This window comes from Bos javanicus, chromosome 16 (assembly GCF_032452875.1).
Source record: "Bos javanicus breed banteng chromosome 16, ARS-OSU_banteng_1.0, whole genome shotgun sequence".
NCBI classification, from domain to species: Eukaryota; Metazoa; Chordata; class Mammalia; order Artiodactyla; family Bovidae; genus Bos; species Bos javanicus.
Genome location: NC_083883.1, coordinates 57254445 through 57542802, shown reverse-complemented (window position 1 = coordinate 57542802; position 288358 = coordinate 57254445). Strand labels below are relative to the sequence as shown.

The 288358-nt window shown below is 45.2% G+C and overlaps 1 protein-coding gene across 2 annotated transcripts; it reads left to right on the top strand.

Moving 5' to 3' along the window:
• The first annotated feature begins 54627 nt into the window (after positions 1 to 54627).
• On the top strand, positions 54628 to 282769 carry TNR (tenascin R). Of its 2 annotated transcripts, XM_061383275.1 has the most exons (22): positions 54628 to 54750; positions 182128 to 182658; positions 185130 to 185606; positions 191985 to 192248; positions 196030 to 196145; positions 198452 to 198602; positions 204181 to 204450; positions 210639 to 210824; positions 227124 to 227213; positions 228254 to 228517; positions 229356 to 229625; positions 230812 to 230931; positions 232071 to 232217; positions 235263 to 235382; positions 239323 to 239466; positions 240124 to 240254; positions 241127 to 241259; positions 261672 to 261823; positions 263244 to 263340; positions 268624 to 268785; positions 273062 to 273225; positions 274193 to 282769. In XM_061383275.1, exons 2-22 carry the CDS (start codon positions 182160 to 182162, stop codon positions 274310 to 274312), a joined length of 4077 nt encoding a protein of 1358 aa, XP_061239259.1. In that variant the 5' UTR covers positions 54628 to 54750; positions 182128 to 182159; the 3' UTR covers positions 274313 to 282769. The 2 variants fall into 2 exon arrangements, with proteins under 2 accessions (XP_061239259.1, XP_061239260.1); XM_061383276.1 differs by lacking the exons at positions 54628 to 54750; positions 182128 to 182658 and having other exon boundaries at positions 185526 to 185606; positions 192089 to 192248.
• Positions 282770 to 288358: the final 5589 nt, after the last annotated feature.

Here is a 288358-nt window from a genome sequence, read left to right as displayed (position 1 = left end):
TTTAGCCTAGGCTCTTACATCGTAATTCTGGTTTTATGGCAGTCCCCTGGGCATTTCTGCCTTCTGGCTGGTCATTACTAGATTGAGATCAAGAGAAGACAGATTTTGAAATGAAGTTAGTGATGAGGGAAAGGGCAAAGTTGCAGGTGTAGAGCTGAAGAGGCAAAATGCCACACGGGGAATCAAGAGAGAAAGAAGAGAAGGATGGGGGCCGTGGGGAAGAAGGGGAGAGATGGGTGCTCTCACAAAGCCATCTGGACTTACAGGTGTGATGCAGAGCAGCATGGATGCAGGAGGGCTCAGACCACAGGGATATTTGGGAGTGACCTCAATCTCATCCTGTTTCCCCTCTCAAAGTGTTAGTTGCTCAGTCGCGTCTGACTCTTTGCAACCCCGTGGACTATAGCCCATAAGGCTCTTCTGTCCATAGGATTCTCCAGGTAAGAATCCTGGAGTGGGTTGCCATTCCCTTCTCCAGGGGATCTTCCCAACCCAGGGATCAACCTAGGTCTCCCTTACTGCAGGCAGGTTCTTTACCGTCTGAGCCACAAACCACCCCAAATAAACATTCAGTCTCAGTTTTGTTCCCTAAACCTCTCCTTCAAGCCTAACTGCAACGTTAAGCCCCTCCTACACAGAAATTCTAGAGCTGTTACCAGTGGTATCTAAAATCACCAGCAAAATATCCAACCAAGAAAAAATTCCTTTTAAATATTCTGGGCCTCTAGGTACCATTTAATATATTAATTATGCAATTTACTGATTAAGCGAATTAATAAAGAACCACTACTCTAGAGATTTTTGAGATTTTCTAAAGCTCTTGAAAATGACGTTTCTCTTTACTCCTGTCAAGCACAGAACAGCTCAAGAAAGTCTAACAGCTGAATGCTGATGGGAAAGCCCCTGGTCTCCCGGGTTTGAATCCAGGGATGCCCTTCTCAGCCAGCCAGCCAGCCACCCACCCCCTCCTGCAGTGGGAAGATGAGCCATGAGCCGGGAGGCAGGGCAGGAGGGAGACAAAGGGTCTCTGATGGGGAAGTCATAGGTACCTTTCAAATGCCTTGAGGAAGTCAGGACCTCATTGAGCAGTCAGATTCCTGCTCCATCCCTTATTATTTACAGGTCTTCTTGCGGTTCCTTTAAAGATAATAACCGTACTTTTGCTACATGTGTGCTCATTGTTGTGTCTGACTCTTGGTGACCCTGCGGATCATAGCCTGCTAGGCTACTCTGTCTGTGGGATTTTCCTGGCAAGAATACTGGAGTGGGTTGCTGTGCCCTCCTCCAGTGGCTCTTCTAGACCTAGGGATCCAACCCATCTCTCCTGCATCTCCTGCACTGGCAGGCAGGTTCTTTACCAGCTGAGCCACTGGGGAAGCTGTGCTTTTGCTAATCTTTGTCTAAATCAACAACTGGTTCTTTAGTTGGAAAGGTTTATGTGACTCTGGTCTAAAGAATGAGTATTTGGTGCACACCTGCCTCTAAAGTGACAGAAGAAAGCAGATGAGCCCAGTTCTTTCAGAAGGTTTTGTGGACCTTGGATGACATGAGACTTAAAGAAAACCCTTTGCTGCAATACACAGATGTAAGAGAAACACTCTACAGCCTGGTCAACACATCAGAAAGGGTCCCCTTGCTCTTGATTATTAGAAAACAAGCGATCCTTTCCTGCGAGTGGGCAGGGCAGAGTTCTTGTGGACGGTGCCGGAGCCTTGGCTCCTCTTTCTCACGCATTCAGGCAGCAAAGCATCCTCCTAGCAGAAGCCTGCATGTTGTTTCCTGCCAAAACCAAGCAATGAATCTGGAAATTGGGCCAAAAGGGCTTAGTATATATGTCAACCCTGTGCAGAGCTTTGTAAAGCTGCCCTCCTTTCACTGATGGATTCTCTCTTCATTGGGAACTGGAAGCTCTCAAAATGGGGTCAGAGGAGGCTGACAAAGGGAGAAATGGACATGTAGCCCCTTTTACCATCAAGGTTAATAACTGGTATGTCTACAATATCCTTTGGTGAGCTACTTGAGGAGCCTTAAACAGATATTAGATAAGGCCTGAAGTACTTACTGAAGGGTCCGCTAATATGTTAAGAGTTGGGGGACCTTGGTTAGAAAGCAGTGCAAATGATTTTGGGGTCCCAAGAGGTTTGGGGGCCAACTCAAAAAATTTTTTAATCCCAGCTTATGTTCATCCATGCCTTTTAACTGGTTTTCCCCATTCCATCTTTCTTTTCCTGGTGTGGCCAGTCGAAAAAGAGCAAGTCCCTGTCCTTCAGTGAATTCTATGAAAACATACTTTAAAGGAGGGGAAAGGGGAAGCCATGTTGGATGTATATGAGGCTCATGGACAATGAAACAGGCTCTCACAAGGAAAATTCACAGACACCCAGGACAACCCTTCGTGCTCTAATACAGTGCCTTGTTGGGCTGATGCTCTGTGGGGCAGTGGGATCTATCATGCTCCCTGATTTGGCCTGTCCATTTGGTCAAACAATGAATTCTATCGACCTCTTTGTGGAACTTGGCCAGACATTTGATTGAATTAACCAACCTGAGTGGCTGTCTTTTTAAGTAGACACAACCAACGCCTCAGGCTACCATTAGACATTTTACTTCTGGTGTTTAGGGCCTGGCAGAGAAAAAAGCAATATTGACTCTTCACAGTAACAACTAAAAACTGGCAGATTCACATCACCGGCCAAATTCGTCCAGCCCCCGGCAGCCAGTGTACACCAAGAAGGATACTCCCCAGCCACAGCACCCATTGAGTCCAGGTGGCTCTCCTTTGGCTGTACTATTCTGTAGCATCTTCTCTCTTCTTCTCTGCAGGATCCACCAGGGACTTGTATTTCTGCAAGAATCCTTGGGTGTGTTGTGTGTTCTCTTCTGCTTAGTCATTCAGCCATAACCTTTCCATTTAGAATCCTGCCCTGCTGATGGTTCAACTCCCTAGTTCAATATTTTACATTTATCTCTATTGAATTCTAGTTGCCTTCTGTTACAAGAGGCACTTAAATTATCTGAGCCTCACTCCACAGGCTCAGGCTCCAAGTCCAGGACAAATCTGTTTAGCACTTAGGGTTCACTGGCTATATGAGGGGCCTGGGCATATAAATGTGTCTAAATGGGGCATGCTTTAATGATGGTGAAAGCAGTCATCTTGGGTGGGAGCCTGGGAGCCACTGAATTTATAAAATCTCCATCAGGCTTCCTCAGTACTAAGGGGAAATGGACTAGAGATATTATTTAGAGAAATAGAAATAACAATATAGCCTTTGAGTAAAAGAACAGCTAGCACATTGCAAGTACCTTCTGGATATGAGCACTGCTAGACATACAAAATATAATGCCGCCTTTTCTTTATCCAAGAGATTTACAGTGTACTATGTCATTAGCTCTCTGGTTGCCCTCCCACTGTTGATGGCAGGAAGTCGTAAGAGTTTTCTCACATTTCAGCGTTTGAAGAGTGGCTCAGGAGAGCAAAAGAACTTCCAGTATGCTAGGCATAGCATGCAACTCAGCTGGTCTATTCTCATTTTCCTGCCAATGGATCACTTGCACAATGGTTCACAGTCATTGAAAAACAGAAAAAACAGACACTTAGGATGAGGGTCTTCAGAGTGAGGTTACTCTAAACTGTGCCATTCTGCATGCCAAGCCATCATAAAAAAATCCTAGGTTTAACATGGGAGGAAATGAAAAACAGACAGTTTCAACCAGTTCCCCCCTACCCACCCACAACACACACACATTTTGGAATTCAGGTTTTGTCATCTCTCTAAGGTCTGAATGCAGCGATTTGATGGCTTCTATGGTTTCCCCGTCTAGGATCCAGTAAGTATCTTTAGTCTCATGCTGCTAAGTCGTGTCAGTCATGTCTGACTCTGTGCAACCCCATAAATGGTAGCCCACCAGGCTCCCCCGTCCCTGGGATTCTCCAGGCAAGAACATTGGAGTGGATTGCCATTTCCTTCTCCCCTTTAGTCCCATAAAACCCTGCAAATCATAGGACCGAAATGCTGAAGGAAGCTGGAAAGTCCTTTGCATCTGTGAGTTCAGTTTCCTTCTATTCTCTGGAACATCCTGCCTCCCCAAAGATGAAGGGAATAGAAGAGAAGAAGCAGAAACAAACCACAGGAAGTGGAGCTGGCATGGAAGGAGATTTTTGCTAAGGTGATGATTTCACTGCTTTGTGCTTGTCTGTGGACCTCATTCTTCCTCTCTAGAAGTGGACAAGCGACAGCATTGTTTCTGAGGAAAGAAGAGGAAAATGAAGTGGTACCCTGAAGTAGCAGTGAGGCTGCCCAGAAAGCTCTTCGATTAACTCATTTATTAAAAGATCATGTATAAAAGATGAAAGGAGAAAAACAAGCCAAGGACAAATACAGAAGAGTATCACAAACCTGTAGGAAAAGTGCCAGGAAGACTAAAGCTCAGAATGAGCAGAGGCTTCAGAAAAATGCCAGAGACAACACAAAAGCTTTTAGTAGCTATGCTCAGAATTAAAAAGACAGGCTCACTGCTTGAGGAACTTTGTGCAAGGTTAAAGACGAGAAAAGAAAAGAGAACCACTGAAGTATTTTGTTTCTTTACCAAAAAGACAAGATCTTTCAGTAGAAGAGAATAGAATCAATATTGTTAAAATGATCCTGAGACTCACACTGAACAAACAAAAAGTAAGCAGTCACTTGGAGGCTTTAAAAGTTTCCAAACCTGACATACTTCACACCCAGGATTTTGAAGAAACTTTTAGAAATGTTCATAAAAACTACAATTTAAAAATGATTAAGGGGAGAAACCAGAAAATTAGACATGAGAAAAATCTGGATTTTCATAGAAGAATGTGGGTTCCAGTTTGTATAGTCTGGGGAATTTGATACTGATTACCATAGAAATTCTAAGATCATTTGCCATTCAAATCTTCGATGAGGTCTCAGATGAGAGGTAGAAATTACTGGAAGCTAGCATAGGTTCTCTGAGAACAAAGCATGTTAAGTAGAGCCCTGTTTCCAGATGGTGGTTGTTGTTTAATTGTGAAGTCATATCTGACTCTTTTGTGACCCCATGGACCATAGCCCACCAGGCTCCTCTGTCCATGGGATTTTTCTGGCAAGAATACTGGAGTGGGTTGCCATTTCCTTCTTCAATTTCCAAATGATAAGGTAACATTAGTCAGATCAATACTGTAGATAGAGCAAGGTCCTAGACAACATTTGCCTTGATACTCTTGTGGATTGAATGGAAAATTGAGGACAGCATAATATTTTTAGCTATCATCCTGGTGAGTTGGCCAACCATACCTAAGATCGGATTATATCAATACTGTGAAAACATCTTGTAGTATGTTGAAGGTTTTCATCTTTGGCTCTATTGTATCTATTTTATCAAGACTTAGATAAAGATGCAGAAAGCTTGCTTATCAAGTTTATGGACAAAATAGCAGAACCAGGACTCAAACTATCTCTATACAGTGTGCTGCTGCTGCTGCTAAGTTGCTTCAGTTGTGTCCAACTCTGTGTGACCCCATCGATGGCAGCCCACCAGGCTCCCCTGTCCCTGGGATTCTCCAGGCAAGAATACTGGAGTGGGTTGCCATTTCCTTCTCCAATGCATGAAAGTGAAAGGTGAAAGTGAAGCTGCTCAGTTGTGTCTGACTCTTAGCGACCCCATGGACTGTAGCCCACCAGCCTCCTCCATCCATGGGATTTTCCAGGTAAAAGTACTGGAGTGGGGTGCCATTGCCTTCTCTGCTATACATTCTAGGAATGGCTAAAACTAACAAAGAGAAATTCAATAGGGATAGAATTAAAATCCTGTAATTAGGCTTAAAGAAGAGAAAGCCTTCGTCAGTGATCAATGCAAAGAAATAGAGGAAAACAACAAAATGGGAAAGACTAGAGATCTCTTCAAGAAAAGCAGAGATACGAAGGGAACATTTCATGCAAAGATGGGCTCAATAAAGAAAAGAAATGGTATGGACCTAACAGAAGCAGAGCTATTAAGAAGAGGTGGCAGGAATACACAGAAGAACTATACAAAAAGATCTTCATGACCAAGATAATCACGATGGTGTGATCACTCACCTAGAGCCAGACATGCTGGAATATGAGGTCAAGTGGGCTTAGAAAGGATCACTACGAACAAAGCTAGTGGAGGTGATGGAATTCCAGTTGAGCTATTTCAAATCCTGAAAGATGATGCTGTGAAAGTGCTGCACTCAATATGTCAGCAAATTTGGAAAACTCAGCAGTGGCCACGGGACTGGAAAAGGTCAGTTTTCATTCCAATCCCAAAGAAAGGCAATGCCAAAGAATGCTCAAACTACCCCACAATTGCACTCATCTCACATGCTAGCAAAGTAATGCTCAAAATTCTCCAAGCCAGGCTTCAGCAATATGTGAACCATGAACTTCCAGATGTTCAAGCTGGTTTTAGAAAAGGCAGAGGAACCAGAGATCAAATAGCCAACATCTGCTGGATCATCGAAAAAGCAAGAGAGTTCCAGAAAAGCATTTATTTCTGCTTTATTGACTATGCCAAAGCCTTTGACTGTGTGGATCACAATAAACTGTGGAAAAACCTTCAAGAGATGGGAATACCAGACCACCTGACCTGCCTCTTGAGAAACCTGTATGCAGGTCAGGAAGCAACAGTTAGAACTGGACATGGAACAACAGACTGGTTCCAAATAGGAAAAGGAGTACGTCAAGGCTGTATATTGTCACCCTGCTTATTTAACTTATATGCAGAGTACATCATGAGAAACACTGGGCTGGAAGAAGCACAAGCTGAAATCAAGATTGCCGGGAGAAATATCAATAACCTCAGATAGGCAGTTGACACCACCCTTATGGCAGAAAGTGAAGAGGAACTCAAAAGCCTCTTGATGAAAGTGAAAGAGGTGAGTGAAAAAGTTGGCTTAAAGCTCAACATTCAGAAAATGAAGATCATGGCATCTGGTCCCATCACTTCATGGGAAATAGATGGGGAACCAGTGGAAACAGTGTCAGACTTTATTTTTCTGGGCTCCAAAATCACTGCAGATGGTGACTGCAGCCATGAAGTTAAAAGACGCTTACTCCTTGGAAGGAAAGTTATGACCAACCTAGATAGCATATTGAAAAGCAGAGACATTACTTTGCCAACAAAGGTCCGTCTAGTCAAGGCTATGGTTTTTCCTGTGGTCATGTATGGATGTGAGAGTTGGACTGTGAAGAAAGCTGAGTGCCGAAGAATTGATGCTTTTGAACTGTGGTGTTGGAGAAGACTCTTGAGAGTCCCTTGGACTGCAAGGAGATCCAACCAGTCCATTCTGAAGGAGATCAGCCCTGGGATTTCTTTGGAAGGAATGATGCTAAAGCTGAAACTCCAGTACTTTGGCCACCTCATGCGAAGAGTTGACTCATTGGAAAAGACTCTGATGCTGGGAGGGATTGGGGGCAGGAGGAGAAGGAGATGACAGACGATGAGATGGCTGAATGGCATCACTGACTTGATGGACGTGAGTCTGAGTGAACCCTGGGAGTTGGTGATGGACAGGCAGGCCTGGAGTGCTGCAATTCATGGGGTCGCAAAGAGTTGGACACAACTGAGTGACTGAACTGAACTGAATTAGGCTTAAAATAAACATTGGCTGTACAGTTACAAATGGGGATACTTGATTTGAAAGTAATTCTTATGGGAAAAAAATACTTAGGGATTACTGTCTAACTATAAAATATCAATAGCAAGTTACAGTATATAAAGCTTATGAAATGTTTCCTGCAATCTCAAATCCCTGGTAGAGGTATTCTGTCCAAGATGAAGGAGGCAAATGTCCCATTGTACTGGAGAAGTGTTCCTAACAAACCAGAGCATCTCCAGGAAGGGCACACATACAACGGTGAGGCATCTCAAAACCTTACTATGAGAGTCACTTGTGATAGCTGGTGGAACTAAAGATATTCCTAGATATACCTAGAAATGTTCTTGCATCTGTACACAAAAAGACATATTATGAGAACTTTCCTAACAGAATTGATCATGATGGCTAAAAATAGAAATAACCTACTGTCCATCAACAGGAGAATGGCTAAAGAAAAAATGCTGCATTCATAAATCTCACAAACATAATCAGAATGGGAAAAGGAAGTTAAATAAGAATTCCTATAGAATTAGAGCCTTTATTTACATTTTGAAATGTGCACAACAGTGCTATTTATCGTTCAATGATACAGACATATGAAATAAAACAATAAAGAAATACATGGCAGTGAGGACTACAAAATCCAGAATAGTGCTTACTTCTCAGTGAAAAGGGAGGGCAAGGAGGTAGTGGGAAAACAAGAGCCTTACTTCCATTCATACTATTTCATTTTTAAACTGGATATTGATTAAAGGCTCTACATTAATTTTTAAAGAATTTTTTTGATGTGGACTATTTTTAAAGTCTTTACTGAATTTTTTACAATATTGTTTTTATTTAGTGATTTTTGGGTTTTTTGGTCATGAGACATGTGAAATCTTAGCTCCCCAACCAACGATCAAACCTGCACCCCCTGCATTGGAGGGCAACCAATGCAACTTGGACCACCCCCCTGGACTGCCAGGAAAGTCCTGGGTCTATAATATTTTAATTTTTATCCCATTTCTATCACTAAAACATTCAAAAATATATTTTATTTATTTTTAAAAATTTACTTAGGTGAAATTCACATAACATAAAATTAACCAGTTTAAAGTCAACAAGTCAGGGGAATTTAGAACATTTACAATGTCATGCTATTGTTGCATTCCAGTGTGCTAAGTCGGGTAAGTAGTGTCTGACTCTTTGTGACCCTATGGACTGTAGCCCGCCAGTCTTCTCTGTCCATGGAATACTTCAGGCAAGAATACTGGAGTGGGCTGCCATGCCCTCCTCCATCTTTCTGACCCAGGGATTGAACCTGTGTCTCCTCATTGGCAGGCAGATTCCTTCCCACTGAGCCCCTGGGGAAGCCCCAGGGTTGCCTTTATTTATTTCCAAAATATTTCCATCCCTCCAAATAAAACTCCATATCCGTTAAGCAATGTCTGCCCATTTCCCACTGAAAGTTTTTTCTGTTTTTTTTTTTTTTTTGAATAGGGAGAACTTAAAAAAAAAAAAAATAGTCTCTGTTTTTCAGAGACATTTTAGGTTCATAACAAAATTAAAAGGAAGAAACAGAAGTTTCCCATATGCCCCTGCCCTCATGTATGCATTATCTCTCTCACCATTATCCCTCATCAGAGTAGTGGATTTGTTACAATGATTAAAAAACATTGAGACATCACTATCGCCATAGTTTACAGGAGGGTTTATTCATGGTTTCGTACATCCTGGGGGCTCAGACAGATGTATAATGACTTGTGTCCACCATGATAGTATCATATAGGGTAGTTTCACTGCCCTAAAATTTCTCTGAGCTCCACGTATTCATCCCTATTCATAATACATTTTAAAGAGTGTGCTTAAAAAAAAAAAAAGAAAGAAAACTCCATAGAAAGACAAGGGATACATGATGACAATCTTTAACTATCTTAAATTTTTTCCCAGAGAAGAGAAATCCAATTTCTGTCTTGTAAAGCTCCCAAGAGATCAATGAAGTGGCTATCAGAAGAAGGAAGTGTTTGGTTTAGCATAAGTAAGAGATTTCTAAGAAGATTGAAGTAGTACACCACAGTGGTTCAGAATATGGACTTTGAGTTAGATAGACTTAGGTTAAAGTCTGTTTGATGCTTATGAGTCTTGAGAAAACTGCTTGATTTCTCTGGGTTTTCATTTCCTAATATTTATAAAGTAGATAATAGTGTTGACAATCATTATAAGGAATAATTTAAGTAATGTATATAGATAAGAGCATACTAAAAAGCACAAAATTAGTGCTGCATATATAAAAAAATAATTATGAAAAATAAAGAACTGTCCATAGATAGAATGATTATCTTGTAAGACACTGAGATTCCCTGGTGTATCAGAGTTCAGGTTACGGGGCTGGATGATGAACTGTCCAAGTGCTGGAGAGGGGGACTTATCCAGGGAGGCTACAGGAAATGCTCCCTATTGTCCTTCTCACACACTGTTGCATCTAAAAAGTCTTTGTTTCAAAGGGGAGTCGTATTAGTAGGTGCTTCTAAGAGAAAAGTGTCTTATATATATATATTTTTATTCCTGTGAGTAGTATTCTAGCTTAGAACAACACACTTAACATCTAATAGTTTCTGTGGTTCATGATTAGCTGGATCCCCTACCAAGGGTCTGATTTGAGAGGTGCAATCAAGTTGCTGACCAAGGCTGTGGTCTCTTCTCAAGGCTTGATCTGTTCCCAATCTCACATACTTATTAGTAGAATTCAGCCCCTTCTAGACTTTGGATAGAGGCCTCAATTTCTCTACAGCATCTTGCTGAAAGTCATCCTCAGTTTCTGGTGATTGTTGGGAGCTCCTGGGATTGCTGGGGACCCATCCTCAACTCTTTGTCACACAAGCCTACCCAACACAGCAGCTTGCTCCAACAAAACTAGTAAGGGAAGGAGTCTGCCAACAAGAAGATTCTACAGTCTCATGTAACATCATCATGGAAGTGACAGCCCATTATTTCTGGCATGTTCTGTTAGTTAGAAATGCATCACATATCCTGCCCATGGCAAAAGTGAGGGGATTACACAAGGGTGTGACTTTGTGAGGCAAGGATAACTGAGGGTCGTTTTGGAGTCTTTCTACCATAGGCAGGGAACTAAGTGAGGAAACGAGAGTACCAGTGCCTCCCTCTGAAGGCAGACACCAACGTGTGAGCACAGGAAAGGCTGAACAAGATCAAGAAAGAACAAGAGGGAGATAGTCAGGAAAGCTGATGGGCTAAACAGCCAGCAAAGCAGAACTCAGGAGGGGAGTGTATGTGAGGATCCCCAGGCTGATGTAGCTAGCATTTTGACCAAGCAAAACAAATACTGTGGTGAGGACAGGTTGTGCCTGGAAGTCTTGCCAGAAAAGGCCTGGTTTCCACAGAACATAGACAGTTTTTGTGTTTAAGTACAAGGTAGATTTATAAAAAAAGAAAAGATGTGTGCTAAAATTCAGCTTGGTTCTCTACCAGGCAGGATATCAGTTCTTTGTTCGCTGGTGTCCACTTCATCCTCCTTGGGAATTAGTTATTCTGTGCTTTGCTATCTGTGACTAATAAGGCTGCCTGCCACCAATCTGGGTGTGTTCAGCTTTGTGCTATAGATCACTGGCCCTCTGAAGAGGAGGCAGAAAAGAAGCAAAGGGCAAGGAGCTGAGGATAAAGCCCCAGGATGGTGGCTACATTGGCCAGGGAACCTACCTGAAAGATGGCCCTGGATCTCATCACATGCCAGCAAGGGAAGTCTATTTGCAAAGGGACCCAGAAACTCCAGATGCAGTCTTGATTAATAAAGCCTATAGCGTGGTGACTGTGGTGGTCTTAGATACAATGCTAGGGTTGAAAGGAACCTAGAATCCTCCCATTCAAGGCTCAAAGCAGAGATGACTTGGCTCAGCTATTACAGACTTTTCATAGTTTTATGCCTCTGGTTTTCTGGGTAAGTGTAAAGCAAAGGGACTTTTAATCTCTGGCATGTGAGAGTCTGTTATGAGTTGGGTTCCAGGCCAAACGGCTTTGACAATATTTTTCCCAGGCAACCGGCCCATAGTGTCCTTCAGTGATCCTTCCCTGAGATGAGCTGATTTTTGCATCCTGTGAAGGTCTCCATCTCTGGTCAAAACCTGAGGAGATGGCTTTTCCTGCTCTGTAGGTGTCAGTGAGTCAGCACGACTGTATCTGTGAGTCAGACCAGCGTAGGTGAGCCATGTGTTCACCTAACACCCTGGAATAGAGGGGCAGCGGGAGGCACCAAAGCCTTTATAAAACACCTAAAGTTCTTCCAGGTGTGGACTTGGTCTAGGAGACTTCATCATAGAACAAGAAAATGTGCTTTTGAAGGGGTAATAGGAGTTGCTCATCAGCTTCTCAATCAAAACCTGCAAGAACTTGACAAATTCAAATACCTGAGATTTCTCCCTTTCTAGGTGCCTTGTTAGGGAAAAAAGGGGCAAAGGGAAAGGAAAGGGGGACCTTGAATATCTCCTCTGAGCCAGGCACTGTGTGAGCTTCCCTCTGTATGTTGTCACATTTGACATCTGTTGTATCCTCTGTTTTGTGGCTCCTTTAACTTGCAGCACCTAGTGTGAATTCCTACTAGGAATTCAATAATAGTTGATCAATTAAAGAAATTAAATCACTATAAGGAGGTGGATGGAGCACTAGCTTCAGAGTAAGAGGACCTGTGTGCCCAGCTGCTGTGTGACCTTGGGCTAACCTTTCACTCTAAGCCTATAAAATGAGAAGTTTGAAAAAGGTATCCATGAGGCCCAACTAATGCCAAGTCCCTGTGGCCTAATGATTTGACTGGCACAGAATGGAAGGATATTGGGTTTCACAGTGAAGGAAAAGAACCAACACAAAGAGAGGCATCCTGCTCATTAGTTCAGCTTCCCCAGATATGAGCTTGCTCAGGGTGGGGCTGGAGACATACAGAGCCAGGAGACTGTCTTCAGCAGGGCCTGCAGACCCCATGGGCCATGCCCACACCCTTAGCTATCCCAAAAGTGCACAGCACAAGCTCTCCGCAAGCACAGTTCAGCCTGAAGAAACAAAGTAACTAACTATGGGAGAAATAATTATGACCAAACTAGACAGCGTATTAAAAAGCAGAGATATTACTTTGTCAACAAAGGTCCGTCTAGTCAAGGCTATGGTTTTTCCAGTGGTCATGTATGGATATGAAAGTTGGACTATAAAGAAAGCCCAGCACAAAAGAATCGATGCTTTTGAACTGTGGTGTTGGAGAAGATTCTTGAGAGTCCCTTGGTCTGCAAGGAGATCCAACCAGTCCATCCTAAAGGAGATCAGTCCTGGGTGTTCACTGGAAGGACTGATATTGAAGCTGAAACTCCAATACTTTGGCCACCTGATGTGAAAAGCTGACTCATTGGAAAAGACCCTGATGCTGGGAAAGATTGAGGGCAGGAGGAGAAGGGGACAACAGAGGGTGAGATGGTTGGATGGCATCACCAACTCAATGGACATGGGTTTGGGTGCACTCTGGGAGTTGGTGATGGACACGGAGGCCTGGCGTGCTGCAGTTCATGGGGTCACAAAGAGTCGGACACCACTGAGCAACTGAACTGAACTGAACTGAATTATGAAACTGTATGAAAAAATTACAATTTCCAAACAAAGCCCCTTGGTATGTGTCATTGCCTTGAAATATGCACACACACATACACAAACACACACACATACATATAAACAACAAGAGCTCTTTACATGAACTCTGATGAGCACCAGCCTCAAAATATGCCTTGGTTTTCAGTTCAGTTCCGTCACTCAGTCGTGTCCGACTCTTTGTGACCCCATGAACCGCAGCACGCCAGGCCTCCCTGTCCATCACCAACTCCAGGAGTTCACCCAACTCATGTCCATTGAGTCAGTGATGCTATCCAACCATCTCATCCTCTGTTGTCCCCTTCTCCTCCTGCCCTCAATCTTTTCCAGCATCAGGGTCTTTTCAAATGAGTCAGCTCTTTGCATCAGGTGGCCAAAGTACTGGAGTTTCAGCTTCAATATCAGTCCTTCCAGTGAACACCCAGGACTGATCTCCTTTAGGATGGACTGGTTGGATCTCCTTGCAGACCAAGGGACTCTCAAGAGTCTTCTCCAACACCACAGTTCAAAAGCATCGATTCTTTTGTGCTCGGCTTTCTTTATAGTCCAACTCTCACATCTTTACATGACTACTGGAAAAACAATAGCCTTGACTAGACAGACCTTTGTTGACAAAGTAATGTCTCTGCTTTTTAATATACTGTCTAGGTTGGTCATAACTTTCCTTCCAAGGAGTAAGCGTCTTCTAATTTCATGGCTGGAGTCACCATCTGCAGTGATTTTGGAGTCCAAAACAGTAAAGTCAGCCACTGTTTCTACTGTTTCCCCATCTATTTGCCATGAAGTAATAGAACTGGATGCCATGATCTTAGTTTTCTGAATGTTGAGCTTTAAGCCAACTTTTTCACTCTCCTCTCACTTTCATCAAGAGGCTCTTTAGTTCTTCTTCACTTTCTGCATAAGGGTGGTGTCATCTGCATATCTGAGGTTATTGATATTACTCCCAGCAACCTTGATTCCAGCTTGTGCTTCTTCCAGCCCAGCATTCTCATGATGTACTCTGCATAAGTAAGCAAGGTGACAATATACAGCCTTGATGTACTCCTTTTCATATTTGGAACCAGTCTGTTATTCCATGCTCAGTTCTAACTATTGCTTCCTAACTTGTATACAGGTTTCTCAAGAGGCAGGTCAGATGGTCTGGTATTCCCATCTCTTGAAGATTTTTCCACAGTTTGTTGTGATCCACACAATAAAAGGCTTTGGCATAGTCAATAAAGCAGAAATAGATGTTTTTCTGGAACTGTCTTGCTTTTTCGGTGATCCAGAACATGTTGGCAATTTGATATCTGGTTCTTCTGCCTTTTCTAAAACCAGCTTGAACACCTGGAAGTTCACAGTTCATGTACTGTTGAAGCCTGGCTTGGAGAATTTTGAGCATTACTTTGCTAGCATGTGAGATGAGTACAATTGTGCAGTAGTTTGAGCATTCTTTGGCATTGCTTTTCTTTGGGATTGAAATGAAAACTGACCTTTATCAGTCCTGTGGCCACTGCTGAGTTTTCTAGATTTGCTGACATATTGAGTGCAGTACTTTCACAGCATCATCTTTTAGTATTTGAAATAGTTCAACTGGAATTCCATCACCTCCACTAGCTTTGTCCGTAGTGATGCTTCTTAAGGCCCACTTGACTTCACATTCCAGGATGTCTGGCTCCAGGTGAGTGATCACACCATCATGATCATCCAGGTCACAGAGACCCTTTTTGTACAGTTGCTCTGTGTATTCTTGCCACCTCCTCCTAATATCTTCTGTTTCTGTTAGGTCCATGCCATCTCTGCCCTTTATTGAGCCCATCCTTGCATGAAATATTCCCTTGGTATTTCTAATTTTCTTGAAGAAATCTCTAGTCTTTCCCATTCTATTGTTTTCCTCTATTTCTTTGCACTGATCACTGAGGAAGGCTTTCTTATCTCTCCTTGCTGTTCTTTGGAACTCTGCATTCAGATGCTTATGTCTTTCCTTTTCTCCTTTGCTTTTCACTTCTCTTCTTTTCACAGCTATTTGTAAGGCCTCCTCAGACAACCATTTTGCCTTTTTGATTTCTTTTTCTTGGGGATGGTCTTGATCCTTGTCTTCTGTACATCGTCATGAACTTCATTCCATAGTTCATCAGGCACTCTGTCATATCTAGTCCCTTAAATCTATTTCTCCCTTCCACTGTATAATCATAAGGGATTTGATTTAGGTCATACTTGAATGGTCTAGTGGTTTTCCCTACCTTCTTCAATTTCAGTCTGATTTTGGCAGTAAGAAGTTCATGATCTGAGCCACAGTCAGCTCCTGGTCTTGTTTTTGCTGACTGTATAGAGCTTCTCCATCTTTGGCTGCAAAGAATATAATCAATCTGATTTTGGTGTTGGCCATCTGGTGATGTCCATGTGTAGAGACTTCTCTTGTGTTGTTGGAAGAGGATGTTTGCTGTGACCAGTGTGTTCTGTTGGCAAAACTCTGTTAGCCTTTGCCCTGCTTCATTCTGTACTCCAAGCCAAATTTGCCTGTTACTCTAGGTATTTCTTGACTTCCTACTTTTGCATTCCAGTCCCCTATAATGAAAAGGACATCTTTGTTTAGTGTTAGTTCTAAAAGGTCTTGTAGGTCTTCATAGAACCGTTCAACTTCAGCTTCTTTAGCATTACTGGTTGGGGCATAGACTTGGATTACTGTGATATTGAATGGTTTTCCTTGGAAACGAACAGAGATCATTCTGTCATTTTTGAGATTGCATCCAAGTACTGCATTTCAGACTTTTTTGTTGACTGTGATGGTTACTCCATTTCTTCTAAGGGATTCCTGCCCACAGTCGTAGATATAATGGTCATCTGAGTTAAATTCACCCATTCCAGTCCATCTTAGTTCGCTGATTCCTAGAATGTCGATGTTCACTCTTGCCATCTCCTGTTTGACCACTTCCAGTTTGCCTTGATTCATGGACCTGACATTCCAGGTTCCTATGCAATATTGCTCTTTACAGTGTCAGACCTTGCTTCTATCACCAGTCACTTCCACAACTGGGTGTTGTTTTTGCTTTGGCGCCATCCCTTCATTCTTTCTGGAGTTATTTCCATATTCTTGCCTTGAGAACCCCATGTACAGCATAAAAAGGCAAAAAGATAGGACACTGAAAGATGAACTCCCCCATCGATAGGTGCCCATATCTACTGGAGATCAGTGGAGAAATAACTCCAGAAAGAATGAAGGAATGAACCAAAGCAAAAACAACATCCAGTTGTTGATGTGACTCGTGATAGAAGCAAGGTCCAATGCTGTAAAGAGCCTTGGTTTTAAAAAGTCATAAATGCAGAGAGAATATTTTCCTTTAGCTTTCGAGATGCAGAACACCTTTTTGTTAACCCCTTAGGAGTACATAGCAGTACGTGTTTGTGCCCACATCCACAAACCCAGAATTTGGACCCATTTTGAATACCATCTCTAAAATGGAAATTACAGCACTGTTAGTTTTCTGGGCTCAGCCGACAAAACTAGATTTTGTCCAGCAATGCAGTTTCAACCTACTGTCTCTACTAAGCAAGAGCAAAAGCTAACGCAGGGCAAACATATGCAACGGGCATTTGTAGAGTCTTGCAAATGCCAAGTTCCTGGGTGTTTGACCAGAGAGGAAATGTGCCCATCTTCAGCCATCCAGCATTCTGTCCATTGAGATCCCTCATTTTGTGGGATGCCCAGGGTTTAAGACGGGGCATTTTTTCTGCCCACAGAATGACAGCGTTTCCATTAGTGCATGTGGATCCTGTTTCTTTCTCTTCTTTTTTTTTTTTTTAAACTTATTTCCTTATTTTATTTTTGGCTGCGCTGGGTCTTTGTTGCTGCACAGTCTTTCTCCAGTTGCAGCGAGTTGGGGGCTACTCTTGAATTGTGCTGCATGGGCTTCTCACTGCAGTGGCTTCTCTTGTTGTAGATCACAGGCTCTAGGGTGCTTGGGATACAGTAGTTGCAGCACGCAGGCTCAGTAGTTATGGCTCAGGGGCTTAGCTGCTCCGGTCCATGTGGAATCTTCCCGGACCAGGGATTGACTCTGTGTCCTCTGACTTGGCGGGCAGATTTTCATCCACTGTGCCATGAAGTCCAGATTCTGTTTCTTTTTGAAATGGGTTAATGTTCCTGTTTGTGTGTAAGTGTGTGTGTGTATGTGTGTGTATGCGTGTGAGCAAGTATGTGTAGATGCATGCATACCACGGACTGTGCATGTGTGTTTATAGACATGTATGTTTGTGTGTGTCCACACACACATGCACCAAGGTGCTGAAATTATTTAAAATAGTCAAGTCAGCTAATGGAGTCAGTCTTAAACCCACTCTGCATTATTGTTGTATTTTTCTTTCTCTCTGAATCAAAAATGCTGCAGAAGTGAGGAACTGCTCTTGTCTTAATTACCACAGAAATCTTGCTAATTAGAAACAAGGGAAGAAGTGTTAGGGATTTGCCTCAGAATCAAAGACAGCATTATTTTCTGATGGATATTAAAAGACTTGCAAAAGAGGCTAAGATGATGTGGTAGACAGAGTTGTGAAGTATGTCTAGGGCCCCAGTGGTAAAAACGGCTGGAAGGGGAAATTAAATATCTGGGAGGAAAATGCTCTCAGATGTTGGAATTACGCCTGCAGCCATAACACTGGAAGCTGTGATCCTATCTACCTCAAACACAAAACAGGATCAAGAGATCTCCAAGGAATCTGAGGGCGGAAAAAGTATTGGTGGCTTAAACAGGCACCTCTTCAACTACCTTATCATAACTCAGCTGACATTGATAGTGGGCAGAGACATGCAAATCTTTCTTCTACCCCTGCCACTTTCTCTCTCTCATTTTTTTTCACCATTTCTTTAGCCTCGAACTGCGTGCGTGCTTGAGAAATAAATCAAAAGACTGAAAGACCATCTTTTGAGGTCTATTCCATATGTCAAGACCACTGTGTTTGTGGAAAGCTGAACCTTTAGATGAGCAGAGTGTGGAGGAGATAACATGTGATGAGCTGGGTGCCTTGTGGTTTTCATCAGATGAACTCCAGGTTTAATCCAGATTCCAAGGCTGGGACAGGCTCTCCTGGCTACCTTTAACCATGAAGGTAGTATGATGACGATCATGATGTATCTAGTCACTCTCAGTGTTTCAGATATTTCAATTCCCAAAGCCAAGAATTAAATCTGGAGGCAAAAAGAAAGGAGCAGGGCAATTGAAGATCCAAGCAATTGAATAAGAACAACTCAGGGGGCTTCCCTGGTGGTCTAGTGATTAAGAATCCACCTGCCAGTGCAGGGGACATGGGTTTAGTTGTTGGTCTGGGAAGATCCCACAAGCCCTGAAGCAACTAACCCCGTGCACAGCAACTACTGATCCTGTGCTCCAGAGCCTTAGAGCACAACTACTGAAGTCTGTACACCTAGAGCCCGTGCTCTGCAATGAGAGAAGCCACAGCAATGAGAAGCCTACACACCCCAATGAAGAGTAGCCCCCATTCACTGCAACTAGAGAAAGCCCACATGCAGCAATGGAGCCCCAGCACAGCCAAAAATAAATAAAAAAGAAATCTTTAAAAAAGAAAAACAAACAAAAAATGAGCAACTCAGGAATGGGAAGGAAAAAATTAGGAACTGGCATGGTGGAAAGACAGGGAAAGTAAAGAATAGAATGACTCAACGTCCCTAAATTAGGAGTCCGAAGACAGACAAAGGACCAGAGATAGATAATGACTTATTCCAAAATTATGCTATATTTCCCCTTGCTTTAGATCAATGGCTTCAGCAGGGCTGCAGAGAAAGCGGCTTTCGAATCTAGGCTGTGTGACCATGGAAAGTCACCCAAGCTCTCTGAATTTCAGTTCCCTTGCCTGTATACTGTTCCCTGCCCTGACTACCTCACGAGATTGCTACTAGGATCAAGCAAAGGCATAGGTGTGCCGTGGCTTTGTAGATTCAACAACACTGTATTGTTAATAGGCATGGTTATATTTCAGTCTCAACACTAGACAGATAGACTTTGTCATTCAAAACTCAGGTTTGTACAGGAATATATCCTCATATACAAAAACCTGGTTTTCAAGCCAGGTTAAAGTTATTCGAAATAATCCTTTTCCACCTCTCACCCCAATCATGGCATAAAAGAATATTTATATTGCCCAGGTACTATGTAAGCTAAAATAGGTTTTCTATGGGCTTTTGCTTGCTGACACAGAGCTTAAACTCAAACAATACTATGAGACTTATCACAAAAAAAGCAATTTCTTGGCTACTTCGTCCCAACACTGGAGCTCTTCTTCAGAGGGAACTACTTTTAGCCATTTATTTTTGTATTTACCTCAATAAATTTAGACCACACATTTAGAGCACTATTTCTTGGGACTATTTTTTATTTGAAATTTTAGAAATCATATATTGATTTACTCTCATGGAAGTTAAGGATTTAGCTCTTGTACAGCCCTGGCCCCATTCCACCTACTATACACGCACACAAACATGTCCTCAACCCATCCTTCCAATGTAGTTTATCACAATTGTTGTTTAGTATTTACATTATTTTGCATATGTAATCACATATCACAATCACTAAAATCACAATATTTAGTATTTACATTATTTTGCCTTTGTAAATATTATTCACAACACAGCTGGTGTAAGTATAGGATTATCACAGCCAATCTCTTGCACATCTTAGTTGTCCATTGAGTTCAACTTTTCATCTTTGTGACTAATTACAATTCTTAGCAAACTCTTTGACAGATCCATAAGACATAAAACAGACAGGCACATCAAATGTGGTGTCATTTCTATGTTTTCCTGGGAGGTACTCCTTCTAGAGGCTTCAGTCTTCTTGCCCTATTGACTGGTGGCCTCCAGCTCTTCAACAGACTGGTCCTCATGGATCTTCCTTCACTTGGATCTTAGGAATTCCTTTTTACTCACTTCTCTGTAAGATCCTCTGTTTCCTGCACCCAATGCAATATCTTCTGCTTTTTTGACTTACTCCTTTGTTTTGTGGCATATGTCTTTTACTACTTTCCTAAGAAACAGTGCATCAGAGATAAATTGAGACTGAAAATTTAGATGTATGAAAATGCATTTGTTCTTCCCTCATACTTGGTTGGCAATTTGACTTGGTATAAAATTTTGGGTTGAGAATGATTTTTACCCTGAAATTCTGAAGAAACAACTCCATTGTCTTTTAGAATCTGGTTTTGCTCTTAGAAAGCTGATGCCATTCTGATTTCTGATATCTTGCATGTCACTTGCCTTTTTATCTCTAAATTCTTTTAAAAGAGATATTAAGATCTCCTTCTCCCTGGTGTGAAATTTTACGACAGCATGCCTTGATGTGGTCCTTATTTTCCTTTGTTGTACTAAACACTTAATAAGTCCTTTCAATCTGTAAAGTTATGTCTTTCAAAAGAAGAAATGTTTCGTATATACTTCCATAGTAATTTTCATTCCTCTATTTTCCTTGTTCTCTCTTTGCCTGACTCCTGTCAGTTAGAAGTTGTACATCCAGGAATGAATCACCTAATTTTCTTATATTTTCTTTCCTAGTTTCTATCATTTCAGTTCAGTCACTCAGTTGTCTCTGACTCTTTGTGACCCCATGAACCTCAGCACACCAGGCCTCCCTGTCCATCACCAACTCCCGGAGTTCACCCAAACTCATGTCCATTGAGTTGGTGATACCATCCAACCATCTCATCCTCTGTCATCCCCTTCTCCTCCTGACCTCAATCTTTTGCAGCATCAGGGTCTCTTCAAATGAGTTAGCTGTTTGTATAACGTGGCCAAAGTATTGGAGTTTCAGCTTCAACATCAGTCCTTTCAGTGAACACAAAGGACTGATCTCCTTTAGGATGAAATGGCTGGATCTCCTTGCAGTCCAAGGGACTCTCAAAAGTCTTCTCCAACATCACAATTCAAAAGCATCAATTCTTCAGTGCTCAGCTTTCTTTATAGTCCAACTCTCACATCCATACATGACCACGGGAGAAACCATAGCCTTGACTAGATGGACCTTTGTTGACAAAGTAATGTCTCTGTTTTTTAATATGCTGTCTAGGTTGGTCATAATTTTCCTTCCAAGGAGTAAGCATCTTTTAATTTCATGGCTGCTGTCATCATCTGCAGTGATTTTGGAGCCCCACAAAATAAAGTTAGCCACTGTTTCCCCATCTATTTGCCATTAAGTGATGGGACTGGATGCCATGATCTTCATTTTCTGAATGTTGAGCTTTAATCCAACTTTTTGGGTACTATTGTCTGGGAGATTGCCTCACTTTTTAACCTTCTACATATTCTTTTGATTTTTAAATTATTTTCTGTTTTCTTAATCTTCAATATGCATGAGTATTTTTTCTTATTTTCTGAATGTCTCTTTGTAAATAGGATATTATCTTGTTGCTTCATGGTTGAAATATTGTTTCATCAGGTTTTTTTCTTTTTGTTCCTTGCATTTTCTATTCCATTTGAATCTCTATTTCTTGTTTTTATCTTTTCTATACTCGAGTCTTTTCTCAAATGTCTGCTAATTCTTTTTCGTCTATTCATATCTGAAATACAAATGAGCCACTAGAAACCTAATTAGATGTTATAAGCATCCACATATGTATGTGCACATATACTGTGGGAGGGGTGCCTATATGACTATGGACTAATTAGAGCAGTCAGTTAGTCTGAGTCACTTAATTAAGAGACATTTCATTCCTCCAGGAACATGTTTCCTGTCTCCTTTTCAGCGGCTGAGAGTAATACATGCTTAAGTGATACAGGGAAAGAACTAGGGAGTGGGGACAGTCTTACGGTTCAGTATATGAATCTTAATACCTTCACTTTCATCTGCTATCAGTTGTGACTAGTGTCAAGTTCACAGCCTACATGGTTCAGTGTCTGCAGAAATTAAACCTCTTGCCTTCGATAGAGTTGAATGTAGGAGAGCTGTCTGATTGGTGGGGGAGGAGAGAGAATCTGGGGATGTCTGTCAGCTCCTTACGTGGGCTCTCACCCAGTCTTCATGTTTGCTGTGCTTCTTGTACTTCAGTCTTCAAAGACACTTGTATATCTACTTTCAGAGTCCTTCCTGAGTTCCAAATCAGATTACGACTTTTGGGCTTCCTCTTCTGCAGGTATTAATACTTTCTCTGCTCTTCTAAATTGGTGACCTAAGTCCACCTGCTTCTGGCCTTTCACAGCTTGCTTGCCACTTCCTTGCTCTAAGTGCCCCCTGCTGCTGCTGCTGCTGCTGCTGCTAAGTGGCTTCAGTCGACCCCGTGGACTGCAGCCTACCAGGCTCCTCCGTCCATGGGATTTTCCAGGCAAGAGTACTGGAGTGGGTTGCCATTGCCTTCTCCAAGTGCCCCGTTGATGGGTTTATTCCTTTAAGAGAGTGTATTAGTTTTCCATTGCTACATAATGAACTACCACAAATGTAGCTGCTAAAAACAACACAAATTTATTATCTCACAGTTTTTGTGTCTCAGGTATTCAACATATTTTGGCTGAGTCTTTGGTCCAGGATCCCATAATGCTGAAATAGCAATGTTGGCCAGCTTCATCCTCATCTGGAACCTTGACCAGGAAAAGACCCACTTCCAAGTAGTATGAGGTTGTTGGCAGAATTTATCTCTTTGCCATTGCAGGTCTGAGGTCTGCATTGTTTCGCTGGCTGTTGACGAGTCTCAGGTCCTTGCCATGGGACCTCCTCCAATGCAGCAGTAGGGAATCTCACTTGCATTGAATTCCTCTTGTGTTTCAAATCTCTCTGCCTTCCCTTTTTGTAATCAGCTCCCCCACCAACCCACTTCCACCCTCAAAGCCTTTAAATGGCTCATGTTCTCAGGACAGGCTCGTCTAGACAATTTCCCTATCATAAGTTCAACTGTTCCATATAACATACCTAGAAACAAGAGTAAAATCTCATGTGCACAGTCCCAGAAATCAGGCAAGGCATATATACCAGGGATTGGAAATCTTGGGAGCCATATTAGAATTCTGCCTACTGTGGTGAGACTTTTTAGGAGGGAACAGAAATAATTATGTACGTTTTTTATTATGTAAGTTTAATTAGAAGTCTTGTATGTCTCCATTAACACATTGTTACTGTATAAAGGCTAATATCCATGTTCTAGAGCCAACAGCAGACTTGACCCCTAGCTTTTCACATGTGAATGGTGCCCTCTTGAGTTATGGCTCAGGAAGAGTGAGCCTTTCTCCTTTCATCCAAATGAATGAGCCTCATGTGCCTAGGAACCCAAAGCTGACTCTGAGTGGATTCCCACCCTCCATTTCAAACTGAAGCTAATCAGGACCCTGGAAGGCAGCCTAAGAGCTGTGGTTCTGATCTATCCTCAGTGGTCCAGATATGCACACTCGGATGAGGGTGCTGTTCTGACACATGCTTCGCTGTGCCCCAGGAGTACCCAACTGCATGAAGATATTACCAATGAGAGGTTGGCACCTTGGCACAGGGAAGAGGTGATTTTTCCTGGCCTGGTAGATCCCATGGTAGTTGTTGTATTCAGTGATGAATCACTGATTTCTAGAAACCTTGACTAGAAGTGGAAGGAGGAGATAAATGTGAGTGGGGGTGTTGCTGTGAACATTTCAGCAGATAAATGACCAGTCATGACTAAAAGATGGTTTTACATTTTCTGAGTGTAATCAAGTGAGATGTAACCAATATTCTGTAGTTCATTAGCCTCATGTCTCCTAACCTTCACTGTCAGGCACTCCCTCATGAAGAGGCTCACCTCTCATCTCACTTTTTCTTTTTTTTCCCCTTAATTTTAGCTTAGAGTGAAATTGGTGGGAGAGCCCCTGGCAGGTAACCAGCAGGGAGAAGGGGCCCAAAAAGGATGAAAAGGTCACACACAATTTGATCTTAGACTAAAGGGAAAGAAGAGAGAAAGTGAGGAAGCAGAAATAGATAGAGCGATTGACAAGACTATTGAAAAATAGTCTGATTTCAGTATCTTCCTGACGTGCTGCATTTCTCATTATAGCCAACTGGGCATCAGCAAGCCAGGAAGATGTGTGCAATGTTTGGAGGAAATTTACAGAGATGGCTTCCCTTGCTGCTACTGAACGTAGTGACAGCAAGACAGACCTTGCTCTCTACCCATTCAGCCAGGCTTCATTCCTAGCAAGGGTCTCTGGGCTTCCCTTTCAGAAAATCTACATTCTCTACCTTCATGTGGAAGGGAGGGGTAGAGAGACACGGCTCTGAGACTATAACCCACAGAGGATATGAGATGGCACCCTGCAAAAAGGCTGAGTCCCTGCCTTGGTTGTGCCTGGTCTACCATGGAGATCAATGCTGAGAACCTGGCCTGTGGTGCCTGGGGTGGTGCCCCTCGGGTGGTAGAGGTTTAGTGGCTACAGATGGGAAAGTCTCTCTGTCTCAAGTCTTTGCCCCTCAGATTGACCTTTCAAATAGCTACTCTCAGATTTCTAAAACCCCAGTCTAACCATGTTGGATTCCCTACTTAAAAATCCGTTGTTGTTGCTGTTTAAGTCTTTGTGACCCCATGGACTGTAGCCTTCCCAGGCTTTTCTGTCCTTGGGATTACCCAGGCAAGAATACTGGAGTGGGTTGTCATTTCCTTCTCCAAGGGATCTTCCCAACCCAGGAATCAAATACGTGTCTTCTGCTAAAAAACTCTTGGTGGACTTCAGTTATCTACAGAGCCAAGCCCAAAGCCAGACTTCTTAGCAGTATAGTCAATGCTCTTTACATGTTTCAGCAGTGTCATCTGTAGCTGCCGCACTCCACACATATGTATGCACGTTAACCCCACTGAACTGCCCCTTTCCCTGAACTCACTCTGTCCTGTCCCACTTTGGGGCTTCTGCATATCCTCTGTTCTTTCTACCTAGAGCACACTCCCCTTCTGTATCTATTTGTCCAAAGAGGCTGTTAATTGTCCTTAAAGTACCAGCCCCAATTTCACTTTCTCTGAAGTTCTTACCACTGATTTGTACTTCATCTTTTCCACTTCAAGGGACACAAGGATCAGGAGAGTTAATTAAGAAGCTAACCATTTAATTAAGGAGAAGTAAACCCTCATGACCTGTTGGTAGAAGTGTAAATTGATACAGCCACTTTAGAAAACAGTATGGAGGTTCTTTCAAAAACTGAAACTAGACCTAGCATCTGACCCAGTAATCCTATTACTGGGCATACACCCAGAGGAAACCATAATTCAAAAAGATGCATGCTCCCGTGTTCACTGCAGCACTGTTTACCTTCGCCAAGACATGAAAGCAACGTAAATTTCCATCCACAGGAATGGATAAAGTGGTACATATGTACAGTGGAATATTACTCAGCCATGAAAAGGAATGGAATGGGTCATTTTTAGAAACGTGGATGGACCTAGGAAGTCTCATGCAGAGTGAAGTTAAGTCAGAAAGGGAAAAACAAATATTGTATTTAATGCCTATATGTGGAATCTAGAAAAATGCATGCATGCTGCTAAGTCACTTCAGTCATGTTTGACTCTTTGTGACCCCCATGGACTATAACCCACCAGTCTCCTCTGTCCATGGGGATTCTCCAGACAAGAATACTGGGGTGAGTTGCCATTCTGTTCTTCAGGGGATCTTCTGAAACCAGGGATTGAACCTGGTTCTCTTGCATTGCAGGCAGCTCCTTTACTGTCTGAGTCACCAGGGAAGCCCCAAAATATGATATAGATTATCTTATTTGCAAAGCAGAAATAGAGACATAGTGAGCAAATATATGGATACCAAGGGGGAAACAGGTAGGTGGAAGGAATTGGGAGATCGGCTTGGCACATGTACACCACTGATACTATGTATAAACATAACTAATGAGAATACACTGTATAGCGCAAGGAACTCTTCTTAATGCACTGGGGTGACCTGAATGGAAAGGAAGTCCAAAAGGGAGAGGATGTGTGTATATGCAGGGCTGATTCATTTTGCTGTACAGCAGAAACTAACACAACATTATAAAGAAACTATACTCCAATAAAAATTCATTAAAATGTAATAAACAATTTTAAAGGAGAAGTAAAGATTATGTAGGCTCAAAGTTGCAGGTGAGGGGTTGGCAGAATTGTGGACTCCCTCAAAGATGATGAAACCCACATGAAAAAAATTCAGGGACAGGTGACTTTAACATGATTCCCGTGGGAAGTGTCAGTCTGTTGGAGAGGATGCCGGGTAGAAGACACTGGTATCGGAGATGCTCAAATGGGCTGTATGAGATGCTCCAGGGTCAGGACTCTGCAAAGCAGATTTGTAGAAGGCAGGTTGACTTACCTGGGAGACAGAAGTCTCCTGGCACACATAAGACAGCTAATATTTGTGGTGTGTCTATTTGGATATAGTTGCTCTTAAAAAGAGTCAGGGATGAGCTAGGAAGACAAAGTACAGTGCAATGGAAGGAAGGGAGAGAAGGGCAAACTTTGCAGAGCAGAGCCAGTTTCCCATGTCACTGCAGCTCAATTTCACTGATTTGGGAAACATGCCATGACTTGAAATGAACCCCTGCCCATTTGCCCACACTGCCATCTTGGGAAATTCACTTGCTTCCCTGTGCGCACTTACTGAGGAAAGACTCCAGACTTCCCAAGAGTCCAGAGGAATCCTCTCCAGTTCAGAGCATCCGCCACACACTGAGGTGACACAGTGTGACCTGACAACTCACAACACATCCTGCCAACTCCATAGTGATGAAAGGCCACTCACACTTTGAAATGCCTCCTAAAAGGCCCGCTGAGCTGGGGTACTTAGATGTGGGGTACCGTTTTAGATTTCTCCAACTTTGAACTCTGGAAGCAACGCTGCCCTTGTGGCCTTTATGCCTTTAGTCCAGGTTGGAGGGGAGTTCCACATTCCATTAGCCAGCCATGCCCTGATCTTCACAAAGAGCCCGCTAAAGGAGGGGTATCCTTAGGATGAGAGATGACTAGCAATTCTGCTTCCTGCTTAATGGAGTCTGTGCCCAGGGATTCTGTCCCTCATAGCCTGCTCTTCTTTAGCTTTTTGCACACATCACACTGAGCCTCACCCCAGAGTCAGAGAAACCTCTTATGTCTGTCCTTCCATTATCTGGGGGAGTTCCTTGGAGAAAGGACTATGTCTTCCTTTTGGAAACCCCAGCCCAAAACAGAGCTTGGCACATAGTACTGAGTGCACCACAAAAGAGAAATTGGCTTCCTCTCCTTCTCTTGACGCTTCTGCTCTTCTTTTACCTAATTTTCCCTCTTCTTTTTCATCTTTTCTCATAACCCAATCACAGTCAGGCTGGCAGAGCCTGTAAAAAGACCAGGCTGGTACCCCCAGTCAACTGGTGCCCATAACTTTCCAATTCTACTCTCTGAGAAACCAGAGTTTTCTCCTTTTCAGCCCCTCTCCTGTATATGTCTCTGCCGTATCCCTCATTCACGATATATATGGCCCTCTCTGGCACATCATCTTCCCAGCAGAGCTTACAGCTTAAAATCCTTCTGTTCCTCCATGAGAGACGATACAGCATGGGGGTTAAGGACCCTCCCTCCTGGAGATGGATGGCCTTAGTTTGAACCCTGGCTCTGCCACTTTATTAGCTATGCTAACTGCAGTGAGTTAATAAAAATCTTCATGCCTCAGTTTACTCAACTATATAATGGGAATGATAATAACACTACCTCCCTCATAGAGTTGCCTTGCAGATTAATACATACAAGACATTCAAAACTGTGCTGAGCACTTGGTGAGCACCATCTAAGTGTTTGTTATTATTGTTTTTAATACTATGGGGTAGTCACAGATACATATATTTTTAGGCATATAGCCTCAATACAGTTGCCCATCAGTATCCATGACTCGGGGGAAGGAGGGTTGTTTCAGAACCTCAATTCCATTATATAAAATGCCCTGGTGTTTGAATATATCCTAAGTACACCCTCCCATACACTTTATATAATCTCTAGACTACTTATTTGCTGCTGCTGCTGCTAAGTCGCTTCAGTTGTGTCCGACTCTGTGCGACCCACCAGGCTCCCCTGTTCCTGGGATTCTCCAGGCAAGAACACTGGAGTGGGTTGTCCTTTCCTTCTCCAATGCGTGAAAGTGAAAAGTGAAAGTGAAGTCACTCAGTCGTGTCCGACTCTTAGCAACCCCATGGACTGCAGCCTACCAGGTTCCTCCGTCCATGGGATTTTCCAGGCTAGAGTACTAGAGTGGGTTGCCATTGCCTTCTCCGACTACTTATTTAATACAATGTAAATGCTTTGTAAGTAGTTGCTGATGAGCAGCAAATTCAATTTTTCTTTGGGGAACATCTGGAATTTTTTTCCTAAATAATTTTGACCTGCAGTTGGTTGAATACTCAGACGCAGAACCTGTGGATCCAGACGGCTGGCTATACTTACATCCTCAATCTCTCCATTTCCAGCAAATCTTCCTCCTCAGTCTGCAAACAGTTTCAAATCCCCTCTATCCTAAATAAAACTCTCCTCCCACTCTGTCTCTACCTTAAGCTGTTTCTCTCTCTCTTTCCTTCCCTTCAGTCAACATCATTAACTGAGTAATCTACACTTAGAATCTTCACCTCCTCACCTCCCGTTCAGGGATCAATCCATAGCCATCTGGCTTCAGCTCCTGCCACACCACTAACAGTGTTCTCACCAAGATCACCCATAACCTCCCTCTTGCTATTTCTAATTACCTCTCTGTCACTTTTGACCATCTTGACCGCTCACTTTTTCTTGAAGTGTTTCTTTCATTTCTGAGACACTCTTCTTTTCTGGTTTTAACAGTCAGCTTTTGCTATGTTACACTAAGGTAATAATGCCCAAATCTCAGTAGTTTACACTCATAAATGTCTCCTTTCTGCTCACAGCCTGCAGCAGCTGAGGGTTGAATGTAACCCTGCTCTTGTTTATTCTTCCTTCGGGGGTCCAGGTGGAGGGAACAGACAAACCACATAGTGACTCCTGAATCCTCTGCTTGGATGTTGTGTGCCTCACCTTTCCTCATGTGCCATTGGCCAAAGCGAGTCATGTGGTCCAAGCCTGATATCAAGAAATCAAAGGAGTCCACTCTTCCCACTTGAAATGAGCAGGGCCAATGATCTTCTGGGCTCCCATGGTGGTTCAGTGGTCAAAGAGTCTGCCCGCAATGTGGAAGACCTGGGTTCGATCCCTGAGTTGGGAAGATCCCCTGGAGTAGGAAATGGCAATCCAGTCCAGTGTTATTGCCTGGAGAATCCCCCTGGACAGAGGAGCCTGGCGGGCTGCAGTCCATGGGAATGCAAGGAGTCAGACATGACTGAGTGACTAAGCACAGCACAATGATCTTCCAGGAAAGATAGCAAATAAAAGAGAACAATAATACAATCTACCACAGGGGTTCCCAACCCCCAGGTCACTGATCAGAACCAGTCTGCAGCCTGTTAGGAACTGGGCCACACAGGAGGAGATGAGCAGAGAGCAAGCAAGCAAAGCTTCATCTATATTTACAGCTGCTCCCCATCACTCACATTACTGCCTGAGCTCCACCTTCTGCTCAGTGAACTCAATAAATGTAATGTGCTTCAATCACCCTGAAATCATTCTGCCTCTCTGCCCAGTCCATGGGAAAACTCTTTTTCCATGAAGCTGGTCCCTGGTGCCATAAAGGTTGGGGACTGCTGATCTGCCACACTGGTTCCCCTTCTACCTTTCTGAGAGTTTGTTCTGGCTTAGCCTCTCTCACTGGATCATGTTGATCTACCCACTTCTTAAATGTTGATGCTCTTCAGAGCTTCTTGCTGTCCAAATCCTCTATAGTTAATTCTATCCATGCTTTTAACTCCAGTAAGCATCCATAGTCTTATGGCTTGTTTCCAAATTTGTAACACAGACCACCACTGGAAGCAGTTCCTGGAATTTAACCTGTCCAAAATTCAACTCATTTTCTTACCTTCCTAGTCCTTTATTCTCCAAAATTGTTAATGACAATGTTGTTAATCCAAATCAGAAAACTGGGAAGGATGAATTATACCCCCTTTTCATCCTATCTAGTGAATCAACTACAATCCATTCCACCTTTAAGATGAATCTCCAATCTCTTCCCCCACTATTTACATTATTACCTGAGCTTGGGCCCTGACTGTTTCTTGCTTAAATATCAGTGATTCTTTAACTGCCTGCCTGCTTCTGTCACTCTTCACTAGACCCATGCCTGGATTGTAGCAAACGCTAGCCGCTCCACTCTGTCTCCTCCACTCCAATCTCTGGAGTGGGATCCATTCCACTCTGATCTTCTCTGCTTGAGAAACTTCAGAGGCTGTCCCCTTCACCCGCAGTAAAATTTGGGGTCCAGACGACTCAAGCACTCAAGGCTCTTCACAACCAGGATCCCACTTTTCTTTTCATCACCTCTCCTGTTACTCACTATCTCGCACCCTCTGCTTTACTGTATTGGGCTTATTATTTTGTCAAAACGTCTCCAGGTGTTTCTCACCCCCAGGTGCTTCCTCATGCCATTCCCTCTGTCCAGATGCTCTTCTCAGCAGCTTTCTTTGCTGAACTCCTACTGAGCCTTCAAGATCTAGTCTTAAAGTCTTAACACCTTTCATAAGACCACCCCCCAAAACTTGGCCCATTCCCTTGGCCCCTACCTCACAACAAGTAACAGCATTCCATTTTATAACATGAATCATGTTACCTCACTCATGCCTTTCTCTTATATTGATATATAGATTAGTGGTCTCCACAGCAGGGACTGGATTATTGTCATCTTTGAAATCGCTCAGGAAAAAAAAACACAGTATGTGCATGTTGGATACTCAGTAAATGTTTGTTGAGGGAAAGAATAAATGAGGGAATGACATAGTCCAGCCCATGGCACATGAACACAATGGGCAGATTTTCCCAGTTATTGGTTTTACTCTCTGGCTGCTTGCTGGCTCCAGGAGACATAGTCTCCTTCGTTGCTGCCTCTGTGTTAAATATGGTCTCTCAGGCAGTTTCCCTAGCATGAATCTGATTGTTCCAACCTCAGAGAATTCCTTAGCAAACCTCCCCTTCTCAGAGCCTGTCTCTCCATCTAACAAGGCTCCTCTGCAGGTGGACTCCCTGGTCTCCAGCTTTCCACGGAGAAACGCCCGCTCTGGCCAGTTTAGGCACTCCTGAGACTTTCCGGGAGCCTCCACACCTGGATTACGTTGTCATTCTTCCTGTCTCCGGTGTTTCCTCACTGCTGCCTGTGCATCCCCACCAAGACTAGCTAAGGACTTTGCAGGACCCAATGCAAAATGAATATGTGGGATTCCTTGTCCCAACATGATTAAGGAATTCACAGTGGCGACAGCATAGCAGTAAGTCAAGCACTGGTGCCTTCTAAGCACTCACATGGTTCTCATGTTCAGGAAGCTGGACTTCAGCAATACATCCCAGTCCAAGCAGAAGTCACATGTCAGAGGTCAAGGTAGGAACATACCAATTCTTTAGGAAAATGAATTAGCAAGGGTGAAGAGAGAATGCATTTTTGCCTGCATGAGGACAAAAGCATTAGACATAATCTGGTAAGATAAATTAATTCTGAATAAGGCCTTTAATTAATGCAGTTGAAAAAGGGCATTTTAAAAATCGTGTATGTGTGTGTGTGATTAATATATATGATGATTTGGTTAAGTAAAGGGTTTGGCCCAATGCCATGTAGAAGTTATTTTAAAAGTAAGAATAAGCTATCTCATTAGAAGCACTTTGTAATTATGAAGAAATTGCTTGTCATTGTTTGCATCAATTCAGGAGATGTAGAGTGATGTTAATTCCTTGGCTTTGGGGTGTGAGCACTGAGTGCCTTTATCTTAGTCGACAAAAAATTAATCAGTCCATCTAAGGAAGAAATGGGAAATTTTATTTGAACCAAATTTAAGGATTACAACCCTGAAAGAAAGAGCATCTCAGAAAACTGTTCTTCTCATTAGAAGTCAAAGCACAGTTATATAAATCTTTTTTGAGACAGGACTGTACATCAAATGACGTATTACTGACAGTCTACATGATCCAGATTTAAGGGTCATCATGGTAGGTTACGTGACCCCATACAAGATCAAGAAGGAATGTTATCTTGAAGGAGTTGTCTTCTTGATGCTAGGAGAATGCTGCTGTTTATGATTGAGCAGGTTTTCCTGCTCATGGGGGTGGTTGGATCAATGCATCCTGCAGATACACAATGCACAGCGTGGGGAGAGAGCAGACCAAAGGGCAGAGAAAGTTTTCTTGTCTCATCATAAAATATGAATTTTATTTCACACCTTCTACTAGGGCTCTGCCAGAGATGACAGACGGACAGGCAATAGGCCTGGTGGGCTTTGAGAACTCATTCATTTGTTCAACTGTTTACTCAACTAAACATCTGTTAGGACCCTTTTCTTGTCCATGACTTAGGTACAGAGGTTTCCCCAATACAAGGACCTGCATACTAATTCGCTTCAGTCATGTCTAACTCTTTGCGACCCTATGGACTGTATCCTGCCAGACTTTTCTGTCCATGGGATTCCCCAGGGGAGAACACTGGAGTGGGTTGCCGTGCCTTCCTCCAGGGGATCTTCATGACCCAGGGACCAAATCCACATCTCCTATGTCTCCTACATTGGTAGGCGGGTTCTTTACCACTAGCGCCACCTGGGAAACAGGGGATTAGCTTTGGAGACTGACAGCTAGCCGCATCAAATATCACACAGCAGCCTTCTCTGCACTCACTGTAAACTTACAGTGAAATAAAGCTTACACTTCCAAATAAAATAATAGCAGGGATGGGGCATAGTGTCCTTGTGGGAGGAAGGGAAGGCCTGGGTTGGGAGTTGGAGGAGTTTTTTCATCTCTTTCAGTCTTTCTCTTCCCTCTTTCTCCAACCTAATGCTATTAATGCAAACAAGCAGGCTCCCTGTTTCTGGGATTTGCTCCAGGTGAACATCACGCTACTGCCAGCTCTCACAGTCCTGCACTAGAGCTGGGAGACCCTTCCAGCAAACCTTGCATGTGTAGACCATCTTCCCATTTATTTCATTTTGATCCTCACAAAAGTAATGGGTTGAACCTTATGAAATTGCCCTTTCCGTGGGTTAAATACAGCCAGCTATTGGCAATTTCATATGGTTCAGTTTCACAGCACACGATATGGTCTAATCATCTCCATTTCCTCAGTAGCCAAACCAGAAGCTCAGAGAGATTTTACCGACCTCACAGAGCCAGGTGTGGGGTTTGTGAACTCACACTCAGATTCCTGCTCTTTCTCCACGTTTGGTGCCACTTTGGTGTAAATAGCAAATCAGCCTTAGGCAACAACACACAGGTTGGAAGTCTTGAGTTAATGTGCTTTAACTGTGTGTTTTTTTGTTTTTTTATTTTTCAGATTCAGTAATGGTTCGTTGTACAAACTCATTCATTTTTAATCAGTTGACTGTAATGATTTGTTACAAATGATCTTTAATTCTCAGCTGCGGTTAATCAGTACTGAAAAGCACTTTTCCTGTTATTTTATTTGGATAGGACTCTTAGTGAAATACTTGCCTGCCATTACTTAATCACTTGTTTGTTTTCCCTCTGCATGCAGTTTCTAGCAGCATACAGCAGTGTTTAACATGGGCATTTCCCCTTTACTTAGTGAATCGAGTTCTCCAAGCTGTAGGTGCAGGGAGCTACAACTGTAGGTGTAGGGACCTCTGAGGGTTCACACTGTGGTTTGATGCTAACTGATCCTCCTCTGCACACCAAGCACAAAGCCAGGTGCTGAGAACATGCCAACTTATATGTAAAGATTATTATGCGCGTTCACGGTATAGGGGAGAGGAGATGGATGGAATGTTACCTAAACCATCCCTGGAGTGTCGGGAGGTCTTCCTGGAGGAGATGATCCAGGAAGATAACTATTAACCATGCAGGTGGACGAATAGATGCAAAGGCCCAGAGAGTGAGAGCTTGGAAATTGGGAGAGTGCAAGTAGTCGAGCTTGGTTGGAGGACAGGGAGCAGGCAGGGGAGGGTGGTAACAAGAGTAGAGGTCAGGGCGGGATCAGATCATGAAACACCTTGCTGCTGCTGCTGCTGCTGCTGCTGCTAAGTCACTTCAGTCGTGTCCAATTCTGTGCGACCCCATAGAAGGCAACCTACCAGGCTCCGCCATCCCTGGGATTCTCCAGGCAAGAACACTGGAGTGAGTTGTCATTTCCTTCTCCAATGAATGAAAGTGAAAAGTGACAGTGAAGTCGCTCAGTTGTGTCCGACTCTTCGTGACCACATGGACTGCAGCCTACCAGGCTCCTCCGTCCATGGGATTTTCCAGGCAAGAGTACTGGAGTGGGGTGCCATTGCCTTCTCCGTGAAACACCCTGGGCATACCTTAAACCTTGAAAAGTTTAACAAGGGAAAAAACCTGGGTAGTTTTACTTTAGAAACATCCTGGGGCTTCCCAGGTGGCTCTAGTGGTAAAGAACCCACCTGCCACTACAGGAAATCTAAGAGATGTGGGTTCAATCCCTGGGTTGAGAAGATCCCCTGGAGGAGGGCAGGGGATCTTCAGTATTCTTGCCTGGAGAATTCTATGGACAGAGGAGGCTGGTGGGCTACAGTCCACGGGGTCACAAAGAGTCAGACGTGACTGAAAGGACTTAGCATGCATGCAGAAACATCCTAAGAACAGAATGAAGAATGGATTGGAAGCAGGCTGAGAGCGGTGGCAGGAAACCAAATGATAATGAAGAAAGGGTGAAGAGGAGGGGAGAAAGTGTTGGAGGAAGAGGATGGAGAAGGAGGAGGAGAGGAGAAGAGGAAGGAGGGAAAAAATGCAAATGATGCTAGGACCCTGGGCAAAGTGAGTAGCTATGGGAACGGGGAGAAACAGTGGATCGAAGTGATTGCTGGACCAGAACGAAGATGTGGTAAAGAAAGGTACAGAAGATGAATTTCCAGTTTCGCATTTTCAGGGCTAGGCTGAGGCACTTGCTTGTCATTCAAAGAGACTAAACGCTGTGACTCCACGCTGGTGCCATTGGCAGGCAGGATCAGCTATCCCAGCAGACAGTGCTAAGAGCTAGGCTCTGTTCTGAGCCATCAGCTCTCTTGAGGCCAGTACGACCTGCTTTGGGTAATTTAACAGTGATCTGGACCAATGTAAGAAACTGAACATCTTTTACCCCTAGATTCTGGCATCACCATTCAAAGATTTCAGTCAACCCCTGGAGCTGAATGATTCTAAAAGATTACCATTCCCATTAATTTTGTCCAAGTGTTGGAGAACTGCTGCTGCTGCTGCTGCTGCTAAGTTGCTTCAGTCATGTCTGACTCTGTGCAATGCCATAGACAGCAGCCCACCAGGCTCTGCCATCCCTGGATTCTACAGGCAAGAACACTGAAGTGGGTTGCCCTTTCCTTCTCCAGTGCATGAAAGTGTAAAGTGAAAGTGAAGTCGCTCAGTGGTGTCGGACTCTTCGTGACCCCATGGACTGTAGCCCACCAGGCTCCTCTGTCCATGGGATTTTCCAGAGTACTGGAGTGGGGTGCCATTGCCTTCTCCAGTTAGAGAACTACTGGTGAAAAAAAACCACCCACCTTGGCCAGGCATGATGATAATCGCTTGTCTGAGTTGCCTCACAATAGGAGGGAAGTACCAATAAAGAATGTGGTACTTTCATCAAAAACAAACTGGGAGAATTTGGGAGGGCCCAGAAGGAGTGAGGACGTGCCAGTCCATTGTATGACTAAAACGAACCCAGCAGAATTTGGAAGGGGCCAAAAGGAGGAAGGAGGAGAGACAATATGTCCTGCCAACCTCCCAGAAACCCTTGCACTGGACTCCATCTTGGCTGAGAGATGCACATGCCAACAGGAAGGTCTCCGAGTCAGAATGATTGACCAGAGACAACCTGGAAACTAAGCCCATCACCGTAAAACGTGAGGCTGTGAGCAACATGGCAGAGCAGTCCTCTGGTTTCCAGTAACCTACTACTCTCCGCCCCTTCCTAATAAAAGCTCTGGCTTTGTCACCACGTGTGTCTCCTCAGACAATGCGTTTCCGAGGGTCAGACAAGAGCCCACTCTCAGACCCTGGAAGGGGTCCTCCTTCCTGCAATACAGGGATGTGATTCATGATGCCTCAGAAGGGCAACCCCTGTGCAGGGAGAGGTGAAGACCACCTGAGATTTCTTCCACAGACTGTCTGGAATGGCCCCCACCTTCTGCATGAGTAAGGCCACACGGAGCCTCTGTTATCAAGGTGGCACTGCTCAGTGTGATGAGGAGGAGGCCTAGATGATGAGGAAATTGCCATGGCAATAATGTGCTCTGACCACAAAAGCAAAAAACAAAAACCAAGCAGGTCCTGCTCCTTCCCCACTCTGTGTAAGAGATCCATTCACCAGATGGTGCCTCCTTTGCTGTCCTTTTTATCAAAGCACAGAAAGTGCAAAGTAGATGTCATTTCTCTCCTTTGTCTCTGCCTTTGATGGCCTTGCCATACTCCTGTTATCCTTTTGATGTCCTCTGTGGTAATCTTTGGGCTGCCCTGGTGGCTCAGGTGGTAAAGAATCTGCATGCAGTGCAGGAGACCTGGGTTCAATCCCTGGGTTGGGAAGATCCCCTGGAGGAGGGCATGGCAACCCATTCCAATATTCTTGCCTGGAGAATCCCCATTGTCAGAGAAGCCTGGCAGGCTACAGTTCATGGAGTCGCAAAGAGTCGGACGTGACTGACAACTAAGTACCTGGCACGCATGGCAATCTTTAGGTCTTTCTTCTGTTGGTGTCCTGGACCATACTATAATGTGAGTGACTTATGCTCTCATTTGAAGTGCTGATATCTCTGAGGAAGAGCAAATCGTAACACAATGGTATCAATCTAGTGGTGGAAATCTGAGTTTGGGAAATAGGGAGGGTTTTGTGAAGACTTCCCAATCATATTTAATAAACAACTGCCCAGCCTAAGGATGGGCCTTTTTGGCTCTGACACATTCTGAAAGAACTGTGAGGTTTCTATAAGACTTCAGTGGTGTGAGTTTGAGAGGACCTGTGTTTCTCTTCAGCCTCACTCTGAGGAAATGGATCTCACGCAAAGATTTAGGAGGCACCGGGTCTCCAAACGACTGGTTCTCCGTTTCCAGAAAGGGATGCTCTTTCCCATTTCTGAGGCTTGGTGCTCCCATCTTCATCTGATTCCTCTTGGCTGTGAGCCTCCTCTGACTTGGTGCTTGCGGTACCTGGGTGCTTTGCTCCGGTGCATGCCTCCTTTAGACTCCAGACACGGAAGCCCTGTGGGAATATCTCTTTATATGCACGAGTGTGTCTCCCCCATGGACTGTGAGCCCCTTTCTGGAAAGCAGGAACCATTTCTTATTCAGTGACTTTTAATTCTGGCAGATAATAAATGATCAGTAATTCTTTTTTTTTCTTTTCACAAGGCAGGGTGCAAGATGAGTACAATGTGGAAAGCTAAATGGGATTTTGTTTGGGAGCATCTCCCTCACTTTCTTAAAGCTAGACCATCATATTCCTAGGCCCTCCTTTGGGAGATGAGATGAAAAAGCCACTCTTTGTGCCTTCAAGGATCTCAGTGTCAGTTCGAACATAGATGTTAGTGGCTGACAATGATGAAAACATTCCTTTCTCTTAGCCCATGAAAATGGCCTTGCCTTGAAAAACACAACTTGGGATGGGCCAGCTCTGACGAAGCTGAAATCTGAGGGTTCAAGGAGGCTCCCAAGACTTTGCCTCAGGCTTTTGAGTATAAGTCCAACATCTCAGAGATCGGTAACCTCCCTGCTGGCCCAGAGAAACTGGGTTAACCAGAAGTGGTCCTGCCTATGCTTTCCTGCTTCCTATCCCTTCTATCTCAGGGATTTTTGGAACTGTGTGTCTGGTGGTCACAGTTCTGGGTGGAGGGCATGCCAACTTAGGGTGCATGGAGGCTGGGGGTGCAGAGAGGCTGGGGGTGCATGGAGGCTGGGGTTGCATGGAGGCTGCAGTACCATGGACAGTCTCACCCAAAGAAGAATCCACTAATCCAAAATGGTAGCAGTGTGCTCCAACTAGACAATGACCTTTGGTTGTACCAGGATAGAAGTTTATGTTTTGAAGACTCAGATGCCAATGAAAGGAAAGAAACCTTCATTTTCCAGGGCTTCCCTTGTAGCTCAGTTGGTAAAGAGTCTGCCTGCAGTACAAGAGATCTGGGTTCAATGCCTGGGTTAGGAAGATTCCCTGGAGAAGGAAATGGCAACCCACTCCAGTATTCTTGCCTGAAGAATCCCATGGACAGAGGAGCCTGGCAGGCTACAGTCCATGGGGTCGCAAAGGGTTGGACATGACTTAGAGACTAAACCACCACCACCTCATGTTAACCCACCATTAAGATTCCTCTATACTGGTTTAAACCACGTTACCTCTACAGGTCATGCTAAGGTGGAGATTCTATGCAAGCTACAAGGGACAGTGGCCTAGTCATCACACACACTGCTCCAATTCTATAGCCCTCTTTCCAGTTCCCACAGGACCAGCATCTGAGCATGGCAAGATTGGACACTCCTGCCCCATGTGGCCCCATGGGTCCCATTTGCATTGTTCTGGCCTTGTACCCACCTCCTGGGTTGTTTCTGCATATGCTAAGCTGTTGACCTCTGGCTTTGCCTCCCCTATTTTGCTCTGGCACAGATTTCTTAAATATTCTACTTCTCCAGATTGTGACCTTGGACAGTTTCACCCCTTGCCCCAGCCAAAATGATTATCCCACCCCAAATGACAATGATGTCTTTACCGGATTTACACTGACCCTTGTTTTAATCCACTTCCTGTCTGACTGGGTGATTCCCCAGCTGCTCCCCTGCCCAGTACACAGGCTGTAGCAGCTGGCCCTTGTCCACTGAGATGCCTGACTGAGTCCCTGCCCTGGGAGAGAGACTTGGGTACCAGCTGTGTCTTCTACTCAGAGTCTGAGTCTGTGCCCTCCTCACTCGTGTTGGCTGATGGGGAAGCCTCTGGGGTTTGGCTTGCAGCCCAACCAGACCTAGAGGAGAGCCCTTCATCAAATGCCTGTGAAATTGATCTTTTATAGCTCTAGCAACCAATCCCCCTTAACTGCAGATCCAAGGGAGATGATGGTATCGACCAAATTAAAACTGAACATGTACAGAGAAGACAGGGATTCCTGGGCTGGATGTGAAGATGTGTCCCTGGGGTCAGGTCCTTTGAGAGGAAACTGGTGATCTTTGAGGATGACCTGAGAGCTGCCCGCCATCAGAAAAAATACACTCAGCCTCTGGCCCTGAGTGTTCGGCCTTTGCCTGCCAAGCAGCAGCATAGCCAATTACCTGTCCCACAGGAGCCATTTAGAGGAGAGAAGAAATATTCACCTCTTTTCATACCCAGGCTAGGCAGTGCTATCTATCAGGTGAAGAAAGGGCCAGGGCTCCCCTTAGATCTAAAACTTTCTCTTTCCTTTATTGACCCCATTTTTGGTTTCTTTTGCGGAGGAGAGCACATGTCTTAAGACAGGAAATTACCCTGGTGATTGATGTCTAGAAAATGCAATTAGGTCCTAGTTAAGCATTCTCCAAGGGGCACCCTTCCACTGTGGCATTCCAAGTTTGGTGATCACTTAATGACCATGCATTTGGGTCCTCCGGGTAATGAAGCATTTGTCTCTGTCAGGCTTTGAGCAACGGAACTTCCAGTGCCCTTATGATGCAGAAGAGGTGGGGATGGAAGGTAGAGCAGGGAAGAGGCAGAGCATATGCTGGAGAGGGGACCTCAGAACAAGAACAGCCAGCTTGGCCAAGGACATGCCATGGTTATGGGCTTCCCTGGCGGCTCCATGGTAAAGAATCCACCTGCCAAGGTAGAAGATGTGAGTTTTATCCCTGGGTCAGGAAGATCCCCTGGAGAAGGAAATGGCAACCCACTCCAGTATTCTTGCCTGGGAAATCCCATGGACAGAGGAACCTGGTTGGTTACAGTACATGGGGTCACAGAAGAGTCAGACACAACTTAGCAACTAAACAACAACTACCGAGTGAGGTTGCAACATGAGTTGAGGGGCACCGGTTGCCTTCAATGGCTGTAATTCTATAATATTTGTATTTGCTAATCAATTCACTGCTTGGAATTTTTTTTTTTTTTTTCAATTTTTTGACCAGGAGGGCCCCCTACAGTGGAAGTGCAGAGTCTTGATCACTGGAACACCAGAGAAGTCCCTGGAATATTATTCTTTAATTCCATTACCCTGGGGACTTTGGAGGAATAAATAAAGTGACCCTGCCCCTGCCCTTGAGGTATTTGCACTGTAGTAGGGAAGATCAAACACACCTTATCAACCTTCCAGGCAACAAATTTCCATTTGGCTGGGGTGTGGGGGGAAGGGCACACAAACACAGGAGGTAGTGCCTTCAATATGGACCCACTGGGGCAACTGAGGCAAGGTAAAGACAGTCAGGTACATCCTGCTTTTCTGAACTCAAATCGGCTCTGCCACTTAAAAGCTGAGAGACCTTAAGCAAGTCAGTTACCTCTTAATTTTGCAATTTCCTGTCTGTAAAATGGGTATCATAGGCTTTTAGGGAAAATTCAGTAGGCAATGCACAGAAAGCCCTAGGCCTGGACCCCGGTGATCTCAATGCAAGCCAGTTTCCCAGTTCTGCTTCTAAGCCTGGGCTAATTAACATCTTTTTTATTTTCTATTTTTTGGTCATAGACCTCCTTGGCAGTCTGGTGATGCATATGAACTCCTTCTCAGAATTATGGTCTAACTGTAGAAAATAAAATACATAGGATTATGGAGGAAACTGCATTTTTATTGAAATGCAGTTATCAAAATACTGAAAAAACAAATTTGCTGTATGGTAATATATGTGCGTCTTTATTAACACGGTAAATAACAAGGTCTGCTGGCAAGTCAAATAACTATTGTAATTTTGAAGTAGTAAGAAGCCTAAACAATATTTCAACATATCTGCAACAACTGTAATGAGATACAAAAAAGTCAGTGATTTCTATTGGTGACAAAACTACAGCTACTGTTAGTGCTGCTGTGACTGGTCGCCTACATTCAAAATTAGAGGAATCGTTACATTTTTGTTAGCAGTTGGTGGAAATAAAGAGGTAATTTCTTTCCATCTAAGTTACATGGACTCTCTGTGGACCCCAGGCTAAGAACCATTCCTGTAACACTTGATCAAGTAAGTTATATGCATACTTTCTAAAATTTTGAAATAACATTGCTTTTCTCATTACCAAAGAAAAATGTAACCATAGTTGAAAAGTTAAGAAATATAGATAAAATGCAAAAAGACAGAGGACATTTAAAAATATGACCCAGAGACCAAATACTTGATGTAGTAGTTTGACTTTTTTTTTTTTCCAAATTAATTAATTATTTTATTTTGGCTGCAGTGGGTCTTGGTTGTGGCACACAGAAGCTTTGTTGAAGAGCCTGGGCTTCTCTATTTGTGGTGCGTGGGCTCAGTGCTTGAGATGCCCAGGCTTAGTTGCCCCAAGACATGTGGAATCTCAGCTCCCCAATCAGGGATCAAACCCACATCCCCTATATTGAAAGGTGGATTCTCAACCACTGGACCACCAGGAAAGTCCCAGTAATTTGACTTTCAAGACAGTGGAACTCATTGCTAATCCATGTTTCGAGAGCTGAATCTGCCCCACCTAGAGTTACTAGACTGCTATTTCACTCAGTCTAATAACTGAATGGTCAGTAAAGAAACAACCCAAAGCATCACAGTTGCAGTCCAGAAACTGTATGAAGCCCAGTGATGGCAAAGGAGCCCTTGATCTCTGCAGCACAATCACCCAAAGATAGAGCGATGTATCAAGAAACAGAGCTGGGGGCCCTGGGAGCTAAGAGGACATGCTAGAACCTTCCAGCCCCACTCAGAGGAGCTGTCCCACTGATCTCAGATCTCTTGTTAGACCTGATGAATTATCTCACGTCAGAACCGTGAATTGTAATGGAAATTACCCACTTGATGAAGGATACCAACCGACTCTACTCAAAAGCTGCCAGATGTTCAAATCAGATCCCTGACACATGCAGGCAGAGCTCAAGGGCTCAACCAAACAGCTTATTGAGAAATAATGATAATGAGATGGCACTGAATCTAGGAGATATTACACAATCCACAGAAACACACACATGTGGCCAGAGAAGGATGTTCTGTCGCCTCAGATGATGCCCTGTAGCAATGCCGCCCAGCTCTCTCTGGGGTGAAAGAATAGCCTGACACACGTCCAGCTGTCCCAGGTTAACCCTAGAAGACTGAAGCCTTGGAATGGCTTGCCTAGTCTTGGTGAAAACTATACCCATGGAGAATCAACCATGTGTGGGGTCAGAACACAGAGGAAGCCAGGCCTTAGCTTACTTTTTCCAAGGTCCCCCAGAGAACTCAGCCCCATGAGCCCTCCAAGCAGTGACCAGTTTCTGGTCGCCCGACTTGCCAGCCCTCCTATGTGACCATGAGGTTGTGACAGCATCACCAAATTAGGGTCTTGCAGTCCCTCTTAGGTGGAGCCTTTGGGACCCTGGGGTCAATATCTCTAGAGGTTCTCTTAGAAAAGCATCTCTCTTCTCTTCTCCAGCTCAGTCCTTAGACCAGCGTCCTTTTCTGACTTTCAAACAGAGACCTTCCCTACGGGAGGAGAGGAGGGTCTTAACGAAAGGCTACCTGCATAGTCTTGAGAATGCGATTGTGTGCTTCCCTGCAGGGACCCTGCAACCCTGAGGGGGCACACCCTCCTTCCTCTAAGCCTAGTTAAAGATCACAGCCCAAGATAACAGGCCAGCAAAGCTCCTGAGTGCAAGGCACTGCCAAATTTCAAAATGTTTTTAATAAAACAATGTGGAAAGGGCAGCTTGTTCATTTCGATTCTCCACTGGGTCATTCAATTAAACCTGAAATTCTGGGGAAACTTGAACCACCCTGACCATATTTTCCATTAGTAATAATGATAAAAGATAATTATGGAGCCTGTCAGATATTCCAGACACCCGCACCTCCACTTAATTAATTGCTAATTAAGATATGAAAGAACTGCAGTGTCTCTCATACATCCTGACTTTATGAAACCTCAGCAAATCTTCCTCCGGGAAGAAGAAACCTCCAGCCCCTTCTTTGGTTTGGAAACCATGGATGCAAGGGGGTTGGGGGCGAGACGGCTGACTCTGAGATGGAGTCATTTAATCACATCGTTCAGGTGGTACATGAGAGCCCTGGGAGAGAGGATAAGGGGGAAAGCAAGAATGAGAATAAGTTTTGAATTCCTCCAAGCTCAGCCCTTGACACATATTATCTATGTTAATCCTCACAGCGGGGAATATCATTATTCCCATTTTACAGATCAGAAAAAGTGTGCTTAGAGGGATTATACACATATGTTTTCCAAAAGTGTGGAGCAGGTGAGAGCTAGAATTTAAGCTGAATTTCATGCCCTTTCATTTGTTGTTCTGTGGAGATACAAGACATACAAAAAAATTGTAATGCTTTAAAAAAAAATGTATGTATTTATTTTTGGCTGTGCTGGGTCTTTGTTGCTGTGAGCGGACTTTCTCTAGTTGCAGAGAGCAGGGCTCTTTGCTGTAGTAAGCTGACTTCTCATTGGCATGGCTTCTCTTGCTGCAGAGAACGGGCTTAAGGGCTTCAGTAGAGTTGTGGCACGTGGACTCAGTCGTTGTAGCAAATGGATTTAGTTGCCCCGAGGCATGTGCAGTCTTCCCAGACCAGGGACCAAACCCATATCTTCTGCATTGGCAGGTGGATTCCTAACCACTGTACCACCAGGGAAGTCCCAAGAAACAGAATTGTTTGCTTCCAGGTCTTTACCATAATGAAGGCAAAAGGCATTTGTGGTTGCTAATCTTCAGGATGGCCCCCAATTAATCCTTGCTTTCTAGCATTCATAACCCATGTGTTGTCTCCTCCCACATTAAATAGGGCTGATCCATGTAAATAGTGGGATGTTGCAGAAATGCTAATAAGGCAGGTCATCAAAGACCCTGCTCCTCCCACTTGGCTTTCTCTCGGGTAGCTTGGTCTGGGGGAAGCTAGCCACCATGTTGTGAGGATACTCAAGCAGCCCAGCAGATGCTTCAGTGGGGAGGCCTTCTGCAACAACCAGATCACATACATGAACCATCTTAGAATCCAGTCCTCCAGCCCCAGCGAGTCTTCAGATGACTACAGCCCTGGTCAACATCCTAAAGGAAGCGTCATGAAGACTCTGGGCCAGAACAAGCCAGATAAATCACTTCTGAGTTCCTGATCCACAGAAACCAAAAGATAGTAAATTTTTATTGTTTTTCAGCCACTGAATTTGGGGTAATTTGTTATGCAGTAATAGACAATGAATTAAGCATGCATGAATTTTTCACATCTCACTGAATTTGCCATTAACAATGGGCCAGAAAAGTCCTTCTAAGAAATATTCACATTTGTATACCTGAATGTAAGAGCCCCAAATTATAGTCATTCAAGGTGCCTTCTGTTAGGGGACCTTGTGAGTTTAAGAGTTAAATATAGTTCAGATTGCCAATGGGCTTCTTGGTGGCTCAGCAGTAAAGAGTCTACCTTCAATACCGGAGATGTGGGTTCGATCCTTGGGTTGGGAGGATCCCCTCCTGGAAGGCATGGCAACCCACTCCATTATTCTTACCTGGAGAAGCCCATGGACAGAGGAGCCTGGCAATCCACGGTCCATGAAGCCGCAAAAAGTCTGACTCAACTGAAGTGACTTAGCACACACACAGATCACCATTAGTTGCCCAAATTTCCCATTTTCTCATTAAAATGACTAAGAACAGTTTGTTGGTCTGTCATAATCTGATCCATTTTCAGCAACTGACTGTTGTGAGAATTGAGAAAAGACATGAACTAACAATGCTTTAGCATATTGGACAGTCTGTCTAGAGCTGATCAGCATCCTTGTAATTTCGTGGCTATTCCTGGAACATCTCCAACAATCTGCAATAAACGAACCAAAACCATTCAAGTAAGAGGGTTTATGCTGAATATCAAAATGGACTTTTGGGGACTTCCCTGGTGGTCCAGTGGTTAAGACTCCAGTGCAGGGGGTCCTGGTTCAATCCCTGGTCAGGGAACTAGATCCCACACACTGCAACTAAGACCCGGCACAGTCAAACAAATAAATAAATAAAACAAAAGGGACTTTTGCTGTGAAGTCTGAAAACTCTGCAGGTTTTGAAACTCTGTCTCACCTGGCCTGGTAGTATCTTCCTTCTGCCCGTGATTCACCTCTGCCAAAAGGGGAAAAACATGGGGCTTTGGGAAAAGTCTGTGATTGGGGTCAACAGGGTCTCCTAGCTGCACTCTCTGGACTGTCTGTCCCACAGGTCTTGACTGTACCATCAGGGGCTGGAGCCCACAAGATAAAGTCAAAGCCTAGCTTCTTGGGTTCCTGGACTCACATCGAGTGTCAGAGGGGTCAGAATTTGAGGAGGAAAATTCTATATAATGCACAGTTTTGGACATATTTCATAGGAAAAACGGTTGTTGTTGTTTTTTCAAAGATGAGCTGTTACAAGTTGACCTCAGAGAATGGCTGTGGGAGAAATGCTGGGTGCTAAGAGGGTAAGTGCAGGTGAATGATGGGCAGAGAGAATGGGCAAGAAGAACACATCAGTTTGCTGAAGTGGCTGTCCCCATGGCCACCGTGCTCCCAGTGCAGTGCTCCCAGCACGGGCAGGTCATCATGCTCTTTTGTCTTCCATGCGTCTCCTGTGGTTCCACCACCTCTGTCCTCAGGCCTTCTTGGAAGTGTGTAGACAAAGGAACTGGGACCATGAACCCTGTGCTGGATAATTGTCTCTGTTCACAGCTTTGTCTCTGCAACTTGTGAGCACAGGAATGATGGTCCACATGGCGACACGCCAGCATGTATTTCTGTTATAAGAATCCTTTTTCTTATCACCAGTTATATGAAAATCTACTCCAAGGTAAGGTCTTTGTTCGATCTCTTCAGGGCTGTACCGCTCGTCAATCAAATTAAATGGATCTATTTGTGAGGTCATATATAATTCCATCAAAGGAGCCAATATGTTAGGCTCACTAGAGCTTCTCCAACAGAGCAGGTTTTGACACGACTTCAGGAAGATCAGCACACACTGGCTGGAATTCAATGTGGCCATTGCTCAGCCCACAGTTTAAAACATTTTTTTTTAAGTGCCATTTTTTAAAAGGAAAAGAACATGGGACTAGAACATAGGAGCCCCACCTTCTAGTTCTAATTCTCCAAATAACTCTGTGTGATTAGTGCCTGTCTCCATAAGTGAACTCTCCTTTGTTGTAACCGACAGTTCTGGGTCTCTGTCCCCGATGGGCAGGACCTCTTTGAGAGCAGAGGATCTGTCCCCTTATATCTCCAGGGCCTGGTGCAGGCCCAGGCATTCAGAAGGCTCCGTTTTTTTTTGTTTTTGTTTTTTTTAAATTTAGTTTTGGCTGCTCTGGGTCTTAGTTGCTGCTCTTCGTTGCAGTGCAAAGGCGTCTCATCGCGATGGCTTCTCTTGCTTTGAAGCATGGGCTGTAGGTGCGTGGGCTTCAGTACTCATGATTACTAAAGCACATGAGCTTAGTAACCCTGAGGCATGTGGGATCTTTCCGGACTAGGGATCAAACCCATGTACCCTGCGCTGGCAGGAAGATTCTTAACCACTGGACCACCGGGGAAGTTCCCAGAAGGCTCTTAATAAATAGTTGCTGCCAATGACCAAAACACCACATCAGCCTGTCTGTCCCTATTCACACATGTGTACATGTGGTTACACACATGAAGAAAAGCACAAAAGTCTACATTCCACGCTGTCAGCCTAGGGGGTGAGGTAGTATGGACAGTGGGGGAAGAAAAAGAGGTGGAGAGAGGTAAAGAACTGAGGGAAAAACTAAGGGGACTGCACTAAAAAGCTAGATGTAGACTAAGAACTTTTTGTAGAAGTACCTATAAAGTGAAGTGGAGTCGCTCAGTCGTGTCTGACTCTTTACGACTCCATGGACTGTAGCCTACCAGGCTCCTCCGTCCATGGGATTTTCAAGGCAAGAGTACTGGAGTGGGTTGCCATTTCCTTCTCCCAGGGATCCTCCTGACCCAGGGATCAAACCCAGGTCTCCTGAGTTGTAGGCAGACACTTTTACTGTCTGAGCCACCGGGGACCTATATGTGTGCATAAATTAGGGGGGAACTGATGATCTTCTTAAGTCAAAACAAGTTGCAGAGTATTTCAGTTAAAAACTATAAACAAAAGCATCCCATCTGTCTGTATGAATATGCATAATTGCGATTAAATAAGCACAGGGAAGATGTATATTGTGGGTGCTGCGAGGCATCACCCAGCTGAAACACTCAGCCCAGCAGCTGATGGGAGCCTTGGCTGCTGACGGCTCACAGCTGAGTTCCTCTCCAGCCGTGACCTCCGCCAAAGGGAGCTGCTCCGCCCAAGGTTGTGCCTGCCCTCGCCCTGGGAGCCGTCCCCCTCCAAAGACCCGTTGGGCCCAAAGGCCTGTTCCTTCTCAATACAGGACAGCTCCAGAGGTCCCTCTGGCCAATTCGACTTCCTGTGCTCCCCATAAGAGTTGCCCCGATAAAACTGCAGAGTGTTTATCCTGTCTCGGCGTGTTTTCTGGAAACTGGACTAATGAGAGTGCGGAAGGATATGTGCTAGTCTATTAAAAGGTTACATCAAGAAATGGTGCCATTTGTAGCCACACGGGTGGACCTAGAGAGGACCATACTAAGTGAAGTAAGTCAGACAAAGACAAATATCATATGATATCACTTATTCGTGGAATCTAAGGCTATGATACAAATGCACTTATTTACAAAACAGAAACTGGCTCACAGACATAGAAAACAAACATGGTTATCAAAGGGGAAAAATGAGGGAGAGATAGACTTGGAATTTGGGATTAATAGATACACACTACTATATATAAAGTAGATAAAAAACAATGACCTACTTTTAGCACAGGGAACTATATTTAATATCATGTAATAACCTATAATGAAAAATAATCTGAAAGATATATATCTATATATATGCACACATATATGTATAATTGAATTACTTTGCTATACACCTGAAACATGGTAAGTCAAATGAACTTCAATAGAAGATGGGAATTTGCTGTGTGGCTCAGGAAACTCAAACAGGGGCTCTGTATCAACCTAGAGGCGTGGGATGGGGAGGGAGATGGGAGGGAGGTTCAAAAGGGAGGGGATATATGTATACCTATGGCTGATTCATGTTGAGATTTGGCAGAAAACAACAAAATTCTGTAAAGCAATTATCCTTCAATTAAAAAATAAATTTTTTTAAAAAGAAAAAACTTTAAAAAAATAAAATAATATGTTACATCAGGGGGCTGAGGCTAGGGGTAAATTATTAACTTTCTCTGTATACATCTTCATATGGATTCACTTATTACAATAAGCAATCACCATCTTCATAATTTCAAGAATCACAAAGATATTTAAAATACAATAAACAAATATATGTGAGTTGTATGAATGAATGTGCCCGTATCTAGTCGAGAAATAATAATATTGATAAAATGGAAGCTGAATTGAAGATATCAAGGTGAAGGAACTAGACTGAAGAGGATTTCGCCAACACTTATCATGACTTTTGACACAGTTGGTTCAAAAGAGACTGTATTCCTTCTAAGAGTGACATCACCACCTCACAGATAGGATGAGAAATAAAGAGTCAAAGGGTAGAAGTAAAAAGGAGAGGGAGTTTAATTCCATGGAAGCAGAGATTTTTTTAACATCAAAGCTATCTGCCAATGAAATAGCCTGCACATATGGGACAGTTCAGTCACTCAGTCGTGTTTGACTCTGCGATTCTGTGAACCACAGCACGCCAGGCCTCCCTGTACATCACCAACTCCCAGAGTTTACCCAAACTCATGTCCATTGAATTGGTGATGCCATCCAACCATCTCATTCTCTGTCATCCCCTTCTTCTCCTGCCCTCAATCTTTCCCAACATCAGGGTCTTTTCAAATGAGTCAGCTCTTCGCATCAGGTGGCCAAAGTATTGGAGTTTCAGCTTCAACATCAGTCCTTCCAATGAACACCTAGGACTGATCTCCTTTAGGATTTAGAACAGCCACTGTCCAAATTACCCTGTCCTAAGGATCTGCAATGCTTCCATTTGGTGAGCAGCTAATTTGAATCAGAGGAAGAAAAGTACCTGGTATTCATGTCACCTCCAAGAGTTCCCCACCCTGGGCACTGGTGATCTCTTGATGACCACTATTTTTCCCAGTGATGCAGCTCAGAATCCATCCCAGCTCCACTTTCCAGGCAGCCACTTCCCTGCTGATATTCTGGAGGATTCTCCAGAGATGAAACCTTTCTGGCCTTCCAGAGCTAAATGATCTTTCCTCCAATTCTAAAGCTTCACGGGGTCATCCAGAGAAGGTTCATTCATTCAGGAGCAACTTGGATGAGCAAGCCTACACCCTAGTCAAAGGTCTGCTCCTTCCTCCCCCAGTGCTACTTGATTTTTAATTAGTCTCTGCTGCTGCTGCTGCTAAGTCACTTCAGTCGTGTTGGACTCTGTACGACCCCATAGACGGCAGCCCACCAGGCTCCCCGTCCCTGAGATTCTCCAGGCAAGAACACTTGAGTGGGTTGCCATTTCCTTCTCCAATGCATGAAAGTGAAAAGTGAAAGTGAAGTCACTCAGTCATGTCCGACTCCTAGTGACCCCATGGACTGCAGAAGTAGTCTCTTTAAGTGCCTGTAAATGAAATCCTGGAAGCTCAGTGTCCATTTTGGAGAAGGCTCAGAAGGGTTTTGTGGGAAGCATGTCCTTGAAGGCATAATCATCTGGCTATGGACTGTGGCTACAAGACCTTCTAGAACTAACACCCAAAAAAGATGTCCTTTTCATAATAGAGGACTGGAATGCAAAAGTAGGAAGTCAAGAATTACCTGGAGTAATAGGCAAATTTGGCCTTGGAGTGCGGAATGAAGCAGGACTAAGGCTAATAGAGTTTTGCCAAGAGAACGCACTGGTCATAGCAAACACCCTCTTCCAACCATGTGTAGAGAAGACTCTACACATGGACATCACCAGATGGTCAATACTGAAATCAGATTGATTATATTCTTTGCAGCGAAAGATGGAAAGGCTCTATACAGTCGGCAAAAACAAGACTAGGAGCTGAATGTGGCTCAGATCATGAACTTCTTATTACCAAAACCAGGCTGAAATTGAAGAAAGTAGGGAAAACCACTAGACCATTCAGGTATGACCTAAATCAAATCCCTTATGATTAAACAGTGGAAGTGAGAAATAGATTTAAGGGACTAGATCTGATAGACAGAGTGCCTGATAAACTATGGATGAAGGTTCCTGACGTTGTACAGGAGGCAGGGATCAAGACCATCCCCAAGAAAAAGAAATGCAAAAAAGCAAAATGGCTGTCTGAGGAGGCCTTACAAATAGCTGTGAAAGGAAGAGAAGCGAAAAGCAAAGGAGAAAAGGAAAGATATAAACATCTGAATGCAGAGTTTGAAAGAATAGCAAGGAGAGGTAAGAAAGCCTTCCTCAGCAATCAGTGCAAAGAAATAGAGAAAAACAATAGAATGGGAAAGACTAGAGATCTCTTCAAGAAAATTAGAGATACCAAGGGAACATTTCATGCAAAGATGAGCTTGATAAAGGACAGAAATGGTATGGACCTAACAGAAGCAGAAAATATTAAGAAGAGGTGGCAAGAATACACAGAAGAATTATACAAAAAATATTTCATGACTCAGATAACCATGATGGTGTGATCACTCACCTAGAGCTAGACATCCTGGAATGCAAAGTCAAGTGGGTCTTAGGAAGCATCACTATGAACAAAGCTAGTAGATGTGATGGAATTCCAGTTGAGCTATTTCAAATCCTGAAAGACGATGCTGTGAAAGTGCTGCACTCAATATGCCATCAAATTTGGAAAACTCAGTGGTGGCCACAGGAAAAGATTAGTTTTCATTTCAATTCCAAAGAAAGGCAATGCCAAAGAATGCTCAAACTACCACACAATTGCACTCATTTCACACACTAGCAAAGTAATGCTCAAAATTCTGCAAGCTAGGCTTCAACAGTACATGAACCATGAACTTCCAGATGTTCAAGCTGGATTTAGAAAAGGCAGAAGAACCAGAGATCAAATTGCCAACATCCCTCAGATCATCAAAAAAGCAAGAGAATTCCAGAAAAACATCTAATTCTGCTTCATTGACTATGCCAAAGCCTTTGACTGTGTGGATCACAACAAACTGTGACAAATTCTTGAAGAGATGGTAATACTAGACCACCTGACCTGCCTCCTGAGAAACCTATATGCAGGTCAGGAAGCAACAGTTAGAACTGGACATGGAACAACAGACTGGTTCCAAATTGGGAAAGGATTATGTCAAGGCTGTATATTGTCACCCTGCTTATTTAACTTATATGCGGGGCACATAAGTATATGCAGAGAAACACTGGGCTGGGTGAAGCACAAGCTGGAATCAAGATTGCTGTGAGAAACATCAGTAACCTCAGATATGCAGATGACACCACCCTAAAAATTGGCGTAAAACTCAACATTCAGAAAATGAAGATCATGGCATCCAGTCCCATAACTTCATGGCAAATAGGTGGGGAAACAATAGGAACAGTGACAGACTTTATTTTTGGGGCTCCAAAATCACTGCAGATAGTGACAGCAGCCATGAAATTAAAAGACGCTTGCTCCTTGGAAGGAAAGTTATGACCAACCTAGATAGCATATTAAAAAGCAGAGACATTACTTTGCCGACAAAGGTCCACCTAGTCGAAGCTACGGTTTTTCCAGTAGTCATGCACGGATGTGAGAGTTGGACTATAAAGAAAGCTGAGTGCTGAAGAATTGATGCTTTTGAACTGTGGTGTTGGAGGAGACTCTTGAGAGTCTCTTGGACTGCAAGGAGATCCAACCAGTCCACCCTAAAGGAAATCAGTCCTGAATATTCATTGGAAGGACTGATGCTGAAGCTGAAACTCCAATACTTTTGCTACCTCATGCGAAGAGTTGACTCACTGGAAAAGACCCTGATGCTGGGAAAGATTGAGGGTGGGCGGAGAAGGGGACGACAGAGGATGAGATTGCTGGATGGCATCACTGACTCAATGAACATGAGTTTGAGTAAACTCCAGGAGTTGGCAATGGACAGGGAAGCCTGGCGTGCTGCAGTCCATAGGATCACAAAGAGTCGGACGTGACTGAGCAAATGAACTGAACTGATAGACGGTGGGATAATGCATGGGACTGTGTAGGGGGCAGGGAGTGACTGGTCTAAGTTTTGCAGAGGGAATCTGTTTATTTTTGTAATTAAATTAAAAAAAAATTTTTGACTGTGCAATACAACTTGTGGGACTTCAATTCTCCAACCAAGAATTGAACCCAGGCCCCTGGCAGTGAGAGCACAGTCTTAACCACTGGACCCCTAGGGAATTCCCCCAACCCTGTTGAAAGAAACTGACAAATTGCTGACACAGAAGCTTCCCACTTGCAAGAGGTGTTGCTGCTCTATTGGTTGTGGTTCCAACCTGAGAAAATGGCTGTTATGCATTCATTTCCTTAAAGAGTACTTATTGAAAGTGTGTGCTAGCTTTGTGATAGGGACAGAGAATTTGCCCTTGAGGATTTGAGAGTTCAGAGTGAGAACAACACAAATTAATGATGGGTGACTTCTGTGACCTAGCAAGGCGCTGAGTGTCCTGGACTTGAAGAACATGAGAGGGGCTCAGGCTTAGGGGGGATGAGAGGTTTTCTAGAGGAAGTGTCAAACATTTGTCATAATCAGATCATCTAAGTATGTAACCACAGCCACCTTTAAAGATCTCAGAAGGGATTTGCTACATAAAACACATCAGATCAGACTCTTTGTGACCCCGTGAATCGCAGCATGCCAGGCCTCCCTATCCATCACCAACTCCCAGAGTTCACTGAGACTCACGTCCATCGAGTCAGTGATGCCATCCAGCCATCTCATCCTCTGTCGTCCCCTTCTCCTCCTGCCCCCAATCCCTCCCAGCTTCAGAGTCTTTTCCAATGAGTCAACTCTTCGAATGAGGTGGCCAAAGTACTGGAGTTTCAGCTTTAGCATCATTCCTTCCAAAGAAATCCCAGGGCTGATCTCCTTCAGAATGGACTGGTTGGATCTCCTTGCAGTCCAAGGGACTCTCAAGAGTCTTCTCCAATACCACAGTTCAAAAGCATCAATTCTTCAGTGCTCAGCCTTCTTCACAGTCCAACTCTCACATCCATACATGACCACAGGAAAAACCATAGCCTGGACTAGACAGACCTTTGTTGGCAAAGTAATGTCTCTGCTTTTGAATATGCTATCTAGGTTGGTCATAACTTTCCTTCCAAGGAGTAAGCGTCTTTTAATTTCATGGCTGCAGTCACCATCTGCAGTGATTTTGGAGCCCAGAAAAATAAAGTCTGACACTGTTTCCCCATCTATTTCCCATGAAGTGGTGGGACCGGATGCCATGATCTTTGTTTTCTGAATGTTGAGCTTTAAGCCAACATTTTCCCTCTCCACTTTCACTTTCATCAAGAGGCTTTTGAGTTCCTCTTCACTTTCTGCCATAAGGGTGGTGTCATCTGCATATCTGAGGTTATTGATATTTCTCCCAGCAGTCTTGATTCCAGCTTGTGCTTCTTCCAGTCAAGCGTTTCTCATGATGTACTCTGCATATAAGTTACATAAGCAGGGTGACAATATACAGCCTTGACGAACTCCTTTTCCTATTTGGAACCAGTCTGTTGTTCCATGTCCAGTTCTTACTGTTGCTTCCTGACCTGTATACAGATTTCTCAAGAGGCAGATCAGGTGGTCTGGTATTCCCATCTCTTTCAGAATTTTCCACAGTTTATGGTGATCCACACAGTCAAAGGCTTTGGCATAGTCAATAAAGCAGAAGTAGATGTTTTTCTGGAACTCTCTTGCTTTTTCCATGATCCAGCGGATGTTGGCAATTTGGTCTCTGGTTCCTCTGCCTTTTCTAAAACCAGCTTGAACATCAGGAAGTTCACGGTTCACATATTGCTGAAGCCTGGCTTGGAGAATTTTGAGCATTACTTTACTAGCGTGTGAGATGAGTACAATTGTGTGGTAGTTTGAGCTGGATATATAATCCTTCTGTAGAATTTTGACCTTAAATATTTGCTACTTCCTTGCAAAGCTCTGAGATTGAATGAAAGAAAACTAATGATGTAAAGCGAACTCTCTGAAGAGGAAAAAAATAACAATAAAGAACAGTTTTCTTTAGAAACCCACATTATACCTCCAAGTTTTTTGAAATGGAGATGTGGCAGTTGAGATGGAAAGGGAAACACAAATTCCTTATTTTAAAGCCATAAACATATTTCTTCCCTCCCCGTCTCTGTTTCAGGTGGCCGTATCATCATTACTGCACAGACCAGGTCTCTTTGGGCATTAGGATTAAAGAACGTGTGGAAAAGAGAAAACACCGAGGACGCCATCACTAAAGGTACCGTTTTCTGTGAACCTTTAACCATCCATCATTGCAATGGCCAGTCTGAGGCTTTCAGTTGTGACTGCGTATGCGTATTCCCGGGATTTGAGACTCCTTGTCACTGCAACAACAGCCTCAGGGACAGACTCCCTGCCATGAGGTGGTCAAGAGCACCAGCTCCCCTGGGCTTTATGCTACCTCAGAAAAAGCTGGAGAAACTGGGCACCAAGGTTTTGACACCTTATAAAATATTTCAGAAATGCATTTCAAACATAGTTGGTCATAAAAGTGTGCGACTGCACACAGCCCCTCCAAGAGGCTAGACTTGCTCCCCAACCCAGCCATGCATACTCTGAGCCTGCAGGAATCAGTGCTAAATTATTCACCAGCCTGACTCTAAAATTTTTGGAGTTCCAAAACCTCTAATAAAGTATTATGAAAGAATATCCATCTCTTTATCTCTATCCATAACTATTTATATAGCTTAGAGGAAAAATCTGTCGTTTTATTTCTTTTAATTTAAAAGCTTTCCTAATTCCTTTTTCATACCACATATATATGTCTAAAGAATTTTCAGGTTGAAATAATAACCTCTAAAAAATGGTCCATGGGAGAAGGCTCTCAGGATTCACAGAGTTGACAGGCACGATGAATATTTCGCTCCTTTAATAACTTTTCTTGGCACTCAGACTTGGTACTCCGAACTGGGAACTTTTCAAAGAGGGGTGGCTCTTTTTTTTTTTTATTATACAAAACAATGACAATATACCCACTTGCCTTCTCTTCTCTATTCGTTCACAAAACTGCTAAGGTTTGTTCAGGAAAAACTCATTTCATTCCTCAGATTCATGATGCTCTCATTATCTATCATGGTGCTCTACAGTGGCAAGACACATCTTTTATGAAGCCCTGCATTAGAATTAACCCAGCATATCCTCAGTGACATCTTGCCTTACTTAGGGCACACTTGACCACAAAGTACCTCAGGCCATTTAAAACACCTTTGAATGTACAAACTCACAAGAGACATCATTGCACTAAGCGGGCTATCAGCCATTCACACTTAAGAGTGAACTGGTTAATTTGATGCTCTTAGGCTAACGGCTGGTTGAGATCAAGTTCTCTGCAACTAAGCAGAGCTGGAATAGGTGGACCATCTGGACAGCAAAGAGGGGCAACTATTAAGATGAAGACTTTAAAATTACCAGCTCTCTATTTGGAGACAGTATTTGTATAGAACATTTGACGAACTATTTGCAATTAAAGATTAAACTCTCCCAACCCCCATCCTCTGTCAAAGAAAATTGCTTAAATAAAAATAGGTGGTCTCTGAACTGACTTCTGAATAACGTGGCTTCAGTAGAATCTGGGATGGTGTCCTCCTCTAAATCGATGTTGAATAAATATTGAAAGAATATTGGTTTAAAGGTGAGACAAATTATGAGCTTGGCAAGAACAGGCACATATTTTCATTCATTCCTGATATCTGATGATGATATCTGATGGAAGGGTTGGAGGGATGAAAGAGGGAGCCCAGGATCTTACCAGACTGAATGAGACTCTGTGGGGGATCTGAGAAGCCTGTGTGCAGGATTGTGGGAGAGGGAATGGAGACAAACATCCTGTCTGGAGGCAGCCTTACTGCAGCAAGGAGAACTCTACGAAATCAGAGAATACTCAGGAAAAGCAAGGATAAGACTGAAGTTTAAAGCAGGGCCTGGGGATGATTCCTGTAATAGTGTGATTTATAACAAGAAATATTAATATATATTTGGTTTTCATGCCATTTCTGGCACAAAATTCCTAAAACTTTCCCAGGCTCTAAACGTGAAATACGTGTTTCTTGGTTTCAGTCACACTCGAGTTTGTTAAAAGAGGTGATTTTTGGAAATCTTCTAAGGATGGGGGCTGGTTGCCAGGGCAACCAATCATGTGATTAGAGGGTTGGAACTTTCAGTCCCACCCTGCACAACCTCTGGGGAGGGGAGAGGAGAGGGACTGGAGACTGAGTTCAGTCACCAATGGCCAATGATTCAGTCAAGCCTGTGTAAAGAAGCCTCCATAAAAACCCACCAGGATCGGGTCTGGGATCTTCTGGGTTGGTGAACTAGGATGCTTCCATGTGCCACCATGCTGGGGAAGAAGCTCCTTTGAAACTCTTTGTTCAGAACCTCCCCTGTGTATCCCTTCAACTGGCTGTTGATGCATTTGTATCCTTCAATATTCTTCATAATAAACCAGTAATCTAGTGAGTCAAGTGGTTTCCCAAGTTCCGTGAGTCATTCTAATAGCAAGTTAATAGAACTGGAGGAGGATGTGTGGGAATCTCCAATTTGTAGCAGTAGGTCAGAAGCACAGATGACAACCTGGATTTGTGATTAGCATCTGAAGCGGAGGGTAGTCCTGTGGAACTGAGCCCTCATGCTGTGGACTCTGATGCTCTCTCTGAATAGATGGAGTGGGAATTGAGTTGAATAGAAGGACACCCAGCTGGTGTCACAGAGAACTCCTTGGTGTGTGGGGGTGGGGAGAGAAACCACACATCACAATTGGTGTCAGAATCAGAACTGTAATCCCAAACTACATCAGAGCCATAAACATGCAGGGTTAAACTCAGTGTCTCCCAGGTTCAGGGAGAGTCAAGCCACAGCTGGGTGTGAGGGCCAACTAAGTGTGATGGTTCCAGGCAGAGGAGTTGGATCCTACTGGACCCTGAGGGTGGGACTTCTCAGAAGTCTACGGGAAGCAGTATCCAGAGGTAGTTCTCAGAAGCACCGGCTGCTCTGTTGATTAAATTTGAAAGCGGTCTCCCGACACAGAGGCCAGTCTCTCTCTGCCAAGACTTGTTACATGTATTTGAGTTTTAAAATATTTATTTATGCATTTATTTGGCTGAATCGGGTCTTAGTCGCAGCACGCAGAATTTTTGTTGCGGCACCCAGGCTTCTCCCTAGTTGTGTGTGGGCTCAGTGGTACCCAAGGGCTTAGTTGCCCCCTTATGGTCTTGTGGGATCTTAGTTCCCTGAACAGGGATCGAACCTGAGTCCCCTGCATTGGATTTCTTAACCACTGGACCACCAGGGAAGTCCCCCATTTATACGACTGACCTCACAGGAGAGCATGGCTTGTCCAGATTAGCCCCCTCCCCCATGTACTTCCAAATAGCTGCTCACCAGCACGGTTTGGTGTTGCAATTGCTGAAGTTACCAAGCAGGAAGGTCAGCTGGAACAGAGGTGCCTTCACCAGGCTGATGAGAACTGTCTTACTCAGCCTACGGCTGCCCCACCTTCATTCCCCATGCATTTGAAAGAAGCTTATTTTAAAAGCTGATTAGATGAGCCCTTAATAACATTAGAATTTAAATGGCCCCAGATAGGCTTTCAGCTTCTCACCAAATTGAGATAAATGTGATATTTGGGGAACTGAGCTTCCAGCTTCATGACGGCTCCCGACCGCAGTCGGGATTTGAAGAACCACATTCTCCCCTGTTTTCTGGCAAACTGATCCTGGGTTGTGAGGCTAATCTGGACAATCCATGCCCTCCTGTGAGGTCAGCTGTATAAATGGGGGGCTTCCCTGGTGGTCCAGTGGTTAAGAAACCCGCCTTCCAATTCAGGGGACTCAGGTTCAATCCCTGTCCAGGGAACTAAGATCCCACATGCCCACATGCATCTGTGAGGTCTCTTTCGTCTCTAAAAGTCTAGGATTCTGTGTGCAGATGCATGTCCATGATTGTGCATTTTCAAGGAAAGGAGAGTTAGGGACTTGTGCTGTGATTAGTCTGACTCTGTGTGACCCTATGGACCGTAGCCCGCCAGGCTCCTCTGTCCGTGGGGATTCTCCAGGCCAGAATACTAGAGTGAGTTGCCATGCCCTCTTCCATGGGATCTTTGATAGCTTCCAATTCCAGGTAACAAAGCTTTATTGAGGAAATACTATTTGGCCATTTAATTCAATACTGATGTTAATACCTGACTTTCTGCTGAGACTAACATAAAATGGTCAGAGGTATAAATATTTCATCTTGGTTCTCATGTCCCCGTAACTCTCTTAGGTGGGTTTAGCTCTGGGAAGGATATGATTGCCTTCCAATTTAACACTCTTTTGTAAGTTTTAGAAAAAGTTAAAAACAGAATGGGAGCGGGTGAAGTGGGAAACCAACCCAAGGTGAACAGGAACAGATGGCTCTGTGTTGAAATAATTGTATTCTTCTTTTTTTTAAAAAAAAAAAAATTTATTTATTTAGGTGGTTGTGCAGGGTCTTAACTGCAGCACTTGGGATCTTTTTCTTTCTTTCTTTCTTTTTAGTTGTGGCATGCAGGATCTTTAGCTGCGACGTGTTAGCTCTTAGTTCCCTGAGCAGGGATCAAACCCTGGGCCCCCTGCACTGGGAGATTGGAGTCCCTGCCATTGGCCCACTAGGGAAGTCCTGAGATAAATGTATTTTACAAACAGATAAACAACAACTGAGTTGTCTTCTCCCACTCATCTTTCCCCAACCAAACCAGACCCATGGGTGGCCTTAGGATAAAAGCTGGAGGTTCTTAAAATCACAGCTTGCACTTTTAATAGAGGTAGTCAACCCAGAAGTGCCTGAATGTAAGCTTCCTTCTGTTCTTATGGCCTTTCTAAAGAAGCCAAACCTTGAGCTTAAACCTTGCATTTGCATTCCAGTGGGCAAAAACCTTCTTCCATGTTTCCCTGAGGGCTTCCCTGGTGGTGCCAGTGGTAAAGAATCCACCTGCCAATGCAGGATACATAAGAGATGTGGGTTTGATCCCTGAGCTGGGAAGATCCCCTGGAGGAGGGCATGGCAACCCACTCCAGTATTCTTGGCTGGAGAATTCCATGGACAGAGGAGCCTGATGGGCTATATAGTCCACGGGGTTGCAAAGAGTTGGACATGACTGAAGCAACTTAGCACAGACACATACGTTTCCCAAGTGAAGCTAAGAATTTCAAAGGGCCAGCTAAGAGTGGATGCAAGAACCTGTGCCCAGCCACAGCCGTGGGTTCACCCACTTCTCCAGCTCAGGTCCTAAGAATCCCAAACTCACCTAGCCTTTAGGGGCCATGAGGGAGTTTCAGGAGGAAAAGATCTGTAATCCATGTAAACTGTGGCTTGAATGGATTCAAACAGAAACTATAGTTTGAACACAAATGGCTGCTCCAACTGCCTCATCAAAATGCAGATGAAGAGGAGCAGCTAAGTAGAGCTCCAGGCATGTATTTCTCTCTAAACCTTGGATCAACCTCGTGCAGGACAGAGCTCACCTGTGTTTCCACGCTGCTCTACCTAGGAGAGGGCAGAGTGTCATGTCAGAGGAGTCGCCACTGAGCCTCCACCTTCAGTCCTGCTCCAGAGCAAACTTAGCACCCCATCCAATGGTGATAAACTTTCATAAAGAGCATAGTATCTAAAAGGCCACTGTTCATTAACGTACTTTGAATACTTGTGTTTTCTCTCAAAGTCTTGCAGTTTACTTGGGCAAAATGTACTGATGTTGGGTGTGTCCACTGGCTGTTTACCCTCCAGCTCACCTCTCCTTTTGCTAAGGGTCCTGTTGTTGTTCAGCTGCTGAGTCATGTCCAGTTCTTTGCAAGCTCATGGACTGTACCACGCCAGGTTTCCCTGTCCTTCACCATCTCCCGGAGTTTGCTAGAACTCATGTCCATCATATCAGTAATGCCATCCAAACATCTCATCTTCTGCTGCCCCCTTGTCTTCTTGCTTTGAATCTTTCCCAGCATCAGGGTCTTTTCCAATGAGTCGGCTCTTCTCATCACATGGCCAAAATATTGGAGCATCAGCTTCAGCATCAGTCCATCCAATGAATATTCAGGGTTGATATCCTTTAGGACTGACCGGTTTGATCTCCTTACTGTCCAGGGGGACTCTCAAGAGTCTTCTTCAGCAACACAGTTCAAAAGCATCAGTTCTTTGGTGCTTAGTCTTCTTTATGGTCCAACTCTCACATCCATACATGTGGACCCATGTTAATCCTGGGGCCACATAAAAACAGCATCACTTGCTTTTGCTCCTCTCCTTCCTAGAAGGCCTCTGCAGGTCATCCTCCCTGACTTGCTTTGTCCTGTGTCTCTGGACAGAGAGTGTCCTTGCTCCTTGCCAAGGCTAACTCTTCCATGGAACCCTTAGTCCCCTTCCACCACCTCCTCCAGAGCCTTCATCCAGTCATTGCCTCAATCATATCAATCATATTTCCTCTCACTTTCTGCCAGTTCTTCCCCTTCTGCTTATAAACCAGACTTGGTCTGCAGTCAAACCAGCAAACAAACAAACAAAGGCAGCTCTTCCTTGATTCCATGATTATCTTTTTCTTTTATCCCAGACTCTGTGAAAAAAATGTTCTACCTTCACATCTCACCATACTGTCACTCTTTAATCTCATGGAAACTGGTGCATCCTACCCACCCATGCAACAGATTCAAGTGAATTCAGTAAATGAGCATGGAGCACATACTATGTGCCACACCCAGTCTGGATCCTGACCACAAGAAGGACACACTCTTACAAGGCAGGCAAACAGGCTAACCCTCCCTGCCAAATTACAAAGTGTGTAAAAGTGCTGGGTACCACAGTCAGGCGGGATGGGAATCATCAGCCAGGTCTTGGGGGCAGGGAGTGGAAAAGAGCGTGCCATAGGAGCTCTGTAGACAAATGAGGAGTCCAGGCAGGGAGAGGAGAAAATGAGAAAAGTGGGGGACCGTCCGGATAGAAGGAGTACCATGGGCAAGGTCACTGAAGCTACTGAGGCAGCGCGACAGGTAGACAGCAGCCAGACACGCTCTGTGTTGAGGCTACAGAGCGTGACAGACACTGAGTCTTAGATGTGCGATCCTGAGAAACTGCAACCCTTTCTTGTGGACCATGCTGGGGTGGAAGCCAGGGAGTGATGTAGACTCAGACTGCCCTTTAGGAAGATCACTGGAAGCAGCAATTAGAAGGGGAAAATCAGACATGAAGCTGCTCTCATCACCCAGAGAAGCAGGAGAGAGACCTGAACTTAAAGAGCGGCTCTGGGGATGGAGGAGAGATGCTAGCACAAGGTCCTCCGTCCTCCACGAATCCCGTTTTGGATCCACCCAAACAGATGTTCGCTCTTCCTGCTTAAAACCCTCAGGGCACCTACTGTGCTTTTCTTATTGTCCTCACTCAACTTCTGCTACAGTCATCCGTGTATTTCTCTGCTTTTCCTTTTCAAATTGTGCCTTTGTCTCCCCTTCCTCAAATTACACTACCTTGCCCAGAATAACTGCTGAAGAAAAGGTTATTTAGTTTAATTGAATTTTCAAGAGCTTCAAACCATGAATAATTGAGGAATCAGCCATGTATAAGTGCCCATCATTTACATAATTGTATAAACAAGCTGATAATTTTTTTCCTCATTATTTTTATTATCCCAGAATGCCCGCTGTCTTCTTCGTTCTCTGGATTTTTAGGGATATGGTAAACAAGTGTTCTCTAACACACATGTGGCAGAGATACCACTCGGCCCTCACCTCCCCAGGCAAGGGAAGCAGTTGAAAGGAGGGAACAGATGATTGCACTGATTGAGTATCAAAGCCATGAACAAATATGGTGAAATATGCCATCTGAAGAGACAGAGAACTGCAGAGCACACTGCATGAAGGGACCTGCACAGAATCCCGAAGGTCAATGAGTAGATACGAATTGATTAAGCAAAGTACTTACTGAGATTGCTTTCCAACATACTGGTGAGAATTGATCCTAAGCAGGACCCATATTTATAGTGAAAACATTTATGTAAAGTTACCCTTTGGTATGTCATCAAAGCACATTTAAATGGTTCAGATTTCTCCCCAAATGAAAGCATCAACAGTACTGTTAACAGCTATGTTGTAGGAAGTTAACCAGCACTTAGGATTTTGTGATTGAATTTTTTATGTGTGGATCTGATTGGCCCCATAGCAGCTTTTGCTGGGGCAACTTTTTATAACCCAGAGATTAGCTCCTCTTTCTTGCCATCTCACATCAAACCAAAGGATTCAGACTGGCCCAGAGTTAGTGCTATCAGGTATGGTATCCAGATGGTCACCCAGTAAATTCCTGGCTCCTAGGAGGGCTTCCCTAGTGACTCAGCAGTAAAGAATATGCCTGCAATGCAGGAGACATGAGTTCGATTCCAAGGTCAGGAAGATCCCCTGGAGGAGGGCATGGCAACCTACTCCAGTATTCTTGCTTGGAGAATCCCATGGACAGAGGAGCCTGGTGGGTTATGGTCCACGAGGGTCACAAAGAGTTGGACACGACTGAAGCTACTGAGCACAGAGCACACACAGCTCCTAGGAAACTAGGAATCAGAAATCTCCCAAACCTGGATATATCCAACATACTTACACAGTGGTGCAAGCACCACCAGCCTGGGGCACTTAGGCAGTTGGGAAAAACAGAAGTGAAATGCAGTGGCTAAGAGGACAAGACAGGAAGATAAGGAAAAAAGAGAAAGGGTCAGAAGACCCAGTTAGTGATTTTTTACTGAGTAATCTGTGTGTGTGTGTGTGTCAAGTATAAAAATATGCATAAGGGCCACACAAAAGCACCTATACTGGTTCCCACCCTCAAGCTCTTTGGGATTGAGTCAGGAGGACAGTTCTAAACTCAGAAAACCAGTGAAACACCAAGCACAGCAATATAAGCAAGTGCTAAATAGAACACCCTGGCATCGACTGTATTAGTTACTGAGAACCAAGAGAGAATGAGTGTCACAGCACTCAGGCAAGTGGAGATGGCCAAAGAAGACCTCGTGGAAGAGGTAGTGGGCTTTGGGCTGTCTTTTTAAGCAAATTTTACTTTTATTTTTTTTTGGCTGTACTGGGTTTTCTTTGCTGTGTGTGGGCTCATACAGCTCACTATCAGAAAAAACAAACAGCCCAATCAAAAAATGAGCAGAAGACCTAAACAGACATTTCTCCAAAGAAGACATACAGATGGCCGATAAACACATGGAAAACTGCTCAACATCACTCATTGTTAGAGAAATCCAAATCAAAACTACAATGAGGTATCACCTCACAGAAGTCCCAATGGCCATCACCAAAATATCTACCAACAATAAATGCCCGAGAGGGTGTGGAGAAAAGAAAGCCCTCTTGCACTGTTGGTGGGAATGTAAACTGGGCTTTTCTCTAATTGCAGTGAATGTAAGCTACTCTCCAGCTGTGGTGCTTGGGCTTCTCATTATGGTGCTTCTCAAGCTGCACAGCGCAGGCCCTGGGGCACAAGCTCAGTAGTTGCGGCTCATAGGATTAGTTGTCCCAAGTCATGTGGAATCGGAGTGAACCCACATCCCCTGCATTGGCAAGTGGATTCTTATCCACTGTACCACCAGGAAGTCCTTAAGTTTAGTCTTAAGGAAAGGTGGTTCAAAGCCAGGAGTCAGAATAAATGTGACTCCTTGGACTAGGGAAAAAAGTCAGACCAAGAGAAGAGGGAAAAAGAGAACAGGAGAAGTGAAAGTTGCTGCTGATGGTGACGGCAGAGCTATCACAGCTGCTTCACATCTCTCTGGGCACCTGCGCCAACCTTTGGATTGCCTTGGCCAAAGACCAATGATTTACAGGCAGAACACGTTTCTGTAATCCCAGACGTCTCTATAGAATTGGACTAGAGCCAGCCAATTTTTGTTGTCTCTGTAATCACAAAGTGAAGCATCTTTTTCCCTGTGTTTGCTTGAGAGGAATGTTGTTTACACAGAAAGCCTCTCACACTTCAGACTGATCCTTGACAACTGAATTCTCACATTACTAACAATAGGGTGTAAAGAACCCACCGAACTTCATGAGAGACAAGATGGCTTCATTAGCTGAATGTTCCAGTAGGCTCTGAAAAATAAAGAGCTTGGTAAATTAAGTATAATTTATTGGATGCATTTCAAGTGGGTTTGAGAGAGAAGCAGAAATTGCCCACAAAATTTATTTTAACTGGCACTGTGAAATCTCCTTGCCGTGAAAATCACTCTCCAACCCTACCTTCACCCCATCTCAGATTTTAAGAATATAAAATGAAATATAAAATCCTCAGTTCTGCCATGTGTCTGAAATTCTACCATCTAAGATATAGTCTTAAGGCACAGTGTTTCTCAAATGTCCCTTCTGAAAGGCATGTGTCCCAAGGCATGTGTTCTATCTAAAAGTCACTAAAGGAGGGAAGTACAGAGCAGAGAAGGAGAAATGATGGTGGAAGAAGAGGAAAAAATAATTTTAGAACACAGGGCCCTGCTAGGAAAGGCAGGATTGAGGAGGGTATCCCATGCAAGCAGCAGATGGTCTGGCTAGCTGATGAGCAGAGGAGGGGTAGAGAATCGAGCCAGAAGGAGAGAGACAGAGAGAAAATCATGATGGAACAAAGCTAGAAGCAAACTTTGTCTCCTTCGTGGTGTGGCCTGGAGAAGCCCATGCTAATTAGAGAGTTCCCACGCAAAAGACGGGTGCATCCAGGTACCATCTGTGAACTCTCACCATTGCTTAGGAGATTAAAGAGGAGAGAGACAGCTAGCAGGCAGGGCGGCTTGGGAGGCCATGTAGCTGAACCTATGTGTGTGCAGCTAAGTCTAGTTCAGCCACAGCAAAACCGCAACAAGTCTTTCATTAAGCACAGAGAAGAAAATGCCTAGAGATCACTCCACTTGCAGAACAATTGTGGCCGTGGGCCAAGGGAGCGCCACGCTCCCCAGACGAGTCAGCAGATAACAGCAAAGCTGGGAAATGATTGAAGAACCATGATGCTGAAACTCTGCAAGGACTCTGATGATCTGGTACCAGAAACACAGACACATCAAATGTTCGATATAGGACTTTAGAGATTATTGTAGTCTAACCTTCTTCTTCTGGCGAGGAGAAAATGGAGCCCTGAGAAGAATTAAGATTTATGAAGTGCTTTCTATCTGCTAAGTGCTGTTTTGATTACTTTCTAGGCATTAACTCATTTACTCCTAATAAATAGGTATTGTTACTAACAGCCAGTAATAATAGGCATTGTTGTTGCTATTTATGCTGAGTTGCTCAGTTGTATCCAATTCTTGGTAACACCATGGGCTGCAGCATGCCAGGCTTCCCTGTCCTTCATAATCTCCTGGAGTTTGCTCAGACTCATGTCCATTGAGCTGATGATACCATCCAACCATCTCATCCTCTGTCGCCCCCTTCTCCTCCTGCCCTCAATCTTTCCCAGCATCGAGGACTTTTCCAGTGAGTCGGCTCTTGGCATCACGCGGCCAAAGTATTGGAGCTTCAGCTTCAGCATCAGTCCTTCCAATGAGTATTCAGGGTTGATTTCCTTTAAGATTGACTGGTTTGATCTCCTTGCTGTCCAAGGGACTCTCAAGAGTCTTCTCCAGCACCACAGTTCTTGTGGTATTGTTATTAACTCCATTCTACAAATAAGGAAATTGAGCTACAGGAAAGCTAAATTAAGTTACCCAGGGTCAAACAATAGGGCTTCCCTGGTGGCTAGGATGGTAAAGAATCTGCCTGCAGTGCGGGAGACATGTGTTTGATCCCTGGGTTGGGAAAATCCCCTGGAGAAGGAAATGGCAACCCACTCCAGTATTCTTGCCTGGAGAATTCCATGGACAGCCAGGCTATAGTCCATGGGGTCCCAGAGTCGGACACCACTGAGAGACTAACACACACACAAGGTCAAACAACTTAGTAAGTGGCAGACTAGGGGTTTGAAACCAGGGAGTCTGAATCCAGAGTTCCTCACATAAGCACTACCCTGAAAGATGTGTCTGAAATCACACAGCAAGACACCAGGAAGGAAAAGCCACCTTCTGTCATTCAAACCTTGGCACATTCAGGCAAGACTGTAAGCATAGCTTGTGCAGTGATGGACGACTACTGGGGAGACAGGCTGCACAGACTCGGTAATTTCTTGAGGGGCTGAGGGCTGTTCTAGAAGGGGCGCAGGGCACCGTGGTGGAGTGACCTATCTCTCCACGATCAAGAAGAGGTAATGGAGTTGTAATGGAGCTACTGCCATTGAAGCCATGATAATTACTGAGATAATGGCCAGATCCGGAAGAGCAAATGTAGCTGTTCTCAAAGAGGAGGAGCTTGAGGTAATGAAACCATAAGGAGTGTATTGATGAGGTTTTGATAGTGATCAATGTGACAGCAATAGACTCTGGGTGTAAAGATAAAAGAAGAGCCATTCGATCAACCACTGTCTCTTGGATGCTACCTCTGACCAGCTGCTGTGTGCTCCGGAAAGGAAATGAGGTCTAGTCCACTGTGAGCTTACCATTGAATGGATAAAACAAAAGTAAACAACTTGACTCCCCCCAAATACACACACTGGGATATCAGAAATGCAATATGCCTGGCTGGTTATGTTAATAGTGCCTTGAATTACTTTGAAGAAGAAATTGGTAGTTAGGATCCATGGAGTCAGAGAGGCAACTACAGTCTACAGCCCTACCACCCTGAACGTGCCGGATCTCATCTGATCTCAGAAGCTAAGCAGGGTCAGGCCTGGTTAGTACTTTGGTGGGAGAGAAGCAATGTAACAGAGGGCTGAACAGATGAGATGTTGGTGTCTCTTTCAGAGGAGGATTATTACCATTTGGCAGTTCCCAAAAGAGAAATGAGGATGGAGCTGTGAGCTGTAAATAAGAGGAACAAAGGCACTAGTGAGATCGCCATGGAAAAGGAGCAGATCTTTTGTGTTTAACATTATCACAGGCGATCTGATGGAGGAAAGGAAGGGGCTGCTAACATTTGTGGAGATATTGGAGTGTCTAGTATGTAATAGCTTTTTCAAAGGTGGCCAGGGTCTTGCATTGCAGAAGGGTGGCGAAAGACATGGAAATTGTTATGGGGACAATTATGATTGTAACCGAGGTAATAATAAAGATAATGGACCTGTAATTGAAAAGCTGGTGGCTGTAAAGGAGAAGGTGAGGGCAACCGAAATGTGGAGGGGGTGATAAGGCAGGTAATGGTGGTGATGGGAAAGGTAATGGAGTTATAATGTAGATGATGCTAAAAGGTAATGGAGTTGTAATGAGGTGATGACTACAGAGTGGGGAGGGGGAGAAGATGATCATCTTAATGGAAGCAAGAGGGACAGTGTGAAACAGGTGAGAATTGTATGCAGCGCATTCTTCACGACAGCTGGAGGGAGCTGTGGGTGACCAGGGACGTAATGAACAGCTACACCCAAAGTTCTCATTACAGTAGGAGTTCTAATGGGCCCTGGAATAGGATAATGATGTTAATGGAAAAGATGATGATGGCCAGGAAAATCAGGAGCCTTGTGATGGTATTTTAAATGATCTATTTAGTGAGAGAGACCAGAGGAGGAAGCGGGGTGGGACTCAGGGTGGCCCAGGGTACACGTACATACCTGTATGTCCCTAGACTGAGGTTACTGAGGGCTATTCACTAGAATGTCCCTGTGGGTTATTTGGCTTTAGTGCAGCTGCTCCTGCTTGTACAAGGCATTTGTCGTGTGTGTGAAGCAAGTTCAGGATGAACAGATATGGCTGCAGCAACAATTCCAGCTTACAATCCAAATTTTGTTCTTAAATTAGGCATGCCAGCACCCTAGCTCTGATATAGTAGTTCCATGAGCAGATGTGTAAACAAAATGTCTGGGAAACGCATGAGTTTGCAGCAGAAGTGAATTTATACAGAGGATTACTTATTTCTTTTTTACATTTGTAGCCATGGATGCTGCTTCCAAGTGGGGAAGTGGGAAATTAATCCTCTGAGCTCACTGTTTAACTTTAGGGACCTTTAGTTGGGAAGAGAGTCTAAAGTCACTTGTACTGATGTTCTGATCAGGAAGGTCCTGACATGGGCTCTGCGAAGGAACCTGGGAACTGGCCAAAGGCCTCCCAGTGCTGCTATTATTTCCGCATCAAGCAGCCTTGAGATGTACGCAGAGTGCAGACAGTGTACCTGAAAACAAACAGATGGTCCCAGACCCATTAAGGATTAGGGGACCTGGCCAAGATGTGGAGCCCCTGAGCAGAGCAGAGACAGCCACGTGGACTCATCGTCTACACAAGGAAACCCACAGACACGGGTCCCTCTGCTCTGCCTCTGGTACCCACTCAACTCAGCCCAGGATCTCACCAGAAGTAGAAGTCCCACAGGTCCCTGAATAGACCTCTGCTCTCTAGAATATTCTCTGTTCATGAAATGCGTCCTCTTATGACATCCCTGCCCCCACCAGTCAGCTTAGCAAAGTGACTCCAAGGGTCCCAAGGTAGAGGCCAACAGGGCAGGTCTCTGAAGGGCTTTGGGTGGAAGCTGAACCCCCTTCCCAGGCCTTGCCCAGTTCTCTGCTCTGACCCAGAGCCTGCACACGCAGAACTGCAGTGGGGTTCCCTCCAAGGAACCGTGGGTATGGAGGCACGCAGGGTGCAAGTCTGGGCTCTAGTGGCCAGGGCTGCGGGGCCAGGGTGAACTTCCTTCAGCCCAGAAGGTCAGAAGGGAGGCGGTGGGGGGGTGGGGGCGGAAGGAAAGGGGAGGGACCACCTCTCAGACAAACTACATCCAAACCACTGGGAATCTCCTACAGCCTCATGGGGAATGGACTTCTGTTGGCGAGGGGTGGAGCCAGTGAATCTGTACTGTAGAAACTCCCCAGAAAGTCTCCCATGTGTCTGGTGTAGGCACCCTTAGTGTCAGCCAACCGACCTTATATGGAGAAGGTTAGGTCAGAGGTGGGGAAAGCTTATTTCATGAGTGGAGACCAAACCATTCTTTTCAGTACACTTGTCCTAACAGTGGGATTTGAGTAGTACTTAGAAGCCTTTTCTTCTCAATAGAAAATTATCCTTCACCTGCCTGCCCCTCTACCTGCACATGTACCTGTCCCTCAATGAGCAGTCACATAAGTGACTTATGAGTGTCCCAGGAGAGGACTCCTAGAATGGCAGTCTGGTGACGGGCAGCATTGAGCCACCGAGACCCAATTTCCTCTAGAATAGAAGGCATAAAGCAGGGTTTCCCTGGTGTGTCAGACGGTAAACAATCTGCCTGCAATGCAGGAGATGTGGGTTCAATCCCTGGGCTGGGAAGATTCCCCTGGAGAAGGGAATGGCCACCCACTCCAGTATTCTTGCCTGGAGAATTCCACAGACAGAGAAGCCTGGTGGATTATCGTCCAAAGAGTTGCATATGACTGAGAGACTAACACTTTCACTTTCACTTCAGAAGGAATAAAGCAGCACAGGAACTGAAGTATTTGTGAGGAAAGCAGAAGGAAGGAGAAAGGAAAATGTCCAGAAAAGATGTTTCTATGGGAATAAGTGTGATCTAGGGATGAGGGTTGGCACCACCGTGCTGTCTTTTGAAGGTCTGCCCTCACCGGCCCTCGGTAGACCATCCCAGGATTCTCTGGGATTAAAAAGCATCAATACCATGAAAATATTCAACTTATATTTGGAGAAGGACAAACTATTTCTGTCCTTAAATGGCATGTAAATTGTGTGTGTATACTTGTCTTCACTAAACCTCCATTAGAAAGTGGGTATAACGAGTAAACAATGACTGATAAAGAACATGCGCTTTTTCCCCAATTGCTGAACAAAACGAAATGATATTTCACAGTAGTCCATCTCCTCCTTCTTCCTGTTTGGCTCTTAAAGAGACCAGTAACTCTTAAAGTTGCTGAAAGATCCTAGTACAAAGGCCACAGTTCACTTCAGAAGAAAACCTCAGGTCCTGTTAGCACCACCTTGCCTGACTGTCTCAGAAACCGAGAGCATCATCCCAACTCCCCTTAGGGGAGTTAGTGGAGTTTCCCCTCTACTAAGGCTTCCCTGATAGCTCAGCTGGTAAAGAATCCACATGCAATGCAGGAGACCCTGGTTTGATTCCTGGGTCGGAAGATCCACTGGAGAAGGGATAGGCTACCCACTCCGGTATTCTTGGGCTTCCCTTGTGGCTCAGCTGATAAAGAATCCACCTGCAATGCGGGAGACCTGGGTTTGATCCCTGGGTTAGGAAGATCCCCTGGAGAAGGGAAAGGCTACCCACTCCAGTATTCTGGCCTGGAGAATCCAATGAACTGTATAGTCCATGGGGTTGCAAACAGTTGGACACAACTGAGCGACTTTCACTTTCACCACTACTAGATCAACTTGGGAATAACCCAAGCAGTAGGATTGAGGCTGAGTTGGAATATGAGTTCCTGAGCCCCACGTGGGTCTTCTCCACACTTCTCTCTCTCTCTCCCTTATCCACTTTCCTAGGGCTGCTGATCTACCACCTGAGGATTGCCTCCATCCTCCTTAAGCCTCACCTCCATATCCCCTCATATTGCCATTTGTCAGCTGCTAATCATTCATTAACCTCCCAGAAGCCAGGACCTCGCCTTTGTTTGAAAAGGTGGTTCACTGGGTCCCCCTTTAATAAAATTACAACTTCAGGACACAAATCATTTATATCAAATACAACCCCATGGCTTCCTCTTATGTTAATCATTTCAGGCAGGTGCGATTAGGTAATTCAATCACTGGGCTACAGAAAATTGCCAGTGAATTAACGAGGAATGAACTCAAATTCTGAATAAGAGATTTTCTGAATAAATGGCTCTGAATGAAAAACCAGGAGCCAAGCCTATAATCACAGCAGATGACAACAATACAAAACTGCATATTAAATGCAGTCCTAGCCTCCATCTATTCTCAGTCCACAAACTCTTTTGGAGCCAGGAGAACATGTTGCGGCCACCACCAACAGCCTTCCACGTTTGCTGCTTTCCTAATATTTCCTTAACACTTTTTTCAGGTGAACTGAATAAATTCTGAATTTATGAAATGCTCTCACGCAACTTAAAATCAACCTTAGTTTTTCCCCAAAGCTAGTCTGTTCTTCAAAAGAGCATCTTTCATAGACAACAAACCAGTGGTGGTCAAGTCGGGAGAGAAGAGCGGGGAAAGGCAATATAGAGGTAGGGGATTAAGAGGTACAAACTTCTAGGTAGAAAGTAAGGTTCAAGGTTATATTGTGCAACACGGGGAATATAGCCCATATTTTATAATGATAAATGGAGTATAAACTTTAAAATTGTGTATCAATATATTGTCCCCCTGTAACACATAATATCGTACAGCAACTATTGTTGTTGTTTAGTCACTAAGTTGTGTGACTCTTTTGCAACCTCACCAGGCTCCGTTCTCCATGGGATTTTCCAAGCAAGAATACCAGAGTGGGTTGCTATTTCCTTCTCCTGAGGATCTTCCTGACTGAGGGATTGAATGTGTGTCTTCTGCACTGCAGGCAGATTCTTTACCCCTGAGCCACCAGGGAAGCCCGCAGCAACCACACTTAGATTTAAAAAATGAAAAGAAAAAGAGCATCTTTGTCCATAGCCCCATTCAGATGTTAAGCTCATCTTCTCTGGCTTCCTCCCGTCCCATCTGCATCTAGCCTCCCTCCCCTCCAGGACACTCTCCTCAGAGCTGCCAGGCGCTCTTCCTTAAACGCAAATCTGACTACGTCATATTCCTGTGTCTCATCCTCCACTCATTTTCACCATCCTCCTCTTCTTAGCATGTTACATGAGACTTCATAACCAGGCCCCTGGCTATCTTTCCAGATCTTCTCCTCTTGTTCCCTATAGGAACACATCCTGAATTCCAGCACCCAAGTTCTCACCGCTTCTGAAAGTTCTATGCCCTTTCATAGCACCATGCTGTTTCTCCCATCAGAGTATCTCCTCCAACCTAATCCTCACCTTTTACAATTTATCTTGAGTGGTGCCACCTCCTCAGTCCTTCTCTGGTCCAGTCCCAGACTAAGTTAAGTGCCCTTCCCCCATGTTTCCTTAGCACCCGGGAGCACAGCTTGATGAACATGGCATCACAATAATAGTTGAAAGCACAAGTCTGTCTCTCCAACTAGACCTACATCGTGACTCCATAGTATTTAACCTTGCATTTTCAAGGCGGGGCATATGGTAGATATAGAATAAATATTTGGTGAATGAATGGACCAGTGATAAAATAAATGACTTCATGGCTGAACAAATGAATAAACCCAATGACACGATTTATACGAGTTCTAGAAGGCACACTTCCATTTACCAACTCTGGGCAGAAGTGTTTGAAAAGTTTATTTTTGTAATCTGAAATTCAGTCAGTGAAGATTTGGCCCAGAACAAGTGAGTTTCCCTACAGCGAGTGATCCCATCACAACTTCTTCATCCTCCCACTCTTCAGTAAATACCTGAAAAAAAGAGACTCCACGGTGTGGGTAGGACGCCTCCCTGTGGCAGGACAGCACCGTCGGGACGAACCTCGTGGTGACCCACGCCGCCTTCTCTGGGCCCAGGCTTCCAGCCCCGACAGGAAATCTCCTGGCTCTGCACTCTGCGTTTGCTTTCACAGAGCTGTGGTCGCCTGGCATTTATCAAGCTGTGCTTCATCAGAGATTTAATCAGGTTTGAGTTTTTAACATCGTGCTCGTCATGCTCACTTAACTTAAAATCAAGCCTGTTCAGAGCATTAGTCAGTCCTATTCACTCAGTCTGGTAGTTTTGGCATTTAAAAGTTTAGAATTTGTCATCAAGGGACATGTATATATATTTTTTTAACAAGCATCTCTTATAAACCTCTCAGGCTGGTTCCCTGGTTGGAATACCTCAGCCTTAGGGATGAGACTGCCATGAAGGAACTATCTGTGCATTCGTTTCCTATGGATGCCATGATGAATGACAGCAGACTTGGAAGCTTAAAACAGTACGTTTATTATCTTACAGTTCTGTTGGTCAGAAGTCTGACATGCGTTTTATTGGGCTAAAATCAAAGAGGCAGCAGAGTTGTATTCCTTTTGGAAGTTTGAGCAGAGAATCTGTTTCCTTGTTTTTTCCACCTCCTAGAGGCTGCCCACACCCCTTGGTTCATGCTCCCTCCCTCCATCTTATAAGGCAGCCATAGCTGGTAGAGTCCTTCTCATATCATATCCCTCTGGCCTCCTCTTCAGGTTCCCTCTTCCAGTTTTACAGACCCTCATGATAATACTAGGCTCATCTCACAAGTCCAGGATAATCTCCCTATTTTAAGGACAGTTCATCAGCAACCTTCCCTTCATCTGTAACCTTAATTTCCCTTTGCTATATAAAGTAACATATACTCAGGTTCCAAGGATTCAGGCATGATATCTTTGGAGGTTGGGGGGCGGGGAGGGTTGTCATACTGCCTGCTACATTTGTATGGCTCTGAGCCTCCGGAAATTATCCTTTATATAATTGTGTGGATCCAGTGTGAACTTCCCACCAAGAGCATTGGTGTCACCTGAAAGCTTGTTAGAAATGCAGACTCACAAGCCCTATCCTAAGACCTTCAGAAAAATAATCTACATTTTTCACCAACTCCCAGGGGAATATATAGCTTATCTATACTGAGAGGCATCACTCCAGAAGTTCCCCATGAGGCCGAGAGAGGCACTTGGACTTGGGGTTGGACAGACAGTTGGTTTTATCTGGAACCATGTATGTAATTATAGAGGAATCTTGAGGATCCCATTAAAAACTCCCCTTCCCTGTTAGAGCTCTGAATGAACAGACACATAAGACATAAAAGTGGGGCCAGATGGGAGCCAAAACAGCACATTGGTAAGCCAGAATCTGGTCATAGAGTTTTATCTGCAGATAGAGCATTGAATCTCATAATGATGAGGAGAATTTCCCACCCCATCATGGCTGCATTAGACTGGGGAGGGTCTCCCTCACCACAGCCCCTGTTGCAGGGGCAGAGCTTATGTAGGAGGATCTTCAGCAAGGAGCAGGCATCTGAGAGCACATGCTCTCTGCAGGCAGGCCAGCACCCCAAAACAAGAAAAAGCAAGAAGCTGGGCTACACATGTCTGTTTTCTCCTTCTAAACACTCAGCATCCAGCTAGGTCACCAGTGAGTAAGGGGCTAGGGATTAGACAGAAGTGTTCCAGCCAGTAGAGCTGCCCCCACATGGAAGGAAACATTAGAAGAGGGACTCAATATTCCCCATAATAAATAATGCCTATGTCACAGGGTCATGGTGAGGAAAGTGCTATAGCATATGTGGTCCATCACAGTTCAGTTACAAGGAGCATCATGTTATCCCACAGTTTCACAACCTGGTAACCCATCAGAATGGCATAATAGTCTGTTATAAAGTATAGATTCCTGGATCTCACCCTAGAGGACAAGATTCAACGGGTATAATGTGGGGCTTGGGAGTCACAAACCTGGAATCCTCACAGCACATAAGTAAGAGAAGCTTTCAGTCACTTAGGCAGGACTCTACCTAAACCAGAGAGAATAAGTGTAGGCAAGACCCCTTTGGTTATGGGTTACAGAAACCAACTTGAGCTGGCTTACCCAGAAGAGGGAATGTGTCTCAGGACCATGGTGTCTTATTGAACTCAAGAGAAAAAGGCCCCAGGAACTAGACACCTTCAGGCACCTGTTAGTGCTTTCTTTTCCTTCCTCATTTCTGCTTCTCTCTGTGACAAATGGCATCTTCTCTCTGTGTTTGCAAGTATGTATCAGGCGAGCAGAAGACAGACTCCCCACAACTCCTGAAAGTCCTTTGTCCCTGGACACTGCAGACCGATTGGCTCTCTTTTAGTCCCAGTGATAAATCCCTAGGAGAGAGAATCTGACTGACTCAAGTCAGGTCAGCTACCCACACTGGGTACAGCAGCTTGAAGTCATAGGGCTCATCTCTCCATTTTTGTAGGGATACTGCGGAGGGAGGACAATTCTCAGACAGAAGAAGTCATTGCAAGCTTCGTAGATACACAGTAGAATCTACAGAAAGCTGCTATCCCATATCTTTTTTTTTTTTTTGTAGTCCCTCAATAATCCCTCCCTCAAATACTGGGTTAGCCAAAAGGTTTGTTCACTTTTTCCATAAGATCTTTCAGGAAAAACCTGAACAAACCTTTTGGTCAGTCCAATAAAAAAATAGAAAACCTTTTTGCTTTGGGTGTCTGATAATTTTTTTAATAATATTTTGAATTTATATTTAGAGTCAACCTCACTGAAATATCAGATCAGATCAGATCAGATCAGTCGCTCAGTCATGTCCGACTCTTTGCGACCCCATGAATCGCAGCACGCCAGGCCTCCCTGTCCATCACCAACTCCCGGAGTTCACTCAAACTCACGTCCATCGAGTCAGTGATGCCATCCAGCCATCTCATCCTCTGTCATCCACTTCTCTTCCTGCCCCCAATCCCTCCCAGCATCAGAGTCTTTTCCAATGAGTCAACTCTTCGCATGAGGTGGCCAAAGTACTGGAGTTTCAGCTTTAGCATCATTCCTTCCAAAGAAATCCCAGGGCTAATCTCCTTCAGAATGGACTGGTTGGATCTCCTTGCAGTCCAAGGGACTCTCAAGAGTCTTCTCAAACACCACAGTTCAAAAGCATCAATTCTTCGGCACTCAGCCTTCTTCACAGTCCAACTCTCACATCCATACATGACCACAGGAAAAACCATAGCCTTGACTAGACGAACCTTTGCTGACAAAGTAATGTCTCTGCTTTTGAATACGCTATCTAGGTTGGTCATAATTTTCCTTCCAAGGAGTAAGCGTCTTTTAATTTCATGGCTGCAGTCACCATCTGTAGTGATTTTGGAGCCCAGAAAAATAAAGTCTGACACTGTTTCCACTGTTTCCCCATCTATTTCCAATGAAGTGATGGGACCAGATGCCGTGATCTTTGTTTTCTGAATGTTGAGCTTTAAGCCAACTTTTTCACTCTCCACTTTCACTTTCATCAGGAGGCTTTCATCAAGTTCCTCTTCACTTTCTGCCATAAGGGTGGTGTCATCTGCATATCTGAGGTTATTGATATTTCTCCCAGCAATCTTGATTCCAGCTTGTGTTTCTTTCAGTCCAGCGTTTCTCATGATGTACTCTGCGTATAAGTTAAATAAACAGGGTGACAATATACAGCCAGTACTAGTGAAATCCACCAGGGCTTCCTTGGTGGCTCAGATGATAAAGAATCTCTGCCCGCAATGCAAGAGACCCAGGTTTGATCCCTGGGTTGGGAAGATCCCCTGGAGAAGGGAATGGCTACCCACCCCAGTATTCTTGCCTGGAGAATTCATGGACAGAGGAGCCTGGTGGGCTACAGTCCATGGGGTTACAAAGAGTCAGACATGACTGAGTGACTAACATGTTCACTTCCAATGAAATCCTCAGGATGATGACTCCCCTCTTACTGGAAATGGTCAGAGATCTTAACTCCTTTAGAGAGGATGCTTCTCATTCTAAGTGAGTGCACTTCCCCAGATAGTTCAGAGCCCTTCCTCAAGCTCCCTTCTTGTGAAGAGGGTTCTTCTCCCAGAAGACCTTTTCTAGGAGGGACTTCCAGATCCACTTATGTTGTCATTATTGCCTATGAACATGTCTACCTACCAGACCACAAAATCTTCAGTGTTATGATTTCATCTTCTTTGTCCTCTATCTGTAGAGTCTATTACAGTGCCTGGCTCAGAGTGACTACTCAATATGTCTTTAATGACTTTAGGAATGAATGAGAGTCATCATTCTTCAAAGAGTAATATAAAAATATCATGCTTAAAGAGATAGCAACATATGCCAGGAAATGATGCCAGGAGACACCTCCAAAAGTCAGGTTTGCTGTGCTCTTCTGGGAGGAGAGTTCATGATCACATCAATGGGAGTTGTGAGGAAGGAAAGGGAAACTGTCAGAGAACTGTGTGAGAAGCAGGCCCAGGAGTCAGGGCTGGTGGCCCCATGGCTCACAAGATAAGTTTTCCCCCAGGCCTCCTTTCCCTTAGGAGAAAGGCACCTTCTTTTCCTTCTAAGGGCATGGCTTTCCTTCTCTGTGTCAGTCTATTCAAATCCATACCCTTCACTCCAAGATGTGCTTGAGTCATGAGAACAAGAAGTGTTACTTCTCAGAAGTGCCACCTGGCAGTTGTAGGGTCATCACAGGGGGGAGGGCATAGGTACCCCTCATGAATGTTTACTTTAATTGCAGTTTAAAAAATTCTTAGACTTCAGATTCATCATTCTGCCATGAAATCCATATTACAAGCTTCAAATATCTATATCATGACAGTGTAGTTTATTTAAAAAATGTGTTTTCCTACATGTTCTAACTTCTAAAGTAATTAAAAAAAATAGCTTTGGCACGACATACATGAAAACACGATGTAATGAAATGGCATTTTATGAATTTAAATTGAAGCAAATATTTGTCATACTTTATTTAAATTAATTTTCTCTGCGTGCTCTGTTTTGATAGCAGGCGAGCTTTGCCACATTATATGTCAACTGTACTGGGCTCTGAGGCTTGCTGGTGATCCCCCTTGTGGGATCCAAGGGGACCCAATTCTAAGGGTCCCACAGGCCCACACTCTGGTTCCACTGGCACTAAAAATTGGCTGGGTTTGGGTAGGAAGTTGTTTTAACAAAAGTCTCATATTCACTCTTTCATTTTTTTAAAGACTCACTTATTTCTTTTATGTTTTGGCTGTGCTGGGCCTTTGTTGCTGTGTGTGGGCTTCTCTAGCTGTGGCGAGCGGGGGCTACTCCTTGTCGCAGTGCACTGGCTTCTCACTGCGGTGGTTTCTCTTGTTGTAGAGCATAGACTCTAGGCACACAGGCTTCAGTAGTTGTGGCACTTGGGCTTATTTGCTCAGCAGCATGCGAGATCTTCCCAGACCAGGGATCAAACCAGCATCCCCCACATTGCAAGGCAGATTCTTAACCACTGGACCACCGGGGAAGCCTACATATTTGCTCTTGCAAAGCAAGGGTGAGATATTCACCTCTACCCTGGTGACATTTTTGCCATAGAAAGTTACTTTTAGTAATCCTAAATCAGTCTCAATGTTCATTCTATATAAATTCTAAGCTGAACAATTTTTTGAGTGCATTGTAAACACCATCCCTTCCTAAACTTGCTAGAAAATCGGTCTTCTAGTTCTCGGATGCTAATACTAACAGTTCAGGGGGGAAACTAAGTCATAGATAATGTTTATTGAGTTACTATCTGGCCCTTGATGAAAAGCGTGCCAACCCCTAGATTTATAGAATAAATGACTTGGAATGACCAAATAATATGGGTTTTAATTTGGAGTCCTAGATATTAAACCAATTTCCTCTTTTTACAGCTTCCTGGATCAGTAATTTGTAGATCCAATTAAGAGTTTCCCATCAGTTTATAGTTATAGAAACTGTATGTGACTACAGTTATTGCTTGCTTTCTATGACCACTAACCTAGCACAATGACCTCTATGCCAGAATGGGGATTTGGTGATGTGGATGACCACCATGGGCAGGTAAAAGTTATCACAGGACAGATGTTGTAAACAGGTTATGGATCATGACCAAAAATAATAATATCTGACTTGTGTGTATGGATGGTAACTTGTATCTTTTTAGTTTTGTGACAAAGGTCTTCAGAGTTGTTAGGATAAAGTGCATTTTGGAGATGAGGATACAATTTATAGATAAAATAAAGAAAGTGGACTTAGGGGAGAAAAGCTAAACACATTTTCAAAAGAAATTTCACACATACATGCATACACATCATAGAGCCTGTGTCCCCTATTTGGAAAGCTTTAATTCCATTCATAGGGAAAATTAGAAAATTAAAAAATGCAGTATAAGATGGGCCCTGATCCAGGGATCTCTACATTGATCCAGAGTTTTTTCAAGCCAACATTAGACATTGAATTATTTGCTCTTTGAGGTTACTGTTGGGCCAAGTCATTGAATCAACTGGAAAAGATCCCTTTCTAAAAGCTTGCCCTCTGTGCCCACCATTTTCTTACTCCCAAAGTCAGTCAGCAGAGGTGAGGCAGTGTGGAGGTACCATGAACAGGCTTTTGAAAATGGGAGTGATGGGGGCAGAAGTTCTTTAAGTGCCCAGGAAACTGTGAAATAACAAAAAGGAGATAAGAGCCAACAAAATCAAGAGGTAGGAGAAAAACTGAAAGCAAAAGAATACAGTGGATTACATTTTTCTCAAAGATAACCTGGGAACAGGCTTTATCGTCCAAAGACCATTTCCTCTTCCATCCAGGAATTAAAAAAGTGAAAAGGATCAGTTCTACAGCAAAGTTCAGCTTAAGTAAACTTACTGGGTAATTGAAAAAAGCTTTCAGGTGTTTGGTTAACTTTTTTAGTTTTTTTTTTTTTACTGTTGTCAAATAAAAACTGTACTAGTAGAAGGAAAAATCATAGTTCCTATGCAGGGTCAAAGAAAACTAGATGTCAGGGAACAGAAACAACTGCTCCAACAAGTAATGGCTCCTGCCTTTCCAACAGAAAACAAGAAAAACTCTATGAAGTTAGTTCAATAAATACTCTGTGAAAAATGTCTAGTTACTTTAAAGGATACAGTCCCTACCTTTAAAGAATCTGTAATCTACTTCTGGACTGACTCATGTCATTAGGAAACAATATAAGATGATTTCTCCTCAAGGACTCACCAAAATGATGCTGTAGGACTTAGAAGGGAGAGATACGAGGGAGCAGTTTGGAACACATTAAGTGAGTGAAGTCGCTCAGTCATGTCCGACTCTTTGCAATCTCATGGACTGTACTCTACCAGGCTTCTCTGTCCATGGGATTTTCCAGGAACACATAAACAGTGCTAATTATCTATTGCTGATAACAGGTTACCCCAAATGTAGGGACTGAACACAGAATCATTTATTGTCTCATAGTTGCTGAGGGTCTGGAATCTGGAATCAGCTTAGTTTCTTGGTTTACATTCAGGGTCTCTTGTGAGGTTGCAATCGAGCTTTCAGCTTTGGCACAGTCAGCTCAAGGTCTCACTGGAGGACATGCTTCTGTTTACCACGTGGTCATCGGAAGTCATGTGGGCCTCTCCACGGGGTGCTTTCCAACGTGGCAGCTGGCTCTGCCGGAGCTAGCAATATGAGAGACAGAGCAAGAGAGAAAGAGAGAGAAAGCCCCAAGACAAAAGCCACAGACTTTTTATGACCTAACCTTGGAGCCGACACACCATCACTACTGCCATATTCTGTTTGCTACAAGTGGGTCAAGAAATCCAGTGCGTATTCCAGGGGAGGGAATTACCCAAGGGTGTGAACACCAGGAGGTGGCGTCACAGGTGGCTACCCAAAGGCTTTCCACTACAGTAAGCCAAGGTTTTGAACTCTAGAAGGGTTTCAATAAACTACAACTAGAGGGCCTGTCACAAAGTTTTGTAAATAAAGTTTTAGGCAATGGCACCCCACTCCAGTACTCTTGCCTGGAAAATCCCATGGATGGAGGAGCCTGGTAGGCTGCAGTCATGGGATCGCTAAGAGTCGGATATGACTGAGCGACTTCACTTTCATTTTTCCCTTTCATGCATTGGAGAAGGAAATGGCAACCCACTCCAGTGTTCTTGCCTGGAGAATCCCAGGGATGGGGGAGCCCGGTGGGCTGCCGTCTATGGGGTCGCACAGAGTCGGACATGACTGAAGTGACTTAGCAGTAGCATTGGCCCACAACATACCCATTTGTTTACCTATGGTCTCTGGCTGCATTTGTGCCACCAATTGCAGAGTTGAGTCGTTGGGACAAAGACCCTATAGTCTGCAGGCTTAGAGTATTCACTGTCTGAACCTTTACAGAAAAGTTCTGCTGAGTCCTACTCTAAATGAATACTTCTCAAAATGCATGTGCGTATGAATCATCACAGGGCTTCCCTAGTGGTTCAGGTGGTAAAGAATCTGCCTGCAATGCAGGATACCTGGGTTCAATCCGTAGGTTGGGAAGATCCCCTGAAGAAGGACATGGCAACCCATTCTAGTATTCTTGCCTGGAGAATTCCGTGGACAGAGGAGTCTGGCGGGCTATAGTCTATGGGGTCACAAAGAGCTGGACACGACTGAGTGACTGATATACACATGAATCATCGGAAGATCTTGTTAAAATGTGGTTTCTGATTCAAAATGTGGTTTCTGAGTGGGGCTTGGGGCTCTGCATTTCTAACAAGCTCCCAAGTGATGCTGATGCTAACCACAGAGCACACTTTGAATAGCAAAGCTTATGAACCTTGAGAGATGAGAAGGTTTTGGGTAGGTGTGGAGGACCTTCCAACTAGGGGGAAATGGCATGAGAAAAGATGAGAAAGGAAAAAGCCATGGCTTTGGGGATAAGAATAAGATCAGGCTAGGACTGGAAAAGGTCAGTTTTCATTCCAATCCCAAAGAAAGGCAATTCCAAAGAATGCTCAAACTACTGCACAATTGCACTCATCTCACATGCTAGTAAAGTAATGCTCAAAATTCTCCAAGCCAGATTTCAGCAATATGTGAACTGTGAACTTCATGATGTTCAAGCTGGTTTTAGAAAAGGCAGAGGAACCAGAGATCAAATTGCCAACATCCACTGGATCATAGAAAAAGCAAGAGAATTCCAGAAAAACATCTATTTCTGCTTTATTGACTATGCCAAAGCCTTTGACTGTGTGGATCACAATAAACTGTGGAAAATTCTGAAAGAGATGGGAATCCCAGACCACTTGATCTGCCTCTTGAGAAATCTGTATGCAGGTCAGGAAGCAACAGTTAGAACTGGACATGGAACAACAGACTGGTTCCAAATAGGAAAAGGAGTTAGTCAAGGCTGTATATTGTCACCCTGTTTATTTAACTTATATGCAGAATACATCATGAGAAACACTGGACTGGAAGAAACACAAACTGGAATCAAGACTGCTAGGAGAAATATCAATAACCTCAGATATGCAGATGACACCACCCTTATGGCAGAAAGTGAAGAGGAACTCAAAAGCCTCTTGACGAAAGTGAAACTGGAGAGTGAAAAAGTTGGCTTAAAGCTCAACATTCAGAAAACGAAGACCATGGCATCTGGTCCCACCACTTCATGGCAAATAGATGGGGAAACAGTGGAAACAGTGTCAGACTTTATTTTTCTGGCTCCAAAATCACTACAGATGGTGACTGCAGCCATGAAATTAAAAGACGCTTACTCCTTGGAAGGAAAATTATGACCAACCTAGATAGCGTATTCAAAAGCAGAGACATTACTTTGTCAGCAAAGGTTCATCTAGTCAAGGCTATGGTTTTTCCTGTGGTCATGTATGGATGTGAGAGTTGGACTGTGAAGAAGACTGAGTGCGGAAGAATTGAGGCTTTTGAACTGTGGTGTTGGAGAAGACTCTTGAGAGTCCCTTGGACTGCAAGGAGATCCAACCAGTCCATTCTGAAGGAGATCAGCCCTGGGATTTCTTTGGAAGGAATGATGCTAAAGCTGAAACTCCAGTTCTTTGGCCACCTCATGTGAAGAGTTGACTCATTGGAAAAGACTGTGATGCTGGGAGGGATTGGGGGCAGGAAGAGAAGGGGACGACAGAGGATGAGATGGCTGGATGGCATCGCTGACTTGATGGACATGAGTCTCAGTGAACTCCGGGAGTTGGTGATGGACAGGGAGGCCTGGCGTGCTGTGATTCATGGGGTCACAAAGAGTTGGACACGACTGAGCGACTAATCTGATCTGATCTGATCTGGAACACAGCCATATATTTCCTGTGAAGAGAATGTATAGAGAGCAACACTTAGCCTTGAGGCAGTGGAGAAAATATAGTTTTAGCTCATCTTATTTCAAGATACAGAATCTTTTATTTAAAATAAAGGATCAGACTATAATCATTTATCCAACAAATATACCAGAATTGAAAAAGAAATCTACATGGACATTTGTTCAGCACCCACTTTGCATCACTGATATGCTAAGTGCTGGGGATACAAAATGAATACATGGTCCCTCCTTATCACTCAGGCTGATGATGGAGAGACAGGCAGACACATTAGAGGTGACACACTGTGATATGTATTTTAATAGAGGTACGGACCTAGTACTACAGGAGAACAAAGGCCAGGAATTGGGTCTTGAAGGATGTGTAGGAGTTCATTATGCTGGAGAGATGGAGAAAACATTTGAGACTAAGGAACAGTATAGAGGCAAGAAAGGGCGTGGGCCAGGTAGAAGTCGTACAGGCCTGAGGCATGGGATGTGTATAAGTGAGGGGGAAAAGGGGTCCAAAAGGGAAAAGGTAGGGGCCAGACATGAGGCTGGACAGACAGGCAGGGAAAGACTGCCAGTGACCTCAGATTCTGTAAGAAGTTACTCTCAGAAGATACTCTCAGATTCCATTAGGTGCTGATATACGATAACTCACCTAGCCTTCCTGGCACATAGCAGTGCTCAGATACCACCAGTTGTGGTTCCATTTTAGCAAGTCTGGTGGCAATGTGGAGGACTTCATATCTGAGAAAACAGAAAGGGTGAGGATCACCTTTCATCTGGCCTGCAGGTGAGTTAATTTTCAGAATCCTTGAAAGCAGGATTCCCAGGCAACCCACTGAAGCTCCTGTGACACTTGGACACATGGACATCAGCCTTAGCATGTCCATCCTCACTGGCTTGCGTTCCCACACACCGGCCCTACCCTCTCTCACTAGGGCACCGCTGCCACTGCAGAGGAGGCCACTGCTCAGCTCACGTGGCTGTCCTTGTCCACGAAGCCCTGGTGAGGTCTTTGCAGCCACAGAGTAGTGGATCTACATGGAGACTTTACATTTATCCCATTCAGACTTGGCTCCAACCCCATTAGTACCATGAGGGTCCTATGGGCTACACATACCCCATCTTGCGACACATATACCCCGATGTGCTGTGATGGTTTGCTGACTTGTCTGTCTCTTTCTCAGACAGGCCCACCTGTCCTTAAGCTTTCCAAGGTCAGAGACTGTGTCTCATTCTCTCCTGCACCTTTGGCACCTAACCTGTCCTGGGCAGAGTGGGCAATTGGAAGATCTGCATCAAATAAGCAAGTGAATGACAGTGAGGCTGATGATATTTCCTAGCTCATTGATTGTTGTGAGGATTGCATTGGTTCGCCAGGGCTGCCGTAACAAGTGACCACACCTTGGGTGACTTGAACAAAAGAACTCTATTTTCTCACACTTTGGAAAGCTGGAGGTCCAAGATCAAGGTGTTGGCAGGCTGGTGTCCTCAGAGGCCTCTCTCCTTGGCTTGCAGACGGCCACATTCTCACTGTCTCCTGCGGTCTTCTCTATGTCCACATGCACTCCTGGTGTCTCTGTGTGCATCCTTATCTCCTTTCTTTATAAGGACACCAGTCAGATTGGATTAGAATCTGCCCCAGTGGCTTCATTTTAACTTAGCTTTTTCATGGCCAATTCTCCAAATACAGTCACATTCTGAGGCACTGGGGCTTAGGGCTCCAACCTACAAATTTGAAGGTAAGGACACAATTCAGTCCATTCAGGATTAAATGAGCTAATACGAGTATTTAGAATGTTTCCTAGAATAGAACGCCACTGAAGTGCTCAGGGTCACCATCCATGGTTTGGAAGGAACATGGAGAAAACTAAGTGTTGGTTTCTGAACCAATCTTACAGATGGACACTCTAGACTCAGCTCCTTTTTAAAAAGTTTTTGGAGTTTTGAGGCTTATTCAGAAAGTCAGAAAAAGTTTCATCACTCAGTATCCCTGCGTAGGACCATCCTTCCAGGGAAGCCTGGCTTCAGTAAGCACAGCCTCCATCCCATCTTACCAGGAGCTGGTTATCTCACCCGTTTACAGAACACATTTCGCCTGTTGTTTCTTAACATGCTCTCCACAACAATCCTATTAGGCAGAAATTGGAATTTTTACAGATGGGAAAAACTGGGTCCAGAGAAGTTAAGTAACTCACCTAAACTCACACAGCCTATTAATGGCAGAGCCCGATTCAAACCCAGGCATTTTCACCACAGCACACTGCCCACCCTGGTGTGGGTGTCACCTTTACTGTATCTAAATTTCTGTGGCAGCCCAAGAATGCCCTGACACCTCTTTGCATTTGGGACCACTCAGCTGCCTGTCAGTCAGTCCCTCCTCTTGCCTGGAGACACTGGATGTAACACAGCAGGCAAGACTTCTGGAGGGGGAGACTCCTCTGTGACAGGGAGCAAGGATCCAGCCCATCAGCCAGAGGTGCAGAGGCAGAGAGGGAATGTGAGTTGCGGTGGGGATGGCAGAACAGTGGGGGCGGGCTGGCGGTGACGCTGGTATTAGTCAGCTGGGGCCTCTGAAACAGAACACCACACTCTGCATGGCTTCAACGCAGAGATTCATCTTCTCACTGTCCTGCAGGCTGGAGCTCCAAGACCAAGATGTCAGCGGGGTCGATTCTTTCTGAGGCGTCTGAGGAAAGGGTCTGCTCCAGGCCTCTCTCCTCAGCTTACGGATGGCCGTTTTCTCCCTGGGTCTCTGTACTGTCTTCCTTTGTACACGTCTGTGTTCGAACATCTTCTTCTTCTAAGGACACCAGCCATATTGGATTAGGGTCCAGCTCCTGACCTCATTTTAATTTCCTCATTTGACTTCTCCAGCGGCTCAGCAGTAAAGAATCTGCCTGCAATGCAGGAGATGCGGGTTTGATCCCTGAGTTGGGAAGATCCCCTGGAGAAGGACATGGCCACCCACTCCAGTATTCTTGCCTGAAGAATTCCATGGACAGAGGAGCCTGGCTGGCAATAGTCCATGGGGTTGCAAAGAGTTGGACATGACTGAAGTGACTGAGCATGCACCCTGACCTCATTTGAATTTGGTCATTTCTTTGACGATCTTATCTCCAATGACAGTCACATTCTGAGGCGGTGGGCTGTGAACTTCAATGCACCCCCTCCATATGAATTCTTGGAAGGACACAGGTCAGCCCAACAACCCTGACAGCTTCAGAGAAGCTTGAAAACTCCCCTGACAGAACCTTCTCCTTTCTAAGGAGTGGGAGTCCCCAGGTCTGGCTCACTTGACCTGGCTGGGGGGAGTAGGGCCTGACCCCACAGGACCTGGGGGTGCACTGTCTGCATCCATGCTGTACTCTCCAGATCTTGAATAGACTTGCAGACCAGTAGCCAAGGCCAGAGCCGGTGCTCAAACTCAGAGTGAGGCATGAGTGAGCACTGGAGTCACAGCAGAGGGGCCAGCAGGTAGGATCAGGGGCTGCAAGACGGTGGCAGCTGTATGCGGTGTTGATTCTGATGAGCTGTGTTCACAGCAGACCTGAGCTGTATCCTCTTGGTTGGACAAGTTATCCACTCCCTTGAAGCCTCAGTGCCTGCATCTATAAAACAGGTATCAGCAGCACCTACTTTAGTGAGGAAGAGATAAAGAGGCGATGCTTGTACAGTATCTAGCACAGGGCCTGTTAAAGGGCCAGTTATGCAGCACTGGTCAAATGGAAAGTGACAGCCATAATCACAATAATAATAATATGAGATGTTAAAGGCACCTGTTGAATCACCAACCCAAGGGAGATTTTTTCACCCAGCAAGAGACCCCCTTCAAACCCCAAAGTCTTCCAGGACCAGCCTCATCCTGGGCAAAGCAAGCATGAATGTTTAAAGAGTTTCTGGGCATCAGCCCTCTCAGTACATCCTACCTCTGGCCCATCACAGCATTGGCCATTAGGGCTACACCTTAGGATAAGGCTCTTTTGAAACTAGAAGCCCCTTGTCAATTTGGCACTCTGACACACCATCCAGAAGGGCACTCTGCACGGGCCCAATTTTACCTGGTTCCGATTTCCAATAAGCCTTTCATCATGCATGAACTATAGCAAATGGCAGGCATCGCTAAAAATTTCTGCCTCCTCCTTCCTTCTCGTCTCCTCCCTCCTCTTAGGATCTGTTACAGGAATTTTATTCCCCTTAATTTACTCTCTGCAAATTGCTCAGCTTGAAGACTGTTATTCCAGGGCTCTGTGAACGGAGCGTCATGAGACCTCGGCCCACTCGCTCTGCACGCTTGCGGGCGTTCCACTGTGGGAGAGCTGCCCTTGCAGGAGGGAAGCCAGGGCACGCCTGCCCCAGGCCCACGCGTACCCCGTGAGACACATGGTGCGGCTCCTTGACTGTAGAGGGATTTACAGTTTCCAGAACACAGTCATCCCTGTCAGCTCATTTACATAAATACCACAGAAGAAGACAGAATACCTTTCATCTGTACAGCTCTTTTTCCATTTACCAAGTGCTCTCATATATATTACCTAATTTATAGATAATATATGATAATATAATGCTCTAGGAATATATTGACTCCTTCCATATGAACAGAGCTATTACAATCCATTACAGAGAAAGAGCATGGGTGGGCCAGTTCCTTACACATTGAGTGCTGTAGGCATAGGCCCTGTATTTGGTTGGGATCTGTCCTTGTGGCCCGTACTGTTGGAAAGCAGCCTGCTGATGCCCCTTGAGCTATCTCTTCTCCTCTTGGAGAGCCATCCATTTCTTCAGCCATGGACCCAGTGTCTCTGTCCAGGGCTCTGGTCTCCCAGTCATCCTGAGCAAAATGACTGAGCCTGCTCCTAAGGGCCCCGTGTTCACTCATGCACAGCTGTGGAAGGGTACCCTGCTCTCTCTAACCCTCTCAGGCGGTCACTCTACCCCATGGATGAGTGGGATGACTCATCCAGTAAGTAGGTCCAGTAGGTCCAATGCATCCTGTAGCCTCAGTAATCTTCATCAAGGGCATCTTTGATCATGTCTTCGATTCCCCTGTTTTACCCTTTGCCACCTTCAACTCTTCAAAGTCTTTGCCAGCACTTGTTATCTCCTGTCTTTTTGGTAATAGCCATCCTAAGAGATGTGAGGTGATACTTCATGGTTTTGATTTGTGTTTCGCTGATGATCGGTGATGCAGAACACCTGTTGTGCTGTCATCTGTGGCTTTGGGCTTCCCTGGTAGCTCAGCTGATAAAGAATCTGGCTGCAATGCAGGAGACCCTGGTTCGACTCCTGGGTCAGGAGGATTCCCTGAAGAAAGGATAGGCTACCCACTCCAGTATTCTTGGGCTTCCCTGGTGGCTCAAATGGTAAAGAATCCACCTTAAATGTGAGAGACCTGGGTTTGATCCCTGGGTCAGGAAGATCCCTTGGAGAAGGGCATGGCAACCCACTCCAGTATTCTTGCCTGGGGAATCCCCATGAACAGAGGAGCCTGGCAGGCTATATAGTCCATGGGGTTACAAAGAGTTGGACACAACTGAGAGACTAAGCACAGCACAGCACATCCATGGCTTTAGATTAGTCTTCCCAAAAAAGTCTCTGAACCAGAGAGTAAACTGACTGGGAGTAAGGGCAGGGGAGTTGCATGGGGAAGGTTCACCAGGGAGAGCTCTTGGGAAGTAGATCTATCAGGGGGTGAGGAAGGTAGGCTTGAGCAGTGGGAGCAGGTGACTGACAGTGTGGTTCTAACTGAGACTTCCAATCAAGCCTCCTGGGAGCTCTAGAGCTGGGGTGATCCCTGAGAGTTGTCCCAAGTTGAGGCCAGGCCTTTCTCTCCCTGATAACAGGATCCCTCGGGTATGGAAGTTCCCTGGGGGCCAGGGCAATTCTCAGTGAGGGATACAGGTGTGAGCCTTCAGCAACCAATACTCCCAGTGTGGGAGTTCAATGTGTCTGCCCTGAAGAGGGATATCTGAACAGGGTATCCCAGAATTCCCTATACCAGCAGTTCCCAGTGTGCATTGCACCAGAGGATGGGGAGGCTGAAGGCTACTTTGGAACCCTGCCTAGTACACTGGAACACAAGCCATCTCCAGCCTGCCTGGCCCTGCTTTTCTTCCTTGCCCATCAGGACTGGACAACTATTTCTTCACCAAGACCTCATTTAACTAGCAGCACGACTGCTAAAAGGGGAAAGCCAGGTAAGGGGCTAGAGAGCCTTCTGCCCCATGCCTCTTCTGTCCAACCCCTTTGAACAAGGCGACTCCCTTTCTGCGCCACGGTCTTAATCAGGCTTTTCTAGGCCATGCTGTCTTCCTTGCCCTGCTGTCTCCCTGCATGGAACCCTCTTTTCCTAATTTATTTTCAGCCCTGAAGCTGATCTCAGAGGCAGCATCTGGTTCTGGTTTTAAAACAAACTCTGGCAGAGAAGCATAGAAGTCAAATGCATGCTTGTCCCCAAGGTCACCTGGCAACAGCACGGGCTTGGTTCTCTCCTGCCTCCTCCCAGAATCCTTTGTTGCCAATACACAACTTCAATTCACCTGGGCCTATTACAGGTTCCCGGGCTTATAGAATCTACAGCTAGGTCAGGGCCACTGGGCTTCGGAGGCCCTCTAAACCCCAGATCAACTCAGAAATTCTACATCCATCTCAAGAAAACAGAAACAGAAAAGGAGAATGTGACTTGTGAGGCTTGAGCTCTACTTTTCAGCTTTCTCCCTGGCAAGTGAAGAACCTGCCTGCAACTCCTCGGGCTCAATATTCCATGTCCAGAAACCCAAGTGACTGGTGTGTCTCAAAAACTAAACTGCACCCCCCTCCCCAATCCTCCAGGAAGTATTGACTCCTTCATGTGGCCCCAGTGTTGAGAACTCAGCCTTTGAGCTCCACCAGGGCTGTTGTTCTGATTCTGCTGTTGTTCCCATTTGGTTCAAGTCTCAGTAAGATTGAGGCTACCATGGAGCAAACATCATCACCATGTGGGGGGCAGGAGAGAAATGTGCTGAGTCATTTGTGCAGTCAAACCTCTCTGCAGATGGTAGAAAAGGTTCTGGTTGCCTCATGGTGACCATGACCATTGGTATTATGTATTTTCTGCGATGTTTTCACTTTCAACCATTCTTTTGTGTTGTACCATAATTGTATTTGTCAAACCAATTCAACCTTAGTTCTAAAAATATGGTCACAGGGACTTCTCTGGTGGTCTAGTGGCTAAGACTCCGTGCTCCCATGGCAGGAGGCCCAGGTTTGATCCCTGATCGGGGAACTAGATTCTACATGCCACAACTAAGAATTCACATGCCATAACTAAAAAAAAAAAAAAATGTTCCCACATGCTGCAACTAAGACCTGGTACAGCCAAAAATCAATACCTACTTTAAAAAAAAAAAAAATATGGTCACAATAGCTTTGTAGTGGAAGTGGGAGGTGGGAAGTAACATAGGCATGCTTACAAAAAGATGTGGGTTCCTCCTTCACCCTAACTCCACATCTTTATCCCCCCACTTCCAAGGACTCTGAGAGCACATTAACCAGGAAACTGAAGCCATGTGATGCATGCAGGAAGAGGAAACACTTGGATTAACCAACTGTGGGGGAGAGGGATTAGTTGACTAGCTCATTTCTCCCCAGAAGAGCTTAGCATGGAGGAAGCCCCTCAGGGCACAGGCCACGGGGATGTGAGGGAAGCTAACCATGCCAGCTGAGACTAGGGCACTGGGCTTGAGGGCTCCCAGAAGGGAGTGTGTGAAGGGAGGCAAACTGGGGCATCGAATACAAAACAGACCAGGTTTTAATATCAGCTAGGGGAACAGAGGAAACACAGGAGACAGGCCAGGGATCAGGGAGACGATGGGTCAGCATCACCCTTCAGCTTCCATGGTCCCAGCAGGAATAGCACGCCTCCACCAACCTGCATTTGACAAGTGTAGCTCTCAAAGCTATGCCAGGCCCCTATTAACCACTCCAAAATGTCAGTTATTGTTACCGTAATTATTGTTACTACTCATGAGACATGCTTTTCTTTGTTATTTTTAATTGGAGGGGAGGACAGTGTCATTCCCCATTTCTACTCCAGTGAAATCATTTTTCTGCCTCTATTGTATATATTTGGAAAGGAAAAATCAGCCCTCCAAAATGAAACAAAAATACAGAAATGAAACCTGTGCTTGGAGAGATTCGACACAGTTCAAACCTCCAAGGAGCCAGAGTCCTAGGCATGGGCCAGCGGAATGCTGGCTTTGTTTCTGGTTTGTGTTTCCTCTGCTGTTGTTTTTCTTCTCAGTTATGATCAAATGATCTTGTTGTATAAAGTGTGGCTCAAATAGAGCAGTGGAAGGTTGGGCAAACAGATTTTAATGCTGTAATCAAATGCAACCTATGGCCACGTTCTTATAGCCCATATTATTGATAGATGCTGCTGCTATGAATTATAGGTGCTACATGGTCACCACCAGATAGGCAGTGAACTTAGATTACTACTCAGAGGATGACTTGAATGTAGCTGGCATTTCAGTCCCTTCCTCCCGCACTCTGCTGGCCCACCAGCATCTATACACCCCCTCTGTGGTGATTTCTCTGAGACCATCTCCCCTCTCTGCCTAGATGCAAATGAGGGCATGCAACTTCTCTGCCTTAATGAGGGAGAAAAACTTAAGAAGGACTGAATAGGATACATAAGTCAGGGTGACATGAGCTGCTGAAACAGACACCCCACAATAGAAGTCTATTTCATACTCTCTTAGCAGCCAGTTCCTCATCAGAGGAAAGTTTTCCTCCTTGGGTGACTGAGGATCCTTCATCTCACCACTCCATCATCCTTTGGTCCTCAGGGTTCTCTGGACCCAGAGAGAGAAGACGAGGGGAAGACACACCTACACACCCTCTTAGGTCTAGAAGCAACAGACGTGACTCAGGCTCATATCCCGTCATTGAGAACTCATCACAGGTGAGGGAGAAGGAAAGGCAGCTGCTCCTCACAAGGGTTGTGTATGTTTTTGGTGGGTAGTTGGCATCTCTGTTGGGCTTCCCAGGTGGTGCTAGTGGTAAAGAACCTCCTCCCAATGCAAGAGGCATAAGAGATTCGGGTTCGATCCCTGGGCCAGGAAGATCCCCTGGAGGAGGGCATGGCAACCCACTCTAGTATTCTTGCCTGGAGAATCCCCATGGACAGAGAAGCCTGGGGATCCAGAGACCATAGGGTCACAAAGAGTTGGACACAGCTGAAGCGACTTATGATGCATGCATATGATGCATGCATCTCTGTTACAAAGCATTTGGCAGGACTCAAGTGGGATCTGTCTGATTTAAGCACTAGTGATTATTCCCTAACACAAGCACTGAAGATTCAGAGGGATGAGCTAATGGTACTGACCAGGAACTCGGGCAGAGAACACACGTGAGCTCCAGAAGCATGTATTCTCACTCTTACATAAAGAGGAAGTCTATTTCTCCATAAGACGCGCCCCCCCGCCACCCCCTTCAGCAGCAGCACCCTGAGGAAGCCGGATCCAGCTTCAGAATCTCAGTCCATGCCTATTTGATCGTTCTTTACATCAAAACCTTGCTAAGCAGATATTGGTTTATCCTGGAGAACGCACAATTGGAAGCAATTGTTCCCCAGCTAACTGGATACCCTGTCATGCTCCAGTGGAAACATCAGATTATCTGAACTAGTTAATTCAAAATCCATTCTTCCTGGTTCCTTGCCTTTCAAATTAATGACATTCACTGAAATTGATGGTGAGAGAGAGGGTGAACTGGCAAGTGGAGGAGTCCATGGTTCCAGGAGTTAGTGCCTTCAGTTCTCACAGGCCCAAAATGAGGCGAGGCAGAGGGAGAGGAGATGGAGGGCTGGCTGTCAAGTGTGTGGCCTGAAAATTTGATTTTAACCACTATATTTTCCCCTGAAGTTCTATTGAAAGGAACCAAGGAGGAAAAGGAGAAAGCCTAAGCAATGTGTAATTAGGGTCACAATTAAGAGGTCGAGGGAGGGAAGTCCTTCTGGTGGACTTGACTCTATTAGAGTTTCCCACCTAAAACCCTGAACTTGATCAAGCTTGACCTGAAGTCCAAGAGCTCTGTGAGGCAGCAGATGCTGTGGTTCCATTGCTTACCAGTGGGATAAATGCAGGCACTTTACTTAGCCCCTCTGTGCCTCAGTTTCCTTACATTTTAATGTCAGATAGTAGCTACCTGAAGGGATGTGGTGAGGATTAAATACATTACCCTTTATAAGATGTTTAGAGTGGCACCTAGAACACAGTAAGCCCTGCGCAGATGTGAATAAAATTTAAAAGCTCAGTGAAAAGCTCTGTTCCCCTCTTAAATAGGAGACCTTGAGCCCCTTCGTTTAAACCCTGAACCTCCATTTCTTGTTGGTAAAATGAGGCTCGTTTCATGGCCTCACAAAAGCATCTCACAGGTGGCGAGATTAGCTGAGATGGCACTGTGGATGTGCTTGACGGGCGCCTGGCACAGAACTGGCAGTTAATAAATGCTAAGTGCTACCTCGGGCTGAGTGTTTAAAGTATTCCCAGGTCCCAGCAAGACAGAAAATGAGAGACGTCGGTAAACAGTGCCAGGGAAGCTCCCGTTGCATACGGCAGCCCCAAGTCACCGAGAAAAGTGTGTGCCAGCCAGCACTTTAATTTTTCCTGATTTCACAGAATAAGGAGCCATGTGCATGCTGAGCTCCCACCCAGGTTATTAGAGAGACATACGCAGCACATCCACACAGATTGGCAGGGTGGGAAAACAAGGAGAAGTGAGGGAATACCTAGTGAAAGGTATTTAAACAAGTGAGATGGATCTGGCTCCAGCAGACTCAGTGGCAAATAGACCAGAGAATTAAAACAGCACAGAGACATAGGAATCTGTGAGTCAGGCACTTAGAAAATAAGAGTGATGAGCCTTTCTAGTTTAATAAGAGGAAAATACACAAGAACGTGAAGTTCTCCATGCAGAAAAACAATGAAAGGACTTCCTGAAATCAATTCCCAAATGCCTCGAGAGGGTAGGATGTTAGACACCAGCCAGCATCCTATCAATCAACCCTCCACTCTCCCCTAAGTATAATCCAGTGTCTCTCTGCGGTACATCGATGGGATCCGGGGAAGTGACATAGGTAATACTCAGGGACTGTAGCAAGATTTCTTAATTCTGTTCCTCTTCCTGAATGTGTTTTACAAAGGCAGTTTAGGTGTGTGAGGATTAACATCACTACTACATAAAATGCCTGAGGCTGGACCCGGGTCGCGGTCGGCATAATGGCGCACACGCTATTGTGCTCGTTCATGCTCGCGCTCAGTCGCGTTCAACTCATTGCAACCCCATGGACTGTAGCCCACCAGGCTCTTCTGTCCATGGAATTTTCCAGGCAAGAATAGTGGAATGGGTTGCCATTTCCTCCTCCAGGGAATCTTCCTGACCCAGGGATCATCTCCTGCATCTCCTGCATTGGCAGGTGGTTTCTTTACCACTGCACCACCTGGAGACCCACATTTTGATCATTACATGGTCTCTATATCTGAGTTCAGTTAGCCAGCATGTAGAGGTCATGGAGTGTGTCATGGGGGTGGCAGCAGACCGGTCCTGATTCAGTGTTGAGGAGCATCCTCAGTGACTCCATAGTTTTATGTTCTCTATATTTTACTTACAATGAGTCTAAGCTCCTGGATAGCAGGAATCATCTTTCACATATTTGTGGCCTAAGAATAACTTCACTCATTCACTCAATAAATATCTCAACAGCACTTAGCGATGAGCCAGGCACTGTGCAGGCTCTATATTTAAAAATATGAGTATGATGGGATCTTTGCCCTTGAGAAGCTCATAGTCCAGCCAGAAAGGCAGACAAAAGACACATATTCAGTAATGTTTTGTGTGTGCTGAGGGGTTAAACAGAAGGTAGGTTCAGAAGCACTAAATAATGAGATTACCTTGACCTGTATAAAGACTGATGAAAGGAAGTTTGCTTGTATGATCATTTTCTTGAAATCAAATGTCCTTATATGTGTGTGAGAGATGGGGGTGGTGGTCGAGAGAGAAGGAAGAGGAGGAGTAGGAGGGGGAGCAGAGGAAGAATGGGAGGAGTGATTGATAAACTGGGAAACTGCAGGCCATTCAGGAATTTGCTAGCCTTTGCTTCAGCAATGTAGAGCTTTTCTTCAACTGGCTGATACAGGTAATGGGTCTGTAATGGACTTAATGTGTCTTCTCAAAATTTATATATTGGAGCACCAGCCTCCAATGCAATGACATTAGATGGGGCCTTTGGGATATGACCAGGGTTAGACGAGGTCATGGGGATGGGGTCCTCATGATGGGATTAGTGCCCTTATGAGAAGAGATACTAGACAGGCATGTGTACCACACTCCCTTCCCTGTTTACACAGAGAAGTCACATGCACACATATCAAGCAGGCAGCCATCTACAACTCAAAGAGAGAGCTCTCACCAGAAACCAATCAGACTGGAACCTTGATCTTGAACCTCCAGCACTGGGAGAAAATCAGTTTCTGTTATTTAAGCCACTGAGTCTGTGATATTTGGTTCTGGCAGCACAGGCTGACTGCTACAAAGGATGAGTGCCATTCCTGGGTGCATGGAAAAGAGTAGACTCTGGGAACAGGGAGAATGTTGTCCTCTCTTCAGGCGGTCAGCATTGTCGAGAGTCCTTCTCTAGAGTCACACATCATAGGCACTTTCCCCAGCGAGGAGTGTGGAAAGCGTACAGAGGACTCAGCCAAGAGCCACTGAGAACTGACGATTAAGAACAGTGCTGAGTCTACAGGGCGTAGAGCTATTTGGAAGAAAATAGTCCCCATTGGCTCCCCATTTCCTATAGGATGAGATCTCAACATGTGATATAATGTTGAGATATTTATAATCTGGCCCCACTCCATCTCCGGCTTGACAACCACTCTTACACATAATCAATAGACCCCAGCTATACTGAGTCATTCGTGGGGCCCCCAGTTATACCATGGGAATCCAGAGGCACATGGTTAAAAGCCAGCCTGCCCGCACTCAAATCCAAGTTCAGACACTTACTAGTGCGATTCTTAGCCAAGTCATTTATCCTGTGCCTCAATTCTTCCCTTTATAAAATGGGGATAATAATAGTACAAACCAAATAGAGCAGCCACATGCAATAATTACATTAACGTCTGGAAAGTGTTTCAAAGAGTACTTTGTATTTGGTAAGTGCTGGATAAGTATTGCATCTTATGAAATGTTATTTCCACTCAAATATCACTTAGAACGTCATCTGTTCTCGGCGATGTTGTCACTCCCTTCTCTGCGTTCCGATAGCTCTCTGACCAGACTAATTAGCATAGTACATGCTGTAGTTGTCTCTCTCTGCACTGGTCTGTGAATTGTCAAGGGCAGGCAGGGAAGACGACTCATCTTCCCCCAGCCTGGCCCAGTGTGTGTCACCAAGCAGGCAATCCATAAACAGACACTGCAGAGATGAGCAAATGCACGCAAGGGTTCAGAAGAAAGGAAGGGTGCAAGGACGCATGTAGCCATGCCCGCAGAAATGATTGTGACCTAAGAGTGTCAAAGCCGTGAAGATACGCACCTGGAGCCTCATGTCCCACTGGTTTTTAGCCCTCCAAAGTAGGAGGATTTAGATACATTACAAGCAGGAACTTGCTGAAGTGTTTAGACACTGGGAACAGTGTGTCCAATCCTCTAATAATTTATCCTTTAGAAAGAGGCTAGGTTTCCCTCTGTCTGAAGCCACTGAGGCATTGTCCAGACCCATTAGGATACCGTGGCTTCAACAGCAAAGGTAGAGCAGATACATGGCGTGTAATCCTTAACAGCAGAGACCAAATGGATCACCAGCAGGTGTGTAAAGGGCCCCAGGACTTGTTAGCATTCAGTACAGAGCCAGACAGATAAATACAAAGGTGATAAACAGGCGCCAGGAGACCAGTGTCAGATACAGGCTTGTTCTGCAGGTCTGGGGATGGGTGGCAGCCAGCCGTTGCTCAGCAGCAATGATGGCCTATCCAAAGTGTTCTTCCCAGGCCCACAGGCCAGAAAGCTCCACCGTCTGTCCTCCCCCAGAGCCAATGCAAAATCCACACTTTTCCACTGGGGTCGACCTTTTCTGACCACCCTGCTCCAGCAGTTCCAGCACCCAGTTCCCTCCACCCAGTTCCAGCAACACTGTCCAGCCAGCTGAGGACGAGGAATTAGCTCCCACCCCAGATTAACATTCAAGCAGAGGCCCCGTGATGAATATTTTAACATAGTGTTTACTGTTTACCCGCATGAATGGAAAGAACTCGCATCTGCCAGTGCCACCTGGGCCAGAGAACTGCGGCCCAAACAAGCAAGCGCCTCCCCTGGGGGAGAGCCCAGCTGCGGATGGATGGAAAGAGGAGGGGCGGGCTGGAGGGAGGGGTGGAGGAGAAGGAATTAGGAGGGGGAGGCCCAGACCCAGAGGAAGGAGGGAGGAAGAGTCAGGAAGAGCGCCTGGGGACCAAGAGAAACTGAGGTTAGCGGGCAAACCTCCCAGAAGAGAGGCTGTAGGTTCCCTGGGCTGGACTGAACATCATCCTGTCAGGATGGAGAAACAGACAGCATGTGTCTGACTCTAGCATGCGGAGCCGGTTTCAGAGGAGTGGGTGTCTCCTGCAAGTTGGTGCAGCTATTTGTGGCCACGCAGCCATATGGACCCCTCGGAGGACAACATGATCTCAGCTCCTGCCAGGCACTGGCCCCCCGCCCCCCATGGCTTGGTCCCCAGGCCCGCCAGACACCAGGGCTTCAACCCCAAGCCTGTCTTCTTAAGTAGACAGGAGGGAGGGCAGCCCTGGAACCCGACTGGGAGCTGACAATGGGATAAGGGTCATCCACAAGGTTAGTTCAGAGTATTTGTGACTTTGGAAGGCTCAGGAAGGGGGCTGTCCTGGCTGAAAGGGTAGCCATCACTTCTTCTGTTAAGACTGTAAAAGTCAGCCATGGCCTTCACCTGGTGAGGACAGAGCCAGCTGATCAGAGGGGCCAGGCCTCCTCGGATGCCTGAATCACACAGGCTCACCCTTCCAGGTGCCTGCCTCTTGAATAAGCAGGCTGCTGGCTGGCTGGGGAAGCCTTCCCCAGAAAAGGAACACTCCTCCTAATACAGCCTTGGTTTTCTGTTTACTCTGTCACGTGTGTCTTTCACCTTTCTCCTCTTCTTAGGTTACACCTTAGAGATCAGGGTTGGATCTTTGACTGAATGTAGCTCCAATACACATTAATTTCTACCAGCCCTTTTACTGGTCATATTTGTAGGCCCTAAGGAGCCCCAAGCTCCCTTCCTTGGAGATACTGGCAAGTCTGGGGGGACGGAGGGAGGGCACAGCCACCGGGATGAGGATGAGGCTCCTGCTTTCTATGGGGGGTGGGTATTGCTGGTGGAGAATAACATGTCAAGTTCATTCTCCCTCTCTCCGTCCATTGTCACTTTCTGCTCCATCTCAGCCTCTTTCTTGTCCTCCTGTCCTCCTTGCTCTGGGAGTGACCATCAACCTACCCCTGCTGCTCCAACGGCCTATGTCCATTCCTGCACTCCAACAGTCGTCTGCTCCCTGAACTTCATAAAAAGCCTCATAATATGAATTGGACTTCTGAGGGCCCATATGTAGGAACAGATTTTGTTTTTTAACTTTTTATTACAGAAAATTTTTTAAATTCATAAAAATAAAAAGAGTTGTCAAAATAAAGAGCTCTATGTACCAATCACTCAGCTATAAAAATCACCAACTCTCCACCTCTCTTGTTCCATCCATAACCCTCACTCCCCACACCCCCACACCCACGTGGGATTTTTTTTTTAAGAAATTCTAATCGTTCATGTAATTTCATCCATAAATCTTCATGGGAGTAGTTGGACTCAACCGCTAACCCTCCAGACTGTGTCAAGCCTCAGAAAGCAGCTCAGGCCTTGGCACACGCCTGCCTTTGAGGATGGAGATCCTGTGACCCAGCTCAGTGTTTTAGCATGGGTATTTCATGCTCTAGGCCAGATGATCCATCTCAGAAAGCCGTTGTTAGAAACAAATCAGTGCCCCAACTCATGGACAGTTTTGTCTAAGGCCTTGGGCGATTTCTTGTCTTCGTTCCCAGAAGAAATCATTTTGTAAGCAAGTCACCTATCAGAAAACACACCTGCATGCCAGATGCGCACAGCTGTGTGTGAGCAAATGCCGATCCATCTGCAGAGCCATCTAAACGAGGGAGACAGGCAATCTGATCATCAAATGACTCTTGTTAAGTGATGGTACCACATGCAGTATTCAACAGCAACAGACAAAACAAACCTGGGCTTTCTCCAGAGACTAACCCCTCAAATAATACCCTCCCGACCCCCAATTTGATTAAATCTGTTCACTGAGCAAGGAAACCAACTTGGTTCTGAAAATGGTTACTGGGAGGCCTGAATTTGGACCCATCATATGATTGCCATCAATGGCCGTTGGCCCACAGTGAGTGACCTTTTTCTGTGCAACTTTTAAGTAATCTGTGGAACCAGCAATGAAAAAGTTTATGGCTAAAAACCTGGACCTGGGAATTTAGAAATAGAAATAATTACATCAATGTTTATGCCATAGTATGAAATCTATTATTTAAACTCAGGAGGTCTGGATGCTTCCTCTAACTTATATGATCCTGAAGCAATTACTTCACCACTCTGGGATTCTGATTTCTCATTTGTGGATGAGAGTACATTATCATAGTTCAGTCTCTCTCACTGGTAAGTAGGCAAAGAATTCAGGAGATGAAATGCTAGAATAGCGTTGTGAAAAGAATAAGAAATAAATTAATATTTGAATGTATTATGTTTATAAGGAACTCATATTCAGACTGAAAGTGTGTAGTTCTTTTGGTTAAAGTTAGAAAATATATATTCAACTTTTTGAATTTCAACTTTTTGTAAAACACAAGTGATGATAGATATAAAGCTCTTGGAGAAATAGAATGATCAGACTCTAAATGGTGAGCGTTGTTAAAAAGCAAATATTGCCAAGCACAGAGGCCACTCACCCATGATCAATGGTCTCATATGAATGTTCACAACATCAAATAATTAATGTTACTCTGAGCTTCTGTGCATTCAGGTCTCCCAGGGAGATGAGACTACAGGGACGATGAGGTTACCTGGTCTCCCCAAGAAGGTACTATCTCTCCTCCATCTTCTCTGTGTGTGTGTGTATGTATGTACTCAGTCACTCAGTCATGTCTGACTCTTTTGCAACCTGATGGACTGTAGCCTGCCGGCTCCTCTGTCCATGGAATTTTCCAGACAAGAATAACTGGAGCAGGTTGTCATTTCCTCCTCCAGGGGATCTTACCAACCCAAGGATCGAACCTGTGTCTCATACATTGACAGGCAAATTCTTTACCACTGCACCACTTGGGAAGCCCCTGTGCTGTGCTGTGCTTAGTCGGTCAATGGTGTCCGACTCTTTGCAACCCCATGGACCATAGCCCACCAGGCTTCTCTGTCCATGGGGATTCTCCAGGCAATAACATTGGAGTGGGTTGCCACCCCCTCCTCCAGGGGATCTTCCAAACCTAGTGACCGAACCCAGGTCTTCTGCATTGTAGGCAGATTCTTTACCATCTGAGCCACTAGGGAAGCCCTTACTTCCATCTTGCTGTTGCTAAGTTGCTTCAGTCGTGTCTGACTCCATGCTACCCCATAGACGGCAGCCCACCAGGCTCCCCCATCCCTGGGATTCTCCAGGCAAGAACACTGGAGTGGGTTGCCATTTCCTTCTCCAATGCATGAAAGTGAAAAGTGAAAGGGAAGTCGCTCAGTCGTGTCCGACTCTAGCGACCCCATGGACTGCAGCCCACCAGGCTCCTCAGTCCATGGGATTTTCTAAGCAAAAATACTGGAGTGGGGTGCCATTGCCTTCCATCTTAGCCCCTCCAAAATAAGTGCCAAGATACCGTTCAGCTCCACTCAGCAAACATGATTTACATGAAGCTGGGACAAGAATACTCTGCACAAACTCTGTAGGGGACTAGACATCCCCAACTTTTCCCCAGCAAGGAAGGCAGCTGTGACCCCCATGTGATCTCCGTCTGTGGGGTGCAATAGGCCTCTTTATGTGGGATGGCAGACTCCCTGGGGACCACATGCACCACTGAGAAGTAGACCTGGCCTTTGTGAGGAAGGCAGAAGGGAAGGACATTGAGCCGGAATTCAGGTGAATTTGGGCTGTTTCTGGCTCATCCTGCGTATCCTTGGATCACTCAGCTTTTCTGGGGTGGCTCCATTTGCCCATAGATTCAGGATAACCATATCACCTCCTTTCATCCTTATTGTGGTGACAGGGATCTAAAATGTGTGTGAATAACATTTTTAAAAGTGTTAATACTCAAAGGAATGATATAATTACATAGAAAATTCACATATGTAAAGCCTCATTCCTAACAAACTTGTGCTCACTAGAAGGGGAGGGAGATTGAATAAAATAGGTAAAGGGGATTAAAGGGCACACATTTCCCAGTTATAAAATAAGTACATTGCAGGGATGTAATGTACAGCACAAGAAATATAGTCAATGAAAAGATAAAGTAAATGTGTGTGAAAATGGCAACAAATAAATGCATAAGTTGCTCAGGGAATTGAAGTTCTAGGGCTGTGACATATTCACTACTGCATACCGTGACTTTTGTCTGACCATCCCTGGAAAACTTTCAAATCACTTGCAGGTTCAAATCCCTTCAACTCTCAACATTCTTTTGTGCTCAGATTCCTATTCCTTTACCCCCAAATTTCCATCCTTTCTGGGTGTTCCTTGGAGAGCAAGCACCCTTCCCTCCCCAACTACCCTACACAACCCTTACCCCATCCATCCTTCTGGGACCAGCAAATAATCTTTGCTTCTCGTCTCCCGTCCCTCACGCAATCTGTCAGGTTTTCGTGGTGGTAGGAGGATCCTGGGAGTTTCATCTTCTCACATTTCCATGAGTGGCATCTGCACTGGACCATGCTCAAACTTTGGTGGCAGCTGGGGATGGATAATGAGTGCTCTCACCCAAGTGACTTTCTTGGAGAGAGTTGCCCAGAAAGCCTGTAAAGCTGGACCCGGTAACAAATCTGCCCAACTTTACAGGGTCTCTGAGGATGCTCTGCCCAGCTCACCTTAAATCAATTTCCCAGTCCAGCAGAAAAACCAGGCAGGATTGTATTGAATCTATTCCCCTCCATTGCCCTTCACTGCATTCCCAAATCACATCTGGCTTCTAGCACTTTCTTCCAACCAGCATTTAATCCTCAGCAGTGATCATTTTAAGAAATTTAATTTCCTTCTCCACTCTTCTCTCCCCACCCAACTTTGCCCATAAAAAAAAAAAAAAAAAAAGCACTTCTAGGAACTTTCACATTCTGACATCATATAAAAACTTTTGTTCTGCAGATACTCCTCCTCAATGCCTAATCCATCTCCCAGACCACTCGCGGTGATGCGCTGTGTGTTCACAGAGTCTATAGATCTCTCATTTGCTGGCTGCTTCTTACAACAGCCTGGAAGTTCAGCCTTTTAAAAATCAATCTGACTCTCTGCTTTCCTGCACCCCCACCTCATGATTTGCACAGAAGGGCAGTCTCCTGAAGATATTATTAACTCTTATTTTCGGAACTGCCCCCAGTCCTGCAGGAAAGCCCTCAGCTAAGACCCTCACAGGAATATTCACAGCCATCCACACACCCAACTCCACCCTCTCTGCACAGAGCAATTTTGGAAATTTGGGTGGTCAGCTCAAAATCCCCAATACCACCAGAAAACCTTAACTAGAACACTGTGACTCTACAGATCATCAGGAGAAATAATGTTTATGATAATAACTCAAATTACAATTAAAATTTGTATTAAATAAAGGTCACTTTTTTTTTTTGGAACCTCATCGTATATCAGGTATGGCGCTAAGTACGTACCTGCATTATAATCCCCCCAAAACCTTCTGCAGTAGGTACTATTATTATTCCCATTTTTCAGAGGAAGTTGAGGCAAGAGGTAGTGAGCCATTTGCTCAAGATCACACAACCAGAAATTGATGAACTTGGGTTTATGCTTAGGTTGCCTGATGCCAAAGGCCATGCATGTCTCCACTGCATGACACTGCTTTCCTGAGACCAATTTGAAGTAGCTAAAGCAAAGGAGAGTCTTTCTTATAAGCACCCCAAGGGTGGCTGGTGGAACCCAAGAATGCAAATTGGGCCTCAGGAGCAACTGGGGCCAAGGACTTAAAGATCATCAGTGTGCCTGGGAGTGTGTGTGGTCATTCCTGACTCTCTGCTTCCTCTCCCAGGTCACATGCCAGGTAATGTGGCTACCATCACACATGAGAACTTCAGATTGATCACAGTCACTCTTCCCAGCTTCAAAAATGCTTTGGGGAAGGAATGACTGGCAGGGGAGGATCACAGGAAACCATAGCAGCTCCCTCAGTAGCCACGTGAGTAGATGGAGGGCAAGGGGAAGAGGAAGGAAGGAAGCTAGTCAGTTCCACAGGGAAAAGGATGCTGGGAAGATCTTCAACTGGATGAGTCTTACAGTGGCCTTGAGTAAGTTAAAGCACCTTTTGAACCCTGGGTACATCATCAAAAGGATGGGGATGACAGCATATTCCCCCGAGAGCTGTTGTGAGGACAAAAGAAGACGTTGTATGTAAAATGCTCGGCTTGGTGCCTGGGACATGGTCAATACCCAATAAATATTAGCTATTACTATTATTAACTCTGAGCCATTGCAAACTCACAGTGCGGGCTCAGTTTTACTCCTTATAAATAAACATTATTGTACTAAATCTCTTGGCACACAAGATGCTCATCACCAGTACTTTTTCCATTTTGGAAAAGTGGGAAAACAGCTGAAGGCAGAGATATGAGGTCCCCCCAAAGAATCTGTTCTAGGGTCACAAAGGATCTGGCAGTTGCGACAGGAAAGCTGGGAGTAAGAATCTTTAAATGTGTCTTCGCTGAGCCTCAAAAATGGTAAAAGAATCCGCCTGCAATGCAGGAAACCCAGGTTCCATCCCTGGGTTGGGAAGATCCCCTGGAGCAGGGCATGGCAACCCACTCTAATATTTTTGCCTGGAGAATTCCATGTGCAGAGGAGCCTGGCGGGCTACAGTCCATGGAGTCGCAAAGAGTCGGACACAACCGAGCCACTAACACTTTCACTTTCTCTGAGTCTACACCCTCATATATTTCATGGCAGACCAAAGATTTGAGTGCCCTGAAACTGGATGTGAGTTCTGCATTTCTGCCTGCCCTTCCTCATTTCCAAAGTTCCAGTCTCCTTGGTCTGCCATTCAGCCTCCCTGGAGCTGGCAAAGTGGATGAGGCCACAAAGGTCTGGGAGCCCTTGGCTATGGAGGAAGGAAAATGGGTTCCTTGCTACCTCTGTCTTAGAGGTAAGGCTCTTACAAAGCCGTTTGCAGTTTGGGACTCTTCCATGCAGTCAAGACCTCTCTCTCATGCCTGCTCCCCACCTCCTCCCCAGACTCCGTGAGTCCATCATTAGAGAATATTTTCTTGGTTGGCAGGTTAGGGCTGAAGAAGGGAATCAAATGAAGGAGGGAATCAGACAGTCAGAGCCCGAAATGCCACATGCATCAGTCTAATTTATTCAGACAAGTTTTCATCTGGGTATTTTCTATACTATCAAACTCTGTATCCTTCAGTGAAGACATTTGTCTTAGCTGAATAAAAACTCTTAATGGTTTAATAAAAAGCACTTAACTCAGTTTTCCTAGTTTTATGAGTGCCTCGAGGTCCTTCAGGAGAGCAAACATCTTTGCCGGGATCATTGAGGGAAACAATTATTTTTCTGCATTCTGATAGATTATTTTGTGGAAGGAACAGTTCCAGATGTTCATCATATGCTCCCAGATTCTCTGAAGCTCCATCCAAGAACAAGGTATTTTCAGTGATGGAGCCAGTGGTGGTCCTCCTTCCTTCCACAGCTGACCTGCCAGTCCCTTCAAAGACATCTTCCCCTTCTTTATTCCTTTCTTTGCTGAAATAGCATCTGTACCATTATCATCACCAATTTGTTCTGCTCAGAATAAATGGAGAAAAGAGTCTGGAGGTCAGTTAGAACCAAGTGCCAGGAGCAGAAGCCAAACAGGAAATTGGGTTAGTAGAAATTTCATGAGGATGAGAACTACTGGGGAAGCAAAGGAGGACTCAGTGGAAATAAACAGGCAAGGGTCAGAGAGGGAGAGAGAGAGGAAAGCAGAGTAGGCAAGGGGTATGTGGGCTGCAGAGGCAGAGAGTGGGGAGGACAAAGGAGGGGACAAATCGAATACAGAAGCCAAGGTCAAGTGAAGGACTGGAGCACCACACCTGAGCACAGGACACAGGAACACACACGGTGCCCCCAGGACTCCTAGAAGAGAAACTGGCAAGAGCCAATGCCAGGAAGAAGGGAGCAAGAAGGTGGAAGACCGTGGGAGACAGCAAAAGCAGTGAATGCAGAGATTAGAGGTGGTTAGAATGAAGGGATTCACGGGAGCACAGAGATGGTTTCCTGTTTTTTTGACTGCATGGTTTGTGGGATCTTAAGACCCCACCCCCCACCCAGAGATTAAATCCAGGCCCTCCCCAGAGTGAGCAGAGCCCTAATCAGGGAATTCCTCTGAGATAGCTTTAATTTTGCCATAAGTATATAAAGTGTGGATCACAATAAACTATGGAAAATTCTGAAAGAGATGGGAATATGAGACCACCTGACCTGCCTCTTGAGAAATCTATATGCAGGTCAGGAAGCAACAGTTAGAACTGGACGTGGAACAACAGACTGGTTCCAAATAGGAAAAGGCTGTATATTGTCATCCTGCTTACTTAACTTATATGCAGAATACATCATGAGAAATGCTGGGCTGGAAGAAGCACAAGCTGGAATCAAGATTGCCGGGAGAAATACCAATAACCTCAGATATGCAGATGACACCACCCTTATGGCAGAAAGTGAAGAGGAACTCAAAAGCCTCTTGATGAAAGTGCAAGTGGAGAGTGAAAAAGTTGGCTTAAAGCTCAACATTCAGAAAACGAAGATCATGGCATCTGGTCCCACCAGTTCATGGCAAATAGATGGGGAAACAGTGGAAACAGTGCCAGACTTTATTTTTCTGGGATCCAAAATCACTGCAGATGGTGACTGCAGCCATGAAATTAAAAGACGCTTACTCCTTGGAAGGAAAGTTATGACCAACCTAGATAGCATATTCAAAAGCAGAGACATTACTTTGCCAACAAAGGTCTGTCTAGTCAAGGCTATGGTTTTTCCTGTGGTCATGTATGGATGTGAGAGTTGGACTGTGAAGAAAGCTGAGTGCTGAAGAATTGATGCTTTTGAACTCTGGTTTTGGAGAAGACTCTTGAGAGTCCCTTGGACTGCAAGGAGATCCAACCAGTCCATTCTAAAGGAGATCAGTCCTCGGTGTTCTTTGGAAGGAATGATGCTAAAGCTGAAACTCCAGTACTTTGGCCCCCTCATGTGAAGAGTTGACTCATTGGAAAAGACTCTGATGCTGGGAGGGATTGGGGGCAGGAGGAAAAGGGGACGACAGATGGCTGGATGGCATCACCAACTCGATGGACGTGAGTCTGAGTGAACTCCGGGAGTTGGTGATGGACAGGGAGGCCTGGAGTGCTGCAGTTCATGGGGTCACAAGGAGTCAGACATGACTGAGCGACTGAACTGAACTGAACTGATATAAAATAAATGGGGGCTTCCTTGGTGGCTCAAATGGTAAAGGATCTGCCTGCAATGCAGGAGACCCAGGTTCCATCCCTGGGTCAAGGGATGATCCCCCGAAGAAGGGAATGTCTACCCACTCCAGGATTCTTACCTGGAGAATCCCATGGATGGAGGAACTTGGTGGGCTACAGTCCATGGGGTCGCAAAGAGTCGGACACGACTGAGCGACTAACACTTTCACACTATATAAGTTAAAGGCTCAGAGAGGTTATGACAGTTTATCCGTGCATTCATTCACTCATTAGGTCACTGAACAGTATTTGTTAAGCACCTTCTATGTGGCTGTTCTGTGCTGGGCACTAGGGACACCATGTTGAACCGAACAAGGTCCTTGCTCTCTAGGAGCTCACAGTCCGTGGGGGCATGTGGACAAGTGAACCAACAAGGGCGGCCTCGGGGGATGAGAGTTACAACATTCAGGGGTCATGGGAGCCAGCACAAGAGGCTCGTGACAGCCTTGTGGACCAGGTAGGGTAATGCAAGCCCAGAGGCTGGCCACCAAGAGCCTCCAGCTTCAGAGGGGTTCAGTGACAGAGCCTGAACTGGGGGCCCAAGCTCCTGGTTTCCAGCCCCCTGCATCCAGCTGCTTCTGGGTCTGATTTCACCTCCATCAAACTCCCACATTCTGACAACTCATCTCTAAGCTAAGTGCAGAGGTTCAAAGCCAATAGCAGCCTCCTTTCATATGTATTAGGAAATCCTTCAGTGGCTCAATAGTCCCTTCAGGATCAAATCCAAACTCCTAGCATCCAGGCCTCCATTCCCTCCTCCATCTGGCCTGTTTATGCTCCATCTCTCTTGTTCCCACTGTGTTCCGGCCTCAGTGAAGTACCTGAAGTTGCGTGAATGGGCCTTCATTCTTTTACAGATAAGCCTCCTTTTTCTGGGGCTTGTTCCCTGTATTTGCCCAGCCCCCAACCTTACTGTGCTTGACCTCATATTGAACTCATCCCAAGACTCAGCCCAGGTTCTTCCCCCTCTTAAAGATCACTGGCCCTCTAACTTTCCCTCTAAGCAGTGTGACCAGGTGTCCCCTCCCTTAGGCTCCCACTGCAGCTTTCTGGTGGAACTGACCACAATGTTTTAATCATCTCTTGACATGTCTGTCTCCTCTGGGAGACGGCAAGGCAGGGATGGTAGCCTGCTCATTCATCTTTACTACTGGTACCTGGCATAGATTCTTACCTACACAAAATCTGGTAGAGCTGGGGAGCTGACTTGAAAGAAGTCCCCAGTGAAATGAGCTGCAAATGGCCCCTAATTCAGTTTGGAATGATTGGTCAACCTTTCCTCTCACTTGAGACAAGTTTTCATCTGCAAAACAGAACTTTGGGGTGCCCCATGGGAGACCGTTCATTAACTGAGGTCTCCATCTGGTGAGACCTTGTGTGAGGGCACCAACATGGCCTGGGGAAAGTGCAGGATTGAATTTCAGCTCTTGATGCTAACTTCCCATTTTAGAGAATCCTAGAGGAGTTTCAGTGGGTTTGGCTCCTATAATCAATCATGAAGGGAAAAGAGAGCTCTGAACTTCTTCATTTATTGCGTTGTTCTTACTGGTTAATTCATTCATACATTCAACTAATTATTATAAAACATAGGGCCCTAGGTCGCAAAGGTCCCCTGGAGAAGGGAATGGCCACCCACTCCCGCATACTTGCCTGGGAAATTCCATGGACAGAGGAGCCAGGCAGGCTACAGTCTGTGGGGTTGCAAAAGACTTGGACACGACTGAGTGACTAAACAACAACAACAGGGCTAGATATTTACCTTCTGAGCATATCCTCTTGGTATGTTTATTTTGATATGCTCAGGATACAGACTGTTACTGTTCTGCACTGAGTAAACTTTAATCAGTTATTTCCTCATTAGATTACAGTAGCATATAAGCTTATGGTTCATGCAATTCATTTTATCTTTTTAAATTTAATAAGACACAAGTTGGATGGTCATTAAGGGTCTCCTGTTGTGCATGCAGAACTGAAAATAAACATGGATAAAATTAACTCTGGTTCATTATGTTCAGCAAGAAAAGTGTTATCCCTTGCAGTCATCATAGTAAGAGCCGCAAAGGCAAAGTCAGGAAGAGGTAGTTCCATTTCCTTCCCCTTCCTGTGTCCATGCGACATAAATAACACGACAGTTAAAGTAGTGAAGCTGGTCATCCTAGTAGCTGATTTGGATCAGCACAGTGCAGTCTAGTGGACTTCAGTCATTCACTCTTTTAGAATCTAACGATGAATGAAAACTGTTTCTGCCTTTAAAGAATTCATAGGGTCATACCTGGAAAACAACAGTGAACTTACCACTAGATATTGGTACATCTAGTGGGCAGGGCTGTGGCTGGGGAGGCAGAGCTTATCAGGGAGGCCCTGCAGAGGAGGTGACCCCTGGGCATTATTCCGATGGCTCTGGTACAGAGGAATCCCAACCGCCACTCACAATAGGGGCCTTCCCTGATGCCTTAGACAGTAAAGAATCTGCCTACAATGCAGGAGACCCAGGTTCGATCCCTGAATTGGGAAGATCCCCTGGAAAAGGGAATGGCTACCCACTCCAGTATTCTAACCTGGAGAATTCCATGGACAGAGGAGTCTGGTGGGGTCTACAGTCCATGGGGTCGCAAAGAGTCAGACACAACTGAGCAACTAACACATACTCCAACAGGACACACTGGGTCAAGGCTTTCTGCACAGAAGAATATGTCTGTTCCTAGAGAAAAGTTCTGGGTCCACAAGATTCCCCAGACTCCTATCTGGGTTACCAGAGTGAACTAGAGAGTCATCTGGAAAATCAGCTTCTGGTAGTGCTCCAATCGGAATGATACACCAAAAACCAGAAAGTAATATTTAGCCAGTGGTCCATCCCCAACCATCATCCTCTTCCCCAGAGCCACCCACAAGAGAAAAGTCTGATAGGATAGGTATTTTCTCTGATCATCCTAGTGGGGCTGTGTCTCAGGGGGACACCCTAACAGCATGGGTCACCCTAGGGCTGGGGAAGGGCCTTACCTTCTCTCCAAGAAACAGAACAATCCCTTGTTCATACCTAAAATCCATCTGACAAAGGGCTTAGTGAGGGAAGGGAGCACCTTAAAATTCATCTGAGATTCTTATCCCCAGAATCATTTAGGGTACCAGAATTTTTCATGCCTGGGGCTTTCCCTTCAATGATTAGTACCAGCACAGATGTTGGAAAAATGTTAACAGTGGCCTCTACTGTCCAGACCTAGTATTACCACATACTTAAATCTTGTCTAGGTATTTTCATTCATTCATTCATTTGTTCACTCATTCATTCATCCAGTCATCTTTCAGTAAACACTTATTGAATGTACTATATGTTAAGCCAGTAAGACAATGTGACTCAAAGGGTGCAAGAATGAATGCCCCCCTCTCCTTTCCCTAACCTAGAATTTTCTCTCACTGGTCCAGATGCGGAGCCAGAGATTTACAAATTCCTCTCCCCTTGGTATTTAGGCATCATACTCCACTGTGACAATGCAGTAGGTTTTCTGTTTAAGGTAACATATTACTCCTTGGTAGTCATTAACACTTTAGCAGAAATTAGGTTATTCTATCAGAAAGAATACTTGAGGTGAATAAATACCAATATGTGTGGATTAATAAAAGAATGAGAAGTGGTCTAGGATACACGACTAGATAGAGTAGTGAAATGATACTCAAAAGGTTTGAAAAAGAGAATTGAAGACATTAGGCATCTTGAGAAAAGAGGGAAGTCAGAGAAAAGTAGCGTAACTAATGCCTTTGGGGGACAAGTTCTCAGTTCAAATCCTCTCTCATTTACTAGCTTTGGATTTCAGGTGGGCTTTTCAATTTGTTTTTGTTTTCATTGTTTGAGCTTTTGTTCTTGTTGTCATTGGTTTGTCTTTTTTTCTTTTTTGCTGCACTGCAGAGCTTGTAGGATCTCAGTTCCCCAACCAGGGATTGAACCCAGATCACAGCAGTGAAATCCTGGAATCCTAACCACTAGACCACCAGGGAACTCCCCTCTGGTGGGCTTCTTAACCTCTCTACACCTCCCTCCCAATTCCTCACATAACAGTGGTAGGAATTAAGTTGTTTTCATGTAAAGTACTTAGCACAGTGCCAAGCACTGAATAAGTGTTCAGTAAACATTTATCATTATGACTAGAGGGGAGGAAGGAGGAGGCTGTGGAGGCAGAGGGGACAAACTACTACTCACAGAGTGACTAAGTCCAGCCCTTCCCTCTGCCCATCACCTTCTCTGGGCAGATCTCTTTCAGTGAGCAGCCCTGGGTGAGTCTCAGCATCTGACCTCACCGCTGGACAGGGCTCCAAGGATCATCAGCCCAGAGACTGGCAGAAGGAGCCCTGGGGTTGCTGTCAGGCCCGCAGCTGCCGTGAGTAGGCTGAGGAAAAGGCTTGGTGGAGACGCTATGGAACTTTGCACACATGTGCAGATGGGTCTCTGTGGCCAGGGCTGGCCTGTCCCCCTCTGCCCCTTCTCCTACTTGGCTAGTGTCACTACTCATCAATGACCCTTCTGAGCAACATGAACACAGGAGCCACTTCCTGGAGGTCTCAAAGGCCTTAACTTTTTTCTAAAATCAGATTTGAAGTAGATTTGTCCATGGTTATGCATCTTCCAAAATTAGCATGCCTCATTAGCTTGGCTCAGAAGTAACAGGAAAATGCAGCTATCCACAGCAGCTGGGAGGGTTTTCAAAGGAACCAACTGGCCACAAAGCATAACAGAAGGATGCCACGAGGTCCTTTAAAATCCACATCTCAAATCCGGGGCTCAGATCTTGATGAGGCAGTAAGCCATGAGGAGCCAAGGCCTGTTGTTATTTTAGTCTGGCATTAAGGATGGTATATGGGGTGAAACTGAACACCAACCTCAGGACTCTGGCTGCCATGTCCAACCAACAGACCCATGTATGACAGGAGCCGATGGGCCCACAGAGAGCTTAGAGAAATTAGAGGGCTGAGCCTGAGGTTACCAGATCACCAGGATTAAAAGTTTTATGGAGGGACTTCCCTGGTGGTACAGTGGATAAGAATTCTCCTGCCAATGCAGGGGACATGGGTTTGATCCCTGTTCTGGGAAGCTTCCACATACCATGGAGCAGCTAAGCCATGCACCCAACTATTGAGTCCGTAGGCCACAACTCCTGAAGCCTGCATGCTCTAGGGCCTGGGAGCCGCAGCTACTAAGCCCACATGTTGCAATTACTGAAGTCCATGTGCCTAGAGCCAGTGCTCTGCAACAAGAGAAGCCACGGCAATGAGAAGCCTGTGCACCGCAACGAAGAGCAGCCCCAACTCGCTGCAACTAGAGGAAGCCTTCGTATAGCATCAAAGACCCAGCACAGCCAAAAATAAATAAATTCATTAATTTTTAAAAAGTTTTAGGGAGAAGAAGATGAGCGTTTTACCGACTTGAAGAGTCCCCACCTGAGTAGCCTAATCACTGGACTTAGAAGAGATTGAAACAAAATGGGTTCCACCTTGGGGATACTGACTTGTTAGTAGAGGGGGAACTTCTTCAGTGGGTATTCCCTGGAGGGGCCTTCTGCATATATTCCAGTCCAGTGCTAGAAAAATAGTGGCCCCGAATTTGTCAAGAAAACCAAAGAGTTATCCAGTCAACCCTCCATATCTCTGGGTTCTGAGTCCAAGGGTGACCTGCAACCAACTCCCCTCCTATACCAATGAATGACTGTACCATCCATGGAGAGGGGGGTCCTTTCTACTGCAAACAGGGGCAGTTGGGCAGCCAGTTGGTGAATCAGAGAGTCAACATGGGGTGAACTCTTGCCAGTGGTTGATTGTCTGGAGTTTGAATCCCTGCTCTACAGTGTGTATAATCTTGAACAATTTTTTAAAACTCTTTTGAATCTTAATTTTCTCACCTGTCAAATGAGGATCATAATGTCAAGTTACAATTAAGATAGAATGAAATAACATTCATAAAAGGCTTGGCACAAGATAAATGCTCGAAGGGTAAGGCTAATATAACCCATATGCCCTAGGATTTACCAGCCTGTAACCATAGTGTAGAGTCCTATTTCCTTTTAATGCCTGCATTTGTACAGTATGAGCCCCAGTGGCCTAATTGCCAACAGTCATAAGGAGAATTTAACAAGAGGAAACTGACAGCTTAAGCACAATTTCTGGAGAAACAAGAGCAGGTCCTACTATAGGGAGGTGGCCACATAACCCTGTACAAATACAGTCCCTCGATGTCCTTTTCCCCAGTGGAGTGGAGGGCACTTCGAGCTGCGTGCTGATCTCCCTCCACCCTTTCTTACGTCATCTGCTCTGGTGGCTCCTTGAAGGAAAAGTGCAGATAGTAGGGTTTTCTGTTTGTTTGCTGTCTGTTTGATGGAGGGTAGATAGGTGTTCCCGAAGGATGCTGGTCTGGATAGAATTAATTCACAGATACCAAGATGAGCCCCAGGGTTAGCTCTACTCCACCTCTGGAGCCACACCAGAAAGGGATTCTAGTGCTTACAAAGTGCAGAAGCAGATGGACAGACATCAAGCACAGAGACATCAAGAGACTTGCACAAGGTGTGACCAGGAATCAGTATTTGCAGGGGACCCCACTTCTGCTCACTGTTGCACTCTGCATTCTTTCTAAATTCACATAGCCAGATCCTGCCTGCTCCATTCCCCATCCTTCTCTTCCTCTCATCCACTCATACACATGTCGCTCCATGTGGGCAAAACATGTACACATCTTGAAAGCTGGTACAAGTTTTCTCACCCGAAACTGTGTAGGACTGTGTGTATAAATTAAACTGGGAGTTTCCAATTATCCGCTCCAAAGAGAATTGCCGATGAAGTGAAAAGTCCAAGACAGCAATTACACATAACCCCAAATGGTTTATTTTTCATGTGAGCATGAAAGTTTTTTTCTCTTTGCAACACATTTCTCTATTGCGCCTTGCTCTCACTAACATTCAAATGAATCTGCATTCTTTGAGCACCCAGCCAGTGACAGCAGAGGCAGCGGGCCACCCAGAAGCATGCTGGGTGGCAGAAGAAGCCAGTTGGAGATTAAACACTTGTTCTGCAGAGATCTGCACTTAAATGGCCCATCCCCACCACTGCAGATGGCCAAGGGACACACAGGAAGAGGGAGAGAAACAGGAGAGGGGACAGATAATTTCTGAAGGTTCTTTCCAACTCCATGTTGGTGTAAGAACTCACTGTGTGTGCTAGGTGTGTGTGCCACAGTGAACTCAACCTTCGCCTAATCTTCCTGCAAATACTTCTGTCTCTTTCTCTAGATCCTCTAAGCCCCAGCTAGCCTTTTCCAACTCCCAAGCCAGCAGCATCTTTCTGGGTCTTGTATTTGTATGATTTCCAGTATGCTGGGCTTGTCTGTTTTCATTAGATGCTGCTCGCCACAGGGCAGCGAGCCGGGTCCCCACGCTTCGGAGATGCACTGAGAATGTCCGGCACTTTATAAACAATACAAACAGACACGAAATTGGTTAATGCCTGAGATAAGCAGTTGACACAAAAATCCCCATGTAGATGGCATTGCAATGAGAGGTAAAAGCACAACCCTCCACGTGGGGTTGTGGGAAGCGAGCTCTTCAAAAAGATAAATGTTACAATCCAGAAAATTTCATCAGCCAAAATATTCTAAGCAGGTTCCTCTGAGTATGTGTGGAACATATGAAAATGGCATATCCCCTTTTACGCCGGAGCTAGAAAAGAAAATGTTATTAGTGGGAATGACATATGTGAGCTTCACTGTGAATAAATATACAGTGTCTATATATATATATTATATGCAAAATAATAACACCTCAAATCTATATGGTGTTTTTCTTCCCAGGAACTAAAAGTGATCCATGGTTATTATTATCTCATTTATCCTTGCAGTTTTTTTTTTTCACTTATATTTTCCTAGCATATTACCAAAATATAGACACATTTAAGAGTCAGTTCTTTGGCTCTCCTTTCCCACGCAGGCCTACCTTTCCATTACACTCTTAAAATGTACTTAGGGGAAGAAGTGCTAACCCCATTATGGGATCTGGCAGTTTATTCATCAGCCTAGAGATTGGGTGCCCCCTTAGCGCTATGAGTCTCAGGTCCTGCGTTTGCTTCCCCCAAACCCCATCCTGAGTTTTCCATGCAGTTCCAGCTCCCCAGGGTCACCATCTGGGGTCCAAGGAGAATATTAGATGATAGGCTTCTATTACTCTGAGTTGCACACCAAGTTGTTATTATCTGCTAATGCATTTGCAAAAATTACTTAGTAGATTCATTAATCCACTTTCCAGTGAACCCAGAAAGGATTGTTAAGTAGAGACCACTGTTTTTTTCCTTGAGAGATGTACCCTTGGGGAACTAGAGAGGGGATGTGGAGTGCATTGTTTCAGCCATCTCCAAAGAGGGGAGGCCCAGAGGGCCTCAGAGGCAGGCCTTGGGACACAGGGGACTGTGGATCCAGGGAACAGGGAACACCCAAACCACTGTTAAGCAGTTCTACCCAAAGCAAAACCTAATCTGTACAGTGTTCTGAGCTAGAAAATCCTTTTGACGTTCATCATCATCTCCTCTGGGCGGTTTTCTAAGTCAGACTATTGTAGAGAGGTATAAACTGATGGCTCAGAGAGACGGTGGTTTTCATGAGGTCTCCCTGTCTTGTCATCATGGCATATGCAAGCTTCATTCTAAGACCTGGGAGATAGTCCTATGGTCACCATGGATCTCTCCTGTTGTTTCAGGTGTCCCAAGATGGAGTGGAGTGAGACCAGGACCGCAGGTATAGGTGTGTCGATAGATTTGTGGCCTTTAGGATGGCAACCAACATGACATTCCTTTCACTTGCCCACTTGGGCTACATGGGGTCTTCCTGTCCGGCTCTCTTTTATCACCGTAGAGCTTTACTCTTTACTCTTCTGACTCTAATGCCTCGCCCCCTTCACTGCAGAGCTGGCTTGCTTCTTAAAATGCCATTTTATTCAATATCACAGGACTGTCGAAGTTTTGAGATGCAGCCAGATACTCTGGAAGAAATGCCAGATGATTTCAAATTCCTAATTACTTCTTGAATTCTCCTCCTGATATTTATTTATTGATACTAAATACACTGGAAAGAAACAATTTTTCTTTTCTTATCCAGGATAAGAGCAGGATGATTCAGGAGCTCTGGATTCTATTTGGACAGTAATCAGGGGCACTTTTCTGAAGGAGGACATCTGTACTTGGAAGGATGAACATAATTCAATAGATATTGGGGCGGGGGAGGAAAAGGGTATTCCAGGGCACATAGAATACACAGGGCAGAGCATGTGCCAAGGCACAGAAGCATTAACCCAGAACCATGTATTCCTAGGACAGTAAGTATTCTGCATTTGTGTAGCATAAACGGTGAGTAACAGAAGATATGCTGATGCTGAAGCTGAAACTCCAATACTCTGGCCACCTGATGCGAAGAACTGACTCATTGGGAAATACCCTGATGCTGGGAAAGATTGAAGGCAGGAGGAGAAGGGGACAACAGAGGATGAGATTGTTGGACAGCATCACCAACTCAATGGACATGAGTTTGAGCAAGCTCCGGGAGCTGGTGATGGACAGGGAAGCCTGGTGTGCTGCAGTCCGTAGGGTCGCAAAGAGCTGGACATGACTGAGCAACTGAACTGAACAGGAAATAAAGCCAGAGGAGTATACCAAAGATCATACCAGAGAAGACCCTTTTTGTGCCAAAGAGCTTGATTTTATCCCTCTCACCCCTGAAAAGGTAGTATATCCACAATAGTTAACATCACTTCCTTCAGTTCCTTAACCAACTCATACCAGCCTCCCCATACCTTCTCCCCAAGCCCTTAGGTGATGGAGATAAGCAGATAAAGATATAAAAGGTGCCATGATTTTTTTAAACTTCTGCTTTGGCAGAATAAAGAGTCCCTGGTGGCTCAGACGGTAAAAGCATCTGCTTGCAATGTGGGAGACCTGAGTTCAATCCCTGGGTTGGGAAGATCCCCTGGAGAAGCAAATGGCAACACCCTTCAGTACTCTTGCCTGGAAAATTCCATGGATGGAGGAACCTCGTAGGCCACAGCCCATGGGGCCACAAAGAGTTGGACATGACTGAGTGACTTCATTTTCACTTTCGGCAGAATAGTGGAAGGGAAATGGGAGGAGAAGATGGTTTGGGCAAGGAAAGTTGATAGAAGAGGTTAGGGGGAGTCTACTAATAGATGGGTCAGTGAGAACTTGAAGGAAAGTGGAGAGGGGAATGGAGATGAGGGGTTTGGGGACTCTTGAGGCTGCAGATGGGATTTGGTGACTTGGAGATAAGAGCTCACACCCCTGGGCATCCTGTTATGAGAGTGACTGTTGTATGGACCTTCTCAGGTTGTGCCCAAATCACTCACTCACTTAACAAAGATGGCACACTGTCCAGGTGACTGGCATTGCTCTAAGCATGTTAAAAAGTATTAACTAATTCCATCCTCCGAGAATCCCAGGGACGGGGAGCCTGGTGAGCTGCCATCTCTGGGGTCGCACAGAGTCGGACACGACTGAAGCGACTTGCAGCAGCAGCAGCCGCAGCCCATGAGATAGGCTACTCTCACTTCACAGACAGAAAAGTCGAAGCGTGGAGCAGTCACGCAGCGGTGTGCGGTGGAGATGTGGTCTCAGTGTCTTGCTTCTAGCACTTCTGCTGTGCCCTCTCTCAGTTCATTCTATAATGTTCAATAAATATTGAACACCTGTCTACCCCCGTATATCTGAAACTCTTTACCTGCTATTGTAAGCACACTACCCTTGTGCTGCTTGCTCTAAGTGTGTTCTTTTTCACCAGGGGCAGCCTCACAGGCATTCAGAGACAGAGATTGACACTACTACTGAAACCATCATTCTGTGGTTTCCAGAAGTTTCCAGATGTTCCCATTGACACTCCAGGGAATACCTGGCTATGGGCTATCCTCTCACGTCCTTGGATCACTTTCTTCTTCTGAAGAATAAACTCATAGCCCAGTGCTCCAGTCCCAAGCTGTGGGTCTTGTATTAGTTGCTACAGCTGCCATAATAAAATATCATGAACTGGGCAGCTCAAACAGCAGAAATCTATTTTCTCCCAGTGTGGAGTCTGGAAGCCCAAGGTTAAGGGGCCAGAAGGCTTGGGTTCCTCTGAGCCTCTCTCCTTGGCTTGTAGATGGTGACCTTCTTGCTGTTGTTTCATGTAGTCTTTTCTCTGCCCCGGTAGCTCTGTGTCCTAATCTCTTCTTTCAAGGACACTAGCCACATTGAATAAGTGCACGTATATCAGTCTCATTTTAACTTGATCACCCCTTTAATGATCTTTTCTCTAAACATGGTCATATTCTGAAGTTCTAGGGGTTAGGACTTCATACGAATTTTGGATGGAAACAACATAGCCCATAATATGACTCTCCTCCCCATCACCTCTGGCTGCCTGGCCCACAGCTCAACGTCCTCCCAAAGACACATCTTTGGAAAGACATCATATTATAGATGGCTATAATACATAGGTGGCTCATATTATAGAGCCACCTCCCTGATGGCTCAGATGGTAAAGAATCTGCCTGCAATGCAGGAGACCTAGGTTTGGTCCCTGGATCAGGAAGATCCACAGAGAGGGGAATGGCTACCCACTCCAGTGTTCTTGCCTGAAGGGTCTCATTGACAGAACAGCCTGGTGAGTTACAGTCCATGGGGTCACAAACAGTCAGACACGACTGAGCAACTAACACTTTCACTTTCATATTATAGAAATAAAGTGAATTAAGTTAAAATGTATGCATGTAACATGGATCGTTCCAGAAGCAGGGAATTTTTTGTGTCTGTGATTCCTAAAATGACATCCCTTTCCCTCCTTCCCACAGAGTGGCTGGTGCTCTGACAGCTCAAGGGGAGGCAGTGGTGATAAAAGCACAGAGGCTAGCCATGAATCTTCTCATTTTAATGCACTTCATTAAAACCAGCATTTTATTACAAAGACCTGCCAAAGTGAATATTAGACAGAAATGCATGTTAAGCTGCCATTGATCTTTCTGGGTAGATTGTACATTAAAGAGTGTACTTTCTCAGTCTGTTAGCTGCTCATACATAAAAGGGAAGCAAGAATAAAGGTAAAGTGCTTCAGCCTTATCCTTCCAGCGTCACTATGGCTACCCAGTGGGGTCGAGTGGGCAGAATCAGGCGAGGAGTAGGAGACAACCCAAATCTCGTTTCCAAAGCTTTTTAGACATATGGGACTTGGCCGTCTGCTCTGCCCACCCAACTGGCTGTACCCCAGGTTTGGGAGGTCACTGCTGGTTTACTAGATTCTCTTTCCAACCTGGAGCTTCTGATCCCCAGGAGAGGTCTGAGTTGTTTCATGTTTTAGAAACAATAGTTTGGCTGGAGGCATGTCCAAAATCATGTTTCTTTCTTCATCAAGGGGACAGTGTAATTCGAGATGAGGGCCGGGGGCACCTTTGAGGTCTGCTAGTGATTAACGAGTGTGTGCACACATGTTTGTGTTACCTTATTGACGTGGACAGAAACCAGATGTTTAAAGAAAAGAGGAGGAAAATGTGTTTGGCAGCTGGGAAAGAAGTGTTAGGAAGAAATCATATGTCTTGGGTTTACTAGACGCAGAGATGGAGTTAGTACTTGTCTGCAGAGTTGGATAATCCTTACTATGACTTCTGTCTGCTAAAATATAATAATTCAAGAGGAGTGAGTGGGGCTTACTTAGGAGCTAAGAGCTAATACTGCCAGAAAAATAACTTCTTCCAGGACCACCACTTATTTTAAAACAGTCACCTCTCTTATCACTCTTCTATCTCCCACCCAACTCCAGACCCTCCCACCCGTACTTCTTATACCCTGGCTTAACCTGTACCTGGGTATAACTCTCAAAATCTAGAGGTTCTTAATCTTCAGCATGAAGATGGTCTGTGACATGGACTCCAGGGGTGTCCATCAGGTACTGGTTTAGAAGAGCAGATGACAGCATGACTCATCATTGGTTTAACTGATGGTGGTAAAGGTTAGAAGAGTCAAGAGAGACTCAAGTGACCCAAAAGGACACAAACAACCAGATACTCACTTCCTCTAAAACATCATCCCTTCCCAACTTAACAGCTCTACCAATCCTTGCAAATCAACACACAGCCCAGATTATTAATACTGCAACAGGCACAGACTGACACGATCACTGGTTCTGTCAAGGATCACAAATAAAGATGTTGACAAGCTGGGATGCAACAAGTACAGAGACAAGAGGGGAAGGACATGAGTGAACTTATTACTCAGACCGATGTATCAACTTATGTCTTATGATGACTCATAAGACATTTCTTGTGTTTCACTAATTGCAGTGTACTTATTGCTCTTCTCTCTGCAGTGTCTGATTCAGATGTTCATTAGCTATGAGATTCCTGGTCTTGACCGTGCAGACTGGCTTCCGCCCCTCAACCCCACCCCAGTGGTCCATCCATCCCACCACCACATGGAGACTGCTCAAGTTGCTAGTGCCATCTAGTTACCTGCATTTCTTCATTTTATCTGACTTGCCACTTGTTTGGTAGCATGGACCTCTTACTCAAAGATTTGGCGCATCCCCACCTAGCGCCAGCCCTGTGCCAAGTGTTCAGCTGCCAGTGATGCTGGACAACCTCACCAAAGGGCTAATGAAAAAGCAAGTGAGTAAACAGTTACAAAGTACAGAGATACAGGCTGTGTTCAAAGGAGACTAGGAATACTGGAGTGGAGGGGAGCCTAAAGGAGGCGCGTTTCTTCTCTCCGAGAGCTGAGCCTTGACTTTAGGTTGATTCTCTTTGGGGAGATTCATCACTGTGACTCTGCTCTCTCTACAGACATCCTCCTCTGCCAGCCCGTTCCATGTTGAGGCTCCCCCTGCTTCATCTTCTGTCTTCTTTTCTGTTCACCCTGCTCATTTTCTTCGAATGATCCAATCCATTCCCATTCCCAAGGAGGCAGCTATCATGTTTACGCTGGTGAGTCTTAAATCTGAATCTTTCTCCTGAGCTCTAGATCCACATAGCAGCTGCTTATTTGATTTCTACGTAGATGATCCCTAAAATGCAACCTTTCCAAATCTGAACTCATTCTCTGTACACCCACCTCTCCATATTCTACTCTTGTTACAATTCCTTTTCACAGTCAATTATTCCACACCATCATCCCAGATAGAAGTCTCACAGGCATCCTTGCCTCTTCCCCGCCTGCCCCACCCCAGCCTAGGGGTTGTCACTGCACATTTGCCCTCTGAAGGGGCTCATGTTATTGCCCTTTATGTCCTGCTCGTTTGCCCTGTGTGATGCCCTCAACATGTTCTACCTGGATCATGACAGTTGTCTCCAGGCTGGTCTCCACATTTTCATCCTTGGTGTCTCTACACTCCAGTTTATGCAGCATACTGAAATTTGTCCAAAGCCCAGGTCTGCCATTCTTAAAACTGTCAGATCCCACTTCTAGAGTCACGCCGCTGGAAGCCCCTGAGCCTGCCCTCCAGGCACTCTCACAATCTAGAATTTCTTCACTCTCTCAGCTCCTGCTCCCTCTCTTACCAGTGTAAGCCCCAGTCCAGCTGGAAGAAGCCTTGCAACCCTCCTCATCCCCATCATTCCGGCTCCTCTATGTCTTTATGTATTTTTCCTGTCAACGGGGAAGCCCCAGCCCCCATGCCAACCTCAACCCCTGACTTGGTACATTTCTACTCATCCTTTAGGGTCCATCTCAAAACTCTCTTGCTCTCTGAACTTCCTCTGACTCAACCACACATAGTCAATTGCCCTTTGAGCTGTGTTCTCTTGGCAGTGAGCCTTCCTGTAAGGACCACAAACTCCTCAGTGGTGGAGACCATGCCTTCTTTGCTGCAGAAGACCCAGAACATCTAGCACAAAGCCAGGGCATATCCACCATCCTGCCCTCTGTGGCCACACACTTGCTGGTCATCTTCAACCAGCAGCCCCATAGGTCCATCCAACTCAACAAGTCTGAAACCCAGCTCAGTGATTTCTTCACCATCTGCTCCTCTTTCTGAATTCTCTCTCAGTTGGTAGCAATCTCCAAACCAAAGACCACTGTGACTCTTTCCTCAAGCCTGTTTTCTGCCCATTTTACCTCCTAAAAATGTCTCGTTTCTGCCCTCTGCCCATCCCCAACTCCAACTCCAACACTCCATTTCTGACCTTCAGTGACTATCAACTTTATTGGCTGCAGCAAGAACCTCCCAATCAGCCACTCTGCCCCAGTCACCCCAGGCCAGGCTGCACAGACTGCCAGATTCACAGTCCCCTCCTTGATGACAGCCCTTCAATGGTTACCTTTCATCACTCAAAAAAAGTCCACCTGCTCAGTATGGACCCTCCAGAGTCACCTGCTTCTGTCCCTGACTACACCTCATGCTCTGGCCACACTGAAGCCCTAAATGAACCATGCCATTCCCACCACCATGCCTTGGCCCCTGCTCACCCTCTGCCCAGAATGCCCCTTTCCTTGGCTGTTCCTGCTCATACTTAAGACCAAAGCCGGCACCTGTCTCAGATTTCCCCCCACATCCTCACATTGGATTAATTTCACCTCCTCCATATTTTCATACTTCTTTCTGCATGTCATTCATTGCACCTACCACAATATCCCACACTCCTTGAAGTCACCAGCCATGTTGTGCAGGTTAGGAACTCAACAAATGTGGCATAAATGAGAATATTTTGCCAAAGGAATGTCTAAAGGTAAAGGAAAGGACTGCTGTTAGAAGCCAGATACTCTGTATGCAGTATCTAAAGGAAGGCTCACATGAACTCCACTTGGCAAGTATTTTGCCTCCATCTGTATACCATCAAGGAAGCTAAAGTTCAGAGAGGGTAAGCAACTTGCCCAGAGACAACCATGAAAGATTCCAACCCACACCTACTCCTCTGTAACCATGCCCTTCCCTCCACACTGTGCGAGCTCCATTACTTGACCCGCAACTGCAAGCTCTCTCTCCTTCAGAAGGTGTTTGGGAAGGAAAGTAGGGGCCCAACTTCCTGGAGATCAAGATACTGCTCCTGCTACACTACCTACCTCCTCCTTGAGCTCTGATGTCTGCAGGCGCAGAGCCGTGCACAAGCTTCCTCGCTGCCATATCATATTGCAAGCTTCTATCTAATTTGCTGTTCCCTCTCTCCCTAAGGACACATTTACGTTACTACTTTAAAGGCAAGCTTCTCTCTATGAAGCAAGCATGAATCCATTTTTCACTGGAACTCACATTATGGGAAATGCAGTGCTTTATATATTAACGAGTAATTTTCTTGGCCCTATGCAGTTCAAAATTCAATAAATGTCGTTTAAGCCCAATTTTCCCACTTGTAGGTCAGAAAGCAGCCTCATGGGGGTGGGGAGAAAGTTCCCACATATTTCCTGGCTCTCCTCCCTGCCCTTACCATCCATCATGCCCACAGATAGTGGTATGCTCAGAATGGCCATCGCTACCGGCCAGCATGGCAGCCACAGTTACAAGCACCGTGGGTCAAGGGGGCCGCAAGGCCGCCATGTCATTGTCCCCCTGCCTCCAAAGCTCGTGGCTGTCCCTTGATATCTGCCTGTGGACAAGACCTTCAAGCTTCTCCCCAGTGGCCTGAAACTCTACCCCTGGAAAGGTCATCCCTCTGAGGTAAACATCGCCCAGCTCTTCTGTTCTCTTTTAGAATGGAAATGCTCCATGAAGTCATTTACACCTTCACTTCATGGAGTTCATGGTTTCATTTTGTGAACCAGTTCATTCTGTAGTTTGACCTTGGGTTTGAAAGCATCATGGATGAAGCAGGAAGGGGCAGAGACAAAGTACTCTGCCTCTGTGGCTCTTCCAAGGTGGAGCCTCTCTAGCTGGGAGGCAGAGGGTTGGAGCCCTGCTCTGGGGGAGCATGGACATCACCCTTGGGCAGAACATATTTGCCCAGCTATGAGCACAGGACGCCTGGCACACTTAGGAATATGGGTCCAGGTCTGCTCTCTGCATCGAATAATAATTCAGTAAAATCTCAATTAAAACCAAAGTCATAAATCACACTTAATGTTGCCCGGATGGGTCAAATCTAATATGGCAGGCCTATTAATCATCTTCCAGGCCCTGGAATTCCAGTCTCCTTCTTCTGAGGATTCAGGGGTTAAGACCTATTTCTCCCACCCCAGAGACCAAAGGCCAAGGAGTTTGGGTACTGTGCCCTGTCCCCAGTGTGGGTCTTGGCAGCTTGTATATGGCCAGGGAACCCAGTATGGAAGGATAGCTGAGACCCCTAACCCAGCTTTTTGTCTGCTGAGTGTGGACCATTTGGGTGGGATGGTGACATGTAGATACAGTTGTAGGAGCTAAATGGGCACTCTGTCAGATTGAACAAGTTATCCAAGGGCCAGACAATGACTGTTGTTACAACAAGCGGTGGGCACCAGTCATCTGGGATAAGAAACAAGATTTCCTGACACAGCAGATCAAAGATGGGAGCCCCACACAAGAAGCTGGGAGATGCCCTGCCTAGCTCAGGAAGACATGGTTGTGGTGGCAGGGCCTTGTCACTGGGCAGATCTTCAGGAGAGGACTCACATCCCTGTAGTCCAAGCCTGGAAAGATGAGGTCAGGAGTGTACCTCCTGGGAGATTGAGGAACTGTGAAAGGAATCTAGCTGAGACAGCAGCCAGGTGACCAGCTGGGTTCCATGGGAGTCTTTTCTGAGGCCTCAAAACTCAGAGAGCCAAGCTGGCATCCACTAGGAGAGCCAAGGCTGAAGAATCACCTTTGAATGGCTTAATGAGCTTTGAAGCCAGAGACTGGTATTTGATTATTAGCTGTGTGTCCCTGAGCTAGGTTCTTCACCTCTCTGAACCTCAATTTCCCAATCTATCGCATAAGGTTTAAAGAATTTAACTCCCAGGATTTTTTTTTTTTTTTTTATGATTAAAGGGCATGCTGCTGCTGCTAAGTCACATCAGTTGTGTCCAACTCTGTGTGACCCCATAGACAGCAGCCCACCAGGCTCCCATCCCTGGGATTCTCTAGGCAAGAATACTGGAGAGGGTTGCAATTTCCTTCTCCAGGGCATGAAAGTGAAAAGTGAAAGTGAAGTAGTTCAGCCGTGTCCGACTCTTCATGATCCCGTGGACTGTAGCCTACCAGGCTCCTCCGTCCATGGGATTTGCCAGGCAAGAGTACTGGAGTGGGGTGCCAAGGTCCAATATGATGCCATAGGTTACAAGTAAGGGCTTAAGTAATAAAAATGCTGTAATGGTGGAAAGGCCACTTCCACACAGCATGTTTAAGAGACCAGGGGCAGAGCTGAGGTCAAGGTTGCAGAGCCAGAGTCCAAGTTGGTGAAACAGGAGTATGAAAAGGTGGGGACCAAGATAGAGTTGTCTTAAGCCACCCCACAACCAGCAGGTCTGCTTATTGGGAGGCCTCAAGGGATCAGCAGTGGAGAGATGTGAGCAACCAGTTCAGGGGGGCAGTGCCCGCTCCAGAGGTTGGTCTGGGCCATGAACATGGCTGCTTCAGAGCAAGTACAAGGTGCAGCTCTTGGCTGCTTCTTTACTTCTTCATCCCTGCTTCTTTCTTTAAATATCTATTTCTGTGTCCCCTACTACGTGCCAGGCATTGGAAGCTTGAGCCTAGGACCTCACACAGAGCTGAACCTACAGGGGTACATAGACCAGCAACTAGACTATACCCACACCGAGGGGAAAGCCAGTGCGGTCTAAGTTTTTTAAAAAGCTCTTTTAAAAAATCACATAAGGGCACTGAGCTGATGTGTAATCAATACGCTTTGAAATCTACTTAAGCATTTGTCATCAAGTCTCATTTTATTCCACTGACTTATACAAAATAACAGCTGTCATTTATCCAGTACTTAGAGCTTCACTGGTGGCTCACAGGGTAAAGAATCTGCCTGCAATGCTAGAGACCCATGTTTGATCCCTAGGTCAAGAAGAGACCCTGGAGAAGGGAATGGCAACCCACTCCAGTATTCTTGGTGAGAAATCCCATAGATAAAGGAGCCTGGAGGACTACAGTTGATGGGGTGGCAAAGAGTCAGACTAACCAAATAAAAAAATTTTTTATGACACGCCTGCTAAAAAGTTTAGACGGATTATTTATTTTAAACACCCTGATCTAGGAGCTTCAGCAGGACTACTAGCCCTCTTTTATAGATCAGGAAATAGAGGCTAAAAGAAGGAAAAAAACTGGCCCAGGGTCTTACAGTAAGAGAGGAGGAAAGCTGGGATTTCCATTAAGGCCAGCTCGTTTTTGAACAGTCATATGTCATAGTATCCCGGAGAAGGCAATGGCACCCCACTCCAGTATTCTTGCCTGGAGAATCCCAGGGACAGAGGAGCCTAGTGGGCTGCGGTCTATGGGGTCGCACAGAGTCGGACATGACTGAAGCGACTTAGCAGCAGCAGCCTGTCATAGTATCCACCGTCCAAGGCCAAGAGGGCCCTTGCTCATTCCTCCAGGATATCTGACTGCCACCTGGCGTGTGGGCCTGGAATGCATTGATGTCTCTCCTATAGGTCTGTGGAAGACTAGAAACAAATGGTCAAGGGGCTTCCCTGGTGGCTCAGGTAAAGCCTGTCAATGCAGGAGACATGGGTTTGATCCCTGGTCCGGGAAGATCCCACATGGTGTGGGGCAGCAACTAAGCCCATGCACCAAAACTATTAAGCCTGTGGTCTAAAGCCTGGGAGCCAAAACTACTGAGACCACGTGCCCCAATTACTAAAGCCCGTGGGCCCTAGAGCCCATGCTCTGAAACAAGAGAAGCCACAGCAATGAGAAGCCCCCGCACTGCAACCAGAGAGTAGCCCCCGCTCACCACAACTAGAGCCCCCACTACAGCTAAAAATAAATAAATAATTATTTTTAAAGAAGAAACAAAAGGTCTAATCTGCATACTGGCTTTCCAGGTCTGGCCAGACTCAGGTCCCACCTGGGTAGGAGCAGGGCAAATCCAGTGCCTTGAAGGCTAACAGCCCTCTGCCCTCCCCCTGCTCCAGGAGAGGCAGAGCCCTCTAGGAGGCAAAGCCCTCTCTCCAGCAGCAACCTGGTGGCTAGGTTTCTCAAACCCTGTATCTGAATAATTGTCCTCATTTTTAGTGCCCTGTCTATACTATTGAAACAGGGAAATTTATAAAAGTCAATTGATAGGGTAGAAGACAATGAAAAAATAAATGATATCTAGCATAATGAGCATTTTCTAGCCTCTCTGAATGTAAGATGACAGTGGAAAGTCTCAAAAGGGCTGCTTTCTTGCTTTAGAAAATGACCTTAGCTCACATGAACTGTTGTTCCCATGTATCCTTTCAGTTTGTAACATTTGCTCAGCCCATTGATGGGGAATGATCCAGTGTACAATCCAGAAATTTCCCAGGTGCGTGAATGCCTGCATTCTGGGTGCTATTATGTCTGAAGTGTGTGGCTTTCCCAGCAACTCCTGACCTTCTCATTGCTTGTCCCTGGTTCTCCGTGTTCCCTGGTTCTCCGTGTCTAGTCCCTTTGGCTAACCTCTCATCTTCCTTGATACTGGCAATGTCTTCCAGCTCGGTACCATCTATAGTCTTTATTAATGGGAGTCTTGCTCTTCTTCAGGATTGCTTACATTTTGTTAAATACTTGAAATCTGGATATTGGATTTCTGAAGTCTTAGGGCTCCTTGGCAAAGGTTAACCCACATCTGTTTAACCTGGTGAGCAAAACGGATTTGCCCCTCACTCCAAAGTGCTGAGTTCAATGCAGTTGGGATTTGTCTTATTATTAAATAATTCTTTTCTTTGATTATTCCCTTTTGAGCTCAAGGCTTTCTATCAAGCGCTGGGGAGAGCAGATTTGTGGCTTAGATCTTGTGAAGGGAGATCAAGAGACCAGTTATTCAGAGTGAAGAAGCCTATGTGATAGCTACACATCCTTTCCTTCAGTGTACCTGTGCTTCAGATTCACGAGCCCTCAGGCAAGTCAGACCAGAGAAGAAGGGAATGTCATTCCTTGGAAGCCCTCTGCTTTGTATACTCCTGGATTATGTTACCAACTCCACTGGGAAGTATATATTCTATGGGTATCTACCTCGCAGCCTTCTCTCATTTATTCGTTGTGCTCATGCAAAGTCACTTCAGTCTGATTTCTTGCAACCCTATGGACCATAGCCCTCCAGGCTCCTCTATCCGTGGGATTCTCCAGGCAAGAATATTGGAGTGGGTTGCCATTTCCTACTCCAGGGCGTCTTCCCAACCCAGAGATCAAAATCACGTCTTTTAAGTCTCCTGCATTGGCAGAGGGCTTCTTTACAACTAGTGCCTTCTGGGAAGGCCTTTCTTCTTTGTAAGCATCATCCTAATTTCATTCAAGTGTCTGATAACAATCAGTTTAGGATTGTTCCTTCTCTAACCCCCGGAGAGGAGAGTGGGTCTTGATCAACGAAGGTAATTCAGTTCTTCCTTGCAAGGAACTGTCATGTAAATGGGCACATGCACAATTCTGGCCAATGAACTGTGAGACAGCTTTAAAGGATTTTTCTCACTTTAAAACAGAGGTACAAGAATGGGAATGTCCCTCTTACCCCACTTCCAAACTTTGGACGTTTCTGGGTAAGGATGTGATAACTGGAGCTGAGGCAACTATTTTGAGATCAAGAGGAGTCTAGCCTGCCAACAAAAGCCAACATGATGGGAACATCAGTGCAAGAAAGCAGAAATAACCTAATTCCTTGATGATAAATTGAGCTACTAAGTAAGCTGGCTTTGCTCATGCTTTGGCTTTGGACAAGTGTATACACTGAAAGGATGGTAAAAGAGGAAAGACTAGGGGTGCTGACTAGAGCTCACATAATGGAGTTTCTGAAATAGAAGCAGGAAAGGGCTGAAATCTTTGGGAAACATAGCGGAATTAGAAGCTCCTGTTGAAACCTTCAAGCAGGTGATATAAGTGAATTTAAGGAAGCCCTACCTAAAGGCTGCCTGCTCCCTCCAGGACTCTTGCTTTGGACTCTAGGCTCTTTAAAGATGAAAACAGATACAAAATCTTTTAAGGCAGAGCTTCTTCACTGTGATTCAGAGAAAACTTGCCCTTCTGCTCTGGCCCCTGACTTCTAGAAAGTTATATTGTTGGCCTGTTTCCACCTCTAATAAAAGTACAGTAATACAATTCTACATTTTTACAGAAACAGTTTCTAAAATGGTCTATCACTCTGTCAAAAGAATGAAAACTGTCTTGTTGGCAAAGTTCGTTATTCACACGTACACACAACCCTACCCCTCCAGGGTGCAAATTTTTGCCCCTCTCCTACCTTTCAACCACTGTGCACATTCTTTGACCAGTTATCCTTGTCTTGCTGGCCGTTGTTATTGTTTGAGGTGGTGGAGGCGTGTTGTTATTCTCAGTAGGGGTGGTGCTATTTACACAGATTCTCAAGCTCATCCTGTCAGTGTGAATTAACTATGTTTTAAGAGACGTTCCCCTACTTAATCATCATTACAATTGCAGAACCCGTTCCCAGTGAACCCAAATATTGAGACTGCTTGTTTTACTGCAGAATCCAAATACACAAAATTAGTAAGATCAGCTTTTAGAGTGTCGGCCACTGCCAAATAAGAACTCGGGAGAATGTCTGTGTATATTATTAAACTGTGCATAATGATGGTGTGTGTCTAGAAACTGACGTCCCTGGACGAGTACATCTTTATCTTGCAAGCCGTGACAGCCCGTTTGAACCAAAGAGCACTTTTTTTGATTTTTCTTCTTCCTCATTTATCAAAATGTCCTCAGTGCAAACATAGAGTGAGGGAACCGACCCTTTGATGCATTTCAGCCTCACAATTTCCTTCGCTGTTTGCTTTGCTTCTGCGTTTTCATTTTTACTGGCTTCAAAACAAACCTGTCTTATTTGGGATCATTCACATACACCAAATTAAGGACATTTCTACCTTGATGTGTCCGGTTAACCCATGTAACTTAATCCAGGTTAGCTAAGGAATCAAAGAGCTGGATATTCTGGGGCTACCTGTTATGTATCAATTCCTGGGAGAGGTACTTCCCTTAAGATCTCACTTAATTCTCAAAACTCTGCATTATAGATATCAATACTGTACATTTCAAATATAGAAGCCAAGGCTCTGAGAACTGGAAAAGTGGCTGACCAAGTTCATGAGGCTATTGAAGGGGAAGAGTCTGGTGTCAAACTTATGCCCATCCCAATCCCAAAGCATCACTCTGCCTATGACCCCCTCCCTGCAAAGATGGAGGAGGAAACATAAGGCGAAGTTGAGGACAAGACCCAGGGCACAAGGAAGGGAAAAGCGAAAGAATTGCAGAAATAAGTGACCATGTGAAGGAAACCATTAAGAATTCATGGGAGTGGAAGGAAACAGTCTCACTGGAAAAAGAGAAACCTAAAAACTGACAGGAAAAAAAAGTATGAGCAGAAGCAGTAAACTCTTGAAAATAAGAAGATTTCCCAAGAGATGTTGCAGAAAGAAATCAAAGCAAAAGATGGGAAGAAAGAAGCATTATAGGGGGAAACATGGTAGATGTAGAGAGTTTGTTTCCTGCTATTTCATGCAAAGTCACTTGTAGGTTACTTGAGTGGAAAATCGAGAAAAGAACCTTTGAGGAAAAACAAGTCAGCTCTGACATTAATGTTATCTAATCTTTGTGGAAAGGAAACTAATATTTAAAATTTTAGGCACTCTTTCACCTCTCAGAGTTATTTCTTAAATGTAAAGGTGAGCCAGGGGAGGGAAAACATTTTCTTGGGAGCAAAAGTTGTCCCTCCTGGGAGGTAAATTACATCTTCTTGAACACTGAGCATTATAAATCTTAGTCCCAGCAAATTGCAGCCACCAACTGCTACAAACCCCGACCAGAGGTCAGTAAAAGAAGCCGTGGATCATGATTCTACAGAATTGCAGACCCCTGCAGGGTGTGAACTATTTCTGGGGCTCCTGGGGTGCTCCACCCATCCATCTGAGGTTGGGAAGAGCGATTCTTGAGGTTTTGAGTGATTTCTCACTGAAGGGAAGGGAAATAAGCTGAATAGTAGAAAGCCTGCCCTACTGGGAATGCTCCTGTGGCTTCAGCTGTGAAATCATGTGTTTCACACATGTGAGTGCATGTGTGTGTGTGTGTGTGTGTGCCTGCACATGTGTATACATCTGAGTGTGTATGTGTGTGCACATATATGGTGTGTGTGTATGTGTGTCCTTTGTGCACACAAGGCATGTGTGTATGCAGTTATGCGTGTGCACCTGAGCACGTATATACACGTGCACACATGTGCCACACGTGTGCTCCCCCCACATACACACATACAAAGCACAATAAAGTCACTGCAGAAATGACTCTAGAGAGGAAACCTTGAGTAATAAAATCACTGAGCTTAGAGTCAGAAAACCTAACTCGGAGAATATTTTGAGTAATTCTCCTCTTACCTGCCTTGCCACCATGAACAAGTTACCGAACCCAATCCTAGGGACGGGGGAGCCTAGTGGGCTGCTGTCTATGGGGTCGCACAGAGTCGGACACGACTGAAGCGACTTAGCAGCAGCAGCAGCCTTAGTTTCTTCATCATAAAATGGGAGTAATAATTCCTGCCCCACTGTTGTGAGGACCAAATGAGATAAGATATGTGAGGATACTTTGTAAGGCAAAACACATCATAAAAACATGGATTCTAACTTGTTTAGAGGCAAAATGGAAGATAATATAATGATGATCAAATGACTAATTTTTCACCTTGAGTCCGGTGTTTGTCTCCTGGAAATCCAAGGGCTGGCAGAACTGGGGACTTTTTCAATATCCCAGTGCGTCTTCTGTCTTGGTAGGAGCAAGGCCCCCACCCACCCCAGCCTCCAGGGAAGTCCACAGGGAAAGCTCGGCTGTGTGTCTCCGCAGCCTCGCCAGCACCCAGTGTGTCTCTTGGATGCTAACAGAAAGAAGCTCACAGAAGGCAGCAGAGCAAAACTCTCAAGATACTTATCTCCCTGTCCACCTGGATCCTGGATCCTTTCCACCTTGGTGGCATGTATCACCTCCTTGCCGCCACTTCCCAGGAGCCCAGGGGAAGAATTCTCCATCTGTCTCCTGGTTCTTCTCCTACATCTCCACTGAGAGGCGAAGATGCCTTGCCCCTGGCTCAAGGGAAAAAGCCAGATTAACCTTTCTGACACCATAGCAAATGTTAACAGTCTGCCCTGCCTTTCATAATGCCAATCCAGACACCAGTCATTCACTGTCTGTTAGAAATACAGAGAATATATGTCAAAACTCACCCGCACATGCTGAATCGGAAAAGAGCAGTTATTACTGCAAACTCTGTATGCATTATTTATCAAATGAGCTCTCTGCAGCAGGAATACAATTCATTTCAACTCTTGCTCTCTCTTGTTCTTTCATTTCAATAGGAGATGAAAGAAACCATTTATAGAATCTTTCTGGGCATTACTCATGCAGCAGTATCCCCGACTAGGGTTTGAAGTCAGACCTGTCTATTGCCTGAAGGGGATGGGCTGCTTCAAGTGGGAAGGAAACTCTTCCTGTCTGCCAGGCTTTCTCAGGCTCCCCTCTCCATGGCCACCACCATCTCCCCACCTCCTGGAACTGTGAACAACTGGATCTCTCTTCAGCTCTCCAGGCACACTTGGAGGAGTTACTCTTAGCTCGGTTCAGAGTAAGGCAAGTAACTTTTCGGTGCATTTGCTTTGTAACATCAGCTTTACCAAATGATAGCGAGGTGGAAAGTTCTGTCTGGGGCCAGGATCAGTCCCTCCCTTGTCTCATATGAGGGAACAGAAGACAAAACCTCTCACTCCATTTAGACCGATGTGAACCTTTAGTGAAGTTCCCTCATTTTCCTAATCTCTTGGCTCGGAGTTGGGCGGTTCGCCTGGTGGGGTGGTGGTGGTAAGAATGGCAGTAGTGATAGGGGGAAGCAATGATGGAGGTGATGGTGGAGGTGATGGTGGAGGTGATAACATTGGTGACGGTGGTGGTGGTCATGGGGATGGTGTGGTGCTGTTCACGTGATGCAGGTGATGAGGGTGGTGGTGGCAGAGGGGATGATAATAGTCGAGGGATACGCAGAGGTGACGATAATCATGACGACGGGTAAGGTGGCGGTGGCGGTGGCAGTCTGGGGATTATGGTAGAGTGTGATGATATAATCTCCATATTCAAAAGAATTTTCATTAAGAAACAGGATACTTCATTTCAAAGAGTTTGCTCCTGTTTCAAGTATCCATAACACCCCTTCTCTGAATCCTGTCCAATTTCGTGTAGCTCAGAGTAGAAACGGCAAAATGAAACCTTCATTTCTTAGAGAACCGACTGCCTTTTGTTGCCCAAAGTACTTTCTTGTCTTTGGGATGAGGGGTCCTGACCGTCTTCTCTCCTAAAAGCCAAACCCTGCTTGGTGTAGAGCCCAGCTCCCCTCAGTTCCACATATCCAGCCCACAGTGACTCTGCTCCTCAAACCTTACTTCTCTGGCTTAGCTCACTTATTGCCTTTATTATTTATTTGACCTTGTGTATATATCTGTCCATCTCAACCAGATTGTGAACTTCCTCGAAGATGGGGTATGACTTGTGTTTCTTAAATACCATACCTTTTAAGTAGACATATGTTGAACAAATGAATGAATGAGTGAATGAAGGTGAATGAAGGTTTTATCATTTTCCCCACCAAATACATAGCATAATGGTGCATACAACAGTCAAGAAATTAATTTGAGCATAAGGATCTTTTCTGCCTTTGCAAGAAAGAGGAAATTTAATTACTACTATTACTACTGCAATAGTAGATAGCATGCTGAGCATTATACCAGGCTCTGTGTTAAGCTTTCCACACACATTATCTCCTTTAATCTTCACAGTGAGCATATGGAGTGGGTACTATTTCCCCATTTTACAGAAGGGAAACTGAGGAACAGGGAGTTTCAATAATTTACACTAAAACTTTAAAAGTCCTAGCTTTGGGTTTCAATAGACCTAGGTTCAAATAAGAACTCTTTCATTTAACAGTTAAATGACTTTTCTTGCAATATATATAATATATATTTAATAGATGTGATAACATATGTACTATGTAGTTAATATGATACTATCATAAGTTTCACACACACACACCTTTGCTCAGGGCCCAAAACAAAGTAGGTGTTCAATCTGTGGTCTCTCTTTTTCTTTCCTTCCTTTATCTTTCAGCTTCAGGTCTTATAGTTTTCAAGTGATGAAATCAGGGGTTCAACTTTATCTATGGTTATACATCAACTACATATAAGCTCATGCTCTCATGTATCATATGATCAGCCTCAAAAATGAGCTTTCTCTGGGCACGAAGGTGACTCATGGGGGATCTCCAAGGTTGATGACGCCACCGGATCAAATCAGTGAAAAGTCAGTCAGGTCAGTTGGATGGGCCGTCTCAGGGTTCTAGCACCTGTCTTACAAAGTCAGTGTCTTTGTAAGACATTGTAAGTCAATGACCCGGGATCCCATTAACATCTTATTATACTGCCAGGAACACTGTCTATGGAGACGGAGCCCCTCTCAATTCAACCAGTTGGTACCATGGGGCAGCTTCCACGGGGAGTCAGCCTGTCCAGGCCTCCTGACCCACACTCCCAGCAGCCCACGTGCAGCAGCTCTGGGGACATATCTCTCTTGTGCTGCTTTACCCAAGTGTTAAAAATTAATTTAACTCTGATTGCACTGACAGGGGAAAAGTTAATCGAAGTTTTATTTTTAATATATGAGGAACCTTAACAGGATTTAAACTTAATGCCTCAGAAATGGGAAGAACTGCTGACAATTTATCTACTGGAATCTGCAGACTTTCATGGGGAGCTAGAGAAATAGAGGAAATGCTATTCCAACAGCTAGAGACAGGATTGAAATACCCCCACGGCAACTGGGAGAAATCCCAATGGTCCGCCAACCCAAGACATTGACTCATAAATTGCTCAGATCCTCAGTTTCCCCTTATTACCCTGACCTTCAGCTTTCTTTACTATCCAGAAAAAAATATCATTTCAATTTTTTTTGAGTTGTAATAGAGTTTTTCACTTAGAAACATAGAATTTTAGAGCTGATTTCTCCCAGCTATAATAATTTATGATACTAAGAGATGTGGAGGGAAACTTTATAACAGAAAATCGTGCTGAATGTGGGCCATACATTTTGTTTTAGCTGTGGCTCTTGGCTAGTTTTCAAAAGCTATTAACTTTAAAAAAACATCTCTCGTGCAAAACATTCTTCGGTATCCTCAGATCAAATAGCCTGAATTATCCGTGGTTAGACTGTATTTCTTTAAGGAGACCAGTCAACTGCTTTTGCTTAGGAAATCTTTTCCTGGATATTTATCATGTGTCTACTAAGTGTCAGGTATTGTTCTAGACATTTAGGGGTGCAGGAGCAGATGAAACAGCCAGATAACCTTGGCTTTCTGGAACTTGCATTCTGATGAGGGAAGACAAAAATGCTAACAAAATAAATATTGTTATATAGGCTTCCCTGGTGGCTCAGATGATAAAGAGTCTGCCTGCAATCTGCCTGCAGGACACCTGAGTTTGATCCCTGGGTCAGGAAGATCCCCTGGAGGAGGGCATGGCAACCCAATCCAGTATTCTTGCCTAGAGAATCCCATGAACAGGGGAGCCTGATGGGCTACAGTCTATAGGGTTGCAAAGAGTTGGACATGATTGAGTGACTAACACTTTCACTTTTCATGGTATATTAGAAAGTGATGAGTGCTATGTAATAAAGCAAGGAAGACGAAAAGGCTATCGAGAGAGTCCGTTTTCAATAGGGTAGGCAGGGACAGGCCTTTTAAGAGGTGACATTTGAGCAAAGGCTTGAAGTGGGAGAATGAGCCATGTAACCATCCAGAGGAAGAAGAGCATTGTAGGCAGAGACCAGGAGATGCAGTGAGGCTGAGGCTGGAATTTTTCCTGTGCATTTGAGGATCATTAGGAAAGCTAGCATGGCTGGCCTGGGGTGAGCAGCAGGCTAGAGAAGTAGGCACAGTGACTATATATCCCAATTTCCTGGAACAGTCTTGAATTCTACCTGTTGTCCTGGAAGAATTACTATTTTTTATGATTACTTTTTGTTTGGGAGGATAATTGCTTTACAATGTTGTGTTAGTTTCTACTGTATAAGAAAGTGAGTCAGCTATACGTATGCACATATCCCTCCCTTCCTGAGCCTTCCTCCCACCCCCTGCCTTGGCAGAATTATTAATAATGTCCCTGTTCCTTCTCAAAGTGCCCCAGTTTAGATGATAAATCAGATGGTCACTCTCCTTACGGGCAACCATTAGGACTTCGATCCAAATAGAACCCAAGGCAGGTGGTAAAGGGACAGAACCTGACTTACATCGCCAAGGACTCACTGGCTGTTTGGAGCAGGCCAATGATGGGCAGAAAAGGGAATAACCTCTCTTCTTAGAACGTCTCTCTCACACTTAGTCTGGTCGGTGAGCCTCAAACAACCTGCCTGTCTTTCTAGACTGACTGCAATGTCTCCTCCTTCTGAAGTTATCCCTGACACAGCCCCAAGGCCCCCTCACAAAGTTAAATAGCTCCTTGATTGCTTTTTCTGCGCTTTGTTTTCATACCTATTACAATGTTTACACAGCCTATTTAGTTATTAGTTGATTTTTATTGCTAAAGAGTGAGGATCTTTCATTTGAAAAGGGAAACATATTTATTGGGGCCCTTGTGCTACGTGTGTGTTAGTCGCTCAGTCGTGTCTGACTCTCTGCTGCCCCATGGGGTGTAGCCCACCAGGCTCCTTCGTCCACAGGATTTTCCAGGCAAGAATACTAGAATGGGTTGCCATTCCCTTCTCCAGGGGATCTTCCTGACCCAGGGATTGAACCCGGTTCTCCTGCATTGCAGGTAGACTTTACCATCTGAGACACCAGGGAAGCCCTTCATGGGAAGCTCTGGGAAGCACCCTCTTGCTATGATCTGTGGATGTTTCTGTCCCTGCTAGAGTTTATGTGTTGAATCCTAACCCCCAAGGTGATGGCTTTAGAGGGTGGGGTCTTTGAGAGGTGATGAGGTCATGAAATGGGATTAGTGCTCTTATAAAAGAAGACCCCCCCAAAAAAAGGAACCCCATAGAGCTTCCTAGCCCCTTCCATCACAGGAAGATGTAACGAGAAATCTGGTACCTGGAAGAAGGCCTTCAGCTGACCATGCCATCAGCCTGACCTCAGACTTCTAGTCTCCAGAACTGAGGAATAAATAAGCCACCCAGGCCCATGGTATTTTGTTACACATCCTAAATGGACTAGGGCACTAAGGTAGGGCACTGACTTTGTACACTTTCTTTATTTTCCATTTAAAGAAGACAGTAATCCTCAGGGATGTAGAACAGCTCTGGTTTTCTACCTAACAAACCATCCCAAACCTAGGGCTACAAAATAACAGCCATTTCATTATGCCCATGGATTCTGTGGGCCAGGAACTGGCACAAAGAATAGTGGGCACCGCCAGTCTCTGATTAGAGTCGAATGGTCAGAGGCTAGAAGAGCCAGGGCTGGACGATCCATCTGCCAGATGGTTTTATCACTTGCTTGTCTGGCCCAGGCTCTGGGGTGACTCACAGGCTGGACTGGCTACTTACGGTCTCTCTGGGATGGTGGCTTATATGGTGGCTCAGTGTTCTGGAGAACAGGGAGAAGGCTTCCTGGCCTTTATGACCTAGGCTCAGGCCTCACATAGCATCACTCCCACCATATCCTATTCACAGTCTGACCAGATTCAAGGGGAGGAGCCACAGACCCTACCTCTCAATGTGCTGCTGTGCTGTGCTCAGTCACCCACTCATGTCCAACTCTTTGCGGCTCCATAGACTGTAGCCCACCAGGCTCCTCTGCCCATGGGATTCTCCAGGCAAGAATACTGGAGCGGGTTGCCATTTCCTACTCTATGGGATCTTCCTGACCCAGGGATTGAACCCACATCTCTTGTGTCTCCTGCCTTGGCAAGAGGGTTGTTTACCACAGAGCCACCTGGAAAGCCCACCTCTCAATAAGCACTCTAAAAGAATTTGTAGCCATGCTGTGTTTTTTTTGTGTTTATAAGCATTTTATTCAGTTCATTATAGTGGGCAAGTTCCCAGCTAAATGCACAGATAAATATGAAGTATTCCTGGGTTAACACAGCAGCCAGCGGGTTACACGGGACTGAGCATGGAGGCCAAGGAGAGGGCACTGAGGTTTCAGAGTCAGACCCGGCCAGAGACCTGAGTCCAGGGTGAGCCAGCATCTCGACGCTGACAGCTGCTCCATTCTCCCAGATGGGCACACTACAGGCCTGTCTTCAACTTCACACCATTTCACTGATGTCAGGGGGACAGATATTAAAGAAAGAGAACCCAGGTCCTGATGCACCTTAACTGCTGTTGCTTTGTAAGTCACAAACTAGCCTGTGAACACGACTTTTAGAATATTCTGGTAACGGTGAGCCACAGGGTGGTAAGACTTCTTTCTCCCTCAGTGCCTCCTTGACTGTTTTCATTCCTACCTGAATCCCTGATGGCCAAAGTCTCATGCACACAACAAAGGTCCCTCAAATGACAACAGCTATTCCCAAAGTTGTAGTCAGGATTTCCCTGGCGGCTTAGATGGTAAAGAATCTGCCTGCAATGCAGGAGACCTGGGTTCAGTCTCTGGGCTGGAAGATCCCCTGGAGAAGGAAATGACTACCCATTCCAGTATTCTTGCCTGGGAAATCCCACAGACAGAGGAACCTTGGGGGTTATAGTCCATGGGATCACAAAGAATTGGACACAACTGAGCAACTAACACACATTCCCAAAGCAACATCTTATATAGACAGTCTATGACATCAAAGAAAGAAACTGTCTCTGGTTAGCTATCCTCTGTGAAGGGAGTTATCCACCCTGACCAACATCTAAATGAAAGCATAATTTAGAAGACAGATTTAGGAAGTGGACTATGGATCAAAATAAGAAACAAACTCCAAAAAGCTATCATCTATGGGGACTCAGCCATGTTTTACAACTGCCATGGTTCCAATGGTGCAGATGAAGGAACCAAGACTCAGAGTGAGGCCTACTTGTTCAATATCACATAACTAAAGCACCATGGAGCTGGTACTCCAAGTGCGCTGTCTGTCTGCAAAGCACATGTTCTTTCCACAATACCAGATGCCCATGGTGGGGAAAAGAGAACGTCTCAGTGCTGTCCATCTGTGCTTGGCATAGTTGGACATATTATGAATGAATGAATGCTGCATGACCAGCTGCTTCTGAGTGTTTTCTGACCTCTCCTTGCAATCCCAAGGAATGGCTTTACCACTGGGAGTTCAGTCCCCATGGCAAGAGATATGGAAGACACTCAGGGGTGCGGGGAGAGATTTCGGGTAGAACTCTGTCTACTAAAACCCTTTTAACAGAAAGAAATGTTCTTGTACTCCCATACCCAGCCCCAACAGACAGATTGCTAGACTCATTTAGAAGATGCAGGAACTGTGCAACGGTCTGGTAGCTTCAGTAGTTAACAGGCCTCAGCTCACCTTCCTCTCCCTGTAAGGATAACAGGAGCCTGAGAGCAGGGAGTCAGGGTCCATCTCTAAGAATCTGACTCTGCGCACTCCTCCCTGACCTTTTCATAAAGGTGAAACGTGGCTATAATAAAAGTGCTTTCACCCTTGATCCAAAACTGCAGATCGAAGACCTGAGCTCACATCCTGGCTCTGCCGTGTATTGGCCACGTGTCCCAGGAGAGCTTGCCTCCCTTCTCTGGGCCCTGCCTTTGTTGGCTGGTACTTAATGGTCTATGACTTGATTTCTGCCCCTCACACCTAACTTCCTGAAGTGCAGCAATGGGCTATAAGTTTCTCTCTTTCCAGCCCTCAGGCTGGTCCATCGTCAAGTCTGACTCAACTTAATTTCCAAGCTACTCCACTGATCACCTAGGTAAAGAGTTACTTGGAATTTCTGTCCTATTTTTTGCCCCTTTTTTCTAAGTCTGAAGTTACCTTCCTCCTTTTTTTTTTTCCCTCCATTCCTTCCAAAATATCCACTTCCATCCATATCACCATCATCTGGGTTGTTACATTTGCCTCAGCTATTATTTATTGTTTGTTTTCTGCTTCAATGCTTGTGCAAGCCCGGTGGTCTTTATTTGGGTTTTGTTTGTTCTTTTTTGTCTTTTTCTTAATTTTAATAAGACATGCATAATATAACATCTATCATTTAAACTGTTACCTTGTGTACAATTCAGTAATATGAAGGACATTCACATTGTCGTGTAACCGTCACCAGCATCCATCCCCAGAAATTTTTCATCAAATTGAAACTCTCTACCCATTGAACAATGACTACCCATCCTCCCCTCCACGCCAACCTCTGGGGACCACCATTCTACTTTCTGTCTCTGAATCTGAGCTCTCTGGGACCATAGGTATCTCTCTCCAGGTCCCTCATGTAAATGAAACCATATGGTGTCTGTCCTTTGTGTCTGGCTTATTTCCTGCGGCAGTGTCTTCAAGGTTTATGCATCCTGTTACATGTGGAACTCCTTTCCTTTTAACGCTGAATGATATTCCACTGCGTGGATAGACCATACTTTGTTTATTTACTCATTAGTAGATGGACATGTGAGTTGTTTCCCTCCTTTTGGCTATTGAGACTAATGTTGCTATAAAGGCTGGCGGAGAGGATCATCTTTTTCAAAACACAAATCAGTTCCTGTCACTCTCCAATCCCTTCAAGTTCTCCAAAGCTTTATGCTAAGAATGAAATCCAAACTTCTTTTCTTTGTCCACTATTTCCTGTAGGTTCACCCCCTGTTCTCTCTTCTCCGAGCTCACCAGGCTCCAGTCGTAAGTCTTCTTTTTTTTAAAACTTTTTGGCCACGCCATACAGCATGGGGGATCTTCCTTACCAGGGATCGAACCTGTGCCCTCTGCATTGGAGGCACGGAGTCTTAACCACTGGACTGCCAGGGAAGTCCTGTACCAGCCTTCTGTTCAGTTCATTTCTGAACCTCAGCAAGCCTGTCCTCGTGTGGCCCTTTGCACATGTTCTTCCCCCTACATGGAACGCTTCCCCCAGACTCAAGAGAGGCCAGCTCCTTCTTTTCATTCAGGCCTTCCTCTTCCTTGGGCAGGTGAGTTGCAGTAGCCCAGTGCCCATCCAGTCACCAGGCCCTGCTTCTAGCTTGTTTGCTCCCAAACAGTTGCACCCTGACACCACATAACATCCTGCCTTCTCCCCACTCTAGACCATAGAGCAGGCTGTCTCACTCACTGCTGAACCCCAGAGCCCAGACAGGGCCTGGCACACAGAGAGTACTCCTTTTTTGTGGAATGAATATACCCAAAAGTCGGATCTGACAGTGCTGCATGGAAGTATAGGGGTACAGAGGAGTCACAGGACTCTGAACAGTGCTGACAGAAGGAGGACTTGGGGCACACAATGCTGGTTCCTGTTACATCCAACCTCTGCTGCGAACTCTTCCTTCAGGGGCTGCTTTGGCTGCCTCCAAGTGGGAGCCCTGGTCAGACGAGCATATGGCATGGCAGGGCACACTTGGCACAGTAAACCCCGGGCACATGTCCACTCCTCGGAGGTGACAGGGGAAATCTGGCTGGGTCCGGCCAGTGCCATTCTTCATAGGCGTGCCCCTATGTCACCGTACCACCTAATATAGACAAGGAGAGACCCATTAGTCTGTGTCTCCTCAACGTTAGACTGCTAAGTCATTTTTCAGGCTTGGCTTGCTTCCTCTTCCATCACTAAGAGCTACAGTCCTGCCAAGCCAGGAACAGATAGCTCTACCTGCTGCTGAGATAGGTGGCTCCGTCAAAGGTGCAGAGGCTGCCAGCCACCATCCTGCGCTTGGTGGGTCCCACACGGCTGCTCTTAGGAGCTATCAGAGGCTCCCATCCTTGGGTGGTGGGGGCTACAGCCGGATGGCCTGTCCTAGCACTGCAGGGATAATGTCTGCCACTGGAGAGACGACATAACCAAGACCTGCTGGAAGGATGTTGCGTGGGAACTCAGACACAGGCTGGAAGCTTGGAGGCCTGGCTCCCAGATCCACCTATTTTACTAACTAAGTGGCGTTGACAAGTCTTTGAACTAATCCCTTTGGGCCCCAGTTCCACAAAGTGCAAAAGCAAATAATTGAGCCAGATGGTCTACAGGGCCGTGGACATTGTAAGCCAGGTGCAGCAAGAAGCTGCAGAGAGATGTGACGACGTCTCTCTGGGACATCTCTCGATGGGAGGGCGTGACCAAACGCTACTTGTATCCTCTTCACATTCTGCCTTGCCCCAGCTCATAGTCTACTTCAGGACTCTAAGCCAAGGCTGAATTTATCTTTGAGGAAAAGAAGAGCAGGAAAAGAAATTACTCCCCTGCCCCTGAAAATGATCAGCTAAAAATCGACAGAATGCCAGTTGATTAAAACAGCTTTCTCATTATTATGAGGATGCAACTGGCTGTGCTTTCAGATCTCCATGCTGCAGACGGTTTCTTGGTACCCCTTGGATTTCCACAGGTCCCTTTGAGGGGGAACCCCTGGCCCTGACTACTCTGTACCATGCAATCTGCCTGGTCAGGGTCCACGTTTCTGTGAAGGGTAGGCTTCATTCATTCATTTATTCATTCATCAAACAAAAGTGTCTTGAGCACTTACTTTGTGCCAGGCACTCTAGATATAGAGATGCAGGATAAGGTCCTTGTTCTCCAGGAGCTCCCCATTCAGAGAGGCAAGTAAGCAGCACAAACAAGCCACAGCACTCAGATGTGATAAGTGCTGTGGAGAAGAGAAGCACAAGCTGCTATAGGAGCCCAGAGCGGAGAACTTAACCCAGAGTTGGGAGGAGTACTCTGCTATCAGGGAGGTCTCCCTGGAGGAGGTGACACCTGAGCTTATCTTGGAAGAGTCTACCTAAATGTCTCTATTTTTGTCTTGCTAAAGGTTAAAAGCAGCTCAAAGTTGCAAGGGACTGTGGAGTGACAGTGGTACCAGGGGGCTTGGGAAGAGGAGTTGAGGGTCTGATGGAGGGACAGAGAGAGGGATGATGAAGACTTGCTTGGTCATAAATCTTTAATGACACCAAGTGACAAGGTTGGGAGATAGGTTTTCTCCCTGGCAAGGTGGAGGGTTCCATCAATGGAGTGTTTGAGATTATTCCAGGAGTTGCAGTAGATGGACAAGAGAGTAAGAGAGCTGGACTTGCCAATAGAGAGGTCTATGTGACAGGTCAGGAATCAGATGGAGAGAAGGAAGGAGCACCAGGAGGGGGCAGGCCCAGGAGAAAATGGGGGCATGAGGGACCAGTGAGTCAGCATGGGAGGGCAAACCAGTGTTGCAGAAGCAAAGCATGAGTGTGCTGAAGGTAGGCAATGAGACTGCAGTGAAGCTGACCTGTGTCAGGCAGAAACGTGAAAGCTCTCTGGGCTATAAAAGAAGGAAGCCTTGAGGAGGGAGGCTTCCAAATCTCTGATGAAAAGTGGCAGAGTTTCCATGGGCCCCAGAACTCAAAGGCCCCTTTTCTATGTGTGCAGATGAGAGAGAATCCCTCCAAATTCAGCCCAGGTCAGTGGAGACCCAATCTCCTCTGAGACATTAGTAAATCCTCAGCATTTGCTTAGAGCGCCATCTTTTTTGTCTATTCTTCACCTTAATCTTCACAAATGCCATGTCAGGACAGATGGCATCCACAAGTATCTGATCTCCAGGGCCTTTCATTTAACAACTGGCCCAGCACAAAATGTAAAGTCTCCTAACTGGCCTGCACAACCACTCAATATTTTCAAGAATCTAGCATTTGCAGAGGAGCAAAGAAGGGGGAAGTGGGGAGAAGTGATGACCCTTAAGACATCCTGCAGGACCAGCCCGCTCCCAAGGTACTGGGGATGTGCAAGCACCCTGGACATTGCTGTGGCCATGTGTGTGTCTGTGTGTGTGTGCATGCGTGCCTGCGTGTGTGTGTGCTTCTGTATGTGTGCATGTGCCTGTGTATTGTGTGTGCAGGTGTGTGGCTGAATGTGCTCCCATGTGTGAGAAGGCAGTAGCAGGGCTCCCTGGGGAACTGGTGGTTCCACCAGCCAGGTCTGCGGCAGTCTAGAGGTGCCATCCAGTCAGGCTGCCTGGGAGGCAGCAGTTGCCACAGTGTTTCCTACTTCAAGTGGTCTCTACTCTTTCAGAAAAAAAAAAAAAAAAACCCACCCAGGGTCCACCTTGGCCTCAGGGGCAGACAAGGTAGTGCATTGGGCCATTGACACCAGAATGGGAAGCCAGCAAGACCCCCCCCAAAGCCCCTTAGAGCAGGATGTGGGAGATAAAGGTAGAGCCTCCGTGCCAGGACTCAGGAGCCTACCTGGGGTGGGGAAGCCAGGTGTGGTTCACTGGAGCTCCTATGTGGCTCCAAACCACCCCATTCATACCTTGGGGAAGGCGATGCAGGCATCTGCTGTCTTTTCCCAATGGGAAGTAATTAGCAGCTGATAGTATCAGCAATAATAATAATAGGTGACATTAATTGAGCCCTTCCTATGCCTTACTACCAGCCAGTGTGTTGAAAGTTCTCATGGATTAGCTTGATAACTCCTCATAACAACCTTAAGAGAGAGGTACATAATTGGTCCCACATTATGTGTGTTGAAATAAAATTTGGTGATGTTAACTAAGAAATTTTCCCTTGTTGAGCACGACATACCTCCCTCCCCATGTGAAGTCAAAGCCTTCATTGCCTCAGAAGCTATGTCTTGCCCACAAATATTGGGGATGAATACAAAAATCAAAAACAAAAAGCAACCAATGAATAGCAACAATAACAACAGGAAAAAAAAAAAAAACAGAGAAAACACAGAAATTGATTGTGTCTCCAAATAAGCATTATAAGAGTCACATCAGAGACCATGGTCTTGAAGTCCCAGGGGTTTTGATGGACAAAAGAACTGGGGCTTTTTGATTTGGTGTTTCATAGAGAAGATATTTTCTACATTCCAGAACTTTGACTTTGATTATGAAGAGTCAGAGTAGGGAGGGACTGGATACTAAAAGTGTCCGCCAACAACAGGGACTGGGGAGAAGGCAGATGATGAATGGTTTAAGAACTACACCTTCTCCAGACCCAGTCAAAAAAAGAAAAAAAAAAAAAAGGAGCAAGAATAAAAATAAAAGGAGGGGGAGATATGGAAGGGGGAGGAGGGAGTAGAAGAGGACAATCTACAGAGAAGCAGGGGAAGACCAGAAAGGAGAGGAGCCAGGTTCACTGTTGGTATGGGTCTCCTAGAGAAGCCAGGACTCTCTCTTCCCCACCCTCTCAGCACCTCTCTGGACCCCCTCCATGCCACCACTACCTCCAGAAGATGCAAGAAACTTGAGCCAAGTGTTTCCTGGGTTTACATTGCAGGGAGCAGCAGAGGGAGGCTCTGAGTCTCTGGAACAGGCACACACGCACAGCACACAGACACATGGCAGATGTCGGGGGCACCCACACACCTTGAGTGCCTGGGTGGGGGGTGGTCCTGCAGGATGTCTTAGGGGCTGTCATTTCTCTCCTTCCCCTGGCTCAATGTGATGGCCAGGTCTCTTGTTCTGGGCACCAAGACCCAGCAAGTGTTTTTTCTTTCTATACTTTTTTACTGGATAAATAATTCAAGATAATGTAACCTGAATAACCTTTCCATGGCAAAAAAGAAAATACAGATGATCAAAAGGAAAAAGTTAAAATCCTGCCATCCAGAGATGGCCACTATTAATAACTGGTGTGTATGCACATGTCTATATATAGATCTATACAAATTAGGTATATTTTTATAGCAAAATAGTTTCCAGTTGGTGAAGGGATAGGCTACCCACTCCAATATTCTTGGGCTTCCCTGGGGTTCAGCTGGTAAAGAATCCGCTTGGAATGTGGGAGACCTGGGTTCAATCCCTGGGTCGGGAAGATCCCCTGGAGAAGGGAATGGCTACCCACTCTAGTATTCTGGCCTGGAGAATTCCATGAACTATATAGTCCATGGAGTCACAAAGAGTCAGACATGACTGAGCAACTTTCACTTTCTTTTCACTTTACAATTAGATTGAGAAGGACTATAGCCATAAGTTACACTATGTCACAAGTAATTACAAAGCTAACATTAATTCAGGAATTTCTGTATAGTCCCAGAAAAATAAAGGAAAATTCATAGCCACCTTGTGACTGGAAGAATGTGCCTTGGGGTAAAGAAGGGATGAAGCCCAGCTTCTGACCCAAGGATGTCATGTAGACCAGGCCAGACTGTGAGCTCTGGTTCTGATGCTGCGGTGGGGTGCCAATGTCAGGCCCAGGAGAGCCGAGATGTCATCCTCTCCCTGCTGCTTGCAGACCCAAGACTTTGTTCATTTCCAAGTATTGCAGTGCCTTTTGCAAAATGCCCTGAGTTAGAAACCCTCCTCTCAGGTTCAGAGAGCTCTGCCTTGGGTAGCAGGAGGGGCACCTTGATCCCTAAGACAGTGAGAGCCACAACTCTTTAGACCCGCACAAGCTTGAGATCAACAACCCACTACAGTCTTAGAGACCCATGTGAAAAGATTTAGAAAGCCAGACACACAGGAACCATGTGTTCCCCATAATGGTTCAGATGAAATTATATTGTCCAGAACATTTTAAAAGCAGGCAGCTTATTTCAAACAGGGGCACACAGAGGCGACTGATGTATGCTGTGAAAACTCAATAAAGGAGAACATCTAATGAAAACAGATAAAATGGAGCACTGCAATCACAGGTCATGCATGAATTATTAACCTTGGGGAGGTTTCAATCAGTCCTGAGAACTATGGATTGTGTCTCTGGTATACAATTTGGAAGATATTGGTTCTCCACTTCATAAGAGAGAGCTTGAAGCAGGAAATGTAGCTATTTCTTCTTTAAATATATACTGTAATTACTGGTCCACAGTGACTAAATGTTATTATCCATCCGTTGGTTGTTCAGAGACCTGTAATGAGTAAACCTCAGGAGGTTCATGCCACCTTCTATAGCACAGAGAGTGGGTCATATCTGCCCCAGTAAAGTATTGAGAATTTGTTATTGAAAGTGTTTACAAAGACCAAGAAATGAAAACAGCCTTAAATGGGTTTAAAACATCTGCTCAAAATCTTTTGATGAGTTCTCATTGAAATCAGAAGAGAATGTAGACTCTTTTGTTGGGTTTATAAGGCCTCCCGTGGTCTGGTTGAATTGGCTCCCCAACTCTGGGTCGTGTCCATCACTTCCTGACTAACCACATCAGGTATCTTCTGCTTCAGGAATCTTTGAAGGTGCTAAGTTCTTTTCCAACTCAGGACCTTTGCACATGCTTTCCCTCCCCCTGAGTCATTTGTCTCCACCCCCACACTCTCTGCCCGACTTTCTCTCATTCTACAAGTTCCAATTTAAATATCACCTCCTTGGGATTGCTGGGTCATAAGACAAATCCATGTTTAAATGTATAAGAAACTGCCAAACTGTTTTTCAAGTTGGTTGTACCATCCTCCTTTCCAACCAACACTGTATCAGAGTTCAGCTGTTCCACGTATCATTGTGATCACTGGTTACTGTTGGGTTTTAAATTTTCAGCCTTTGTAATAGGCTCTCTTGCAATATCATTTGTATTTTACTAATGATATTGAACACCTTTTTATATGATTATAAGCTATTTGCATATCTTCTTTTTTTAACTTTATATTTTATACTGGCACATAGTTGATTAACAATGTTGTGTTGGTTTCAGGTCTACAACAAAGCGATTCAGTTATTCATATACAGGTGTCTATTCTTTTTCAAATTCTTTTCCCAATTAGGTTGTTACATAATATTAAGCAGAGTTCCCTGTGCTGCACAGTAGGGGTGACGTGTCTGTTAGAATCTTTTGTCAATTAAAAAAATTAGGTTTTTTTGCTAAAAAAAGGGGGGGGGGAGAGAAATATATCACCTTTTCAGCAAGGTGTTCCCTAAATGTCTTTTCTCAAGTAGCTTCTGCTTGCCCAACAATACTCATCTCAGCACCCTGTTGATGTCCTCCAGGTCACTGTTCATAATTTAGAATCATTTGGTTGTGGGTTTATGCGCCAGGCCTCTGTCTCTCCCAGGGGACAGAGTGGCAGAGATTGTGTCTGTATTATTTACCACTGTAATCCTAGCAACAAGAATACTATCTTCCATGCACTTAATGACTGAATGAACAGATGGGTGGGTTAACCATGCAATTTGTTGCTGTCCATTATTTTTTGGATATAATGTATAAAAGGGTGTATTTGAGTCGGGACCTATGACATAGTCACAGGGATGAGGGGCCGGGAAGCTCTGCCCACAGACCAACAGGGGAGGCACATGGGGGGACCAGCTGCACTTCCTGTTCCCCCACTGCACCTGTCTATGTGGGCCCCTCTTTTGGCATGCACCCAAATTCTCTTCTGCCCATTGTTAGCTCCTCTAAGCCCATTAAGTTCACTTCCTCCTTTAAAAATGTCCTAGGTTCCTTGGCCGGAATATCAAGAGATTCCTTAAAAACCTTCTTCATGTTACAGGGCTCCTTCCTCTCCCTCTAACAACCACGGCCCTCTCAATTCGCCATTTAACTGTGTTCTGTCTCTATCAGGCACCTTGGCTTTGCATGCTGGTTGTGATTCTCCTATCAGATTGTGAGTATTTCGAGTAGAGTCTGTGATTCTGGTGCCTCTCTGTACTGATTTAGTGGACACAGACCCCATCCCTACCCCTGCCAAGTTCATGGCCAGATGAATCCCAGTTGCTCTCCCATGGGCTTGTCGTTTCATAACTCCTTCTGCCTCACGCTGCGATTCAGCTATCCAATGCAGATGCTTTGAAGAAGCCCTTCCCTCAAAACATCAAACCCCAAACAGAACATTTGTTAGGATGGTAAAATCTCCCAAGGGTTTTGGAAGCTACAAAGAAGGAAATCATATTTCAGTTCCTGGAGCAATCAATCTCAGAACCCATCTTTTTGCATTCCCTTCTGCTCGAGTCCTTCCCGACTACTCCATCCAGACTCTGTCCTCCCTTCTTTTAATTCCTGTCTCTCCTTCCTCGCCACCCCCCACCCCACTTTCTTGGAGCCAAAACAATTCTCCTTGACTCTGGCAGAGAAATGTGGTGATTGTGCATGGAATCTGAATGTGTATGTATTAGGGGTGTCTCAGCCTCCACTCCAGGCTCAAGGAGGCAAAGCCTTTTTAAAATGTCTTCCCTCAGCTTATGATTTTGCCTCAACATCCTCCATCGTCTCTTTCAAAGTGCTGAGCACTTCGTCAGTGAGAGTAAACACATGCTGAGCATTGACTGGAGGCCCTGGTTGACCTGGGAATCCTGGGGGTAAGGTATAAATATCATGGACCCTTGACGGTGATAGAACATTCTAAGCTAGCATTCATGACCTCGATGCCCCTAGTGTGTGGAGTGAGAGTTCCCTTCTCCAAAACTAGAAGGGCAGTGTCACCCAGAGACAGGAAACCCATAGTTCAGATTAAAATAAGATGGCAATAACGTGACACACAAATATCCAGTTGTAAATGTGGAAGGGACTTAATCAGGCAAAAGGGCAGAGCTTTTCTACGGCAGCATAATGTTAAGGCATTTTATTACTGTGGCAATTGGCAAAAAAGTCAAATGACTTTATGAGGCTTTTTCTAAATTACCTTTATTAATGCATGTAATATTTTTGAATGATTATGCTACAGAGTAAATGCTGCATTGAGCTACAAGTTGCCGGAAGGAATGTGTTGTAAATATACATGGGTGAATATGTTACTATCTTTACAACTCATTTCCCACTTCCTTCAGCCTTCTGAAACCAAACGATCACTGAGTACTTGGAAAGGTATGGGTATTTTACAACAAAGTATACAGCGTAAATTTGTTGATCCTGGAATTAAACCAATTGTCAGAGTGTGAGAATGTATTTGGGAGGTTTTTTTTTTGTTTTTGTTTTTTTTTTAGGACTTCTTTTTCCCAGATCCCCTGCATCTTTCTGTTATGTTGACATTTACTTTTGAAAGCTTCTTTGGGCTGATTTGAATAAATGTGGTTTGGGGCAGTTGAGAGGACTTTTCATATTTAGTGTAGTTTAACACTTGGAAACAGAAGAGCTAATGGCTGAGTTATGTCTGGAAGCAGGTGGGTGAAAGCTTTTGTGTCTTCTCTCAGTTCCTTCGGTATGTGTCTCTCTTGATAGGCGACGATACATTGAGTTATGGTCCAGGGATTCCAAATGCAATCTCTCTTCACTTCTGGAGTCATCTCTGAGACCACCCTCTCACTTTGAATGTGCTAATGATCAAGCCAATATAATTTCGGAGTTTGGGATTCACAATCAATGTTTCAACCCAGCTCTCTCCGATCTGACAGCCTCTCATCAGGCGTGACCCCTGAGCTAGTCTATCTTCATTCACCTTCATCTTGTTTCTGCTTAAGGCTCCTGTCACTTCTGTGGTTCTCAGTCAAGCTGATGTGAGTCCTCCTGTCCTAATTTATGAGGCTAGCTGCTTGCTATTCACAGTGAATTCTGTGAACTGGTTGGAGAAGGTGGTGGGGGGGTTAACAAGAGAAAAATAAGATGCAAAAAAGGTAGGTCAGTGAGGCAAATGAAAAGTTACCCCACGGCTTTACCTCATAGATTCCTCCAGAGCTCCCACTCTGGAGAGCAAAGACATGCTACCTCTCTGTCGGCTGAAGTCGCAGCATCCCTGAGGAACCACTGTCAGCAACAGATGTCAGGCTGTGCCCCTCTGTTCCCACCTTAGTTAGTTCTGGACTGGGAAGGTTTCCAAATGCAAAGCATGTCACATTTAGACATAACTTTTCAATTCTGTTCTTTTAGTCATTCACACTCCCTTTCCTCACTTATCTAACCCCCACCTTGGTTTTTCAATTCTTTTTAAAAGAGCTTCTTTATATTCTTCTTTGGCAGGATGATAGTGTGTTGGGAGTATCTGGACCAAGTCACTAAGAAGTAGCTGGCTGGCAATCATCAGCTAGGATGGGAGGCCAGGTCCTCCCCCAGCCAGGGTTAGGGCTGGTGGATGAGATGTAGTGATTTGCGTGTGTATGTGTGTGTGTGTGTGCGCTCAGTCATGTCTGATTCTTTGCAACCCCATGGACTGTGGTTTGCCAGGCTCCTCTGTCCATGGAATTTTCCAGGCAAGAATACTGGAGTGGGTTCTCACTTCCTCCTCCAGGGCATCTTTCTGACCCAGGGATCAAATCTGCGTCTCTCGCATCTCCTGAATCAGCAGGTGGATTCTTTACCACTGCGGCACCTGGGAAGCCCTCTAGTATAGCTCAAAGGGCTACCTCAAGGCTCCTTTCTCCCACCATAGCTCCTCTGCTAGCCTTCCCATAATCTTTTGAAAGTCAGTGTATTTCTACAGCTGGCAGAATGTTGCTCATGTCCCTTACAAGGAAGAACAATGATCTAAGATGGGTTTATCTAATACATTGTAATTGATAATATCTGTTTGAATTGGTTTAAGTTTGTATTGTAACATAAATGTAACATATATATATTTATATATAGTAGATGAATATGCACGCTAATTTTTTTTATCACAAAGCATTTTTTTCTCCCATAGTATTCTATCTTCTCATCTTGTACTAATACAGCAAGAGTTCTGAGCAAACAACACAAATCTAGAGTGATGTTTCATTTCCCAAACAAGCAGAAAATGCCAAGCCACTGGATGAGGTTAATTAATCCACCATGTGGTAATACCAACCATGTGCCAGGCAGCATGTTCATTGCTGGGGACCCAGAAGTGAATAAGACACATGCCCTTACCTTCATTCTCAGCTGATGACCTGGCTTCTCACTTTGAGAAATGGAAGCAATCAGAAGAGAAATTCTATCCACTCCCACTTTCCCATTTGCCAACCCACTTGGCTTTTACTCTGCCTTCCCTTCAGTGACTAGGCTCTTATTTAAGCTACCCCTCTCCATTTGAATAGTGGCTCAGATGGTAAAGCGTCTGCCTACAATGCGGAGACTGGGCTCAATCCCTGGGTCAGGAAGACCTCCTGGAGAAGGAAATGGCAATCCACTCCAGTATCCTTGCCTGGAAAATCCCGTGGATGAACGAGCCTGGTAGGCTACAGTCCATGTGGTCGCAAAGAGTCAGACACGACTGAGAAACTTCACTTTCACTCTCCATTTGAATACTGGATCCCAACCTCTCTTGACCACTTAAGGACACCTACTCACTGAACATCCTCTCTATTCTGCATCACCTATTTTCCTTTGCTCTAAAGTCACTTATGACTTCCACATTCCCAAATCCAATGGTCAATTCTCAGTCCTCATCTTAGTGGACTGATTCACTGCTTCTAATACAATTAAATCCTCTCTCCTCCTTGAAATACTGTCTTCTGTTGGTATTGATGAATCCACTCTCTCTTGATTCTCTTCATGACTCAGTAGGTGCTCCATTCTCATTCATCTATTCTGGTTCCTCATATAAGTTAATTCTTGGAATCCTTCTGTCCTCCTCCTACATTCACTCCATCCATTTCCATGAAAGTTATTCACCAATAACTTTCAAAAAATATATCTCTAGCCCAACATCTTCCTTGAATCATAGATCCTTATGTCCAACTTCCTCCTCAATATGACCTCTTGGAGTTCTAATAGTTACCATAAACTTTATTCATCCCCATTTGAAACCTCTGCTCAAAAACCTGGTCCTCCCTGGTCTTTCCCATCTTGTTAATTGCATTGCCTTTCTTCTATTTGCTTAGACCAAAGATCTTGGTGTTATCTTTCATTCTTTATTTCTCTCACCTACCATAGTCAATCCATCAGCAAACTTCATCATTTCCTCCTTCATAATGTCACATAAGTCACATCATGTCACACCTCTGCTCATAAACCTCCAGTGGTTCCCCATCCTACTCAGAAAAATAACTGCAGTCCTAATCAAGGCTTCCAAGGCCCTGCATAATGGACACTGCCTTCAGCGCCTCTGACTTTACCTCACATCACCCTTCCTCTCACTTGCCTTCGTACTATTCTCGGAAAATCTCAAATATAATCCAACCTCAGGGCCTTTGCACTTACTGGTCTCTCTGAGTAGAATGTTTCTCCTCTAGATATCTGCATGGCTTGTTCTCCCACTTCCTCCAAGTCTCGGCTTAAATATTTCTCATCAGAGGTGTCCTTAGACCCCCAAGCATCACTTTGCTAGCCATGTTTATTCTGTTTGAGCTTTCTTTACGGCACTCATCTACTTGCTATATTCTATTTATATGCCTATTATCTCTCTTCCACCACTAAGCTGTAAGTTCCTTGGTAGCTATTTTGTTCATTGCAATATCCTTATTACTTAAAATATACTAGATACTCAATAAATACATATTAGTGAACAGAATTAAAAGCTTGGTCCTTGGCCTTGCTTCCTAGGTGGAACTAATGGTAAAGAATCCACCTGCCAAAGCAGGAGACATAGGAGACAAGAGTTCAATCTCTGGATTGGGAAGATCCCCTGGAGGATGAAATGGCAACCCACTCCAGTATTCTTGACTGGAGAATACCATGGACAGAGGAACCTGGCAAGCTATAGTCCATAGGATTGCACAGAGTTGGACATGACTGAAGTGACTTAGCACACACACACACACCGTGCCCTTAAAGAGCTCATAGTCCAGCAGAACAGACAGAGATATAAAAATTCACTCACAGGCAATGTAGAAAGACAATGACAGAAAACTCTGGAAGCAAAAATGAGATACAATTACTACTCCAAATTGAGAAAGTTTATAGAAAACTTCTTGGACGAGGTGATAATCAGAATCTTAAAATTAAGGAGGAGTCAGCTAGGTGAGATGCATTGGTGGAGAGAGAGAGAGCAAGGAATAGGGAGAACTGTCAAGAGGTTTTAAGCAGAGGGTCAGTTGGAGCAAATTCAGAGAATTCAGAAAATGTGCTGCAAGCCAGTCTGATGTGTGACTCTTTGCAACCCCATCGACTGTAGCCTACCAGTCTCCTTTGTCCATTGGATCCCCAGGAAAGAATACTGGAGTGGGTAACCATTTCCTTCTCCGGGGTGCATGTCAGTACATGGTAGGAACCAGAATAGTAGAAACACATTCCTAAGCATAAACCAAGAAACCAAGATTGCTTAGAGATGAGGCTGAAGACCTAAAGAGAGTCATATCATGAAGCACTTCAAAGCCAAGTTAATAAGCTTGGGACGTAGATGACAGGGAGGTATTTCAAGGTTATATGCAAAGGTATATGGTGCTATTCACTCAGGAACTCAATAAAATTCTTTGGAATTAATATAGGCAATGTGCCAACTGTTGGGCAAATGGTTCCGCAGCCACAGTTACGGCCCAGCAGGGAGGTCAGTGGGCAGCTATAGTGCATGGAGGAGTGGAGTACAATCCAAGTTGGATCACCTCCCAGGCAGGATGGAGGATGGGTGGGAGGGAGACACACAGGAAGCAGTGAAAGATCAGCTGGAGGACTCATATTCCAATTTAGGCATGAGATGATAAATTATTGAGCCCAGGGAAGGAACAGTGTTCCCAGAGACGGCCGACACCCATATGTCGTGATCATAAAAGGTAGAGCTTATCCAGAGTCTTCACGCCTCTCCCAGGGCTTCATGTCACACCTGCTCTCTGGAAATGGATGTGTGCTACCCTCGCAGGCTGCCAGAACCTTCCTGGGAACCCAGCATGTAGATAAATCTTGAAAATTCAATCTGGTTGCATCCTGGGAGTTTCACATGCTGATTCTCTAGGACCACACACTGAGACACTTTGCAAGAAAATTTAACAGAAAACAGATGGCAAATGTCGTGGGGCCTCACACAACAGAGAAGGCAAGGGAGTAAACCAGGAAACAAAGCGCTAGGACCAGAGTTCCTAGAGCAGACAAGGAAGTGGTCACCTCCCCTCTGCCCCTTGGCTGGGAGGGATGGGAGGGGCACTGGCCTACTGCGGGAGCAACCCCAGCCCCTGTGACCCAGTGGATGGGCTGGCGCTTAGACTGATGGGTGAATTGTCCCACATCTCTTCCTTCTGTTCCTTCACTCTGAATATTCTTTGAGCTCATTACAACAGCTCAGAATGAACACTCTAAATTTAGATCCAAACTATTTCATGTTTCCAAGGGAACTGTAAATTACTTTGTGAATGTATATACAACACAGCCAGCAAAATCTGCTTGATGAAGCCCTCTCTTACATTCAGTGTCTTATGGCACCTCATAAATTGTTGCCCTGTCCGGGATCTTGGACAGCTGACAGCCTCAGACAGATTGCCTTTGCTTCTCCATGAGACATTTCTCTAGGACACTATGCCGTGGGTACAAGGGACTCAAGCCTTCAGCTGCTGCAGCTCCACATTCCACACTCCTTGAAGTTCTACATTGTGCCTATGAAGGCTTTGTTGGATGGAGCACTGAGCCAGGGATACTCCGTTCCTTGTGATGAGTCATCTAATGCGAGGATGACCAGACTGCTCCTCAAAGCCTCCTGTCCTACCTGATAGTGAAGACAGAGGGCCAATGACCCAGGAAGGGATAGTGGAGTATGGGAAACAGTTTTGGGTGAGGTTAGTGGATCATTTAGGATTTATTTCAGCTGTAGGACAGAGACTGGAAATAACAATGGCTTAAACAACTTAAAAATGTATTTCTCTCTCAAATGTAAAAAGTCCAGAGACATTCAGTCCAAGGCTGGTATAGTAGATGCACCGTGCCATCATGAACCCAGACTCCTTATATCTTTTCTCTACTCTTCTTATTGTGTAGATTCTATCCTCAAGTTCATTGCATGGTCCCAAATGATTCAGGAGCTCCAGCCATTATGTCCATGCTCCAATCAATGGGAGGAGGAATGTAAAAGGGCAAGAAGGCTGCAGCTCTCAGTGGGTCAGCTTCCTGTGGGCAACTTTCCCAGAATCCCCCACATAACACTCTGCTTACGTCTCACTACCCTACCTGCTTACCTGGCCACTCTAGCAGGAAAGACTGGGAAATGTAGTCTTTTGGTTGGATGCAATGTGGCCCCATATAACACCATGTTTTTCACTAAAAGAGGGTAATGAAAACTGGGTGGAGTCCAGCAGTCTCGGTGGCAGTTAGGCTGTAATCACATGAGGAAGAGAGGACCCTGCTGCTGCTGCTAAGTCACGTCAGTCGTGTCCAACTCTGTGCAACCCCATAGACAGCAGCCCACCAGGCTCCCCGTCCCTGGGATTCTCCAGGCAAGAACACTGGAGTGGGTTGCCATTTCCTTCTCCAATGCATGAAAGTGAAGTCATTCAGTCGTGTCCAACTCTTAGCGACCCCATGGACTGCAGCTCACCAGGCTCCTCCATCCATGGGATTTTCCAGGCAAGAGTACTGGAGTTGGGTGCCATTGCCTTCTCCAAATAATTATATGAGAACATGTCTATTTTCTCCGCTCCATGTGCTGAGACACACACTTTAAATTTTTTTTCCAAAGAACTAGTTAATATGAAAAACTTCCTTGGAAAGGGTTCAGGTTCCAATTTTTTCTCCCAACTGATTCATTCCTCCCTACATGTCCATTTGGTACAGCCCCCAAGTGAAAAGGCAGTTTTGAGGATGTCCGAGGCTGAATGTCATGCAGATGATTATGCAAAAATGCAGGCTGCTCCCCAGACTCTGTGGGGAGCTGTGAAAGATTCCATTCCTGGAATAGGTACTCATATGAGGAAAGGCAGATGATGAGGTCAAATATCTCCCCCAGTTCATTCCTACAAATGAACCTGCAAAACAAGATGCCCACATTGGGCCCAAGAGAGACTCCAAAATACTTGGAGTAGCACCAAAGCAAAACTTTCCTTCTCTTCATTGAAAAAAAATGTGTTTTACTCCAAAGTACGAAAGAACTCATTATTGCACTAAAAATTTCCTTTAATAATGAGATCTCACTGGGTCCTCTTCTCTGTTGCTTTTGTTGCTGTTTAGTCACTAAGTTGTGTCCAACCCGTCGGGACCCCATAAACTGTAGCCTGCCAGGTTCCTCTTCCATGGTATTTCATAGTAGATAAACAACTCTCATGTAAGAGGCTTCCTTGGCGACTCAGATCGTAAAGAATTTGCCTGCAATGCGGGAGACCCAGGCTCAGTCCCACGTTGGGAAGATTTCCTGGAGGAGGGCATGGCAACCCATTCCAGTATTCTTGCCTGGAGAATCCCCACGGACAGAGGAGCCTGGGGGCTCACAGTCCGCGGGGTTGTAGAGTCAGACATGACTGAGTGACTAACACTTTCACTTTCATGACTACCATGACTTTGGTTGTTCGTTAACTTCCTCAGCCTCTGTTCAGAGCCAACTTTAAACAAAGTTGGCTGAAAAGTTCGTGTCTCAGTAGAATTAGTTGTTTGACCCACATATCAAGGGTTTTAGCAATGTTTGTGTTGCTGAAGTGTTGAAGAACTGCTACTTTCCTCATCACCAAATGATGACTGACTCAGGGCTAGAAAGCAGGTTTTATCTCACATGCAGTTTCTACCCTTCTTGTAGTTGCATGAAGGGCTGAGTTGAGAAGGTTGGCAGGAGAGAGCTTCATGGTCATTAGCAATGTCTCCATGAGGGGAGATGCCAGAAGTAATGACATACATGGCACTTATTTGCTGAGCCTGTGTGCCAGGCTCTTGGATGACCAACCTGTACCTTCATGAAAATGAAACTACAATGAAGAGGACGCCATTCCTCCAGTGACAACATCTCTCTCAACCAGCAATATCATACAGCAGTCTCATTCCACATTCTACAACATAGCTACATCCTACCAAGTTTCTCCAGTTCCAACCTGTGCTCTAAGTCCTTGAGATGCATTTTACGAAGAGTATCCCTGTATATCTGACATTTGGGAAATGCTGCATGCTAAATATAGCTAACGTTTTCATTGAGGAGTTCTTGAGCATTCATCATGTCAGAAATTTTGCTCTAAGAGCTTTGCATGTATCAGTTAAGTTAATCCTCACAGTGACCTTCTCATGATGCCCATTCTACAGATGAGGAAAACTGAGGCAAGAGAGGTCACACAACAAGAGGAGCCAAATTTCCATCTGGCAATCCAAATCTAGAATACATTCTTTTAACCATTACATCATGCTGCCTCCAATTTCTATATCTATCTTTATAATGTGTATCTTTACACATGTACTGTAAATCTATACCTATCTTCATGACTCACAAATCACATTAGCATATTAAAGGCTCTTAAAATTACTTCTGTAAAGAAGTCTATTTAACTCTGTTTAATTAAGCGATTTCTAAAGTAATCTGACACAAGAAGCCCCCAACAGATACATTTCCCCCCTCTTTGCTTAGCCTGCCTGAGCCTTGGTTTGCTCATATTTCAAATGGAGCTGATAATAATGATTTCAGTTTCCAGGGTGTCTGTGAAAATTAAATCAGATGGTGTAGTTGTGAGCGTTCATCTTAAAGGCTGATATCAACGTCAGCTGGAGATGCTGTCATCACCAACAATAATTAACTTCGTTGGATCTGAAGCCCAGTCTTCCAGCTTACACCGGATCTCTCAGCCAGGTCTTCACCCCAGTCATGCCCGGAGTAGGAGATGCTGGTCAATAGCAGACTTATAGGGAGGAAAAAACCCCCAGTACAGAAAGAGTTCAAAGAAAGGCCATTAGGGACAAAACAGGGAAAATCCCTAAGCAAATCACCCTCTGGCTCAGAGGAAAACAGCCCCCCACCAAAATCACTTAGATGTTGAGACCTTGGTTTACAGTCGATACACAGTAACTGTTCAATGACAGTTTGGTGAATTCAGCCAACTTCTACATCTTAAGGTTTACTTAGGAGGTAGAATAATGTTCCCCTTACCATTCTCCTTGAATGTTCCCCCAAAGCTACAGAAAGGATAGGCTTTCTAACAACAAATCCAGATACCAACTCCAAGTCCATTTTGCTGTAACGTATCTCTTGGTGCTGGAGCAGAGGTGCCAAGAAAATGCAGCTTCAGCAAGATAAACGTATTGCCAGGATCTCACACATCTATAGAAACACCAGGATAAGCACTTGATTCTTCCTCCCTGAAGTATCCTCTAAACTTGGCCAAAAGGGGAGTCACCGGCCCCATATGACTCCTTATTGAGCACTTGTTGAGATGTGCCTAGTCCAATCTGAGACGTGCTGTGAGTGTAAAATACCTATAGATTTCAAAAGCTTGGTATAAAAAAGGAAAATAGCTCATTCATCATTTTTAATACTGATTACATGTTGAAATCATAATATTTTAGCTATATAAACATATTATTAAAATTAATTTCACCTGTTTATCTTTGCCTTTTTAGTGTGGCTAACTATAAAATTTTAAATTACATACAACCCTTGCATTAGTGACTTGCCCTATACCGTTATTGGACGGTGCTGCTGTAAAGCAGTAATTTCAAAATTGTGGGTTGTGATGTATTAATAGAGCATGAAACCAGTTTAGTGGGTTACAACCTATTCTTCCTTAATGAAGAAGGATAGAATATATATTCTATAATAGAGTAGATGGAAACATAGTCAAAATAGAAGTATTGTTTTGTGAAATTTGGTTTCAGTTCTATACATATATAGGATTTACATATGATGTATTGAGTTACAAGGTTAGAAATATTTTTTTTACTGCCAATAGAGTAAAAAAGTGTTTCAACACCCCTTTTCTGAATTGCCCGTGATGAGACAGTACTTCCTCGGGTCAGAATGTTCCAGTATAAAAACAAAGGCTATACAATTTGTATCCAACCAGGGAGATTCAGAGATGAGTCAGGTCAGTGCTACAGCTTTTAAGTTCTGCACATGGAAACCTGGCAGCCTCTCTTGATGCTGTTGTAAAGCTAGAGAAGGGCACCTACACTGTTCTTTAACCATCTCTGTGAGTCATGTAAGTACACAGAGCCCTGAGGAGAAAGCAGCTAAGTGCTGCCCGGCGACTCCAAGGGTTCCTGGGGTCCAGGCAGATGAAGGCAGGAGGCAAACAGGGCCCCGAGGAGCAGGAAGCAATGCCCACTCAAAGGCGAATTAGACCTCGTGTTACTAATTTATCCAGCGAGGTCTGCTCTTTCCTTCAGCCCATCCCTGCATGATGGGGGAGGTTTCCTCTCCAGGCTAGTCAGGGAATCCAAAACACAAAGACCTCTTCCCTCCAGGTAATTAAATCAGAAAATGCAGCCCCCTGCACTTTCCAGAGGCTGGGCCTCGGTCATCTCAGCCGGCTCCCTAGGCAGCACTTTCTGGGGGGTCAAAGACCAGCATCAGGTTGATTGAAGACCCCACAACAGCTCAGTGATGAGCTGTGGTTGGAACAACCTCATTGGTGGCCGACACTGAGGTCCACCCCAGGGCTGTCCTGACCTCACCCCAGTGCTGCAAAGCCACAGAACCTTTGTAAGCTGTAGCTCCTTGCATCATAACAGCTGCTTGACCCCAGCTCCGCTCCAAGAGTCAGAGGGGTCCTGTGTTCCCAGGCCCCAGTCCAAGGGGGTGCTGATGAAAAGCTTATCTGCAAATTCACAGGCAGTGGCTGTGGGCAATGTATAAGCAGAAAGGATGCAGACACATCTAGCTGCCACTATCTGCTCTTTATCCTGCCCAGTGATTGTCACCAAAGGCTATTCTCATAGCCAATCAGGACCCTGCTTCCAGAACTGACATCACAGGTTTCAGTAAAGCACCCAAAGCTGTCTCTGAGCACACTTCTGTCTTGGCCAGCAGCTTCTGTCTTCCGCTCAAACTGGCCCTTCCTAGCTCCCTCCAATAGTGGGAGTGGTGCAGGGTGGCATGTGGGAACCCAAGGACTTCATGACTTCACCCCCACCCATCGTGCCTGCTCTGTGCTCCCAGCGTGCCCACCCCTGCTGAAACTTTTCCAGGGCTTCAGGTCCACCTCCCGTGAGCTCTACTGTTCAGATTGAGCAGAAATCAGTGTTGGGAGTGGGCTGACCCTGATCTTTCTCAAGACTCTCAAAGAGACCTTGTTCATCACTCTAATCAGGACCAAAATGCAATGTCCCTCACAACAGCCACGCATTCAGACACACACATATTAATGAGAAGTGTGCAGAGGAAGCTAGTCACCCCATCAACACTTGCCCAGTCTCCCAGTAGACAGAGAAACGTGCTCTGTGCCGGGGAGGAGGAAAAAACACAGTAGTTGCCCCCTGGATGGGATCTGCTCAGTCCCCCCACTACCTGGCCATGCCTGGCACCTGCCTTACCTGCATGACCCTGCAGCTTGGCAGCTGATATGGACCCTGGTCAGCCTTAGACCTACCTTCTTGGCCTGCCTGAACTGTCACCAGGGGGTGCATCCCTAAAGATAGCAAGCCCAAGACATATATTGGCTTAAAGTGTCTATTCAAATAGTACGCAATTTCAATTATATAAATACATGCAGAGAAAAAAATTAGGGAAAAATATTCTAAAAATACTAGTGACTTTTACTGGGTGGAGTTATTAAAAATTCAACTTTATTATCTGTTCTGATTAGTTTATAATGAATATGCAATTTCCTTTTAATCAGAAAAAAATTTTCTTTAGTACAGACTTGTTGCTTAGCTTTAGGCCATCAGTGTGGGTATTGTAACTCCCAAGGCTTATGGTGTCTAGCTGGCATATACCCCACTCTAGCCCTGTGACACCTAGAATTTGTAACCTAGTTCTGTTGATGCATCTCCTCTCCTTTAGTTTCTGATTCTAGTGGCTTTGATCCAACTCTGTGACTTTCAGTTGACCCTAACTATGTCCTGGATACACCATCTTGTCTACCCCAGGCTTTTCCATCTCAAGACAGCCCCACCTTGGCCTCGGCCCCCAAAGTTGGCCTCCCAGGCCTCCTGTCTGGTTGCTGTAACCGGGTGAATAGCTTCTGACCTCTGGTGTCCCTCTGGTTTCTTAAAGTCCAGTTTCAGGGATGAAATTTAGCCCAGGAATAGCCATGGAATCATCCAGGAATCCTTATAATTCCTAGGCAATTGAGTTCTCTTTTTACATCCTAATTAAGCCCACTCTGGAGAGCAGACCGTTCCCTGGAGGTTGTTGATCATCTTCATGAAGTGATGGTCCTTCTCTATACTTGTGGGTCAAGAAGATGCACCATGCATGCCGCCAGGGGATTTATCACTCGCTGCCACCTGAGCATCCTCAGTTCCACTCAATCCAGCAATGACTAATTGAGCACCTGGGGAGGACCCACTATCCTGCTGGTGCCCCTTCTAAATGCTGGGGCTGAGGGACAACTGAGGACGAAACACAATTCCATGGCTGTAGGTCAATAATGAATCTCTGGTCCGTGCAGAAATGGAGACCGAGTGCTTTTTTATTTGTTGTATGTTATTGATGCTAACAGCTTCCCACTGTTTACTTCAGAGTTGATACAATACTTCTCCAACCCAGGACACAATTTTTTTAAAATTGAAGTATAGTTGAGTTACAATGTTGTGTTAATTTCTGCTGTATAGCAAAGTGAGTCAGATATATTCTTTTGTGATTCACATACATTCTTTTTCATATTCTTTCCATTATGGTTTATCACAGGATATTGAATATAATTTCCTGTGCTATATAGTAGGACCTGGTTATTTATCCCTTATATATATAATAGTTTGCATCTGCTAATGCCAAACTCCCAATCCATCCCTCCCCTGCTTCTCTTCCCCCTTGGCAGCCACAGGTGTGTTCTCTATGTAGCACACAATTCTTGCGTGTGTGCTAAGTCACTTCAGTTGTATCCGACTCTTTGCAACCCTATGACTGTAGCCCACCAGACTCCTCTGTCCATGGGGTTTTCCAGGCAAGAATCCTGGAGTGGGTTGCCATTCCCTTCTCCAGGGGATCTTCCTGACCCAGGGATTAAACCCACATCTCCTGTGGCTCCTGCATTGCAGGTGGATTCTTTACCGCTGAGCCACCGGGGAGGCCAGCACACAATTCTTAAACCCCTCTAAAAAGTTGAGAGCTCTACCTAGAAGATTCGTTTGGACATAGCAGTATTTCCACATAGACTTGATTCTTACTATAAATAATTCCCACTTAACAGATAAGAACACTGAGACTGAGAGCAGCCACATGGCTTGCTCAAGCTCAGAAAGCCAGTAAATGAAAATGCAGGAAAGTCAGAAAGATGTTGTCTTCAAGGCAGCTTCCCCCCCACTTAGGCCATGACCCCTCTCCAAAAGCTCCCTAAGGTGGCCCTCTGGAGAGGACCGTCTATGATCCGACTCACAGCCGACAACCTTCATCAAGTCCAATGGTAAAGAAGGCCACACAGCACTCCTTCACTTCTGAGAAGAATCAAGTAACTCCATGAGAAGCTGTTAGGGCCTGAGTAATCAGAGAAACCAGGCTTTCAGTGAAGACGGACAAGTGGCAGGTAAAGACAATTAGGGGGTGTGAATGGTCTGACAGGCACCAAGGTCAATAAGAAGAAACAATGTGACAGGCAGCAGTAATCAAAATAAGTGTGAGGGGAAGCCCTACAATCCTGGAGCTATCAGCGAGGGAGCCTGGAAGGGGAGGGCAGCACATTTATTACCTGAACAATAAACTGCTGATGGCCAGCAGCAAACGTGTCCTTGGCCCCCTCGGGGTCATCTCACACACTCCCAGTAGCAGTTCTTCTGGCTGACACTGCAGAGAGGAACATGTTAGAAACTTTGGCAGTAGGAAAAACCAGATAGTAGGGACATGCAGACACCTGAGTGGGTAAGAATGGCTGGAACCACATCATGTGTTTGTGTATATATGTATTTAGAAAGAGAGAGAGAGAGAGAATCTACTAGACTCCAGGAATCATGCTATATGCTGGGACCAAAGAGAACTAGTTTATAGACCTGCCCTCCAACCCTCTGTTGGCTGGGGGCAAGGAGTGGAGGGAAGGGAGGGGAACAACTTTGCAGGTAACTATTGTGATAGGTATAACAATAAGTTCTGCTTGAGCTCAGAAAGGGAGATTAATTGTCCCAAATTCCCTCTCACGCAAAGGCTTCCAGACCCACTGGATACATCGCTCGACAAAAAAAAAAAAAAAAAAAATGAATCTTGGTGCCTTTTTTAAAATGCTTTGTGGTTTTCGACAAGTCACTTTAAACTCTCTCTGACTCAGTTTCCTCATCTGTAAAATGGGGACAATCATGGTAGTTTGTATGGTTGGTGTGAGGGTTAAGGGAGTTAATATGTAATGCCCTTGCGTGAATACCTGGCATATGTCTGAAATATGTAGGTGCCAGTTAGAGAAAGCCCTCCCTTTCTTTTCATAACAGTTCTGCCCATGTATCACAGTGCAGTTGAAGGCACACATCCTGGGTTGATGTTGTGCATTCATATGTGAAGGTGAGGGTAGTGAGGATTTTCCCTTCCTAACCAAAAGCAGCTGGTTTGGACAAACCCAGCCACCAGTCCCACATCCTCGGTCTTCAAAGAAAAGTCCAGAAAGGCAATAAATATCCATCATTGATTTAAATACTGTGGACCCATCGTGCTGATCAAAAGTTTGGAAAAGTCCAGAAAGACAATACCTATCAATGATTTAAATACTGTGGACTCACCGTGTTGATCAAAAGTTTGGATCATTCTAGACACACTTATGAGTCTAGACTAATGAAAATATAATATTACAGAATGGTAGAAAGGCATGCCAATGCCTACTTCATCATTATCTTCACACACAGGAATAAAGCATAGAAAATCCTCAGAGCTGGCTTAGGAAACAGTGCGCCAATGCTGGGCTTCCCATTGAATCAGGCTGGCGCTTGGCTCAGCAGGGGGATCTCCTTCACAATGATTTCCCTGCAGGAAGCCTGTGTGATAATTCAAAGTAGAATCAAAGGGATAGGTTTTTCCCATCACAAACTCCAGAGAATGGATCCACTTTTGAGCTGTCACTAAGGAATCTAAGAGCCTCTCATGGTATAGTCCTCCAGCCCTCAAGTAGGAGAGTTGTTGAGTAAATCCAGAGAGAAACAGGTTTCCTCTGCCCCAACCATTGTGGGCTCCTCCACTCATTCTCTTCTCACCCTTGGCTGCCAGGCCCTCCCCGCCGCCCCAGCCATGCAGCCAAAAATCAATGACAACCCACCTCCCACCCCAAGACCCCTACTCAAGGCAACTGCTCACTACAGCACCTATAAATGGACAAAGAGTTGAAAAGGTATAAGGCTGGAACTACTTTTTAACTCAGAGAATATATTCTCTCTGAGGAATAAATAAACCCGTGACTTTATTATTATTATTAATTAGCCTGCCAAAGCAGGAGATGCAGGAGACATGGGTCCTATCCCTGGGTCGGAAAGATCCCCTGGAGGAGGGCATGGCAACCCACTCCAGTGTTCTTGCCTGGAAAATCCCCATGGACAAAGGAGCCTGGCAGGCCACGGTGTCGCAAAGAGTCGGACACGACTGAGTGACTGAGCACGCATGCACGCAACATCACTATACTTTTCCAGTTTCCCCATCAGGAAAACAAACCCAAGAAGATGGGAGTCAAATTTCTTTTCACACTGTAAAGTTGTCAGAGGTAAATTTGTCAAGTTTTCCTCAGAAAACGTAATTTCTTAATATCAGCCTTATGGCATGTTATTCATAGGAATAAGCATTAGTTTTCTCATCTGTAACATGGGACAGCATACCCACCTTACATACTTATAAAATTCATAGAGCGATCAACTGAAAGCATAGTTTGATGCTTATGAAAGCATCTTGAAAACTGTAATGAGCTCCACAGATGCCAGGTGTTCCATTCTGACTCATTTTAGTGCTTTTCAACAGAGGAAAGGTAGAAAGATCAGTGTGAGAAAAAAAAATGTTGAAACCTTTTACAGGCAATGAATCTTATTCTCTGCTACAGTATGAAACCACACTGAACCATGTCCACTGTTAGGTTAGTTGAAGGCTGTTGTTAAAATGAAAATGTCACTGTTATTTATGGTTTAAGGCCTACGTGCTTCCAAATAGGTTTCTAGAAGGTATTAATTTATTGCCAACACTGTATCTTGTATTACTTTGGCATTTGACTACTGAGGGAATGAGGTGCAGAGGACAGGTAAGTTTTAAGCAGGTTTGGAGCCAGGAGGAAATGCCTGGGGTAAATAGCCCTTCCCAGGAAGGCAGGACTCTGTGGGGACCTGGAGAGACAAGCATCAGATAACCACAGGTCACTCAGTGAGGACACTATACCCAGACCATCTGGGATTAGTAGAAGCTGAACTCTTAGCCTCCTTAAGTCCCCAAAGAGGTGAGTGAACTTGGCAAAGAGGTTACCAGGACCTGGAAAGAGAGTCAGTCCCACAGAGAAGGTCACCTTGAGAGACCCAATGCCCTTCAGCTGAGGGACATGGTCAGCAGGTGACTTCCCGAAACAGCAATCCACTCCAGTATTCTTGCCTGGAGAATCCCATGGACAGAGGAGCCTGGCAGGCTATAGTCCATAGGGTCACAAAGAATCAGACACGACTGAAGTGACTTAGGACGCGTGCACGCACGCCCTCCCAGGGAGGAAGTCAGGACCGCACTTCCTGCACCCCTGGCTTTAGTGGAGGCTCCCTACTGGGGAGCCCCTTTAGCTGAACAGGAAGCTCTATAGGAAAAAAGATCAGATCCAGGAAGAGAACAGTGAAGAGATGGTCTGGAGGGGCAAATGAGAGAACGCCAGAATTATGTGTGCAGAAGAGGAAGGCAGGCCCAGGCATGTGCACAGAGGCTGGGGGGAAAGGGAAGTTGCTCTGGGGAAGGAGAACTCCCATTAAAGAGAAAGGGACACCATGCACAAATTATTTCTGTCATCAACCCCAGCCCACCAGGGACATTCTGCATCTTCTTATGAGATTTTTCTGTACCTTAAGTGGATCATACATGGACTTTGTTGCCGTTGTTTAGTCGATAAGTTCTGTCTGACTCTTTTGTGACCCTATGGATGTTAGCCTGCCAGGCTCCTCTGTCCATGGGATTTCCCTGGCAAGAATACTAGAGTGGGTTGCCGTTTCCTTCTGCAGGGGATCTTCCAGACCCAGAGATCGAATCAGTGTCTCCTGCATTGGTAAGTGGATTCTTTACCACTGAGCCACCAGGGAAGTCCATACACAGACTTTGGGAACCCACAAAACTGTGTTTTGCTTACCAAAGCCTGGCTACACTCAGAGCCAACTCCATGCCATCTGCATTCTTAATTTGTCAGAAAGGCAGCTGCTTGGAGCTAAATGCTCAATTCTTATCTTTATTCAAATTGAAAACATTTTAAAAGTCCAATATCTTGCAATGCATATCCTGGATTTAGCAGTTAATAAAACAACGTGTGAATTCCATTGGAGCCCCCTTTTAACTGTAATGAACAAAGATGATGCAGTCTAACTTAATGGAGAGCAAAATGCATTTTGTCAAGACAGAGAATGAGAGAAAAGGAATTTAAGAAATTATGTACCCTGAAAAACCACTCTCTAAAGTAATGAGCAAGGCTAATCCGGGCCTTACCAACTAAATAGCTGCAAAATAAGATAAACGACAAGCCAAAAAAAAAAATCTTTTTTGAGTTTTTCAGATTAGAATTCATCTCTGGAGCCAATTGCAACAGAAGAGGTGAAAGGATTTCTTTAATCATGTCATGCACTGCTTAAAAAACACTGAGGCTCAACCAGCCTACAGAATACAGAGGAAATATCCTAAGATGCCAATCCAGGCTCTGTGACATCTTCTTAGTCCCCTCAACTCTGAACATACACAAGCACTCCCTATACCACCACCCTAGGAACTATGCCCTCTTCTGCCCTTGCCCCTGGCTTATGCTTTCAAAATCTTTCTAATTCTTCAAGATCCAGCTAAAAGGATGCCTTTTCCATTGAGATTTCTCTAGTCTTTCAGTTGAAATGGTTCCTTCTGCTGGGCTCCCAGAAGTATTTCTTCATATCTCAGATATGGTGCTTATTATGGTTTGCTATTTATTCTTGTTATATAAATACCTTCATCCTAGTTACACAGGGAATTACCTGAAATTTCTCTAACTCACCCCCGATGTCTTGGATGAAACCTAGCCCAGTTTCTGGCATGCAATCAGTGTGCAACTGAATTTAATTAAGTAGGTTGTGCTCCATATACTAGTACCCTCAGAGTTTCCTCGAATTTCAGTTAGAAAATGTTATTTCATGCACTAGAAGACAGAATTCACCTGTGTGTAGTCTTTGGGTCAGAATGGTGCTTTTTCATGGTCGAAAATATATAATTTGCACACTAAAAGTAAGTAACTCCTTCAGACCTCTAGAGCTAAACTTTAATAAGCTGCCACCTTCAACACACATGTCATCTGGATAAATTAATGGATATCTAAGCTTTAAGCAATATTCAGTTCCTGATAGAAGGATCAGTTCCAGTGTAGTTATGTCATATAATTGGAAACAGCATGATTTGATATTTGAATCTGTCATTAGGTATTTTTTGAGGAGATGAATTATCTGGTCTTTTTGGATGTGGGTGAGTATAACTTCTCCAGGTAACTACTCCTAAGATCTGCTTGTTTCTAAGTGGTTTCAACGTCCAAGCATTAAATAACTCTTACATTTATAATTATAATTCTTACAAACAGCTCATGACACTTCACTTCAGTCTCTCAGTCGTGTCCAACTCTTTGCAACGCTATGGACTGCAGCAGACCGGGGTTCCTGTCCATCACCAACTCTCAGACCTTGCTCAAACTCATGTCCATCGAGTCAGTGATGCCATCCAACTGTCTCATCTTCTGTCGTCCACCTCTCCTCCTGCCTTCAATCTATCCCAGCATCAGGGTCTTTTCAAATGAGTCAGCTCTTTGCATCAGGTGGCAAGTATTGCAGTTTCAGCTTCAGCATCAGTCCTTCTGATGAATATTCAGGACTTATTTCCTTTAGGATTTACTGGTTGGATCTCCTTGCAGTGCAAGGGACTCTCAAGAGTCTTCTCCAATACCACATTCAAAAACATCAATTTGTTGACGCTCAGCTTTCTTTATAGTCCAACTCTCACATCCATACATGACTACTGGAAAAATCATAGCTTTGACTAGATGGACCTTTGTTGGCAAAGTAATGTCTCTGCTTTTGAATATGCTGTCTAAGTTGGTCATAGCTTTTCTTCCAAGGAGCAAGCATCTTTTAATTTCATGGCTGAAGTCACCATTTGCAGTGATTTTGGAGCCCCCCAAAATAAAGTCTGTCACTGTTTCCACTGTTTCCCTATCTATTTGCCATGAAGTGATGGAACTGGATGCCATGATCTTAGTTTTCTGAATGTTGAGTTTTAAGCCAACTTTTTCACTCTCCTCTTTCACTTTCATTAAGAGGTTCTTTAGTTCTTCGTTTTCTGTCATAAGGGTGGTATCATCTGCGTATCTGAGGTTATTGATGTTTCTCCCAGCAATCTTGACACTTAACAGCATCTAAACAAACAACCCAATCAACAAATGGGCAGAAGACCTAAACAGACGTTTCTCCAAAGAAGACATACAAATGGCCAAGAGGCACATGAACAGATGTTCGACATGACTAATTATTGAAGGAATGCAAATCAAAACTACAATGAGATATCACCTCACATCAGCCAGAATGGCTAGTGTCAAGAAATTCACAAACAATAAATGCCAGAGAAGGTGTGAAGAGAAGGGAACCATCCAACACTGTTTGTGGGAATGTAAATTGGTACAGCTACGACGGAGAACAGTATGGAGGTTCCTTAAAAACTAAATATAGAGTTACCATGTGATCCAGCAATTCCACTCCTGGGCATATATCCAGAGAAAAACATGATCTGAAAGGAAACAGGCACCCCAATGTTCATTGCAGCACTGTTTAAAATAGCCAAGACATGGAAGCAACCTAAATGCCCATCAACAGAGGAATGGATAAAGAAGATGTGGTACATATACACAATGGAATATTACTCGGCCATTAAAAAGAAAGAAATAATACCATTTGCAGCAACATGGTTGGCCCTAGAGAGTGTCATATTGAGTGAAGTAAGTCAGACAGAGAAGAAAAATATTGCATGACATCCCTTATATGTGGAATCTAAAAAGAAATGATACAAATGAACTTACAAAAGAGTAAAAGAGACTCACAGACTTAGAGGACGAACTTATGGTTGCCGGAGAGGAAGGCTGGGAAGAAGGGGTAGTGAGGGAGTTTTGGATGGACGTGCACACACTGCTATATTTAAAATGGATAACCAATAAGGATCCACAGTATAGCACATGGAACTCTGCTCAATGTTATATGGCAGCCTGGATGGGAGGGGAGTTCATGGGAGAAAGGATACACGTATATGTGTGGCTAAATCCCTTCACTGTTCACCTGTGAAACTATCACTACATTGTTAATTGGCTATACCCTAATACAAAATAAAACGTTTAATAGGGGGGGAAAAAAGATGTTCTGAGCACACGTTCATAAATTAGCCTGGCCCTGAATTGACTACCTGAATATCTGGCCCTGGAAGCACTACTGAGACAGGGGACATGTGCACTCCCTCATTCTCAGGCACACACAGAACATGGAGGGATTATTGTCATACGTTTTCAAAATATAGTTTTAATTGATTTTAAACCTTCCTGCAGACTGAAGATAGTCCCTTCAGAGGTAGAACTTCCTTGCATTTAGCCTTGAGACTTCAATCAACTCTGCTTGTGCTGTGCACTTTGCTCCCTTCCCCACTCACTCCCCACAACTCATCCACTTTCCAACACCACCCTTCTGTGCAGCCTGGGCCACTGCCTCTCCCACACTGTGAAGAGCATATATTAAACTGTAAGTGACCAACAGTACCAGTGAACAGCCTTGCCTTTTTCTTCAGTTTCACATGTATAAGCCTAGTCTTCTCAACTAGATTATAAACCCCATGAGGCCAGAGACCACTTTTTATATTCTAAACCAATTTCTCCATCTGTTTTAAGGGGTATCTTGGGCAAGAAAAAAAAAGTATCGGTTTGGGCTGCAGTCTGAGTGGTCATCTTTCTTAGACGAGACTTTGCGTTGCAGTTTTATTAAATGGAAAGAAGAGAAAGATGAAAAGCAGGATGATGACTGTTCAAGAAGAATAATTGATAAGCAAATGGTGACATGCTGTTCTCCCAGCTCGAGAAACACAAATAAAAAATAGATATTAATGATAGCAAAAGGTCAGGCTCTTGGAAGAATTTCCAAACCAAAATGGTGGAGATTAATTGGGAATTCATTATTTATATCCTACCTATTTCCAAAGGACAAAGGTGGCTGGCGGAGGGAGGCTGTGGCATCTATGACTGAACTGAGAGTCTGGAAATGTGACTCAGCATTTAACTCGGTTCTAACTCATTGTGTGTAACTGGGCAAATCACTCCCATACTTTGAGCTGGTCTATAAAACTGGAATAATCCTATTGCTTGTCTTGAGGATTAAATGGGACACTATTTTACATATATAAATATATATACACACACACACACACACACACACATATACACACACATGCTCAGTTGTGTCTGACTCTTTGCTACTCCATGGACTGTAGCCCACCAGGCTCCTCTGTCCATGGGATTTTCCAGGTAAGAATACTGGAGTGGGTTGCCATTTCCTTCTCCAGGGGATCTTCCTGACCCAGGGATCAAACCCTCAACCCCTTCATCTCCTGCATTAGCAGGTGGATTCTTTACCACTGAGCCACATGGGAAGCCATATGTATATAGATGTATGTGTGTATACACCTGTGCATGCATGCTGAGTCACTTCAGTCATGTCTGACTCCTTGTGATCCTATGGACTGTAGCCCATCAGGCTCCTCTGTCTGTGGAATTTTCCAGGCAAGAATACTGGAGTGGGTTGCCTTGCCCTTCTCCATATATGTGTGTGTGTGTGTGTGTGTGTGTGTGTGTGTGTGTGTGAATATATATATGTATGTATGTATGTAGTTGAATGTTCTACAGATGCTTAGAATTCTCTGAGATCCATAGAAATTGAATAAATTTTCACCTAAATGGGATCTCTATTTACCAAAAATCATGGAAAAACCTGGAAGGCATACCATCAGCCTTGCTGCTGCTAAGTCGCTTCAGTCGTGTCTGACCCTGTGCGACCCCATAGACGGCAGCCCACCAGGCTCCCCCATCCCTGGGATTCTCCAGGCAAGAACACTGGAGTGGGTTGCCATTTCCTTCTCCAATGCATGAAAGTGAAAAGTGAAAGTGAAGTCGCTCAGTCATTTCTGACTCTTAGCGACCCCATGGTCTGCAGCCTACCAGGCTCCTCCATCCATGGGATTCTCCAGGCAAGAGTACTGGAGTGGGGTGCCATTGCCTTCTCCACCATCAGCGAATGTGAGGCCATCCTGGTTTGAATCCCTGCTTTACAATGCAAGGGGCAAGGCTGGGCAAGTTTTACCCCTGGGGGAGCCCCTGTTTCCTTTTGGGAGCAGCTGACCAGGGGCTCCCCCAGGGGTAAAACTTGCCCAGCCTTGCCCCTTGCATTGTAAAGCAGGGATTCAAATCAGGATGGCCTCACATTCGCTTCCGGTCGGTGGACTTTGTCACTATCTTCCTGGATATTCAGGACCCCATTTTCCAGATGAAGAAGGAACCACTCTGAGAGGCCAGGTCACTTGGAATGATCACAGATGGTACAAGACAGAGCTGAGGACAAGACTAGAAGCCCGATTTCTCAATCCAGCAGTGCAGTTTCTCTATGCCCCAGGGACGCACATACACAAATATGCTAGACTGTCCATTTGTGCCAGAAAACGAATGTGGCTGTATCACATTCTGAACCAAAGACCCATCCTGCAGACCCCTCAAGGGGGTCCATCAGGGAAAGTGGTTCAGGAGCTGGGGTGGGGTGGCCAGTGCTGGTGGGAGATGACACCCACGCCTGGCCTTGCACCTGTCCTTCCTGACAGCTCTGGGCCAGCCACAGAGTCCTGTCTGCGGGGAATTTTCTGCCCTCAGGTTCTTTTCAGAAAGCTGACAAGCCCAGTAAAGGCCCGGTGCTGATGGAGACAAGCGGCCCGGTCCTCCCAGCAGCCCTGATGCTTCCTCCACTGACACAATGGGGCCGGCTGTAATCACATTACACCCTCGTCTTTCATAATTACCCTCTTCCTCCAAGTGACAGAGCATCCCAAAGGCAGGCAGGAAACTATTTTTAAACTAATTCTAACTAACTAAAAAAAAAAAAAAAAAAGAGCACAAAAAAGACTGTCATTTTTTCACAGATATGGTTCTGGTTTATAAATCACTCCCAGGGACAGCATGGAGACTAACATTGGAGGAAGCTAGAAAATCTAAACAGAGCACTGGCCGCCAATCCCCAGAAGATCACTTCTCCTTACCTGCCCAACAACCTACACACTCCTATTTTTTCTGAAGTTTCTCAACCTGAGTTTGTCCCTTTCACTTCCTCTGTGGTTCTAGAAGGAAATAAAAATGAAAAAACTCAAAGGCATAGCTTCCACGTGAGTGACTTGTGGCTTTTTCTCTCCCTCGTCATCACCTCCTCCACCTTCCTCCCACCCTACATCCCACCTTCTTGAAACCAGTTTTCTCCTCTGAGCCTGAGTAAAGGTGATGGCTCCTGGAATATTTTTCTATAACAGTAGCAAAGTTCTTCAATGTGAAGAAGTAAAGCCGGGAGAAGGCATTGGAGGAGGCCAAGGGAAAGAAAAGCTACTTAAGAAAAATTTTAGCTAGGGTAAGAGTTAGCCAAGCCCGGGTGACCCAAGCTCTCCCTACATGCCACCCAGAGAGGAGGGCACACCCCAGTAACATGGTATCCCCTGGGCCTAGAGGACCATCCAGGACCACATCACCTCTTACACATGACCCAGAAACACCTCTGGTGCTCCATGATAATTATACTGATAAGGAGGCTGGAGTGGAGGAAATAAATCAATGGCATCACATGGATTTCTTGGGTGTGGAGCTATTGAATAGCTGCAATACTCGCTTGCACTCTCATTTGGGGAGTCCTTAGCTACCTGTCTTGCTTACAAGTGTTAGTGCATCTTTGAACCCCAAATGTATTATCTTGTCCCTCAGGTTGACATTTTCTCCCGCTACCTGTAGAACTCTCTCTGCTTCTCTCTCCAGCTTGGCACTCTGCTATTTCATCTTCCCCATCTTCTCTGCTTTCCACCTCTTCCCCTCCCTGCCACTCCCACCACTTCATCCTCTGACTGGTTTTGCTTGTATCCTGGAGTCTTACAGCTGCAGTGGGATGACTCACCTGAGAGATAGGAAGAGAGTGAGGGAGCCCCTGAGGGGCTCTGCTGGTCGCCTCCAGTCTCCTCAGCTGCTTGTGGTGACAGAGATTCTGCATCTAACTTAGAGGTACAGCCACCACCTCACACCAAAGCCAGACCACAGGTCTTAGAGCAGGCAGAACCCCTCTAAATGAGACCAACACATGGAACGTGGCATTCTTGGATACACCACAGGATTAGACCAGGCCTTCCTCGTAGGAAGTTAGTTGCAAAAATCTGCCCAGCAGCATCGCTAAGGAGTGCTATGGAAAGAGACCACGTGCAGAACGGTCAACATTCCTTGTGCTCCAGAGGAAACGGAGATGAAGATAGAGAAGGAAGCCAGAAAGGGAAGCTTTCAGGGACACAAGAAAGGAAAGCCACTTTGAAATAATTATTAAGTGAAATGAGCTTAGCAAAACTCAGGGCACATTTATTAAGTAAGCTTTATATAAGCATAAGATTCATTCCCCTCCCACCTCCAGCAGGCTTCAGAAGAAATGAGAAAAAGTGAAGCTTCCCATTCCATCCATCCCACCCCCTCTCTCTGCCTGCCCTCAGAAAGCATTCTCAGTCAAATGCAAATAGAGACACCAGAGGAAGCAGAGAGGTCCTCAGGGTAGATAACAATAGCTTGTGACTGAGCAGGCTGGGGACCAGCCAGAGAGAGCTCAGAGAAGTGAGTAAAGCCAGAGGGAGCCAGGGCAAGCCCTGGGTTTCTGTAACTGATGGCTGGTGGGAACTGTCCTGGGAAAGGGTGAGTGCAAAAAATGTCTCCCGACCCCTCTAGGATCAAGGTTTACTGGCTTAGCTAGTAGTGCTCTTGATTCTTTGAGACAGTACGGAGGCTGGGCCCTTTCAAATAAAGAGCCAGCAGACAAGCTTTCCCTCCAGGGGGAGATGCTAAGGCAATTTCTGGGGGTAGTAGCCTGGACTGGGTGGAGAAAACATTAAGCGAAAAGCCATCGCTGTCAGTAAGTCCTAAATCTGATCCTGGGAGAAGAGAGTGTTGATTTGTAAGAGCTCTCAGTCTTTTCATGAGAGTGCTATGCGGCTGCTAATTAAAGCTGCCTGAAAGAAACAGCAGCTAAGAGTACAAACCGTGGTCAGCAAGATCTGGGTTCAGCCTTGGCTCCTGTGCTCATTAGCTGTGAAATCTTGGTCACATTCTTTGGCCTTTCCTGAAGCTCATTTTCCTCATCTCCAATAATGGAACTTGAAAGAGGACCTACCACCATGCTGAAATCAACACAGCGCCCTGCTCTGCAACCCGTTTAGAGCGGGTCTGATGATGGGTGCCCCCTTTCGATTGGTTGTTGCCTGAGCCATGGGCTCTGCGGTCAGTTTGCACTGTAGCCTGCCAGGCTCCTCTGCCCATGGAATTTTCCAGGCAAGATTACTGGAGTGTGTTGCTATTTCCTACTCCAGGGGATCTTCCTGATCCAGGGATCAAGCCCTCATCTTTTGCATCTCCTGAATTGGCAGGTAGATTCTTTACCACTAGCACCACCTGGGAAGCCTGAGCCATGCCAGTTGCTAAATAACTCCTAAATGTCACCCCTCTTAGCATATAGGGTTGTTGTAAGGAATGAATGACATAATATAAGGAAAATGATTAAGTTGGTGCCTGGTAAATGCTCAGTTCATTACTGGTATGTATTATGGGTTGAAATGTGTCCCACAAATAAGATAATGTTGCAGTTCTGACCCCAGTACCTCAGAATGTGACCTTAGCTGGAAATAGGGTCATTGGGGATGTAATTAGTTAGGATGAAGTTATACTGGAGTGATGAGTCCCTAATCCAAGATGACTGATGTCCTTGAAAGAAGATGGCCCCATGACGACACAGAGATGCAGGCAGACAGCAAAGTGAGGATGGAGGCAGAGACTGGAGTGATGTATCTACTCGCTGAGGAATGCCAAGCACTGCCCGCCATCACCAGAAGCTAGGAGAGAGGCATGAAATAGACTTTCCCCCGGAGCCTCAGAGGGGACTAACCCTGATGACATCTTCATTCTGGCCTTCTAGTCTCCAGAACTGTGAGAGAACGAAGTTCTATGGCTTCAGGCTACCAAGTTTGTGGTGATTTGTTATGACAGCTAAGAAACTAATACAGTGTTATCATGGGTAGACTTCTCAAAGGATGCTAAGACCATGAATTCATAAAACATCAGGAAACAGAAGTCTTTAACATTGATTTTAGTCCAATCTCTCATGTGATGCTTGAAAGCTCATCTTCAGCATTCTCACTGAGCAGTCTTGGGGCTTGTATTAGAACACCTCCAGTGACCAGGGACTCACTCCCTCTCCTGAAAACCCAATAGCTCCAAGTATTAGAAAAATTGTTCTTTACATGGAGCCCAAATCTTTTTCCTTGTAGATTCTCCCATCTGGGGGAAGTTACCTCCCTTGGACCTTTTGCTTTGTAAAAGCCCAATGCTGAAGCATTTAACAGCCCTTCAAATATTTGCATTTCTTGAATAAGTCATATTTGTGCATTTATCAGTTTCGGCAAATGCAATTTCTTTTGTCTATAATGAATTTCTGTCTTCCCCACCTAAAGAGTCAGCTATTAAATTCCAGTTCCACATTATCATCTGATAGACCAAGTTATGCTGTAAGGAAAAGTCATACCAAAATCTGTGCTTCAAAAACCAAAGGTTTATTTCTCTCTTATGCACTGAATATCCACTGTGCCCAGCCAGGACACCCTTTATCATAGTCATTCAGATGGAGAAAGCAGTCACCATCTTGAACATTGCCAGGTCATCAATGCAAAGAAGAAAGCTCTAGAGGGTAGTGGTCAGTCGCTTAGTCATGTCCAACTCTTTGCCATGATTCCATGGACTATAGCTGACCAGGCTCCTCTGTTCATGTGATTTCCCAGGCAAGAATACTGGAGTGGGTTGTCATTTCCTTCTCCAGGGGATCTTCATGACCCAGAGATTGAACCCAAGTCTCTTGTGTCTCCTACACTCACAGGTGGACTCTTCACCACAGAGCCACCTGGGAAGCCACCGGTCAGCAATTAATGACCCCCTGCCAAAGAAGTGATCCCCGTGAGTTCCTCTCACAACCATTGGCCAGTACTAGTGACACGGCCTCACCTTACCAACAGGGGGCGGGAAAACACAGGCCTGGAAGGATTAGTCCTACCACGTGTCTGGAAAGGCAGGCCAGAAGTACTTGGCAACTGTAGCTGCCTGTCACCCACCACCCTCTGCTCAGCTTCCCCCTGCACCCCAGGCAGAGTTGCTGTGTCACCTCCAGCCTTCTCAGGGGCATTTTGTGTGTTTCTTGGTCATGATAATGATCACACTGCCTTGGCATTATATTTTCTTGTCTTTCCATCTCTTTCACAAGGCCAGTTGTTTCTCAAAGATAGGGACTAGGTCATCAGAACACTGGTATGTAAATACATTTGAGAACAACGACCATATATATCCCCACAGTAAGAGCCCAGGTCCTTGCGATGGTTCACAAGGCCTTCTCTGATCTGGCCCCGACTCCTTCTCTGACCCCACCCCCCAGCTGCTCACTCATTCACTGGCCTCCAGTTTCACTGTCACTCAAACTCACCAGGCCAGCTCCTGCATCAGAGTCCTCATCCTTGATATTCCCTTTGCCTGGAACGCTCTTCCTCAGCTGTCTGCTAAGCTCATTACTCGCTTCCTTCAGGTCTCTGCTGAGCAGTCACCTCCTGGGACCAGCCTTCCCTGGCCAGGTGCTATAAGATATCCATGTGGCTCTACTGCCCTGGTGCCTCCTCTGCCTTCTTCTCTCCTTTTCCTCCACTGCAGTTACCACTTGCTGACATAGCACAGTGTCATGATGAATGTTACATCATCATGTATTAAAGTATCATATAATATGCACTGTATCATATATTACATACAATACACAATATAACTGTGGGTATTATGTGTTGTTTGCCCTCCCCCTGCCACTCCTTCCCCCTACACACACACTTAAATATAACTTCTGTGAATAAAGAACCAGTGCAATAGTAGGTCCTCAATAAATATCTGTCAAAGGAATGAATGATAAAAGAACAATATCTCCGGAGCTATCACTTCCCTGGACAAGAATGCTAAACTCCTCCCTCTCCTATGACAGGAATTTGAGTACCTTCAGCAACCTCACCTCATGTGAAGAGTTGACTCATTGGAAAAGACTCTGATGCTGGGAGGGATTGGGGGCAGGAGGAGAAGGGGATGACAGAGGATGAGATGGCTGGATGGCATCACTGACTCGATGGATGTGAGTCTGGGTGAACTCCGGGAGTTGGTGATGGACAGGGAGGCCTGGCGTGCTGCAATTCATGGGATCGCAAAGAGTCGGACACGACTGAGCGACTGAACTAAACTGAACTAAGCAACCTCACCACCCAGAAGTCATCAACAGTGAGTGCAGGACAGAACAAAACAGCCCCCTGCTCGGCCTAGTCTGGGCTTCCCAGGAGGCTAAGTGGTAAAGAATCTACCTGCCAAGCAGGAGATGCAAGTTCGATCCCTGGGTTGGGAAGATCCCCTGGGGAAGGAAATGGCAACCCACTCCAGTATTCTTACCTGGAAAATCCCATGAACAAAGGAGCCTGGCAGGCTATAGTCCATAGAGTGGCAAAAGAGTCAGACACAACTTAATGACTAAACAACAACAGCCTAGTCCATCTGTGCTTGCTCACTGGACTCTTTGCAACCCTTTGACTGCAGCCTGCCAGGCTCCTCTGTCCTTGGGATTTTCAGGCAAGAATCCCAGAGTGGGTTGCCACTTTCCTCCTCCAGGGGATCTTCCTGACCAGGGATAGAACCGGGTTCTTGTGTCTCCCGTGTCTCCTGCACTGCAAGCAAATTCTTTACCCACTTAGGCATCAAGAAAGTCCCATAGTCTGTATTGCAATTAATGAAGCCTGACTCTATAAATCAACTATACCTCAATAAGTAAGTAAATAAATATATACACAAATAAATAAATAAAGCCTGAGTCTAAATAAGGTTTTGGAAGTAACAAAAAATCACACTGTTGACTAATTCATAGTCAGTTTGGTTATTGACGAAAGTCTTGCGTTTTTCACAGTTAAAGCTATACTTTTCTCTCTACATATAATTTTGTAGCTGTTGCTTTAGACTTAGGTGCCACACCTAAGTGGCACCTAACGTTTTTCCCTTTTAATTTTCCTGTCACTGATCTCCCTTTTCATTTCTTTCACTTACTTATTGAGTGTCTGCTCTGTGCAAAAAGCTATGTTAAGTGCTATGGGTGTTACATGATAATTACAATTCTTAGGAAAAAAAGCTGTTCAGCTATATCAACATGGATCAGACAATCCAACTCTAGTTTAGCAAATGAGGTAGCTAAGACTCTTAGCCTTAAGTGTAAATGTAAGTGTAAATGTAAGTTAAATTACTTTTATCAGAAGCTTTCAATGATATAAGGGCAGATGCCACTCCAAGGATGCAATGCCTAGAGCATCTGAAAATGGGAAGCCTAGTAATGCCTCAGATAGAAGGGCTTGGAAAGAGCTTTGAGTCATGAGGGCAGTTTGGTTCAGACATGTCACTCCATCTATCCTTAAGGTTAACTCACCTCATCTGATGTAACCAGGGGATAGCCACCTCTCCCATCATTCCAGGAACCTCACACTTCTTTGAACCAGGGCATGGTAAGGTTGAACTTTCTGCTGTCAAATGATGGACGGGATTTCTCACATGTTCCAGTGATTACAAGGGAGTCCTTGGATAGGGGAAGAACCGGGCAGTCTGGCTCTAGAGTCTGGAATGGTAATAGCTCTACTCTGCTCTGCTTCCTCTTCATATTGGAAATGAAGATTTTAGTCTAATATGTAACATAGAAAATGTAATATTGGAAATGGTTTTCATAATTGTCACTAATATAGATTACTCTTAATAAAATCAACCCTCAGAAATTGTCCAGTTGAACCGAAATTGAAGAGAATAGTGAATAACTTGAGGATAATGCAAAGATATCAAGTGACTTGGAGAATGATTCAGCCTTTTCTCACCGGGCATTTACTCACTAATTCACCTGTTTATCCATCCATCCATGTATCCACCCACTTATTCATTCAACAACCATGGCATTAAGCACTTTTGCTGTCTTACACACATATTAAATACTGTGGCTAAAATGTGCGCTGCGTGCTCACTCAGTCATGTGACCCCATGGACTGCAGCCTGCCAGGCTCCTTTCTCCATGGGATTCTCCAGGCAAGAGTACTGGAGTGGATTACCATTTCCTTCTCCAGGAGATCTTCCTGACCCAGGGATCAAACCACGTCTCCTGTGTCTCCTGCATTGGCAGATGGATTGTTTATCCACTGAGTCACCTGGGAAGTCTATGGATAAGATGTGGTCTGACCTAAATTGACTAAGCAGTTTGGGTCCAGTGGGAGGAGGTAGGAGGTGGGGCTGGCAGGGGCAGAAGCAAAGGAAACTCATGGTCTAGTGTGGTAAATGCTCTCAGAGAGGGTTTCTAAGGAGTTGGGGATGAACTTAGCCGGTGCTGGGGATGCTCCTTAGCTTCCTAATGGAACAGGAATAAAAAGGTGAGAGCAGAATGCTTCATGGAGGAAGAAACTGGCTCTAGTCCTAGCAAAACTTTCTAATCTCAATGTTCTCGGGAAGATCCCAGAACTAACACAATTTCCATCAGAGACTAGAGAAAACTGAACATTCTTTTCAGGAAAAGCACTGGAGCATAGCCATTAAGAACACAGGTTTTGGAGTCAGATCTGCATTCAAATCTTAAGCTTTCTAGGCAGAATTCACTCCATTACAAGATGGAGACAATCATAACATTCAATCATAAGGTTGTTTTGAGGGTCCAGTAAGATCCCACGTGAGGTGCACAGCACAGTCTGTACGCAGTATACATTCAGTTGATGTTAGCTGTCATTCATTGCCTTCTTCCCAAACTCATATATATACTTTCACTCTGCTCCTTTGTCCTTAATCTTCTTAGCTCTAACGTTACCTTTAGAACCGAAGTCTGTAAGCCTCTTTTCTCTGTTACACAGGGAGTACAAAAGAAATATAATTTCTGTAAAACTGATTTGCATTGTAGTAAATTTATCATGCTTCCTGGTTCTTGGTGACTAGGTAACCAGCAGAGGAGCTAATTCATTATTTTAGCAATTCAAACAGGACCTCGGAAGAAAGGCACCCTGCGGTCACGAAGCACTGGGACTGTACTAATGAGAAGATTAAAAAAAAGTTCAGCTTACACAGTTCCAGATAATCACAAATGTACCCAAGGATTATTAACAACCACAATTACCTGGAACAAGATTATCTGCCTGCTTGGTTATTCTAAAGTCAACTTGTATTTGAGTTTACAAGTTATTTTGAAGTGGCTGGCGGGGCCCCATCCTAATACACATCTGGGGAAATATGAGGGTATGCCTGTCTTCATGGTACCCAGCATCCTAATTCTCACCCAGAAGTGAAATGAAGCTCTGAGTTCTCCTAACCACAGAGCCCCTGTCTCGAGTCCTTGCAGGTCCTCTTTGTTGGAACCACCTGCCCAATGAGGGGCCAGACTCATACGTTCTAGATAAACCTTTTGGAAAATCAAAATGCCTTACTGCAGAAGCAGCGTCCATTCTCAGGGATTTCTCTAGAAGACAAAAGGCCCTGGGCTTTCATGACCCTGGTAGTCACTTCCCAAACATCCCCTTAAAAAGCTTCACTGCTATCCTTTAGTTTTGTGGGACTGTGCACTGCACTGTGCCCAGGGGCAGGTCTCAGAGGCCATCTCGTTCATCCCCTGGTTTCTCTTGCATATTCCATGCTTTCTGCTGCAGGCTAGTCTTGAACCCGGAGCTCTACTGAGAGGATGGGGGCAGACAGGGAGACAGTGGTCTTGAAGAACGTGCTCATTGGCATCAACCTGATCCTTCTGGGCTCCTTGCTCGAGCCCTCGGAGTGTCAGCTGGAGGTCACCATGGGAAGGGTCCAGAGACCAGCGGTGGAGGAGGAAGGAGGCGCTGCCAGCTACAACGCATCTGGCAAGGAGCAGCCGGTGGTCTTCAACCACGTGTACAACATCAACGTGCCCCTGGATAGCCTCTGCTCCTCAGGGCTGGAGGCCTCGGCCGAGCATGAGGTGAGCACCGAAGACGAGGTGCTGACGGAGTACACGGGCCAGACCTCAGACCACGAGAGCCAGGTCACCTTCACGCACAGGATCAACCTCCCCAAGAAGGCCTGCCCGTGTGCCAGCTCGGCCCAGGTGCTACAGGAGCTGCTGAGCCGAATTGAGATGCTGGAGAGGGAGGTGTCTGTGCTGCGGGACCAATGTACCAGCAACTGCTGCCCAGAGAGTGCGGCCACAGGTAGAGTTCTGGAGCTTACAGCCAGTCTCCGCAGGGGAGGGAGGGCGCTGAGCAGACGGGGAGAGGGAATCTGGGTGATTACACCAGTGCCTGAGAAATCTGGCACCTCTTCACACAGAGGGGAAAAAAAAAAGTGCCCTGGTCTGCAGCTGTCTGTTAATATGCCTCTAAGATCTAAGTATGGTCCTTCCCCAGGGGATTCGGCATAGGGACTCTCTACAGCGCTTAGCCAGTCTGAAATACATTAACCTAATTTGGGGGGGATGAGTCAGGGAATGGTACATCAGTTCAGCACAGCAAGTGCTGTGGCAAGCAGGGAATTTGATGTCTGTCTTCATTCATCTTTGGTTTTCACAGGCTGTTGAATTGATATCTATCCATGTTAACCGGAGGGACTAGAGAATGCAGGCGATCTGTTCACTCCATCTCAGCCTTTCTCCAGTCTGAGAAAATTACAGTCATTAAAACCTCAGAGGACCTGGCCCCATCTTCTCCGGCAAGCTAGAAGTTTCAGCCCCTGCCCCCTCCACCAAAACACGGGGCTGTGCATGCATGTGCGTGCACACGCACTCACAGAGCTTCTTACAAGCCTCTCCCCAATCCAATCCGGAACTTGGATATCTAGCCTCACCCACATCCTAACTACTAACACTTGTGAATGACTCTTGACCTCTCTGGGAGAAGTCAGCTCATCTTCAGGGCCAGACTTCCTGACTTCATGTCCTATCTCTGCTATTTGCTAGCCTGTGACTTGAACAAGTTGCTTAATCCATGCGTTCCTTTTCCCCTCGACAGACTAGAACAACAAGGAGCTATTAAATATAAAAACCTCCACTCAGATGAAAGCCCGGCCTCTGGTAGGCACTTCATATTCAGTAGTTATTATCAGCAGATCCCCATGAGCAGAAAGTGTGTTCCCTTTTGTGCCCAGCTTCTCTCACCCAAAACAGTACCTTCTACCCATTCGATTCAGTCTGTAATGAGAAAAGGACTGTGTCTTACTATCTTGGGTTCAAGCTCTTATCTCTCTAGGGTCTAATATCTCAAGCCTTGCCCAAGGATGAAAGAGGTGTCAGGAATGGCATTTTAATAGGGAGAAATGGCCCACATGTCCAGAGAGATGTCCAACACATTCATTCTGAGACACCAAGACTGGGGGTAGTCTTTGAGAAGAGAAATATTTCTTGGGTTTTCTCACCTCTTCCTCCTTATAACCAAAACTATAAACAATCTGAAACTGAGGACAAAGTCCAGGTGTTCAAACTCTCCTTCCTCAGTGAGTTCACTTTTTCAGTGGAGTTGGGGAATATAGGAAAGACACAGGTGTCCATGGACATGGGTCTTCAATGCCTGGGAAGCTGGTGGCTTCTGTAAGTGGGCTTTTTTTTTTTTTTTTAACCAGCTTCCCACCAGGTTCCCTGGGAAGATGGGAAAAGATCTATAAGGAAGATCTATGTTAACCAATGTCAGTATAGTATCCTTTCAGGCCATGGGGGGAGGGGGTGCATGAAGTGGCAAAATTAAACAAGGACATAACTTACTTGACTTCCTATCCCCAAGGCCAAGTGCCGAGAAGGATGCCAAGCAAGTACTGCTATGGTGTTCGTTTAATAAGTTTGTTTGATTCATGCTGGACAGATAAATTAACCACTCTAGTTATTGCATGATAAAGCCTAGGGCCGGAGATACGTGTAGAATCCTAAAAAGATCACAGCAAACAGTCACCAAATGAGACAAATTCTGGGAAACCTTTGAAGTGACCCTGGAGCTGAGCTGTGAAGGATGAGCAGTTAGTTAGATGGTGGGAAGGAGAGGAATAGGAAGCATCTGCAGCACATGTGATCTTGACCTGCCTCACAGGCCTGATTCTCAGCCTCCATCACCTTGGTCCCCTTCAGTCCCCAGTGCCAGCACCTGGGCGTGTTGGTCAGGGACTGCTCCCAGGCTCTGAGAACCTCCTTGACCTGCTCAGGGTAGAGAACGGACGAGCCTAAGGATCGACACCCTCCAGGGACAGCCCTTCAACCCAGTTGAGGTGTGGCTTGCCCTGTGGCCAGAAGACCCTGCAGGACTGAACCCAAGTCACCCTCCCTGGGCCTTTGCCTGATAATATGCTTGGCTTGGGCTCCTCCCTCCCTGGTCTCCCCTTCTCCCCAACCAGTTTTTTCCTGGGAGCACCTCCCAATTAGTCACTAGGGAATCCAAGCCAAGACACACTGCAGGTGAGCTCCTAAAGGACAAGGGACCCAATCTCACTCATCCTTACCCTCAACACTATGCCAGACATACACAACCCACATTAGGTAAAAAGATTCATGAAGCTGTTGACATGCCAAGCTAGCTTGAGCTTCTCTCTCAGCAACACAAATTTGGTCAGTGAGCAAGCCGAGGTCTTGGCCTGCCCCCCTCCCCGTACCCCACTGCCAGGAGGTTTCACAGCTGCCCTTTGACCTTCTCCTTGGCCATTCCAGGACAACTGGACTATATCCCTCACTGCAGTGGCCATGGCAACTTTAGCCTGGAGTCCTGTGGCTGCATCTGCGATCAAGGCTGGTTTGGCAAGAACTGCTCGGAGCCCTACTGCCCCCTGGGCTGCTCCAGTCGGGGCGTGTGTGTGGACGGCCAGTGCGTCTGTGACAGCGAGTACAGCGGGGATGACTGCTCAGAACTCCGGTGCCCAACCGACTGCAGCTCCCGGGGGCTGTGCGTGGACGGGGAATGCGTCTGCGAAGAGGCCTACACGGGCGAGGACTGCAGCGAGCTGAGGTGCCCCGGGGACTGTTCGGGGAAGGGGATCTGTGCCAACGGTACCTGCCTGTGCCAGGAAGGCTACGTCGGTGAGGACTGCGGCCAGCGGCGGTGTCCAAATGCCTGCAGCGGCCGAGGACACTGCCAGGAGGGGCTGTGCCTCTGTGAAGAGGGCTTCCAGGGCCCTGACTGCTCAGCAGGTAGGGAGGGGGGCTCCGCGGGGCCGTTGGCAAGGGCGGTCCAGCCAGCTAGCAGGAGGCGGGAAGAGATATAGGAGGGAAAGTGAATTTAGGCCAAAGAATTGCCAAATGGGTCGTGCTCCTCTGCTTTCCGAGAGAGGTGATGTCTTGAGTCGATCACAGTTGACAACATGGGTTTAAGGGGAGAAAAGTGGAAACCAGAAAAGGTCAAGTTTGGGATGAAAGCTGAATCTTACCCCGAGGCTGGAACAAAGTCAATGGTAATAATGGAGACAGCATTTCACTGTCCTTGAGATGGAAGAAAGCGAAGAGTCAAGGGACCCCTTAGGTAAGGGACCCCTCTCTAACTCAGCGGACTTCCCAGAGCTCCACCCACTCTGAAATATTCCCCTTTCCTGTTGCCATATTCTGAGGACACTCCTTTCACAATGCTAGTTTATGAGATGGGGCATAGTCTGTGATAATCAGACTCACTGGGCACTCTGGTTATTTTGGGAGCTTCCATATGGCAAAGTTATTAATTTATGAAATGATCTAGAATCCACATGGATGAAAGTATTTACAGGCAAGGAATTACGTGTAAACAGGAATAAATTACTAAAGACCTCCATTAAGCAAGAACTCACAGTCTAACTAGAACGCTATGATTCAGTTTGTTCCAAAAGACATATAACAAACTGGAATCAATCCCACATGTGTCTACATCATGAAACCAACACAAGGGTGATGTCCCGAAAGGAGGCCCCAAGTCCATCAGTGAGAACATACCAATATTTCATTGGAGATCATTTTCTTTTGCCTAAAATCAGATTATTTTTCATTATCTCACTGTGACTGCTCGTCATCTTCTAAATCAGTGACTGTCTCTGATAAATTTGTATTTTAAACAATACAGATTGAGTGATTGATCTTCATCCTTCTCATTCATAGTACAATCTGTAACAGTCGGCTCAGAGGGCTCATTGGGAAGATTTAAAATAAAAAATAACAAGAAACAAACATTATTAAATCTTCTGATGAGTTGATTCTAGGAATTTTTCTGATCAGATTTCTGACCTCAGTTTAAGCGGGAGATTCTGGGAGGCCAGGTCTTTTATTCTTGAGCATCAGCAGTGATTCCCACCTACGTACCAGAGCAGTCAGACACGTCTTCTGCACCTGCAACTTAAATTTCTTTTGAAAGATGAATGCAACAAGGTAAAGAAAAAAAAACAATTCACTGCTTAGGAAAAAAATGTTTCTCCATTTTCCCCATAGTCAATGGTTTCATGCAGCCTCACACTTTTGTTTACTGAATATCTTTCTGAAAATATAGTCATTATACCAATTGTTCAGAAGGAAAATTCAAGCAGAAATTAAGCTGCATCATTTACAAACCCAAGGTCACTAGTAATTGCTGGAAAGGGGACGCTGAAGCATGATCCCAGCTCTCACTCACAGGACAAGGCTCTATGAGGCCCCATCAGAGGACACTAAGGGTTCTTCTGGGCCCTTCTTTATGTGTGGCTGCTGCATAGTTCACATTCTTCTTAATAAAACTTATCTCTGTTGGGTTGTACATACCTGTCATGTTCTTCTTGACCCTCCTTTTCCACCAGGATGGGTTCATTTGCAAATGGAAACTTAATCGGATCCAGAGTACAAACTGAGCTGGAGATGACCCTTCTGGTCACGTGGGGAAGACTCAGCAGCTGCTAGCGTAACTATAACTAGGCTGAACTCAATCCATGAGCCACGTGTTACCTCCAACACGTTACCTCTGTGCCGTTTGATTGCGGAAGACTTTTGGACAACCAGATAAATTACTTTATAGGTTCCCAAAGCACGTGAGGAGGGACAGTTGCATAATTTCCATCTGTTTCTATAGCAACCATGGAGCCACCACTCATTGCTGGAGGTGCTGCTCTCAATGCTTGTCTTTTAAACCAAATGCCATGGGTCTCTTCCAGAGAAGTATCTAGGTCATTATCTAAAGTGCTACTTCGCCTGCTGTTGGTGAGAAGGCTCCAGGAGAGGGGCTGTTTACCGGCTGTTTGACATTTCTGGCCAGATGCGCACAAGCCAGTATTACTATTCGTCTCACCAACAGCAGGAAGGGGAGGAGAGAGGAGAGTGGGGAAGGTGAAACCGAGGAGAGCCATAACACACTTCCTGACTTTCCTTTCTCTCTGGCAAGGGTATGGAGAATGGAGGCCCATTGTGCGGACTTCATTCTGAGATCCCTTAGCCTGCTAGAGCTTGAATGCAATTGAATAGAGTTGACAAGACCACTCTACTTGACTCCCAGCCTTGATCTTTCTCACAGTGGGCCATGAGACCAGATCTCAACCTTTCTGCCTCTACTCTCTGGCCGGGTAAAGATAATAGAACAACAACAAAAAGAATATGAACACTTAAACCAGGTCTTAGAAAGAAGCTACTCGGGGCTTCTCATTTTACAAACTGAAAAAGCAGCAGTCCTGGGAGACAGAAAGATTTTTCCAGAGCCAGACAGCTAATTAATGGCAGAACAAGAATAAGAACTCTGGTCTCCTACCAACTTCTAGCACTCTTGAATCCTCCCTAGGATGCTAAGTAGAGTGGAATTGGAAAATAAAAATGGTAAAAGCCACATGCATAAAGAAATAGTCTTTTGATATGAAAGCTGAGCTCTGTCAGGTGATAAAAAAAATATTAAGTGTTGGAGACGGGATAGGGGTGCTTGTTCAACCATTTGTCCACATGTGCCCCCAGTGAAGGAGGTTAGTGTGGGAGGAGGCCAGTGAACTGGTCACAAGTCCCTGTGAAGAAGCAGGGTGAAAGAACCACCAGAGTTGGGGCTTGAAACAATCTAGAAAGCCATTCCTTGGACTTTGGTCAGACATGCAGAGATTCATCACCATCAGCCTCTGTGTTGGCCAGCACTGCAGCCAGTCCCAACTTTGGCACCCAACCTCACTCACTCCTCTGAGCAAGACACTTCATGGAACTAATTCCAACTGCTCTCACCACATATATGCAAAATTGATGCCAGATCTAGAAAGTAAACAGCATGGCATCTTTGCAGATAAGCAACTCCAGTTCCTCAAGCTACAGTTAATTCTTTTTAACTGCCTGCTCATCCATAAGTTTCCAAGTTGGAGCCCCAAATAAAGCAAGACTAAAAATACTTTGTGTGGTTTTCCTTTGGTCCAATGGTTAAGAATCTGCCTGCCAATGCAGGGGATACAGGTGAGATCCCTGCTCTGGGAAGATTCCATATGCCATGGGGCAACTAAGCCAGTGTGCCACAACTACTGAAGCCCATGTGCCCAGGGCCCATGCTCTGCAACAAGGGAAGCCACCGCAATGAGAAGCCTGCCCACTGCAACAAAGAGAAGCCCCCGTCCACAGCAACTAGAGAAAGCCTTCATGCGGCAAAGAAGAACCAGTGCGGCCAAAAATAAATAAATAAAAGAATATTTTGCATCAGCCCCACTAAATTCCTTGAATCAAGGCATACGGCTCTTTTATAGTTTGCTTTCTAGTTCAATATCATTTAATTTTATAAGAATTATTGACACCCAGTGTATACAGCATCTGCTAAATTATAGGGTGAGTGTTGATGGTCTCTTCTGCTGAGCCACTGCTCTCAAGAATGCTTCTTCCACCATGGACATTATTGCTTCTTTCTCATCAGACATGAAGGTTGTTTTTCCCACCACCCAGGCTCAGGTCTCAAGATTAAAAATTTGCCAAGCTAAGTTGTCAAGATGAGAAAATCCTTCTGCAGCCTTTTTAACTTTAAAATCCTCAAATGTGCTGTTTGGATCATTTTCTATTGTCATGATTAGCTTTATTTTCTGGAGAAACAAAAAATGAATTCACCGACTTGTTCTGAATGCCTAAGAATTGTTGGTGACGGAATTTGGAATGGCCATTTCTGTCACCATGACAGGAGGAGTCCCACATTGGAAACTTGGAATTAATGTGTTGAATCACAAAAGGCAGGCACTAGAGAATCCTTCTTAAAAGAGGTTTCTGACCACTAGGATAAGCACCAGTCTGGAATTTCCATCCTAAAAGACAGTCTGAATTATTTGCTGATGTAGTTTATTTTTGAGGCTCTGTACAAATGAAAGAAAGCATTTGGCACAATCCATAACCCATCCTACAAATTGTAGGCAGAAGAACATCCAGGGTAGAAAAGTGTAGACCGAGTGTAGAAGACCTTCGCTTGATGATCAGTTCAGCTATGACCCAACTCCCTTACTTTTGGCAAGTCCTTTTGCCCGGGTCTGTTTCTCCATTTGTAAAGTTGAAATAATTATATCTTCCCAATCTACCTCATAAAGCTGCTATTAAAAGATTTTTTAAAAAAAATTCTAGTTAGATGGTGCTTCATAGACCAAGATGCTATGCAAATGTAAGTTGTATTGCACACTGACTTAGAGTTCCTAAAATCATTGCACCTGGGTTCAAATCCTAGCTTCTGTATTCGATTGTGTGACCCAGTTTTGTTCTCTGTAAAACAGGGGTAAAAATAATACTGATCCCATAGTGTTGGTGAGAGGATGAGATGAGAAAATCCATGTCAGAATGTTTAGCCTAGTGCTTGGTGCATAATAAATAATTAATATAATCATGCAAAATACTGTTGGTTCTATATATCAACTGTTCCTTCTTTGGTCCAAGAGTCATTAGGTATACATTATACAGGCTAACCCAAAGATCTTAGTGGAATTCAAAGCTCAATCATGTCAGAGTTAGAAACAATACAAGCTTACAAGTTATTTGAAACTTTATTTAAATTTCATTTACATACATCTAGCTATATAAATTGTTAAAAATAACGTTAATTTTGTTTGTTTGTTTTGGTCAACATATGACTTCTTAAATCACAAGAAGTTCTGCTATCTAGACTGTTTCAAACCATGAATAGTTCCTGAAGCAAATGCCCAGTACTGCAAATATATGTTCCTAATGCCCATCATATGAGTCTTCATTTCTGCCTCTGATGAGGATTTGAGGTTGAGCAGCATAGAGAGCAGGCACTTTCCACTCACATGGCCCCGTGACTAGCAGTCCTCAGTTCTCTGCTTGTGTAAAGGGAAAAGAGTGAGAATTCTCAGAAAATTCAACACCAATGACAACACTTAAGCTAAACAAAGCCTCCACTACACATAACTTTATAAGTTAATTATGACTACTTAAATACTGGCCTGATCTTTGATTTCATCTACAGGCAGGTCCAATTACAGGCACACTGGTATTAACTTCCTAATTGGTCTTTAAGTTTCAATTGTTTCATACCCCCACTACCACTGAATCTTCACTTCCCCAGGGAACCATACATGAAGGCTATTGAATAGTCTTTGAGAAGTAGAACAGGAATGCTCCTTTGTCATCATCTCCTATGTCAAGGTTAATAAAAATTTGTGTAACACAAGTTACATTTCCAGAGTAATCTGATAACAATTATGTATTAAACTACCAAAAATATTAGCTAACATATGCTGTTAAATATCTAACAACTAGCTCTCTGAGGGAAAAAATAACAAGCTCCACTTTGTAGCATTTGCCAGCTCCCATGGTATAAATACTCCCACCATAGCCAGTTTCAAAGTACCAGCATGAAGTCACTAAATGTTGAGCTGGGAACAGCTGTGCACTAGAATACAATCAAATAGTACTGGGTTGGCGAAAAAATTCATTTGGGTTGTCCACCCAGTTCATGGAAAACCCGAACGAAATTTTTGGCCAAATATTTCTTCCCCAGTGGCTCAGTGGTAAAGAACCCGCCTGTAATGCAGAAGACATGGGTTCGATCCCTGGGTTAGGAAGATCTCCTGGAGGAGGAAACAGCAACCTGTTCCAGTACTGTTGCCTGGAAGTCCCATGGGCAGAGGAGCCTGGTTGGCTACAGTCTATGGGATCGCAAAAAGTCGGACACGACTTAGCAACTGAGCACGCATGCACTATTTCTACCAAAGAGATACAACACAGGTGAATTGCCTTAAGGGCACAGATAATAGTATAATGCAGCGAAGTCGTTTGCCAGTGATGAGCCTGGAATATTTATTACTTTTGTTCTTAAGGTAATTATCTAATTCTAAGTTTAGACGATTTCATGTTTCACAATGACTATTTAAAAATGTCTTGCAAAATTTGACAACTAAAACTTTTCCAAGCCAGTAGGAGCAGGCTCCAGCCCACTACTAACTCAGGGCCCTGTAGAGATGAGAGTACTGAGCACAGAAAAGACAAGAACCTGCCTGCCAAGGGACTTCCTGATCACTCCAAGTCAGTGGGCTGAGAGCACACAGACAGGGCACGTGGGGTGAGAGGTGAGGAAGTTGAGTCCAGCGTGGGGAAGGCAGACCTCTGAGCTCATGCTATCTGTGTATTGCCTCCTGGTAGTTGCCCCTCCAGAGGACTTGCGAGTGGCTGGTATCAGCGACAGGTCCATTGAGCTGGAATGGGACGGGCCGATGGCAGTGACGGAATATGTGATCTCTTACCAGCCGACGGCCCTGGGGGGCCTCCAGCTCCAGCAGCGGGTGCCTGGAGATTGGAGTGGCGTCACCATCTCAGAGCTGGAGCCAGGTCTCACCTACAACATCAGCGTCTACGCTGTCATTAGCAACATCCTCAGCCTTCCCATCACTGCCAAGGTGGCCACCCGTACGTACCATTTCCCCCTCCTGCTTCATTTTTCTTTTCTCCTACATGAGATCATGGGCATTCATGATGGTAGTGTCTTTTCTTAATTCTTCAGGGATGCCTGCAGTTATCATTGCTCTCAAGGGGAAGGGCTTCCAATGTGACCCACTTAGGAAAGGGCACATCATTAAAAAGACACTTCCAAAAGAGCAGAGTTTCCACAGCCCAGACAGCCCCTATCTATTATAGAGCCAAAAGGACAAAAAGTACTGTAATTGTTGAGTTTTGACTTGTTATAAGCTTGAGTCTGATTAGAAGTCAAGGAAAGTATGAGACTTACACAGACTTTGAATCTAGTTAGAGATTCAAAACCAGCAGATATGAAATAGGACATATAATAAGCAAGTGCTAAATGGTATATCACAGATGGCGAGTGTATAGCACAGTGGGAAAAAAAATCTTATTTAAAACCACAACTGAAAACACCCACTTCTCCTCAGAGAGAGGTGGCATTATGTCTTTGTAATCTTTTGTTTAGTAAAATACCCTGATGGTCCATTTCGATTATAAACATTGAATCTCTAAAGCATCATTTAGGAAGAGTCAATGGGCAAAAGAGAGACACAGAGCATGCTAAACCCTTTTCTATGAGAAATGGAAGTTTCTCTTTTTTATTTATAACAGAGGAACTGCTATAGGTATGTATCTATATTTTGCATGCTTATTTAAGAACAGAAACATTTTAAAAGATTGCATATCAACTATTAACATTAGTTACATCAAAGAGCAGAATAAGAAAGAGATGGGAAGGGGCTTTTATTTAGTTTTCTTTATATACTTCGGAATTCTTCAATTGTCTTTCCAACCCCACTTCTCCAGCTCTCAAATGCCAGCTGGGCATTGTACAATTCAATTCAACTCAATATCTATCCACCTGGAGTTAGCATCAGATCCAACAAGCTAAAAATCTCAGTCTCTCAGGGCTGCTTCCACATCGGTTTTCAGCCACGGGTCCCAGGTTGTCACGGGTCCTCTGAATAGCCAGCTCTACATTTAAGGGGTTCCCACAACCCCTCCTTAATTTGGTAATTCCTTAGAACTCACAGAACTCAAGAAAGCACTTTGCTCTCTATAACCAATTTCTTAGAAAGGATGCAAGTCAAGAACAGCCAAATGGAAGATATACATAGGGCAAAGTATGGTGTGTAGGGTTTCCATGTTCTCTCTGCACAGTAACTCTCAGTAACTCCACGTGTTCACCAACCCAGGAGCTCTCAGAACCCCATTGCTTAGGGCCTTTATGGAGGTTTCATTATGCAGGCATGATTGGTAAAACCCCTAGCCATTGGTGATTAACTCAAGTCAGCCCCTTTCCCCTCACAGGAGGTTGGGGGCAGAAGTTCCAAACCTCTCCCTAAATCACTCTTGGGTTTTTCTTTAAACCAGCTATCTAGGAGGCCCGGGCTACCAGGTATCTCATAATCATACAAAAGATACTCTTTTCCCTCTGGGGATTCCTAGGGTTTTAGGAGCTGTTGTGTTAGGACAAAGACCAAATACTTTTTTTTTATTACATCACAGAGATTTTAGTAGTGGCAGGAAACCAGAACAAGATGTGACCATGAAATATCAGCCCCTGGGTTGGTAAATGAGACTTATCACCAAATATGGGATGAGTGATCCAAGTCCATTTGGTGTAGGTCTCAAATGACAAGATGGTATTTGGGTAACAAATGCCAAGAAAGTTCAGAATAAGAAGAGGTTGAAGTAGGAAGGTGGTGTTGATGGTTCGAGAAGGCAATGGCAACCCACTCCAGTACTCTAGCCTGGAAAATCCCATGGACGGAGGAGCCTGGTAGGCTGCAGTCCATGGGGTCGCTAAGAGTCAGGCACGACTGAACGACTTCACTTTCACTTTTCACTTTCATGCATTGGAGAAGGAAATGGCAACCCACTCCAGTGTTCTTGCCTGGAGAATCCCAGGGATGGGGGAGCCTGGTGGGCTGCTGTCTATGGGGTCGCACAGAGTCGGACACAACTGACGTGACTTAGCAGCAGCAGCAGCAGCAGCTCATGGTTAAGAACCCGCCTGTCAATGCAGGAGACATAAGAGATGGGGGCTGGGTCCCTGGGTCAGGAAGATCCCCTGGAGGAGCTCATGGCAACCCACTCCAGTATTCTTGCCTGGGAAATCCCATGATCGGAGAATCCTGGAGGGCTACAGTCCATAGGGTCGAAAAGAGTCAGACGCGACTGAAGCGACTGAGCACACACGCACCAAGGAGAAAGAGTTGGCTTGGTAGGCTTCGTGGAGGCCAGGGTCTTGAGTTGTGCTGCAAGCATAGGGCAGGCAGAGGGAAAAGGATTTAAGAAGTCATTTTGTCCCCTTGCTTCTCAGGTGACAAAGATCCTGTTAGAATATTGGACTCCCCCCTCTGAATGCTGACATTTTTAAAATATGCCTATAATTATCTCTGTTTATATCTGACCTTTTTTTTTTTTTTTCTTCTTCAATTCCTCTGGTGCCTGAGAACCAGTTTAAAATATCTGCAGTGATCGCATAGAGAGGCAGGTCACCATCTGCTGCTTTCCCCACCTTGCTCTGGGATGAGTCACCACAGCGAGAGCCTGGCCCGACTCCCAGGCCTCTCTGCTCTGATCCGCGTGCACCACGCGCCGTGGTGAGGTTTCCATCTCCCGTGGCGTTTATTCTGCCGATTCAGGGCATCCCCTCGGGCAAGCTCCCAGGTGACAAGGACAGAATCATGTAAACTCACCTGATGCACCTTCAAGTGGGTTCAGGAGCCGCCCTGCCTTTCACCAAGAAGGAAGCTTCCAAACAGGAAGGAGGAGAATCTGTCCATCTTCCAATGGGAGGGTCCCAGGAGAGGTGCAGCTAAAAATGGGATCAGGCTCCCTGGAGAAGTGAGAAAAGTCGTGCCGTCGTATTTCAGGGCTGGTAATTGGAACTCCATTAGGACCAGTCTACTTCCACCTGTGTGCGCATGTGTGTGTTTGGGGGTGGGAGGGCTGGGAGGGTGTGGGGAGTGGAAAGCCAGGGAATCAGGAGAGGAACTAAAAACAAGATTGAGGTGAAGGTGAGTGAGGGAGAGAGGGAAGAGAGAACCAAGCAAAAGCTGGAGAAAGAAAAGCAAGAACTCGTGGAGCGAAAGCAGAAACTCCAGTATCTGTTACTGTCCCTTATTTACACCCTTGCTTGGCTTGGCTACACATTTTGCTATACAAAATGGAAATTTCAGGCCATCCTAGAGGTGGCGATTTGAGCTAAACAAGATATTCTTAGTGCACAGTATGAGATGGAGAAAAGCGTTCCAGTCTCTGTTCTGAAGTTGGCTTGCTAATTCTCTCTGTGCCCCCTTCTCCAGGGTGTGAGAAGGAACAGTGACATTAACCTTCACACCGCCTCTCGGAAACCCTTAAAGCCTCCAAAGATGGCCTTTGGTTTCTCTGAAAAAAGCATTATGTTAAATGCCAAGACTCAACACCTTAGTAAGGAAAGGGAAGTGTGACTTTTGGATTTTAACATCAACCTATTATGGAACAGAAAGCATAAAAAGTACTTCTTAGGTGTTCATTAGGGTTACTCCTCTATTTGCTCACACTGAGCGCCGACACCACAGTGCCTGGGCCCACCCCTTGCCTGGAACCCAGCGCGTCTGTAATGAGGTTGGGATAGCCCATCACACGCCACGGCATCCATGGCGTGGAGGGAGCCCAGGTACTGCTCTCTGCCCCTGCCAGGGCTAGCCATGACACCATCACCCACATTGCTGTGTTCCAGATCTCTCCACGCCTCAAGGGCTCCGATTCAAGACGATCACAGAGACCACCGTGGAGGTGCAGTGGGAGCCCTTCTCATTCTCCTTCGATGGGTGGGAGATCAGCTTCATTCCAAAGGTAACCCCCACCTGTCAGATGGCCAAACAGCCTGAAGTGGCATACCCACACCCTCGACTTAGGATTGGGGCAGCAAAAAAGCCACCCTCCCCCCACACACACACACAATCTCTGTCTCTCTCTCCATGCCATTAAGGACACAAGGGGGCACTTGGCGGGCTACAGAACATTTCTTTCACAAAGGCGTGGTAATGACTGATTAACAAGAATGGCCCCAAGCCTGGTACCCAGGCCTTGGATGACAGGAGAATGAGGGAGCAGCCATGGCCCAGCTCTCTGCTCAAAAGGCTTTACATTTTTAGCAAGCTGCAACTTCAGTGAGTCTGAAAACCTAGACTTTCAAAAAGTTGGGGCTTCTCTCTAGGACACAAGAAAAGCTAAAGCCAATCAGTCTCATAGTCAACCCACAGCTTCATTCTGTGCAGGCAGAGGCCCCAGAAGTCGGCCTACGTGGTTTCAGGCTCTGAAAGTCAGAGACGTAACACAAAAACACCATGCATAACCTAGTCATTGAGAAAAATGTTCCTTAAACATTTTGAGCTGAAAAGGATCTTAAGATTTCTTTCCATTCATCAAAGTGGTATTTTATTTTATTAATCTGAAAATTAACGTATCTAAGTTGCCAGAGGTGCCTGACTAGTTCTAATTTTCTAGGAGTTATTAATGCGACTGATGTTTTCCCTAGCTATATCACTCATGAGGGCATATATATATATATATACATACATACATATACATAAAATGTTTAATCACATTCCTTTCCTTTGTCTTCATCTTTCAATATCAAAGGGCATTTTTTCAAATCATTCATCAGACTTAATGACAGATGACACATTTTTGGCTCATAAGACTGTGATTTTACCATTCCTTTTACTTCAAAATTCTTAGAGGCATGGATTGTTGAAACTACAAAAGACTTTCAGATTCACAGAGAATGACCCTTCATTTTACATCTAGTTTGTTTAGTTTATAGAGAATAAGACTCAGTGAACTTAAACGATATCAGACAGCTGGTTGGTGGCAGGCTTAAAACAAGAACCTGATCTCCACTTCTTATTCCAGGGCTCTGTCCTCTGAACTGGACAAGATACCTCTTTCTCTTGTGGGGATATAGTCATGACATGCCAGGCGAACTACATCTAAGCAGATATTCTATATATGTAGTTTCTTATATGTTTTATCTGCATTAAAATGGCCAAAGAAGTATGGTGGGCAATTGGATTCATAACAGAGCAGAGAGAATCATGCCGCTCTGCTGCTCAGGCAAGACAAAACAATGCCAGGATTGCCTGTTTTACATCTAATATGTAAATTCCAAATGAGAGTGGGGCTAGCCAGGGCTTACCTAGGTCAAATATACAGCCACATACAATAACTGTATGCTCTGTAGGTTGTGGCTAGTGGGAGGCACTTGTCACATTGATTTATAAGAGTATGGATATAAAATACATATAGGGCACTCCAGGTGACATGAACAGAGACCAAAGATTATAAGAAAAGGACTGTGCCACAAAAAATAGCCCTCTTGTCACCTCCATTTCCAGAGACACAAAGAGAAAACGTATAAGAACAGGCCAACAGACAGACAGGTGGGCAGAGAGACGCTAAACCCTGGACTCAACATCATGTTGATCTTTTTCGCTTCCTCTTTCACCAGTGTGTCTCTTTCTTCTCTCCTTTGTATTATTCTTTGTTCTACCCTTTTCCTCTTCTTTGTACTCCATGGTTGTATCACTGGTTCCTAACTCATCTGGGTAAAAGGGAAACAAGACAATGACAGATGTGCAGCCAGGGTAACACTATGAGAAACTCCAGACACAGCAAAATAATAGCTCCAGCTCATTAAAAAACTCGGAACATCTCAGTTTGAAATATGTTGTCATGTACATAAAGATGTTTACACACATACACACACAACTAGACTCTTCTAAATAGCCAAAGGCATGCTCACCATGATAAATGCCAAAAAAAAAAAAAAAAATCTGATAGGTGGTAAGTATCAAACATTTCATTTTTGGCAAAAATGTCTACATCACCTCATGACTAATTTTTATTGGCAAACTCAGTAGAAGCAGGGGAAGCCAAAGAAATGTTCTTGAAAATTGGTTCTCCCTTTGCCAAATCCTCATAGAGTGGTGGCATTCTTCTTGAGCCTGCTGGGAGCCATTCCTGGCCCCAGACACTCAGCTGTCAGCCTAGAGGGCAGAGAAGCATTTCTCATCTTTAACTCACAATCAGGGTCCCATCCTTTCCCCTCCTATTGATTTCCTCTTCTGGTTTCTCTGCTTCTCCCTTCCTTCCACCAGAACAATGAAGGAGGGGTGATTGCCCAGCTCCCCAGTGACGTCACATCCTTCAACCAGACAGGACTAAAGCCTGGGGAGGAATACATTGTCAATGTGGTGGCTTTGAAAGAGCAAGCCCGGAGCCCCCCTACCTCAGCCAGCGTCTCCACTGGTGAGTGCCTCCAACCTTTCTCCCTCTGACAACCCAAGGTTCACTCAGGAAGAACTGCAGACTCAATCAAGAGAGACAAAGGGATGCTAGGACTTCTCCCACAGCTGAAATTAATTTTGGTGCCTGGAGATGGAGCTTATTCCACTAGATGCTTAGGTGAACATCTTCCTTATTCTTGCAAACCCAGAAACCCAGGAGAGTATTCTATGAGAAATTCTTTGTTCAGATCTCCAGTGTGTCTGTATTCTGATCTTACTCATTAAGAGACTTCATTTGTCAGCCCCTAATATCTTGAGCTTTGGAACCAGCAAGAGCTAATACACTCTTGCTTATTGTGAGGTGTGCAGAAAGTCCTAAGACGCTTCCCAAACCTCGATCCATTTGACTAATCCAATGATGAACGATAATACCTTCTTCAAAGAAATGACATGAGGATTAAATCAGATAAAGCACACAAAGTGATTAGCACTGAGTTGATGACAGTGTTTATACATTCACTCAGAGAACACCTTTCGAAGTGACAGAGCCAGAGGAAACACATCATTCCAAACCAGTAAGTGTGGGTTGGGTCACTGTTCAAGGTGACAACTTAAGTAGATTATTATTTCATCTCCACAGTTCCTCTCATGCAAGATCATTATATTTCTATGTTTGAGTCATTAACTGTATCACATTTTGCTTTATTGTTTCCTTAGCTAAAAAAGGATGTTCAACCTCAGAGATGTAAATTAACAAATATAATGTGTGTGTGCGCCCTCAACCAAGGATTTCTCAAAAGTTATAAATAGCTTCTGGTATCACTTTTGGTTCTCATTTTGTTGATGGAGGAGCTGAGACTCAAAGGTTAAGCAACACTCCCTGTAACAGAGACTGAGTTAGGCGAATATTGGGAGAGCTTTATTTTTTTATAAACAGAAACTGACACCTAAGAAAACCAGTCATGAGTCCAGGGCGAAGGCCAGGTTGGCCAGAAAAGGGAACCACAACACTATATAATGAGCCCATGTTTATGGATTAGTGATTCATACTTTGTTAACTGGATCCAAACTAAACAGCCTCAGGTGCTGAGGTTTGTGCTCAGTCAAGAAAACATTGGTTTAAAACTATTGTGGCACCAGATTATGCTTCATTAGAGCCCCAGGGTTCCGTGACAGCTCCTCAAGGCAAGGAGGAAGTAGAGATCCCGGCCTCTTATTACTCCCACTCCCATGTCCCTCCCACCTTCCCACCAAGGCAGTTAGTTCCCCTTTCATCTCTTTTATATTTTGTACAATCATTTAAGATTTTCTTCTTTTAAAAAAAGAATATGACCCCCCCTCCTCCCAAAAGGCTTTAAACCCACTGTACTAATCCAAATATGTTTTAGAAAAAACTATAGCCATAACACTAAACGTGCTCTGTAGGACTCTCTCCAGTGGCCAGAGTTATCCCCCAGTTTTGCTTCCCAAGGCTATGCTGGACCCTTAAGAGTTGGTTAGGAATTGTTCATTCTCCTCTTCTGATTTGGAATGTTTCAGGTCCCTAAATCATTTCTGAGATTTGATACCAAGAAAGTATTAGCAGAAAACAAAAAGCTAGAAGAAGATCGTACATAAAAGCGCAGAGAAGAACGTTACAGACATAGGATGCCTTTCTTCCAAAACACTGACATGCTTAGAAGAGACAGACTCTGCTTTAGGCTTCTACTTACACCACATTTTGACAAAATTGGCAGTCTTTTTTTTTCAATTTGGAATTTTCTTAAGATTAAAATGAAAAGCTCCTGATCTTGTCATCTGTGGTAAAGCCAGGCCAATTTTTTTTTTCCAATTAGGAAAAAAATGTCCTAGTTCATATTTTGAGATTGTGTACAGAATCACAAAGAAATGGAAAGAAAAATATTTATTCCAGTTTACCTTTTGAGGAGGATGTGTGTTTGTTTAAAAATTAGGGCCTAAATTGAAAGCAAACTGATACCTTCTTGACCGGAATGGGACATGGCTACCCAGTGGCCAATTGAAGGGCCGAATCCAAGGGTGGGTGCGGAAAAGACCGTTGGCTCCCAGCCCCATCTGCTGTTTTTAAGAAACCATTGTTTAATTAATTCCTTCTGCTAAGGTCTGATCCACACCAACCCTCTCCTGCAAAGCTCTGAGTCCTTGTCGGGCACGCAAGCTGGCTTCTTCCAGTCGGGCCATTTTGGGAATTCAAATTACAAGACCTCCTGCAGCCAGAGGCCTTGGCGCTTGCTTCACAATGACACTCTAATACAAGCAAGCATTATGACTAGGATTGGGGGATTTAAAGAGCTGATGGAAAAAGCCTGACATGGTCATTAGAGTTTTTGTGACTTTTTTTTTTTTTTCCCAAGAAGCTCCAGTTTATTGAAATGCTTCCTTTTCTTTCTTATGACTGTTAAGAATCATCTCTTTATTTCATTTACTCAGCACCCATGTACTGAGTGTCTACTATGTTTCAAGTATTATGCTTATTCAGCTGCTCAGAGAACATCTCCCCCATCTCATTATTAAATTAAATGAAATTTAAAAGCCCAAATTATCTAAAACCATGAAATACAGCATGAAGGAAAGAAAACATCTGGATGTATTCTGTTAGATCTCATTATTACTCCAAATATGAAAACCAGAACATTTTAACTCCAAACCAGGTGGCACCAAAACCAAATGATCTGGTGATTTTTATTTTGGCTGGTGCCAGACCCCAAATCCAAAGCTGTTTAATAGAGAACAGGACTAGGCTAGACCCACAAAGAGAGGGTGGGGTGCCCAGGGAAAGGCCAACTCAGAAAGACTGAGAGGCTCAAAGTCAGGCTGAGACAGTCCTGAGGGGGACACCATCCTGGAGACAATCGAGACTGTGATCCGGTGAGGATTGTTTAAAAAAAAAAAACACAATCTTAGTCAAGACACTCTGGTAATATGGAAGAAAAATGGTCATAAAGTAGCTGAAGCAAAAAAGAGAATTTACTGGAAGGACACAGAGTATCTCATGGAACCCCAGGGCCTGAAATGCATCTGAGTCTCACAGAAGACTTGAACCAGGAAATGGAAAGTCAAGAATCAAGTTATTCTCTATATCTTTCTAGAAGTGCCACACGGCCACTCATTTCTGCTTCTCTCTCTTCGTTTGCTCCTAAAATTCTGCACCCAGGTCCAGTGTGTATGTGTTTGGGGGAGGGATCTCCCACAACAAGCAATTCTGTTTCCCAGCTACGTATCCTACCATTCAACTCAGTTCTCACACCATCTACCATCTGAGAGCATCAGACTCCGCAGGTTGAAGGCTCCTTTAAGACCATCCTCCACTTCAGAGGCCAAAACAAACCCAGGTGTTGTCACCTGTCCTTCTGACTGACCGGCTACAGATTACAGGTTCTACGACTCCCTCTCTGGGTTTCAGCAATTTGCTAGAGCAGCTCACTGAACTCGGGAAACCCATGTTCTCACCAAATTACTGGTTTATCACAAAGGATATTTAAGGACACAAATCAACAGCCATATGAAGAGATACACAGTAGAGGTCCTGAACAAAGGAGCCTCTGCCCCCATGGAACTGGGGTCCTGTCATAGCGGTACATGGAAGCATTCTGGTTCCCTAAACTGGGAGCTCTCTGAACCCAATCCTTTTGGGGTTTTATGGAAGTTTCATTACTTGAGCACGAGTGGTGGACTGACCAGATGTCATGAGTGAGACTGCAAGTTCCAACCCTCTAATCACCTAGCTGGGTCCCTTGACAACAGGCTTCCAAACTCGATTCATTAACATAACAAGAGACAGACAACTTTTTTACAGAGAGGAAAAGGAAATTGGTGGTGTTTTTTGTTTTTTTAAATGGGGAAAGCTTGATCATGTTTCTTTCTTTCTTTTTTCTTTTTAATTGGAGGATAATTGCTTTATAATGTAGTGCTGGTTTCTGCCATACAAAAACGGGAATCAGTCATAACTATGTATATATCCCGTCCCTCTTGCGCCTCCCTCCTAGCCCCTCTAGGTCATCACAGAGCACCAGCCTGGGCTCCCTGTGTGATACAGCAGCCTCCCAGTGGCTATCTGTTTTACACATGGTAGTGTATATATGTCAATGCTAGCCTCTCAATTTGTCCCACCCTCTCATCCCCCGCTTTGTCCACAAGTCCATTCAACAAGAGACAACTTTACCACTTTGATGACTTAGAAAATATCAAGGGTTTTAGGAGCTCTGTGCCAAGAAGGGAAGTCCAAATAGGTATTTACTATAAATCACATTTTTCCCTTTGCCCTCTTCCCTCCCCCTTCCTCTCTGTCTCTCCCTCCCTCCTTTTCCCCTTTCTCTCTCTCTCTCTTTCCCTCTCTCTCCCTCTCTGCTCCATCCAGATCAGATGTTTTCTATTTATGTGTGAGGATGGTAGAGAATGCCCACCCTAGTCCTGGCTCACCAACTAATCAGAGAGCCAGAGCCTGTGGTTCCAGTTCCTAATCCTTGAAGAATATTAATGTTAACATTAATCAGCCCCAGCTAGAAGGGTGTCATCTGTAATAAATAAAAACATGGAAGCCGAGTCAGCTCTTTCTAGAAGATAATGAGTAATTAAAAGAGGGCATGTTAGCCATGTAGACATGCCATGAGGAATTGAGAACACCATTTTCTACTCTACTCACTAAGGCCTTTCTAGTTCCCTTCTACATTCTCTCACCTTGCCCCACCTCCACCATCATTTAATTCAATATGAACAGGACCCTAGATGGATATCAGAACCATTGATAGTGGGCCCCCTAGGAAATCAACCAGTTTTTTCTAGATAAGGCCATTGCACAGTGGTTTCCCCTGGCTGCTCGGTGCCAGGGCCAGGACTTGTGAGGGATACATGCTGAATATCTGGAAGCCCGGAAGGACTGGGTGTGATGCAGTGCCCTCTGGCTCAGGAATATGCAAGAACCAGTGGGGAAAAAATAGCTCACAAGAGGCTGTTCCAAGATTGATATCTTTTTTTTTTCAACAGAAGAGCAAGTTTCCCCAGAAGGCATATTTCATATACACAAATACAAATGTCTGTTGGGTTTTTGAGCATCTTAGCAACTGATTGACTGAGCTGTTGGTATGGCTGAGCAGGGACACCTTTTGGATATTCATGATGCCCTCACTGGCAACCAAGTTGGAAGTCTCAGATATTTAGACAGGATGCTAATTCATAGATCTTTCCTTGGGGCTCAAAGAAGGTGAAGGCTGGACAGCTGGGCACACACAAGAAGCACGGTTCTCTGTCCTTTGTCTCATAAGCTCCTGACAGAGCAGGGCTAGCCCTCTCAAGCCATTAAGTGCCCTTCCTCCACCCAAACTGGGAAGTGCCAGTCCTGAAAAAAATCACAGCCTCAGGGGACCTGAGATCCAGTGTCCATTCACCCATTGCCAAACCATGTGTCCTCAGGAAAGAGTCCATCTCACTGTCTCATTATCCCCATCTGTAAAATGGGATAACAATACACATCCTCTCTCTAACAGACCAGGCTAATGTAAGGAGGAAAGGAAAGGAAAGCGCTTACTAAAGTCCAAGGCTCACTTCTCAAACTTTTTTTTTTCTATCGGCTCTTCCTCATTTAGTCATTGATGGGCCCACGCATATCCTAGTTCGAGATGTCTCCGACACCGTGGCCTTCGTGGAGTGGACCCCACCTCGAGCCAAAGTCGATTTCATTCTCTTGAAGTATGGCCTGGTGGGCGGGGAAGGTGGGAAGACCACCTTCCGGCTGCAGCCTCCCCTGAGCCAGTACTCGGTACAGGCCCTGCGGCCGGGATCCCGATACGAGGTGTGGGTCAGCGCGGTCCGCGGAACCAACGAGAGCGAGGCCACCGCCACCCAGTTCACAACAGGTGAGGCTGCGAGCGGGGGCGAGCCTGGGGAGGGGAGAGGGCGCGGCGCCAGCGGGTATCGTCGGGGCAGGGGGCATCCAGGGAGAGAGATGGTGTGTGCGCCTGCATCCACAAATATCCCGTGCACTGCCAGAGGGAAGCGAGAGGTTTCCGGGCCTCCCGGTGCGGTTGCATCACAGAATGGAGGAGCGCCGGCCACCTGTGGAGGGGAGAGCTGGGTACCTGTCTTGCTTCTGCTGCCAGCCAGGTCTGTGACCTGACATAACTCTTCCCCTCCGGTCTCACATCTTTCCTTTATAAAATGAAACGTTTGTCCTGAAGTCATTGACACATCCCCATTGCTAACCCAAAGGGCAATTTTGTGAGAGTTCAGTGACCCTTCCTGGCGACACTTCATTGCTATTTGCTGGAAACAGTGGTAATGATTCCATAGATCCACAGTGACTTTACCAGCACCATGGCGCACCTTGGAGTTGGGCAAAGCCCATCCGTGTCGAAGCAGGCCTTCTGCCTGAGAATGTTTTACTCATCCTTGTGAGCACTTGCAAGAGGGCTAACATAGACCTGGCTCCCACGGAGGGCAGGCTGAATGAAGCCCATGTCAATGCCTCCTCCCCAGCTGGGATGACCGGCCACCCACTTCCCAAGGCAGTCAGGACTTTTAAAGAGCCTTGGGAAAAGCCAGACCTCATGACCTGCTCCCTGGTTCTCTTGGAGCCCATCCGGCCGGCCAACTAGTGGACAAGTAGGTCAGTCACAAGCAGATGCAGGCTCGCCAGTGCTCTTCCTGGGTCAGCGGGTGCTGAGATCCAAGAGTGAGTCTCTATCTAATCCAGACTCCGTGTCTCTGCCTATCTGCCCTCTGGAGGTCACAGGTCAAGGAATGTCTCTGCCAGCTCCCAAGGTGGCACAGCAGTCAAAGGGAACTGCAGGCATCTGTAAGATCTAAGAACCAGCATCTTCCATCAGAATGAAGTAGGAGAATCACTAATCAAAGCATCCCACATTAAGTGGTGGCCTACGAGCCTGTTACAGGATGGGGCAAGTCAGCCAAGGGCTTCAGGGAGGCTCCATTACCCTCTGCTTGTGTTTAAAATCAGCTGATAAATATAGCAAAGAGTAAGACAGATGGAGGCCAAAATATCCCCTAGATTAGAACAGGTAGCTTAGTGTTAGAATCGAATGGGCTTGCCAACTGATGGCCCCTGTGAGTCTGGGCAAGACTCCCATGTCATAGAAGCTGGGGGCTACTGAGGTTAGGGCTTATAGCACAGAGGAACAAGCAGAGGCTGATCCCCATGGTCAGAGGGCTCCCTTGAGAGGGGAACCAGAATGGTTGTGCCCAGTCTCACTACAAAAATTACCATTGAGGTGAGTCCATCTTCCCCATGGAAGAAAAAGGCTGAGAATCTCATAACAGCTTTCCCTCCACCCCAAAGGAAACATTGGGTTAGGGAGAAGATTTCCCTATTGAAGAGACCAAGTGTGAACACTGAGGAAATGGAGAAGACAGTTGATTCTGAAAGAGACCCTCTCAGGCTTTCTCTCCTGTCCCTGTGCTAGACTCTAGCCCAGCCTGGGGTCCCTGGTCTGATTTTCTACTAAACACATGTTGGGTTCCCCTGTGACTGTGTATCTTTAGAACAAAGGAACTACATTCTGCCCATTTCTCTTGCCTTCTTTTCCCTCACTCAGCCAAAGCTGCTCGGAGCCTCACACAAGGTCCCTTCCTGGTGAATTTAAGGTCAGTCCGGCCCACCCCCAACCTTAGCACCCACAGCAGGACCTTCTCAGGTGGTGGGACCTCCTGAGAGCCACAAGTCCTGCATTCTTTTTCAATTTCAAGATAGTTTTTGTGTGAAAAGTGGTTTCTTTGTGGCTGTGCTCAGATAAGCAGTTTGAAGAGGCTGAAAAGGAGACGAGAGCTTTCAGGTGGAAGCACGAAAAGGGAATTCTTGATGTTTAGGTTGACGAGATGGAAGCAGGACTGGCTGGTGGCCCAGGAAAATTTCAATCAAGACAATTGCATTCTGCCTCCTAGAAGCCCCCACTCCCCACCATGAGTTTCCGTTCTTGGCGTGATTCTCTGTTTCTGGTTGCTTCGTGCATGGGCAGCTGTTAGGTGCCTGCTTCCTGCACGCAGCAGCAGCCTGTACCTGCAACCTGCCCTGCTCTGCTCGAGGGGGTGGGGGGTGAGGGGTGAGGGGGCCATGGGGGCGGGGAGCTGTGGACAGACTTGCTCACCAGCTCTCAAGGCCCGGAGTTGACAGGTGCTGTGCTGAATGATGAGAAGGTGCCTGGACCCTCACAGCAGGGCCTTCAGTCATTTTAGAACTCCGCTTAAATTCAAATTAGCCAAAGTGCTTTTCCAGGTGATGGCTTCGACACTACGAGCGCACTAATTGCACAGGCAATTAAAACAGAGATTTGCTTCCCGAGTGGTGAGCAGGGTATCTGCCTGAGTCTTATTGCCGCTCAGAAAAAGGAGGGCATTGATGGAAGCCCACCAAAGCCAGTGGTTAGAGAGAAAGGGTCCAGGAAGATCCGGAGGCCAGTCTCACAAACTTCGCCACTCTCCGTACGTAGCTCTGGTTGCAGTTGCCCTCATAGGGGAATTCCTAGGACTCTCCTGGTGAATTTTTTTTTTTTTTTATGTGAACCATTTTAAAATTTTTATTGAATTCCCAGAAGGCTCAGCAGATAAAGGATCTGCCTGCAACACAAGAGACACAGATTTGATCCCTGGGTCAGGAAGATCCTCTGGAGAAGGAAATGGCAACCCACTCCAGTATTGTTGCCTGGGAAAACCCCATGGACAGAGGAGGCTGGCGGGCTACAGCCCAAAGGGTCTCAAAGAGTCAGACACGACTAAGTGAGAAGGCGCATTGCAATATTGCTTCTGTTTTATGTTTTGGTGTTTTGGCCACAAGACATGTACTTAGCTTCCAGATCAGGGATCGACCCCTGTATTGGAAGGGGAACTCTTAACCCTTGGACCACCAGGGAAGCTCCTCTTCTGGTATATTCTCCCTCACAGCCCTCAGAAGGGAGCCACCACCTTGATCTCAGACTTCCAGTTTGTGAGACAATGTTTCTGTTGTGTAAGCCCAACCAGTCTGTGGCCCTTGGCTGCAGCAGTCCTGGAAACTCATTTAAAGGCCCCACAACAGTTGGAGCTCCCACCTGCTGGGCAGGGAGTATGCTCTGGGATTCCCCAGGAAATGCCTCCGCAAGTTCAACCCTGATGGTGCTTGTCAGCCAGCCAGGACCAGCTGCCCTCAGTCAAAGCTGTTGTTCTTCCTGCACCCCCTCACTCTGAGCATCCTCACAGTCCCCAGCCAGAATATTTAACAAGACTTTCTCGAGGGTTTTGAAGGAGCAGACAAGACAGGGAATGGACAGTATTTGTTTCTCCTGTGTTTAAAGAACACCTAGAGGTGCCAAGCACTGTCCTAGGTAGTAAGGCTGCAGAATAAACAAGATAGACAAGATACCAGTTCATGTGAGTTGTATTCCAGTGAGGGGAACTGGACAAGGAAAAAAGAAAGGAACATATGACTATATGGGACCGTCTCAATTACGAGGACCATGCTAAAAAATGAAATTAATGATACAGAGGGAGTAGTCAGAAAGGTCTCTCTGAGGGGCTGAGGTTTGAATCAAGACCTAAGTGACCTCATGGGGGCTTCCCAGGTGGCTCGGTGGTAAAGAATCTGCCTGACAGACTCGGCTTCAATCCCCTGGAGGAAGAAATGGCAACCCACTCCGGTATTCTTGCCTGGGAAATCCCATAGACAGAGGAGCCTGGTGGGTTATAGTCCATGGGGTTGCCAAAGAGTCAGACCTGACTTAGTGACTAAACACCAACGGCAAAGTGACCTCAGCCATGTGAGGGTCTGGGAAGAGCATTCTCTGCAAAAGAAGCAGTCAGTGCAGAGCCCAGAGGTGAGAATAAGCTTGAGTGAGTCAGGAGTAGGAAAAAGGCAGTGCAGCTGGAGCACAATGAATAAGGGAAGAATGCTCCCAGGTGCCACCGGAGAAGCAGGCAGGGCCAGACCATGCCGAGCCCTGTGGGCCACCTTGAAGTTCAGTTCAGTCACTCAGTCGTGTCCAGCTTTTTGCGACCCCGTGGACTACAGCATGCCAGGCTTCCCTGTACATCACCAACTAATGATGGGCTACCATTAGGAGCTTGAAATAGGAAGCAATGGAAAATTTTCAGGCGAAGTGCTTGATCTAATTTATGTTTCAAGTTGAGAGTCCACAGTCCCAGCCCCTCCCCAGGGCCTCCACTGGGCATCTGATTTTGCCTTGCTCCTGGCTTGCTGGTGTGTTGTAGAGACTAGCCCAGCTCCCACTTGCCAGGGGGCCCTTCAGCTGGCCCTCCTGGAGGTCAGGCTCCAAGACCTAGAGGGAGCAAATCATTTCACTCCAGCCTAGTCCTAAGACACCTGCCTTACCCAGTTCTCATTCCCAGGATTGATCTCTTTGGGGATCACTGACATTGGAAATGTCCGGTCCCTTCAGAAGAAACACTGCTGCCTGTCCACAGGGCATAGACCCTAAGGCCCCAAAATGCAGAAAAGAAAACCATAGTTTACCATTTCCAAAAAAACTACAGTCTACCATTTCCAACGTCTTTAGTTGTGAAGAGCAGTAGGTAAATAGGAGACTCAACCTGGACCGTAAGTGATTTTTTTTTTTTTTTTTTTTGCTCCAGTTCCATTCAGAACACACCCCCAAGCCCCACCCAGTCGTTTGCCAGCCTCTCTTCCCCCACACCCCTCCCCATTGCCAGAAAGATTGAGGGATGTGAGATTTAGAGACCTGTAGTCCAGAGCATTCCTCCCACATGCCCCTCTACTCAAGCTTCTCTCACCATACAATTGCTGGAGAAATTACACACACAGCTCGTGCAGAATGCACGGTTTCCCGCATGCCAAACCCACACTGAGTAAGGAAACATTTCTCAGAAAAATAAGCTGCAGAGGCATAAATCTGCTAAGAGATTCACCCAATTTACATCCCTAAACAGAACACTTCTCACTCTGCAGCAGCTGCGCTCAGACTGATTCACAACATCCCATCTTCCGAAAGAACAATCGGTGGAGACTTGCCTGGCATTTACAAAGTAAAACAGTCCACTTGAGGTTTTCCCAGAACAAATGGCTGGTCCACTCCAAAGTTAAATTCAAGTCTCAAAGTCAAGACCTATTTAGAACTTTTTAAGTGGCAGTTTGTCAAGACAGCACCTTTTTACCCTGTAAGTTGTTTTATGTTGTTTCTGCCCAAATAAGCCTGCCAGAATGACCAGTCCTGGGAGAGAGAACCAGCCCCCCACAGTTGAGGGAGAGACCCCAATGCCAGAGGTCTTTTCATTACTGTGGGGTTCTTGGAACTCCAAGGAGCAGGCATGGGGGTGCCAGGTTGTTAGAACTCAGGGAGAATTGTGGAAGCACCAGTAAGTCAACCCAGGGTTTAGACACCTAATTTTGTACCAGTCCCCAAACTGTACACTTCCACATGCATTGTCTCATCTTTACAACTAGAAAAGCAGTATTCTTAGCCCATCTTACAGATGTAACCATCAAGGACCAGCCAGATGAAGGCTTGCCTATGGCCCCATTACATTTAGAATTAGAAGTGGAGGTCAAACTGAGACCTGACTCCAGAGCTGACTGATTTCCACTATATCACATCCCCTCTCTCTGTACAAACCTTTCAGCATGTCTATGCAAGTAAATCCAAGGGAAGACATCTTATACTTCAAAATCTTGCAACCAATCCTCTGTTTTGCTGCTTGGTGATCAAATTTGAAATTACACTCTTTCATCTCAATTGAGTGCCATCTCTGATATCCTCCTTCCGGGAATTCCCTTAGTCTCAGGCTTAAGATACTAACTAGTTCATTTTTCAATTTCTAGAACACCACTAGAACTTCTGAATGGGAATGGGGAATGTGTAAAGTGTATTGATGTCTAACTACCAAATAAAACTCTCCAGCCTGCCCATGGAATCTGTCATGGCCAACCTGGCAGACCAAAAGCTAAGGGGCAACCCCTGGGGTTCACTCAAACAAAAGGCAGAGGGTGAGATGTGGGCTCTCACCGCAGAGCCTATTCAAGTTCAAGATGCATGGCAAATGCACATTATCCTGTGTGATGTTGGTGATGTCTTTTTTTTTTAAGAGATTGATGCCCCCAAGAACCTGCGGGTTGGTTCCCGCACAGCAACCAGCCTTGAGCTCGAGTGGGACAACAGTGAAGCAGAGGTTCAGGAGTACAAGGTTGAGTACAGCACCTTGGCGGGTGAGCAGTACCATGAGCTGCTGGTCCCCAAAAGCATCGGACCAACCAGCAGAGCCACACTCACCGGTGAGTAAGCCCTGGCTCCTGGGGGCACGGCAGTTCCTGAGCTCCTCCCAGCCCTCTTCCCAGCCCTGCATGCCCACATCCAACCGTTGCCAAATCCCTCTGATATAATCCACCAAGTACCTATGGCATGTATCTACTGTTCTCCATCGCACTGCCATCCCCTGGTGTAAGCTACTATCACTTCTTGTCTCCACCACTGCAATAACCCCTCATTCTCTCCTGGCCCCTCCACTGTCCTCTTCACTCCATCGGTGATCTTTTCAAAGTACATTTCTAACTATTGTGCATCCATTTCAAGGACTTCAATTGCTTTTGTGATAAACTCCAAACCCTCCCATGGCTTTGGTTTCCCTACCATCTTCTCCAGTCTTTTCCATCTCCCATATCTCCTGGTGCTCCCAGTGTTCGAGGCCCACAGGCCTACTTTTTTTAGTTCCTCAAACACCCTCCTGCCCCAGGGCTTGGCACATGCCATTCCCTCTGCTTATCAGGCTCTCTCCTCCCACATCTCGCTTCACCTCATTATGGCAGCTTCCCTTCCAGCTCTCAGTTCACCTGTCACTTCTCTGGAACCCTGACTGGTTCCTAGGTGAGGTCAGGTCATCCTGCCTGGCAATGTTATCTTGCTGATGACCCCTCACCTCACAGCACTTCTCAAGTTATCCTTGTGCGCTTGTGGGTATGATTATTGGGTTGTTGATCTCCAGCTTAGACTGAAGCTCTGTGAAAGGGGGCTCATGTCTGGTTTTGATCACCATGATTCCCCAGCATCTAGCACAACATCTAGCACTTCCTAGGTCCTGGATAAGTGGTGAATGAATGGATAAATGCATGCATGAATGAATGAGAGCAACTGCACACAAGCTACAAGAAGCCAGTGATAAGCTGATAAATTAAGAGCCTGGTCATGCCTTCTGCACCCTGTAAAGCGTGTGAGTGAGGAGTTGTTGAAAGGTCTTAAATAGATGATGCAGTGCAGATCTGTACAGCTACAGTGGAGATCAGACAGGAGGCGGGCAAGGTCAGAGGCAGACAGTGGTCAGGAGGCTGTTTGGAGTCAGGGAGAGATAATGGTGGAGTGAACTAACATGATGCTCCAGGTCACCATGGTGCTTGGCTGGGGAGCATTCTGTGTCCCCATGTGGATGTGGAGCCCAGCTAGTGCTCTTCCTGGGCCTTAGACACACCCATCCAGGAAAACCTACCTCTAGGCTTTGCTGAAAGGTAGATGGCTGGAAATGGGGGTACAGTTTTTAGATGGAGACTGTACAAAACAGCTATGGACCAGAGGCCGGTGGTGTGCTGACAGAGACTTTGTTTATCCTGTGTCTTGGCTTCTCGCAAAAGCATTTGTCATCTCGATAGACCAGGGATCCACAGCAAAGACTGCGTAGAGTAAACAAGGGCAGGATAATCAAAGCTGTTTTCCTCCTGAACTGAAATCCCAGACTGCCTTGCCAAATGAGGCTAGTTAAAGTAAATATAATAAATGCTTTTTCCAGACAGACGTACTCCTGAAAACACAGAAAAGAGATGGAAAGATATGCTGACCAAGCAGGTTAATGGGGGTGAATTAAACATAGCAGGAACAGACCAGCTGGCATAGGGCCTTTCCAGAGAGCTGGAGACATTCACAAAAATTAAGCTAAACAAAAAAACCTGCAATGATACAAGAGGGAACTGGTTCTAGGCACAGCGTATCCCTGCCCAGAGCCGCAGGCTGCTTTGGCAATTACCAGCTTTACAAAGATGATGGCTTGATGTTCGGATGGAGGATACGCTATAAAATCATGGGATATAGAGAAGAATTCACTCACATCCTAGTTATTATTTCCCATTAGTGGAAAAAAAGAAGATTCTACATTCATTGGTCATCTGTTATCCCAGGGAGCTTCACATAGTTTTAGCTTATTTCATCTTCACAACAACAAGACTCACGAGGGACATGAGAACGAAAATATTGCCTGCCATATCAGTCAACTAAGGTGCCATCAGCCATCGCATTACAGCCACCCCAGTCATCATCCCCATTTTACAGATAAGGAAACTGAGGCTCAGAGAGTTTGGAAACTTGCCCGTGTCCCCAAAACTACCAAGGGAGCCATGAAAGGCAGTTGTGAAGCCTAGTCAAAAGCTCCCATCCATTTTCACAGCTGCTCTTACTAAAGAAGCAACAGCAAAGGAAGGGTCAAATTTTAAATGTTGCAGACTTCCAAGGAATGGGAAGATTATTATCGAGGAGTGAACTCAGAGATATTGGTTTTTTTATTTGAGTTGGGCTTATGAAATAAAACTATAAATATATATTACATATAATTATCCCAGGGAGCTCACTGCTGGGAAGATTTATAAAGGCAAATAGCCTTATGTGATTTAAAAAGGGATTATAGGCATGTAAGGAAATCAAGTATGTCTGTACTTGCTGAGATGCCGATTACAAGGATCACTGGCGCTCTTACTATGGTGTCTAGGGAAAGAGAAGGAAGGACCCTGCTGGAGGCAAGGCAAAAAGAGGGAGAAGTTTGATCCCAGCTCTTAATAGTTGTGTTTTCTCCCTCACTGTCCTACCTGGATGCTAAAAAGGAGAGTTTTTCAGCTCCCAAGACTTGTTTTGGGATTTTTTTGTTGTTGTTCTTGTTCAATTTGTTTGTTTTGGGTTCCCAGCAAGTTATTTGCTTGTATATATAAAACAGGACTCTGGGCACGGTGGGAAGGACAATTCCAGGCTCATCTGAAGCAATTCCTTCCTGGCCAGAAAGCGCAGGAAGGACTAGAAACTTCAGCTCTGCCTATCCCCACCCTCCCTATCCCTTAGTCAAAAACAACTGCAACCATAACAGAAGGTACCATCTCTCCTGCCCCATTTTATTTGAATGCTCAGTCCCATGGGACACGTTAAGAGCCAAGACTCTAAACTCTGTGTGTGTGTGTTAGTTGCACAGTCATATCCAACTCTTCGCAACCCATGGACTGTAGCCCACCAGGCTCCTCTGTCCATGGGATTCTCCAGCCAAGAATATTGGAGTGGGTAGCCATTCCCTTCTCCAGTGGATCTTCCCAACCCAGGGATTGAACCCAGGTCTCCTACATTACAGGCAAATTCTTTCCCATCTAAGCCACCAGGGAAGTCCTAAGACTCTACATCTAGGCTCAACTACATCCTGTGTGGTTTGGAGCCATTGATATGACCTTTCTAAGCTTCTGTTTCATCATATGTAAAAGGGGAATGTTGCCACCTGCCTCATAGCATTTGATGGGGCTTTAGTGAGATCATGAACTTAATGAATTTAAGGCCATTCTTCTAACATAGCAAAGTACTCAATACTCAGATGATGACAATGATGATGATGAATAAGGACACAGAGGAGGAGGTCTATGAGCTAAGAGATGGTTTGAATTGACACCCTGTATAAGTACGGCACAGAGCAGATTCCCAGCTTCTCAAAGTGGGGTGTGTGGGGGGACCTGTGGCAATGGGCAGAATCCTCTCCACCTAGATCTATAGAATCAGAGTCTGCATTTTAAAAGCTCCTTGGGGATCTGTGTGCACATTAATGGGCAAGAAGCACCAAGTTTGAGCATGGCTTCTTCTTTTTTTTTTTAGATTACCAAATTTTCATCACTGCCTTTTAATGTTTTATTAATTTTTATTGGAGTATAGTTGCTTTACAGTGTTGTGTTACTTTCTACTGTATAGCAAAGTGAACCAGCTTTATGTAAAGGAATGGATAAAGAATATGTGGTGCATATAACAATGGACTATTACTCAGCCATAAAAAGGAATACCTAGAGCATGGCTTTTGAAATCGCCCACTTAGGCTTGAGACCAACTTCATTGATGTGTGTCTTTGGCAAATTGCTTCAATTTCTGTGTTTCTGCTTCCTGGCCCAAAGGACATCAGGTCTACCTCACAGGTTGTTTTGAGGATTCAATGAAATCATATTTATTTATGTATCTGAGCACTGGCACATAACAAACATTCAGTAGTCATTTAACCTTTTATAGTTTTTAATCCCTACAAAGCTCAGCCTGGGTCCCTTGCAACCTGGCCTCTGCCAGGCACAAGTTCACACGCCCTTTATTCTCAGAGTTAGGTGACTCCAAGTCCCTCAAGTTCTATGGCACCTGTACTGGATATTCTTTGCAGAAGCCCTGGTCTCTGCAGCCACCTCGTACCCCTTTACTGTGGAACACAGGCCCTTCCTGACCCCAGGGCTCAAAGTCACACAGAGACCTCACAGCACCTCCCCACCCCACCCCACCTCCCCCATCATATAACCACCTCCCCCCACCCCCACTTTGCAATGCAGAGGCCAGGCTGGGGCACAGAATACCAAACCTTTCTTCTCCATTGGTCTCTCCAGGCGATGCCCAGGAGTATGGATTTGTTTCTCAGCGACAGACTCCATGACTACAATGATTTTTCTCTCTGCTCTGGTAGCTTCTATATCTTTAATGATAAGTCTTTTTTTGTAGGCTCAGCCTCTCAGCCTGGGGGCTTCCCAGGTGGCACTAGTGATAAAGAACCCGCCTGCCAGTGCAGGAGACATAAGAAATGGGGGTTCGATCCCTGGGTTGGGAAGACCCCCTGGAGGAGGGCATGGCAACCCACTCTAGTATTCTTGCCTAGAGAATCCCATGGACAGAGGAGCCTGGCAGGCTACAGTCCAAGGGGTCGCAAAGAGTCAAACACACCTGAGGCTACTTAGCACTCACGCACTCAGCCTGGACCACGTCTGCTTGGCCTGTGTTCCATACCTGGAGTCCCAAAGGGGTCCCTGAGTGTTATATAGGCTCACCACTCACTGACTTCCCTCTAGGTTAGATCTGGCAGCAGGTACCAGGGACTGGCACCACCACTGTTTTCTGAAAAGCAGTGACAAACCATAAACCATACAGAAAACTCCTAGTGGAGGGAGAGTGGGAGGAAGTGAGGAAGTGGGGGTGGGGAAGGAAGGAGATCCTCATTGTTTGAATGGACTTTGTTTAAAAAAACAAAACAACAACAATAAAACCCTGCCTGAGATCGATGCAGATTATATGCAGATTATAAACACTGCTCTGGCCTGTGTCTGAGGGGACTCTATACCCTGCGCTCTGAAGAGCCTGTGGCTGCAGTGTTCTGTGGACAGGGGAAGGGGGTGTCTTCAGCCATGAAGAGTCTTGCCTGGTCGCCCTCAGGAACAGGAGCCCACATTTGAGGACCCCTGTGGTCAGGAGAAGGGCAAAAGGAGCTGGCCCGTAGGGCCAAGTGAGCCCTAGGCTGTAACCCAGCTCTGGGGACCTGGCTGTCACCTCGTCTCCATGGGGCAGCCCCTGAACACCTCTTGATGGCACCTCCTCACCAGCTGCCTCTGCATGGCAACCACCTGGATCTCCAGTCCACAAGCTGCTAATCAGAAAAATCATCCACAGGGTTAGGAAATCCAGGGGCTTAGAGATTCCTACAGACCTCATGGTGTAACACCAGACCGCAAGAAAACAAAGACCTGCAGCCAGCCACACACGACATCCTCACACACTCACACACATACAAACACACCAGTACAGGGCTGATGTCTACAAGCATGCCCCAGTCAGCCCTACGAGTTGCCGCCCTCCAGGCTTCTGGTGGCTGGGGAAAGAAAAGCGAGGCCTCGACCAGAGCCCGCTTTGTTTCCTTGGGGCCCCAATGGAGGTCTCGTGGTGAGAAGAAGGGCTCCTAGAGGTGCTTGTCCACAGGAGGACTTTCCACGGAGAAACCCAAGACCCCCTTAAAGGAGTCCAGCTGGCAAATCAGTGCCAATGGAGGCACTTGATGTTCACTTCATCCTGTCTGCACTCCCTGACATGCCAGGGCACAGGCCCCAGACCCAGCGCCAGACCTTCAACACCCTGCAGGCTCTTCTGGGGAGGAGGAGCTGGGCAATGGGCCTGGGGCCGGGGCCAGATGGTGCTCAACCTACTTTGGGCGAAGTCACAGTGACCCCAAGTGGTCACTTTGGTAAGGCACCCTCTGAGCATGGCTCCAACTCCCAGGGGCTGCAGAGACCCAAACAGAAGAAAGGACAGAAAGAGCGGAGGCTTCCACGCAGTCCTCACAGCTGGCGCCTCCGGGCCTCTGCTCCCTATTTGCACTAAGGGGCTGATACGAGGGGACCAGGAGTCAAGCCAGGTGGGAATTTTTCTGTTTCTGCTTTGACTTCTTCAGCAGGGAATGCTTGTTTACAGCAAAGACCCACAGGTGGGATGTTCTTGTAGGACAGAGGGTGATGACCCATGTTCCTCATTAATCCCACTGGCAACAAAAAAGCTGTATATGAGAACAGTCCTTGGTGATGATTTTCTGTTTCAAACATAAGTTTGTAGGACCAGTCCCTTCCTTAAGTCAGCATGGAGTCTTCTCTTGATGCTTGAACATCATCCACACCCTCAAATCAGGGAGGTGTCCTCCAAAGCCTTTCTCATTCAGGGAACCCTGGAGAAGCATCTACCATTCCCCTCAACAAGATCAGAAGGGGGAAGCCTGAGAGGTTAGGCCCAGAACAGCAAAAAGTAGATTGTTGCCTACCTGGCATGATTTCAGGGGTTCCCAGAAGATCCTCTGTCTCCAAATATCCCCCCATCCGTGAAACCATCTATGAAATCCCCTGCTGGAGATTTCCCTGTGAGAAGCCCTATATTGGGTCCTTGGTTTTCATGAATTCTTTTACCAGATACACATTTGCCTGTGTTATTCCCTCAGCCTGCAATGCCCTTTCCCCAACCAAATATCACCTGATCATTCAAACTCAGCTCAGATATTCTCTCATAGAAGTCTTCCCAGCATCACTGTTGCCCCTCCCATGCTGCTTCTACGCATTATACCTTTTTTCACTATACTACATACTGAATTAAAATATTAAAAAAAAAAATCAAGTCGCTTGACCCAAAGACCTAAGAGTATAGTGAGGAGACTAACAAGAAAACTAACAATAACAACATAGCAGCATGGTTGTTAGGAAAACTAAGAGAGTAACTGCGAACTCCCTGGGGAGGGTCCCTGGTTTGCCCCTCCCTTTAAAGACAGATGTCTTTCTTTTCCTTTAAAGGTTTTGATTTTTAACATTTATTTACTTTTTACTGCACTGGGTCTTTGTTGCTGTGTGCAGGCTTTCTCTCGTTGCAGTGAGGGGGCTACTCTCGAGCTGCAGCACGCAGGCTTCCCACTGTGGTGGCTTCTCTTGGTGGGAGCACCTGCTCTAGGTGCATGGGCTTCAGTAGTTGTGGCACACGGGCTTAGTGGTGCTATTTCAGTAGTTGTGGTACCCGGGGCATGTTGGATCTTCCCAGGTCAGGGGTCAAACCCGCATCCCCTGTATTGGCAGGCGGATTCCTAACCACTGGACCACCAGGGAAGTCCAAAGGCAGCATCTTTTAATGCACTCAGTTCAGTTCAGTCCCTCAGTCATGTCAGACTCTTTGCAACCTCATGGACTGCAGCACACCAGGCTACCCTGTCCATCACCAACTCCCAGAGCTTACTCAGACTCATGTTTGTCCATAGAGTGGGTGATGCCATCCAACCATCTCATCCTTTGTCGTCCCCTTCTCATCCTGCCTTCAATCTTTCCCAGCATCCGGGTCTTTTCAAATGAGTCAGTTCTTCACATCAGGCGGCCAAAGTATTGCAGTTTCAACTTCAGCATCAGTCCTTCCAATGAATATTCAGGACTGATTTCCTTTAGGATGGACTGGTTGGATCTCCTCGCAGTGCAAAGGCTCTCAAGAGTCTTCTCCAACACCACAGTTCAGAAGCATCAATTCTTAGGCACTCAGCTTTCTTTATAGTCCAACTCTCACATCCATACATGACTGATGGAAAAACCATAGCTTTGACTAGACAGACCTTTGTTGGCAAAGTAATGTCTCTGCTTTTTAATATGCTGTCTAGGTTGATGATAGCTTTTCCTCCAAGAAGCAAGCATCTTTTAATTTCATGGTTGCAGTCACCATCTGCAGTGACTTTGGAGCCCAAAAAAATAGTCTCTCACTGTTTCCATTGTTTCCCCATCTATTTGCCATGAAGTGATGGGACCAGATGCCATGATCTTAGTTTTCTGAATGTTGAGCTTTAAGCCAACTTTTTCACTCTCCTCTTTCATCAAGAGGCTCTTTAGTTCTTCTTCACTTTCTGCCATAAGGGTGGTGTCATCTGCATATCTGAGGTTATTGATATTTCTCCTGGCAATCTTGATTCCAGCTTGTGCTTCATCCAGCCCAGCATTTCTCATGATGTACTCTGCATATAAATTAAATAAGCAGAGTGACAATATACAGCCTTGACGTACTCCTTTCCCGATTTGGAACCAGTCTGTTGTACCATGTCCAGTTCTAACTGTTGCTCCTTGACCTACATACAGATTTCTCAGGAGGCAGGTCAGGTGGTCGAGTATTCCCATCTCTTTAAGAATTTTCCATAGTTTGTTGTGACCCACACAGTCAAAGGCTTTGGCATAGTCACTAAAGCAGAAATAGATGTTTTTCTGGTATTCTCTTGCTTTTTTGATGATCTAACTGATGTTGTCAATTTGATCTCTGGTTCCTCTGCCTTTTCTAAATCCAATTTAAACATCTGGAAGTTCACAGTTCACGTACTGTTGAAGCCTGGCTTGGAGAATTTTGAGCATTACTTTGCTAGCGTGTGAGATAAGTGCAATTGTGCGGTAGTTTGAGCATTCTTTGGCATTGCCTTTCTTTAAGATTGGAATGAAAATTGACCTTTTCCTGTGGCCACTGCTGAGTTTTCCAAATTTGCTGGCATAATGAGTGCAGCACTTTCACAGCATCATCTTTTAGGATTTGAAATAGCTCAACTGGAATTCCATCACCTCCATTAGCTTTGTTTGTAGTGATGCTTCAGCGAACTAAATCCCCAACCCCAGTTTGGTAGGCTTGAACTTCACAGATATTCTGGAGATGAACCCAGGGATTTAGAGATGGAAAGGTTCCATATTTCTGAATGCCCATGTGAACCTAACCAAGCCTGCAGACCCCAGGAGTCTTATTCATGCTTTTGCTGGCAAGACACAGCAATCTCAGTTTCTTGGGCCTCCTTCTCCCACTACTTTCCTGCCAGCAGCAGGAAGCATGAAGAACAGGCCTCCTAGACAGAGGGAAGTGAGTCATCCTGCCTTTATCCACCCACCCACGGTCCTTGCAGTGCAGGTGAGAATCTGCTCATTGAGCTAGTTGGGCTCATTGAGCTCACAATTAGAGCTAGTTGCTCTCTGGCTCTAATTAATCTCTTCCTGTTCACCATGTCCCATCCTGCCCACTGGAGAATTCCATATCTCCACCCCTCAACCTTTCCTAATCTTGGCTAGCTTTCAAGATTCAATTCAAGTCCCTTCTCTAGAAAAGTCTTCTCTGGCTACTCCAGCCCAGCCCATGCTGATTTCATCCCCACTCTGAAATTGTTTTCTTAGTTAGCTTCCCATGGAGTGGTACCAAATCACCTTCAAATTCCAATTTGCTTACTCCATTTCCCTCTCCCAGCCTGTAAGACTCTTAGGGACCATGCAGTGATGTATCAGAAAGAACAATGAACCTGGATTCCAAACCCTGTTTCATTGCGTATTACCATTGTGACCTTGGTTTGAGAAATGGACTTCTCCAGTCCTCTGTTTACCCATAAGTAATGCCCTCCCAGCAGAGTGGAAAATAAGATATCATGTATGAATCTCTAAGAAACTAGTCAATCAATAATGGACCTCTTGGCTACCAGGCACTCAAAGTTCTCTTGATTTTTATCCCTCCTTTATTCCCTCTATTTCTTTCTTATTATTCTTGTAGATTACCCAGTGCCTGCAGCTCAGTACTTGGTATATTCTTGTTATTCAGTCACTAAGTCATATCCAACTCTTTGAGACCCCATGGACTGCAGTGCACCAGGCTTCTCTGTCCTTTACTATCTCCTGGAGTTTGCTTAAACTCATTGAGTTAAACTCTGTTGAGTCCATGATGCCATCCAACCATTTCATCCTCTGTCCTCCCCTTCTTCTCTCCTTCAACCTTTCCCAGCATCAGGGTCTTTTCCAATGAGTCAGCTCTTTGCATCAGGTGACCAAAGTATTGGAGCTTCAGGTTCGGCATCAGTCCTTCCAGTGATATATTCAAGGTATATATGGGTGCTCAATAAGTAATGAATATCCTTTTCAGTACAGATTTCTTTGTATCTCTTTAAGGACAAGGGTGATTCCATTCAGCTCACCCTTGTATCAAGTACACAACCCTGTGCCCAGCAGAAAGGAGACCATCAGTCATGTTTGCTGAGTGCATGAACGGTGTGCTTTGAGTGTTCAAAGAAGAATGGATATGCAGGGAAAGAGTTGAAGGAAGTGTCATCCCCTGAGTTGAACCAATGAAGTTCTATAAGAGATGGAGAGTGGTGGTTTCCCATGGGATGAATTTTCTGAGCTAGTGTTAAAAAGAGAGCAGAGCCATTCATATGCTACTACTTGCAGGAGTTGGACAGAAAGATAAAGGGAGCATTGATAGACAGCAATGGGGTCTTTAAAAAGTGAGAAATCCCTAGGAGTCTTCCAAGTGCTGATATATAAGTGTACCTGCTATGCCTTGGGTATGCATTTCCTTTTCCAGCAGAAAGTGTATTTTACCTGCTGGCAAAGAGCAACAATTCACTTGCAGCACAGGAAGAAAGCTGCTGAAAATCAAAGAAAAGCAGCAGGCAGGAACCTATAAGCGAGTCCCATTTCCCCATCCCCTAGACAGAAAGCTTGGAAAAAGAGCACTTTAAATTCTACTCTACACTTTTCTGGGAGAAGATGATTCCGTTGTAAATTATTGAACATTTCATTTAAGCTTCATAAATAAGAAACTCAGATGAAAACGGTACATGTTGGATCCGTTTGGCAACATATAATTTCTGTCTTCCTTCCTCAATCTGTCACCCTTCATCTACGTCGGAAAATTTCTACTTCATTATAGGCAATTGAAGGTCTCAATCAGTTGTCTGAGAGTAGTTTATGTCCCAAAGGTAATCTAATTTCTCCAGCCAAGTGTGTACCTGGGACTTGCGAACATACTGGTGGAGATAAATATGTGCTTTGAACAGATCTGGGGGGTGTTGCAATAGCCCAATTCAATCCAGTGACAGGTACCAGCCCAGACATGGGCCAGCTCCTTGCTGACACCTGGACTCCCTAAATCCCTGGTTTCATCAGACTCAGTGGGCTAAGCTTCAGCAAACTGACAACAGGTGTGCCGAGGACCAACCTGTATCTGTCTGGGGCACACCAAAAAATGACTCCAAATTCTGGAATAGTTCTCTGAGCCAGGTAATAATGCTATGGGCTACTCTTACGATGCACCAGGTACTGTGCTTTCTCTACATTGGCTCATTGAATCCCCAGGACCCTCTGAGATAGACGCTATTACTCTTACCATTCTACAGAGAATAAAGCTCAAAGATATGAAGGAATCAGAGTTACACACGTATGTTTGGTCGGCACAAAAGTATTGAGGTTTTGCACTGTTGGACTTTGCCATTCAATATTGGAATACATTCTTAAATAAATGTGGTTATGTTATACATCATTTTAATGCATATTTCTCACTTTAGGTTTTTTGCTAATGACATTACTTGCTGTGTATTTTATATGTATTTTAGACTATGGAAGTGATATTAGACAAAAATCAAATTTGAGTGATTTTCTTATTTGAGTTCAAAACGGGTTGTAAAGCAGCAGAGATAACTTCCAAATCAACAACCCATTTGGCTCAGGAACTGCTAATGAACGTACAGTGCAGTGGTGGTTCAAGAAGTTTTGCAAAAAAGATGAGAGCCTTGAAGATGAGGAGCATAGTGGCTGGCCATCAGAAGTTGACAACAATTGAGAGCAATCATCAAAGCTGACCCTCTTACAACTATGTGAGAAGTTGCTGGAGAACTCAACATCGACCATTTTACGGTCGTTCAACATTTGAAACAAATTGAAAAGGTGAAAAAGTTCAATAAGTGGATGCCTTGTGAGCTGACTAAAAGTTAAAAAAAAAAAAAGTCATTTGGAAGTGTCATCTTCTCTTATTCTGTGCAACAAGAAACCATTACTTGATCGGATTGTGATGTGTGATGAAAAGTGGATTTTATATGACAACTGACAATGACCAGCTCAGTGGTTGGACTAAGCAGTTCTAAAGCACTTCCCAGAGCAAAACTTGAAAGCACCAATGAAAGGTCATGGCCACTGTTTGGTAGTCTACTGACCGTCTGATCCACTACAGTGGGATTCAATTCTGAATCCCAGGGAAACCATTACATCTGAGAAGTATGCTCAGCAAATCAATGAGATGCACCAAAAACTACAATGCCTGCAGCTGGCACTGGTCAACAGAAAGTGCCCAGTTCTTCTCCACAACAATGCCCAACCGCAGGCCACACAACCAACGCTTCAAAAGTTGGACGAATTGGGCTACAAAGTTTTGCCTCATCCACCATATTCATGTCACTACTCGCCAACCATCTACCACTTCTTCAAGCATGTGGACAACTTTTTTCAGGGAAAACACTTCCACAACCACCAGGAGACAGAAAATGCTTTCCAAGAGTTTGTTAAATCCCGAAGCATGGATTTTTACACTATAGGAATAAGCAAGCTTATTTCTCATTGGCAAAACTGTGTTAATTGTAATGGTTCCTATTTTGATTAATCAAGATGTGTTTGAAATGAGTTACAGTGATTTAAAATTTACAGTCCAAAACCCCCACAATTACATTTGAACCAACCTAATAGAAAGTGGCAGAACCTAAATATTAATGTCCAGCAGACCTCAAAGTTCACCTCCACCAGTGTTGACACTTTATTTTTTTTAGTATTTGTTCATTTTTTATGTTTGACTGAGCCAGGTCTCAGTTGTAGCATGCAGGATCTCTGCTGCTTCACGTGGGATCTTCTGTCGGCAGTGCGCAGGCTCTGGAGTGCGTGGGCTCAGTAGCTGTGACTCACAGGCTTAGTTCCCCATTGACATGTGGAATCTTAGTTCCCCAACCAGGGATGGAACCCACATCTCCTGCATTGGAAGGCAATTCTTAACCAATGGACCACTAAGGAAGTCCCAATGTTGACACTTTAGAGAAAGAAAGAACTAAAGGTAAGGAACTGACTGGAGCGGGTTTGAGAAGAGGAAGAAAGGGGCTGATTCTAACACTTTCTGACCTGAGAGCCTGGTCAGTAAGGCCTGGTAGGTTCTGCCTTACCCGGGCATGGAGGGGCTCACTGCACAGGCTGTACTAAAATGACACTGAGGAGGCAGTGCAGAACCCTCTGGCTCTCACACATCATTCACCTTCCTGAAACCAAGCCCTTGTTAAGGAAGGGTTGCTTGATGCATTTCCTGTCAAAATCGTCCCTCTTCCTTCAAGGCTCCTGGGAGGTCACAACTGCTCTGGAGAGGGGAGGAACTGAAGGGAAGAGTAAGGCATTCAGTCCTAAAAGCCCTGACCCCTGAGGCCAGAAGCCAAGGGTCATCTCCAGCTGGTCGCAGACTTACTCTTTGGCTTGTGTGTGCGCTTAGTCGCTCAGTCATGTCCGACTCTTTTGTGACCCTTTGGACTGTAGCCCGCCAGGCTCCTCTGACCATGGGATTCTCCAGGCAAGAAGACTGAAGTGGGTTGCCATGGCCTCCTCCAGAGGATCTTCCCGACCCAGGGACTGACCCCAGGTCTCCCACATTACAGACAGATTCTTTACCACCTGAGCCACCAGGGAAGTCTGAAATGTTTGTGTCCCCGCCACATTCCAGTGTGATGGTATTAGAAGAAGGAGCCTTTGAGAGATGACTAGGTCATGAGGGTAGAGTCCTCACGAATGGGACTAGTGATCTCGTAAAAGAGACCTCAGAGAGTTTTCTTGGTTTTTTGCTGTATGAGAACACAGTGAGAAGATGGTCTATGAACCAGGAAGCAGGAGCTCACCAGACATCAAATCTGCTGGTGCCTTGATCTTGAACTTCTTAGCCTCCATAACTGTGAGAAACACATGTTTGTTGTTTGAGTCACCAGCCCATTGCAGCCTAAGCAGATGAAGACACCATGGGCCAACAGAGATGGAGACTGGAGTGCTGCAGCTGGAAGCCAAGGCATACCACCAAGCATTCCCAGCAGCTACTAAGCATTCCCAGCAGCTACTGGAAGTTAGGAAGAGCCAAGAATACTCTCTGTTTAAAGCCTTTGGAAGGAGCATGGGTCTACCCACACCTTGATTTTGGCCCTCTAGACACCAGAACTGGGAGAGAATACATTTCTGTTGTTTTAAGCCACCAAGTTTGTGATCCTTTGTCATGACAGCCACCCAGGTCTCCCACATTGCAGGCGGATTCTTTACTGACTGAGCCACCAGGGAAGCCCAAAATGTTTGTGTCCCCCCAAAATTCATCTATTGTAATCCTCATTCCAGCGTGATGATATTAGGAGATGGAGCCTTTGGGAGATGACTAGGTCATGAGGGGAACTAATGCAGATGGGGAAAAGACTCCCCATCTCACATTCCTCATGAGGTTGTGGTAAAGGTCAAAACACAGTCAGATCACCAGAGCACTGAGGAACCTAAATGGGAAGGAAATCCAAAAAAGATGGAATATATGTACATGTATAGCTGATTCACTTTGCTGTACACAGAAACTAATACAACACTGTAAAGCAACTGCATTCCTATAAAAAAAATTTTTTTTCAAAAAACAGGTAGTTTGAAAAGAACAAGTGTTATTATATAAATGCAGAACAGCATGATCATCAATCTTGGTTCTAGTTGAGCCTACACAAAGAGATACCCAAAAGGATTCAGACTGACAACAAGGGACCCACAGATGATGATTTGATCTTGTTGTATTTTTTTTACAGTTTCAGTCTTAATTAATGAGGGTGAGTTTGATGCTAGTTTGGTGCTAGAATAAAGGCCCCCAAAGATGTCTGCATTGTAATCCCTGGAATGTGTGACTATGTCGTCTTACACTGACAAAAGGAAGTTATAGATGTAATTAGGTTAAGAATCTTAAGATGGGAAGACTATCCCATGCTAATCAAGACCAGTGTAATCTCAAGGATCCTTTTTAAAAGGATTCAGAGAGATCAGAGTAGAAGATGGAATCATGGAAGAAGAGCTCAGAGAAAAAAACAGATTCAAAAAAATGTTATACCTCTGACTTTCAAGATGGATTATGAGACCACAAGCCAAGGGATGCCGGCGACCTGTAGAAGCTAGAAATGGTAAAGAAATAAATTCTTTCCTAGAGTCTCCAGAAAGAATACTGCCCTGCCAAACTCCTGAACTGTAAAATAATAGATGTATTGTTTTGAACCACTAAACTGTGGTAATTTGCTGCAACATAAATAGGAAAGTAATGTATCTGTCAAACTGGTTGAACTGAAAATGAATGTGGGTAAGAGGATAGGGAGACACCCCAGATAATTCTAGATATTCTAGGAGATCCCCAGTGATCCTTTGTATTGAACCCTAAAGAATTTCCCTTGATAGTTGGGAAGTTTTTTTCCATTTTCTCCAGCTCCCTAGGGTCCCCCAGAAGTCATCCTCACATTGAAGTGCCCTTGGTAGCTACTACAGGGCACTACATCCCCTTACATTAAAGACCCTACAGCCTTGAGCTCAGTGAGACAGTGCATCTACAGTTGCTCCCCAGAAAGGATGCAGACATATGGCATCCATACGGCCTCAGTCCCTGTCTATAATAGGTGCAGCTTGTTCTTCATCCACAACGTTCAACAAATGCTTTACAGGCTTATGTCCATACGGTCCTCAATTACACACTTCCCCAATGCAGTGTAAGCAAGAAATCTCCTCACCAGTTGTAGCCAACCTGAGACTCTAAGTGCCTCAAGAAGACTTCCACAGCAGAGCACAGTTCTGAATGTCACTGACCAGGATAGCACCACTGCCCTCCCAAGGAGACCGGCAGCAAAAAGGAAGCTCTACACTGACCAGTTCATCCTCTTGACTTGGTGTGGATTTCCTATGTGGTGAAATTAGGATTTCCTAATAGGTAAAATGAGGAAATGGTAACCCACTCCAGTATCCTTGCCCGGAAAATTGCATGGACAGAGGATCCTGGCAAGCTAAGTCCATGGGGTCATAAGGAGTCAGACATGACTGTGCGCACATGCAATGCAAATGGATAAAATTAGGAGGGAATTAAACACGAGATCTGAACAGGATCTTAAGGTCATTTGCTCCACCCCATCCAAATTCAGCCTTCCCCATCCCTGACATACGTGGGATAACATTTGTTTCTGCATCTACCAACAGATCTGGTGCCTGGCACTGAGTATGGAATTGGAATATCTGCCATCATGAACTCACAGCAAAGCGTACCAGCCACCATGAATGCCAGGACTGGTAAGTAGGAAGACTGGTGTGGAAAGAGACCAGGACGCTCTGACCTGAGGGCCATCGAGGACTGGTCAGATGGCAATTCCCCCTAGCAAACAGGTCCCTGGGTGAGGATTATTGGCCTAGGAACACCGTCTACCTGTAGCTCTTTGATTCCCTGTGCCTACCCTCTGGCATCTGACATGCAGGGTGGAGTCCCACCCTCTCTGCACACTTGGCACCCAATGGTCTGAAGGGCTGCCCACTGCTGTGCAGAGCAGAGGTGTAAAACCCCATAAAAGCCAGTGTTGTAGCAAGTCATATTTCCTTCTAAATCATCTCACAGCAGGCAGAATGTGATACTTCTCACCCCAGAGGACAGAACCTTCAGAAAGGCCACAGGCTGAAGGTCTAGACTTGGAAACAATCCATTTGAGCTTGGAGAAAGGAGAAGTCCACTGAGATTCTTGCTATTCTGGATCCAACAATTTTGGTTTCAAATCCCAGGCAAATTCCAAAGTCACTTTAGTAACTGGTAGCAGCCTGGGCTGGGCTGGTCTGAACCAATCCCTGTCCCAAGGTTGTCGAGCATAGACAACCTCTCTAGAGAACCTCAAGACATGGGTCCCCAGGAGTCCTCAGATCTTATTGCCTACACACCTGTGGCCAGGTCGGTCAGAATGGCAGCAGGAACAGAGGTAGTCAGGGTTGCCAGGAGCAGCATATCTGTACTTGCTTGTGACACCTGTTTTGCCCTGGTTGGCTTACTGAGAATGGCTGGGAGAAAATGGAGAGCTTAAAAATCAGCAGCCAGCTTTGTCCCACAGGTGAGTGTCTTGAGTTACTTATGCCTTCCTGCAGATTATTCATCTATATGCCAAGCCCCTAGACATCTTTCAAAGGGAAGGTGCTTAACAAAGTGTGAGATTAGTGTCAGCAATGACAAGCCAATCTTCATGGTCAGCAGACCTGCTGATAGCTTAGAAATCCACTGGGGGCCTAATTCTAATAAATACTGGCCCTCGTGTGGAACTTACGTGAAATAGGCTGGTTATTTTGATCCACAGAACTCGACAGTCCTCGAGACCTCATGGTGACAGCCTCCTCGGAAACCTCCATCTCCCTCATCTGGACCAAGGCCAGCGGCCCCATTGACCACTACCGAATTACCTTTACCCCATCCTCTGGGATTGCCTCTGAAGTCACTGTGCCCAAGGACAGGACCTCGTATACACTGACAGATCTAGAGCCCGGGGCAGAGTACATCATTTCAATCACAGCTGAGAGGGGCCGGCAGCAGAGCCTGGAGTCCACTGTGGATGCCTTCACAGGTACCCGGGTAGCAGAAATCTCAGCTGGGTTCAGGGATCAGTGGATCTTAGGATGAGAAGATCATCTAGGCCACCCACTCTTCCAACACCCCGTTGCCTCTAGAGAAAGGAAGAATTCTAGAGAAAGGTAGAGAAAGAAGAGACAGAGAATAAATTAATAAATACCTCAAGAAAGAATGTGTATGTGTGTGCTTAGTCACTTAGTTGTGTCTGACTCTTTACAAACCCATGAATTGTAGCCCAACAGGCTCCTCTGTTCATGAAATTTTACAGGCAAAAATATTGGAGTTGGTTGCCATTTCCTACCCCAGGGGATCTTTCCAACCCAAGGACTGAACCTGTATCTCCTGTGTGTCTCCTGCATTGGCAGGCAGACTCTTTACCATTGAGTCATCTGGGAAGCCTAAGAGAGAATGGCTGGAGGCGAAGGGGAGAGATGAACAAGCCTACCTGCATGCCTGAAATTATGTCCGGTTTCCTATAGGCTGGTCAGAGTAGTTAATTCTGTTCATTTTCTGCCTTCACTAAGTCAGTGGGCATTCAGAGGATCCATGGGATCGTGTTCAATTCCTTCCAGGATATAAGTTTTAAATCCTCCATCAGTATTATGAATAATTCACAGAGGTGATGCTGTTTTTATGCTGCTGAGGGCATTCATTTTACAGTATCTGGCTTGGAGAAAGGAGAGTGGATGAGATAGCAGCGTGGTGGTTAACAAGTGCAGGTGTAAGTCCTTACTAGCAGGGAAAGCAGACCTCTTTGGTCAGATATCTCCTTTACCCCAGTGGTCCCACCACTTTATGTGGATTCCAGAACCATTCATTTCCTCTGTTTTCAGGCTTCCGCCCCATCTCCCATTTGCACTTTTCTCACGTGACCTCCTCCAGCGTGAACATCACCTGGAGTGACCCATCCCCTCCGGCAGACAGACTCATTCTCAACTACAGCCCACGGGATGAAGAGGAAGAAATGATGGAGGTCTCCCTGGATGCCACCAAGAGGCATGCTGTCCTGATGGGCCTGCAGCCAGCTACCGAGTACATTGTGAATCTGGTGGCAGTCCATGGCACAGTGACCTCTGAGCCCATCGTGGGCTCCATCACCACAGGTGGGGCTGGAGGACTTGGCAGCAGGTGATAATGGGGATTCCCACGGTAACCTTTATGAAATTTACAAAGAGAAACACCCAAGGAGTAGGGGACCACCTTGTTTATCCAGAGAGGGTCTATGAGTTGTTCTTAAACAGTCACCTCTTCCAGGGCTGCACAAAATGTATAAGATAGGAAGCTTCCACTTAGAAGATAGGATGGACTTGATGTCTTAAGGAGGCCAGGGCTTTAATGCATTGATCCAGAGGTCCTCCTTCTATCAACTTAGAAGAAAACTCTGGAGAGAGCTAGTCTCCAAGAGGAGACCCTTCTACAGTGAGGAGACACCTGTTCCTCTTCTGGAGAGCTATCTCTTGACTGCCCAGTCAGTTCAATTTGTGAATGATGTTTCCCCAGAATCATATGAGACTGGCATGCAACCATATAGGGACCTGGTACTCTGAGAATCAGGTTGATCTGCATGTTGTCTGAAAAACACAGCTACTCTGAGATGCACTGAATCACTTGCATCTCATCTTTCTTACATACAGTCACAAATATGAGTGTGATGTGGGTGAGGATGTCTGTTTGGGTGATTTCTTATATACTTACAAGAAATGAAGAAGTGGATTAAACACTCAGCTGGTTTTGGCCATGTAACCTGCCAGTACTAAAAAAAAAAAAAAAAATAGAGCATACAGTATAAATAAAAAAACAGTTTAGGAAAGTGGATTTGTTCTGGACTTGTACTCTGAAATCCCTGTACAGTCAATAGCAATTTTTCCAAATTGACCAAAGGTGGTTGATACAAAAAAGAGAGAGAGAGAGAGAGAGTTGGGTTTGTTCAAAAGAAGCTGCCCCAAAGAAAATGACCATTACTCCTAGTTCAAAACAAAACAACAAACTTGAAGGATATCTTCCCGTTGGCCTTCAGATAGGTAAGAGTCGCTACAGAGGCATAGACCTTGACAGCTTGATTTCATTTTGTTAAAATACTCTCTAGGTGCATGGCTCTGGCCATATCTATGAGGTTTCAAGTGAGACTTCAGCCTGATCATGGTTTTAAGGTTTCCTTAGTATAAAGTGTAAGGTCTTGATTGCCTCTGGGACACCAATAGCTCTTGGTCCACATAAAACCAAAAATAGGAAATTGTTTCTCATATTATGCTTTCTGTCTTTTCCCCACGACCACCTGGATCCTTGTAGGAATTGATCCTCCCAAAGACATCACAATTAGCAATGTGACCAAGGACTCAGTTATGGTCTCCTGGAGCCCTCCTGTTGCATCTTTTGATTACTACCGAGTATCCTATCGGCCAACACAAGGTAATAAAGTTACTTGATTTCTCAAAGATGAATAGAATTTGGAACTGGATGAAGACTATTATGGCAGAACTAGCATATCCCAGGGGATATCACCCCCCTGCCTGTAATTTCCTCCTCTCTGTAGCACGCTGCATCAGAATGAAAGTGGGTAATGAGGAGTAGCCAAGGAACCCAGAACATACCAGCTCCTCCCACAAAAGGCTTGATTATATTCACACAGGAAGCAGGCCCTTTACAGGTAGAGTGAACCATGATAATCAGTCACCACTATCCAGACAGCGTAGTGAGAAACAAAGAACTCTAAAAGAATCTGCCAAGAGCCAAGGTCACATGCACTTTTCTGAGAGAATTAAAGTGAAAGTGAAGTAGCTCAATCGTGTCTTACTCTTTGCGGCCCCCGTGGACTGTATGTAGCCTACCAGGCTCCTCCATCCATGGGATTCTCCAGGCAAGGATACTGGAGTGGGTTGCCATTTCCTTCTCCAGGGATCTTCCCGACCCAGGGATCGAACCCGCGTCTCCCACATTGCAGGCAGACGCTTTACCGTCTTAGCCACCAGGGAAGTTGGAAAGAGTTGGACACGACTGAGAGAATTAAAGTCCAAGACTAAAACCCCTGGGGGATGCCTGAAGATACCACAGAGTCATATGGAGGAAACTACAGTGATGGTGGTCCTGTTACTGCTGCTCCATCCAAGTTATGAGTCAGAAGAAACAGGGCCAGACCTCACTTGCATCCTGCCAGCTCTTGCTGCTGCATGTGGAATTATTAAGGAAGTAGAGGGTACACTTACTTCCAGTGAGCTGGGGGCATAATTTTCCAGACTACCAGATCTCTGGGCTGCATGGGCCAGTCTGCAGCCATGCTTTCTATACTACTTGAAGACCAGCTTGTTAGAAAACCACCTAATAAATAGTCCCCCCGCCCCACTTTGTTCCTGGGATGTATGGGAGTGGGATCAGCATGCAAGGTATCTTCAAAGTCCAACATTCCCAGCCCCCTCTCTCCCAACTGGGTGCTGACCCTTGTGCTCATCTATCGAGGCTGCATGACAAGGTGCCATTGGGAGATCCTGTATCATGAGCTGCATTGATGTGAGATCCATGGAACTTGACCTGTGGCTTCTGCTCTTCCTTAGTGGGACGACTGGACAGCTCAGTGGTGCCCAACACGGTGACAGAATTCACCATCACCAAGCTGTACCCAGCTACAGAATATGAAATCAGCCTCAACAGTGTGCGGGGCAGGGAGGAGAGTGAGCGGATCTGCACTCTTGTGCACACAGGTGGGCACGCCTCCCCGTGAGGGGACAAGGTGGGACCCCAGCTGAGGACCTGGGACCAACAGAAGTTATCCTGGCTAACTCAGAGGACACTGGTTCTGGGTTGGGGATGGGAGGTTGCCCTCCAGGTTGTTCCTTGGACTCACAGTTTGAAGCAGTTTGCAAAGTTCCTCCCTTGGAGCTCCTCTGTAACACTAGGAGTTTAGAGAGTCACCCTCTAAGAGTCTTACTGGTTTAGGTCAGACATTTTCATGGCATTTCCAATATGAAAAGTAACCCTCCAAAGACTCATGACAGAAGTGAATTCCAGAACAGACATGTGATTCATCCCATCTAATTTTTTAAAAGACTCTGACAGGGAAACTTTACCTTAGAGAAAAAACAAAAGGGGTCTGTTATTCCAGTAACGACCCTTAGAATCATGAAACCCCTCATTCTACATGACCAGAACCACCAAGTAACTGCATTTGCTTTTGCTTTATCATCCAGGGAGGAGGAAGGAGGTGCTTTTCTCTGGAAAAAATGATGGACTTGAGAACAGGGCTCTGACAGACCCTACCTGCTCTTCTTTTCCGACTCCTCAGCCAGCTCATCATGTAGAACTAGACAGGTTTTCCACAGAAAACATGAGAGGGAACAGTGAAAGCTTTCGGTTCCAACCCCAGACGCAACTATCAGTGACAGTATAGTTCCTGTATATTGAAGCATATATTCAGGAGTGCACTGACCCAGCACATAAGAAGACATCCAGCTTGCCTCATTTAGAGAACACCTGGATTTCCTGAGGCTGTTTACTTCCCTCAGGGAATGAACGGTACTTCATGAATGAGAGCAACTTGGAATTCCTCACTGCTCTTGTAGATTCGCTCACCAGCCCAGAAGGAGCATCTCTAAGGCCATGGCCAAAGAAATATTCCTTCAGAAACTCAAAAAATTATTCGCCTGAGGACATCATAGGATGTTCCCATCTTCCCTACTGTCCTTCCATGCCTGTGACTACATATAGCACAGCCATGTTTTTGGTTCAATCTTACCCTTCCTATCAAGATGTCTATGACCATTAAAGTATCAACACATGTTGACCTGAAGGGATGCCCAGTGAGTATAAAGAAGCCCTCCTCGTCCATTTCTCTAAGTCTTAGAAATTCACATTAAAGAAATTAGGGTTTTTCTCAGTGAGGACAATAAAATGGACTTCACGAGCCTCCAAACCCAAAAGTATAAGAGAACAACTTAGGTCAAAAACTCACTCCTTGGGTTCTTGGTCATAAGCTGCTGCTGCTAAGTTGCTTCAGTCGTATCTGACTCTGTGCGACCCCTTTTAGATGGCAGCCCACCAGGCTCCCCCGTCCCTGGGATTCTCCAGGCAGGAGTGGTTTGCCATTTCCTTCTCCAATGCATGAAAGTGAAAAGTGAAAGTGAAGTTGCTCAGTTTTGTCTGACACCTTGCAACCCCGTGGACTGCAGCCTACCAGGCTCTTCCATCCATGGGATTCTCCAGGCAAGAGTACTGGAGTGGGTTGCCATTTCCTTCTCCATTGGTCATAAGCAAGTATCTCTAAAGCATATATTCAGTAATGCACCGACCCAGCTTCCCTTCTTCAAGTTCAGGCAGAGCTATTTCAGCAACTCCCAACAACTAGATTACTCACAGAAATGTTTTATTTTGTTCTTTTGCTGTTGCTGTTGCTTTAGTGTGAGGTCTATGATTTTATAACTTTTGACTGATTACTCCTCAAGGTCTCCTGGTAGGTCTCAGAGAGGTCAAGCTAAATGTAGTCTCTTAAGATTTTTCTTCTTTATTTCTTTTTGGAAGGTTGCATTTGAAGACCTTGTTCAAGGCATAGATTATAGACACAATTCAGATGTTAAAATTGTAAATGGTTGTTTCTTTGAAATAAAGGACATAGACAAGCAATAAGAGCCTTCAGTTAGAGAAGAGGGAGAGATCAATAGTATATCTGGGTCCCCAAAATTAAATTACATGACACATAGGTTGAGCTGATACCTAAACTACTGTAATAACCTGCATTTCTAAGATAAATCCCAACTTTATGAAAGAGAGGTACAGTAAGGAAATGAGGCAGGGAACAGGAGCAGTAAAGAATCCACCTGCAGTTTAAGAGATGAGGCTTCGATCCCTGGGTTGGAAAGGTCCCTTGGAGAAGGAAATGACCACCCACTCCAGTATTCTTGCCTGGAGAATCCCATGGACAGAGGAGTCTGGTGGGCTACAGTCCATAGTGTCGCAAAGAGTCAGACACCACTGAAGCAACTAAATCACATGGGCGAGAGAGAATAAGAATATGGTGCTATGATGAACAAACTCTGTTCCTCAACAGGCACTCCTGGCTTTAAGCCTGGACCAAGTCCCTTGACTCTCTATGCCAAAAAAGAGCCCAGGACTCAGTACAGAGTCAGCCTTGTGAGTAGCAAAGCAAGCATTCAATGAGCAGATATGACTTTAAAGCCAACTTGAGTCCCATTCCTCATTCCACAAGTATTTACTGAGCAACGTCTAAGTTCTAGGTGCTGGGGTTACTCCCTGACTTCAGGGAACTCCCACCACACTTCCTGCAGTTCTTCAACAGAGACTGTTTCACATGGCATGCCCCTTCTATCAACATTTATGCAAGTAAAAAGAGCCTGGGAAGCATATTAGCTCATCAGCTACAAAAATATAACAGTTTTGATATGTTCTTAAGTTTCTCTATCTAGGTTTAAATGTCTAAAGCACAAGAGTCATACCTTGGACTCCCCCATAATACCCGACTGCTCTGCACAGAAGAAGTTAATGAATCGATTTTTTAAAAGATCTGAGAGTAATTAAGGGAGTGCTGGGTGCTTGAGAGGAAGGAGAAATGGGAGAAGAGGAAGGGGCTGATGGAATCAGAAGGGGAGAAAGAAAAGAGGTCTTCACTCACTCCATTATTTTGTGTCACACAGCAGCAGACATGCATTCTAGGTGAAACCACAGGAGACAGTTCTCTCCTCTTCCATCCTGCAGTTCCTCTTACCTCTCCCTGGTATTTTCCCATGTTGTTTCAGCCATGGACAATCCTGCAGACCTGACTGCTACCAACATCACCCCAACCGAAGCCCTGCTGCAGTGGAAGGCGCCCATGAGCGAAGTAGAGAACTATGTCATTGTTCTCACCCACTTTGCAGGTGGGTGTCTGCAGGTCATTGCATTAGGCAGGTGGGAATGGTGGGGATTGGGGCTGAAGACCAGTATGAAAAAAAAATTTTTTTTAAAAAATCTTTTTAATCTGAAAGAAAATTAGAAATTTCCCTGCTTTAATTTCACCATAAAGCCCTCAAGATAGCCCCCAAACTCTGTGAACTGTATCAACTATGGGAGTTGAGAAAGTTAAATCTAAAAAGTACAAAAAGGGCATGTAACCAATACAGAAACAGAAGTAGCACTTGAAAGACAAAACTCAGAACTTGCCCCAGAATGCTATGGGCAAGAAAGCTGACTTTTCTAGATATTTTACGAAGTGAGGAAAACACTAAAGGACCATCCATGATAACAGGTGACAGAGGATTCAGAACTACTAAATTCTTCTGTCGCTTTGACCTTCTCTACCGATATCTAACCCCAAAGGTTGAGCCAACATGAGATCTTGAGTTTTAATGTCTTCTTTGCCATACTTACTCACCTTAATGCTATTTGAAGTTGAATAGAGAAGCCCAAAGCAGAATGCTTTTGAGTAGTTCAAGTGTCTAGGCCTAGGAAATTATTTATCTGCCTAAATTATACATGTACTCACAGAACATTGTGGGTTATAGGCAGGAATCCAGAGAACAAAGATACCAGAAGACAGAAGGCAGGCAGATGTCTTGATTTTCAAAAATGACAGATTAAGTTAATTCTGTAAGCTGCAAAGTAAACTGATTGTCAAAGCTTGGGAAAGAAACCAAAACAGACTATTAAATAAATTGGAAAGGAATTAATGATTACTACATACCAGCACAGGTTCACAAAGTATGAGTTTTGCCCAAACCACTTTTTGCCCCCCTTTTTTTCACTAGAAAATCTGCTAGCACATCAGTATCTCAGCAAGGCATTAGAAGGCCCACCTCCCATTTAGATGGAAAACTGCAAGATGGATCACATTTGGAGTTACATAGCTGACTGAATGACTTACCCTCCCCAGAGAATGAACATCATTACTGTGGATACATCCTAACCCTGCTATGTGCATGCGCAAGCCACGTCAACCCTACCACCCCTCCCTACACATTATGACCCTGCATTTCTAAATTCTCACCTGCCTTCTCAAGCCAACATGCATTTGCACATGTTCTTTCCTGTACCAGGAAACTCTTTCCCCACTTATCTACCTACTAAACTCATCCTTTAAGTCTCAGTTCCAACACAATCTCCTAGATCAAAGCTCTCATTATTCCCTTAAGGCAGTCAGGTGCACCTGCTCACGGATATGAAGCACAGAGTTCCACCATAGCAATTTCCATTCATTCAACAGCTACTTTTGCTTTTCCTCCAAAGTGCCATGCACTCTCTGAGACTACAATGATTCAAAGCAAAACACGAGTTCTTATCTTCGAAGAATTCACTTCTAGTAAAGATGCAGACAAGTATGTGGGCAAATATATGATGTGGGCAAATACAAAACACCAGTCTGCCACACCTGATGGGCCACTATGATTTAGAGTGAGGGTGTGGAGGGGAAGAAAGAAGGCAGATCTTAGATCTGAGAAAAAGAGAAAAAGAAAAAGAGAATAGGAGAAAGACGTGAATTCCAAGAAAAAGAGCAGCCTGTGGTGCATTTAGAGAGAAAGCTTGGAGAGTCTCAGGAACTGCCATAGATGTGGCTGGAGCACTAACTGTTGGCACCATGTGGTAAAGGAGGATATTAAAAAGATAGAGCCATTATATGAGCTCTTTCAAAAGGCTAGTTTATATTTTAACTTGTTTGCATGCTTTTCTGTGTCATTAGACCACAAAAAATGGAAACTTCAGCCCTGCCATTGTTTGGAGAAGTGCCCAGTAAACTCTATTAAATGCTGAATGACTCAGAAGTATTCTCAAGACACAATAAGAGGCTTGGCCTTGATCTAATAAACAGTTTTATCAACAGCTTGAATGAATGTAGAAAAGATATGAATACGAAATTTATGTTTCAAACAAAACTGTGATCATTAGAATCCAAATTCAGATATATTTTAGTAAACTGAAATGGTAGCCCCACACTCAGTCAACAAGGAAAAATGCAGTAGAAATGAATGCAAATCCCTTCCCATGGGTGCAAAAAAATCAACTACACAAGGTAAGGTTGGGAGGGGGTAATAAACATGGTCTTTGATGATTTTTAATCTCAGCCTATGATAATAATATCCTCAGATCAGATCAGTCGCTCAGTCGTGTCCGACTCTTCGAGACCCCATGAATCACAGCACGCCAGGCCTCCCTGTCCATCACCAACTCGTGGAGTTCACTCAGACTCACGTCCATCGAGTCAGTGATGCCATCCAGCCATCTCATCCTCTGGCATCCTCTTCTCCTCCTGCCCCCAATCCCTCCCAGCATCAGAGTCTTTTCCAATGAGTCAACTCTTCACATGAGGTGGCCAAAGTACTGGAGTTTCAGCTTTAGCATCATTCCTTCCAAAGAAATCCCAGGGCTGATCTCCTTCAGAATGGACTGGTTGGATCTCCTTGTAGTCCAAGGGACTCTCAAGAGTCTTCTCCAACACCACAGTTCAAAGGCATCAATTCTTTGGCGCTCAGCCTTCTTCACAGTCCAACTCTCACATCCATACATGACCACAGGAAAAACCATAGCCTTGACTAGATGGACCTTTGTTGGCAAAGTAATGTCTCTGCTTTTGAATATGCTATCTAAGTTGGTCATAACTTTCCTTCCAAGGAGTAAGCGTCTTTTAATTTCATGGCTGCAGTCACCATCTGCAGTGATTTTGAAGCCCAAAAAAATAAAAATAAAGTCTGACACTGTTTCCACTGTTTCCCCATCTATTTCCCATGACGTGGTGGGACCAGATGCCATGGTCTTCGTTTTCTGAATGTTGAGCTTTAAGCCAACTTTTTCACTCTCCACTTTCACTTTCATCAAGAGGCTTTTGAGTTCCTCTTCACTTTCTGCCATAAGGGTGGTGTCATCTGCATATCTGAGGTGATTGATATTTCTCCCGGCGATCTTGATTCCAGTTTGTGTTTCTTCCAGTCCAGCGTTTCTCATAATGTACTCTGCATATAAGTTAAATAAACAGGGTGACAATATACAGCCTTGACGTACTCCTTTTCCTATTTGGAACCAGTCTGTTGTTCCATGTCCGGTTCTAAGTGTTGCTTCCTGACCTGCCTACAAATTTCTCAAGAGGCAGATCAGGCGGTCTGGTATTCCCATCTCTTTCAGAATTTTCCACCCTAGGACCAGGATTAATATACATACTTGGCACAAATAAAAGCAGGGTCTTAACCTGTTTCTTTCGTTGTCAGCTCATCTCAATTATCATTCTCGATTCTCTTCTGAGTTTTGCATTTCAGCAGGGACACTGATAAACCATTCCTTGTTTAGAGAAAGGTGGCCAGGAATGTGACAGTTTTAGAATCATCTCATAAGATCCTCTGGAGAAGGCAATGGCAATGCACTCCAGTATTCTTGCCTGGAAAATCCCACGGACGGAGGAGCCTGGCAGGCTACAGTCCATGGGGTCGCAAAGAGTTGGACATGACTAAGAGACTTCACTTTCTTTCACATTCATACATGTAATGGGGGTTGGGCTGAATGCTCTTAGTCTAGAGGAGAGAAAACCTGATTAGGAAGAGTGAAGGGCAGGAAGGGGTCATGAAACAACAGATTTGGTTTATTCTAACTCCAGAGACCCAAGTAGATGTTATATGAAAGACTATTTGGCCTCCAAATAATCTCTCAATTATGATGAAAAATAAGATGAGAGGGGAGCTTTGTATGGAATATAATGCCAAGTTAAATAACCTCTAGAGGACTTTTTCCAAAATACTCTAATAGTGCATTTTTTTAAAGGAGTATCGTTGGACTGGATAAGTCTTTCCTAAGCTGAATAGTCTTGTTCAATCCTTATCCATATCCATCTGATTTTAGTTGCTGGAGAGACCATCCTGGTTGATGGAGACAGTGAGGAATTCCAGCTTGTTGACCTGCTTCCTAGGACCCACTACACGGTCACCATGTATGCCACCAGCGGGCCTCTCACCAGTGGTACCGTCAGTACCAACTTCTCTACCCGTGAGTACTCGAGTGGTCAGCTCCATGTCAATATCCCAGGAGGCCTTTATGCATCCTGAAAATGATCAGTTTCCAAGGGCTAGACTAGATTAGAGTCTATAGGTTTTGGACAATGCAGTTACGAGGTATTATTTTAGTTAACTGCAGCCCAAACGCCAGTGAAAGTGGGCTGCAACTCTCTTCCTGAGTCTGGCTGAGAGCAGTAGAACCAGGTCAAGAGAGGCTGGTATTGGGAATGCATCTGGCCCATTAAAGTCTGATGGATACTAAAGGGCTTAATATCTGGGAGAGAATTGCCAGGTGCAGTCATGGCCAGGAGAACAGTAGACAAAAGTATACTTGTGGGAATGATGTAAATTCAAGAGTGAACTCACAGATGTGCAGGATTAACAAGGTCATGATTTCAGATTGGACGATGCCACATCCAGGCCCAGAGGACCAGGTGAGGGAAGAGGGAATAGCTTCAGGGATGATCGTGATGCTGAATGATTACCTTCTGCCCAGGAGTGTCCTTTATGCTCCTGTCCAAGCGAGAACTGGGGTCACCATGTGAGCAGCCCAGAGATCCCATAGGTGGACAAATTGGTCCACATGCCTGGCATCAAAGACGGAGGAGCTGGAGGGGTGCCCACTCCTCACATTTTCTCTTCTTTGCAGTCCTGGATGCCCCTGCAAATCTGACAGCTAGTGAAGTCACCAGACAAAGCGCCCTGATCTCCTGGCAGCCTCCCAGAGCAGAGATTGAAAACTACATCTTGACCTACAAATCCACTGATGGAAGCCGCAAGGTGAGATTTTTCTGGAAGCAACTCACAGGGAGTAAGCTAGGTTTGCCGTTACGGATACATAGCAGGCTGTTGAGGAAAGAGCACTCATCTGCAAGCCAGACATTTGTGTTAGTCTTGCCTCTACTCTTACTCTCTGTGCAAGTTGAGGCAAAACACTCAACCTCTCTGAGTCTCAGTTTCTTCTCTAGGTAATAGGGGCATCTACCCTGCAACTTCACTCAGTTGTGGTTGATGCTGCCAATACCAGCTTCCAAGCCAATTAATAAGTACATGGTATTGGAATGAATTTTCGGTAACAGGGCCATGCAAACATGAGCTGGATACCACATTCGACAGTCTCATGTGCCTCTCGATAAGCACAATAAAGGCTCCATCTATACAGCCCACAGCAAAGACATCACAAATTTATGTTTTAGGTGGTCAGTTGAAACAGGCTACCTATAGCACTGGTTGTCAAATGTTTGTTAACAGTGGAATCCTTTTTTTTTAACAATGTGAAATCTTATACAGAAACCAAATATACAGAATAGGTTTCAGTAGAGCTAGTCTGCGGGTGTGGAAGAGGGAGGCCTAAGTTCCCCCTTCGTCACACCTCCAGGAGACCCCGTGTGATCTGAAAACCACAGAGTTCAATAACCCACAGCTAAGCTTGTCCAATGTTCATCCATGGGAGGGGAGCTGGCCTCAGTCCCACATAGGACATGTTCTCTCTGCTTATTGGAACATCTTCTCCTTACGTGATGTGGGATGAGAGAATAAAAATGGTCACTGTAATACTGACCACAGGGTCTGGACTTCCCCTTCCCTGCTCTCCTCCATGGTGAGCCCTCTGCTCACCAACCTCCACTTCCCTCCCCTGGTTCATCCTGCAGGAGCTGATTGTGGATGCAGAGGACACGTGGATCCGACTGGAAGGTCTGTCGGAGAGCACAGACTACACGGTGCTCCTGCAGGCGGCCCAGGACACGGAGCGGAGCAGCATCACCTCCACTGCCTTTGTCACAGGTGAGAGAGGTACCTCCACTCTGCCATCTCCTCCTCCCCTGCATGGCATTTGGCTCCTCAGCAGCCTCTGCTGAGACTTGGCCAGGGAGGAGCCCACCAGAGAAGCTCAATTGCCTCTTCTTGCAAAGAAAAATAATTATTTTCCCCTACTCCTGCCTTCCCCAACTGCCATGGCCCTGTCAGGAACCTCTCACTACCAAGGCAACCATAGGAACCAGCAACACAAATTCCTGGTCCTCCTGCACCAACTAAGTGCACCAAGTAAGAGAGCAGGCTCCTGTGCAGATTTTCTGCAAGGGCTTTTCCAGCACGGTTTGTCCTTCCCTCCTTCCTGCCTCTGCTGCCTGTAAAAGTCCCACAAATAAAGCCCCAGTATGAAGTCTGCAGTTCTCCATCCACAAAGCACTTCTGCATTTCTATGGTCTCAACCCATTCTTTTACAACAACTGGTGAGAAGGGTGTTATTATCCCCATTCACCTCAGATGATGAAACTTAGGTGCCTGGAAATCAAATGACTTACATGGTAGTAAGTTCTGGGTCAGAACTTGAACCAAGGTCTTCCACTTCTAAATCCAGCATTCCTTCTGCCTTCCTTCATCTAAGTATTGCGTTGGTCATAAAGTTTCTTCAGGTTTTTCCATCTCATTGTACAGAAAAACCCAAATGAACTTTTTGGCTAACCCAATATCAGAAGAAGATACTGGAAATACCCTTAAAGGGTGAAAAGTGAAGTGAAATTGTTAGTCACTCAGTCATGTCTGACTCTTTGCGACCCCATGGACTGCAGTCTACACACTCCTCTGTCCATGGAATTCTCCAGGCAGGAAGACTGGAGTGGGTTGCCATTCCCTTCTCCAGGGGATCGTCCTGATCCAGGGATAGAACCTGAGTCTCCTGCATCGCAGGCAGAATCGTTACTGTCTGAGTCACCAGGGAACCCCACCTTAAGGGGTAAGGTTGGTCTAATGTGTACAACAGGAAATAAAGTAACACCTGATATTTGAGGGCTGTTTGACAGGCACTGTTACAACAGTATTATGTATTCTAACTTAATCCCCATGGCAGTCTATGAGGTATGTTCTAGTATCCTTATTTACAGATATGGAAACGGGGCCAAAGAGAGATGAGGTAACTCACCCAAGACTCCATAGCTCTCAGGTAGGACAGCTGAATTGACCCCAGGTGTGCTAGCTCTGTGGTCTGTGTTAACAACCCTTCCCGCCACTTTCCATGGTGCCTCTCTGCCATCTGTAACGTGGTGCTGCCCTGTCCAGACTGTATCCTCTCCCCACCCCATATTTAGAGGAGGGTGGCTGTACGCCATGTGGGGCAAGTGTACTGTTAGTTGCTCAGTCGTGTCCAACTCTTTGCAAACCCATGGACGGTAGCCCACCAGGCTCCTCTGTCCACGGGATTCTCCAGGCAAGAATACTGGAGTGGGTTGCCATTTCCTTCTCCAGGGGATCTTGCTGACCCAGGGATCAAAACCATAGCTCTTGCAGCTCCTGCATTGGCAGACTGATTCTTTATCATCTGAGCCAGCAGGGCAAGTGAAGCCATGTTCATTATCTGTAGACACACTTCTGTTGTCATCTCAGAGCACCAGGGTGACTGGATTCCTGTCCACCCCCAGAGCCCATCCTCCTATCACTGGAGAGAGGTGACAGAAAGTCACCCATCTACCCAGGTGCCTCCCCCACTGCTGCTGCTGCTGCTGCTGCTAAGTCGCTTCAGTTGTGTCCGACTCTGTGCTACCCCATAGACGGCAGCCCACAAGGCTCCCCCGTCTCTGGGATTCTCCAGGCAAGAACACAGGAGTGGGTTGCCATTTCCTTCTCCAATGCATGAAAGTGAAAAGTGAAAGTGAAGTCACTCAGTCCTGTCTGACTCGTAGTGACCCCATGGACTGCAGCCTACCAGGCTCCTCCCATGGGATTTTCCAGGCACGTGTACTAGAGTGGGTTGCCATTGCCTTCTCCGCCTCCCCCACTGCTGCTGCTGCTGCTGCTAAGTCGCTTCAGTCGTGTCCGACTCTGTGCGACCCCATAGACAAAGCAGGGCACTGGCTCAAATACACCCAAATGTCACTAGTGATTCCGTACAGTAGTGAAATTATGACTTGAGTCTCCCTTTTCCTTCCTTTTTATACTTTTCAATATCTTTCAAAGTGTTGACAATGAGCATGATAATCAGAAAAACAATTTTTAATTAAAACATAAAAATAAACTTTGGTCACTCAATGAAGACATGTATCCAAGACGGGTCTTTGACAAGTAGAATTTGGAGGACACTTGATCTCTTTTATAGGGCTGAAGTCAAGTAAGCTCAAGCTCCATGACTTTCTAGAGGTGTCTCACCTCAGAACCAAGGTGTCACCATCTTTCTCAAGCCCTTCCCTGCACATTCACAGGTTAATTAAAAGGTCCTCCAGGGTTTCCCTTCTCAAGCCACCACCCAAGACCCAGGGATTGGAGCTTTTCACTGAATTAAAATTTTCCTTCCCCTAAAAAGGACACAGATGACAGAAACATAAACAAAGCCCCTGATCTGCATATTTATTATGTCTAAACTACTCATTTCATTCCCCAAATGCATGGGTTTCACTGCTTGCTCAGTGTAGTATGAGCTTTCAATTCCCATCCTAGTAACACCACAGCTAGTGGTGGTGGGCAGGATGACAATATGCCTGGGGTTTCTGTAGTATCTTGCAGCTGTGCCTTGCTCCATATCCGCCTGGATTGTAACAGCATGCCAGATTCTGAGCCCTCCGCTGGCCTCTGTTAGATGAAGTCACCCCCAAAGGGTGTGCAATAGTTTGAGTCTAGAATCCCAAATCCAGCTGGGGGCCCAGTAAGGTCCAGTAAACAGAGGGTTGACAATTTGTGGAAATCTGGGACGGAGCCCAGGGTAGTGGCTTTGTTCCGTGGACAGCACAGGGGGACCATCAAGATGTATTTAGGTGTTTGTTCTTTTTGTGAGACTTCAGTTGACACTGAGCCCCCGCAGCATGACCAGTAACCCCCTTGAAAAGGAGAGCACTGAAGAGCCCACTTGCCTGTAACAGCAGTGTGATTACTACCCAAGTTGTTCCATGCAGTTTGGGGAACCAGAGACGGACTTACCACTACAACTACAGTGGTTCATGGCAAAGAGGGGTCTATGTCTAGAAGTTTTCACAGAGTTTCCCTGGAAAGCTCAAATTTAAATCTCAATCACTGATGCATCCCAAACCCACTGAAATGACCAGTGGCATAGTGACAATCCAGGGACAGAAGCAGTGCACGAGACATCACCTCGCACAAAGCTGGGCACATCGCAGACGTAATAAATAGGGGTTGAGAGGAGCAGTTAAACCCCAGGTGCAGAGCCTGGGAAGAGGGGTTTCTGATGAGAAGCTGTAGGAGGAGAAGATTTTTAATACCCTTTACGGGGACAGCCCATGCAAAGAAGGACTGCATACAGAGTACGATGCACGTGTCTCTCTGATTGCAGGCTCTTTCTGCCACCTCACATGCAGATTTCCTCAAATGAATTACACAGAGCTTACAGAGTCATTTGCATGTCAATACTTTTTTTAAGATTCAAAGCAACTGACACAGTAAATTTTATTGTTTACATAACAACAGGCTCTGAACAAAATGCAAACACAAAGGACACAGTGACCATAAAGGTTTGATAATATTTTTAATTAATTTCTATTGGAGTGCAATTGATTTACAATGTTGTGTTAGTTTCCGCAAAGCAAATCATTTATACATATACATATATCTACTCTTAGGTTCTTTTCCCGTAGAGGTCATTACAGAATATTGAGTAGAGTTCCCTGTGCTATTATTGTTAGTTCTTATTAGTTATCAAATGGCAACCCACTCCAGTATTCTAACCCACTCCAGTGTTCTTGCCTGGGAAACCCCATGGACAGAGGAGCCTGGTGGGCTACAGTCCATAGGATTGCAAAGAGTCAGACACAACTGAGTGACTAACACACGTAGTGTGTATATGTCAATCCCAATCTCCAAATTCATCCCTCCCCTTCTCTCCCCCTTGTTAACCATAAGTTTGTTTTCTATATCTGTGACTCTATTTCTGTTTTGTAAATATGTTCATTGGTACCATTTTTTTGGATTCCGCATATAAGCGATATCATGTGATATTTGTCTTTGTCTGACTTACTTCACTCAACATGACAATCTCTAGCCCATCCATGTCACTGCAAATGGCATTATTTTGTTCTTTTTTATGGCTTAATAATATTCCATTCGAGGTAGATATATGTCTCCCACACCTTCTTTCTCCATTCCTCCATTGATGGACATTTAGGTTGCTTCCATGCCTGGCTATTGTAAACAGTGCTGCAATGGACTGGGGTACATGAAATGGGACCTAATTAAACTTAAAGGCTTTTGCACAGAAAAATAAACCATAAATAAAATGAAAAGACAACCCACAGAATGGGAGAAAATATTTGTAAATGAAGCAACCAACAAGGGATTAATCTCCAAAATATACAAACAGCTCATGCAGCTTATTATATTTTTTAAAAAAATCCAATCAAGAAATGGGCAGAAGATCTAAATAGACATTTCTCCAAAGAAGATATACAGATGGCCAAAAGGCACATAAAAAGATGCTCAACATCACTACTTATCAGAGAAGTGCAAATCAAATCAAAACTATAATGAGGTATCACCTCACATGGTCAGAATGGCAATCATCAAAAAATACAAGCAATAAATGCTGAAGAGGGTGTCGGGGAAAAGGAACCTTTCCTCCTGGAGAAAACTATAATTTGAAAATATGCATGTCAGTATTAATGAGTCCTCATTGCCTGTTCCATGCCCTCTCCCTTCTCCTAAATCCCTCACCAAAAAAGCAAATTTTCTTAGAGATGAAGAGAATACAAGTGTATGACCTTCCTGAGTGTAGGGGTGCAGATGTTATCAAGAAGAGGACTGGAGTTTACTTCACAGATGACATGAGCTAGACTCCTGAGGAAGAGTCTGGGGGAGAAAAAGAGGCCTCCAAAGATCCCCTGGAGAAGGGAACAGCTAACCACTCCAGTATTCTGGCCTGGAGAATTCCATGGAATGTATAGTCCATGGGGTCACAAAGAGTCAGACATGACTGAGTGACTTTCACTTTCACTGGGCACCTGGGCATCCAGGTGTTTCTCATCCCAGAAGTTCCCTGTCTGCCCTGGATATCTCCTGACATCCCCTGAGAGTGGGCTTCCTCAGGGAAAAGTGGTTGGAGCAGCAGTGCCTCGGGCCTGAGTCTGCAATTCTCTGAGTTCCCCACCCTCTGCCGACACTCAGCACATTCTAATCCATCCTTTCCCTGCCCCTCCCTCAGGACCAGAGCATACTCCCCTCACGCCCTTGAAGCCACATGCAGCACCCTGCAAGCTCCATCTGCTGCTGCTGCTGCTGCTAAGTCGCTTCAGTCGTGTCCAACTCAGTGCGACCCCAGAGATGGCAGCCCACCAGGCTCCCCCGTCCCTGGGATTCTCCAAGCAAGAACACTGGAGTGGGTTGCCATTTCCTTCTTCGATGCATGAAAGTGAAAAAGTGAAAGTGAAGTCGCTTAGTCGTGTCCTACTCTTAGTGACCCCATGGACTGCAGCCTACCAGGCTCCTCCGTCCATGGGATTTTCCATCTGCAGCATCCTTTAAAAGAGAGAGAGAGAAAGAGAGAGGAGAGAAAGAAACAAAAACAAAGAGCAGAGTTATCTTCACTTACTCAAAAGATTGAAGGGCTGCCCTCCTGAACCCCATGAATCACTCCTGCTGAGCAAGAGATCTGAGGAACACCAGGGATGATGGACTTAGAAGCTAATTTCATTCTAGTAACCGACACCCTTTCTGACTTCACTAACAGTACCTGAACTTCCACTTAGCAGTATCCTATTCTTAGACTGATCTCAGCTGATTGTTCTAAGTGTTTTTTATGTCATGTCTTTGGAGAAGGCGATGGCACCCCACTCCAGTACTCTTGCCTAGAAAATCCCACGGACGGAGGAGCCTGGTGGGCTGCAGTCCATGGGGTCACTACAAGTCAGACACGACTGAGTGACTTCACTTTCACTTTTCACTTTCATGAATGGGAGAAGGAAATGGCAACCCACTCCAGTGTTCTTGCCTGGAGAATCCCAGGGATGGGGGAGCCTGGTGGGCTGCCGTCTATGGGGTCACACAGAGTTGGACACAACTTAAGCGACTTAGCAGCAGCAGCATCATGTCATGTCTTAAGGAACAAAAGAGTCTAAGGCTGGACCCCAGAGTGGCCTCCATCCACTGACAAACCCTCATCTTATCCTGGGTGGGCCAAGCAAAGAGAACTCATTACATGCAGATGCCAATTTAATGGTTTAGGAAAAAGTTGAGATGTTAAAAAAATAATACGAGAGAGGAAAAAAGAAAAGAACTGGCTCCCACAAAACCTCAAAAAATTCCTTTGATCAAGATGTCTCTTCTCATTGCATTCCTGCTATATAATATAAGCCCATTTCATTGTTTCCATCATGTTAATAGCTTCCTGTCCTCTTGTCTCTGGTGTTTGCACAAGACTCTGGGGGGAATTAAATACAAGTAGTATGGAAGAGAAAAAAAAATATGGATACATTATTTATAATTTACTGTCGCCTGAAATTTCATCCAAGGTCTACTTGTCTTTTAGAGACATGAATATAAATGAGGAAACAAATATTCCCCACAGAGCAACAGGGACTTGGTGAAATGATCTTCTGAGAAGCAGATTTCATTGTCTATTTTAATACTATAAGAAGCAAACATGGTGCTCACTAAAGCTTGTCCTCGGAGACAGTGAACACTATAAAATAGGTTGTCTTGACCTTGAGGTTAAGCGAAGACAATCATTTTCGGAGGCACCCAGAGATAGGTAATGAGAAGTTTTCTTTATTGCCTTTGCTCCGTCCCTGCTCTCCCAGCAGCCAGAGTGAGCTGCTCTCTGGGGCTTTTCAAGAAAACTCCTAGAGTGTGATCTAACATGAGCTTCATTTTCTGAGGTTGTGAAAATTAATGAAGGTGGGCAAACCCTGGGTTCTGGGACAACAGACCGTGGGTCATGCAAGTCCACGTCGTTATCAGTGGGGAAGGAGAGCATGACCACTATTGATTGCAGTCTATTCCTATCTATGCCATATTTCCCCACACCTAAGTAGGACACTGAAGGGGCTTCTCTCCTCTCCACTACTTAGAAACAGCTTGACTTCTTGCTGCTGAAACGAGCAGACCCCTAAAAGGAGAGGCCCACATTCTCCTTTCTTTGGGACCTGCATTTGAGGAAGGTGGTAGGGCTCTAAACATCCCATCTGAACAAGCCATTCCCATGCCTGCCCACCATGGGAGATGGATGGGTGTCAGATGAGAGGTCTGAATTAATCATACCACTCAGTTTATCACATATGACCAGTGTCAGTCTCCAACAAGGTCCCTCTCTGTTTATTCATTTATTTCTGTTTACCTCCCATCTTTTCTTCCACCTTCCATATGCAGCCATTTTGATGTGCTAAATTTGTAAACTTTTGTTGTGTTTTTTTAAATGTATTTTTGAAAAGTTGCCTTAAGTATACTTTAAGTGTATGTAAATGTTATTAGATTGCATAACTCATTCCCTATTCTATTTTTTGCTCAGCACCATTTTTAAGATCCATCTATGTTGTTATAATGGCTTCCCTGGTGGCTCAGACATCTGGTAAAGAATCTGCCTGCAATGCAGGAGACCCTGGTTCAATTCCTGGGTCGGGAAGATCCCCTGGAGAAGGAAATGGCAACCCACTCCAGTAGTCTTGCCTGGAGAATTCCATGGACAGAGGAGCCTGCCGGGCTACAGTCCATGGGGTCACAGAGAGTTGGACATGACTAACCCTGGTCTTGCACACACTGTTATACATGTATAAAATCATTTGCTTCCAACCATTGTGAAATATTGCACGGTGTGCACACATCACGTTTTATGTCTTCATTTTCCTGAAGATGAACATCACTTTGTCTCCGGTATCCCTCCACCATAAATGATACTATAGTAAATACCTCATCAGTTCAGTTCAGTCACTCAGTCATGTCCGACTCTTTGCAACCCCATGAACGGCAGCACACCAGGCCTCCTTGTCCATCACCAACTCCTGGAGTTTACCCAAACTCATGTCTGTTGAGTCGGTGATGCCATCCAACCATCTCATCCTCTGTCATCCCCTTCTCCTCGTGCCCTCAATCTTTCCCAGCATCAGGGTCTTTTCCAATGAGTCAGCTCTTCGCATGAGGTGGCCAAAGTATTACAGTTTCAGCTTCAACATTAGTCCTTCCAATGAACACCCAGGACTGATCTCCTTTAGGATGGACTGGTTGGATCTCCTTGCACTCCAAGGGACTCTCAAGAGTCTCCTCCAACACCACAGTTCAAAAACATTAATTCTTCGGTGCTCAGCTTTCTTTATAGTCCAACTCTCACATCCATACATAACTACTGGAAAAACCATAGCCTTGACTAGACAGAACTTTGTTGACAAAGTAATGTCTCTGCTTTTTAATATCCTGTCTAGGTTGGTCATAACTTTCCTTCCAAGGAGTAAATGTCTTCTAATTTCATGGCTGCAATCACCATTTGCAGTAATTTTGGAGCTCAAAAACATAAAGTCAGCCACTGTTTCCACTGTTTCCCCATCTATTTGCCATAAAGTGATGGGACCAGATGCCATGATCTTAGTTTTCTTTTTTTGTTGTTGTTTTGGTTTTTTTTTTAATTTTTTAATATAAATTTATTTATTTTAATTGGAGGTTAATTACTTTACAATATTGTATTGGTTTTGCCATACATCAACGTGAATCTGCCACAGGTGTACATGTGTTCCCCATCCCAAACCCCCCTCCCACCACCCTTCCCATACCATCCCTCTGGGTCATCCCAGTGCACCAGCCCCAAGCATCCAGTATCCTGCATCAAACCTGGACTGGCGATTCGTTTCATATATGATATTATACATGTTTCAATGCCATTCTCCCTAATCATCCCACCCTCTCCCTCTCCCACAGAGTCTGAAAGACTGTTCTATACATCTGTATCTCTTTTGCTGTCTCGCTTACAGGGTTATCGTTACCATCTTTCTAAATTCTTAGTTTTCTGAATGTTGAGCTTTAAGCCAACTTTTTCACTCTCCTCTTTCACTTTCATCAAGAGGCTTTTTAGTTCCTCTTCACTTTCTGCCATAAGGGTGGTGTCATCTGCATATCTGAGGTTATTGATATTTCTCCCAGCAATCTTGATTCCAGCTTGTGCTTCTTCTAGCCCAGTGTTTCTCATGAAGTACTCTGCATATAAGTTAAATAAGCAGGGTGACAATATACAGCCTTGATGTACTCCTTTTCCTATTTGGAACTAGTCAGTTATTCCATATTCAGTTCTAAATGTTGCTTCCTGACCTGCATACGAGTTTCTCAAGAGGCAGGTCAGGTGGTCTGGGATTCCCATCTCTTTCAGAATTTTCCACAGTTTATTATGATCCACACAGTCAAAGGCTTTGGCATAGTCAATAAAGCAGAAATAGATGTTTCACATGTCCACGTATAAATCACTGAGGCAATACCTTTGGGATATATGTATCCAGAAGAGAATTGTTGGGTCTTAGGGTATGTGTTTATATGGTTTAACTAAGTACTGCTCTCCTGAATGGTTGTACTGGTCTACACAGCCTCCAACAGTGCACAAAGGATACTATTTCCTAATGATATACATCATTCCTAATTACTTGACATGATCCAGCTTTGTAATTCTTGACAGTCTAATGGGCGTGATTGATATCTCACTGTTCTAGTTGAATTTCATTAAATAATGTTTGTTTTTTTAAATGTCTCTTCAAATGCTTGTTAGATTTTTGAGTTTCCTTTTATTGTAAATTATCTGTTCATATAGTTTGTCTGTCTTTCCATCGGGTTCCTGTGCTCGTTAAGTATTAGCTATATTTATCTGAACTTTGGAAGTCTTTCTTTAAAAAATCTCACCCTGCCTGTAGAACACAAATATATTTTTCTACATGTTCTTCTATTAACTTTCTGGATGTATTGTTATATCTAGTCTTAATTTTATTTACAGTATAAGGTAGGGATGGGTTTCCCAGGTGGCTCAGTGGTAAAGAATCTACCTGCCAATGTAGAAGATGCAGGTTCAATCCCTGTGTTGGGAAGATTTCCTGGAGAAGGAAATGGCAACCCACTCCAGTATTCTAGCCTGGGAAATCCTATGGACAGAGGAGCCTCGGGGGCTACAGTCCATGTGGTTGCAAAAGAAGTCGACACAACTGAGCAACTAAACAATAACAACAAATTAGGTAGGGACACAGTGAGCCAATTTCCCCAGCATCTTTTACTGAATAATCCATCTTTTACTGAATAATCCATCTTTTACTGAATAACCCCTCTTTTACTGAATAACCAATTGATTCGTGGTGCTATATTGTTTATTAAGTCCCATATATACATGGATTTGTCTCTGAACTCTGAACTCCCTATTCTATTCCATGCTCTATTGATCTGTTCTTTTCCAAACACTACATTGTGTTTTGTTAACCACCCCTGCCACCATATTTAATGTTTTTGACATCATATTTTACATCTTTCTTCTTTGTGTATCCCTTAACTACTTATTGTGGATATAGGTAATTTTACTGCTGTTGTCTTTTAAACTCCCTACCAGCTTTATAATTGGTTGATCTACTATCTTTACTGCACATTTGCTTCAATGCAAGTGTTCCTTTTGTAATTTTCATGTTTCTAATAATAGTCTTTTCTGCTTGAAGAAGTCTCTTTACCGTTTCCTCTAATGCCAATTTAGTGGTGCTGAACCCTTTTAGCTTTTTTGTCTGTAAAATTCTTTCTCTCTCCTTCAAATTGGAAAGGTAGGCTTTCTGGGTGGAGTATGGTTGTAGGTTCTTTCCTTTTATCACTTTGAATATATCATGCTATTCACTCTGGCCTGCAAAGCTTCTGCTAAAAAGTCAGTGAAAAGTCTTATGGGAGTCCCCTTGTATGAAACTAGTTGCTTTTTTCTTGCTGCTTTTAAGATTCTTTTTTAATTAATTAATCTATTTAATTTTGGCTGTGCTGGGTCTTTGTTGCTGTGTGCAGGCTTTCTCTAGTTGCAGGGGGCAGGGGCTACTTTATGTTACACTGTGAGGGGCTTCTCATAGCAGTGACTTCTCTTGTTATGGAGCTTGGGTTCTAGGCACTCAGACTTCAACATGGGCTTAGTTGCCCCTCGGTTCAGTTCAGTCACTCAGTCGTGTCCGAATCTTTGTGACCCCATGGACTGCAGCACGCCAGGCCTCCCTGTCCATCACCAACTCCCAGAGCTTGCTCAAACTTAGGTCCATCAAGTCAGTGATGTCATCCAACCATCTCATCCTCTGTCATACCCTTCTCCTCCTGCCTTCAATCTTTCCCAGCATCAGGGTCTTTTCAAATGAGTCAGTTCTTTGCATCAGGTGGGCAAAGTACTGGAGCTTCAGCTTCAGCATCAGTCCTTCCAATGAATATTCAGGACTGATATCCTTTAGGATGGACTGGTTTGATCTCCTTGCTATTCAAGGGACTCTCAAGAGTCTTCTCCACCTGTTATACAGAGTGAAGTAAGTCAGAAAGGAAAATACCAATATAGTATATTAACACATATATATGGAATTTAGAAAGATGGTAATGATGACCCTATATGCGAGACAGCAAAAGAGACACAGATATAAAGAACAGACTTTTGAATTCTATGGGAGAAGGCAAGAGTGGGATGATTTGAGAGAATAACATTGAAACATGTATATTAGCATATGTGAAATAGATCGCCAGTCCAGGTTCGATGCATGAGACAGGGTGCTCAGGGCTGGTGCACTGGGATGACCCTGAGGGATGGGATAGGGAGGGAGGTGGAAGGGAGGATCAGGATGGGGAACACGTGTACACCCATGGCTGATTCATGTGAATGTATGGCAAAAACCACTACAATATTGTAAAGTAATTAGCCTTCAATTAAAATAAATTTAAAAAAGAAAAAAGTCTTCTCCAACACCACGGTGCAAAAGCATCCATTCTTCGGCACTCAGCTTTCTTTATCTTCCTGGACCAGGGATTGAACCCATGTCCCCTGCAATGGCAGGTGGATCCTTAATCACTGGACCACCAAGGAAGTCCTTTAAGACTCTTTACCTTTAATTTTTGCCATTTTAATCGTAAAGCATCTTGACACGGACCTCTGGATGCCTCTTGTTGGGGACTCTGCTTCCTGGACATGGAAGTCTGTTTCCTTTCCCAGGTTACGGAAAGTTTCAGCTATTATTTCTTCAAACGAGTTCTTTGCCCTCTTTTCTCTCTCTTCTCCTTCTGGGACCCCAATAATGGGAAGCTAGTACACTTGATGTTGTTCAAGAGGTCTCTTAAACTATCCTCAAGTTTCAAGTCTTTTTTTTTTTTTTTTTTTCTGTTCAGTTTGGGTAATTTCCAGTCTGTCTTCCAGTTCTCTGATCTATTCCTCTGTATCATCTAATCCACTGTTGACTTCTCTTAATGTAGTTTTTTTTTTAACAAGTTATTGTTTTCTTTAGCTCTGTTTGGTTCTTCTTTGTATTTTCCAACTCTTTGTTAAACTCCTCTCTGTGTTCATTCATTCTCCTCCTGAATTCATCAAGCATCCTTATGACTGTTACCTTGAACTCTATTGGATAGATTGCTTATCTCCACTTTGTTTAGTTCTTTTGAAGTTTTGTCTCATTTCTTCATTGGAACATATTCCTATGTCTTCTCATTCTGTCTCATTCTCTTTTTATTTCTGTGTATTGAGTAGGTCAGTTATGTTTCCTCATCTCAGATTAGTAGCCTTATGTAGGAACATCCTATGGAGCCAAGCAGCACACTTGCCTCTGCTCACAGAGGAATATACTCTAGGAGTGTTCCCTGTGTGGGCTCTGTGGGTCCTTCTGTTGTAAGGGGACTGACTCTTGTGGGTATGCTGGCAGGTGGCGCTGGCCCCTGGCCTGGTTGGCTGCCAGGCTCTGAGCCAAGTGGCAGCTGCTAGCCCATGGTGGACAGTGCCAGATTCTGACAAGGCTAGCTGTGTGGTCCAGGGGGTCTGAGGCTGATGCTGGATGAGTGGGTAAATGCTTTGTGCTAATAGGATAGAGAAAGGATTTCAAAATAGCACTTGCCAGTACCAGTGTCCTTGTGGTAGGACAGACTCCCGAAAATCACTGTCACCAGCATCTATGTCCCCAGGGGGCATCCCAGTTACCTTCTGCCTCTTTGAGGGGCTCTCCAAGATAAGCAAGTGGGTCTGACCCAGGCTTCTTTCAAATTATCTCCTCTGCACTGGAACTCACTTGCCACTATTTCCCACATCCCAGACTCTGGCCTCAACAAGGGTGGTCAGGAAAGACCTCTCTTTGACCTGAGCCATTTGAGCCAGAACTTGAATGATGAGAATGAATCACACAGAAGAGCATTCCAAGCCTAGAGAAGAGTAATTACTACACCTCGAGGGAGGAATAAGTTTGGCATATTCAGATTAAAAGAAAGCCAATGGAAAGAGGGAAGGATACAAGGCAGAGGCAGAGCATGCAGGAATTTATAGGATGTGTTAAGGATTTTAGATTTTTTTCTAATTGCAAGAAGCCATTACAATCAGAGCCACTGATTGGAGAAGATTTTGGAAGGTCTCAGCAAGTGAGAGAAAGGATGAGATAGTATCACTTTTACATTATAAAAATATTACCCTGGTTAAAATATAGAGAATAGATGCAAGTGGGGCCAGGATGGCAGGAAGAGACTAGGTAGAAGGCCTTTCCTTGCGATATTAAATCAAAAGCCACAGAGAAGGTCCAGGCTGGAAGCTGCCTGTCTATGATCAATTAATCTGCCATAGAATGGGATCTCCTCATATTAGTAAATCTAAGGAATAGTAAATTATGTCAGAACATTTCTTTGCTGTTAGGGTGCCTTTAGTTGATCTTCAAAGGGAAGATTTAGAAGCCTGTTATGTTAGCCCTTGGTAGGTAGAAGGCAAGTGGTCTTCAGAGCTTAAAGACCTTCCTCAGAAACTCTGCTTAAGATAAAGCCATCCAAGCTGTTGACTGCACAGTTAATTCTATGCTCCCATTGGCTCCTTGAAGGCTCTTGTTACCTCTCTACCTTGATTCCTACTGTCACCTCCCAAATGAGGTCTCACCTCCACTCTCACCCCCATCTAATTCATTCTCCACACTACAGGGAAAATGCTATTTTAAAAACTTGAGCTTAAAGTCCATTAATGAGCTCTTCATCTTATTTCCTTTAGGAGAAGGTCCAACTCCTTAAATGTCATGATCCAGTCCCTCTTATTTCCCCAAGTCTTTCTTTCACCCACTCAATCCAGCTCTTTCTCTTGTTTCCTGGCTGAAACCTGCAGTTTCCCAGATAGACCACATTTTGCACAGACCTAGAATATTCCTCTTCCATCAATTTGTGACTAATTTCTACTTTGGTTCCTAAAATAAGAAGCACTTTCTGATTAGCACTTGCTAACCCCTGTCCCATACTCCAGCACTCACCCTACCCTCACCAGCCACAGGATTCACTACATGTGCACTTCATGTTTTGATAGCTCCTTGTTCAGTTCAGCTCAGTCATTCAGTCATGTTCAACTCTTCGTGACCCCCATGGACTGCAGAATGCCAGGCGTCCCTGTCCATCACCAACTCCCAGAGCCTACTCAAACTCTTGTCCATTGAGTCAGTGATACCATCCAACCATCTCACCCTCTGTCATACCCTTCTCCTCCTGCCTTCAATCTTTCCCAGCATCAGAGTCTTTTCAAATGAGTCAGTTCTTCGCATCAGGTGGCCAAAGTATTGGAGCTTCGGCTTCAGCATCAGTCCTTCCAATGAATATTCAGGACTGATATCCTTTAGGATAGATTGGTTTGATCTCCTTGCAGTGCAAGGGACTCTCAAGAATCTTCTCCAACACCACAGTTCAAAAGCATCAATTCTTCGGTGCTCAGCCTTCTTTATGGTCCAACTCTCATACCCAGCATGACCACTGGAAAAGCCATAGCCCTGACTTAGATGGACCTCTGTCAGCAAAGTAATGTCTCTGCTTTTTAATACACTGTCTAGGTTGGTCATAGCTTTTCTTCCAAGGAGCAAGCATCTTTTAATTTCATGGCTACAGTCATCATCTGCAGTGATTTTGGAGCCCAAGAAAATAAAGTCAGCCACTCTTTCCACTGTTTCCCCATCTGTTTGCCATGAAGTGAGGGGACCGTATGCCATGATCTTAGTTTTCTGGATGTTGATTTTTAAGCCAGCTTTTTCACTCTCCTCTTTCATTTTCATCACTTTCCTCTTTGCTTTCTGCCATAAGGGTGGTGTCATCTGCATATCTGAGGTTATTATTTCTCCTGGAATCTTGATTCCAGCTTGTGCTTTATCCAGTCCAGCATTTTGCATGATGTACTCTGCATATAGGTTAAATAAACAAGGTGACAATATACAGCCTTAACATACTCCTGTTTATCTCTTCTCCAGAGTACTCAGAACTTGGGGTTATATTTGTTTTTTTTCTCCCACCAGAGTGTGAGCAACCTGAAAAATAAGACTGTGTCTTTTGCTTCCCTATATTTCAATCTCCTATCCCAATATTTAGAACCCAATAGACACTTCCTATATGTTTGCTGAATGAATACACAAAAGAATAAACACATAAATCAATTGGAAGATACTGTGAAGGAGGCCAAGGTGGTAGGTTTGACAGCCCATGTGGGCTAAACAGATAACTTTTCCCTGTCCACAGCCTCAGACTGGTTCCCCAAACTTTGCTACCCACAAACACACTTCTGAGAAAAAAGTGTAAGAGTGGGTGGCCAGAGGTGGTCTCACCTGTGCTAATATGAAACGGCACCTTTTGTCTGCAGTTGCAGAGACTTTCTGAGGTTGTTCTCAGAGATAAATACTGATATCATAGTTCAGTTCTGATGCTAAGGCCATTAGATTGGGCAGACACTCTCCAAAGCCGTTAACTCTGACCATTTTAAAGACCACTTCAATAACACAAAGCAAGTAAGGGACAGAGCAGGGACAGGGTCTCTCCTCTCACTCCCAGCCGACTGGGGGCACTCTGTTTGCACTGCTTATCACAGAGCTCACTTCCCTCTACTCAGCATTCAGCCTCCAGATGCCCAACAGAAACCAATTTCTGAGCCATTCTTCCAGTGAATGACCCGATCCTGTTGATCTCCCAATTACATCTAGAAACACTTAGCCGTAAGACATTTCAGTGTACCGATCGCTTGGCATTCCTTTCCTCTCAACTTGGTAATCACAACAGCCTGTGCTTTTAAAAAAAAAAAAGAAAGAAAATGGAAAAAAAAAGCCTCTTTGTCAGGCCAGGTCCTAGTAATTGTATCGAAGGGGAAGAGAAGGAAAGCCTTCCAGTTTTGGTCTTCATCCTAAAATTTCTGCCTTGGAAAAACTACTGTGATGATCTACGTTAGGATTAAAGGTGAGTTTTTGGTATTTTAGATGTATAACATCCAGAGACCTAAGGATGCCCCCCAAAATGCCCTGATCATCTCCTAAAAACATATGAAGCCACAGTGTACACTCAATGAACAAAGCACATTGGGAACCAGTGTATTATATATTATTAACTAAACCAGGGCCCAATAACCCCACAGGAGAATTTAATGGTAAAAACTGGGACACAAGGCTTAAACTCAAGGATAATCAGAGTCTCTTATCCCTCTCGCTCAATCTACACATCTTGGGACCAGCCTACTCAAGACATGCCCACTGGGAAAGAGAGAGAGAAGGAAAGAGAAAATGGGAAAGAAAAGAAGGAAAGAGGGGAGGTGTTTATCCACTCTGCCATGTGGATCTCAACAGAGAAAGCAGATCATTGCACCCCTTAGAGCACAGTATAGCTAACCAATTCCACCTCTGGACTCTTTAAGAAGAGGAGAACATACTAGAGGAACTGTGGAGTTCAAATCCAGCTGGTCTTCAGGCTCATCTGAAGAGCTTTGGTTTAATACTGATTCCTGACACCCAGCCCCCTCCCCCCACCCCTGCCCCAGCATTCTGATTAAGCAGATCTGCTGCAAAACCCAGGGAACTCAATTTTAATAGTCTCTGGTTTGGGAACAATTAATGAGTCTGCTTCCTCTCCACAGCTGAAAAAGAATAATAATTTGATCATGGACTGGTGGTGGGAGGTAAAACTTTGACGGTCTTGAAAGCTGGAGTAGGGTAAAGAGAAGTGGTTTCATAGTAAATGTCTCCTTCAAGCTCCCAAGATGTGAATATTGCTGCCCCAGATAGTCTGTACAAGCAAAATGCTTTTGATTCTTTCCATTAATGCTACAGACTAAATTATAGTAAGTGGAATCTCTAAGCCACCTGGTGGACTTGCCATTTGTCAAAGGTAAGGCAAGTGCATCCGGCAACTATGCATCAACCCTGCACATGTTTGATGAGCGCCTCCACTAACCAGTCCAATGTGGGGGCCCAGAAGGAGGAGACCATGCCCCTTCCTCTCCCAGGGTGCAGTCTGGAACCTTCATCCCATCCAAACTTATACAGTCCTTGAAAGTAAAAGTGAAAGTCACTCAGTCATGTCTGATTCTCTGCAACTCCGTGGACTATACAGCCCATGGAGTTTTCCAGGCCAGAATACTGGAGTGGGTAGCCTTTCCTTTCTCCAGGGGATCTTCCCAACTCAGGGATCAAACCCAGGCCTCCCACATTACAGGTGGATTCTTTACATGCTGAGCCACAAGGGAAGCCCAAGAATATTGGAGTGGGTAGCCTATCCCTTCTCCAGGGGATCTTCCTGACCCAGGACACTCCTTAGGTCCACTTTTTCTTAATTTGATTTTATCCCTGTTTTCTGACTTTATAAAAATGCATCCCTTTTTTATATGACAGCCTTTAGATATGTAAAAGCTTCTCTCCTCCAGAACAAGTTATCTCATTGTCCTATATTTGTTTTTGGTAGTTCTATCTTTAAAACAACTAATATCTTTGAGCCTTTTGAAAGGATATAAACAGAAATATTAAATAATCAACATTATCAATGTGAAGGAGCCTATATATGATCATTTATTTGTCTGTTCTAAAGTTTGGCCTGGAGTTATATGTGTATTGGGAAGAAATGTGGGGTTCTGGCTCCTTTAAGGAACTGAGGCAGATTCAGGGGAAAGGGTTATTAGTGCATAAGGCAGAAGTGAGCTGAAGACAAGCATGTTTTATGTTGATCTAAAATGAGAAACTCAAGCAGTGAGAAAATAAAGGAAAAAGGAAGGCAGACAAGCCAGTTGCTCTAAAGACCAGCTAGAGAATATCCTGGAAGCCAGGAAATAATCACTGTGCTCCCAAGGTGGCAAGGGGGGTGGGGGGGAGGTGCTTACTCACACTTGTCCCTGAAATGTAACTGGACCCTCTAGGAACAGGTGGGATCAGGTACTCTAACGAGCTCTTGGACAGGCCGGAGATGCAAGTTGAGAGCTTTTCTATAGCTATCAAGGAAATACATTTTGGAGGGTTAAGATATTTAATGTGAACAAAGAACTTTGAGCTAACTTTAATCTTTGGGGCCTTATATGCTTATAAGATAAATATTTGTTGTGGTTTAGTTTCTAAGTCACATACGACTCTTGCGACCCCATGGACTGTAGCCCACCAGGTTCTTCTGTCCGTGGGATTTCCCAGACAAGAATACTGGAGTGGGTTGCCACTCCCTTTCTCCAGGGGATCTTCCCCACCAGGGATTGAACCTGGGTCTCCTGCTTGGCAGGCAGATTCTTTACCACTGTGCCACCTGGGAGACCTATATGATGTTCGTTAATCATTTGCTGTCTGAATAGATGTAGATCCAGTTAACTGTATCATAGGTTATAGTCCCCATTTTAGTAGTGTAAGGAGCACTTGACCTGGAGTCTGAAAACCTAAGTTCAAATGAACGGAGGAAGTCACGTGATCTTTCTGAGCTAGTTTCCTTCTCTGTAAAATAAGTCTTCAACCTATAACAATGTCTTCCTCTCATGTTTCTTGCAAGAATTACATGGAAATAAATGCACACTTGGTAAAGTACTAGTTCTATAGGACTATTTTGTATTCCCTGGCGGAACATGCCTGAAGCAGGTGGTGGCTTGTTCCACACTACCTTAAATGGAAGGGAACCACGTCCGTGGTGTGGCAGCACGCTGCACAGTCCTTATGCAGGAGGAGTTAACACATCTCCAATGTGTTGCATTGCATAAAGCCTACCAAACCACCAGAAGCTCTTACTAGCACAGATGCGTCGTTGAGGTTGCTATGTTACCTCCCTTGTCTGGCATTGTGCTGCTGCTTGCTCCGGCCCACTGGGTGACTCTTCAAGTGGCCCTCTGTTGTACCTGCAGTGCACCGGTTCTGCCACTAGGGGCCGCTATAGGTTCCCATGAGGTCCCTACCTCACCTCTCTTCATGATTCTGCTACAGTTCGCAGGATGCAGAACCACAGCAGCGCACCACCCTTTCCATTGAACCCAGAGATCATATATTTACAGGGTACCCAAGGCACTTTTCCTCCCGTGGAAAGCTCTGCCTTTAACTAGCTCCCATAAGCTCCTGCAGTCCAGTAAAGCTCCTCCCTCGGGACCTCTGCTTTCTGGCTTGCCTGTTGAGCATTAAAATCTGCCCTGAAGCCAAGCTCTTCAAGACACATGATTTAAGCTTCTCTTTCAGCTAATTAGATATTGTTCTACAAATTGGGCTGTTCTCTCTGAAAGATGAGCAGCAATTTATTTCCTCTGCCCTCTCCTTAAACTTAAACTGAACTGTAAAACATGGCCATTTGTTTAGTCCAATCAGGAAATTATTTTGCATGAGAAATAGATATCCATCTTCTTGCTAATACTAAGCCTGTTTGGGGCATTACTTACGGGTTGCTGTGAAAATGGTGGACGGCTATGCTTAAATCCCTCTCATTCTTTTGAGATGTGGGCTCTGTGGTGATTTATTGTGGCCCATGTATCTGTAATCATCGCCTAAGTAACCCATCACTCTCTGTATTAACATACTTTCACCCTTGCTAGAGGAATATTTTTATTATCCTCATCTTTCTGATGAGAAGACGGATGCCAGGAAGTCAGGCTATTTGCCTAAGCTAAACAAGTGGGGGAGTGGGGGAGTCACACAGTGAACCCAGCTCTTTGGTCTTCAGATCCCATAAAGCTGTATACTGTCTGATAAACCCAACATCAGCTGAAGATTCACTGAGGATTCCTTATTGCTCTTGATGAAGCACTGTCAGATTCTCTAAAATGTTTTACAGTCCAAGGGGCTCTCATGCATAGTGGGAGGTCCCTACCCCACTATGGAAACTGCCTCTTTTCCTGTGCAGGGGGCCGGGTCTTCCCTCATCCTCAAGACTGTGCCCAGCATTTGATGAACGGAGACACTCTGAGCGGGGTTTACACCATCTTCCTCAACGGAGAGCTAAGCCAGAAGTTACAGGTGTACTGCGACATGACCACCGATGGGGGTGGTTGGATTGTAAGTATCTTTGGCTGTTCTCCAGGCACGCCAGCGACCTTGGTGCCTCCATCCACCTGGCTCGGCACCCATCCATCCATACTTCACCATCCTTTGGCCATTTTTTCATCCACTCTCCCCACCCCTCCACCCTCACCCCACAGGTCCACTCTGTAACTCTGCATCGTCCTCAGGGCCCTTGTTCAGCAGCCCTATCACAGGTTTGAACAGGCAGAGGAAGGAATAAGAATATGAGGCTGTAGTGGTCCAGCCAAGAAAGGGGGACCCAGGAAAATGGCTCCTTCTGGGGGGATAGTTCATGCAGGAGGGTGCCAGGAAAAGAGAGAAGTAGCTCAGATAGGCCCAGGGGTCTTCCCTGCTGAAAACTGCATCTATGATAAGGAGTAGAGGAGGTGAGTCCCTCGCAGGAGGAGGGAAGTCTCTATGGGGAAGTGATCAGTATCTTTCTGTTGGAGAATCACATATGGCGGAGCAGTTAAGGTGCAGAAAGTGGATCGCCACCTCTATGTACAAAGGCCACCCCTGTCTCCATCCTCTCCTGGCCTCTCCGGTTCTTCCCCAATAGTCTTCAGGGAGCAGAAGTGGTAGGGAAAAGAGAGACTCCATTTCCTATCACGCTCCTCCCATGTCCAATAGGGCAGTACAGAGAGAAGAGAATGGGCAGCCTGGCGAATGGCCTCACACATCACTGCAGGCCACTATGCAGGTGGGGGAGTTCTGGCAGCCTGGCCCGAAAGCAGCCCAGCATTAGCTGAGTCAGTTGCAGATGGAAACCCTACCCCTTCACCCCACTTCCTCCTGAGGATCCCGCTTCCAGCAGCAACACACCATGCTGGATTTTTCACAGTGCCAAATGGATAGTTGTTGAATGGAGTCAAACTCTTGGGAGATGTCTTCTTTTATGTTTCTGACATATTTGTGCCTTCTTCTTAAAGCATAATCGGAAGTTGAAGTCGAGGCTGATGTATTGGAGGTTAAATGAAATTAGCACTTAAACAGCTCAGAAAGTGAATGATACACACTTGCTTTGCCTGAAACAAGATGATGACGTTACTGGCTGATCTGAAATGGGTCCCATTCTTTTGGTGAAAAATGCTTTCTGCTGCATGCCATGGTGTGAAAAGATGAATTTGAGAGCCTAGCCTATTTCCCTTGACTATCAGGGGTTTGATATGTATCCTGAATCCTTTCTACATGGCAGGGGTGCAAATTAGTGTCAACATCACACCCCAGCCTATTCATCAAGGGCCCCTGGGCTTCAGAGAAGGGCTCCGAGCGTCTCCTGCCATGACCGCTGTGCACATACCGAGCTCTCTACTGCAGTGGTGCTTACCTGAGTGTCTCTGTCACTGCAGATATAAAACTCTGGTGCAGCAGTTTGACTCATTTTTTTTTCATTTGTCCCCCTCTCTCTTCACAGGTATTCCAGAGGCGGCAGAATGGCCAAACTGATTTTTTCCGGAAATGGGCTGAGTACCGTGTTGGCTTTGGGAACCTGGAGGATGAGTTTTGGCTGGGTAACGCCTCCTTTTTTGTTTCCCTTGGAATGCTACTCCGGCTTTTTGTCCGTCTCTCTCCGTTCTGTGTCCATCTGGGATTATCAGAAACCCTGGGTCTGTTGAGAAGTTGACAGCTCGTGAATTGCTTTCAGTACCTCTTGCTCTGTTTGGCTCCACTATTGATCTGTTTTTATCTTGTGGTGGTGTTTTCCTCTTTGCTCTGTCTCTTCCCATCCTCATTAATAGTCTCTTATGCTGATGGGTCTTGACGTGAGGCAACTTTTACAAAGGGAGTGAGCTGCCTGGTGGGGGAAGAGGGCAGGGGGAGCAATAGGCTGGCGGGTCATCTCTCAGAAGCCAGGCATCAGCCAGCCAGCCTGCAGGCCAGGAGGAAAATGAGACAGTCGCTCAGACCTTGCTCCTTGGAGGAATATTATTACCTGACTTGGGATGGAAAAGGAAAAAATGAAAATGACATTAGAGGTGACCGGCAATTTCCTAGAGGTCTAACACAAGCGGGAGGTGTAGATTGAGAACCGAACTGGTGTGAGAAGGTAAACAGAACCCGACCCAGGCAGATGGCAGAGGAGCCAGTTCCAGAAAGCAGTACATTTATTATTCCCTGCATCTCCCTGTTAGATTTTCACAGTGATCATGAAGGGAGGCCAAGGAAAGGCAATAATTGTCTTCTATATCTGTGGTCTCCTCTCTATCTCCCGCTCAGCCTCACCATCCTTCTCTTGGATGTTCCTATCAGAACCCCGTAACTGGCCTTCCTGCCTCCTGGATCAACCATTGTCTACATGGCCACTAGAACTATCTCCCTCATGCCAAAATCTGAGCAATGGCTAGCCCCATTTGTAGAACTTTTAAATGAGTCCCCGTCACCAGCACCTTAGCTATGGTACAAGGCCCTCTTCTTGGGCCTGCTCCCCACCACCAAGAGCCCCATTCCCCTTCCCTGCACCCTCCAACTGACACCAAACTCCAAATATTTTCTTATTGAAGTATAGTTGATTGGCAGTGTTTCACGTATAGTTGCATATTGGCATAGTTGATTGGCATAGTTTCAAGTATGTATAACTGCAAAATGATGCAGTTATACATACACACATAAATACATATATCCTTTTTCAGATTCTTTTCCATTATCAGTTATTATAAGATATTGAATATAGTTCCCTGTGCTATATACAGTAAGTCCTATTGTTTATCTATTGGGTTGGTCAAAATGTTTGTTCGGATTTTTGTGGAAGGTAGTATGGAAAAACCCAAACAAACTTTTGAGCCAATACAGTATTTGTATATAGTAATGTATATCTGTTAACTCCCAATTCCCAATTCACCCCTCCCTTTCCCCAGACTCCAAAGCCTTAGGATTACTGTTTCCTTTGCAAGGGACCTCTGCCTATCAACTCTCCCCACCCTCATACACCTTGCTGTGCTTCGTTGCATATTCAAAGCCTCAGCTCACCTCCTCTTCCCCAGTAGGACCTGTCCTAACCATTTTTCCCTAATTTTGCCTGCAGGAGCAGTCTCTCTCTTTTGTGGCCGAAATCAGGGTCTGTTTTCCTTTCTGTTTCTCTTGACTATACTATGTAAACTTCTTTCAGGCCTGGGACCTAACCATATTCATTTTCAACCTCATTACCTGTCACAGTGGCTGAGGATAGTAGGTACCTAAAGTGTAGATACCAATCAATCACTCAATTGATAAGAATTTACTGAATGCCTACTAGATGCCCAGATCTGTATTTGCTGATGAATGTAATAAAAATAGAAGGTAAAAAAGGAAAGAGAAGTGAATAGGAAAGTATCCTTGCCTTCTAAGAGTTTGCAGTCAGCTTGGGAGGTAAGTGTAAAGCACAGAAATCGATGTGCCCACAGCAGACAGTGCTCATGCTTCCCCAGCCTCAGCCACTGGACGCCACAGTCACTTCTGGGAAACATCTGAACTGTCGCACGCTTGAATTTTCTATATATCACTTTTTAAAAAAATTATTTATTTGGCTGTGCTGGGTCCCAGGTGTGGCGCATGGGATCCTCAGTTGTAGCATGTGGGATCCAGTTTCCTGACGAGGGACTGAACCCTGGCCCTTTGCATTGGAAGCTTGGGGTCTGGACTACTGGACTGCCAGGAAAGTCCCTATGTATCACTTTTAATAAATGAAATCTATTCTTTCGTGAAAGAAACATCACAGCATTGCCAAAAACAGAAAGCGAGTCATCATGTGCCATAAATAAAGGGAATCTTAAAAATAAATGCAATGAAAACAGCAAAAATACTAAATGCCAGTTGTTGCTGGTGCTGGTGGTGTTAAAAATGGAGATTAGAAAGTGTTGAGTGTTAAACCACAAAGTTTTTGTTGTTGCTGCTGTTCAGCCGCTAAGTCATGTTTGACTCTTCGAAACTTCGTGAACTGCAGCACACCAGGCTCCCCTGTCCTTCACTATCTCCTGGAGTCTGCTCAAGTTCATGTCCATCGAGTTGATGATGCCATCCAACCATCTCATCCTCTGTCATCCCCTTCTCCTCCTGCCTTCCATCTTTCCCAGCATCAAGGTCTTTTCCACTGAGTCAGCTCTTCACATCAGGTGGCCAAAGTATTGGAGCTTCAGCTTCAATATCAGTCCTTCCAATGAATACACACAGAGTACTAGATCCAGACTGAGAGGAACAGTTAGAATCAGGATTAAGGCTTCCCCTCCATCTACGGAGAAAGAGACAGAATTTGGAAATACCTTTCTCCCTACACATTTACAGTTATTTAGTCCTTACTCCAAAAATGGCTTCCTGGGTGGTTCAGTGGTAAAGAATCCACCTGCCAATGCACGGGGTTCAGGAGACACGGATTCGATCCCTAGATCAGGCAAATCCCCTGGAGGAGGAAATGGCAACCCACCCCAGTATTCTTTCCAGGAATATCCCACGGACAGAGGAACCTGGTGGGCTATAGTCCATGGGGTCACAAAGAGTCAGACATGACTAAGCACATTCCCCAATTATTTCTCGTATCATCAGAGATGCCCTCTCACACTCAGAAACACTGTACTCATCTATGAGCTAGGCCACAGATATTCAGAGAAGGAAGAGTCAGCTTCCTGCAGAAGGCATTGAGAGATGAGTAAAAAGGATGAAGGAGGGAGGGGGATAAGAAAAGAGGGAAGGCAGGGATCCCATTGACATGAGCACACGGGAAAATGAAAAACCATCCAACTAGAGCAAAGATGCAGCTCAGGGAAAGAAGGAAATGAGGTGAGGTGGGTTGAACAAATGTTACAGTCCCTCAGGTGAGGAAGGGAAGCTTTGACTTAATGCCATACGTAATAGGGAGCCAGGGAGGGCTCTTAAGTAGAAGCACAGCCTGGTAGCAGTACTCAGGTGAGGGGTAATACTCTGACCATGGTTTATGTTGTCAGCTGGGTTCCCTAGAAGCAAAGTCTGACACTGGGATTCCTGTTCAAGCCATTTATCGGGCGAGTGCTCTCAGAAGTGGGTGGGGGAAACAGGATAGAGCAGGGAGGAGTTTAACAGTGTGATCTTGGTGGGAGATTAGCATTGGTCTGATCCCCAGGAAAGCTCTGGAGCATGAACTGCTCCTCAGAGTTGGTCCCCAGTGGGGCAAGGGGGCTGGGATTTGGGACTACCCACCCCCTACATCAGGCATTTGATGGGGCTCTGCCCCAAGGCATGGGGGAGGGAGAGGGTAATTTCCAGAGTGAAGCAACTCCTGTTTGAGTAATAAACCTGTGTGTTGTTAGCAGCTGAGGTTATGTCCACTGACCAGTTAAAGGGCATCTGGGTAGGGCACCACCAGGATCCACCACATCACAAGCCAAGTGTAGGGTACCAGTAACCCAGCAAACAGCAAACAGTTATATAACATGTAATATATAATTAACATAAGGCTTTAACTGTCAAACAGGACAGGGAAACAGAAAGATCCAGGTGACCCTCCATCAGCCATATCACCTCTCTGGACTTCAGCCACGTTTTCAACAAAACAAAGAAACTAGCCTAAGTAATCTCTAAATTCCCTTCTATCTGCAATATTTTCAATTCTAAATCATGGTGTACTCTGAAAAATATCAAATGTCACAGCAAAGCAAGAGGACCCCAGTTCAGCAAGCAGGTAGAAATCAGGAGGACTCCAAGATCACCAGCAATGTGGGGGTGGGGGCGGTTCAAAGTCTGGGCAGGGAGGTCAGAATCAGAAAGATCCAGAGCACAGCCAGCCAGAGCAAAGAGACAAGAAAATATGAGAAAATATCACCAAGAAGGATCTGGGCTCTGCCTAACTCTGGACCTCTGGGGTTTGCACCTATTAGATCAAAGGCTAGGAAGCTTAGAGGCCAAGGAGACAGTGGTGGGAGGGCCAAGAGGGTGGGCCGGGGGGTGAGGGTACATGACTGACCAGATAGATGAGTACAGAGGTGGCAGTGCAAAGATATAACAGGTAGATCCGAGAGACAGGAGCTGGCGTCAGGAGACAGGGGACAATATTCTCTGACCCAGTTATGGGAGCCTCAGGAGGGCGAAGGCAGAGAACAGGAAAGGCAGTGTAATTAAAGGTGGATGGAACCCCCTCCCAGGCTATTGGGTAGGATGTCCAGATCCTCTGGACCCTGAGGGTCCACTCTGAGTTCCCCTGATCAATGCTCCTACCTCCTGCTTCCTATCACTCACACCAAAGGAGTCACACCATGATGGTGGTCGTCATTTTCAACCCACACTGTGGTTTGGAGTGGGAGGTGGAGGGGAGGCAGGGGGCAGGCCTAGGCCAGGAATCCTATGGCTCAGAGCTTGTCAATTACTGGGTCAGTACTTGATGGCAGGACCCCTGAGCTGACCTGCAGTGGGAACTCACCAGCAGAACTGGGTGGCTTTTTTGTAGGAGGAAATCTGGGGTCTGGTAAGGTCTGATTGGGCTTCCTTGGTGGCTCAGTGGTAAGGAATCCGCCTGCCAGTGCAGGAGAGATGCAAGTTCAATCTTGGGGTCAGGAAGATCCCCTGGAGTAGGAAATGGCAACCCATTCCAGTATTCTTGCCTGGGAAATCCCGTGGACAGAGGAACCTGGTGGGCTACAGTCCATGGGGTCACAGAGTCAGACATGACCTAGCAACTCAACAACAACAACAAGGGTCTGTTAGATAACCAGCTGGGAAGGTCTAAAAGCTAAAGCAACCCAGTATTCCTCCTCTTTCCCAGAACATCTGTTTTGAGGCCATAGTCGCGTTCTGCCACCCATGTCCGAAGCCACTGCAGCCAGGCTCACTGCTTTCTTGCCTCTTCTTCACAGGGCTGGACAACATACACAGGATCACGTCCCAGGGCCGCTACGAGCTGCGCGTGGACATGCGTGATGGGCAGGAGACCGCCTTTGCCTCCTATGACAGGTTCTCTGTTGAGGACAACAGAAGCCTGTACAAACTCCGCCTAGGAGGTTACAACGGCACCGCAGGTACCCTGGCCCCCAAGAAACCCCCGATGGTGGTGGACATGCAGTAGGGCCCACACTCCAGGCCGAGCTGCACTGGGCAGTGACAGCAGCACCCACAGAGCTGGTGAAGTCCCTGCTGGCCAAGGAGGAGGGTGGAGGGCTGGAAGCGCTGGCTCTGGTCCAGGCTGCCCCCCACCTGGGTTGAAACAATCCCCTGGAGGAGGGCATGACAACGCACTCCAGTATTCATGCCTGGAGAATCCCATGGACAGAGGAACCTGGCGGGTTACAGTCCATAAGGTTGCTAAGAGTCAGACACGGCTGAAGGGACTTGGCACGCACGCAAGCTCCTCACCACTCAGGTGACCTGCAATCACTTTCTCAAGGACTTCAGTTTCCTCATCTGGAAAATCTTAATAACGATGCCTGCCCTAGTTCGCAGAGGAGACAGAAAAAATAATGTGATAAATAGAGTGAAAGTGCTTTTTGAAGTTAAAAAAAAGTACCATGCGAGGGTGAAGGATTATTTTTCTTGTCTAGATTAGTCAATATGGGCTCTCATCCAGTGAAAGCATAATCATCTATTGTCTGGATAGAAATCTCCCCTGCAATGACAGCTAGGAAAATCATCTTTGAACTAATGAAAATAAGACAGATGCCCCCATTCTGAGCTGGCCCTCCTCTAACAGCAGTCTTCATCACACCTCCATCAGGGAACAAACAACAGCTCTACATGTCCCCCCACAGGCCACATGTCTTTTCAGTCCTCCACAAGAACCCATACAGGCATGTTTTCTGTAGATTTTATGACACTTCCACTAAGTACAACAAGCGTCTCTATAAGCTCTGTTGCATTAAGAGTTTTATCAGGATATCGTATCCCAGTCTGATTCTTAGGCTCTGCCAATCTATTTCCTAGGTTCCCTTCCAGTACATATCCTAAAACCTGTTTTGCCAAATATTCCACTATTTGGTATATGGAGTTACTGGTCCTTTCATTAACTCCAATTATATGGCTAAATGCGAGGGTATAAATTTAGCAACATGTTCAAGGCTCTTGGAGTTAAGACCATCAAAGTGTTGCCTCTCCAATGACTGCATCTGCTCAGCCGTTTCTCTGCTCAGCCAGGTGTCTCTTCTCCAAAGAGAAGACATGCTTTCCCTTGTTGTTCACACAAGAGATCATGCCCCATGGCAATCATACCTGCCCGAAGTGCCCCAATAAAAGATCCAATTTACCCACACTTTGGATGTAAAATAGTCATTTGAAATGGAGTGTATTACACAAAATGTCAGACCAAACCATTTCAGAAATAACCTGATACCAACCACTCCCTAAGATTAGAATCGTGCCTGCAGAAATCCGTCCTTATTTCTCCCACAGAAAGACAAGCAAGCCCTCCCACTTCCTCACCTGGCCGAGCCCCCTCCCTCCTCCTCAGTGGCCCCAGGCTGTGCTCTTGCCTGTTGAACTTGGGCCCAACCTCCGCAGTCTCTGTGTAGCTCTGTCTCACTGCTGGACCCCGTGAAGGTCGCAGCTCTTGGACTGAGCTCTACTCTCACGTTTCAGAGGCAAGTCCCACCAACAGTTTGGCCAATCATCAAAAATGAATTGCAGTCTGACCTCGTAGGTCAAATATTCAGTTCATCTTCTTCAAATGATGCGAAGCTAGGCTTATATAGGCCCCTTCTCTGGACAACTTCACACAGTGGTGGTTCTTTCCAGACTGGAAGGTCTCCAGGGAGGAGGAGCCATCCTCTCTCTGGTATTTACTATTGCCCAAGTCCCCTGGCCTTTATCTTGCATGTTGCTCATCTTTATTGGCCCCACTAGAACAGTGGCCTCTGTGGCCTTCAGTGCCAAGTTCAGTCCCTTCTCCCATCTCCATTGTTCTCGAGCCTGCAAAAATCCAAGTCTCTAACCAGGACTCTTAATTGAATTGGAGCTGAACATTACAAGTCAAATTATGGCGAAAAGGTTGTTGAGCAACCTCTAAAAGTTCATCGTGTGAATTGTGAGGACTCATAAGGAGCATAAGGCATGACCTCTGCAAGAACTAAACTTTTATCTGAAAAAGAAACAGTTTGGAAGCAACTCACCACAAAATGAAGGGTACTCACTTCCAGTTTAAGGTGCATTTGGAGAAGGGGGGTCTTAGAGGTTGAAGAAGACTTCATGAAAGCAGCAGCATTTGGCTGGGATCCCAGGGGGAAAGGAAACATTCCAGGGAAAGAAAATCCTGGGGGAGAAGTCACAGAAGGAGCAGTTAGTGTGGAGGGAGGGCAAGTGCAGAGGACCTGGCTGCCCAGGACAAGGTGTGAGTTCAGAAAGAATAGAAAGGAAGCAGGTGGAGTAGGGTGGAGTCAGACCCTGAAGGGCCTTAAGGCCAAGGGGACAGAGGAGTTCTGTCTTAATACGGTGGGCAGTGGGGAGCCATGGTGGGTCCTGAGTGACATAGTGGACGTGGAGTTTTAGGAAGATCCGAGTGTCAGCCTTAAATAGGATAAAGCAAACCTGAGTGAAGACCAGAGACCAGCTGGAGCTGCTGCATTAATCTTGGTAGGAGGTCACAAGGGCCTTGGCTGATCTTAGGAGTTAAGAGAAAAGCATAAATCCAAACAGCAGTTTGAGAGAGAAAAACCAAGACTTAGATAATAGATGGACTGAACGTATGAGGTGGATTTATGAACTAGGAACGGGATCTAGGGAGGAGACAAAGACCAACATCAGGATCATATCTGAGACAGCAGCAGGCAACATCCAAAGTGGAAGCAGGAGGGAATAGTTCCCAGGGAGGGCAGCTTCTAGGTTAGAGAGATAAGCAGAAGATGAGAATATAGAAACGTGGGTAGAGACAAAATAGGGGACTGATGGTAAAGAAAGAGTCTCTAGAAAGTAGGATTAAGCCAGGATTTTTTAAGACACAGGGATTGAGTATGAGTTAGGGTGAGAAGAGATGAAAATGCTAAAATATCAATATATATCTATCTCTATCTGTATCTATATGAAAAAAGGAAAAAAAGTAAGAACTCTTTTCTGCCTTCTCCAGGACCTGGAAGAGATGAGAAAGAATGAATTGTACGTCGGTGGGATTAGCTCTGGGTAGAGATAAAGCCTGGTTTGTTTAGAGAGGGAGATAAAAACGATGGAATAGAAATAATAACATATGGACTTAGGGACCAAGCTGGCCTGAATGGACCAGGCTTCCCTATAAAAGAAAGACCATCCTCCTAAGAATTAAATTGTGACCAGAAGCACTTGGAGGCATTGAGTGGCCACTGTGAGTGTGGACTCAGGAAGCCACAGGATCAGAGCCATGAGTTTCCCCGGCTTAAAGTGGCCTCGGAAACATCTTAAACAACACTCATTCAATAGCATGAGCCCCTTCACAACATCTCTAACCACAAGTTCTGCCAGAGGCCAGAGGTTTGGCCAATAGTTATAAATTAATTACGATTTAATACCTTACTTAAATACTCAGTTCATATGTGTGGCCTGCACAATATGCCAACAAGAAAACCCCCAGCTTCTAAAAATAGAGATATCCCCATATTTCCAAGTAGTCTATCCCATTTATCAATAGCTCTAACTTCACAGTCTCTACCTACTGGTCTTCATTCTTCTCCAAAGAGTGTTTGGTGGAGTTCTGTTTGTTTACTAAATAACCCATCAAATATTTGGAGTCAGTGATCTAGAACCTTGTCTCCCCTTACAAGTCTGCTTTTCCCCAAGATACAGCCCTGGTTTTCCCAATCACTTCTCCTCTAATATGATTAGGATTTTCTTATCATCTTGCTTCCTACAGACAGAAACTCTAGTTAGGTAATGTCCTTCTTCACATGTGGACCCAAGTTCTGAACGAGCAGATATTGACGTGACCAAGGCCTGATGAGCCATGGGGAAAGCCAGGCTGCACAGTGGTGACCCGGATTACCCAGGGCAACATGACTCATCACTGTCTCCTCTGAGACACAAGGAGCCGTCCATGCCTGTGTCCCAGTGCTGGCCTGGAGGAAACAGTCAAGGGTGGAGAGGGGGAGCTGAGTGAACACATTCTGAGCAGAAGGTCAGGGGAATGAGGAACTGAGTTGGAGAGAGCAGCACGGATGTAGGGGACCCCAGGAGTACGTGGAGAAAGAGCTCAGTGTAGCCAGGCCGAAGCTGAATAGACACAGAGAGGTAAGTGGAAGGTCTCTGAAGCAGAAGCCAGGTTTGTTGGGCCTGGGTCAAATGTCCAGAACGTTGAGACAAAAGAGTGACAAATTGGACAGCTTCAAGCATGTGTTTTTTTCCCAGGGGACTCTCTCAGCTACCATCAGGGCCGCCCATTCTCCACAGAGGACAGAGACAATGACATAGCAGTTACCAACTGTGCCATGTCGTACAAGGGGGCTTGGTGGTATAAGAACTGCCACCGGACCAACCTCAACGGGAAATACGGCGAGTCCAGGCACAGTCAGGTGGGTGAAACTCTGCCGCTGCATAGATGAACCAGAGCCGTGCAGCCCACGTGCCTTAGCTTCATGTTCTAAGTGCACAGGTGGGCCTTGCATTTCCTTTTTAAAAAGATACACTCAGAGTGTTGAGAACGGATTCTTATAAAGAGGAAAATAATGCAGACACTGAGATAAGAACAGGACAGAGTCAAAGCCAGAGGAAGAAAAGGGGAACACACCCGGATCTGGGAGCTAGAACTCACCCAGAGAAACCTTGATGACCAGTCAAGTCCCATTTCATTTCCTCCTCTAGGATATCCCGTGAAGAGCTTATCAAGTTCAGGGACAGCTTCATGCAAAGAAGGTTCGGCTTGGCTTCATCCAAAGAAGTATCCTAGGAAGGGAGAGAGCAGAAATAGCAGTGTAAAAGAGACCATGTCTCCCCATTGGAGACTACACATCCATCGGCTGGGCCGGGCAATAGGGTGACCAACTGGGACCTCTCTAGTTTTAGCACAGGAAAGGCCAGCAGCCAGGGGCACCCCTTAGTCCTGGGCAAACCAAGATGGTTGGTTACGTGATAGATGGAAACCACTTAACACTCCCATCAGGAGTGAGCAGTCAAACACAGTTATGCTCTTCAAAATGCTTCTATACTGTTGGGAATCTGAAATTCAAATTTACTGGTGCATGCAAATCCTGAAAGCCCAAACCAGAAAGCCAGTGATAAGGAAAGACCTGCTACACATTCCTATTATAGGCCCAGACCACAAGCATGCCTAAAGAGAAAAGCTAGGAAAAAAAAAAAATCTCTGTTTTTTTGGCCCCTTTTTTTGGGGGGAGGGAACTCAGCCACAAAGCTTCAAGTTAATGGAAAAGGGCTAAATGTTCATCTTGGATTCCCCGCTCTCAGCACCCTCTTTCTTTTCAGGCTGGGAGTTCACTTGAGTGGGGAAAGGTGATCTGACATGCTCATCTTTCTCCTTCCCAGGGGATCAACTGGTACCACTGGAAAGGCCACGAGTTCTCCATCCCCTTCGTGGAGATGAAGATGCGCCCATACAGCCACCGTCTCGTGGCGGGGAGAAAACGGCGGTCCTTGCAGTTCTAAGCAGTGGGCGGCTGCGAGCCAACTGACCTTTTCTGTCATTTGTTTGTACTTTATAATATGAAACAAGGGGTGGGGGACATAGTAATGTGCTTTGCAACATGTTAAGAGTGTTTGAAGGAAGCGGGATGTAGCAGGAATCAGTTGAGAATCAGCAGCTCATGGTTTCTGCTGCCCCCGTGCCTGCCCTTCAGTCTCCATGCTCCCTCCTACCCAGCCATCCTTAACCATCCCCTTTTTTTCCACCAAGGAGGAACAGTGAGACATTTTCTTAAAAGACCAACTCAAAACCAGATCGTGGAGTCAGATCGGTGACAGGCATGTGCCTTCTTTCCTGCCCTCCTTCTGAGATACCCTTAACTTCCAGGAACCGAGCTCTGGTCACTGCCTTCGGTGGCTGGGTTCTCACACCAGCCCCGAGAAGAGAGAGAGAAGCTCCAGCAAGAGAGCTTTGCCAACAAGTCCCCTTAAAAGGAAACAGATTAACCTCATCCTGTCCCAGCAACCCAAGTCCTTTGTAATGGGCCAAAGATTCTCATCAAACATTCTTAGTCTTACCAGCCAAGTGTCCTCTGTCGCCTCCTATTTTCCAGCCAACCCATCCTTTGCCCACTTCCATCCTACCTTAAGATCCCCTGTGGCCTCACAAGCCCAGCCACTGTTTTGGATTCTAGTTCCCAAGGTGTTGCTTGCACCTGGCCTGGGCTGCACAGCAGCCGTGTGTCTGAGGGTCATAAATCCCTGCCCCCTCCCTCAGGTCAACTTTCTTTGAAGCTGGAAGAGGGAGAGAGCTATGGTTCACAGCACTTTGGGGTCAGACACTGAGGGAAAAGACAGAAGCAGCAGATCTGGGCTCCCCTCGGAACCTGCCATTGAGATCACAGGTGCCCTGGGGAGCATAGATCCCACCCAGCTCCATTTTCTCTATTTCTGGTCCTATTTGTCATGGATTCTTTTTCCCTGAATTGCAAACTAAAGCCTCAGTTCTGAGGCTCTCGTTTCAGCCAGGGTCTCCTTAAGGCAAGTGGCTTAATAAGAGTCAGGAGAAGTTATATGACCAGCCAGCCATTCCCCTGACTGATAATCTCTGGGAAGAGGTGGAATTTCAGGGTTTGGGTTTCAGTTTTCTCCTCTTTCTTTTGGTCCAGTGAGAAACAGGAATGACCCCCTTAATGAGGTGAGCTCACGAGAAGCCTTTCTCCATCTTCTTTTATTATTCTGCCTTTGAGAGGAAAAATGAAAAGTGCCAGAGGAAATTACATCTAAAAATCCAAAGGTGAATAGGGGAGAAGTATAGGCCTACCTCCCGTTTTATGAGATGTGCTCTCTTCGCTAGCATGATTTGATTTTTACACCCAAGAGAGCTGGAGGCTCTAAAGCCATGACCCTTCAACTTCTCCAGCCAAATGTCAGCTACAAACATTCCTGTGGGGTCTGCCAAAATTCATGCCCATCTCCCCAGCCACTTGTTTCCTCCTCTCTCTCTTTCCTTAAGGCCTCAGGTTTGGGTTTTTTTTCTTTGTAATATCCACCTTTAGTCAAACTGAGGCATCCTGGGCCTTTCCTAGCCAATCACTGGACGAGCCTGAGAGCTGGCAGTTTTCTAAAGGAAACATGCCCAATGTAACTGAGCTCTATTAAGCAGGGAAGGACAGTCCGTCAGGCTGGCAACCACGTTTCTGATGTAACGAGTATGGAGTCAGCTGCCCCTTGCCCTCTCCCTTCAGTAGATCTTCAAGGTCTTGCTCACTGCCCGCTGCCATGGTGTGCATGTGACTGTCAGACCAGTGGCGGAAATGGAGGTGACATTCCCATTTCTCAGTTCCCCATGGGCTTCAAAAAACTAGGGGGAAGGAAGAAGAAACAGAAACAAGTCTTTCAAGAAACCCGTTAATTAAGATTTAGCTAGAGAGTGGGAGCCCAGTGAACAGCAGGAAGCTTGTTGGATGAGGAACCTGGGGTCTCAGGGGTGGGCCCAGCTCTGCCGTGTTTTGGCGCTATGACTTCGGGAAGGTTGTTTCACCTCTTGGGGTTTCAGTTTCCTCATCTGGTTGGATGAGACTAGAATGGCTTCTAACTTCCCTTTCGGTTCTGACGGTCAGTAAGGCTAGTCTCTGATCTGAACATGGAAACTGGCATTGGTGAGCGAGCAGAACTAAGTAATGAAAATTCACTAGAAGCCCTGCTTTATGAAAGACAGAGAAAAAGAAAAGCTGATTCTGGAGTCATCAGTAAACATATACACATGTACATAGACACACACACACACACACACGAAAACATTGCAGAGAAGACTGTGCCAAGGAAGTGGCTGGACTCATTTTATCCATAAAAGCAGAACCGGGGTCCTGGGTGGTACGAATACAGCCCACCTCATCAAGGGAACTGAGACGGGAAAAGATGATGGGCCCTCATGTTGTCAATTCAGGTGAAAGCCAAGAAACATCAGTGGGAATCAAAATCTGTCTTCTACTGGAACCATTTTACCCTGTGGAACATTTTTATAAATAATATCAGCAGCATTGCCTAGATTCCTGTTAAAGAATTTCAAAGCAAAGAAAGGAACTTCAAACACTAGCTCACCTAACTTCCAAAAAAAAGGATTTATAGATTCCTTTTATTAGGTAGAGTGATTTTCTCACAAGTCACCATTTTTAAGAGACACTGTACCTCAATATCTCCCCAAGGCCTGTGGTCAACTGGACTCAAAGCATCATATCATGACTCATGGATTCCTGCTTATCCTGTTCCTCCAAGCACCTGTGCTCTTTCCAAAGATGGATCCAGGAAACAATAGTCACAAAGAGCTCACCCTCACACACCACAGTTTCATTCAAGGGACTCAGAAGAAATAGAGGTGGACTCTGCTCAGAAGCAGTTTAACGGCAGACACATCAGGATATGTGCTTATAGAAAAAGAAAAGAAAACACCCTACCGATGACCTCAATAGGCTCACCACCTAGACCCAAGACCCGAACAGTTTCTTCTTCTTGCATCTCCCCATCAGATAACTTCGAATGCAGTAAACACTTTCTCCAGGTTTATTTCTGGAAGGTGAAGGGGCAGAGGTAGCGAAGAGATGACAAATTTGTGGAAAACTCCTGCCGGCCTTGAGACTTCCTTGTGGCTCTGCTGGTAAAGAATCCACCTACAATGCAGGAGACCTGGGTTTGATCCCTGGGTTGGGAAGATCCCCTGGAGAAGGAAAAGGCTCCCCACTCCAATATTCTGGCCTGGAGAATTCCATGGACTGTATAGTAAGTACTGCTGCTGCTGTACTTCACTTCAGTCTTGTCCAACTCTACAACCTCATAGACGGCAGCCCACCAGGCTCCCCCATCCCTGGGATTCTCCAGGCAAGAACACTGGAGTGGGTTGCCATTTCCTTCTCCAATGCGTGAAAGTGAAGTCTCTCAGTCGTGTCTGACTCTTAGCTACCCCATGGACTTCAGCCCACCGGGCTCCTCCGTCCATGGGATTTTCCAGGCAAGAGTACATGGGGTCGCAAAAAGTCAGAAACCAGTGAGCAACTTTCACTTTCAACTGGAGGCGGGAAACTTGCTAAGCATGACCACAAGGTGGCGTTGACACCTCCCAGTCACTTTCTGATGATGGGGTTGAGGACACAGTGCCTCCAGGTTTTCAGAACTCATACCAGACCAGGACCCAGGAAAACTAGCTGACTGATCTGTAAAAGAAACAACAAAAATGGTAGCAAGAAAATGCAAAGCAAAATCCCAGTAATAGTTTAATCCACCCTACCCTTCATCTACCAGATCCCCACTCCACTACTCATGGAGTATGTAAGACACCCAGCACCTATGCCCTCCCACCTGGGAAGCCAGCAGCTCTCTGCACAGTGAAGCTGTTATTTCAAAGACAAATGTGAAGAACCAAGGTTGCCAATGAGTTCAGTGCCAAACCAAGCAATCTTTAATCACATTTATACTTTCAAAATCCAGTCCCAGAACCGAGCCATAGATTAAGGGACAACAGGTCATTATGGAATCTTCTCAAAGAGCCCTTTTAAAAGCACCATTTGAGAGCGGGTTTATGACTTCCTCTTTGTCCTCTCTTCTGGAGGATAAATGGGATCTGTGAGAACAGTGGGTACAACAAGCTGAGGGGGTTGAAATAGACTAGCTAGTGGCTTGGATTTGCAAATACTCCTGGGGCATGCAAACATTTTTCTTTTTCTTTTTTTACCATCCACTCAGAACTTCAGGGAAGGTGGAACCACTTACTCAGGATATGTGCTTTTCTATGATTTGCTTTCTTATCACCAGACTCCTATTCAATCTAATCCCTTACTTCCATTTCTTTCCCTCCAAGGGGGACACGAGGGCATCCCAGGTGGCTCAGTGGTAAGGAATCTGCCTGCCAGTGCAGGAGACGTGGGTTTGATCCCTGGGTTGGGAAGATCCACTGGAGGAGGAAATGGCAACCCACTCCAGTATTCTTGCCTGGGAAATTCCATGGACAGAGGAGCCTAGTGGGCTTCTGGGAAGAGCCAATTCATTGGAAAAGACCCTGATGCTGGGAAAGATTGAGGGCAGGAGGAGATGGGGGCGACAGAGGATGAGCTGGTTGGATGGCATCATTGACTCAATGGACATGAGTCTGAGCAAACTCTGGGAGATAGTGAAGGAAGGGGAAACCTGGCTTGCTGTAGTCCATGGGGTTGCAAAGAGTCGGACATGGCTGAGTGACTGAACAGCAACAAAAGGGAGAACTATATTTGCATCTCACTGTCCATTCTTAAAACATTGATAAGGAACCTCAGAAAGATTCACACTTCAGTTTCAATAATCCCAAGAGGGTGGGGTAATCTGCTTTCACTTGTCTCAAACTTGCCACAGCTGTAAGAAGAGCCTTGGGACCCCAGAGGCCTGTAGAGAATCTGGGAAGTTTAGGAGTCTTGCTTCTTGCACAAATCTCCAGATACCGAGAGCTGCTGATTCAGCCTCCCTGGGTGGCATGTTTTCCTCCCAGTAACAGTGACAGAGACGTTCTTTGCTCTAAGGACGAGTTATGGGGTCAGCTGCCTCACTGCCGCACTGCCTCTAGCCTTCCTCTGGTTCTACCTCAGGGTCCCTTGGCCAAGACCCTGAAGATCTGTGACTAAATGCATCCCTAAACCATTGTTGCTCCTACCACCAACCCCACACAGATGGGACAAAGTTTTCCTCAGCAATTCTGGAGCATTCTGTCACTACCAGGCCAAATGAGCACCCGCAGGCTAAAGGAAAACTCTTAAAAACAAATAAGGAAAAAACTCCAGGAAAATGGGTGTGCTGATATAGGTCCAATATGAAAGAATGGCTCGAGTTCGTCCTAACTGTATCCAGGCTGGATTTACTGGTCTACTCTGGACGCATCAAGCTTTGAGAAACAACTGGGAAGGAAAAATTAAATGCAAAACACAAAATAACATAAAAAATAAGCTGATGGGTCATTGGAGACTAAAAGCAAGCTTTTTACAGATGGCCCCACAGTAAGAATAGCAAATAAACAAACAAACAAAACAGAGACCCGAGTGAGGAGGCCTGGAAAAGGGACCAGCATTAGTCCTTTGAGTCCTGGCCCCCACCAGAGCTCCCATCAGTTCACCCGCTTCACAAGAGGAGGAGCAAAGGCACCAGAGGTCTTCACACCACAGAAATGAGAAGCAAAGCGGCTTTCTTTGCTTGCTCCACCTGTCTGCCTGGACCTTGCTTTTTCTTCACAGCAGCCACAAACCCGATTTGCCATCTCCAGCATTTCTGATTAATTTTTCAAGGTCACCCCTTGCCTGAAGCATGACTTCATTGCACCTGCAGCACTTCATTGTCCAAATGTCCTTGGCAAACCTCACCGTCTTTGGACAGAGCTGCACTTCCTCCCCACCGGAAATTCTTGCTCCTTCCCCAAGCTTAATAAGGCTACGGCAGAGCATCCAAAGATCACAGCTCCTGTTCCTCAGAAAAACCCCTGTCTGCTGTTTATTTCCTAAAACAGCTCCTCATTGTTGGCAGTGAGGCTGGGCTGGTGCTAAATTTCCAATTCATTTAACCCTTCTGGTCTCACAGGTCCCACTCTCCCAAGTACTCGCATTGGCTTGTTGGCACCAGGGTTCATGGGAGGCAGTGCAGACACCCCAGGAGGCCTGGAACACCGAAGCCTTGAGAGAGGGTTTGGATCCAGATGCATGGCCAGGAGGCGAATGCATGGATGATCACATTGTTTTCTTCCCATCACTGGTTTGGCAGCCCCCAGGAAGACCCTGTTTTGTTCAGTAATGTGCTCAACACAGCTTCCAAACAGCAAGTGTTGGGAACCTTCAGAGCTGGAAGGGTCTCTGAAGCTCATCTAAGCCATCCCTCTCATTTCATTTTCCAGGAAACTGAGGCCCAGAGAGGTTAGGCAACTTGCCCAAGTTCACACAGCTAATTAGTAACAGAGGTGAGATTAGATCTGGCATAGGCTCTTAAACTTTTCTCTTCCCAAATGAAGACTAAGAGAAACGGTATTGGTTATAAACATTTTATTTTCCAGATACTGTGTTAGAAGCTTGACATCTATTACTTTGTTAAATTTTCACCACATCTTGACTCAAGTTTAATCATCTTACAGATGAGTGAATAGAAGAACAGGAAGATTAAGTAACACACACAAAGTCACACAGCTGCCAAGGAGAACCATAATGGGAAGCTCTCTAATTCTAAAGTCCATGCTTTTGCGGCTTCATGAGGCTGCTGCCCTTTATATTTATTTAGCCACGTGGCCACCATCTTGGATTTGCTAATGTCCTCACAAAGGGGCAACTTCCTCTCTCCTCTCTGTCTTTTAAGAAAAGGGAATTCTTGCTTTTTTTTTTTTTTTTTTTTTGCCACTACTCCAGGGGACCTTCAACCTCACCATCAGAAGTTAAGAAACATCCCGGCAACTTTTTCCTTTTTTCCTTTTTTTTTAAATTTGGGAAATGAAGGAGAGGGTCACAGTGGGTTGGGAGGAGAAGATAAGAACCAGAACACAAACACTGGTTCGCCCACCCCACTCCTTGGAGAATATGAAGCCTCTGTCTCAGCCAACGTTAGAAGAGGGGGCAATTCCAGGGTCATTTTTCTCAAACTGAGGCAGGAGACAAAGCCAGGATTGAGAAGGGGGATACCCCAGAATAAGCATGGCACGTGCTCCTAGAGTGTCAGCTTTACTCTTGAATTTGGGAGAGGAAGGACTGTATTATTCATGTATTCAAACCAATGCAGTTGGTATCAAATGCAGAAATGCTGAAAATGTTTAGGCTAAAGCCTGTAAGTTAAACACTGATTTGGGCTCCCTCCTTCCAAACTCTCAGGGTTACTAGGACCTTCATGGTTCCTTGCAGGGACAAATCAGTGAAAATTTTTGAGGAATGAGGCTAGAAAAAGGCAGGAGACAAGTTACTTTTGTTTATTCCCTGATTTCTTTACCCGTCTCCCTACCTGCTTTCCCCTCCCAGTGGGCAGAGGGGCTCAGAGGACTGTGGCTATAATCTCAGCTCTCTTGGCTACTTTGGGGGATTTACAGGGAAATCAGTACTTGGCAACTTGTATTTTTCACTGCCTGGCCCGAACTCCAGACATGAGCCCCTTTCTCTTATTTGAACAACATTCATATGTAAGGAATAGATGTCCTGGGAGAGATCTCTGCATCCTGGTCCTCTCCCATGTTGGGGCTGCTTGGGCAGCAGTGACATCTCTGTGTTAGATGCAGCAGACATCATGGCTTACAAAAAATGTCAGCCAGGGAAGTGCTGCCCTGCCAACCCTCTGTCCCCACCCGTGCCCTCTCTGTTGCTGAACTCACACCACGGCCACACAGAGCAAGGTTTAGAATCCATACGAGCTACCGTTAACACACAGACTTCCCTTTCCTATCATTCCAACCTCAAAGACACTCCAGGCCCTAGGAATTCCCAGCTACCCTAAGCAAGTCACCGTGATCTTGAAGGAGCTGTTACCTGGGGCTCGGCAGCTGGAACCCACCCCAGTGGTCTCTAGACTGTTGTTCTGAGAAATCACAAACACCAAATCCTCCAATCCCTCCAAATTTGAGTTTGTTGTTTTAACCTTTAACAGCCTTTTCAGGTAAAAAATAACAAAGATCGATTTACTCACTTTGTAGCTACACTGTGCCTGGAAAAGCATTTACTTAAAGACTAGAAAGACTAGATGGAAGAAAGGAAAAAAACAAGAACACATGGAGTACATACTCCTCAGGTGTTAAGTGAGCTAAAATAAAAATAAATACAGACAGAGGAAGGGAGAGGACAAACCAACTTCCCCCATCCTTCCATGGCACTGTAGCTCAAAGACTGGAATCTCCGCTTGTTAACCATTGTTAACTAGTATTTTTAGTCCTGGTTGCTTTTAGCCTCTGTATAGTTCCTTTTTTAAAACACATTTTCTATACGTTAATAAAAGATCCTGAAGGAATGACATGCTTTTGTGGAGTCCTGTGGGGAATCCTGGAGACGCATCTTTCTTCCCAGGAGGCTGGCTTTGCCTCTGCCCAGGCCCCATCCCCGACCCCTCAGGCTCACCCATCACTTTCACCAAAGCATCTTCCCAGAATCACCGTTTTGGGTGGTGGAAGGGTTGCTAGACCCAGTTCCATCGTGTGTGGGTTGGGGGGTGCTCCCCCACACCAACAAATGATTCTCCAACACTGTGAATACAGGTGCCTTCCCTGGTGGGCCAGTGGTTAGGATGTCAGGCTTCCACTGCCGGGCTCCAAGGTTCGATCCCTGGTCAGGGAACTAAGATCCTGCAGATTGCTTGGTGTGGGAAAAAAGAAAGTCAGGTAAAGGGCTCAGTCTCACAGGACCACCCTCCACTTCAGACCCCAGTCACAAGCCCAGATTGCTACCTGTGCTTCTGACCAATGGGCTCCAAACTGGAGGTTCCGGTGACTGATTTGCCAGCATAGCTCACAGAATTCAGAGAATCATTTTCCTCAGTGGATCATTGGTCTGTCATAACAGGCTATATCTCAGGATATATCCTGAGGATATATATATATATCCTCAGGAACAGTTCCACCTGTTCATCAACGTGGAAGTTCTCTGAACCCTGTCCTTATAGGTTTTTATCAGGTATTATGTGATTGATTAAATCATTGGCCATTTGGTGATTGTTCCAGCCTCCAGTCTCTCTCTCTTCCCTCCCTGGAGGTCAGGGGGTGGGGCTGAAAGTTCTAACCGTCTAATCAGGTGGTTGGTTCTCCTAGCAACTAGCCCCCATCCTTGCTGCTGCTGCTGCTGCTGCTGCTGCGTCGCTTCAGTCGTGTCCAACTCTATGTGACCCCATAGACGGCAGCCCACCAGGCTACCCCATCCCTGGGATTCTCCAGGCAAGAACACTGGAGTGGGTTGCCATTTCCTTCTCCAATGCATGAAAGTGAAAAGTGAAAGTGAAGTCACTCAGTCATATCCGACTCTTCTCGACCCCATGGACTGCAGCCTACCAGACTCCTCCACCCATGGGACTTTTGAGGCAAGAGTACTGGAGTGGGTTGCCATTGCCTTCTCCAAGCCCCCATCCTTAGGTGTTTCCTAACCAGACAACTTTATCACTTCTCAACTTTCAGGAAATCCCAAGGGTTTGGGGAATGGTAAGCAGGACAGGTGGATGGAGACAAATATATATTTATTATAAGTCACAGTAACATAGCCGGGCTGATCTCACGCTCAGCGCCTTGCTACTCCATCTGCGTCCCTTGCCTCCTGTTTCCCCATTCTCTCATCATGTCCTCGTTATTTCTAGCCTCTCCTTCTTCTCCCCACCTCCTTCTCCTCCTCTCTTCTTTCTTCATCTTTCTCTCTCTTCCTTCTGCATCTCCCACTCTCTCTGAATTCTCCATCTCACCTTTTGTGTTTACCATCAGGAAAGGTCACTGCTGGGTGACAGCCTCTGCTGGATGCCCCAGCATCACCCAGACTGGTCCTGTCTATGATTTTGAGTTCTTGATCAGCCACAAAGACTGACTCATTGTCCAGTTCCTTCAAGCCTGGAGTGCCCAGTGGTAGCCAGATCGCCGAGGCTCTAGTGCCATCTATGGGCACCAATGGAGAATGTCTAACAGGCACAGCCTGCCAAGCTGCCTACCTTAGGCTCAGTCAGTCTCCAGCTCCTGCTTCTCAGACTTGTCACCTAGAATAACATTTTCCCTTTCTCTCCCTTGAGAACAGACCCGGTGCCCAGGGTCAGATCAACTCTAATATCCAGGTAACATTAGGTGAGACCTGGCCAAGCAACAGGGCTTCCCCTGGTGGCTCTGTGGTAAAGAATCCTCCTGCCAATGCAGGAGATGTGGGTCTGATCCCTGGGTGGGGAAGATCCCCTGGAGAAGGCAACCCACTCCAGTATTCTTGCCTGGGAAATCACATAGACAGACTGCCTGGCTGCAGTCCATGGGGTCGAAAAAGAGCTGGACACAACTTAGCAACTAAACCACAACAAGACAAGTAACAGCCCCAGGAGCAGGGTCATGAGGAAAACTTCCATCCAGCTCAGTTCTGCAGGCACGCAGAGCCAGGAAATACAGAGAGGACTGTGACAGCGTGTAGGTGCCATAAACCCAGATAGGTTCCTCCCCAGCTGGACAGGGAAGGGGCATGGAGGGAACTGCCCCAGGGAGGTCTACCTGGAGGGCTGGGTCTCAGGACAACAGGGACTCGCCAAAGGAAAGACAAGGAGGGAGCAGTTAGAAGGAGAGTCTGAGGGCATGAAACAGCGCAACCTGTGTGAACAGGACCAAGAGTGGTGAGTAGTCACGTTGGCCTGGCTCCCTGGGGCTCTGGGCAGGGGTGTGGCGATAGAGTTGCTCACAGGGACAGACAGAGCACTGTGAGATCCCAAGGCCAACAGGCAGAGGCTTTTCTCCACATCTCCATATTAAAAGGGAGACACAGAGTGGACTTTAAAAGGGGGACAGATTCCCAGCCTTGGAAATAATAATAATTTTTTTTTTTTTAATGTTTATTTCTCCTAGCCTTTTCCAGGTAACAGCAGGCCTGTCCTCAACCCTGGGGCCATATGAGAAACAGGGACAAAATCCCAGCTTCCAGTCACATGACAATTTCCCCTGGATGGTGGCAACCCACTCCAGTATTCTTGCCTGGGAAATTCCATTGGCAGAAGAGTCTGGTGGGTTACTGTCCAAGGGGTCCCAAAGAGTTAGGCACGACTGAGCACAGATGCAGGAAGGCAGACACCCTACAGAGAGGGCAGAGCACTTTTCTTAGCCTTTCCCTGTGCCTCATTTCCTAAAAATCAGATTTCTGTAATATCAGACAAGAGAGGCCCCTTTTTAAATAAGCCACATTTCTGGATCCTATTTTAAATAAGCCACTCCCCAAATCCATATGTCAGAATTATGTTACCAGAGGAGGGATCTTTATAGTATTTGGATAAAACCCATCCATGAAATCTCATTCTGAATGTTATCTGGGAAAAAGAGACCAAAGAGATATAGGGATAAAGGGATACAGTGGAAATCAAAGGCATCTCAAGAATTTGTATTTATTCCTGAAGAGGCTGAATGCAAAGCTATGTTCTAGCTTAAATGAGCATAATTCACTGATTGCTTAAGACCTCTGGGTACATTGACAACCATCTGAACACAGATTTAATCACTGCTGTGTTGTGGGAATGAAGAACTGCCACGGGTGAAATTTAAAAGTGGGTTATTAAGCAAGAGAAATGTTGGCAACATTAGTAATCGGTGCAATTACCAAAAACATGACCTAAAGCCAGTAGCATCTTCTCCCCGCTAATGATCCCAGCAGTGATCTCTTTGCCAGGCAGCAGTAAGGCACATCAGGGTGGAGTAAGAGCCCAAGGGGTCCGTATCTCACCTCACGTGTGAAATGTACAAGAGTCTCCATTGCCCAGGATTTCAGTTCAGTTCAGTTCAGTTCAGTTCAGTCGCTCAGTCATGTCCGACTCTTTGCCACCCCATTAACTGTAGCACGCCAGGCCTCCCTGACCATCTCCAACTCCTGGAGTTTACCCAAACTCATGTCCATTGAGTCACTGAAGGCATCTAACCATCTCATCCTCTGTCGTCCCCTTCTCCTCCTGCCTTCAATCTTTCCCAACATCAGGGTCTTTTCAAATGAGTCAGCTCTTCGCATCAGGTGGCCAAAATATTGGAGTTTCAGCTTTGACATCAGTCCTTCCAATGAACACCCAGGACTGATTTCCTTTAGGATGGACTGATTGGATCTCCTTGCAGTTCAAGGGACTCTCAAGAGTCTTCTCCAACACCACAGTTCAAAAGCATCAATTCTTCGGCGCTCAGCTTTCTTTATAGTCCAACTCTCACATCCATACATGACTACTGGAAAAACCATAGCCTTGACTAGACAGACCTTTGTTGACAAAGTAATATCTCTGCTTTTTAATATGTCTAGGTTGGTCACAACTTTCCTTTCAAGGAGTAAGCATCTTTTAATTTCATGCCTCTGCAGTGATTTTGGAGCCCAAAAAAATAAAGTCAGCCACTGTTTCCACTGTTTCCCCATCTATTTGCCATGAAGTGATGGGACCGGATGCCATGATGTTAGTTTTCTGAATGTTGAGCTTTAAGCCAACTTTTTCACTCTCCTCTTTCACTTTCATCAAGAGGCTTTTTAGTTCCTCTTCACTTTCTGCCATAAGGGTGGTGTCATCTGCATATCTGAGGTTATTGATATTTCTCCCAGCAATCTTGATTCCAGCTTGTGCTTCTTCCAGCCCAGCATTTCTCATGATGTACTCTGCATATAAGTTAAATAAGCAAGGTGACAGTATACAGCCTTGACGTACTCCTTTTCCTATTTGAAACCAGTCTGTTGTTCCATGTCCAGTTCTAACTGTTGCTTCCTTACCTGCATACAGGTTTCTCAAGAGGCAGGTCAGGTGGTCTGGTATTCCCGTCTGTTTCAGAATTTTCCACAGTTTATTGTGATCCACACAGTCAAAGGCTTTGGCATAGTCAATAAAGCAGAAATAGATGTTTTTCTGGAACTCTCTTGTTTTTTTGATGATCCAGTGAATGTTCGCAATTTGATCTCTGGTTCCTCTGTCTTTTCTAAAACCAGCTTGAACATCTGGAAGTTCACTGTTCGCATATTGCTGAAGCCTGGCTTGGAGAATTTTGAGGATTACTTTGCTAGCGTGTGAGACGAGTGCAATTGTGCGGTAGTTTGAGCATTCTTTGGCATTGCCTTTCTTTGGGATTGGAATGAAAACTGTGGCCACTGCTGAGTTTTCCAAATTTGCTGACACAGCACCTGCTATGGACCAGACCCAGGGACACTGGCCCTGGACGTGCAGAGATTAAAGGGCTGCCTCCCACTGGCAGAACTTTAGCTTCTTTTTGCCTCTTTCTATTTCCATCCACTGATACCAAACTCCCTATTCCCCAATTAATATTCCATACATATGTGAGTAAAGAGCCTCGCTTCAAAACTTTTAAAGTTAAATAGAGCAAGTTTTCCAAATTTGTGTTTATGTGTTCATGAGGAATTGGAAAGAGATGTACAGTAAAAGAATTCAATCAGCTAGGATGAGGGTTGTCCTTTCAATATCGACAGTTGGTTTCTTTGGTCTGCTTTTTTAACTCAGACACATTTAAAACACTTCAGGCACTAAGAAATGTGGCAATCAGGGAAATACTTGAATCCAAAAAGCTAACAGAACCTTCTCAAATGACTGATTCCTATACAATTTTTCTTGGGAGGCAGGGGGTCGGGGGGATGGCATCAGAAGATGTTGTTCTGGTGCTTTGGGATGTGGATGGCCTTTAATGCCTTACATAAGAATTGCTATGCCCAGAGATGACCACTAAACACACATTCATAGCTTGTGTAAAAGCTTTGGGTCTGCTCTTCCTGACAAACAATAAGCCCTTTAGAGGTTTCTGGGAAATGAGTATAAATTACAAGAAATGCAGTGGCAATTATGAAAATTCAATATGCTAGCTGTACAGGAAATTTAAAGATCCAAGGAAAACAGAGAGAACTCTTAGGGAATGCGTAAATT

Coding starts and splice junctions, on each gene's coding strand:
- TNR (XM_061383275.1), top strand. CDS start 182,160: ATGGGGGCAGACAGGGAGACAGTGGTCTTGAAGAACGTGCTCATTGGC. Junction 268,786..273,061: donor AGGTTACAACGGCACCGCAG/GTACCCTGGCCC, acceptor TTTTTTTCCCAG/GGGACTCTCTCAGCTACCAT. Junction 273,226..274,192: donor GCGAGTCCAGGCACAGTCAG/GTGGGTGAAACT, acceptor TCTCCTTCCCAG/GGGATCAACTGGTACCACTG.